Source organism: Centropristis striata, chromosome 12, assembly GCF_030273125.1.
Source record: "Centropristis striata isolate RG_2023a ecotype Rhode Island chromosome 12, C.striata_1.0, whole genome shotgun sequence".
In the NCBI taxonomy this organism is placed as follows: domain Eukaryota; kingdom Metazoa; phylum Chordata; class Actinopteri; order Perciformes; family Serranidae; genus Centropristis; species Centropristis striata.
In genome coordinates, this window is record NC_081528.1 from 18,859,196 (window position 1) to 19,111,517 (window position 252,322).

General features: G+C 39.3%; 3 protein-coding genes and 3 long non-coding RNA genes across 6 annotated transcripts; 3 read left to right on the forward strand and 3 right to left on the reverse strand.

Moving 5' to 3' along the window:
• The first annotated feature begins 16,688 nt into the window (after nucleotides 1-16,688).
• si:zfos-2326c3.2 (mitogen-activated protein kinase kinase kinase kinase 4) lies at nucleotides 16,689-133,468 on the forward strand. The gene is made up of 33 exons (XM_059345611.1): nucleotides 16,689-16,943; nucleotides 18,590-18,655; nucleotides 33,870-33,926; nucleotides 38,843-38,968; nucleotides 39,107-39,217; nucleotides 41,706-41,796; nucleotides 41,980-42,110; nucleotides 45,663-45,717; nucleotides 45,844-45,922; nucleotides 56,971-57,143; nucleotides 63,897-63,969; nucleotides 65,277-65,400; nucleotides 67,956-68,072; nucleotides 68,364-68,501; nucleotides 72,879-72,947; nucleotides 80,626-80,961; nucleotides 85,115-85,249; nucleotides 86,120-86,254; nucleotides 89,634-89,704; nucleotides 93,090-93,169; nucleotides 100,556-100,638; nucleotides 101,860-101,954; nucleotides 103,779-103,863; nucleotides 105,149-105,316; nucleotides 108,164-108,272; nucleotides 108,537-108,692; nucleotides 109,249-109,392; nucleotides 110,600-110,734; nucleotides 111,041-111,141; nucleotides 113,001-113,150; nucleotides 125,048-125,207; nucleotides 125,564-125,703; nucleotides 126,596-133,468. The coding sequence occupies exons 1-33, from the start codon at nucleotides 16,887-16,889 to the stop codon at nucleotides 126,677-126,679; spliced, it is 3,834 nt and encodes a 1,277-aa protein (XP_059201594.1). The 5' UTR covers nucleotides 16,689-16,886; the 3' UTR covers nucleotides 126,680-133,468.
• Nucleotides 133,469-157,593: 24,125 nt separating this feature from the next.
• Nucleotides 157,594-176,215, forward strand: myot (myotilin). Its single transcript, XM_059345667.1, has 11 exons — nucleotides 157,594-157,704; nucleotides 166,567-166,786; nucleotides 167,060-168,201; nucleotides 169,170-169,320; nucleotides 169,557-169,658; nucleotides 170,368-170,405; nucleotides 171,218-171,353; nucleotides 171,887-172,094; nucleotides 172,232-172,397; nucleotides 173,107-173,240; nucleotides 174,989-176,215. The coding sequence occupies exons 3-11, from the start codon at nucleotides 167,084-167,086 to the stop codon at nucleotides 175,129-175,131; spliced, it is 2,196 nt and encodes a 731-aa protein (XP_059201650.1). The 5' UTR covers nucleotides 157,594-157,704; nucleotides 166,567-166,786; nucleotides 167,060-167,083; the 3' UTR covers nucleotides 175,132-176,215.
• Nucleotides 176,216-177,951: 1,736 nt separating this feature from the next.
• hdac3 (histone deacetylase 3) lies at nucleotides 177,952-197,278 on the reverse strand. The gene is made up of 15 exons (XM_059345998.1): nucleotides 197,052-197,278; nucleotides 195,634-195,716; nucleotides 194,561-194,703; nucleotides 192,822-192,903; nucleotides 188,356-188,412; nucleotides 188,210-188,265; nucleotides 187,965-188,098; nucleotides 186,357-186,437; nucleotides 186,147-186,220; nucleotides 185,865-185,929; nucleotides 183,962-184,051; nucleotides 183,821-183,879; nucleotides 181,833-181,912; nucleotides 181,592-181,749; nucleotides 177,952-179,320 (listed from the first exon to the last, which is right to left on the reverse strand). Exons 1-15 carry the CDS (start codon nucleotides 197,104-197,106, stop codon nucleotides 179,251-179,253), a joined length of 1,287 nt encoding a protein of 428 aa, XP_059201981.1. The 5' UTR covers nucleotides 197,107-197,278; the 3' UTR covers nucleotides 177,952-179,250.
• LOC131981616 (uncharacterized) lies at nucleotides 196,551-198,690 on the forward strand. The gene is made up of 3 exons (XR_009395316.1): nucleotides 196,551-196,629; nucleotides 198,183-198,252; nucleotides 198,410-198,690. It is a non-coding gene; the product is annotated as an uncharacterized LOC131981616 (long non-coding RNA).
• A 1,895-nt stretch (nucleotides 198,691-200,585) lies between these two features.
• On the reverse strand, nucleotides 200,586-201,893 carry LOC131982014 (uncharacterized). The gene is made up of 2 exons (XR_009395344.1): nucleotides 201,063-201,893; nucleotides 200,586-200,973 (listed from the first exon to the last, which is right to left on the reverse strand). It is a non-coding gene; the product is annotated as an uncharacterized LOC131982014 (long non-coding RNA).
• A 21,283-nt stretch (nucleotides 201,894-223,176) lies between these two features.
• Nucleotides 223,177-228,153, reverse strand: LOC131981955 (uncharacterized). Its single transcript, XR_009395329.1, has 5 exons — nucleotides 227,600-228,153; nucleotides 226,080-226,106; nucleotides 225,110-225,193; nucleotides 224,207-224,647; nucleotides 223,177-224,054 (listed from the first exon to the last, which is right to left on the reverse strand). It is a non-coding gene; the product is annotated as an uncharacterized LOC131981955 (long non-coding RNA).
• Nucleotides 228,154-252,322: the final 24,169 nt, after the last annotated feature.

The window sequence follows — 252,322 nt, forward strand, 5'->3', positions numbered from 1 at the left end:
GTTGTGAATGGCGATTTTAAATTTTTTAAGTCCAGTGTAATTTCTTTTTGTGGTTTTATTTTGTTGTTGTCATTAAATTGTATTTGATATGTTTTAGTTCTGTTGTACAGCAGCTTGTAAGTCGTTTTTGAAAGGTGCTATATAAATAAAGTTATTATTATTATAATTAAGTTCGGATAAGCCGTTAAGGAAAATGAATGGATGGATATCTGAGTTTTGGGGATGATGGTAAAAACACTGATCCTGGACAGCCTTAGCTAATTAGACAGTACAGCTGAGTCTGTTTGAAGGTCTTCAACTTCCTTTCCTCAGGAAATGTACATTTAGTTTCCAGCAGATTTATCTCAAATGGTACTTCTCAGTTGAGCCTGCAGCCAGTGATACTAAACCAATTAACATGCACCACATTGATAATTTAGAAATACAATATAACTGTCAAGTTATGTTTGATTTTAAATTTGACGATGGACATGCTTATTTAAGATTTTTTTGCACAATTTAAATGATATGGTGTACATATGTGTTTTTATTTAACAGCTTGCTGGTTTATCCTAACACCTGCTCATGAAATACATTTTCCTCAATTAAAAAAAAACTTTGTATGAAAAAAAACAAACTTTGTAAGACTTTGGTTTGCAGCTTGATTTTGTATTTATTCCCTCTGTTCTTGCACAAGGATCAATAAATTATAATTTATTATTAATATGTACTTGTTGTGGAAATTTCTGAAGAACCCAGGACTTAGTTTAGTTTATTGGCTTATTTAAAACAGGGACCGTGTACAAGGTTCATTCATTATGTAGGGTAAAAAGATGGCTTGTACCAGATTATAGCTAAAAACTAATTTCCATCTGCAGTCCCTGGGCAGGTAAGAAGAATACAATAGGATAAAATGAAATAAGAAGCATGCACACACACACACACACATGTGCACACAATCAATTAAAAATATCAAAAATAGACATATGCAGAGAGTACAGTATAATGATTGGTGCTGACAAGAGTGATTACTTCAAATCCATTTTTTCACTTCACGTGAGAAAGTATGGAAATCTGATTTTTTAGATTACTGGGGAGAGTGTTCCATGCTTTAGTAGCTCTAAAAGAGAAAGCTGATGCTGTGATTTGGGAGGCTACAATCTCCCCTAGTGATGATCTGGTGGCTCTTCCTATTCCTTCAGAGCAGTGTTGGACACATTTTTTCAGAGGTTTTTCAGCATTGTGAATTATTTTATGTATTAGCCCATGTCAGAATATAGTATGAGGTTTTGGAGGCTAAGCATGTTATACTTGCCATATATATTTCCAGTATGGCACAGTGGTGGTAGTGAATTAATCTTTTGTCAAGTATTTTCAGAGCTTGTTTGTAAAGTGATCTAATGGATTTCAAGGCAGTCTTGTTAGCCTGGGACCAGCTTGACACACAGTAATGTAAGTGAGAAATAATCATAGCATTAACGAAGGTCTTAGCAGCATCAACAGTTAATGAATTATGAATTATATGTCTCTAAAATTAGCTATGCTATACTTCACTGTATTACTCAGCGTTTTCATGTGTTTTTTAAAAGTGAGTGTATAGTCTAAAGTCACTGCCAGTCTTTGTGGTTTATTAAACTCTAATAACACATAAACATATCAGATGGTGTTTCAGATGGGGCAAGACATGTCAGTTTGTTATACCATGTGATGTAGTTTCCTATTACAGAACTCCAGTCAGTTGTTAAATCCTTTATGTCGAAAGATGCTTTTACTTTGTTGCCTCTTCCTTTTCAATCGTTCTGCAGGAAGAAAAAACAGATCTACAGATTTTTTAAAAAGATTATTATTATTTTTACACCCTTCTTCCTCTTCCTCACACATCTGCTTTATCACCCCTAACAATAATAACTGCAGCCGTGCTGTGGCTGACTGATTAAACTGTGGTTAGTTTATCCTTAAACTTGTTCTGACAAAGATCTGCACTTCTTGAGCACAGGCAGAATAGCGTTCAAATTCAGAGTTTCCTTTTCAGAATACCAACAAATAGTGTTTGAAAATCAAATATCAAGTTTTAACCTGATATTAAAAGCTACATGATGTCATGATGTCTGTGGAACAAACTGATCAGACTGATGCTGATAGAAGAAGAAAAAAGAAAAACTGAGAACCCAGACATTTCTCTTTTGAAAGCCACTTCCTGTTTTTCTTTTTAACATCGACCTAAAAGCAGCCCTGTCTCATACCTTGGCTGTTTTGTTTTCACATGTCAGACATCATTGCATGCAAACATGAGCAACAGCACTCCCTTGTGGTACTGAGGCAAATGAGAAAATTGTGGGAAAGGACTGTTGTGGTCGGAAATAAGAAATTGTGAGTGAAACTTTTGAAATACTGGCTGTAAAACTAGGTAGAACATTCTGTATTCACATTTCACTCTTGACAGTAATCACAAATATTACTTAATATGTTAAATATTAACACACAGCCATCATAGCACTGAACAAGAATATGTAGATTCCACTGGCATCACTGTATGTTGTCCGTGTCATGTTTATTCTTGTCTAGATGTTTTTCTGTGGTGAGAGGTTTGTTATCTGTCATGTGAGGGGTCATGTCATGTTTGCTGCTGTCTATGTTTTTTATATGTTTCTCTGTGATATATGTGGGAAGAGGGGTAATCTTTTTTTAATTTTTTTTATTGGTGAAATGACGTAACAAACAAGTTGACATGAGGGACAAATACACTACACCATGTGGACCACAAGTAGAGACAGCAGACATACAGCACAAACAACAACAAAGAAAAACATAAATGATAAACGATTTGTACAGAGGCATCACAGGTGTATGTGTGCGTGTGTGTATGTGGATGAGGGGCAGATGCTACGACATATATATAGATATATATATAACATGGCTCACTTATATGTATAACACAATGAAAATAAATAGGCAAACAAAGCAAGAAGCACTAACGTGAGAAGAGAGGGAAGAGGAAAGAAAGAGAGAAAACAAAAAAATAAGAATAAATAAAATAACTAGGTAAATAAATAAAAAAATTGAATAATATTTTTAAAAATATAATAATAATTATATATATATATATATATATATACACACACACATATATATACATATATACATACACACATACACATATATATATATATATATAAATGTGTATGTATATATATATATATATGTGTGTGTGTGTTTATATATATATACACATACATACATACATACATACATACATACATACAAAATAAAAATAAATATATAATATAATAACACAGGGGGAGGATGGGAGACATCACCACACAATATAGTTTGATGCGATACAGAACAACATCTTACACAATAACAAGATGTGCAAGATCATACACGTAATTAACCCAACAAACCAACACATCATGACAATGATAGCCACAACAACAACATACGCCGCAGTGAGGGGCCGAGGCCAGACCAGTGCATCAGGGGGGCAGGCCAGGGGACCCCCAGACCGGCCCCAAGTAGCACAGTCAGGCGTCCCAGCGGGAGGCAGGTAAGACGGGTCATCTGTTATATGTTGTATATGTGGGAAGAGAGGGTATTTGGTACCTGTGTGGTACACAGTGTTGCTACACTGTGCTGTGCCTTTTTTAAATGTATGCTGTCCTGAAAAACCTGACTGTATGAAAACAATTATCCCTTTGGGGACAGTAAAGAACCTGACTAAACTAAATATTACTAAAATATTACTAAAAGCATTAGTATCTGTTCAGGTGTAGGTGTCTGTTGCAGACAGGTGAAAATCTTCACACTACATTCTGATCAGTATCCTGTAACATACAGGTTTCTTTTCCTTTTATCTATGTCGATGCATTTCTGCTTCTATAACAGTTTGTAAACTCCAGTCTGAGGCTCGCCATGAGAGAAAGGCAGATAAAGACACTGAGGGAGACAGAGACAGATAAAGAGATGTGCTCAGCCAGCCTGTCAAAATCACTTCAGCATGCCTCTGCAGTGTGTGTGTGTGTGTGTGTGTGGCCTTGTATTACTGATGTTGTGGGGACGTATGTCCCCTCAGAACATAATAAAATTATGGAAATAATTTCCACCTAAATAAAATGCTTTAATTTAGCGAGAAACAATTTTATTCAAGTGAACAAATGGTAAATATGTTGGGTCAACATGATGTATTTGTGTTACTGTTAATTAATTACCAGGGGTCAGTCCAACTAGATTTGTAAGGGTAATTGTAACATACTAACATAATTTTCTTGGGCCATTTAAACTTGTATGATATTATTAAGAGTTACTTAATTTAATAGGGTAGTTACAACTACTTTTTTTTTTAAATAGTGCAGTACATGAATTAATTGTGCTGAGCCAACAAACGTTCGGTTGAAGTGGTTTAGCCTAAAATATTACCTTTATCATATGGAAATGAACATAATAGTAATTATTCAGAAAATAAATCATTTTTAAACACAGAGTATTATATTCAACTATTCCAAGGTAAATGTCAACCTAGATAACCAGCTGGTGTCAAGTTTGGAAAAGAAAAACACAAAGCAAACTGGATTTGTTTGAATCTCTTTAGCAAAAACAGTTAAACTGAGTTTCTGTTGCTGTGAAAATACAACCAAAAACAGCCTAAAACTTCAGTGTCCAACAATCTGTGATCATGTCATACGATATTTCTTCTCAAAATGATGATTCCTCTTTGCCAGCCAGAGCCAGGGATTGACCTTTGACCTATGACCCTGGCCTTCAACTAAGAGGGGCACTACTAATTAGGAATGTGTACATTACTGCCACCTACTGCTCTGGAGTTGTAAGTACAATTGATTTGCAATCTTAACCCTTAATAGGACACTCATTAAAATACTTGCAAATTCCAAATTTCAACCCTAGAGAATATTGGAGGATATTACATACTGCCAGAATGTGTAAAAAAAAAAAAAACATACAGACCCAGGGGGAGGGGGGTAATAATTTGAGAAAAAAGTTTACGAGATTAAAGTGGAAAATCTACGAGAAAAAAATGTGCAGATTTATGAGATTTAAAGTGGTGAATCTGCAAGAAAAAAAAGTTCTTTTTTTTTTTCACTTTTTTCTCGTAAATCTGCAACTTTTTTTCCTGCAGATTTTCCACATTAAATCTCTTAAATATGCGACTTTTTTTCTTGTAGATTTGCCACTTTAATCCAGTAAATTCGCAACTTTTTTCTCTAAATATTACAAATCTGTGTGGTTCTACGACCTCACAGAGAAACATGGGGACCCCATTTTGATATCCACTGAAGTTAGCAAATATAGTTCTTCGCCCAATAAAGGGTTAACCCATTAAAATTAAGTAGTTTTAACAAATTATTCTAGTAAATTTAAAATTGTTGCATTTTATGCTAAAACTACATGTTTTAAAACTGTTCAACCACAAAACATAATTGTATTATAGTATAAGCTACATGTTAGACTAAGGATAAGGTAACAGACACCTAGTTTGCTTTTTTTGAGTGTAAAGACTAGGTTTGACGTTAGAGTAAGTGTTAGGATTAGTCAATAAGCAGTTATATTAGGGATAGGTTTAGGGAAAGTAAATGTAAATCAATGGACACTCACCAGCCATTTTACTAGGTGAAGGTTGTACCTAATAAAGTGGCGGTGTGCTCTTCATCTGCTGTAAGGTTGGCATGTTGTGGTTCAGAGGTGCTCCTTTTCATAACTTGGTTGTAACCAGTGGTTATTGAGTTCCTGTTGAACCAGTCTGACCATTCTCCTGTGACCTCTGACATCAACAAGCATCAAGACTCTCTGGATATTTTCTCTGTCAAGAACTTGACTCAGGGACAGGGACTCAGAAGCAAAACTTAGAAGCCGGCAGTATGGTTAACAAAAATGCTTTTCTTGAAAAGTTCAAACAAAAGACGCTCTCATGGAGGATACAAAAATACAACAAAAGACTAAGGAGGTTACAAAATACAACTAAATGCAGTCAGTATAAGGACACAAAACCTGGTTATTCTTGGAGCATGGCAAAACACACGGGACACGAGACGAACTGACACAAGACAAAGGAAGACAAGACTATTTATACATGAGGGAGGGGAACACAGGTGAGACGAATCAGGGACCGGGGAGACGATCACAGTGGAGGGAAGATCACACAATGGAAGGAAGTCAAGAGCCTGAAACGAGAGGGGAAAGGTGAGTACAAAATAAAACAGAAAGTGAGGGGCGGGGCGCCCTCTGCCGTCTGGTGGTTTTTCATACAGACGGGGGCAGCCCCGCAGGACTGTGTCCCAGGTGTGGGATAGTTGTCAGGTACAAGAAAATATTTTTGCTTTATTGGCCTTGTATAGGGCAGCTGTGGCTCAGTTGGTAGAGTGGGTTGCCCCCCAACCAAAGGGTTGGTGGTTCGAGTATTCTTGAGCAAAATACTGAACCCCAAATTGCTCCTGATGGAATTCATTCACACACCGATGCTGCGTTCATCTGTGTGAGAATGAATTCCCAATGGTGGCAGGTGGCAGCATATAGGGTAGCCTCTGCCACTAGTATGAATGTGTGTGTGGCTGTAGTGTATAGCTCTTTGAGTGAAAAGCGCTATATAAGTGCAGGTCCTTTTACCATTTATAGAGAAACAGTGTAAAAAATTATATCAGTAGGCCTAATGAACCTTACCAATATAGTGACTTTTCTTTGTTTAGTTTTTACTCAGAGTCAGGTGTTTGATAGCCCTTTTCTTTCACTCTGTGAGGACTTACCCTGCTGCATTCTTTGAATAAAGAAACTTTTTAGTTCACCTGCTCTGCATCTGAGTCCTGACTTGAGCCCGGCCTGACACTGGTAGCTAGCTTGTTTCTGCTGCCCCTCAATGGAATTGATGTCTTGAATATGACATTTAATATTTTTCCCCAAGTCTATGAACTATTCTCTCAGTTCAAATAAAGTTAGAGTAAAGTTAGAAATGTGTAGCAGTGCATTGCTGCCATGCCAGAAAAAGAAAAACAGATCAGTATCACTTGATGATGTGAAAAGTGTAGTGTTTTCAAAAGATATTTTTTGAGTTATAAAAGGCTATTTTCATGTTATAACAAGACATTTTCACATTATTACAAGATACAAATTCATCACTTCATAAAGAGTAACGTTTGGTGACATAACAATATACCAACTACCTACAACTTGAAACATTTTACATTATAAGCATAGAGAGCTAGCGAAAAGACGTATTTTTGTAGGTCAACCCAGAAGTTAGCATCGTCATGGGGTCTATTGAGAATTCATCTCTGGGAGTTTTGCATTGAGTTTTGGATCACTGCAGAAAATAAGCTCTGTGGCAAACACATGTTTCTGTAAAAGGCTAACATTATGCTATAAAGAACTATACCATGGTCACATGGCTTTAACTCAATGAAGTTTTGGGTTATTTTGTCCATTTTTGAATCCTTTTCATCCTGCCTGTATACACCACTTAAAAAAATTTTAAATGCCATGTTGTTGTTGTTGTTGTTTTTCAGCACAACCTCACCTATGTGACCTAATAATAATAGATTTTTTATTCTGACTTACTGGATCAACATTTTGAACCAAAAAGAAACAAAGAAAAACCAACATAAATGTGATCTTGTGATTGTGTGTGATCCTGTCATCCAAATCTGGTTTTTATTCTAGTGGGACTGTGTTTTATTTGTGTCTTGTGTGTTTAGCGTTTGTGTCTTTTTTAGTCATTTTGTGTCTTTTTGTGTCTTTTAAGTCATTTTGTGTCTTTTTTGGGTCATTTAAGAGGGTTACAACCACTATAATAACTTTAATTTTATACAAAATAGATTTGAGCTTGTCTCCAGTTTTACTTGGTATATCATCATCAAACTGAAACTGGCCTCATGGAGTTTACAGCCAGAACTTTAGAGGTAAATTTACAGTTGGGCTCCACGCTGCTTTGTTTTCTAGTCTGGATGTGATGAAGAAGTCATGATTTGGTGCTTTTGGAGACTCCAGAGGGTGAACTTGCTCCCCGACAAGCTAAGCAGAGGTTTTGACAAGCTAGCGAATCCGTAGCCAAATAAATTTACAGAATTTACAATGTATAAGAGTTTACAAGAGCACTGAAAAACACTACTAGAAGCCGTGAGGCGACTAGTGAGAGAGTTCAAGTCTGTGTCCGGTGTGATGATGTTTAATGTCCCCAAGAACCACTGTAGTCTCATTTAGACACTTGTTAACAACCGCCTTTACTAACGATTTACTAACATATTTTATGTTGACAACAAAACGTGAACATCTCTTCAGCTTGTGTTAACCACAGACCTTATTTCAGGCATCTAACCACCAACACATTCATACCCTCATTGAGTTTGAGAGGACAGACCCCAGGGACAGTGTTGTAGTCAAGACCACCCAAACCGAGACCAAGTCAATACCAAGACCACAGTGTATCGAGAGCAAAACAAGACCAAGACTTTGAGGGGTCGAGACCAAGACAAGACCAAGACCGAGGCAGGGGGAGACCGAGTCAAGACCAAGACCAGACCAGTATCCCTCTTCTCCTGTCACTCACAGACCAGACCAGTATCCCTCTTCTCCTGTCACTCACAGACCAGACCAGTATACCTCTTCTCCTGTCACTCACATGCACTTTTGTGGGGGGCGTCGGAGGGGTGACAGCCATTAACAGTGACAACAATTCAAATGATGTTTTAGTCTTGTTATTGGTTGTACTCGAAGCAATATGATTTACTCAAATCACAGTAATGATATTAACAAGTAAATCCAAAAATGCACAGTTGTGGTCTTGAACGGTCTTGAAATAAAATCCAAAGGCTGCTCTGTCCAAGACCGAGACTTTAAAAAAGTGGTCTCGTACTACAACACTGCCAAGGGAGGTTAAATGCTAACTGACTTCTGGGTTTAAGAACATGGTTAGGGTTAGGGTTAGGGTTTCTGTGTGCTGCTGCACTACCCCTGCCACTCAATCAGCCTGAGTCACTACTGTTTAACATTACAACAAGATAAATAGAATGCTGTTATAACAAGAAAAGATTCTTGTAACATGAAAAACATCCTGTAATACAAAAAACTTCCAACCAAGATTGTTTTAATTTCTACAGTGGCAGCAGTACTTTCCTCTTGAAACCCCCTCCTGAGGAACTGATGTCTGACAATTATAGCCACTGTATACATGTTTATCCTGCATTTGTGTGTGTGTGTGTGTGTGTGTGTGTGCATGATTGCAAGTGCCCTCAGGAAGTGAGTCAGATAAGCAGAATTTCAACTTCTTCAGAATACCGTATATGTTTGCAAATACACAGAAACACACACAGAAAGAAAAAAAAGAAGTTATAGAGATATGGTGAGACAGACAAACAGCCTCTATCAGTCTGGAATTTTCTTATTCAATTGTTTCTCAGAATGTTGTCTTGTTTAGGTTGGATACGAATCCAGAAATGAGTGTTTGAGCGTGTGTGTGTGTGTGTGTGTGTGTGTGTGCATGTTTAGGCAGCTGACCCTGGTGTGAACAGGGCCACTGTGTGAGACCACAGAGAGAGCATTCTTCACAGCGACACAAACACACTCTCACACGCAGTACACACTCACACACACACAAACACACACACACACACACACACACACCCTACCGTCTCACTCTTAATTCGTCACATTCACACACAAACACAAACACACATACAGAGGGTGCAAGAGAGTCACTTCTGCCATCGTTGTCTCATTCTCCTACTCTCACACTAACACACACATACACACGCACACACACACACACACACACACACACACACACAGCATAGTCTGGCTCTTTTTGTTTCTCCCTAACACACACACACACACACTGGTTGTGTCCCACCACATAATGACCCTTATTTCACCATGCTGACCGTGACTCATTGGTTCGGTCAGGAGACTGGAATGTCAAGCTCCATCTCTTCAATATATGGGGGGCGTGGATGTGTGAGGCAAGGGTTGTTTGAAATATTCAGTTTTTAAATAAATCACCACCTCAACGATCAACTCTTTGTCAACATTGGCTTTTTCAACCCATGGAATGCAGATTTTTTTTATTATTAATATATTTATTAGGAGGTAAGGCACATTAGAACCAATGTTATAATTACATTGAGTATCAGGTCACATCCACATCACAATTGAAAATGTAAACATATCAATACAATAGAAACTAGGCCTGCAAGCAGTACTGAACGGGAACGAGCAGAGTGGAGCCGTCGGAGGAGGCCATGTCGGGCGCGGCGCTCTGGGCTGAGTCCCTATGCGTCCGAAATGGCGTGTCTGTGTAAAACATGTTACTTCCTGTAGCCAGCGGGGGACGCTATGACTGTGTGTCATAATGACATGTGGGTGTGGTCAGGGCTGGACCCTCATAAGGTGTGGGAAATTTGGGACAGATTGGACAATGTATGGTCAAGTTATACGGTCTCGTGTGTTGTGGCGAGATGGCATAATTTGCCGCAATGCCACGCCCACATATGCGAAGGTCAGTAAAGGTGTTGATAAATTATGTTCCCAAAGGGCTTGTAATGGTATTGACCAACTTAGAAGTCAATGGGATTAAATTTGTAGGCGGAGTTTGGTAAAGTATGCAACGTGGTCATTTTATGAAAGGGGGCGTGGATTAAGCATAAGGGGCGGGGCTTTATGAAATATTGTTATTTATAAGTGTTAAGGGCTGGACTCTGATGAAGCATGAGAAGTTTGGGCCTGATGGGACAAAGTATAAAGTAAAAGTTATAAAGATGTGTAGTTTTGTGGCAAGACGCCATATTTTGCCGCCATGCCACGCCCACATAGTGTGACAGTCGGTAAAGATTTATACAACTTTTGATCCCAAAGTACAAAGCCATTGTGATACTGACCAAGTTTCAAGTCCATGGGGTGAAATCTGTCGGAGGAGTTCGTTAAAGTATGCGAGGTGGAAATGGGAAAAAACGATGAATTGTGCGATATTCAAACCAAGACAGACTTCCAGTTGGGTTTGAGGTATGGGTCCAAGAGGCTTTTTGGTGCGTCTCCACATGATTCATGTGTGTACCAAATTTCGTGTCTCTACGCGAAGCCTACTGCTAGGGCTAAGTATAAAACATGTGGTTACGTGTTGCCAGCGGGGGGCGCTCTGACAGAGTGTCAATATTGATATGTGGGTGTGTTCAGGGCTGGACCCTCATCACGTATGAGAAATTTGGGGCAGATTGGACAATGTATGGTCAAGTTATACGGTCTCGTGTGTTGTGGCGAGATGGCATAATTTGCCGCAATGCCACGCCCACAGAGTGTGACGGTCAGTAAAGCTTTTGATAACTTTTGATCCCAAAGGCCTTATGATGGTACTGACCAACTTTGAAGTCAATCAGGTTAAATCTGTAGGAGGAGTTCATTAAAATATGAAATGTGGTAGTTTAATGAAAGGGGGCGTGGATATAGCATAAGGGGCGGGGCTTTATGAAATATTATGATTTAGAAGTGTTAAGGGCTGTACTCTGATGAAGCTTGAGAAGTTTGGAGCAGATGGGACAAAGAATGGAGAAGTTATAACGATCTTGTGTTTTATGGCGAGACGCCATATTTTGCCACCATGCCACGCCCACATAGTGTGACGTCAGTAAAGCTTTTGATAACTTTTGATCCCAAAGGCCTTGTGATGGTACTGACCAAGTTTGAAGTAAATCGGGTGAAATGGGTTAGGGTTAGGGTTAGGGTTAGGGCTAGGGTTAGGGTTAGGGCTAGGGCTTACCCTAACAAGCAGATTTCCCCCAAAACAACAGTTGTAGTAGCTACTACCAATAATAGCTCATATATGTGTTAGGGGAATTTAGTTCTACTACATTAAATATTGTGGTTATTGCTCATTTTATGACATTGATGAAAATCAGGTTGTAGCTTGCAGTAACTGTTCAGATAGAAATAATAACTAGAAAATTTCCTCTCGGGAAATTCTGAAAGGGCCACGGGGGCTACTGCCAGTGTGTGTACACTATGATGACATTATTCAGAGATTTCAAACAGTTAATACTAGTAATGTTATGATACTATATTATATACAAGGAGCACACCTACAACAAATTCCTTTTCAAGTATCTATTTATACAGCAACCTATGCCCTTCAACCTCAAAATGTGTGTGTGTGTGTGTGTGTGTGTGTGTGTGATTAAAATCACATAACGTTACCTGTGCGTGTGTGTGTGTGTGTGTGTGTGCGTGTGTGTGTGTTGGAAGCATGTGTATCTTGAGGAGTGTGCGTGTTACGCGCATGTGTGTGTGTGTGTGTGTGTGTGTGTGTATCTGTAACTGTAATCACATCAAAGATCAAAGGCAATCAGATCAAAGCAATCAACAGCATTAATTGTCACCAGCTGCCAATGTTCCGTAATAGAGGTGGAAAGACTGGAATTTCTGGCCTCGAACAGAAAGCATTTTTGGCAAAACCATAATACCTATCATTGATCCGACTTCACTTTGAGCGTCCTGAGTTCTTCCTGAACGTCTACATATGATTTTTTTAAAGAAAAATTTAAAAATAGCTTTGTTAGAGCGATCTAAAAAAACTGTTCCATCTTCCTTTTTTCCAAAATCTTCCTGCGTTTTTAATATGGGAGCCAATGAGGCTGTTGGTGGTGTTGGTGGTGCATCTGTGCGTTGTACGCCAAAACTATAACTCTGACAGCTTTACCAGAGGATTGTGAGTGAGAAGACAAATTTTCCTACATTTGGGCGTCCCGGTGGCTCACACTGGTAGAACGTTACCATTATGGCTGAGTCCTTGCTGCGGCGGAGCCGGGTTCGAATCCGGCCTGTGCTCCCTTTGCCGCATGTCCTCCCCTCTGTCACCCCCCTTTTATCTGTCTCTTTCAATAAAGCATGAAAAATACCCCAAAAAATAATTAAAAAAAAATAAAAAAATTCCTACATTTCTATGTATAAATTATTTCTGTAGAGTGGAATTTGCGGCCTGGAGCACAGTTTTCAAATTTATTTTTTGACAATTTCTTCTCTCCCTCTACACTCTGGCGATGATGTCACACACTGTGACACGAACATTCCGTTCAATACACACCCATTATAATCTCAGAATTTCTCCAAAAATGATCATGGTCATTGAACAGGGATTGATAAAAAACTATTTGACCTATCGAAACGTGGATTAATACACCAATACACAAGACTTGTGTCTACTGTTTAAAGTTTAAATGGAGTCTCTAGGTGAAATTATGCCGGAGAAGTAGACGTTTAAAAATCTCCAATTATTGTTCTTTTTCGCTCATTTTTTGTCGGCCGTCCCATTCATTTCAATGCAAAAGTTTGGGCAGTTTTTCGCGACTTACGTCGCAAAAAATTCGTATTCTGTAGAGAAAAGTAATAGCACACCGATCCCGATCAAACCGCACGTTTTGATGTATAATTTGTCCTGCAACGCTTCAAGTTGTAGGACTAGTAGCGGGACGAAATTGCGTCCGGAAGAGGAAGAAGAAGAAATCCACAGTATAACAGTAGTTAGACTCAGACAACTACACATCTGGATTAAAGGATACTGCCGCAGCCGAGACATCCCATATGTGGACAACTTCACCTCTTTTCTCAATAGAACTGACCTCTTCAAAATGACCATCTGCACCCAAATCTCATCGGATCTCGCCTCCTATCCCTGAACATTGATCTCACCCTGCGCTCCTGCATGGCTTACTCTGGTTGACGGTCAGTGATTCCACACTCCAAACACTATAGCGGTCAAGTGACAGTCTCATCTATCCCTGTTATCATAAACTTTAGGCCTAAGAAATGCACTTCTGATCACCTGCTCAGTGAACCACAGTAATCGTATCCATATCCCTCCAGTTATCAGCCCCTCACACATCAATGCACCTCAGATAATAAAAATGGCTATTTTAAATGTCAGGTCACTTACAAATAAATCATTTTTAATAAATGAACTCATTAGTACCCACAGTCTAGATTTCACTCTACTAACTGAAACCTGGCTGGATAAAAACGGAGCCACTACACTCATTGAGACTGCACCTCCGAACTTCAATTTCCTCCATACCACTAGAACTGATAGGAGAGGTGGTGGAATTGCTGCTGTCTTCTCTGACATTTATGTCTGCAAGGAAGTCCACCTTGGTGATTTCATATCATTTGAATACCTTGCCTTGTCAGTGCATTGCAAAACTACAGTCTTAATAATAACTGTTTACCGTCAACCAAAATCCAAATGTGGATTTCTGGAAGAATTCTCTCAGCTAATATCAAAGGTTTCCATTGATTATGACTGTCTTGTTATATCTGGTGACTTTAATATTCACATTGACACTGAAACTGACCCAGATGCCATAAACTTTATAAGTCTTCTGGAGGCATTTGACCTCTCCCAACATGTCCTTGGACCCACCCACAATAAAGGACATACTCTTGATCTTGTCATCTCAAAAGGACTCAACATTACAACACCTCTTGTTGTGGATATAGCTTTTTCCGATCACTGTTGCATTTACTTTGATGTTTCTGCTTGTCCTGTACAACGTCACAGTTCTCAATTACTCAAAAGACGCATAATTAATGACAATGCCATTGAAAGCTTTCAAAAAACTATAAATGAGTTGTCATTGTCCATGACATCTTCAACTGGGGACCTTGTGGATAACTTCAACTCAAAAATACAGAGTGTATTCAACAAAATTGCACCGCTTAAAACTAAATATGTAAAAAAACAATAAGCTCCCTGGACAAATGGAGTGGACATCAGACACTTAAAGAGAAAGTGTCGTCAGGCAGAGCTACAGTGGAGAAAAACAAGACTTCACGTTCACAATGACATCTATAAGGATAAACTGAATGAATACAACAAAGCAATTAAACAAGCCAGACAATCATTCTTTTCTAAAATCATCAATGAAAATATTAATAACAGTAAAGTGCTTTTCTCCACTGTTGACAGACTTGTTAACCCACCATCCACCATTCCTTCAGAAATATTGTCCTCAGTAAAATGTGATCAATTTGCTTCTTTCTTTAATAACAAAATCATTACTATTTGGTCATTTTATTTTGGACAGCTGGTGAACTGCAAAGTGAGAATAAATGTCACGGCAGTGTGTTGAGTAGTCACTGAAATAGTACTGATGTGTTTGAGTGTATTTTTAAATTCACTTTCCAACTGAATAATCATTTACCACCTACCTTTGTTGGGGTGTTTGCCGAGGTTATTATAGTTAACGAAAACTAACAAAATAACAAAAACTAGATTTGAAAAAACATTTTCGTTAACTGAAATGAAAATAAAACAGAAACTGTATTTTGTGGTTACAAAACTAACTAAAATTATAGTGAAAATGTCCTTCGTTTTTGTCTTTGTCAACTTTTTTCATACGTAAACCTTTTGGTTGATATGAAATCTATTTCATCTATCTGGTTTTATGTCTTAATAAACTTATTGGGGCTGAGATGGATCAGACAAAGGAAATAAAGGCAACATTTATTGTGACTTTTTTGAATCTTGCACCCCAAAAAATACCCCATTACAAAAACTAAAACTAATAATAACTAAACCAAAACTAAGCATTTTCAAAAAAAAAAAAAAAACTAATCAAAACTAGCAAACACACTCTAAAAACTCATTAAAACTGACTGAATGAACTGATGAAAAATCAATAACTATTATAACCTTGGTGTTTGCAAAGTACATAATGATGACTGAGGCTTATCTGAGAATAACGTCATGACTGTGAACTTTTCCTCACAAGAACACACACTCGCACGCAGGAACACGGACACACCGAGATACACGTGGAGTGTTTCTGAAACGTTATACAAGTGTGTCATTATGATCAGTCAGCTGCTTGGAAGCTTAAAAGTAAAGTTTTAGTGAAGAATAAGTTCCTCTTTGCCGTGTGTCTGGGCTTTACTGTGTGTCAACTTATCCGAGTCGCTTTAAGAAAAAAAGAGAAAAAAAATCACTTCCCAGGAGCAAAAGTCAGCAGCGTCAAGTGCCACAAAGTTAACGCTACCAGACCGGAAAATGGTAATTTCACAATAAAGCATTGGTGTTGTAAAATAACAGTTAAACCTTTTCTGATAAAAATGTATGACTTTCTTTTTTTTAATTTTTATTTTATTGAGTTTTATCAAAACAAAAACATAAACAACATATAAGTGCTCTCTTTATTCACAAAGATATCGCAACAGTTAGGAAAATAAACCACCATCCAAACCAAAATGACTTCAAGTACCTCACAACTGACCTCACGCCAAAAATAAATAAATAATTAAATTCATTAATTAAAAAAGTAAGAAAGGCAACAATAAAAGAAAGGGGAGAAGAAGAAGAAAAAAACGAAAAAGGGGTCTCAGTCACAGTCACCCTCAGCTGTCGTATCAAAGTAAAATTAGAAATTATACAATACAATGTATGACTTTCTATAATGTTCCATAATAATTTCTCTTTCATCTTTACGGAAGAGGAGTAGGGCCACACAAGAAAAAAATATCTGAGTTCTGACTTTATTCTTAGAATTTTTACTTTAAAGTCAGAATTCTGACATTATTCTCAGAATTCTGACTTTAAAGTAAGAATTTAAAGTCAGAATTCTGAGAATAAAGTCAGAACTCAAATATTTTTTTCTTGTGTGGCCATAATCCTCTTCTGTACATCTTATCCCTTAATTACAGTATAAATTAAAACACTAATCTATACCACGGCACAGATCTTCTATTAAATGCAATTATTTTGAAAGGTAAGCCCGGAAGTGGCACGCTTGAGGCCGCCTAGCTTGACGCTGCTATCTAAACTTGAGAATGAAGCCGAGCACAGAAAAGCCGTTAGTTAGTTAGTAGAGGAGAAACTCACCGTCCATGTCTTGTCCACACTTATCAACCCGCTGACTAACTTGTTGACGGCAATGTCGAGAGAAAACACCACTCGAAGTTTAGACAGCATAGACCTCGCTGCTTTAAGAGTAAGTTTGACAATGTTGTCTCACTTTGTTTAACGCTATGTTTGAGTAAACATTGGAGGATGTGGTGGGTGTTGCTGGAAACTTAACGGTAGTTTCAGGCAACAACTTGAGGAGTTTGTTTCCTTCTCTAACGGTCTCCTGTCGCTGGGTGCACTGTTAGAGAAACCATTTATTGTGTTCTAGCTTTGTGTGTAAGAGCCTTTAAACATCAGCCTGTTCCATGACTGTCTGTCTGCACTGTGTCCTGTTTGCTGTAACTTTACAAGCTCCACTGTTTACACACAGGATGTCCCTTTGGCTGCCTGCTGAAAAGTTGACATGCAACAAGTGAAAGTCGGCTAAAATAAACTTTATGTCATTATTGACAGAATTAAAACATGCATTGTATCTAGTGACACAGAATTGTTTAAAACCAATTCTCATATTTCTTACACTTAAAGCTAATGTATACTGCCCTACAAAGTCTAACTGCAGAAACTACATTTTTGGTCAAAATTGAGTTATAACTAAAAAATGAACTCCTTGATGTCTGTTTTATCTTGTGACAACGTTTTAGATTTCAATTTTGCTTTATTTCAGAGAAATATTTATATAAAAACCACAAAATCCAACTCAAACCCAAGCAGTAATTACACTTACCACGGTCTGCTTTGGATATATATAGCCTACTCATTTAAGCATAAAAATAATAGAAATCATAAGTAAATTCATAAATAAATTACTGTCTGGATAGTGATGAAGTAAAAAAGTGAGATAAAATTATATTAAGACTAAAATATAACATTTCTTTATAATATTAAGTCTAAAATACACAAATCTTTGAATAGAGTTGTTAAACACTTTTAAATACACTGATAAAAAAAAATAATTTGAAAATGTTTATTCACTGAAAACTAAATATAAAAGCTGAAAGAAGACAACAACACTGTAGTTACTGTACTCTGTTTTTGCATTACTGTTAGGACCTATTATAGCAATGCAGTAACTACATTTTTGGGGTCAAAGGTCAAATAAATCATCATGATTTCTGAGCATTGAAATTACATCATTAATACATGTAGAAATAAGTGTCATATCACTTATCTACATATAACCAACTTGGCTGGCCAGTTAAAAAAAACGTTAAAACCCTTTAAAGCAGTTTTTCTCAGTTTTACCTTTTGTGAAGTTACTGCAGATAGACTCTGTAGGACAGTATAGTGTTCTTATGCTAGTTTATGGAAAATGTATTTTTCTTCGTCTGTGGTAATTTGTATTGTAACAGTATTTCTGTAATAATATTAGTATCACAGTGTGCTTTTCTATGACTTGAATTACCATTTAATGAGATTTTAAATGTCTTTAGTTTATACATTTTCAGTGAAACCAAGGCCTATAAAAATACATTTTCAATGATTTCCAAGCCATACGTTCATTCCATGGACCTCACAATGTTATCCACATTTGCAGTCCTACTTCCTCAGTCTCCATCCCAGTATAACATTGTTCTTCTCCGTTTGCCTGTACTCCTGACTATACATAAAGCTGATTATCATAGTTTTGTTTGGCATGGACCTGTTGCATTGTGACTTTGCTGAAATGCTGCTTTGCGTCACTCCTATCCGATCCTTTTTTCTTAATCTAAACCATATTTTTTCTTGTTCTAGGATCCAGCAGGTATCTTTGAGTTGGTGGAGGTAGTTGGCAATGGAACCTATGGTCAGGTGTACAAGGTGAGTCCTCCCATGATGCTTTTTTCTCCATCTTCCCCATTTAAATAGGTATTGTTGTTTTTTGCATGCATGGAAGAACATGCTGCTGTAAACTGAAACCTATAGAAACATGCATGTATTTTCATTTAAGCCTTTTTTGCATGGCAGAGGAGGTCGAATCATAAAATGTGCTTGTTGTACTTAAAATGCATCTCACCAGCTGCACACAGTAAGCCACCAACAGCCTTAACACATACACACACATGGTTTAAAACAGTATCTAACACGTCACTTCTTGTAAAACCTACTACGGCTACTTCCAGTTAGTTCAGAGGAAAAATATGAAATTCTCAGCTGACTGAAATATCCTGTAGCTAATACAAACAGAACTCTCTCACTAACTCACTCTCTCTCTCACACACACACACCAGCATCTGCAGCATCTTTTAAAGGTCCTGGGTGGGGCTCACTTCCCTATCGCAATATCTGTTTGTGTATGAGTGGTTTGTGGTTGCAGGAGGTGTTTAGTCTTATTTAGGTCTGTGCAGATGGTTGTGCCCTGGGTGCAAACCATGTCTACATGCTTCTGCAATACCACACATTGATGGTATTACATCTGTGTGGAACACTTTTTGAATAATGCTACAATTTGATTCAGGTCAAAATACTAGAACTGTTTGTAGTATCAGCACAAATTTAAAACCTCATGACCTGATAAAAACACTAAATCTGAGGGAAATGATTTTGCTGCATAGACAGATAATTTCACTTGACAAGATTTCTTAAATTAAGATTATTAAATCTAGAAATAAGCATGTTGAACGCTTAAAATAAGAAATTAACTCTTAAAACAAGATCAATTATTAACACTTCTACATCTAAAGTTGTTTTTTTTATCTTTGTAAGAAAGAAATAATTGTCAGTGCAACTTGTCAGTTCATCGCTGCTTGCAGCTTTAACTTATCTTGTTTTAATAGCTAATTTCTTATTTTAAACGTTCAACATGCTTATTTCTAATAATATATTCTTAATTTAAGAAATCTTGTCAAGTAAAAATTTTCTGTCCATGCAGCAAGATCATTTCCCTCAGATTTAGTGTTTTTATCTTGTTTTTAGACACACCTTTTTTGCAGTGCTGCCTGCCATATGGCAAAGAAAAGACAAATAGACATGTTTATAAAGAAGATGATATCAACTTGCTTCAATCCAAAGTGAACCAGGATAGCCAAGGGTGCAGTCCCGGCTGCTCGGATAGTTCCCTTTTCCTGTGTTGGGAAATGTCCTTCTGACTTTGGTGTGTTAGTGGACTTTAAGTTGTAATGTTGAAACAACATGGAGGCTACAAAGAAGCCTATATGTTGATTAAAAGCCACATTGATAGCAGTTTCTGGCATTTGTTTGCATCGAATAGCAAAGGAAAGGGATCAAAAAATGTTTTTTTTTCCCAAAATTTTGTATTATTTTGGTGCGTGAATGCAGCACAAATGCCCTATCTTGCATATTATTAACTAATATGATAATATGTTTCCGTCCTGTGATTTGGATCCACTCCAAAATGTAATGGCCCATGCTACACCCTCCACCAAGTTGCATGACAATCACGGCTGGAGTTTTTCCTGTAATCCTGTAAACAGACAAATAGACAAAACATACAGAGCTGAAAGCACAACCTCCCTTAAAGACATAATAGGATGGCTTTTTTTTTGTGGAAAAAGTAACTTTGGTGTGGTCTCCCAAACATATGCTGATAGGAAAAAATATTGATACTAGTAAAGGTTAAAAGTTAAGGTTTCCCAGAATGAATGGGCTCCATGGATGTCTCTTAGATGTGAGTCTGTGTGTGTGTGACTGTGTGTGAGACAGAAGGTGGGTGTGTGCCTCGATTGCCACTTGATTTCCTGAAAGAGGAAATGTTGCAAGAGATGCACAGGACAGTGAGGCCTGTGTTGGCCTTTACACAGGGTGCTTTTACACAGGGGTAAAAAAAAAAATCACAAAATTCATCCAATGACTCACATTCAAGGGAGAACCTCCTCATGTGGATGAATGGGGAACAGTCTGATTGTAGGGGAATTACAGCACCCATTGTGATGTTATCATGTCAACATCCCAAAAACAAGCTGATACAGATCATTTGAGACGCGTTATATCTGAGAGCATTCTCATTTGGTAGAGTAATGAATGAAATGGCAGACAAGGAAATGACAATTTGGACAGTAGAGCTAATGAGTGTGTTATGATAACAGACAATCTGTTGGCCCTTAATGCACTGCAAAAAGTGTCTGTAGATTTTACGGTGAAAAACTGCTAAAGCATGACAGTAAAAGAACGTAAAATGATAAATGGGTTAATTCAGTTTCAGTAACAATGAAACACCTTAAATGTAAATATCAGCCAAAACAGTGTTTTTTACATTTTTTTATATTTTTTAAATACATTACTCCACTGTAAAATACACTGGAACCGTGTTTGTAGCAAAAATATACTCTAATATATATATATATATATATATATATATATATATATATATATATATATATATTATATTATATATATTATATATATATATATATATATACAAGACATCATTTTTGCATTTATTTGTTGAAAAAATACGTTTTCTCACTGTTAAATGTACTAAGCACCATATCTCTAACAGAAATATACTGCAATATTTATGGTAAAATCTTTAATTGATGCCTTTTCATTTATAAAGTATTTTCTTGTCAATATGGCAGAACAGCGTTTGTTTTGATGGAAAAACTTTTTATTTACACGGTAAAAATGGAATAAAATGGCAATCTTAAACGTTAAATCAACAGTGCGGATATAATTTTACTGTAATATTACAAAAAAACTTCTGGCAACCACAGCTGCCGTTTTTTAACGTAAAAACAACAGGGTTTTTATTTATTTATTTACAGTGTGTGGACTATGTGGATCTGTTTCTGCGAGAAACTTTCTGTGTGTGTGTGTGTGTGTGTGTGTGTGTCCCATCATGGGAAACAGGACAGGAATAGGGCCTTTAGAACAATGACTTAGCTATGCTGCTCACACACACAAACACACAGCCCCTTAACAAAACACTGAGTTGTGGACTGACGTGAGAGCAGGAGATGCTGACAAAGCATCTGGGCTTTTCCTCTGTTTATTTATACGTGTTTTGCATTTTCATTACATTGCATTTTTATCATTTAGTCATATAACATGAACAGGAAACTCATCCAGCAGCAGATAATCAGATCTTAATTCAGGGTGTTAACCATAACCTCATTTTGTGCATTAATGAGTGCAAATTACAAAATAGGAGAGTTAGTTACAATTCCCATCATGTATCACAGATACTGTACATAAACCATACATTTCTAAGTATGTATTGAGTTACCCTTTACTGTGCCAACCTGGTCACAAAGACATAGCATTGTGAGACGAATCTGCCTTGGATTTAAAGTCACAGAAAAAAATATTAGACCATCGTTTTCTTCAATTTCTTGGTTGTACAACTAACCAAAATCATTATCAATAAAACCATGTAAAATGTCTACATATCAGCTCTTAAATTAAACTCTTATGAGCTGTTTTTATTGTTATCATTACATTTGTCCAAACAAATGTACCTTTAGTTGTACCAGGCATTAAAATGAACAACAAAGCAAGGATAAAACAAGGGTGGTCTCATACTTTTTTCCATGACTGTATAATTTAGTTACATTGTGATTATACAGAGATGCTGACACCTTATTTTTGGTTCAAATAGTAGCATACCTCTTTTTAAAGACAATGCTCCACACACCTGTTCAGAACTAGTTCAGTGGTGGACTCAGACTGTCTGACATGCAGAGGGGGAAAAGAGCTGCATGTGGTGGGACACCAGCACTAAATATATGTTTTTTCTAGCATGTAGGGTAGGTTGTATGGCATTGAATTCTTCATGTTAAGGCCACGCTGCTGGGCTCTATCATGTTTTCTCTACAGAAAGAGCACCCTGGAGGGCTCTGCATCATGTTTTATCTATGATAGGGACAACCAAGTGGAGGTCATCCCCCCTGAGTCCACTATTGTGTTTGTTATTATCGCCTTTAGATGACATAATTTCGATTTAATCAAAACCATTATAAGATTATAAATGATCATATCGCCCAGCCCTATTTTGTAGTGCAGTGAAATGTCAAGGAGGTTATGTTTTTGGTTCAGTTTGTTTGTCTGATGGTCAGCAGATTACAGAAAAACTACTGGGCCAATTTCATGAAACTTGATGGAATTATGGAGCGTAGGTCAAGAAAGAACCCACTCACTTTTGGAGTGGATCCGAATCACAAGGCAGATACATAAATAATTTTTCACTTTTCTTCACATTACCACAGGATAGAGCTTTTTCAGAGGTCTGCGCTCTCCAAGTGCCCTTATAGTTTACTTGTTTTTGTGAATGCTGGCAACAGGAAGCATGACCCAAATGCCAAAACAGGGAAATGGCTGTTTTTGTGAAAAACACTTTTTTTTTTTTTTTTTACCAAAGTCGATTTAAAGTCTTACAGTTAGCAACTGGCAGGGTTAGGTCAGGTCAGTCAAGTCAAACGAACAAATCTGAAGGGGCAGGCAGCAGGTCAAAACACTTAAAAACCACACAACTAGAAAATCAAAGGCAACAGGCTCAGGTAGAAAGGAATGACTGCAGCATCCACCCTCTGGCAGATTAGTAGGAAAAAGCTAGCCTCTGTGTATTTTATGTTAAGGAATTAAAAACAAGCAGGCAGGTGATCTGTAGACCAGTGAAACTAAGTAAGGACAGAGGGCAGGGAAGGCCTGACAGCATGTGGAAAATTCACTAACACACACTGGGACTTTGAAAGAAAGAGTCTCAGGATGAAGAGGCGGAGGAGGGAGATGGAGCTGCATGTTTATGTGCACAGTAATGTGCAGTTTGTTGCTGTAAACCACACTGATCCACTGTCTGTTGTTTGCTCCAATGGTTTGTAGTTCAACTTAGGTTATGTTGCCAATTAGTTCTGCTCTAAATTGAAGCCTTACAGCTGACCTGTGTCTAGCATCAGGACTTGATTGTAGTGATTGCTAAATTTGACCATGACTCACGTTTTGATCCACTATAATTGCCAGTTAGTAGGCAGATATCATGTCAACCGAAGCCCGGTGTCAGTGGGAACTGACACTGCAGGAACAGTAAGCCCCATTAGCCTCATTTTCATTTTAATTCAGTGGAACGGCCTCCTGGTCAGCAGACAGGATTCTCTGACATGCTAAGACAGGCACAATTAGAAGGGATAGAGAGTCAGATGGAGAGAATAGAGGGCTGGAGAAAACAACCAGGCCCTTTTTACCCAAATTGCCCCGGGAACTGAAAAGTAAGGAACTGCTCAGGAACTCAAAGAATCTTAAGTGCACTTATTTTGCATCTCCACCACATCTGACGAACTGAGAATATTAAAGAAATTAGAGCAATAACTTATTAAAAGGCCGCTTTGTTGACGGAGATATGATTTTTGCACGAAACAAAACCGCACAGAGTCATCAGTGTTTCTATGTGAGTGATGTTTGAATAGATGCTGAAAGAGAAGTGCAGAGGTGGAGAGGGCAGGGAGGTTCAAAACCCAAAGTGGGGAGGATATGATGAGGGTTTTGTTCTGGTTATTTGTGTGCTGTAGTATATGTATCGGTAATGAAACTTGTGTTTGACCCGTCTGTGACATTTAGTGTTGCAGACTCCACCCGTATAGCTTTTGGCAGGCTGCAGAGCAGCGCTATGGCAGCAGGGAGAGTTTGAGGACAGGAATTAAAACTGAATCCAGGTTCATGTGGTGTGCATGCAGGTACAGTTCCTTAGTCTCTGAAAAAACTTCCTGGAAAAGTTCCTGCGGTCAAAAAGGGAAGTGGTCCGGCTTCACCAAGACTCTTCTCCACTTCTGTGACCTCAATTTAATTCTTCTCCTCCTCTCTTTTTTGTTTGTCTTTTGCTTTTCCTCTCAACCTTTTTTTTTTTATCATGCACAGATTTATGTTCTTCCTTGCTGGTGTCATAAACAAGCGTAAACAAGGACAAAGTCACACATGCATATTATTATTAAATGATGCATTATGTGCAGTAGCCGTCACATGGTCGTAGTATGTCTGCAGCAGTTTGTGGCCCCAGGACAAAGACATCCTTGATAAAATTAATCAACTTAAGGACTGAATTTTTTTGTTCTGCCATGAATATTGATCCGTATATGAAGAACGAAATTCCGATGTAAGCTTCAATAGAAATAAAAAACTAAAGAGTGGCTTTAGGTGACGCACAGTAGTTATTTCAGCTGTTAAACTTTTCAAAGAAAGTTTTTGAGCTGTTTTATTGGAAATTCTTTGCACTGCATCACCATGAGACATACACTGTGCATGCTCGTCTCACTCACCATGTAGTCATCATTCTCACACACACACACACACACACACACACACAGGGCGTTTCCCAGTTTTCAAAATGAACTTCCCTTCTTTGCAAGCCACTGCTATAGAGTCATCTGTGTGTGTGTGTGTGTGTGTGTGTGTGTGTGTGTGTGTGTGTGTGTGTGTGTGTGTGTGTGTGTGTGTGTGTGTGTGTGTGTGTGTGTGTGTGTGTGTGTGTGTGTGTGTGTGTGTGTGTGTGTGTGTGTGTGTGTGTGTGTGACAATGTGAAAATGTCAAACTCCAAAGCTAAGTGCTCCAGTGACTGCTGATGCAACACTGTGCTGCTCTTTGTGTAGTGGCTGCTTTCTGATCTTGTTATGTTGTAATGAAATTGTTACAAACAATCACTGCGACTAGATTTGTAGAATACTAAGTTAGACTAGTTGAAATATTTCGTTTTGTCAGACCATAAACCCTAGTGTGTAACTGCTGCCTGGTTTAATAATGTTCAAAATATCAAAGCATATATGAGACATTCATTTGTTGGTAAGGAGTTAACCTCTTCAACCTCTTGAGGAAGCCAGTGTTCTGATTTCCACCTTTCAGAGGCTGTAGCAGCCACTGTTTCTCAGTTATGGCTCAGTGAATGTATTGGGATCTGCTAAAACTATAAGATCTCAGGAATCCATTGGTACCAAACATGCCATGCTAGTTGGCAAGCAGGCTTTATGGCGCTCTAAAGTTAGGCTAGAGTCTGGCAAGGAAAACTAGCATGTCCTTATAAAAAAGGGGTCTTTTGTCTTTGGACCTCATCTGAAATGGGTTCTATGTGTCCCCACAAGTCTCAGCTTTGCAGACGTACCCCCCTTTATATCAATTCATGTAGTTTGGGGCAGAGACCATGCCGTTTAAATGTATTATTTTTCATTATATTTGAATATTTCTGCATACTGGGGCCCTAAACAGTCTTTAAATTGCATCACTTGGGTAAAGTGATGCAATTTTATTTCAGTGAGAGCAGTTTTTTAAACATGACCTCAATGTAAAAAAAAAAAAAATGACAGCCTCATTAAACTTTGACAAACAACCTAGACCTAGAGCGTTCTGAGTGCAATGCAATTCTTGCTGAAATCTCCAAATTGTTTTCATATCAAATCCCAGCATGGATATGTCTATGGTGTTCCTCAAGGTTTTGGTGTCCTAATCCTGTACTTTGGTGGGATATTTAACCGTATTTAACACCAAATCAGTGAAAAAAAATGATATCAATGCAAAAGTTGCTGCAACAACTTATGAGACATAAAGGATCATGGGAATGATCTTCATTTACCCACATCATAATGTTATAAATCCTTATATACTTTAGTAATTTTAATTAATCGATTTAATATTAATTTCTAATACCTGTTTTTGAGTAGAACAACTTACACACAGTGCTGAGTAGGGCCGGGCGGTATATTGGTATTATGAGTTATACAGATATATTTTAGATGGAGATTTGTCGTTGAGACAATATCGCCATTCCGATATGTAATAGCTTTTGAATCTTTAAATAAAACAGGTTGATGATGATTTCTTGTGCCGTTGAGGTAAAACTAAACACTTTTTGTTTAAAATACCAATATATACCCTATATCGCCATTCAGCCTAAAAATACGGGATATGAGTTTTGGTCCATATCGCCAAGCCCTAATGCTGAGCTGCATCTGAATTTAATCTTCAGGCTCACAGCTTTTAGACCTCTATGTAGCATCTACTGTTGGCCTCGGCCACCAGTATGAATGTGTGTGTGAACGGGTGAATGGGCGTAGTGTGTAGTGTAAAGTGCTTTGGATAAAAGCGCAATATAAGTGCACCCCATTTACCATTTATCATTAAAAAAAATGTTCTCTATGGTAGCGAGTGGTGAAGTAAAGGCGTTAAGAACTGCGTCTGATTGTACTTTGGTCAAGTTCGTGAAAGGCTAAACTTCCTCTGGGTTATTACTTTCCCAGTGGACAGGACACAGTAAAGCTTGGTGGCAACATGTTGAAACATCATGGGCTGTGCACAATCGTAAAACAGCTGGCTGCAAGACAATTCCCAGAGTGAATCATTTACACTTCCTCATACTTTTCTGGTTTCAGTAGCGTCACTTCCCCTTTCTGTGACCCACATATAACTAACCTTATGTTACTCACAGTTGACTGATCTGCTGAGCAGAGTGTAAAAAATGTCCAAATGTAGATTTTGACCAACGGCTACTTACCGCTACAAACAAACTAACCGTTGATTTGTTACAGCACAGCAGGAAAGGTTTTATTTTGAAAAACACCTGCCCAGCCCTAAACTAGATAAACTAGACACTTTCTTTGTGTTAAATATCCAGTTTCTTCTTCATCTTAAGAACTCCGTTGTGCAGGCTATTACACATTATTTAAAATGTGGACATTTGAAATGAAGATCTTCTTTTGAAATAGAAGTCTTTGTTCCAAAGCTAAGTAATGTGTGGGGGCTTGAGCTGAGGGAAAAAGAAGAGACACAGAGAGAGACAGGAAACATCCTCCAACAGAGTGTAGAGTTGGAGAGCTGTGTTGTTAGAAGCAGCGAGTGGGAGAGAGACAAAGGAAAAACAGGAGAGGAAAGAGAGAAAGGAAAGCAAGAGAGGGCAAAAGGAAGGAAGGCAGAGGTGAAAGGCAGTGAGACAGAGAGGAGGGGAGGAAGGAAGAGGGAGAGAGACAAATGGAAATTAGAGAGAGAAGAGGGAAGTAGCCCCCCATGAGGTTTGGAGCTAGGCTTTGTGCTGATTACCTGTGTGTATGTGTTAGTGAGTGACCCAGAGCACGGAGAATATGGGGGGAGTCTACTTGTTAGAATATCCCCACAAGTGACTGGCCTTCTTGCTGTTCTTTTTAAATGCCAAAACTATAATTAAAAGTATGGCAGTGATTCAGTGTTGCACTTAGGCCACATAAAGTTAGGGGAATTGAAAAAGAATGGTCAGAAATCAATGCAGCAAAGTGGGAGATGCCCAAAATCTAATGCTGCGTTTGCAGACAACTTGGAACCAAAGTTATTATAGTTAATGAAAACTAACGAAATAATGAAGACTAGAATTGAAAAAACAGTTTCGTTAACTGAAATAAAAATAAAAACAAGTTTTTTTTAAACACGATAACTAACTGAAACTGTATTTTGTGGTTACAAAACTAACTAAAATTATAGTGAAAATGTCCTTAGTTTTCGTCTTTGTCAACTTTTTTCATACGTAAACCTTTTTGGTTGATATGAAATCTATTTCATCTATCTGGTTTTATGACTTAATAACCTTATTGGGGCTGAGATGGATAAGACAAAGGAAATAAAGGAAACATTTATTGTGACTTTTTTAATCTGGCACCCAACAAATATCCCATTACAAAAAAACTAAAACTAAACTAAAACTAAGCATTTTTCAAAAAATAAAAACTAATTAAAACTAGCAAACTCACTCTAAAAACTGAATTTGAAAACAAAAATTGACAACGACATTAAAACTAAAACAAATGAAAAATTCAAAGCTATTATAACCTTGTTTGGAACTCCAAAAAATTCATGACCTCCTATTAGAAAAAATACATGGAACGCCACTCGAAGTCAGAGTTGCTACTTGTGAACAGGCAGCAGCTATGACAGTGAACATTATAAATTTGCTGTTTTTAATGAAAATAATCCATAATTTACATGGTTAAACGGAAAGTTGATAATTTCAGCTTGGAAATTCTGAACTTCAACTGGAACACAGCACAAGTTCCTAGTTTGCATTAAGCTCTGAAAGTGCTGAAACCTACATTTCCCATAATGCAATTTGATGTATGCATTGTTTTTTCTTCCTTCTATTTCTAACACCCCACACTCCAAGATTGTAGTGCAGGTTCATTTATATTTTTGGTTTAAATTGAGCTTTTTTGCAGACATGTTGACTTGCCATAGCAAGGTCTTAGGCCCCTTTTACACGAGAACGCTTGCAGGTAAAAAAAACAACAAAATATTTTATAGGAAGTGCCTTTCGTTTAGACGGTGACGACGTTTTTGGGGCTTAAAAACGCGAAAATGTGAAACCACCCTCCAGATTGTAAAACTGTAATCCGCTCCTCCGTAGCGTGTCCGTCTACACTGCCAAGACACGACACTCTGCTCAGATCTGCTCACGTCACGTACGAGTTTACCTCACATCCATGCTCCAGTACAGGGAAATAAACAAACGTGGGATTATTTCCATGCGTGGGACCTTCAAGCTGCTCTGGCAGCTCTAATAAACTTACAGGAGTCTTTCCACCAAATGTACAGGATATGTACAGATAGTATTAGTGAACAGAGAAGGATCTGTAATTACCTCTATCACATTTTGGATGCACCAACTGGTCGAAGGCGAGCCAGAGGGCTTTGGACGAGACCTGGGAGATCTAGTGGATGGTGGAGAACTTTGTGGAAGGAGTAGCTGATGAAAATGCGTGGCGTGAAAACTTCCACATGCCCAAAGATGCTCTTATCGCTTTAAGTGATGCCGGTTGGCATGCATACCCAATCCAATTCACACACTTAAGCGTCACCGTATGCACGCAGATTTCCTCCTGAAAACGCTCGTCTAAACGCGGAATAAATAGTGAAGACGCAACGCCACTAGAAATTTCCTATTGGCCAAAAAATACACCAATATATGTGAAATAAGCTAATCGTCAGCAATATATCAATCCATCAACCTTCTAAAATTGATGATTAAATCATATGAAAAAAAACTAAAGATGGTTCCCTGAACTAAACTGCATCTTTGTCAGCTCACTGTATACACAAACAAACACAGTCAGGACATTTTCTCAGTTCTTTTCATATGACAGTAGCACAAAATGAGTTATCACTGAGCTTTTAGCTGCATTATACTCAATATAATGTCAAACCAGTCCAGCTCTTTAGTGCCATCCAGTGAAGGTTCCATCTGAATGGAATGGGGGAAAATGGGTTGTTTCTTTAGAAAAATGTGCACGCACGCACTCACACACACACACACACACACACACTGATACAGACAGGCAGCCTTTAAATAACACAAATCCTACATGCAGTTTGGAGGGTAGAGCTGAGTAGCGATGCTGCCCATCCAAGCACAAAATACACATATGTACATATATAGAGTAACAGACTGCTCCATAGGAGACAGATAGAGAGACACAGAGAGACAGATTGTTATGGGAGAATGTAACACAGAGAGATGGGTGAGACAGGAAGTTATGGACGAGCAGAGAGATACAGTAAAAGTCTTTTTCTCATTTGTCCCCTTGCTGTCGGCATTATAAATGCCTGTGGTATCTAATTAGCATATGTATGGTTATATTATAGTAACCTTTTCACTGACACAATATTTGTAGTTCTCACTTATTGGGCCGCTGTGTGTGTGTGTGTGTGTGTGTGTGTGTGTGTGTGTCAGAGAATAAGCGACAGACAGAATGGGGAAGGCATTTGTATCAGGATTTATTTGTATATGCGTTTGATTCGTAGCACTTCACAGCATCACAATGTGTGTGTGTGTGCATGAGCCAGTGTGTGTGATTCATTGGACCTCAATGTCAAAAAGTGCAGAAGCTTTCTCCAATTAATTCTGGTGGAGAGCAGATAGTCCTTTGAGTGTGTGTGTGTGTGTGTGTGTGTGTGTGTGTGTGTGTCAGTGCTGCATATTGTTAATAAGAAGCTCAGTGGAGAGTCAGGCATTTCACATTTGTAAGTAGCGGTGGCAGCAGGCAGCAGACAGGACAGCAGCGAGTCTGAAGGGACAGGAAGGCCATTTCCTTATTTATCACAGTCAGGCCAGTGGCGGCTTGTATGCCACAATTCTTTGCAATTATGGAGACAATGTCCTCTACTCGGGGACGGAATGAAGGCCAGAATGAATAGAGGTCAGTGAGCCTGACACAGTACATCTCACATCCAATATAGAAGCGTAATTTATTTGAGAAGTATATCAGCTGGGTTGTTATCTGACGAGGAGTCTGTTCACTGCTGCTTCAGCAACATTTTCAATAAACTTTACTGTTGGACATGTCATAACATTACACTAGTTTTATGATTTTTCTGACCTTTTAGATTTAACATTTACTAAGTAACTACTAGGGTTGTCAAAAGTATCGAATGAACACTTAAGTTATTGTTGTTGTTTTTTTAATCAAGCTTGCCTAATGTTGTGCACAGCATACAACCTCAAAATATTGTTCTAATTGTTAGTGGTTTATTGTATTTATTTATTTTTTCCTTGTGGTATCGAAAATGGTATCCAGTATCGAATATTTTTCTCAGTATCTGTATCGAGTTGAAAATTTTATTTGGAGCAATTTCCGATACTGGTATCGGAATCGGAACAACTCTAATCGAGGGGCCTCTGAGGATTCACACCTCTAATTCCTAGTAGAAGTAATTATACCTGCTGTTTTCTCATACTTATGGTATACGGTATTAACATTAACATTACATAAGAGTATTTGTGTTGGTGTGTGGAGGCACGCTGCTGGCCACACAGTTTATACATACAACCTCTCTGATGAAAACTTACAACACTTACATCACACAGAATATACCCTTGTGTACCTTTTAGATGTAGAAAGTATAACATCCACTTTACACATCCACTGCTTCCATTTAGCTGGGTTATGACCCTGTCCATCCATCTTTGTCTCACAGTTTTTCTGAATCTCTGTGTGTCTCTCTCAGTACCTGAATATTAGCTGACTGATTGAGTTTGCTGGGATTTGTCATGCCCTCCATTGTATTTCATACGCACACACGCTCAAAGCCCTGTCATAGATCACAGCTTAAAGGCTTATAGAGTAGCTACTCTAGTATCTTGTCAGCTTTCTGACTCATGACAAGGTTTTCAATTTTCCCCTTTTCACCTGACTGCACTTTACAGCTCTGGCTTGCTCCCTCTCTCATCTTGCCTCCTGTCTTGTTCTTTCTGACTGTGCCTCTCATGAGAAAATGAAATTATGTAGACATAGCCGTGTCCAGTGCTGAAAATGATATCACAATCCAAGTTTTTACTCAGAAGAGCTGTTCTACTGCTGTGTGTATGTTTGTACGGTTACACTTGTTGGACTGATTATAGTTGCAGATTCAACATCAACACTAATAGAAGTTGTACCAAATGTGTTGAGACTTATTGAGCCAGAATTCGATTGAGGGTCTGGCAGAAAAAATACACAGAAATCACAAGTAGTCACTCCAATTGACCAATGCTTGTCGTCAGTAGTCCAGTACTGTATTAAATCTAAGCTCTTGAAAGTGAAATTATTGACATGGACAAAAGGTTTTCTTTTCTTCAAACTTCACTGTGGGGCACCACAGGAATAAGTTCTTAAACCCGGAAATAAGTTAGCATTTTAGCACCATGGGGTCTAACCTGTTGGGGACGATTTGAACAGGTTTTTGGTGAGATGCCTGAAATAAGATCTGTGAGACTACAGTGGTTGTCGGGGACATTTAACTTCATCCAGCCGGACACGGATGGGAAACCTCTCACAAGTTCGCCTCACAGCCTTTAGTCGTGTTTTTAAGAGCTCTTGTAGACTAATGTGATTATAAATTATGTTATTAAACAATATTATTCGGCTACTGATTCCCTAGCTTGTTAAAAGCGCTGGCCAGCTTGTCTAAAGCATAAAGGTTATATATGGGAATAATTAATCGGCGATCGATTAATGGTCATTAAGAATGCAAAGATTGGGGCGTCCTGGTGGCTCACACCGGTAGAGCGCTAACCATGTATGCTGTGTGCTGCGGCGGAGCCGGGTTCGAATCCGGCCTGAGCTCCCTTTGCCGCATGTCTTCCCCTCTATCACCCCCTTTCTATCTCTCACTATCAATAAAGCAACAAAATGCCAAAAAAAATAATCTTTAAAGAATGCAAAGATAGACATTGAATCTTGATCTTTACAGTTTAATCTCACTTGATTTAGTTTTTTAGGATCAGGTCTCTTTTTCATCCTTTCAAAATAAAAGTGTCCAATATGAAAGCAGACTTTTGCACAGTACTATCTAATATATTTTATTTTTTTGCCCATGTATGCATAGTGATTAATCGATTAATTGATCGTTAGCGTTATAGATGTTCGAGTTGGCAGGTTTCTTCCCATCCCTGATAAAGGTAGTGACGTTCAAGTCATGCGACTTAGGTGTAGTTCACTATAGCATAACGTTAGCTTTTTACTTCTGTCGGCTGCATTAACACTTCAAACATCATAAAAGTGGTGTTCATTTGTGAAGATTATCCTGCTGAACAAAACGTGTCAGCACCAGAGACGTGTATTTGCCACAGAGCTTATTTCAATCCAGTGCAAAAATCCCATAGGAGAATTCTAATTAGATCCCATTGAGATGCTTCTTTGGGATTGGCATTCAAAAATATGTAATTTCGTTTGCGGTCCATATTGGCCACCATATCAGCATCTGGGAATTTTCCCCCTCCAAATTGTCATTGGTCTCAAAAGTTCCCATATCAGTCAGGCTCGTCACAAATTCAAGCTAGGGCTGGGCGATACATTGATATAAAAGATCAATATATCAATATATTTTAAAATGTGATATGGAATTAGACCATATCGCATATATCGCATATATAAATGTTTTTTCTTTCTGTATATATAAATGTCGGGATATGACTTTTGGTCCACATCGCCCAGCCCTAATTCAAGCCGAGGCTTCATTTGTCAGCACTGAACTGTTGGTCTGCTCGTCATCACACAGTATGCTTTTTCCTACATGTCAAGACTTTAATATCTGTGTATATGATGTAAACAAATGTTCTTTTTATAGTCTGTTGTGATCTTAACTTCTTCTTCATGCATTCCTCCAGGGTCGTCATGTCAAGACAGGCCAACTGGCAGCTATCAAAGTCATGGAAGTCACAGAGGTAAAAGTGCATTAGGTTAAATTACACTGTTTTTCTCTTTACCTCTCCCCACCGTTTCTAAAGAGGGATTGTATAGTGTCTTCTGTAGCTCGGGGGGAGAGATTCAAAGTCTGAAAAAATAAACCTAATGATGTTATCAAGGATTTCGCCCTGGGGCTTAAAAAAATATATAAAAGAGAGCCTGCATCGTGAACCGGAGTCGTGGGGTTTGAAAGAAATTGGAATTTAGGAGGCAGGGGGTCTTATGAAAGACACTATAAAGTTGAATAATGGGAAATGTAGGATCCAGGGTTTTTTGAGCCTGACCCATTGGAGGAACCAAGTCAGGATGTCTCATAACTCAGCTGCATCGATTTTGACCATTCTTTTTTAATCTGTCCTGTGTGAGAGCCCAAACTTTATGGAAGTCCAACACCAAATCGCTGGAGTACTCCTTCAAATTGCATTTCTATTCCTGGTATAGATCCGCCCTTAGTATCAATCAATTCTGTATCCTCCCTTTGTTGGGAAATATAAGCACCAAAAAGGATGATTATTTATTTGTTTTTGAGAGGGGTCTCATGGAGATGCATTTGTTATTTTTCCGTTGATGTAGAAGACGGACAAACACAGTGTACTTGCTGCCGTGATTTGGTTTTAAGAGTCGAAATGGTTTTGTGATTATTCTAAAGGATCATCACATAATAGGCAAGACACAAATTCATTTGCAGTGCTTGTAAAGTCTTTCACAAGACAATCATTATGTTTTTATAGACCTTGCTGGCTCAATATTGCATTTTGTACAAGCACATAGCAAAAACAAAGGGAAGGGAATCAGTCGAGCCATAAAATATCAGATGAAAAGAGAGAAGAGAAAGAAAGAAACCAGCTGTGTTACAAAACTTCCATGATCCACACAGTAATGAGTGTAAGTAGTCAGTTAAATTAAGACACCAAGAGCATCTAACAGAGTTGTATGACACCTCTTTCTGTTGTATTACAGCTTTTAATCCTTAAAAAGATAGAACACAAGGTGTCATTTGATGAAGGTAACTGAAACTGTTATTGGACTGAATGAGTAATGTTTACAGTTGATCTTTTTTAAAAATCTTTTCCCAATCCAATTCGCTCTCTGCTCATGCAGGTAATTGAAGCAATGGAACTTTTGCAGTAGATTTGACAAGCTCTCCTAACTCCCTCCTCACAGCGTAGACACACAACGAGGATCAAACAAAAATCTACTTTAATATATACCGCTTGCTTGACAAAATGTAATTATATGAAATAGTTTCTTCTCTCTTACTGTTCTTTGAGTCCCACCAATATATCTGCTTTGACCCAGAAGTAGTGTTTTATTAGATTCTAGGGGAATTCCTTGATATTAAAGTTCTGTTAACTTTTTAAAGGCACAATCTTGTATAGTTCTGGTGATATAAAATATTAATAAAACGCATCGTACTGTAAATCAATTTAAAGATGAAAAAACATCTCTCTGATGCTGTATTCTGAACTCCAGTGGTTGGGTCAGTTTCGGATTACAGATCACAACTTCAACTCTTAGTTTGAATCCAGAGGGAGTTGGTTTGACTCTGCGTGCTCTGCCTTGTGGTCTTACAGCTGTACACTGGGACAAACAGGAGAGGTGTGGAGGCTTTATTAAGTTGTGCTGGTGGTTTACAGATGTAGAGCACCATTGCCAGCAGAATGGAGTTTAATGTGGGCTAATAAAAGCATGTTGCAGGAGGTTTTGAGGCATGTGTTTGATCGCATTGTTTCTGTTGTGGTCGAGCTGAACCCTTCTCTCATCACTGAGAAGCTTTGTCTTAAGGACAGAACTAACACTTGAAAACCATTGCTTCAGCCTTTATCAATAGGGCTGTTTTCACTACCGTACAATACCCTGAATGAGGCGGGTATCACTGGCCGAAATGCCCCTAATTTGAATACGAGCAGTCCGGAGCGGACTTTTGTCTGGATGTTTTCCGTCCCTGTTGAAGAGCAGGGTCTTTTTTTCCCCCTGAAAACAGCCTGGTTACTGATTGGATAGATTGCTAAGCAGGATGTGACGTGGAACTCTACACAACAACAACACACGCCATTTGTAAAACCCGGCGAAGCAGTGTTCCCAATTTAGAGACTTTTCAGACCCCCTTAGCGACTATTTTTCAAGAAAGTGACTGGAGACAAATCCAGCGACTCCTTCTTCCTCTTCTTAACGAGCCAGGCAGTTAGCTACAGTTAGCTCTGTAGCAGTACAGTGTGTATGTGCTGCTGCTACAGGAGGTGTTCACTTAGCGATCTCTGTTTGATTACAACAAGCACCAGACACCCTGTGCACAGTTAGTGATGTCAATAATTCACAATCACTATTTTTATGATAAGCGGAGGCTCTGTGCATAATTAGCCATGCTGCTTTCAGCTGATAGCGACGGCGAAAACCATACGTCACCTCCAGAGTCTCTAAATCCCTCTGGGGGCTTACTTGTAGTGAAGACACGCAGAGTGAGTGGACTTTTGAGAGGGTGTGGCTTGAGACTTTCCTGGTGGCCACTTTCCCCCCTAGTCGAAACACGGCTAATAAACCAAGTGGGCTCAGAGAATAAAACAAATGATTCATGAGGCTTCATTGATACATTACTACTTTTACCCCTTTTCCACCAAGGCTGTATCAGGGCTGGTTCAGAGTTGGGGCCTAATCTTGAAACAGTTCCTCGCTTTTCGACTGCCAAAGAACCGGCTCTCGGCCATCAGAACTGGATCCAGGGCAGCAACAACTTTTTGCTGGTCTTGAACCATAAACCACTTACGTCAGGGCCTGGGGGCGGGATTATTGTGACCAACAAGACCAACTAAAACATGTAGCATTAACATCTTACGTTCACGGTTAATGAGAACGTAATCACTGTCCATAGCGATCAAGACGAGCAGAACAAACGTGTTGTACATGTCGTGTTTGGATGCCAATAAAGGCTCACAAAGCCAGGAGCAAAAATTGTCGGGAGAAGATGTAGTCTGCCATTGTTGTTATTATAGTTGTGGAGAGCGGAGACGTTTCCAGGTGTATACAGTGGCTCTTGAGCAAACTGGTTCTGAGACGATTCGCAAGTTGAACCAACTGCGAACGACCACCCCAACAAAAGACTTTTTGTGGTATTTTAGAGATCAACTGATCAGTTCATTAATCAACTATTTGATAGAGAGAAAATGCATTAATTCATCTCACAATTCTGTTAATCAATTTATTGTTTTATCAAATGTTCTGGTATTTTCAACCTCTACTTAGGGTGTTGGCACAAAATCTTCATGGTTTGAAAATTAATTGTTGAATTGTAATAACTTTGGTGGCTCCTTAACTTTTAATCTCGCACCATTATCAGGTCAGAATTTAAACTTGTTTTTTTGACTGAAAACAGGCAAAACTAAAGACATTCCAACAACCTAACACCTACAATGTGTTAAGTGCTGATATTATCATGTGATTCTGGTCAACATTATCACTGTGAGGATGATAGTTTGCTGAAGTTTGTATTTAATGTCAGCCTCAAAGAGGAGGGAGCATGAATGTAGACTTTTATTGACTTTTAAGCAAATTAAATCAAATCGTTGTCCTGCTTCTCAATTGGTAGTTTAGGTAGGTTTGCTGCTTTTATTTGTTTTATGTAATCAGAAACAGAATATCTTTAATTTTTGGAATTTTGGTTATTGGAAAACACAACATGAAGATGAATTTGGGCTGTTAGAAGTTGTGATGGTCATTTTTCATAATTTCCCCCATTTTATAGACCAAATAATCCCTTGATTAACTGAAAAAATCAGAATGTTCTGTGCAGTTTCTATTGTGTCATAAAAAATGAATGACAAACTAGTCAGATTTCATACTTCGCCACAAATCAGCTTACTGCAGAACTGGACACATTGGTTTTGTTTCCTGTTGATGAGATTCTGGGTCTTCTGTGTTGCAGAAGAACTCTTCAGCAGGAAATGCTTGGCTATTATCTCCCTTCACACACACACACACACACACACACACACACACACATAGAGAGAGAGCAGACACTGGCAGGAGGCTTTGTGTTACAGATGGAGGTGAAAGTTCAAACTCTGCCTTGTCATTTTCTCCCCCCTGTCCTGTGGAGATTTAAAGGAGGTCAGTGGCTGGGAGAAGCTCTCTGTTGTTTCCTCTCTTCTGATTAACAGCCACATCCAGCTCCTCCACCTCTCCTCTTCTCCTCCACTTTTCCTCCAATCCTGTAGATTTAGGGGTTCAGTGGATTGGAGAAGTCATTTCCAGGATTTATAGCGAGAAAACAAAAACTGCCGCACTCCGCTTCCTCTGCTGTCTTTTTTTGGTCCTCGCGTCTCATAACACTGACCAACCTTAGTTGTTTTGACGAGAAATAGTTGAATTAAGGTCAAATAGGCCATTTAGAGGTTACACAACAGTGACTGGAGAGGCTCTCTGTCTGGATGTCTACGTGTTTGTGTTGTATGGCCTTTATAGAAATAGAAATAAAAAGGAAAAGTTTTATAAAGTGCCACCTTTCAACTTTAATGTATTTCTCAAAGGAGGGAAAAGCAAGAAGTGAGAATGGAGAAATAGAAGAGTGACTCTCAAAGCAAAAGTATGACACTCAATTCTACACTATGTAGATCTCTTAAAAGCTTCTATATGGTGCTCTGTGACATACTTTTTTTTTTTTATTATTAATTATTATTATTCCAACAGATCAACCTGTCTTCTACCACCTGTCTATGGCCATTTATTGGCATAATTGCTGTATTGTCATGAAGAAAACTATAAATAAAATGTAAAAAAAACCCCAACAACAACATTTTCTTACTACTGAGCTTGGTATGGCCATTAAACTGTCTGACATTATTGTTTTCATCACCCAAATGTAATGTACATTAAGTTTGATGTCTGCTTTTCCATTTAGGAGGAAGAAGAGGAGATAAAACTGGAGATCAACATGTTGAAGAGTTATTCCCACCATAGAAACATTGCTACTTATTATGGAGCTTTTATTAAGAAAGGCCCTGCTGGACAGGACCACCAACTCTGGGTCAGTAAACTAATATCTGTTTTGCTATTGACTTTATTTTTAAATGATCATAGGTTTCTGTCTTATTATGTGTATTCTTTCAAGATCATTCTCCTAATAATTACTGTTTTGGTGGTGCCTCTGTATGTGTCCCTCTAGTTGGTGATGGAGTACTGTGGTGCTGGCTCTGTCACAGACTTAGTGAAGAAGACCAAGGGGAACTGTTTAAAAGAGGACTGGATAGCTTACATCTGCCGAGAGGTGCTCAGGGTAAGCTTGATGTTAAAAAAACAACAACAACAACAACAACACACGCACACTCATAAAATCATACATACGCACAATGCAATTGTATGGTTGTATCATACAGTGTTTCCCAACCTTTTTGGCCTGAGGTCACTATTTAAACTGCTTATCAATGACTTAAAGCTAATTATATCAACCATTGACTTTAAGCTTAATATATCAACTATTGACTTGAAGCTAACTATATCAACTCTTGACTTTAATCTAACTATAGCAACCATTGACTTTAAGCTTAATATATCAACTATTGACTTTAAGCTAACTATATCAACTCTTGACTTTAAGTTTACTATAGCAACTATTGACTTTAAGCTTAATATTTCAACTATTGACTTTAAGCTAACTATAGCAACTCTTGACTTTAAGCTAACTATATCAACCATTGACTTTAAGCTTAATATATCAACTATTGACTTTAAGCTTAATATATTAACTATTGACTTTAAGCTTAATATATCAACCATTGACTTTAAGCTTAATATGTCAACTATTGACTTTAAATTTAATATATCAACCATTGGCTTTAAGCTTAATATATCAACCATTGACTTTAAGCTTAATATATCAATTATTTACTTTAAGCTTAATATATCAACCATTGACTTTAAGCTTAATATATCAACCATTGACTTTAAGCTAAATATATCAACCATTGACTTTAAGCTTAATATATCAACCATTGACTTTAAGCTGACTATATCAACCATTGACTTTAAGCTAACTATATCAACCATTGACTTTAAGATGACTATGTCAACCATTTATCAATCACTTTAAGCTAACTATTTTGTCTGTTTTATCATAGATCATGGAGTTAACTTTTTTCAACTGGTAATCTATTAGTGTGAGCCATCAATTTCTGAATTTATCCAATACTTTAAACTATGTCAACCATTCATCCTGTACTTTAAAGCTAACTAATTCAACTGTTTATCCAAAACTAACAACAAAACTGATTGCTATAAAGTTGGATGCTGTCTAAAACGTAAATAAATGAGCATGCAAAGATTTGCTCATTGTTTGTGAAATAGACTGAATTGAAAACTGTACAGAGGCAATATATGTTATTTATTTTTCAAACTGATATTGTGTTTTTGTGAATATAGACTCTGAATTTTGAATTTGATCCATTATGTGTTTATTCATGTTTTAAGTGTCCCGACTTTTTGGGAAGTGGTTGGATTTCAACCAGTTGTTTTTTACCAACTGTTCAAATATCAAATCATTGATCACCTGCTAACTAGTTTTCAAGACACTTTTACAGAACTGCAACATATATTGTTCAGATGTTACTGTTGACTTGGATGTATTCTTTTGATGAAATCATCATTTCTAATTTTTCAAATTAGTTGAGCTGCTTTATAATCTTTCAAAGTACGCCCTGGAAGCAGCAGAAGGGGTAGAAGCTCCCCTGGTTAGTGATCAGTTTTGTAGTAGATCCAGCAAGGGAACTTTGTTCCTGAGGTGTTGTTATGGTCGAGGCCCTTTTTAGTGCTGGTAAAAACGGAGGTAGTAATTTGCGTGTGGATGCAAACTAAAGGCTGGATGAGTTGTTGCTGTTGTATAAGAAACATGATGCTACTTTTAGTGTTGGATTCTTTGCCAAAACATCAAAGGGAAAAACCCAAACTGAAGGCGATATTTCTTTATGTTCAGGGATCAGTATCCCTCTCATGTTTTCCCACTGTGACTCCAAGGGAATAATTGATTTATTTTTTTATTTATATACTTAAAAGGCCAGTTTAAAAGACACGTCTGTAAGATGTTATGGTTATCATTATGAGAGATCACAAGGTCCTGAGAAAGAATGCTTGCCCTGCTTTCTGTGTTTGTGGCTTTAGTAACAAACCTACACATACACAAACACTATATATAAACTCAACTCAGATCCAACATATCTGTATTTGATTGTGGCGTTTTCGAAAACCGAATAACAGTGAGTTGATTTTTAATAATAATAATAAAACTTGAGCGACAAATGGCTCTGGACCGTGGCCAGTGTTTTCCCTGTTGCTGTTAGCCATGCTGTCTCTTCATTGTTTCAACATTGCACACACACACAAACACACACACAAACACACAGAGACACTCGGCAAAGCATGGTGAAGTCATAGTCTGAAATAAGACTCACTTCCTCTGTTTATTTAGCCTCCTTTGAAGAAGCGAAAGTACAAACACACACACACACATCTCAAACTGTGCCACTGATTGGTAGCCTGAGCTACGGGGTCACTCTGCTACCTAAAGCAAGGTTATTTGGATCTTTCCTTGAAGGGAATAGCAGGGCAACATTCTTGAAATAAATCCTGCTCTTTGTTCAGTATTCCTTCAAAATAAACACATAATACTTCTACTCTTTTAAAGGAGTGTTTGCGATGACATATTTATGGCCATAGTGGTCATCTGACTGCGTGTATCTATGTGTTTATGTGTGCGTATGTTTGTCTTCCAGGGTCTTTCTCATCTTCACTCCCATCATGTGATTCACAGAGACATTAAGGGACAAAATGTTTTGCTCACGGAGAATGCTGAAGTCAAACTGGGTATGACACATCGACACATTCACTGTGGTTTCCCAAGCACATCCGTGTGCCTCCAGGCAAAACAATCACACAGCGATCAAACGTTCATACAAACATAAATCACACGACCGCAAAGACGACGCACAAAGGAGCTAAGATTGTGGTTGTTTTGTGAAATTGTCCCACTCATTTTTTATGTTGCAGTTGACTTTGGAGTGTCGGCACAGCTGGATAAGACGATCGGTCGAAGGAACACCTTCATCGGGACTCCCTATTGGATGGCTCCAGAGGTTATCGCCTGTGAAGAAAACCCTGAGGCCACATATGACTACAGGGTAGTTAATTACACAGAAATAGTTGTGTTTGTGGCAAACATTTAGCACATCCTCATTTTTCATGAATGTGTGATTTAAGGCATCCAACAGGAAATGAAAGCATTCAAGTGAAGTTATTGTCCTTAGTATCAGCCTCTTAGAACCTATGAAATAGAAAGGGTAACATTTTTAACTTGAAGAGATTGGGATTTATTGCAATTAGGGATTTGCGTTTTGAAGATACTTGCCAACTCAATTATCTATAACGTTAACGAGCAATTAATCAATTGAACGCTGCATGCATACATTGGTAAAATAAAATATATATATACACAGGACTATGCAAAAGCCTGTTTTGATAACGGACGCTTTTATTTTGAAAGGACTAAAAGAGACTTCTTGTCCATTGTACCACTAACTCAAGTAGTGATAACTTAAGATAACGTCAATGTTTTATGTTTTAGTTATGAGGTTAGTTTTCACAGTAATCTTCATATTTAAATGTGTTTTGTGTTTAAATAAGTTTTGGCTCAAATTAAACTCAGTAATTCATTCTAGCAAGGTTTGATACATAAAGATAGTTTTGCTCAAATTAATACTCATGAACTAATACTAATGAATGCTGGTCTGTTTCAGTTCAGTGATACACTGGTACACAGAGATAAAATGAAAATTAAAAAATTCACAGATCGATTAAAAATTCCATGTGATCGACCATATTCTTAACGACCATTACTCGATCATCGATTAATTATTCCCATTCCTAATTGCAATGCAATTAGCCTGAAATAATGCCCCATTTACATGTCATTTCAAATGTCTCATACCTGGATAAAAATCAAATATGACTTAATATACTTTGTTTTTGCATTCAGGCACAGTATTGAGTGTCAGTCAAGGGCCTTTTGGCTGTGCTCAATGCTAACATACGCTAACAGTACAATGTACAACAAGGAGGAAATACACTTAATGTAAACATATGTTCTGAGTGAGGGAGCCCAACAGGTTTACATAAAACAAAAATAAATGTAGTAAAACTGAGATGAACACAAAACAACAATGGAGTGTGTAGATCAGCAGTGCATAGGTGTGTGTTATGTGTGGAGGCCAGATGTCGGCTGTAGCAAGAAAGACTGGATCAGCACCATTACCACGCTGCTGTACAGAGTTTGCACACCACTTTAAAGGTGTCTGAGCTGGTGCATACGCCAAATGCCCCCGCTCAATTCAAGGCCTTCCTCAACCACATGGGTTACAACACACTGCAACCTTAAAATTATGAAAAACTGCAACCTTAAAATGATGAAGTTCAATGTGTTACCTACCAGACTGTACATCAACTAATATGATGCCTGCAGCACAGCAGTCAACGGTAGATTTCTGGTGTCATTTCCTCTCTGTGGCAGCGTTTTCTCATCAAAAAATAATAACATAATAAACCTTGATCGCTCTGACAGATAATGCTATGGTTAAGGCGATTGCTTCTCGCTAGATCGTGCCTCGGCTGTGTGAAAAGAAGCACTCCCACAGAGTGAACACATGGGCTGCCTTTTCGAGCCTGGAAGGCCCAGGTGAATAAGATCAGCTGGCGACCCTCCCATGTCAGACAATTTCCTGCTAAGGTTGGCCCGCCTCCAAGACAGGGGGTGGGTGTGACCCTGTGTAGACAGCTGTATTGATTAAATACAGACCAGACCTCAAATCTGATTGCAATCCCTCTTGGTTTTTCTGGGCTACATGCAAATCAGGTCTGGCCGTACTTCAGTCTGAAGCAAGGTTATAATAGTTTGGGATTTTTCATTAGTTTTAGTTTTAATTTCATTGTCAATTTTTTTTTCAAATTCAGTCAGTTTTAATTAGTTTTTATTTTTGGAAAATGCTTAGTTTTAGTTTAGGTTTTAGTTTTAGTGTTTTGTAACCACACGATACAGTTTCAGTTAGTTTACTAGTTTACTTTCGTTAACTATAATAACCTTGGTCTGAATCATGGTTAAACTGCAGTTTTTCAAGCAGAATAGCTATAGTAAGATCTCGCCTGGTATGTCTACCCCACTCCCAAACTAGGTAGAGTTGAATCTTACCAACTGCATTATTCTTTTAGCCAGGAGTGTATATTGTCCTGCCCTAGTGTGCTTTGATTGGCTAGTACTCATTACGCATCCCAACGTCTTTACAGTCAAGATAACTATCCATAATTCGCACAAACACATGGCTCATCTTTCCAGGATCCAACCACTCCATCACCGACACAGACCAATGCTGTCTCACCCACACAATTCATTAACTGGTAGTACTGATCGGGGATCGGATAAACGCTACAGCAGCTCAGTCACACTCTGTATGATTGTATAGGCGTGTTTCCACTGAGTACCTTCTGAGTACTTTTTGGAAAGTGGCTGAGTGTTTTGGCTCCGCCCACTAGTTAGTTCCACTCGGCCTCTGTTCCCATACAGGTAGTTTTGATGAGTCCGAATGTAACAACCGACTGACACAGCAGGCAGTGTTGCCAAATTAGCAACTTTGTCGCTATATTTACCGACAATTCAGACCCCTCTATTCAGACTCTTTTTCAAAAAATCAACTAGTGACAAATCTAGGGACTTTTTCTGGTGTTATTGGAGTTCCTACTCTTCTTAACGAGTAGCGCCGTCCCAAAGCACTCACAAGCGGCCCAGTCCTCCCACTGCAGTCTCTCCCAGCTGCAGTCAGAGCAGGAGCTGTTAACCCCTCAGCGTCCAGTTTGCACCAGTCTGCAAATGAATCATGCATGTGCAAAATTGCCGTTCAGTAGCGGCAGGTAGGTACTTTCTGAGCCGCTACCTGAGCCGCTAACTGGTGGAGTTGGGCGGATCTTGGGCGGATCTTGGGCGAATCCTCTCTCCCAAGCCACACCCATATCAGCTCACTAGAGGGAAAAGTACCTAAGGGAAACAAGCCTTATATGTTGCCACCACTGGAGTCCCAGACCACTTACAAAACTGGTAACATGTGGGAGGAGTAAAGATTATGAATGCCATTTGATTTCAGTCTGTCTCAAATGCTTCTTGGATGCTACCCAATTAGCCCAAGATGCATGAGTTTTTCGTTGAGTCCAAGCCTACATCACATATTCAACAAAAGTAATTACGTTTTATAACAGAATTTCATGACTGACAAAAAACAAAAACATGTTTCAAGCCAAAACTCTTCTGTCATGCTGAGCAAACATCATCCAAACTTTTGGACTCCAAAAAGTTTCCAGTCATTCCTTCTGTTTAGATATATCAGATACATCCTCAGTGGAATCTCAGCTAATTGTATGCTTTTCTGGAAGTAATCAGACTTTGACTTATAAAGTCCAGTACATCATTTCAAGGAATCCACTGATTCTTTGATTCTTTTGTAGAACGCCAGAAGTTTGGCTCCAAGTCTTGGAAATTGTTTCTCTAATTCCTGGATCTGTGCTCTCACACTATGCACAGACTGATTTACTGTTTGAATATAAAGGGGAAATCCAAAGTTTACAGGAAATCAACCGAGCTGAGCTTTGTGTTTGCGCCAGTCTTAACCTTTTCCTGTCCCTCTCCTTCACAGAGTGACCTCTGGTCTTTAGGCATCACTGCTTTAGAGATGGCTGAAGGAGCTCCCCGTAAGTTAGAAACCCACCTGTTACACACATTGTTGTTTGAAGTCATTGAACGAGTTGTTTTCCTGGATGTAAATTAATGTCCCCTCCCGGTCCTCTCTCTCTTTTACTCTCAATCTCTGTTTATAGCTCTTTGTGACATGCATCCAATGAGAGCGCTGTTTTTGATCCCACGAAACCCTCCACCTAAACTTAAATCAAAGAAATGGTAAGTCTACAAAATCACTATCTCTCTCTCTCTCTCTCACACACACACACACATATACACACAGCAGGAAGTGGAGGGCAGGGTTTAGGTTTTCTGCTCTGAAAACACGGCTTGAAAGTGGTCTTTGTTGTTGGGGTCAAGCATTTGGCCATCAGACAAACGATATTTCTCAGCACTCTCTTGTTATGATGGAACTGAAAGCTCAGAGTCACTGGCATGTCCAGGCATGTTCATCGGACAAACCTAATAGAATGGAGCATGGAGCATGACACCTCATGATGGTGCAACATAAAAATTAAGCAGCATGGGGCCTGCTGTCAGCTTTGCTCTAAAGTTTTGGCTTTTCCAGAAGTTTCCATGTCCCATTTAGCATGGCAACTCTTTCAGCAAATGTAAAAACCACCTCAACCAAGTGTAACATATTAATGAAGTTTTTGCAGAGATTTTATTGAATTTTGCAGTGTGCATTCAGCATTTTGAATGCAATCTTTTCTGTTTGATGTTTATTGTGTGATTTTTGTGTTTTTGTAATTTTTTGTGTTTTTACGTGTGTGTTTTTTGTGTATTTTGTGTTTTTGTGTAATTTTTTGTGTTTTTATGTGTATTTTTTGTGTTTTTATGTGTTTTTGTCATTTTTGTGTTTTTATGTTTTTTTGTCATTTTTTTTGTATTTTTTGTGTTTTTATTTGTTTTTTATGTATGTTTTTTGTCATTTATTTGTGTGTGTTATGGTTTTTTTTGTGTGTGTTATTGGTGTGTTTTTGTGTGTTTTTTTGTGTTCAAAATGTTGATCCAGTAAGTCAAAATGACAAAATAATAATCAGGTGAGGTTGTGCTGAAAAAATGATACCAGTATTGAATGATAAACATTTTTTTAAGTCGTTTATACAGGCAGAATGAAAAAGACTCTTACTGGGGATTTCCACCGGACGCGTTACAGCAGCAGCACGTCTCCACAGCGCTTTTGCTGCGTCTGTCAATTCACACCGGGCGCGTTACAGCAGCAGCACGTCAGCTTAGCGAGCCGGCCGTATACACGCGAGATAACGAGATCACGCGATAATCTTGACCATACGGGAGACCGCAAGATCCCGTGATAAACTTTAAACTCTATTTATACAGTCTATGGATAAACTGTGTGTATAAAGTAAACAACAACAACAAAAACCAACTTACTTTGCTTCTCTGAGGTAAAAGATATGTTGATCTGACCATCTATCCTTATAAAAACAATATGTTATGTCATAAATGATTGTATGATGTTCCACTTCAACAATCTGTCTCTTGTCGTCCGTGTCGCCGATCCTCTGAGACCCTTTGATTGATTGATTGCCGATCTGGTGCCCCGGTCGTAACATAATGTTGATGTGAAGTAGTTTTAGGCTGCATGAACTGCGTATTGTGTTTTATTTTGAAAGGGGCGGAAGTGTTTTACGCTGATTCTGAGTCGGACTTCCTGTCTGGTGCGATCTGCTCTGTTGAGATTCACGCGATTTGGCAGCGTCTCGCGGAGAAATAGAAGTCCTACCTAATGCTCGCGTAGAGACGCTGACGCGACGCTGCAGTAACGTTACGCTACGCGCCCGGTGGAAATGCTCTCATTGATTAGAGTGTTACCTATTTGCAACGTCATACGCGACGCTGACGTGACGCTGCAGTAACGCGCCCGGTGGAAATCAGGCTTTAGAAAACTTGTGGACAACACCTTATAGTTGGATTGGATAGAGATCAGATCACTTTTTCATCTCATGTGAACCACTCCAGAGTTTGTTTGGAACCAGACCAAGACCACGTCCTCATAGAGTGTTGGTGCAGTTGAATTAGGTCATCTTCAATAAGGAGGTGGGGAAAAAAATTGATACAGCATAGTATTTTGTGTGGCAATATTATATCAATTCATGACCGCCAAGTATCAATATTTAGTGTTCCTTCAGCTGCCGGGATGTCAGCATTTTTCCAGTTGTTTTTTTTGGGAGGCAGTAGGAGGCTCACTTTAAGGAATATACTGGAGATACTGGAATCATATGAAACTAGAAGATCTAAGGAATCTATAGACACCATGTGTGACATATTGTGTCTGGAAACACTGATTAGAGCAATATTAAAATAATAACTGAAATGATGCTTCAGTTAGTTTAAGTTAGCATTTTAGCTCCCTGGGGTCTGTCCTCTAACACTTTTTGAATGTTTTGTTTTGGTTAGATGCCTGAAATAAGGTCAGTGGTTAACACAAGCTGAAGAGATGTTCGTTTTGTTTTATGACATTAAACACATTTGTAAATAATAGAGGTTGGGGAAAAAGTCGATACAGCACAGTATCACAGTATTTATACGTGGAAGTATTATATCGATTCATGGCTGCAGAGTATCAATATTTAGCGTTTATTACGTGTCAGCATTTTCGCCGTTTTTTTTTCTTTTTCGGAGGCCGTAGCGGGCTCACTTTGAGTAATATACTGGTATCATATAAACTAGGAGATCTAAGGATTCCAGTGTTTCCCACAGACCAGGTAGCAATGTGTGGTGCTCCACTGACACCGTTGGGTGAATCGAGTGTCACAGTGTGGTGCAGTCGGTCATCGGGTGGATGCAGCGGGCGGTGTTCAACACTTTCTGAAGCTGCCACATGAAAAAACCTGTTTCTATTGTTCTTCAGAGTCACCTGCTGAGACACTATAAAGCTACAGCATTTCAGCTTAATCTTACTTCTTTAAAAGTAAGTTACTTAAGAGAAGACAACTAAAAACATTTTTACCAGAACCCTGCCTGGTTTCATTCCTCACCCCAACTAGTTCAATCTTTAGATTCTGTGTCAGGAATGATTTGCACAAAACAACTTCAATTGGAGGTTTTTATTTCAAATAATTAACTTAAGACCTACCTCAACCAATAACCTGTTCTAACTGTTTTGGTAAAATAATGTAAAAAATAAAATATATTGACACAAATAAAATAAAGAAAATAAAGAAACTACCTAAGGAACAAAGCCTGATTCAGATTCTGTAGCCTATTTAGTGCACAGCTTCATGTCCTATCAGAACACCTAATTTTTCTTGGCTTCCTGAAAAACAACTCAAGTGCTCTTCATAAGGGACCTCCTTGGGTTCAGGACCATTTATGGATAGTCTTGCTTGAGAAACAGCAAAAAAACAGCCACAGACAAATCAGAATTAAAATTCCCCACTCGTTTTTTTTTTTTTATTTAAAGGTCTAAACATCTCTGTTTCCACCTCACCTGTTGTTTCAGCAGCTGCCTGTCTTACAGGAGCATTTTGTCTGCTGCCCTCCTCTATTTCTCCCTGAGCACCACTGTTTGATGCCTATAGAACATTCAGATAAATTAACGTTTACGAGCCATTTGACTGTTCAACTTTGTTTCAGACTGATACCTCCTCATGCTGCTCCTTGTCCTCTTGACGAGGCCGTTTTTGCCGTGAAAAAAAACTTTCAATACTCATCTGGATTAAAGCAGGAAACATTCAGAAAAACTACTGATAACTACAACAATAATAATATTCATAATAACTTGAAAAATGTGGTCTATTCTTTTTGATTTGACTGTGGGCATAGTAGTCTACTCTATCCCCTCAAATATTAGGGCTGTAAAGTCCTAAATTCTTTAAATATATCACTTTATTATCATTTTAAACCCTTTTAGGTGAGAAAGTAGCCGTTTAGATCCCCAGTGCGTCGTTAATTTGTCTAAATACCAGCTGTTTACAATTTTGTTCGGACGAATTCGGCGCTACTCAAGCTAGCCGTCGTGAGCAACGCACTTCCGGTTACATTCACAAAAATAAAACGCCCGTTGCCCTTTATAACGTTAGACTTTGTGCTTTTACTTTGAAAACAGGAAGCGAACCTACCCTCGATGTAGCTAGCTTGAAGCAGCCGCTTTGACTGCTCTTGTCCCGTTAACGGCATTTAAGGAAACCATTGAATATGCCTTAACGTTACCGGAGAGTCTTGAGAGCTCTGAGACCGGCCCGGTTAATTGTAAAACATTTATTTATTGATGTGAATGTGGTGTTTTCTGTGTGTTGGCTAACGTTACAGACGTTAGAGTTTTTTTAATCACCTAGAGAGGAAAAAAAACCAATAATAAATTAAGAGAATGATCGCTCTAGAAGTTTTTTTTCCTTTTTCCTTTTTTTCCTATTCGTGATCTGTTTTTTCCACCGTACAGATTTATTTTGGATATAATATATATATATATATATATATATATATATATATATATATATATATTAAAGTTTTTAAAAAAAACAGTAGAGAGTATGAGAGTCTGTCCGTCAGCAAGAAACACTTTTACATTGTTTGTCATTTTCATCAGTCCCACGTGAGGCTGATCATTACTGAGTGACATAATTTACATTTTACCTTCATCATCTAACCTAATAAAATATTGGCCGGTGTTCAGCGGACACAATCATGTTCTGGGATATTAAATAATTAATGTATCACCAGGATCGTCTACTACGACGGCGTATTAGGGCCATGTATGAAAAAAAAAAATAAATAAATAGGAACCCAGGGGAGAGGGACCCAGCCACCATGGCATGATTAAAAACAGATAACATGAGGTGATGTTACGACATCACCACATTTCATTCCTTTCTACCTGCGGGATGTCTCTTCTTCTCCATCACTCGCTCTGTTTAAGGTGTTTTATCAGAGCAGGGCCGGAGTGGGGCCACTTTTCAGCCCGGGAATTTCAGGCCCAAGACCGGCCCACTTTTTCCATGGTAGTGGAAATTGGACAAATGAAGCAACAGTTCAGCTCTTACTATCCTGTAGTTTTTTTTATTAATACCATGGTTCAACAGATAATGTAAAGGTTAAATAATAATCCACTTAAGCTGAGAAGTTAACAAAAAATATTTCACTATTCCACAAGGATACAGTAGGTTGATAAATTAACAAAAGCATAAAATAAATAATGCATATTGCTTCATCATGGACTGTCATATACTGCTCTTTCTTACATTAAATAACTTTAATTCATATTGTTTACTCTGTTATCTTCTCTACCTGTCCCTGTAGTCATGGCCTCCTCATTGCAAATTTCGGGCTCATCATTTTCAGCAGGAGACTGGCTTATCTGCTGCTCAGAAGCTACAAAGAAAAAAGAATTTCACTGCATAGCCTACACAGATCAAGTTTGAGTTTTGTTATCAATATTTTCATAATATTGCCAAAGTCTATGAATCGCCATATATCAGGTGATATAAAAAGGCTTATATTTTAATTCAATTCAATATTTTCCTTGCGAATAGGTTGACAACGCTTCAACGATATTAACCACGTTACAACGTTAGCCGAACAGTTACGTTGCATTAAGCCTATGTCTCTCTTTACCAGTTATCACTTGTGTTTGTCCTCTCGAAAATAAATCTGTAAGCTTGGCACATTTGGCAGCATCCTCCTCCAATGCCTTTCTTTTCTTCAACCTGGCTTTTTCAGCCCCTCCTGGCCTCTTCCTCCCATCCATCCTCCCCAACGTGTATCGTTGAGATAGGGCTGGCCCAGCTATCGGTAGCCTACCTGAGAAAACTTTTTTGGAAAGACGGCTATGGACCCAACCAACTTTATTTGGGAGGGGAGAACTCCCTCACATGGTACAACCCATGCTGAGGCTGCGGTGTCAGAATGCAAAACGTGTTTAGCGTACTTTAAGAGGAGATGGACTAACGTGAAAAATGTCAAATAAATAAAGAAAGAAATTATCGGCCGGCCCAAAAGTGAAGCGGCCCACCGGGAACTCTCCCGATTCTCCCGATTACCCACACCGGGCCTGTATCAGAGTGATCCGACTGACGCTCCCTCCTCCTCGCGTTCACACGGAGCGCTCTCTTTCAGACCTCCTCTGCTTCTTGTTGACAGTTACAGTGTGTAACATTCGTCTAAACTTATTTCACAGCAGCAGGTTTATTGTTCCCAGCCTTCATTCCTCACGGACATTCTCATGTGATGCGTCTTTACGCGTGCCATGAAGCGTGTGCCTTTTGAAGTGTGTGTGTGTGTGTGTGTGTGTTTGTCTGTGTGTGTATGTGTGTGGCACCGGACGGACCCAGTGAGGCATGGACCAGTATTATCCCCCTCCCCTGGGTCGTTTTTTTTTTCATACTTGGCCCTAATAGTCGTCCTAATATATACAGAAGCAAATAATAATAAATAAATAATATGAAGGCATTCCCGTGCCCCTGAGCTGGACACAGTTCACAGTATAAATACACAATGGAGGTTGTTATTCATGTGCAGGTGTTTGTTAAACAGAGAAAACACTTATTAGTGCCACGGCTGAGCACTCTCCTTCACTGCAAGCAGTGAAGGAGAGTGCCTCGAGCAAAGCTCGAGGCATCTCTTATTATTGCTCATGTGTATTATTCTTTATAGGTTATTCTTCCGTAAAAACTTTGGCGCGTAACTAGTCTCACAGCTTTGAGAAATCGCGAAAAGTAAAAACGTCAAAAGTTGCGCCCTAATCGGGAATCGTGTGGAATGACTTTTTTTAGCGATCGGCGCGCACGTTTTCGCACAACGTGCACAAACGTGCACTTTTTGGCCCATCCGGAACGCATTGCACCAACTTTGGGGCCTCACCATTCGCAAACCGTTGCTCGTAAAATTCCGAACCGATTTAGAAAGTTTTAGGGCCTGAATTTAACTCTAGTCCTGTGAAATTTCAAAGCAATTGCATATATAGTTTTCCATTTTTCCAAACTAATGGGGAGGGCGATTTTCCCATGTGTGAGTATTGCGCGGAATGTTCAGAGTCTAGAGTGATGATGTCATCAGGCAGAGTGTAGAGGGAGAGAAGGAATTGTCAGAAAATAAATTTGAAAACTGCGCTCCAGGCCGCAAATTCCACTCTACAGAAATAATTTATACATAGAAACGGAGGACAATTTGTCTTCTCACTCACAATCCTCTGGTAAAGCTGTCAGAGTTAAAGTTTGGGCGTAGGACACAGAGAAGTGCCACCAAAACGCACCAACTGCCCCATTGTGTCCCATATTAAAAACACAGGAGGATTCCAGAAAAAATTAGATTTAAGAGTTTTTTTAGATTGCTCTAACAAAGCTATTTTTTCATTTTTCTTAAAAAAAAATATATGTAGATGTTCAGGAAGAACTCAGGACGCTCAGAGTGAAGTCGGATCAATGATAGGTATTATGGTTTTGCCGAAAATGCTTTCTGTTCGAGGCCAGAATTTTCAGTTTTTCAGCCTCTGGCTGCTCAGTGTGGCAGAACTGTCTCCACCTTCAGTTAATTTCAGTTGATTGCTCTGCTCTGATTGGTCGACTCCACCTGGTCACGTGGTTGCTTAGCTACCAAAGCCTCCCCCAACCTCCTACCCCCCCACACTCCTCCAACACAGACATTCGTGTTGACGAATGTGAAGACAGTGTGAAGACATTCACACTGAACAGACCTGTTTTTTCATGAAACACGAGACCTTATAACTTGAGCATACATTGTCCAATCTGCCTCAAACTTGTCATACATGATGATGGCTCATCACTGACCAGTTGTACTAAAAATGTTTCATAAATTCCCGCCCTTTTTGATTAGCCACGCCCCCTTTCATAACTAATGAACCGTTTGTCCTACAAACTTGTATAAGGTGTCAGATTACTCAGGACAGAGTTCCTGTTTAACTGGTGATTGATAACCCCGCCCCTTTTCATTAGCCACGCCCCTTTTACTAACTAATGAACCGTTTGTCCTACAGACTTGTATGAAGTGTCTGTGAACTCAGGAGAGAGTCCCTGTTTAACTGGTGGTTGATAACCCCGCCCCTTTTGAGTAGCCACGCCCATTTTAGTAGCCACGCCCCTTATGCTAACTAATGAACCGTTTGACCTACAGACTTGTATGAGGTGTCTATGAACTCAGGACAGAGTCCCTGTTTAACTGCTGATTGAAGCCACGCCCCCTTTGAGTAGCCACGCCCCCTTTTACTAATTTGTGAACCGTTTGTCCGACAGACTTGTATGAGGTGTTTGTGAACTCAGGACAGAGTCCCTGTTTAACTGCTGATTTAAGCCACAAGAATCATCCGGCAGTAGTCCCGTGGCACTCCAAAATTTCCCTGGAATTTTGTTTCTAGTTATTATTATTATTATTATTATTATTATTATTAGTGCATGTCTCCAGCTGTTAAAGCGACTGACAGCTGATCCAGCTGTGATCTGCTGCCGCCGTCATTAGAAACGGACGTCGCTTCACGTGACGCTCCGGAGGGAAGGACGTATCATGTCTCTTAAATCGTTTCCTCTCTCCTCGCTTCCCTCACTTGCGTGTCTCCATGCATCCCCGGTGGGCGGGACTAAGACGCAAGTGAACGGCGCAAGTGAGGGATGCAGGGATGCGAAATAGACGACATGGGACGCATTCTATGTGTGGGAAACACTGGATTCTATAGGCACCATGTTCGTATCGCCCATATTGCAGGCGCACTAGAGACTTCCACTGGCCGAGCTAGTGGTTTGTCTCTCTGCTGACTAGAATGGTGATAAAATTATCTTGCTGTTCTTTTACTCTTTCTAAATGTTAATGGACCGAATTAATCAAATTGAAATGTGCGATTTTGCCGGCTATGTAACGTTCAAAAAAATGATCCACCAATTTGCAGACAACTATTTCCGAATTTAGGTCAATGGGAAAACATTTTTATGGACCCAATGGCGTCACATGATGTTGTAATTCCATGTTAGGCCACTACAAAAACTCTCTTCAAAGCCGGGCACTCCTCCTGGGGGCTTGCAATGGACACAGTGTTGTTGCTGCCATCTCCAATCTCAATCAGAGTGATTCTCTCTCTCTCTCTCTCTCTCTCTCTCTCTCTCTCCTGTCTCCTTCTCTCCCATATATAATGGATCAGCTCTTCAGATTGAACTTGTGGTTGAACTCATGCTGTCTTTCATTCAGTATTAATGTAATCAGAAACACTAGTTCTTAGGACAGCTTTTAATAGCTCCTATGGTCTGCAGTGCTTTCCAACCTTTTTACCTCGGGGCCTCCCCAAGCCAACAAGCAGCATCACACATATCTTCCCTGCTTTCTGTCCTTGTCTGTCCATGCTCTGAACACACACCTCTCAAAATCGAGGAATGTTTCAGTTTGCAGATATTTTCTGAGCAAAATTTCAACTCAACATTTTAAACAGGATTTTTCTTAATAATCCAACAAGTGATTACTAGTTTGCACTCGCTAGGTGAGTTTAAACACTTATTTAATGTTTTTTGGCATGTTTTTGAGGCGGTCAATGATTTAAACATGTTTTACTAATGAACCTGCTGGTTTTTATATTGATCTGTTACATTTCACTGTTGGAGACTTTTACCTGTTCTCTCTTTCATGTTATTTTGTCAGATTGATTTTCACATTGCCTGACTTTGTTACACTCTTTTTTTCTGACTCTGTTTTTATAAAAACAAGAGCTCGTGAATAAGAGTTAAAAGCGTTTTTATACGCTTTTGAATTCCTTTGTTTTGCTGTTAATTAAAGTCTTATTCATGCAAATTTTTTCCTATTAAACACATTGTTTGATTGAAAGAGGCCAATCTTGTTAAGAGTTCAAATTTAAAACATGGTAATGATCAACAAGGTCATGATAACAATCATCAATCAATAAAAACACCTCAGACTATTTATTAGGTATGGGTTTGTGGGTTACATGTACATTTCTTCTCAGTCAAGCCACTTCCCATTTCTCAGCTCAAGTTTATTGATAGATGACTTTAAGCAGACACTTTAAGCACAATGTGTTTTACAGATGGCATCTAGCAAAAATGTAACAGGGGGCTTGTAGTCAAACATTCAACCTATACTTTAATTAATTAAAAAGAAATACATTTGTATTTATTAGGACACAATAAAGCTGGGTTATGTGGTTTTCTGCATGAATACTAGTCTTTCATCTCAATCATCCTGATCTTGATTGTGATTACCATCTTGCTTTCTTTGCAAGTGTGTGTCCTGTAAAGCTCTTTGAGATGACAGAGACAGGTGCTAGCTGCACAAACATGAACTTGATTTCGCTGCAGCTGTGAGCCTTTGGCTACGGTTAGCATAAGGCTAAACTATTAGCAACATTTTTCTCTCCATCTCTGAAACATTTTGCTGATGCTGACACTTGTTTTATTGCTTTTATTATCAGACTCTCTTTGAGACTCGGCTTTGGCTGAAATAGCAACTTTTGCTGCAGGATTTTCCACATTTGAACCAAGGTTATTGTTAACAAAATAATGAAAACTAGAATTGAAAACACATTTTTGTTAACTGAAATTTAAAGATAAAAACGAAAGTTTAAAAAAAAAAAGATAACTAACTGAAACTGTATTTTGTGGTTACAAAACTAAGTAAAATTATAGTGAAAATGTCCTTTGTTTTCGTCTTTGTCAACTTTTTTCATATGTAAACCTTTTTGGTTGATATGAAATCTATTTCATCTATCTGGTTTTATGACTTAATAAACTTATTGGTGCTGAGATGGATCAGACAAAGGAAATAAAGGCAACATTTAGTGTGACCTTATTGAATCTGGCACCCAATAAATACCACATTACAAAAAAAAAGTAACACTAAAACTAAACTAAAACTAAGCATTTAAAAATAATAATAATAATAATTAAAACCAGCAAACTAATGAAAAAATTAAAACTAATGAAAAATCTAAAACTATTATAAACTTGGTTTGAACCAGGCTTTCACTGTTTGAGGGTAGATGCAACTGAATTTGTACAACAGCCAATAGGAACGCCCTCTTTCTGAAATGACTTGCGATTGGCTCAAGCCTTCTGTCCCAGGCTTGATTTTTTTAAAGCCTACAAACGGAACCAAGAGAAAGTGCAGAAGTTCAGTTTTCCCTTGAATTACGATATGCTAAAACATTATTATGGCATAATGATGCCAAAAATCCACATACTCCAGCTTTAAACTGATTATTTGATATGATATGTTTTTACATTCTCAGTTTTTCATGCTATCGTTTGTTTTTCCCTTCGTCCTCTTTCTTGGCTGTCTCTTTCTGTCTTCGACAGGTCAAAGCGATTCTTGTCGTTTGCTGATAGTTGTCTGATCAAGAACCATCTGCATCGACCCACCACCGACGCCCTGCTGAGACACGCTTTCATCAGAGATCTGGCTAATGAGAGACAAGTTCGCATCATGCTCAAAGATCACTTGGATAGAACCAGGAAGAAAAGAGAGAAAGGTGAGGAGACATAGATAAACCAGTAACATGAGATACAGTCATGTAAAAAAAATATTAGACCACCCTTTGTTCAATTTCTTGTTCATTTTAATGCATGGTACAGCTAAAGGTACATTTATTTGGACAAATATAATGATAACAACAAAAATATATCATAAGAGTTCAATGTAAGAGCTGATATCGAGACATTTTCCATGGTTTTCTTGATAATAACCAAAATCATTTTCAAGAAAATCATGGAAAATGTCTAGATATCAGCTCTAAAATTAAACTCTTATCAGCTATTTTTGTTGTTATCATTATATTTGTCCAAACAAATGTACCTTAAGTTGTACCAGGCATTAAGATGAACAAGAAAGCAAGAAGAAAATAAGGGTGGTCTAATAATTTTTCCATGACTGTAGGTAGATGGAAATATAGCTGGATAGACTAACAGGTACAGTTAGAGCAGATGGATGAATATTAAATACACATTCCTCCTATAGTTGCTGTTATGGTTTGAAAAGGACCAAATAATGAACTGTGGCCAGATTTTTTCCCTGTGATTTCCTGAGTTCTTTTATTCAAACTTTGGAAGCAGCAGAACTCAAATTGGTTCCAGTGAGTCAGTAAGAAATGCACTTCTTGCATTAACAGCTCAATTATTCAGCTGATGTAGGATGACTTACAGTGATGATGATGATGATTGTAGGGAATTTTGCCATGGGCTGGTATCCTGATGGAGAACCTTTGCTGATATTTTCTGTTTGATGTGTTTGTTTGTCCGTGGAGTTAGAAGGTAGCTCAGTGGAAGCAGGGACTAAAGTATGGATTTCATTTGTTTTAAGTGTTCCGGTGGTTCAGCAAGGACTGCATTCAAAACTCATTCACACATACAAGCAGACATAAGTGATCCCATACTTTCCCAGTCTCAAATTCAGACACATGCACACAAACACTAGATAAAAAACAAAATGTTTTACTCTATGAAACATAAGCCACGTATAGTCATTCAGTTATTTCTTTAAGTGTCACATTAGAAAATCTGAGTGGAAGCAAAACTTCCCCATGCAAAATAGTTCATGAGCCAGATGGGATATGGAAACACTTGAATTCTGATGTAGCGAACATTCTAATCACATGACTAATCCGCCACTAGCTGACATTAAAGAGCAAGTAAAATTTCCCAAACTGAACCAAACTCCTGAGGACTGACAGAGGTCAGCCGTACACACGGGTCTGTATGTGACTGACTGAGTCTTCTATGCACCTGTTTGCAACCACTTTTTCATTGCCCTTATAAGGACAGTGTTTTTACTTCACTCATGGTGGTGCAAAAGCGATATTGTTGTTCTGGGAGCGAGACATGAGTGGCTCGTAATCATTCTATCATGCAGTCCACACTGACTCCGTTATGGGCTGAAATATGTGCCACCAGAAACTGAATTTGAATTATTTATATTTTAATTTGAATTGCTTAACTTGAATAACTGCATTAAAAAACTGAATTCGAATCACATAATTTGAATTTGTATCGAGCACAGAATACGGAGGTGCTGATTGGCCGAAGAGGCGCTCTGTGTATCTGCGCTCAATTGCTCTGCCTCAACTACCCGGATGTTTGTCGCAGAAAATTTAAATTAAATTTTGCAAAATGAATTTGAATTGTGAGAACTGAATGTTCAGTTCCAAACCAATAAATTCAATTTCAAATTACAATTCAGATTCAGTTTTTCAATGCAATGATTCAAATTAAACAATACAAATTCAAATTATCTGATTCAAATTCAGTTTTTCAATGCAGTTATTCAAGTTAAACAATTCAAATTAAAATATAAATAATTCAAATTCAGTTTCTGGTGGCACATATTTCAGCCCATACTCAGTCTTCCGTTGCATTAGCTGAAGCATAATCTGCATAGACAGCTGTTTAAATCACACAAGTATCCCGCTCTATATGTGTTTTGAACGTATTAACTGCATGTTCATGGACACATCAAGGCTACCGGTCTGTCTGTGAGCTTCATGTCGGCTTCATGTAAAGAAATCAACAATATTATATATGTTAAGTGATTGATTTTATATCCCCGCCCACTGTAGAGAGGGAGGGGAATCTGTGTGTAGTGAAACTGCAACACAAACAGACCGGGAGTCTTGATCAATGAACTTAGATGTGGTAAATAAGTTTAAAACACATATAAAGCGGAATATTTCTGTGATTTACACAGCATACTAACTACTAATGTCCTTAATGTCCAAACTATTCATACTATAGACATGAACTATTCCTGTAACACAATGCAAAATCGCATTCACTGAACGCAGCCGTCATATACTAGGTTCTGTTGTACATGGATTAGATGGCCAAGGCGACTTGTTTTGTTCCCTGTTAGCCACCTTTCCAACCTCTTCTTCTTCTTCTTCTTCTTCTTCTTCTTCTTCTTCTTCTTCTTCTTCTTCTTCTTCTTCTTCTTCTTCTTCTTCTTCTTCTTCTTCTCTGTTTACTGGTGGATTAAGTCAAGTCAAGTCAATTTTATTTGTATACCCCAAAAAAACTCCTCAAAAATCCCTTTTAGCAGGGGAAAAAGAAGAAGAAACCTCAGGGAGAGACAGAGGAGGGATCCATCTCCCAGGACGGACAGATGTCAATAGATGTTGTTGTACAGGATCAACAGAGTGGAATAGAGTAGATAGAGGATGAAGGGGAGAGGGAGGGAGGATGGAGAGACGGTTGAGAGAGAGACAGAGAGGAGCAGGAGTTCTGGGAGGAGACAGCAGCAGGTGATGAAGCTCCACCATTGGCCAGTAGTGATGGTGAGTGTAGAGTGGACCAGGAGAGGAGCATTCCCATCTGGGGCCGAACCAGATCCACGGCAGTGAGACCAGCAGGAGTGATGCCGAGCAGGACCACAGATCCACAGCCTGTGAAAGAGAGAGCAAAGAAAAGTGCGAGTACTCTGGGAATACATACGTTAATACACAGGACAAGATGTTACTATCCGTTGTACCATTAAAACGCCTATACCTCCAACTTCTGAAAAAGCTACACTTTAGATCGCCTAGTTAATTCACTACCCAGTTGATGGAAAAGTGCTTAATCCCCACTGGAATTAAGAATGGAAACACGGCTACAGAAGAGAAAGTGCTGAACACCTCTCCTGATTGACTCTAGATTGAGGTCATCATCTCTGTTCTGCATTGTTAGAATGATTTAGGAGTTTGAGAGCTGATTCTCACACAGGGAAGCGGAGGTATTTGATAAATTCTTTGGATAATTAATGAATTTCCAGGACATTTTACAAATAGGCCTCTTCACAGGATAGATTTCCCATTATGTCTCACTAATTCACTGCATTAGGTGGGTTTTTAGGCTGCTTGTAGTGGAATAAGAACTATCAGCACACTTAAGCTGAGAGAGTGCACCAGCTGCACTAATGGCACAGCAGCTGCTTCTCTCAGGCTGTTAAAAACACTGCCTTTCTGCTAATTTATAGCATGCTGTTTATGGAAATGTTTCATTAGGCTGCTAGTGTTACCCATAATTTAAACACAACTTCTTTTGCATAAATTACACTTTGTTTAGTTTGCTAAAGTGAAGTCGCACTTAATAACACATATTCCTCTCCACTATTACAGCAATTTGTTGGAACAAAAAAGACAGTTTCAGGGAAGGAGGATTTAGTTTTAAAGGGTTTTTTTGATAAATGTTGACATACGTATACGATTATGCCTCAATAATACAGTTCATACACTAATTATGCCAGATATTTTTAATTGAGTTGAATAGAGAGTGAGGGCGACATTGAGACGTCCAGACTGCATGAGTGAGAGAATGTTGGGTCGGGCCAAAAGGCTGTACACAGCTGACCTTTTTCTTTTCTACAGCCTTCAGTTGTTGTTGCCTTCAAAATGTTTTACAGAGGCAGAAATGGAGAAAGAGGAAGAAAAGAGAAAGAATGAGGGATGTAGAGAGAAAGAATACAAATACAAATTAGCAATAAGGGGAGGGAGGGTATGAGAGACAAACTGTGAGAAAAATATTAGTTAGCGGAGGAGAAGATATTTCCTTTTTTTCTCCATGTTGATATTCAAGAAGTGTAAGAAATCCTTGTATTGTCCATTAGTTTTATTCATCTTCATTTGGGAAACTGAAAGGCAGGCAGGGCAGACGGATGAGAGACAGAAAGAGACAGTGATAACAACAGAGAGTAAAAGAGAGAGAGACACAGAAACAGACCAGAGAGAGAGAGAGAGAAGCTGAAAGGGGAAGGAAGGAGGAAACAGAATGGCCATCTGGTTCTAATCTTCTGTTAGCTTATAAAAACACACTAATGACTGGTAGGCTTTCTGCATGCTGCATGCCCTGTGTGTGTGTGTGTGTGTGTGTGTGTGTGTGTGCGCGAGACTGCATATGTGTGTGTGCGCCCCTGTGCCCCTCCAGAGTAATGAAATGGCGGTATTCTAAGTGCGTGTGGGAAAAAGTCACTGGCAGAAAAAGAAAATCAATGCTCCGGACATGATGCAAAAAGGATGTGTCATTTTCAGCATACCCAAGAGTGCAGTTTGGCCAAAGATGGTCTATGTTTTGGAAGATAAACCGCTGACAAAAAAAAAAGGGAGGCCACTTCTCAGACAGCAAAAGTGGCATTAACCCTCAATTTACTCTCCTCTCCTGCAGCTTTGGCTCGGAAACACACTACGCAAGCCAAAACTTTTCAAACATGACATCACAGCAGCGGAGCAGAGATTTCCTCCGTCCACTGCAAAAAAGCAGAACTTGTCCTCCTTCCTTCTGGCTTGAACAAACACACCTTTCAGCGTGTTAATGGCAACATATGGCGTGTCAAGTAAATGTTCAAGTTAGCCCGAGCTACTTTCACACCATATGTTGGCCAAATGTTGTTATGCTAAGCTGGCTGGCCCATCTTCCTGGCCTTTGGACAATAAGCCCCCTGGAACAGTGCTGGCCTGTGCAGTAATTTGGGTGCAGAAAGACTCTCAGAAACACTTTTCCAATCCAAAATCCAAACTATTAGGCTCTAATATACATTTAAAAACGGCTCGGTAACAATGATGTGTGTGGGCTGTGAGAGCTGCACTGGGTCAGGATTGAGATGATTCAGCAGTGCTGTTTTGAAGCCATGGTGTAACAACTCTGTCCCATATGTCTTCCACTAAACAAGACTCTCATTTACTTTCTTGTTACCCAAGTTTGCCCACACTGTACTTTTGTGTGGCTTTGATAATGACAAAATTGCTACTGGCAGCAGACGATGAAGGAGCGAGTCGGCAGGCATGGAGGAATTTTTAATGAAACAGTGGCTGGTTCAGAAAGCCAGAGACGCAGCACTGTGTGCCAGAGAAGAATACCCACAGCAGTGAAAACACATCAGAGCCTTTCATTCCAAGCACCACCCATGACCATACCCTGAACGCATCGTTTTACAGTAGAGAACCTGCGAGCTTCACACTCATGCGGCTCGTGTGTTAACATGGACGCAGAGTGAAGTGGGACACATTCCACAAGTGGTCTGCAGCTGCCGGCTGTTCACATATTTAGATCCACTCCAACATAGCTATAGGACCTGTAACTAACAATTATTTTAATTGTAGAACAATCTGTGCGTTATTTTCATGATTCATCAATTGGTTTATTAAACATTAGAGTGTCACACCTTCCCAGAGGACAAGGTGATGTCTCCAAATGTCTTGTCTGACTAGCTGAACCACAATGCCACTCAGTTTAAGATAATATGAAACAAAGAAAAGCACAAAATCCTGAGAATAGAGAAGCTTTGGCCAGAGAATGGATGGTGAAAAAATAATTATCCAAATGATTAATTATTAACAGTTGCAGATTAATTTCTTTCATTCAACTAATTGATATATTTTTTTAGCTCCAATAGCTTCCTCAGTAATATAGACAAAGGGGCTTGCATGGTACATAAACACAAATTTGAATGAGTCTTTGGCTATGGTTATCAGAAGGCTAACTAACTATTAGCAATGTTTTACCTCCGTCTGTGCAACATTTGGCCGATATTGACACATATTGGGTATTAATTACGCATATTTAGTGCGTGTTTGTGAGTGTGCGAATGCACATGTATGTCTCAGAGGAGGACGGAGAGATTTCTGTCAGACTACCTGAATTACAAGATGCTGTTGGCTATAATGGCTGCCTTTTAACCTTTTAGCAAATAGATACAACTATGATATAATGATATGATATAATGTTGTATGAAGCTTCATTTGTACATCACTTATTTACATTTAAGTACATTTAATGTTTGTTTTCACAAAAATAATGTATTGTTGTATTATAGTATTAACATCTCATTCAGTAGGTAGTTGTGTAGCTGTTAAAAAATCTAAGAAGCAGTTATTTTCCAAATGGAATCTTTTTCATTTTAAATGAGGTTATATTAAAGGTTGCATGATCGAATTTCTGCTCATTCAAAGAAAGTGAAATGAAATAGCAAATAACTTGGGAAAAAAAATCTGTTTTTTTATAATGGATATTTCTAAGGTACAACAAAGACTTCACCATGGAATATCAGCCAAATTGTTATTTTTAAATTCGACTCTGGGTCAAAACCAATCAGTGCATCCCTAACAATAGGTGCAGATTACTCTTCTTTCTTATTAATATAAGACATGGGGCAGTGAGGTGTCCATTCCCACTGATCTCTGCAAGTAGGTATTGTTTTTCCTTGTCTGTTTTAATGACTTTTAATGATAGTAATGCTTTGTCTCTCTCTGTCTCTGTCTCAGAGGGTCCAGAGTATGAGTACAGTGGCAGTGAAGGAGAGGATGACGAGGTGACAGAGGAGGAAGGAGAGCCCAGGTAAGGCATACAAACCTAATGAATCCATGTAAAAATTAGAGGTGTGAATCAGCAGATACGATACAATTTTATCCCCATACTTGAGTCACGGTACGATATTATTGCCATTTTAAGCTATTTCCGATTCAGTGAGTATTGTGATACAATATAATGTGATTTAACTGTTTAACTGCATTTTATGTCCACAAAGTTAAATTCAATCAAGAATTGTTTTGTCAAATCAGAGAAAATTCTCAGTCTATTCATCTCACTTCAATCTTTTTATTTCTCCACGAGAGTCAAACCCACAGACTGACCAACAAAGTGATATCAAACATGTATGGACGACAACAACTGCAGCATTTTATCAAACTTTCATAAACTTTGAGCTTTGCTGCTCTGAATTTTTTTAAATGAAACATTAAAAAAGCAGCGTTATTTCGACAACTCCCCGACACGATATCCTGACACATGGTGTCTATAGATTCCTTAGATCTCCTAGTTTCATATGATATATATCAATATAATATTGCCATGCTAAATATTGCTATGCTTTGCTGTATCGTGTCTATTAATCTCACTTCAGTCATTTTATTTCTCCACAATCAGAGTCTAGAGAGCCTATTATTATTATTATTGTTATTTTGATATATGGTGCCTATAGATTCCTTACATCTTCTAGTTTCATATGATACCACTATCTCTAGTATATTCCTGAAAGCGAGCGAAAAAAATGTTGAAAATACTGACGGCCCATTGGAACGCTACATACCAATACTTGGCAGCCATGAATCGATATAATATCACCATGCAAAGTATTGCGACACTATGCTGTATCGATCCCCCCCCCCCCACACTTCTAGTAAACATGCAGTATCTCAAAGATTTGGTAAAAATGTTTATTCTCTGTCGTTATCAGCACTTATCGGTAGATTAACTCTCATGTCGTTATGAACTCTCCCTCTGCTTAAGTGCTCCTCACACAAAGCTAATGAATCACTACGGGGCATATGTGTGTGTGTGTGTGTGTGTGTGTGTCCATGGACAGATGCACTGGCATCTCTGTCGCTGTCCCTGAACCTCAGACAGCAGATGGCACTAGGAACTGAGCACTTTCTTCTAGGATGAGCTTTAAGTGTGTGTGCGTGTGTGTGTATGTTGGTGTGTGTGTGTGTGTGTGTGTGTGTGTGTGTGTGTGACTGTGCCCAGGACCATCTCATGGGTGAATTTACAGCGATTCAGTGTTTTTCTCTTCATCCTCTAGTGTACTTCAGCACATAACGGTGTCTGTTATGGCCACTTACAGTGTTTCCCTCCCTGTCTTTCAGCTCCATAGTGAATGTTCCCGGTGAATGGACGTTAAGACGGGAGTTTCTTCGTTTACAGACAGAGGATCGTGACGGGGTCAGAGAGGGAGGCCACGGGGGCGGTGGGGGTCAACAGAGACAGCAGGTAGGTGTCGTTCATATCCAGCCTTCTACACATTGATTCATATTATAGATAGGGGTGGGTGATATGGCCCTAAAAGAATATCATGATATTCCAGGGTATTTTTGTGATAGCGATATTCTTGATGATATTACAAAATACTAGGGGTGTGATGATACACTCCGGTCACGAGATGAGATGGGACACGATATTGGGTTCACGAGACGAGACGAGATTTTAAGAAAACTACAATGACACAATATATGACTGGACCAACAGACTTTTATTTAACTGAGTTGCATATGCATTTTGAAATGTTTTATTATAACTCTTTACATGCATGATGTAAGCATGAGCTTTTAATAAACTTCTTCCACAAATTGAAACTAAAACTAAAATTTATAAAAGTTAAAATAAAATAAATTAAATTGAATATTTCTTTCTTTTTTTCAAGTGCTAACTATATGTAGTTTCTCCATTACAAAAAGGCCCCCAGAGGGATTTAGAGACTCCGGAGGTGACGTATGGTTTTCGATCGTTGCGTAATGGCTTAACGACAGTTTGACCATGATCACCTGAGCGATGGATTAAACATGGAGAAGCAACTGTGGCCGCCGTCACCAACTGTGCACAACATCAGCAGCTGATCATAAACAAAGCAGCATGGCTAATTATGCACAGCGTCTCCGCTGATCATAAATATATCCATTGTGAATGAACCGGAATCGCTAACTAAGCACAGAGTGTACAGGAGGACTGTGCTGCTTCGATTCGTTCTTACTCTTCTTTAGGAGCAGACGGCCCCTGCGATGTCATTCTGGCTGCTTGCTGCTTCCCCTCCTTCTCCTCCTCTTCTTCTTTTCCTTTTACTGCCCCCACAAGTTTGGATAGCTCGCAAATCTCGCGAGACAGATTTTTAACGTGATAAGAAATATCGTCGAGTTTAATCTCGCAAGATCTCATGGCACAAGATCTCGTCACACCCCTAGAAAATACTGAAAAATATATAGAAAAGATGATTTTTTTTTGTCTGTATAAATAAATAAAAGACAAACAAAATAAATATCAATCATAAATCTAAAATGTAGTGTAAATTGCAAATCTCAACAATTGCCAAATACAAAACATTTACTGTTAACTCTGGAGTATTAGCAAATGCTAAAAATAACCATCTAGGGGGTCCAGGGGCACAGTGGGGGGGCAGCTCTTTATATTCAGTGCGTGTTTGTAAGTGTGCGAGTGAGCACACATGTCTTGGAGGACAAATAGGTGGGTCGGGGTTTTCACTAACTGACGGGTGACAGACACTCTGCTAAACTTTATATTACGATAGTGTGAAAATACTTTCAATAGCTTGAAATATGACGTGACGTGCACATGAGAATCTGGCGGGCCGCCACGGTCTGGGTAATTAATGGTAAACCCTTACGCTACTATGCCAAGAAGTAGGAATGTTGCCAATATTATGATGTCATCAGTGCTCATATAACCCTCGTGCTTCACTGGGAAGTTTGGGGCCTTAATTTTTAATGTTTCATCATTTTGGCTGTGTTAATTCTTTCATTTTGGCAAGGGTGTTAGTTCCTGTAATAAATGTATCATAAACTATATAGCCAAAGTACAGACACTCAGACATTTAAGGACAAATATCTCCCCAGAGAAACCCATCAAAGCCTCAATTTTTGATCCAGTGAACATTATATGCATCCACTGCATTCTGTTATATCAACTTTCAGTCTGGTAGTGGAAAGTGGAAATAATATTAATATATATTAGTTTTCATTGCGGTTTTAGAAAAAGTATATCCCACTGCACAAAAAAAATAGTACTTTGCATTTAGTAAACAGTAAATAATTCTTTTTTTGTAAGTTGTAGTAAAAAAAAGTGACATTATGTGAACAAAGTGGCATTTCAATTTTCAATTCTGAAAATGATTGAATGTTTGGTAATTATTATCAGGACTGAAGTTGTTAAAAAAAAAAAACAAGAAAAATTTACAGTTTTTGGACACAAAAAAATATTTCTGATGCACACAACAAAAATTAGCACACACAATTTAGTCAAGTGTGTGTATCAGTTTTATTTGCATTTGCATCATTGGTTGTCAGAATTTGTGAATGGCATTGCCTCACTTCAAATTATTATCATTTAATAAAGACAATAATGGGCAGATTAATCGATATAATCATAATCAGTAATTGCAGCAGTGATATTTATTTTTCATTTGTAGTATGGAGTAATACTGGGTGTGTTGTGAGTGCAGCAAGTTCAGCTTCATTAATGTTATTCATTTAGTTTAGCCTTTAATCGCACAAGAAGCAAACAAATCTCAACTCAAATGGAAAAAAAGTCATCGTCGTATTTGTTAGAAAAGTAGACGTCATATTCCAGACTCTTGGTAAAGTTTGCAGTGAATCTGGCTCATATCACAGTTGGAACAGTCGTCCATTTGACCCTGGATCAAAGTCAAACATAATTGACTTCAGAGCCAAGTTAACTGTATGCGTTTAACCTTTCAATCAAAGACTTCAGATTGAGGGTTTTTTTCCAACTCTGATCATGTAATAATCCCTGTTCAGGCCTTGCAGCAGCACAGGCAGCAGCTGGCGGAGCAGGAACGATACAAGCAGCAGCTACTGGCCGACAGACAGAAGAGAATCCAGCAGCAACATGAGCAGCGGCAAAAGTTAGAGGATGTAAGTGATGCTTCTTTACATACAGCTTTACATGTGTCACCTTCCACCTGCTGAGACATCCTCACTCTGCCGTACAGAGCCGTACATGTCCCGGCATGAAACAGAACTATGAAAGGAGCTAATGTGCCATGTTGATGTTCTGAGAGCTGTAGGTTGCACTTCTTAAGAATTTCAACTAAATAGCTATAAATAAAGATTTCATGTGTTGCGACAGAGTGAACAAAAAACAGAACAATACCACTCTTGCTCTTGACCGATTGTATGATTTCCTCTGCTATTTGCTGTTTCTAGCAGCAGAGGCGGCAACTGGCAGACTGCGCCTTTCAGTGGGCGGAGCTACAAGAGATCTTTCCTGGGGAGGAGTCGGAGCTCCACGACAACAGAGTCTTATTGGATGAGATACACAACAGGAGGAGCGACAGGAGACAGGTAAAGAGAAACTTCTGGATTTGTACTTGTCAACATTAAGATTAATGAGAATTCAATTGGTCTGCACTAGTTGTTTATATTATGGAAGGGGAGGAGCCTGTTTTTTTCCTGTGTGGGACGGATATCTTACATGGCTCAAGTGTCGTCTTTAGAGTGTTTACAATTTTCACTTCTACCTTGTGTGTGATTGACCATTGGGGAAGTTGAGAAGTGTGCATAGGTTTTAAACCTGAACAGCGGGCAGGCTCTTGGAATGGTGCTTTTAGTATATGAGTGCAGGGATTGGGATTAGGGTTGGGTAAAGGCAGGGATTGGGGTTAGGGTTGGGTAATTTACTTTTCCAACCAGCCACCACCAGCCCAACAATTGGCAACCAGTTTCTGTTCACCTGTTTTGTGTCCAAAACTACAGATTGTTTTGGAAAAGCGTACGTTTTCTGCAATCTTTAGCAAAAGGTGTGCTATTGTTTCTGCTTAATCCTTAACTATATTTTTTGGGCACAGTGCAACATGTTGACTACTTACACATCCAACAAAGACAAGCAACATTAGCATTCTGGCTACCTTAAACTGTTCCTTTAGCTCTTGCATTATTTTCCCCTGGGGAAAATATTCTCAAAGGCCACTTTATTTGCTAGCAAGGTGTGATGGTGTGATGAAGTGGCTGTGTGATCTTCATCTGCTTCAAGGTTGAACGTGTTGTGGTTCAGAGTAGGGGTGTGCCATATCGTATTGTTCATATCATGATATTGGCTATTATTTGCTAATACTCAAGAGTCGAGTATTTTTTTTTTGTATTTGGCAATTGTTGAGATTTGCACTTCACACTACATTGTAGATTTGTAGGTTCTCTGTAAACCTTAGAGATGGTTGTTAGATAAGCAGTTTTTGAAATACTCAGACCAACAACCATGTCACGTTCAAAGTCACATAAATCACCTTTCTTCCTCATTCTGATGCTCTCTTTGACCTCCAGCAGCTCGTTTTCACCATGTCGACATGTCTAAATGCATTGAGTTGCTGCCATGTGATTGGCTGATTAGATATTTGTGTTAATGGGCAGTTGAACAGGTGTACCTAATAAAATGGCCTGTGCCTATATGTATCTTCTTAGCCACTAAATGCTTCACTTTGTTAACCACTTCATTGCTTACTGTCTGTATGCTGTTTAGTAGTGATGTGCCAATGAAGCCTCATGAACCCTTTTCTTTATTTTCTGGGCCAACTAGATGGAGTTCTTGGGTTTTTAGAAAAAGGCTCAAGCAATGGTAATTGAGTGTGCTTTCAGCTCTTTGTTGATCGGAGAGCTCTGTCTAGTCGAGTCAGAAAATAAAGAAAATGGTTCATGAGGCTTCACTGGCACATCACTACTGTTTAGTGCTGGGCAGGTAGTGTACAGTATGTTTATCAGTAACTTGTACACTGAAAGCAGCTGTCTGCTGCGTGTGGAAATAGCACTCATGAGAGTAGTAAGCCTGAACCAGAACAGTTATAAAAACCAAAAATAGTCAAAATAGTCATCACCCACATTGTTCAAATACAATGTATTAGTACAGCTTTAAGGTATTAGCTTTCTTCTTTCTGGAATTTCTTCCAGGTAGATTGACTATATTGTATGTCCTTAATCAGAATCTTTTCAGAAGGAATAGGTTGTGTCAGGTGAGTGTGTGAAGCTCCTGAGCTGTGTGTGTTTAATGGTGCAGTGAGTTAACACATGAACTTGTTTTGCACTGATGCAGCGGTTGCACCTGTCAGCTTCTGTCACCCAGGTGATAAAACCATTCCCTCCTCAACGCGGCAGGCCATCTAAGGGCAAATCCTATAATTCATAATTTTATAATTGAGGAGGGCAAAACTTTATGAGATGGAAAGTGACCTTTTGGACATATTTCTATCAACTTTAATCCCATCATAATACAGGAAACGGAAGCGTTCTTCACATTTATCAAAAACATTTTCCATCAGTATCTGTATTCAGGTGCTGCTTGAATGAAATCTTGATGAATTACATGTAAAAAGAGGTCTTTTTATAGAAGAGAAATTATCATATTACCTTCAAAAGTTTTGTAAATTAGTTGGGAATTTTTTACAATTCCTTTGTTTTGCTTCTGTTCTGCTTTGATGAAAGGTCTTTCACTTTCGTGAAGTTGCTTCAAACATATCTTTAACCTTGTTAAAAGCTCATTTTTCACATCATACAAATGTGTGGGAAATTAAAACTCACCTTTGCTGTGACAAAGTGTGACAGAGCTCCTGTGCTAGTGACAGTGTGTGTGTGTGTGTGTGCGCGCGCGTGTGTGTGTGTGTGTGTGTGTGTGTGTGTGTGAGAGTGAGTGTCTCTGCCAGTTCCAGTCCTTCTAAAGAAAGACAGGCAGCTCTCTCTATCGGAAAATACTTTTTTAGTTATTAATTCTAACACGTGCGTAATGGATCTATCACACACATCAGTGACTTTCAATAGGTGTATATAACCAGCGAGGAGCAGGTGTGTGTGATTTCTTCATGTAGAAGACACTGTATTTCAATGCTATTAATATCTGTCTAGTTATATTATATGTCTGTTTGGTGTGTGTGGCACAGAGCTATCTGTACGTATTAGATTCTGATTACACAGATTGCCACTAAGTCATTAAGTGCAGCATGCCTAATGGATCGATCTGATGCTTCATTAAGTTTTAATGCATCTGAATTTAATTATGCGACAGGTTCAGTGAGTGTGTGATGCGATGTCTTGTGTTTTGTCGGATGAAGAACTTGTCTTGGGGCCTGGTTCCAATCATTTCACACTTTGATTGATTTGAATCACGTAATGTATTGAGTGGTGTGACAGTGGCTTAAAGATGAGAGAAGTAGCAGGGAGCAGGGTCTGAACCGCCACACTGCACAGGGACTGTGTCTGATCAGCTGCGGTGAGAAACAGAAAAAACATTCTCATGGTCTACTCTGCCTCAATGCATGCTGGGAGATGTCCTGGCCCCTGTCACCTTGGGTGGTTATGTGGCTGGCAGTGTCATTAGAGTTGTCACAGTGCTTGAAAAAGGATTTTAAAAGTGCCTGTTGTATTAGCACAAGTGAAACTTTAATTAGTATTAACAATCACTAAGGGCTGGGCGATATGGACCAGAAGTCATATCCCGATATATTTAGGCTGAATATCGATATACGATATATATCCTGATATTTTTATCGCAAAGTGAGAGCAAATGTTCAGTCAAAGTCAAATATGACATGTCACAAGTTTTATTGAAACGTTTATTTAAGTGAACATAAATACTGTATAACAACAGGAGTGGCTTTTTTTTTTTTAAATCAAAGCTCCATAAAGTGCACATTTAAATAAAAAATATCTGAAATAAAAATACCCTATGAAATGAAATAGGCCAATCTTTTTCTGAAATCAATATATTTGTATGAGAAAAAAATCACAAACATTACAAAAGAGCTAAATATGACAAACCCTAGTAAGGGCAGCATTTATATATAAAGAAAGAAATGAACTTTATCGATTTATGTGATATGGTCTGATTCCATATCACATTTAAAAATATATTGATATATTTTTTATATCGATATATATTGCCCAGTCCTATCATGAGGTCCTGTGTCCTCCACTGTCATTGTCTTGTTAATACTAGATTGACCCTCAGTCTGCATGGCACATTGGGTTATGGCTCTTCACTTTGTTCAGTTCATCATGGAAGTTTAGTCTTCCAGTTAAGCTGCTGTTTCAGCAATAAGCTCTGCTGAATGTGACCCTTCACATCCAAGCAGAATAAACAACATTCAAAGGCAGCGGTGCAGCCAATGCAAATATTTAAAAAAGACGAGATTTAATTAAACTTTGTAAATGTAAAAATATCCAGCTGGGACTAATTGGACATATGTGGATTTTCCAGGAGAAATTCAAAAAAGAGGTCATAATGAAATATTTAGAGTTGAGGGCGTTGGCTAAAAGCTCCATGCCATCTTGCACACTCTGAATATTTTAGTTTCCACCTCTCAGAATTCTGCTCAAAACCTTAGTATACCCTAATTAAAGTAAGCCTCCCTGTGCATGTGTGTGTCTGCATGTGTGTGTGTGTGTGTGTTTGTTGTGCCAGTGTTTTCCTGTTGTTGTAAGGACCATATGCTAATACAATAATGTGGAATGTGAGGATTTTGGAATTTAATAAGAGGTTAAATGGAGTTAAATAATCAAAGTCATGGAACATACTGGCAGATATCTGAAGTCAGCCATGTGGCTTATCTTTTTCTGTGTGTGTGTGTGTGTGTGTGTGTGTGTGTGTGTGTGTGTGTGTGTGTGTGTGTGTGTGTGTGTGTGTGTGTGTGTGTGTGTGTGTGTGTGTGTGTGTGTGTGTGTGTGTGTGTGTGTCTTCAGCAGGAGCAGCCAGGCAGACAGAGGAGTGCCGATGTGTCAGTAAGGCCTCTGGACTCCACCGCAGAGCAGGTAACTAACCTCCACTCTATATATTTTTTACGTGCTTGTCGTTAATTCCTCCATATTTCATGTGAGTTAGGGCAGGTGGAATTTCTTTTGATATATTGTGAGTTCGGGCTGATTCTGATGGTTTTGGTCAGATGTTGGCTCGTGTGTGTGCTAACCTTTCAGGTGGACGTTCTTTCCTTTCCTTCTATGATTTCTGCGTTTCTTGGAAGGGTTTTATTTCTTATGTGATTCTCTTTTTTTGTTTTCTCTTTGTCATGATTTCTACAATGTCCTATATTTTATTTTTTTTAATATGGCCTCATTTACTTCTTTTACCTGCTGCCTGTTTCACCTGTTAATACTCACTAAACGAGTAAGTAACAGTGTGTGTTTGTGTGTAAGGAACAATCTAATGATGAAAAATCTATTATCCATGGTTGAATCTTAATGAGCTGGGAAATTTTGTGCAAGTGAAATAATTAATTAGTTAAATTACTAATAAGTCAATTGACCAAAAATGTATCTGCAATTATTTTAAAATGATTTAATAGTATTTTTTAAATTTTGGTTTTGGACTGTTAGTCATTTTTTCAGTACTGATCAACGATTAATCGATTATTGTAGAAAATCTTCTGCAGCTTTAACGATGGAAAAAAAAAAGATATGGTGACTTCTGAAGTAGCGGTGCTCCCACTGTGATGATATGAGAAGACGATTTTATTTAAAACTGAAAAGAGATTATGCTTTGATCCAAGAGGAATAGTGTGTACGTGAGAAAAAATGGAGAGAGGGACTACTTTAAGTAGTAAGATGAACTTTAGTAAGATGAAAGGAGCTGAAAGAGTGAGGGTAGGCAAAGAGGAAAGGATTATAATACACTGCAGTGGAGCAGGCAAGAGGACAAAAAAAGAGAAAAGCTCAATAAATTGTCTCTGAGGCCAAGTCTACACACACAGACGGACGGATGGATATTTTTTGAAAATTAACTTCTGGTTTTTTTCTTCTTGTACCGTCACTTAATCAGACATTTCCAAAAACACCTTCTACACTGCAAAAAAGGTGTGTCTAAAAACAAGATAAAAACACTAAATCTGAGGGAAATGATCTTGCTGCATGGACAGATAATTTCACTTGACGAAGAAGAAGAGAAGAAGAAGAAAAAACCCTGAAGTTCATTTTCAAAAATATCCATCCGTCTGTGTGTGTAGACTTGGCCTTAGAGACAATTTATTGAGCTTTTCTCTTTTTATGTCCTCCTGTTACTTTGTATATGTGGGAGAGTGAAACGGTGACATCATCTCCTCATTCAGATATCCACACTGTGGTTTGTGTAATAAACATGCGCCAGGAACAACACCAACAACAACAACAACAACAACAACAACAACAACAACAACAATGCCTACTGGTATTGGAAGGTGACGTTCCAAGCCCTCAGGAGCATTGCTGGGATTAGCCTCCAACGCTGCTTCCACTTCTCTCTCCGTGGTGACGCAACTCCACCTCGTTGTCCCTCCACACAGATGAGTCACATTCCGTCATAACGCCTCGGGCCATGTACCAGAAAGATGTTAAAAAAATAGCTGTTAAATATGGATAGATTAAGTTGTTACCGGTACAGGAAATTAAGCGAACTTTGCCTGACGTAGCCTTTATCACCACTTACTGGAACGGATAGAACTAGTTTAGTATTCTAGTGTGGACGGAGATCATTTGAAAAACAAAGGTCATATGGAGGGAAAATGATCCCTTTCTAGAAATATCCATATACATGTGCAGTAGATGAGGCCTGAGTGTCTTTATGCTGTACATGTGTTAAAAAATGTTGAGAAAAATATAAAAGAAAAATATAAAGTTCTCATTCAAGAAGCCAGTAAGATTGTAGTTTTCAACCCATTTAAGCCGGGAAATCATTACTGCATTTCTACCATTAAAACCGGGGGCGCTGTTGGATACTTCGTTTTGTAGTATTTGTAGTTTTTTAGTCTCTTGGCCAATGAAATGCATCAGAATACATGTGGGAGTGTCGCAATGCAACATGGGACTTTTCCAGAACTTTGAAATCATGGCGGAAGACGACTTTAGCGGAGGGAGCTCAGATATAACAGCTATAAGCTCTCAAATACTTTTTGAATTTCATTTCTATCTGCTACAGAGGCTGAAAAATCTATCATTTAGTAGAAGCGTTGACACTTGTGTTGAATTTCCAGAAAAGCTTCAGGTTTCAGGGGCTTATTTTGAAATAGCCCAGAGGTTTTACAGGCATTTTTTCCAGCCGTTTTAGGTGTAAATGGGTTAATTCTCTATTTGTCAAAATTTTCTGAGAGACAACAGTGACATATATTGTACTGTAGCAGCAGTGTCAGATCTTGACAAGCTTTTAAGCCGGTGCTTATCACAGCATGCCATCACTTTTGTTTTAAAGACTTCTCTCTTCATCTCTTTCTCTCCATCTCTCTCTCTCTCTCTCTCTCCCTCTCCCTCTCTCTCTGCTGATCCCAGCAGGCCTTTTCTCTTCTTTCCTCACTTGTTTCCTCCCTTCATCCCTCCCTCCGTTGCTCACAGCATGTGACCTCTTTCACTTCTCGCATCTCACTTTCGACTTGCCTCTCGGTTTTTCTTCCAAAATGTTACTATCTAATCTCAGTGGGTGTTTCAGACATACAAATTCCAAATATGCCTGCTTTCTTACTCAAACACTTCCCACATCACAAAGTCCCCCATCTCTTAGCTCTTGCAGCCCTTGACTTCATAACTTGTAGATATAAACTTGAGATAAAATTACAGAAATGGAATATCATTATCACAGTTAAAGTGGCAAAGGAAGGATTTTGTTTATTGATTTTTTTTATTCTTATTGCGCTAGCCCCTCTACAACCCTACGCAGATTCAATTCAATTCAATTCAACTTTATTTATAGAGCGCATTTCATGCACAAGGCAGACTCAATGTGCTTCACAATATATACATAATTACAGTTGAAAAACAAAACAAAACAAAACAACAGAAAACAAGCAAATACAAACAATTAGAAAAAAAATCAATTACAAATTAATTGAAGAGAGCAGGTAGACAAGCTCTGCCATATTCACCACATACACACTTACTTACTCACACATGTGCACCCACTCCCACAACCACACGTACACAGTTCAACCGAATGCTCTTGAAAAAAGATTGGTTTTTAATCTGTTTTTAAAAATGGCTACTGATTTGGCATGTTTAACTGAGTCAGGCAGGGTGTTCCACTTTCGCGGGGCATAAACACTAAAAGCTGCTTCTCCTTCTTTGGATTTGGTGTGAGGGATGAGTAAGTTGCCACTGCCTGTTGACCGAAGTGCTCTTGCTGGCGTGTAGGTGATGAGCATATCTGTGATGTACTGAGGTGCAAGGCCGTGTAGTGCTTTATAAACCAGGAGCAGTATTTTGAAATCGATTCTTGTTCTAACGGGTAACCAGTGCATAGATTTAAGAACGCGTGTGATGTGCTGATATTTCTTGGTGCCAGTGAGAATACGCGCAGCTGCATTTTGAATTAGTTGTAACCTATGAATACTTGATTTGGAGATTCCAGTGAATAAACCATTGCAGTAATCTAGTCTACTTGTTATAAATGCGTGAATTAATTTTTCTGAGTTTTGACAGAAAGCCTCTGAATTTAGAGATATTTTTGAGATGATAGAAAGATGATCTGGTGATGTGGTTGATATGACTTCTGAAATTTAGATTGCTGTCGATAATTACACCCAGATTCCTTGCTTCAGTTTTGCTGTCAAGAGAGAGAGAGTTGAGATGTGCTGCAATTTTCTGTCTGTGAGCCTGTGCACCAAAGATAAGTATTTCTGTTTTGTCTTTGTTTAGTTGTAAGAAATTTTGTGACATCCATTGATTAATGTCTTTGATACACTGAGTGAGGGATGTTATGGGTGATAGGTCATCGGGGTGTAGTGAAATGTAAAGTTGTGAATCATCTGCATAATTATGATAACTTATTTTATGTTTGCGTATGACATGTGAAAGTGGAAGCATGTAGAGATTGAACAGTAGTGGTCCTAAAATTGACCCTTGTGGTACCCCGCATGTAATGTTCATTTTGTTTGAGTAGAATTCACCGATGGAGACATAAAACTGCCTATCCTGAAGGTAGGTTCTGAACCAGTTTAGAACGGGGCCAGACAAACCAACCCACCTTTCGAGTCTTTCCAGTAAGATATTATGGTCAATGGATGGATACATGAATATATTTTGTGTAACTATTTCAATCATACACAAAAACTACTAGGAAATTATTTTAAGATTACTCTTTATTTGGCTGTAGAATTGTAATTTCTAACATGCAATAATTGTAGTCATCTACTGTTTTTTTTTCTTTCCCACCATATTTGGCGGTTTAGCAATAATTTAAGCAACAGAGTTGCTCATCTTCACTGGGGCTCTACTAGTGACGTCCAAATGAAGCTTCATGAATCATTAGTTGTATCTGTTAATTCCACTCGATTGTGATCTTTGTGTAAAGATAATGGTTCATGAAGCTTCATTTGGCAATGACTTAGCACTGTTATGGGCTCTACATTTTACTGCTAATGTTGATACATTTTGCTCTAATATCAATCACATGAGCAAAAAACCATGTAATTTAACCTCAAATTAAATATCAGATGGACAATTAAAAAAAATTTTTTCACAGTTTTTTATTCTTCAGCACTGTGGACAGGCAAGATTGCCTTTTTTATCCAAGCCACCGTTCTGTATTGGTAATTAGATGGTACATTGCAGATAGCTGCCATGGAGTGTTTTGTAATATAGCTGTGAAATGTGAAAATAGGCCTTGTTCCCACGGACCAAATAAGCTGTGGGGTTACCATGGCTGAGGTGCTGCTGGTAGTTGGAAAATAGTTAGTTAGGAATGTTGATTGTTTTTGTCCTTGCATTCTCCAGAAACAGCATTAAATATCTGGTTAGCTCTCGTCTATAGAAGCATTCACATGAATCTCATCTCATCAAGTTGGAATGTGGCAGTCATTGTTATGTCTTAGGTAGACACAAGGAAGGCACACCAGGGTTGTGTTTGAAATTGATTAGTATTGCTCCGCATTCTACATACTCAGTCAGTACATAAGGTTGGGTAGGGTTAACATTTAAACCCATACTGGTACCAGTAACTGGAATTTGGTACTGGTAGCCACAGAGCCTTTTCTAGTACTTTACTGTCTGTAATAATTCAAACCACACACTGTTGTTTTTGTTCTTAGGTTTAGGACATACGAAAAATCTCACTTCTGTTGAAGCATACTAAGTAGCATGTTGGTTAGGTAAGGAGTGTAGTCTGAAGCTAACATTGAGACAGTAAAAATGCAAAGCTAACATCATAGAGACAGAAAAAATGCTAAGCTAATATATTAGAGACAGTGAAATGCTAAACTAACATCTTCGAGACAGAAAAAATGCATAGCTAACATCATCCAAGACTGTAAAATGCTAAGATGACATCATCCAAGACTGTAAAATGCTAAGCTAACATCATCCAAGACTGTAAAATGCCAAGCTAACATCATCCAAAAGCTAATGGCATCGAGGCAGTAAAAATGCTACACTAACATCATCCAAGACAGTCAAAATGCTAAGCTAGCATTATCCAAAAGCTAATGGCATCAAGGCAGTAAAAATGCTAAACTAACATCATCCAAGATAGTCAAAATGCTCAGCTAACATTGTCCAAGACAGCCAAAATGCTAAGCTAACATTATCCAAAAGCTAACATCAGTGAGACAGTAAAAATGCAAAGCTAACATCATCCAAAAGCTAATGGCATCAAGACAGTAAATATGCTATGCCAACATCATTGAGAGAGTAAAAATGCTAAGCCAACATCATTGAGACAGTAAAAATGCTAAGGTAACTTCATCCAAAAGCTAATGGCATCGAGGCAGTAAAAATGCTAAGCTAACATCATCCAAGACTGTAAAAATCATTAAGTTGTCGCCGAAGTATTTAACTTAAATCGGTATTAGTAATAGGCAAAGTACAATTAAAAATATTTTAGCTCCTGTGTTTTTCCTATTATCTGTAGCTTAATGTCACTCACCAGCCATCATTCAGAAGAATTTGAGCCCAGTAAGCTCATGTCTCTTACTTATACTTGAAATTCTGGCTTATCTTGTATGCATCTGGGTACATAAAATATATATGTAATACACAGACACACACTACATACGTATGTTAGTATGTGATAGTGAGTTTCTCTCTGTTCTAGTGGTGTCAGCGAAAGTACCTTTCAGGGTTATTATAGCAGAAGTGATGACTTGAGTGTATGTGTGTTTCTCTATGAACCTCCTGGATGAGTTAAAGTGTGTGCATACATATAGTGCATACACTCCTTCAGCAAGTGCCTCTATTGCACTACTGTATAATACTATGAGATACAGTGTCTTGCATTTATATATTCTTAATTTTCATGTGGCTAGCCTCAGCGGAAAACCAACATTTTTATTTTCTCTGGGCTGTTTAGTTAAACCTGGAGTGTGGAGACCTTTCAGTGCTGATCTGCACAAACTCACAATCATTTTGTGTCTAATGTGCATCAATGCAAAATATATATAAAATAGCTATTGGTTCTGTTACAGCTTTAATTCCAAGACAATCAGAGCTGTGAGTTGTGGCAGCTGTGACAGTATTGGTTCTTTATTTGTGCTTTTATTGCATTTGCTGGAGAAAGCTGTGCTTGCAAATCAGATTCTCCAGCAAGAGAAGCAGCTGCTGTCACATGTCCAAGCTTAATGTCAGCGCCAGACTGATGCTATGTTATGAATGTTTTCTGTTGGTCTATGTTTATACCAAAGAAGTGAATCAAATCAGCTTCTTTCTCATGTGCTGTATCATCAACAAGCCTGATGATACAGTGTGTTTTATGAGTTCTTCATGCAGCGGTCATGGCCTGTCTTGTCACTGTCTACGGAACCCGGGAGTTTCATTGTGCTCAGAAATAACACAACATTTTTTGCACTGAAAATTCAAGAAAAGATTTTATATTAATAGACAATCATGCATGCATTGTCAAGTTTTATATCATTCCTACAGAGTGCATGTCACCACAGAAGTATTAGCTTATGATCCCCATCAGTGCCCTAATTAGAACATCTGCCTTTAACAATATTATTATTCCTTGTGATTTGTATCTGAAGTGATTTTCCTTCTGAAGTCAAATTTGATTAGGGAATATTAGGCCATTCTACCATATCAGCATGTATGCTATTTGAGAATTTAGTCATTCAACCAAAATATAGAAAATGCAATTAAATCTGATTAAGAAGATTCAGCTCATCGTTGCAAGAGGGCTCGAAATCAGATGAAAATAACAATCATGTCTTATGATAGAGCATGTGTCCTCAATTTGTTCATGTAAAACAAGCTAATAAGACTGAGGGGGGTAATTCAAAGTGATTTCCTAGATTGAGAGATTTTGTGTGGCAGCAATATCGTCATATGACCCAGATCCAGTAGAGGAATGTGAAAAAAAGTTTCAAATTGTGCCCAAAGAGGTATTTGCTGCCTTACTTTCTTGACTTTATATACTTCATATAAGATGTGAAATTTTCATGAAGACTAATGCCTCGCAGGACATTATACATGTATGTCATTTCATGCAGACACTCCCAGGCTCCGTCAGTTTCTATGTTTGCTTTTCATGTTTGCTACATAGAGAGCCGTGGCTCCAAACCAGCTGCTTCAGCATAAGGCCCAGCTCTCCCAGCCTCCGCTACAGCCGCAAGCCAAGCCCCAGCCTCTGGCTCAGCATCAGCAGCCCTCAGCGGGCAGGAGATCCCACCGCACCCTGCCCAAGGACCAAACCCAGCTCCTGTCGCTGCAGCACGACCACAGACACAGGGAGAGAGAGAGGCAGAGGCAGAGAGAGAAGCCTGTGGCAGCTGTCCAGAAGCTAACAGCTAATAGTGGGAGCGCAGCTGCCACTGCTGCTGCCGCTGCCGCTGCTGCTGCTTCCTCGCCCAGTCGTCCTGCAAACAGCCAGCGCTCAGCGGTAAAACCCTGCTTTCCTCAGCTGTCTTGCACCCTTTATCACCTCCACATCCCACATCTCTCTGTCTGTCTCTCTGTCCCTCACTTTCACTCAGTTTGATTACTTTTTCTCCAATTTTTGGGATATTATTTCGTTTTAATTCATTGATTTGAGTCCCTCTTACCAATCCTTTTTCCTTACCTTGGGTTTGTCATATTATCTTTATCTCAGTTGACAGGCCACTGTCGCCTTAACCCTTTGATGCACAACATATTGACCCCCCCCTTCTAATGCACAACATGGGTCAAAAATGACCCACATTCATTTCCCATGTTATTTAATGCTGCTGTGTGTGCTCTATCTTTTGATATCAACTTATTTTATGATTGAATATTCCAAGTATTCTTTGAATATCTTGTTTTTTGATAACAACAGATCATCATTTCCATTTTGCCTCTCATACTTTATGAAGAAAAAAAGTGTTTGTATTATTACATAGCTAACTACTTGGTTAAGTAGCTTGCAAAGCTAACTAGTTAGCCAAGAAGTTAGCTTTGTAGTTAGTTTAACAAGCTACTTAGCTAAATACTTAGCCAAGAAGTTAGCTTAGTAGTAACAAGCTACTTAGCTAAAAAATGGATATGGGTCATTTTTGACCTATGTTGTGCATTAGAAGGGTAGTGACATAAAAAGGGATTTTATTTAAAAAAAATAATAAAGGAAAACATTAAAAATAGGATGTGTGATGATCAAAAACAAACTAATTGAGGAAAACCTGGAATACTGAATGATAAAAATAATTTATTGCAAAGATATAGAACATAAAAACTCTGTCGGGTCACTTTAGACCCATGGTGTGCATCAAAGGATTAAAGTCACAAAGGTCTGGAGAAAGTGTGCCAAATGTGAAGTAGGATCGGTTACATTTAGGGATGGGGCGACTTTTTTGCAGGTTGTGATGAAGAAAACACTCGCAAATTAGTACAATTACATGAATTACTTGAAAAAGCTGTCGTTATTATACAGTCCTATATTGATTTCCTGATTTATTTTCAATTCACTGCAAAAAAGGTGTGTCTAAAAACAAGATAAAAACATCTGAGGGAAATGATCTTGCTGCATGGACAGATAATTTCACTTGACAAGATTTCTTAAATTAAGATTATTAAATCTAGAAAATAGCATGTTGAACGCTTAAAATAAGAAATTAACTCTTAAAACAAGATAAATGATCTAACACTTCTAAATCTGAAGGTTTTTTTTATCTTGGTAAGAAATAAATCATTTGCAGGTCACTGTGCTGGGGCCAGTTCATCGCTGCTTACAGCTTTAATTTATCTCTTCTCTGACATGATTTTGACATCAGATGATTTGCTATCACTCTCTTCCTCTCCTTTGAGTGTTTTCACCAGAGCTGCTTTTCTCGCTGCGGTGCAAAGCTGTATTTTACACTCTACACTTTATTCATCCGTTCTTACATTACACGGCTAGATCTTCACTGCAAATATCCAGATAGGACTCTCTGCAACATGGTATAGCAGTAAAAAGTCTGGTTTAGAAAATGCAAGCAATTTAATTTAAAGTAAAGCAGTCACACAACATTGCTATTTGTCCATTATTTATCACCTATGATGCAATAAATATCTGTTTTCCCCAACATGTTAGGCAGAGTGATTCCATAATAATCCATGATAATTGGGATAATATTGTAAATCGCAATTATTTTGGCCAGAAACTTTGCGACATGAAACTTTTATATCGTCCCATGACACAGTTCAGGCCAAGAAAGCTTCTTTTTTTTCATGTTGTGCATGGTGGCACATGCTGACTGCTTGTGTAGGGAGATAACATGTGGTTCATACCCTCTATTCTTAGCATATTAGCTGAACCACACAGGGATCCTGAACAGGAAACAGACCAAAGGTGTGATTTTCATGAACATGGTATAGCTCATAGCAAAAATCCGAAAGCATTGAATACATATTTTCTTTGACCCTTTATAACATATACAATCTAAAGTCACTGTTTAATAAGAATTTATAATCTATTTAAAACATTTTAAGGTATTTTCTGACATTTTTAGATTAAAAAAACAACGAAAGTTTTTTTTTTCTTTCTTTGGCAAGCACTTAAATATGCTCAAGGCTACCTGGTATCACCAAAATGTATTTTATTAAAATATACACATATTTTAATTCAAACAATTCTATCATTACTGCAACATTTAACCATTTTTTCTCATCAATTTTCATTCAGATTTTGTTCTTTATACATTGTTAAAAACCATTATGCTTGATTATATTCTGTCAAATTATAAATTTTTAAACAAATGTATATTTATTTTTATAAAGTTTATTAAATATTTATTGTATATAAGTGTGGGGAAACCATACCATTTTTATCTGGACGCATTACGGTAATGAATTTGTAAATCAAAAATATGTTTTATAATATAGAAAATATTATTTTAACATAAAACAATTAATTGTGCCTCATTATGGCTATATTGTTCATTCATATAAAAGTGAAATATATTAAGTTTAATAAAATATGTCCTTATAATCTTCACAGACATAACTTAGACTGGCTTCATGACAATCACCCAAAGGTGCTATTTCTTGAGGATGGTATTTTTAAACAGTTGACTGACTAAGGTTGAAAAAACAATCTGTTTATTTTGTTATTTATCTAGAGCTTGAGTCAAACAGATATCCTGTCTGTATATGGTTATTAGTAGTCCCCATCTCTCCCTCAATTTATCTTCCAGAGAGTGTAGCTCTCAGATGATCAGCATCAAAGTGCTTCAAATTGCATTAAACTATTATCTCTCAAACTGAGGATGATGCTGCCTGATTTAGCAACAAATCTAGAGTACATCTGGAACTGGGAAGTTCTAAGAAAAACACTGAGCTGTAATGTTTGTTTATGTGACACTGGCTGATAAGTGGCACTCTTTTTATGTCTGCGATCTGCACCATTACTTAAAAAAACTTGTTGTTCTGAAGAATGTTCCTAAACTTCTACCCCAGAATCAAAACATTTTGAGTAAAAGTTCGGTTGAGAAGCTATGTATACAGAAGTTGAAAATAGCTTTAAGGGGTTTTCACTTTTAACGTTTTTCAGTGTGATTCTGAAGTGCTGACTACAGTGACCACAGTGCCCTCCCTAAAGCACTGAATCAGCCAGTAGGTCATATGTCCATCACATAAACAATCATATGATCCTCAGCATGATCATTCATTGTATGCCATATTATATGCTGATAATGCATGTAATGTTCATTTTCAGTATGTATACATGTATATCAGTGGTGAAACAAGTATCCAGATCTCTTACTTAAGTAAAAGTACTAATACAACACTGTGAAATTATTCCACTACAAGTAAAAGTTCTGCATTCAAAACTTACTGAAGAAAAAGTACAAAAGTATCAGCATCAAAATGTACTGAAAGTATCAAAAAATAAAAGTACTTGAATGGACCCACTCAGATTGTTTTGTACTACATATTCCTAATTGGATTATTATTGATGCATTTGCATTTTCTCAAGGAAGGACTTGTTTTAACTACTTAATATACTGTCATGAGTCGGAGTGATGACATGAGTCTTTAAATTTATGATGATTTTTTTATTTTAAATCTCAACCTAAAAGTAACTAAAGCTGGCAGCTAAATTTAGTTAAGTAAAAGTATAATATTTGCCTCAAAATGTAGTGAAGTAGAAGTACAAAGTTATATAAAATGGAAATATTCAAGTGAAGTACAAGTACCTCAAAATTGTACTTAAGTACAGTACTTGAGAAAAAGGTAGTTAATTACATTTCACCACTGGTTGTATTATATATAAATAACAAAGGACCGAACACAGAACCTTGTGGCACCCCGTCAGTAATTACAACAGCGGGGTTGAATTTCTAAACATGCATATTTATTTTAAATTGATCATTTTTTTTATGTTCAATCTCGACCTGTAAAGTAACTAAAGCTGTCAGCTAAATGTAGTAGAGTAAAAAGTACAATATTTGCCTCAAAATATAGTGTAGTAGAAGTGTAAAGTTTTACTTAAGTAGAGTACTTGAGTAAATGTATTCAGTTACATTCACACCACTGATGTGTAGTACAGCTGGGCTTGTACTGGATGTGAGAAAAAGACTTACCTGCGTTTTATGTTTTAGATGGACTTCCAGGAATCAAACCTTGCCAGGCTGCTTTTGGCTGCTGGTCTACCCAGCCAAATGCACTCAAGGCTGGGCTCTGGGAGCAGCTCTAGTCCCTGTACTCCAGCCATGCAGAGAGCTCACCTCAACCAGGTACATACCACAACTCTGCACACTCTCCTGTGAGGGCAGTATGGTGGCTGTTGGGCTTTCAAACTCTGGTGTGGCTTTAAAACTGTTCACTTTTGGGGACCTACACTTCAATAGTGTATGCCGGTAATTAGGGCTGCTCAATTATGGCACAAAATCATAATTATATTTTTTGGTCAATATTGTGATCTCAGTTATTTGACTTTGGAAACATTATATAATTATTAACCCTAATTTTATAAACCTAATGCAATAAACCAAGGGTGCCATCTAGTGGGCTCAGAAAATAAAGCAAATGGTTCATGAGGCTTCGCTGGCACATCACTAAACATAACTACAAAATGGAGCTAAGTACCTGTGCAGCACGGTCACAATTTATCGAGCACAACCAGCTGCTGTTTTACAGGCTAGCATAGCAGTGCAGAAAACTTGACAAAAGCCCAGAGAAAAGCCAAATTACTTGTGTAAGATGGGTAAGTGCAAGTTCAACGATTTGTGGATCCAGAAACAATTTAATGCGTGGTTGAAGCCGGTGGATGTATTCCAATGTGAAAGAGCTGTGAATAAATTCATAAACTTTGCAAGTATTTCCTGCAGTGATGTATTAATGAAGCCTCATGAAGCATTTGCTTTATTTTCTGAGCCCACTATGACACCCTTGATTTATTGAAAAAGGCTAAAGCAATGGTAATCAAGTGTGTTTTTAGCCCTTTGTTGAACAGAGAGCTCCATCTAGTGGAGTCAGAAAATTAAGAAAATGGTTCATGAGGCTTCATTGGCACATCACTAATTTAATGCTTTAATTTTGACAGCATTCGTATTAATACAGTTTCCAGGAACAAATGACCAGAGGTGAACTTTTTGTTTTCCCAGAATGCCAATCTGCGCTCAAGTCGGGAAGCCCCTCACAGCAGCTCTATGTCAGATATGGCCATCTCCCCGTTGTCCATATTTTCCCCCATGTCTCCAACTGACGATGTCTTCTGGGACTCCGGGACACCACCTAAGGTGAGCAACAACTGTCCTGTTAGCTGCTGGACGACACATCAGTTATGTATGTATGCTGTATGCCAACAGGTTAGATCAGTGATTCCCAACCTTTTTCTTGAGGGACCCACATTTTTACCATTGTAAACTTTGGCAACCCCCTCTCTTTTTGTAATAGTTTGTGTGGATTTTCAGTTTTAAGAGTTTAAATTAACACTTACATGCTAAATTACTTGCTTTTGAAAAAAGCAGACATTCAAACCTGCATGAAGCTTTACCATGTGCTGTGAGCTTGTGGATTGGCTTTTTTTCAAATTTATAGGTATAGATCCTGGGTCTCTAACTTACGGCCCGCTGGCCAATTGTGGCCCTCGTCACGATATTTTGTGGCCCTCACCTTGATATGAAAGTTTAATGTGAGTTTTATATGAATAGCACTTTTCCGTGTTGTGTGTGGAAGGCCCCTTTAATTACTTTTTTGGGTAATTTTGTGTCTTTTTAAAATAATTTTGTGTCTTTTTTTAATAATTTTGTGTCTTTTTTGGTAATTCTGTGTCTTTTTTTGGTCATTTTGTTTCCTTTTTAAGTAATTTATTTTTTTCCTGTCATTTTATGTCTTTTTAAAAAAAATAATTTTGTGTATTTTTTGGTCATTTTGTGTCCTTTTTTGGTTATTTTGTGTATTTTTTAAGTAATTAAGTGTTTTTTCAGTAATTTTGTGTCTTTTTTTTTTTTTGTAATTTTGTTGTTTTTGTTGGTCATTTTGATACTGCCTCCAGCGTCCCCCAGGTAATTTGAGTTTGAGACCCCTGGTATAGATGTATATATTTAACCCATTAGATTTATTGCACCCCTTAAAATCAAGAGGGCTTCGCGCCCCCCGTTTTGGAATCACTGGGTTAGATGATCGATCGAAAGAGGAAGTTGTTGTAGTCATACCAGGCGATCACATGAGGCTGGTATAATGTGTGTGTGTTTGCTAAACATCCTGTATTCTGGTCATACACAGCTGAGGAAGTGGTGCACACTGCACGAGGTTGGCACACTGCGGGGGGGTGTTTGTGTGCATGTTTCTGGGAGACTGTGCTTTACTTTAAGGCTTGTTATGAAGTGCCTTTAACTAAAAACATCTCTGATAAACCAGCTCACTCACTTAAAAACACAGCTCTCTTTCTCTCTCTGTGTCTAATATCACTGCTCCCCCACTAGGTACTTTTTTACGAACAGAATATGCTGTGAGGTGTATTTACTAACAGAACACCATATGGAGTTGATAGAACAACTAATAACTACTACAGAGAGAGGAGGGGAGCCCAATAAAGCTGTCTGTTTGCTATGTTGTGTTGTTGAAGTAACAGGAGGCCATATGGAGTCAGTAGAGCACTTAATAACTCTGCACGCTCTCCTGTGAGTGTGTGTGGTGGCTGCTGCGCTCACAAACTCTGCTGGGGTTTTAAAACTGTTCACTTTTGGTGACGTACACCACAATAAGGTAGGCCGGTAGTTAGGACTGCTGAATTATGGCCCAAAAATATAATATTCACAATATAATATATTATTTTTAGTCAATATTGTGATCTCAGTTTTTTAACATTTAACATTATTCATTGATCTTTGAAACATCATGAAATCATTAACTGTAAAAATAAACTCTTAAATATAATTAAACTGAAAAACAAAACAAAACAATGTAGATAGACATTAGATAAAGAAATAAATTATATGTATATTTTTTAAAAATGAAATCCCTTTAATCCCTTTTTAAATAAAAAATATAAAAGTAAAAATTAATATAAAATAATAAAATATAATCGATAGATAGATGGATGGATGGATAGATAGATAGAAAGAAAATAAGACTATGTTGTGACCTTAGTGCACTTCCACCACCTACAGAAAACAAAGAAAAATGTATTAAATACATAAAAATAATAAATAAAAATAACTTAAAAACAAATGTATTTTTTACTTAAACTACATTCAAAACAACTCATTCAGTATATAAAAATATTTTTTTTAAATTAAGGCTATGTTGTGACCTTAGTGCACTTCCACCTCCTACAGAAAACAATACATAAAAATAATAAATAAAAATAACCTAAAAACAATTATGTATTTAAGTTTAACTATATTCAAAATAACTTATTCAGTTCGGAAAAATAATTTAAAACAAAAATAAATTAGACCCAAAATGGTTAAAATGTATTGTACTGAACTGCCACAATAAACTGTAAACTACTAAGCATATATTCGCCATTTTGTTCATCTAGATTCAACTTATCTGATTAGACATTCAGTAAAATCAGGCAAAAAGTGCACAAAGGAACCCAAGACAAAAGGAGAGAATCATTGTGTAATGGAATGCAGCACAATAATTGTTTTATTTTGATCATCAAATATACATAAGAAGCCAAAAATCTAAATTGAAAATATAATGTAGTCAATCACCCAGCCCTACCTTTGTTGTAGCAAAGCCAGATATTTAATGATTTTTACTACCCTGGATTCCAATCATCTTAGACATAAACTAAAGTAGTCTAAAGCTCAATCTGAGGGCTGTTTGATCATTCAGACCCCCCCCTTGTTAAGCTAAAGGCTCTGATTTTGATTTCATGTTTGTTCCTCAACAGTAGACAGGAAACAACAGACACAGAGATGGACGTGGCTGTGTGTGCGTTCAGGGGAGCCAGATGCAGGATGTGGGCAACTTGTCAGAAAGATGATAGGTATTCCCACAGTTGACTTTCCTGCTCTGCTGGGTGTGTCTTCCTCTCTGTAACTAGGCCATATGAGCCACGAGATGAGAGGTCAAAGAGTCACCAGCTGGCTGGTATGACTGGGACTTTGACAAGAATGAAATGTTGAAAGATCCTGTGAAGAACACAGCGGTTTGCAACACGAGCACAGATTGATCTGGTATCAATTTCACAATGCTGTTCTTGTCATATCACCCATGCAACTCTGCTGAAAAAGCTTAAGAAATATCCCTGAGTCAGATAATGTTTCCACATCCCATGTGAGATTTGGACATGGCTTTGGGGAGTTTAAAGGAGCAACTGAGAAATGTTAAGAAATAGGAAAGCCAAATGGTCTCATTAGATTCTCAGTAATAAATATCTCCTGGTGGGTTATTAAAGATTTTACTGCACTCTGCTCTACACCATTTCAGGCACTTTGGAGGTTGTTGTACATAAAGGTTTCATAACCGCAGAAACCTTCCTATAATTAGCTGAAACCCTGCTTGGCGAGACGTGAGATCCTTGTAAAGAGCCCTCTCAAACTTATGAGAAGTGAAACAAGCTATGAGGACCACCAGGAGACTCCCATCTCTGTGTATTCACTGACTACAGTATGTAGTTAACTGACTCGTCCTCTTCTCTCTGCTCTGTGTAAACTCCAGGTCCCAGAACGCACTACCTCCAAGTTCTACTGTCGAGAGCTGGTGATGGGACACAAGAGGGCCGCTTCAAGGTACAACAACTACACTGTACGCACACTAAACACAGAGCCACAACCGAGACAAGTGTGTCATCTGAAGGGTGAAAAAATCCCACAAGTAGCATCTCCATGGGCTCCATTGAGAATTCTCCTATAGGATTTTAAATATGTTAACAGTGCAGTAACTTAACATATTTCATGCTCAAATGCATGTATAACAGTATAAATAGGAATACAAAAGGTTTGAAGCAAATAAAAAATAACCACTTACTGTGATTTAGTTTTTTCCAGTGCAAGAACAGCAGACCAACATTAATCGCAAGAAGTAATTTTGTGCATTTTTACACTGCACTTTTAAGATTTCATGCTCAAATGCATGTAGTTGTACTGAGGGCCACTTCAAGTGAGGGTGCCCATCCCTGTATTAGACACTTGTTAGCAACCGCCTATTTAAGGACACTTAAAAACTCCAAAATTCACAAGTGGGAGTATTTACGTATCTTATGTCGTACAACAACACGTGAACATCTCTTCAGCTTGTGTTAACCACAGACCTTATTTCAGACATCTGACAAAAAAACATTCAAAATTTTCACTGAGTTTGAGTGATTAGCCCTTAGGGAGCTAAAATGCTAACTTTCTATTTCTATTTATGTTTATATTGATCTTAATTATGTATATCTTTATTGTACCTAACTCGGCACCATTAAAATGTGGCTTTCCTTGGTGTGTTTTCTGAGGTTTTGTTATTCAGAATATAAATATAGCAGTAACCAGATACTATGTAAAGATATAGTAAAATAACGATGTCCTGACCAGAGAATGAATCATGCTCTCTCCATGTATTTTAGGTCCAGTTTACACGAGGACGACAAAATATTTTATGGGAAGTGCCTTTCATTTAGATGGTGACAGTGTTTTTGGGGCTTAAAAACACAAAAATCTGAAACTGTAATCCGCTCCTCCGTAGCGTGTCCGTCTACACTGCCAAGACACAAAACTCTGCTCAGATCTGCTCACGTCACGTACGCGTTTACGTCACATACATGCTCCAGTACAGGGAAATAAACAAACATGTGGGATTATTTCCATGCGTCGGACCTTCAAGATGCTCTGGCAGCTCTAATAAACTTACAGGAGTCTTTCCACCAAATGTACAGGATATGTACATATAGTATTAGTGAACAGAGAAGGATCTGTAATTACCTCTATCACATTTTGGATGCACCAACTGGTCGAAGGCGAGCCAGAGGGCTTTGGACGAGACCTGGGAGATCTAGTGGATGGTGGAGAACTTTGTGGAAGGATTAGCTGATGAAAATGCGTGGCATGAAAACTTCCACATGCCCAAAGGTGCTCTTATGGCTTTAAGTGATGCCGCCTGGCTGCATACCCAATCCAATTCACACACTTTTGTGTCACCGTATCCAGCAGATTCCCTCCTGAAAACGCTCGTCCAAACGTGTAATAAAAAGTGAAGACACGACGCCACTTTTGCGTCTTCTGTTCAGACCACCATCTTGTAAACGTAGCCTTAACCTGCGTGGGAACCAGTCCAACCGTGTGTGCATGTTAGTGGTCTCTACTCTAAACTGCTCTCATAAAACAGTTACCACTGGTAACGCCTTCCCAACTCTCAGTGTTGTGGCAGAAGCCTTTCAGCTGCCCCTCAGGTTACACTGTTGCAGTTTTTAGGACTGCTGAGGGCCATGTGCAGGTAATCGATATGCTGTGGATTCCATGTGCAGACACTTTAAATAAACCGTCTAACTGGACAGAATCAGTCTCGTCTAAATTGACAAAAATGTATCACAAAATGATGAGTCAGTTTGAGACTAATTACTTGGTGTCATTTACAAGATTGTAGTTTTTTCCTGAAAATGTAACAAACCGTTAAAGTGACATAAAATTTCCACTAAACCTATTAAAAAATGAGAAATGAGAAATTTTCTCAACATAACTGCAGAGTATAACTGCAGAGTATCTTAAAATTATTATAGTATCTCATTTTTATCTCTAACTCTGTTTTGGATTGAGTTTTTATTACTATTTTATTGTTTTGCTTTTTTTAGTGTTTTATTGTTTCATTGTTTTTATTTATACCTATTTGTGTGTGATTTATTCTATTTTGATAACTGTACAGCACTTTGGTCAACTGAGGTTGTTTTTAAATGTGCTCTATAAATTAACTTTGACTTGACTTGACTTGACTTATGAGGTAGTATTTCAAATACATGAGTTAGTATCTTTTGAGAAAGTTTCTCATTATTTTGTTATTCTAATAGAATAATTAGTAATAATAATGATATTAAGTCATTCATTTGAGATACTTAGTAATTATTTCAAATAAGTCATTGTTTTGCCATAGTAAGTAGTTTCTCATTTTTTTAACTACTACTAAATTAAAAGAAATACTAAGTAATTATTTTGAGAAAGTTTATTTTACAAATACTGTCATTGTATTGAGAAAGTTGCTAATTCTTTTTGAAATTCCAAGTCATTATTTTAAGAAAGTGTGTCATTATTTTGAAATTCTAAGTCATTGTTATGAGGAAATTTTTAATTATTTTTGAAATACTGGGTCATTATTTTGAGAACATTCCTCATTATTTTTGAAAAAGGAAGTATTTTTTATTGAGGAAGTTTATTTTGAAATACTAAATCATCATTTTTAATCATTAAATTAAGATTGTTAAATTTAGAAATAAGCATGTTGAACTCTTAAAACCAAATAAATTATGTAACACTTCTCAATCTAAAGTTTTTTTATCTTGGTAAGAAACAAATCATTTGCAGTGCACTCTGCTCGGGCCAGTTCATTGCTGCGTGCAGCTTTAATTTATCTTGTTATCTTGTCGTCGTGATTGAATAAGTCTTGTCAAGTGAAATTATCTGTCCATGCAGCATAATCATTGCTCTCAGATTTAGTGTTTTTATCTTGTTTTTAGACACACCTTTTTTGCAGTGTACAAGCTAGTTTAGCTGAAGTATCAGCTGAGCTGGTTGCCTTAAGATACAAGAAACAATTCACCCATCTGTCCTTAAACTGTAAACAAAACAAGTCTCAGTCTAAAATAGAGTGTGAACAAACATTCTTTATTTGTAATCTTTGGCATTATAACCACGCTGTGAGCAGGCTCGTTCTCAAACACAGTTCTCCTTTCAGCCAGAGGGAACCTTATTTATCATGACACACGCTGCATACACTATTAGAGAACAATCGGTCATGGGGAGATCACATCGCTTTAGCTCGGAAGATTATTTTCGATTAGATGAAACTAATGATGAGGAAATTGGGTCATTGCAGTGGCAGCGTGAAGGATATAGTCAGGATTAGAACATATAGAAGTGTATAATGTTAATCACTGTTCACTCTCTATCTGTGCTGCTCTGTATGTGTGTCTCTTTCTCCATCTAGTGGCAGCCCGGTGTCTGTAGCAGACAGGAGTGGACGCTCCGGCTCTCATGGAGTCTCTTCTGGCAGCAGCAACCACCAAGGTCTGTTCCACATGAAGCTACCTGCTTTATGAGACATAAAAATACACCTTCATCTACTCTGCTTATTGTATGGAAGCCTGTTTCTGCCAATTTAGTGGGAAAAATATATATATTTTAAGATAAGAAATTACTTTATTTATCCCCCAGTGGGGAAATGAATCTATTTATTTTAGTGTTTATTCCTGTTTTATTTATTTTATTGTCTCTTGTTCTGTTTGTTTATGTACAGCACTTTGTTGCGGCTGTGGTTGTTTTAAAGTGCTTTACAAATAAAGTTGAGTTGAGTTGAGTTGAGAAATGTAGTTGCCACAGCAGATCAAGGTAGATATAGATAGATATAGAAGCTAATAGATATAGGATACAGAATAAAGAATATAAAACATAAGAAGCATACAGTCATGGAAAAAAACATTAGACCACCGTTGTTTTCTTCAATTTCTTGTTCATTTTAATGCCTGGTACAACTAAAGGTACATTTGATTGGTCAAATATAATGACAACAATAAAAATAGCTCATACGAGTTTAATTTAAGAGCTGATATCTAGACATTTTCCATGGTTTTCTTAATAATAACCAAAATCATTATCAATAAATGACACTAATTACTTGGTGTCATTTACAAGATTGTAGTTTTTTCCTGAAAATGTAAAAAAATGTTAAAGTGACATTAAATTTCCACTAAACCTATTAAAAAAACGAGAAATGAGAAACTTTCTCAACATAACTGCGGAATATCTTAAAATTATGAGGTAGTATTTCAAATACATAAGTTAGTATCATTCATTTGAGATACTTAAATTATTTTAAATAGTAAGTCATTGTTTTGCCATGGTAAATATTTTATCTTTTTTTTAACTACTAGTAAATTAAAATAAATACTAAGTCATCATTTTGAGAAAGTTTATTTTTTTACAAATACTGTCATTGTTTTTGAGAAAGTTGCTAATTCTTTTTGAAATACTAAGTCATTATTTTAAGAAAGTTTATCATTGTTTTGAAATGAAAATCATTATCAATAAAACCATGGAAAATGTCTCGATATCAGCTCTTAAATTAAACTCTTATAAGCTATTTTTGTTGTTATCATTATATTTGTCCAAATAAATGTACCTTTAGTTGTACCAGCCATTAAAATGAACAAGAAAATGATTTTAAAAAATAAAGGTGGACTAATAATTGTTCCCATGACTGTAGATAGATATAGAAGACAGAATAAAGAACAAAAAACATAAGATATATACTTTATATACACATTATATACATACATTTCTGCTGGCATTTATTATTAATATATGTTTGGGTTTTTTTGTTTGTTTTTATGAGAGTACTTTGCATTTTTACAGATATTGCACATTGGAAAAAGTTTTTAGTTTATAATACTGAAAAAAGCTTCTAAAAATACTGACTTAGTATTGCAAAATTATGAGAAACTTTCTCAACATAACTGCGGAGTATCTTAAAAATGATGAGGTAATATTTCAAATACATGAGATAGTATCTTTCGAGAAAGTTTCTCATTGTTTTGAGATCCTAGGTCATTAATTTGTTATTTTAATAGAATAATGAGTGATAATAATAATATTAAGTCATTCACTTGAGATACTTAGTAATTATTTGAAATAGTAATTAATTGTTTTGCCATAGTAACTCATTCTTTTTGATAAACTACATCACTATTTTGGGATGTAAACTTATTATTTTGAGATAGTTTCTCATTAATTTTGAACTACTATGTAATGAAAAAAATAAGTCATTATTTTTTAAAAGTTTATTTTTTAAATACTATGTCATTGTTCTGAGAACGTTTCTAATTATTTTTGAAATACTGGGTCATTATTTTAAGAAAGTTCCTCTTTATTTTGATAAAGGAAGTCATTTTTATTCCAAAAGTATTATTTTGAAATACTAAATCATCATTTTTAATCATTATGTTGAAAAATGTTATCATTTTTAGATAGTTTCTTACATTACTTTGAGATAATAGTAATAGTTTCAAGTAGGTTTCTCATTAAAAATGACATGATAATAATATTTTTATCACAAGGCTAAGTTTCCTTCTTTTTTTTTCTTTTACTGGCTGAATTGGGCTTCTACAGCTCATAGATATAAAGTAGGTACCTCTGCTTCTAAAATATTATAGTTTGTATGGGTTCCTACATGACAAGAATAGAGACTATTTAATATAATGACCTCAGAATGTAACATAGTCAGATACTATACTGTGTTATTTTGTAGGATAAAGCAATACAGATATAAAAGTAACTAGGACTGCGCGCAGTACTGAACGGGCCCTCGCAGTACACGCGTGTCGGGGCATGCTGCCGTCAGGGTTTGTGCGTTACAGGGGCCAGTCTATACCACCTCTATGAATTTCATTGCCTTAAGTCTTATGGTCTGGGCACAGTGGCACTCATTAAATTAAACTGCCGCCAGAGCGCCATCTAGGGGCCGATCAATAAAACCTATATCATGAGATTCAGCACAACTCAGTGAATGCGTGGATATAAGTTTTTTTAATGTGCGATAAAGTATGTGGGAGTTATTAGCCAAAACGCTCTTTCCTTTATTATAGCACCACCTAGTGGTGGAAATTCAGGATGACAACAGATTATAAAATTTTTCACCATGTGTAACTTATATTTAAAGTTTCATGAGTTTTGGAGTATGTTCAGGCAGTGAAAAATGCGATCATTTGGGAAGAAGAATAAAAAAAACTAGGACTGCGCGCAGTACTGAACGGGCCCTCGCAGTACACGCGTGTTGGGGCATGCTGCCGTCGGGGTTTGTGCGTTACAGGGACCAGTCTATACCACCCCTATGAATTTCATTGCCTTAAGTCTTATGGTCTGAGCACAGTGGCACTTACTAAATTAAACTGGTGCCAGAGCGCCACCTAGGGGCCGATCAATTAAATCTTTAAGGGTTATCCTCAGGAGGGTATTGACAATAAGTATACCAAGTTTGGTGTTAATCCAACCAACCGATTTGGAGATATAAAATACTTCAATTTAAAGAGCGCCACCTAGTGGTAATCGTCCAAAATTTTGCAGCAAGCCTCAGGGCCTCATGGGGAAGTAGTAACCTGAGTTTCATGTCATTCAGACACACCAATGAGGAGATATGCAACATTTCGTGTTTTGTGTTGAAAATAGCGCCCCCTGCAGGAAGTTGTTATTTAATAACTTGAGTATTCTTTGGGTAATCAAAATTCTTTTAATAACTTTTTGTTATGACGGTCCATAGATGCTGTGAGCAAAGTTTGGTGCAAAGCGATGAAATTGCCTAGGAGGAGTTCGAAAAAGTAGGTTTGTGACATTTCGCGAATTTGCGGAAAAAAAACGGTAGGCGAAAATGGGCGTGGCCTATATCACGAGATTCAGCAGGACTCAGTGAACGCGTGGGTATAAGTTGTTTGAATGTGCGATAAAGTATGTGGAAGTTATTAGCCTAAACGCACTTTCCTTTATTACAGCGCCACCTAGTGGTGGAAATTCAGGATGACAATAGATTATAAAATTTTTCACCATGTGTGACTTATATTTAAAGTTTCATGAGTTTTTGTCATGAGGGTCCATAGATGCTCTGTGCAAAGTTTGGTGCAAAACGATGAAATTGCCTAGGAGGAGTTCGAAAAAGTAGGTTTGCGACATTTCGCGAATTTGCGAAAAAAAACGGTAGGCGAAAATGGGAGTGGCCTATATCACGAGATTCAGCACAACTCAGTGAACGCGTGGATATAAGTTTTTTGAATGTGTGATAAAGTATGTGGAAGTTATTAGCCTAAACGCACTTTCCTTTATTATAGCGCCACCTAGTGGTGGAAATTCAGGATGACAATAGATTATAAAATTTTTCACCATGTGTGACTTATATTTAAAGTTTCATGAGTTTTGGGGTATGTTCAGGCAGTGAAAAATGCGATCATTTTGGACAAAGAATAAAAATAATAATAATAATAATAATAAATAATCATTCGAAATACAATAGGGACCTCGCAGGTCGTTGCCTGCTCGGGCCCTAAAAATAATAATAAAGAATCATTCGAAATACAATAGGGACCTCGCAGGTCGTTGCCTGCTCGGGCCCTAATAATAATAAAGAATCATTCGAAATACAATAGGGACCTCGCAGGTCGTTGCCTGCTCGGGCCCTAATAATAATAAATAATAATTCGAAATACAATAGGGACCTCGCAGGTCGTTGCCTGCTCGGGCCCTAATAATGTAAATTATATTTTGGGGACAATTAGTTTGAAATTGGTTTGAACTTGTCACTGGAATGGGAATTGAAAAGTCACTGGTTCCCCACACCCTAAACCAGGGGTCTCAAACTCAAATTAGCTTGGGGCCGCTGGAGGCAGTATCAAAATGACCAAAAAAAGACACCAAATGACCCCAAAAAAGACACAAAATGACAGAAAAAAAACCTAAATTACTTAAAAAAGACACAAAATGACCAAAAAAAGTGGGCCGCTAGTTTGAGACCCACACCCAAAACAGTATCCTGACACCAGATGCACACAGCCACACCACAGACAGATAGACACATAGACTTAGTATAAAGCAACAGGAGCCCACAACACAGAGGAAGGAGTTGAAAGCTTGCCCTCTTTACCTGTGTGTCTGGAGAGACAGAACCAGCTGTTTCAAAGCTCTGCTCTCTGTGTCATCTTTGCATGGCATCAAGGAAGCTCTTGTTGTGACTGCAAGAAGAGAGGAAGATGGAGAGAATATGTTTAGTATTTCATCGTTTCCCTCTGTGTGTAGTTGGGAGGAAACAGCTTTTGATGCCTCCCACTCAGTTTGGCTGCAGGCCTCGGTCTTTTTTGTTTGGAGCCACAGATCAGAGATTCTCCTAGAGACTCTTACAGCTTTACTGTTGTTAAAAAGCTTTTTATCAGCCCATGGTGCAACTGAGAAAAGGCTACTTTTCACTTTGAACTATACTATTGTTGGAAAGGGTATTTGTAGCATTAATATATATATTTTTACAAACTGAGTATGACACGTTGGTTTAATAGCATAAAAAACAGTAATAACAGAGTTGTTAGGGGGCGAGGGATCGGTAACCTCTGTCACAAGCAGTGGTGAAATGTAACTAAGTATATATACTCAAGTACTGTACTTAAGTACAATTTTGAGGTACTTGTTCTTTACTTGAGTATTTCCACATATGTAACTTTTTACTTCTACTCCACTATATTTAGAGCCTAATATTGTACTTTCTACTCCACTACATTTATCTGACAGCTTTAGTTACTTTTCAGCTCACGATTTAACATTAAATACATGATCAATTTAAAGTGATTAGACATTTTTTTTTTTTATTATTAAACCTCATAACAGTATATTAAGTAGTTAATGAGCCCTACATTAAGCATTAAAAAGACTGCTTATATAAATGCAGCAATATAAGATTCCAATTACATATTTGGAAAATATAAAACAGTCTGAGTGGGTCCATTCTGCATAACGAGTACTTTTACTTTTGATACTTTAAGTACATTTTGATGCTGATACTTTTGTACTTTACCTAAGATTTTTTTTTAATTCAGGACTTTTATGTGTAGTGGAGTAGTTTTGCAGTGTGGTATTAGTACTTTTACTTAAATAAAGGATCTGAATACTTTTTCCACCACTGATCACAAGAAGCACTAGCAATGCTTTCTCAAAACCTAGTGGGTAGAAACATTTAGGGTCACATATTTTCTCAGGAGTTTGTGGAAACAAAAGGAAAGCTAAAAGGAGAATGTGTATTTGTCTTACATTCATCCAGTGAACAGACAAACAACTCTAAATGACTGATAATGTTATGCAACCTAACACAGCTAGCAGAGGGTGCAGCTCGAGGGGACAACAATAAGTTACCAGCTAACGCTAGCGCTACTTAACAAGCTTAGTTAGCAAGGTACATCGATAGACTAATTTTTACGCTTATTTTAGTTGGTGACAAACAGGCTAAAAAGATGCATAGGTGACTCCTTAGAGTGTCTTTGAGTACAACCGGTTGCTGGTGATGGCCAAATGAAGCTTCACAAACCTTTTCCTTTTTTTACTGAGCCCACTAGATGGTGCTCTCTGTTCAACAAGGGTTGAAAACACACTGAATTTTTGGACATCACAAACAAACACCTAACAAGGCATTTATAGGTGGCCAAATTGTTCCACTTAACTCTCATGAACTGAAGCACAGACAACCAAAAACAAGTTTGCTGCTATTTCAATGTACACAGTGCCATGGATATACATTGATACACCTCTATCTTGATTGACAGGTCACTGTGATCGATCACAAAGTTGCCAGCAAACCCTGTTTTATCTATCTATCTGTCTATTTTGCTCTAAATGGGATCATAATTAACATAAACAACATCATGTTGTATTGAAGAAGACTAGCGATTGAGACCATAAAGTCATTAGGAAGATTTTTACAGAGGTAATAAATCAAGAGAAAAGTAGGGAAATTTTCTTATAGACTTCTATACAATCAGACTTCTTTTTGTAATGGCGATTAGAAAGAATGCAGGTTTAAGGCACTGCTGCATTAATTGAACTTGAGGATAGCATCGTGTTTGCAGGTCAAGCTGTACTTTGTACTTCAGGTCCATTCAGAGTGTACCTGCTCCAACACAGCTCCTCAGTTACAGTGTATGGCTGTGAAGCTATTAGGGCTGGGCGATATGTACCAAAAGTCACATCCCGATATATTTATGAATATCGATATACGATATATATCCCGATATTTTTATTTTAAAGTGAGAGCAAATGTTCAGTCAAAGTACAATATGATAAGTAGTAGTTTTATTGAAACTTTTTATTTAAGTGAACATAAATACTGTACAACAACCGGAGTACCTTTTTTTTTTTTTTTTTTTAAATCAAAGCCCCATAAAGTGCACATTTAAATAAAAAAATATCTTAAATAAAAATAGCCTATGAAATAAAATAGGCCGAAATAAATATATTTATATGAGAAAAGAATAATGAAAATTACAAAATAACTAAATATGACAAACCCTAGTAAGGGCAGCATTTATATAGAAAGAAAGAAAGAAAATTGAACTATATCAATATATGCGATATGGTCTAATTTCATATCACATTTAAAAATATATCGATATATCTTTTATATATCGATATATCGCCCAGCCCTAGAAGCTATCCAGCCTCATGATGCACACTGTTAGATCCAATGTAGAGGCCAGCAGAAGTAGCAATGTTTTTGACAGCGGCCTCATTTGTCCATGGTAATTATATCTCTCACCACTAATGTTAATCTGGTATGGGTTCAGCAGTTTGCTTAACACCACCCTGCTGCTGTTTTCACACTGCTGAACTGCTGCCAATGTGATGTCACTAATGAGTGTGTCTGTGTGTGTATTGTAGGCTACTTCAAGCTGGAGAGTCCTCTTCTACAGCACCGTCTACAACAGCACAGGAGGACACAGGACAACATAACCAGTGGACAAGTAAATGAAGAGTTTTCTTTGACGTTTTCATCTATGGCCAAATAGTAGACCTGCTTCCTGTGGCATGTGTGAGCAAACATGACAGTAACATTACCTGAAAAAACTGCGAAGCCACGCTGATCTGATTTAAAATGAGGCACAGTATCACATTCAATTTAAACCAGACCTGGCCAACCCGCGGCTCCCGAGCCGCATGTGGCTCTTTGCCCGGTTTCATGCGGCTCTTACGTTCATATCGAAGTTTGTGTTTGTGGTTTTTTTTTATGTGCGTGTGCGCTTCGCTTGAGTTCTGTAAACTATATTTTGAATGCTGGCGTACACAGTCTGGCCGTAGTTTTCTGTCAGAAAAACTGCAGCTACTTCAGAGAGTTTTTTATCCTCTTTAATTGCTTCACACATGAACAAGGTATAGGACTTGCTGTGGTGAGATTTTACAAAAATAAAACTCTATGTGCGGGATCACGCATCACAACATGGCGACCGGTCCGGATCCATAAAAACGCACATTATACAGCAAATAATAATAATAATCAACCGATGCAAATAACTTGTACTCACACACAACGGACACTAAGTGATAACAGTTATGATGAGGCTCAGTTTGACTCTGCCGTAACCGACGAGGATGTGCGGCAGCGGAACTGTTCGTCGTTCATTCGGGTTTACTCGGGACTACTCGGGTCTTTCCTGTGACATTCGGCGATGTCCCGAACAGGGCAGAGCAGGGAAGATTGCACAAGTTCAATAAGGTATTTTAGTCAAACGCTAAGTAACATGCATAGTAAAAGAAAAACGCTATTGTAAATTATTTTATTTATGTTTGTGGACTTGGTTGAACTGGGAGTTTGTCTGTGTGAGACAGTGCACACAATGTTCATTGTTGAAAAAACTGGCCTGTGGTCTTAGTACTTTAGGAGTCAATTTCTGTCATTATCATGTTGGTGTGTGACATTTACAATAAATCTGGCTGAGCAAAGGTTTGTGTGTGTGTGTGAGGAAGGGATGGGGTGATCATCTGTGCCCATGTGTATGATGTGGCTCTCTGTGGTAACACAGTAAAAAATGTGGCTCTTGGTCTGTGACGGGTTGGCCACCCCTGATTTAAACTCACCTCAGAGTATTTCCTATAAGCTATTTTTATTTGAATGTAGTAGAAGTTTTTTGTAATCATCATCATCAATACCACATTAAAAAAGTATTTTTTTCACCTCCGTCACACAGGGTGTTCGATCGGCTCTGGGTCGGCTCAACAAGGCAACAGAATACTCCTCGTCCAGTGACGAGGTCGGCAGCAGTGACGACGAAGAGAGGAACAGGTGAGATCTTTATCAGCAGGAAGGGGGGGGTTTGATAAAGCATAGTATCGCAATATTTTGCGTGGCAAAATTATATCGATTCATGGACACCAAGGATCAATATTCGGTACAAATCATTCTTTAAATTCTAAACCAAAGCTTAATCTCACCATAAATAAAACGATGATAAAGCAACTAGAAGAAGTAAAACTTCTAGGAGTCATCTTTGACAATAAATTATCATGGGATAAACATATAAAGAAGGTTGTGAATAAAATGGGAAATGCCATATCAATAATCAAAAGATGTGGTAAGTTATACAGGCTTTGGTTTAGTCTAGTTTAGACTACTGCTCTATAATCTGGTCCACTACTTCATTGAGTAATATAAGGAAGTTGTATTTGGTCCAGAATAAAGCAGCAAGAGGAGCTCTTTGCAAAAGCTAATGGGGATCTAAATAAAAACAAACAAACAAACAAACAAACAATATTAACACTTGATTTAGCATCAGTATTTTAGCTGTTTTTGTTTTTTTCCGGAGGCTGTAGCGGGCTCACTTTTAGGAATATACTGGAGATACTGGTCTCATGTGAAACTAGAAGAGCCAAGGAATCTATAGGCTCCATGATATTGTGTCAGGAAGTTGTTGAAATAATGCTGAAAAGTTAGGACAGTTTTAGCTTCATGCTAAAGACACTGGAACCAGGTATGTGACTCCGTCGCCACGTTATTTCACGGACACAGCTGTATTGAAGCTAGACAGAGCAGTGAAGCTTAAAGTTTTTGAAAGTTTGATAAAATGCTGCAGTTGTTGTCGTCCATACATGTTTGATATCAGTTGAGTTCAGTTTGACTGAATACTTTGTTGGTCAGTCTGTGGGTTTGACTCTCATTGTGGAGAAATAAAAAGACTGAAGTGAGATAAATAGACAAATAGAAATTTCTCTTATTTGACAAAACAATTCTTGATTGAACTTGTCACCCTGTGATAGTCTGTGACCTATCCAGGGTGTACCCCGCCTCTCGCCCAATGTCAGCTGGGATCAGCTACAGCTCCCCGCGACCTGAATGCGGATAAGCGGTTAGATAATGAATGAATGAATTCTTGATTGAAATTAATTTTGTGGACACAAAATGCAGTTAAACAGTTAAATCGCAATACTCACCTTATTGTAAAATTGCAATTATATGGTATCGTGACTCAAGTATGGGGATAAAACCGTAGCATGGGGCCGATACACTGATTCACACCTCTAATGTGCGTGTTATTTTGTTTCAAAAATTCCTTTTTTGAATGCACCATGGTCTTCATCCAGTCTTTTCTTTTAACCTAAAAACCTATTGGCAGGGTATTAAACAGTTGGAACAAGCAGTGCCTAATTCTTTCAGTTCTCCCAAACAGCAACATTATGAAACATGATGTGCTGTGAGATGTAATGTACCAATGTGAAACCAATATTAAGAATCAGAGAAAAGTTTGAGTCCAAAGGCACTCAAAAGTTTACTCTGAATTCTGCTGCATCTACTAAGAAACTGGACAGGATTAAAATTCCAGGAAAAATCAATCTACTACAATCTTAATTTGGTTTACATTTAACATTCATACAAACTTGCCATTAAAATGAATAGTCTTATTACTGTGATACATGCATTCATGTCTGCTTATAGATTACAGTGTTTATTAATTTTGACATAAATGATTTCTCTCCTGCTTTTACTCCCAGGAAGTTAATCATCCTGGTTTTTGTTGATCTAGAGGACGTATTGATCTTGTTTCCAATTAATAAATGCAGCACCTTCAGTCAGACTCTAGTCTATAATGTGGACCTGTCTGTGTGTTTCAAGGTGCGGCCTGTCCAATGGAAAGGGGAAACACTTCAGAGGAATACCTGATGGGATCGTACTGCAACCTCACCACAATCTGAACCAGGTACTCATCAAAAACACACGCACTGCTTCCCTTTTTTCTACTTCAAAGTCTTCATTGCATTTTAACATTTAACAGCTAGATGGTGCTACATCTGTACTGTTATACTCTAGACCAGGGGTAGGCGACCTGAGGCTCTGGGGCCACAAGTGGCTCTAAAGGCCATTTGCAGTGGCTCCCTGTGGCTGTGACAACAAAATTATACAAATGTTTTACATTTTAATGTTCATTTATCATTAGTGTAGGCCCAAAGCTATTAGTATTCTTCAGTTGTAAAGGTGTGTCACTTATACAGTCATGGAAAAAATATATTAGACCGTTGTTTTCTTCAATTTCTTGTTCATTTAATGCCTGGTACAACTAAAGGTACATTTGTTTGGACAAATATAATGATATCAACAAAAATAGCTGATAAGAGTTTAATTTAAGAGCTGATATCTAGACATTTTCCATGATAATTATTTTGGTTATTATCAAGAAAACCATGGAAATGTCTAGATATCAGCTAAATCAACTCTTATGAGCTATTTTTGTTGTTATCATTATATTTGTCCAAACAAATGTACCTTTAGTTGTAAAATGAAGAAATAAATGGTGGTCTAATATTTTTTTTTCCATGACAGAATATGACATTATAAAAATGTTTTAACATTTTTGTCAACTGAAATGTTTACGAAAGTCTACGGCCCAGTGCCTTAAACTCTAAATATTGAAAATATAACTTCAAGTGTAGTTTTTAGATTCTGCATTCTGACAAAATCATCTTAAGAAATGCTCATTATGATCTATAAGTGATGCTGGTAGGCTAATTTAGACTCAGTAGGCTGTTTTATCTTCTTTGAAAGGCTGGAAATAAGGTTTGTGGCTCCATTATGCCTTTTTTTTCTTTCTTTTTTGGCCAACAGTGGTTCTTTTGTTAGTAAAGGTTGCTGACCCCTGCTCTATACTGTTCAACTGGCATTTGAATCTGTGAAAATTTCTTGTCACCATTATCCTGGCCAAACTCATTGTGATTCATGATATTATACCAAAAAAAATGTTAGAAATGGCACTAAAACATACCGTACTAAGTTTACCTTTTTAAATAAGTATTATTATTGCATCAGAAATTGAACACCAACATCTTTTTTAGTGAAAAACAAACTAAAGTGATCATAAATTAAGTCCACCTTGTTTCAAATCTCATAAAAAGGACATATACAATTATTCGGATCGTTAAAATTCACTACAATCAACATGGTCCCAACAGCCCGCCTCCCTTCACTCTGTCTCTCATTGTGCTCCTCAGATTTCTCGGATAGGTTCAGATGACACCTACCTGCTACCAGACCTCCTGCAGAAAACCTCCTCCTCCAGTCCTACCCACAATGCACTGGGCCAGCAGCAGCGAACACGTGAACTCAGCTACTCGCAGTCGCCCACAGCCCCTCGATCCCCCACACACCAGGACCTGCATGTGAGTTTACAGCCCTGATTGCAAAAAAGTTTGGGACACCTTCTAAAATGTAAACTAAACAAAGTGTGATCATTTGTTTTGTCCCTTTTGACATAAATATTAAATTGAAAACTGTGCAAAGTCAATGTATTTAACATCTAAACGTTATTGTTTAGTGTAAATATTCACTCATTCTGATTTGAATCCCGGCAAAGATCCCTAAACAGTTAGGACAGGGGTCGTGTGTTTGTCCAGGTGTAGGTGTGGATTTAGTCTTTAAACAAGTAACAATTGTGATTAATTTAATGGTGCACAGTAGTGATGTGCCACTAGATGGAGCTCTCTGTTCAACAAAGGGCTGAAAACACACTTGATTACCATTGCTTTAGCCTTTTTCAATAAACCATGGGTGCCATCTAGTGGGCTCAGAAAATAAAGAAAATGGTTCATGAGTCTTTGTTGCTACATCACTAGTGCACAGACTGATTTCAAAATTGCAACTGAATTTGCACACTCTGGCTGTGACATCAATGGATCTAAAGTAGAAGAGAATTAATTCAAACTAATTCAAACATTAAATTATGAACTTATTTGTAGCGTCTATGTTATATAATTCTGGTGAAAGAATTAATAAGATGATGATATTTCATAATGGTGAATATATTATACAGTCATGGAAAAAAATATTAGACCACTCTTGTTTACTTCAATTTCTTTAATAACCAAAATCATTATCAAGAAAACCATGTAAATGTTTAGAAATCAGCTCTTAGATTAAACTCTTATGAGCTATTTTTGTACCTTTAGTTGTACCAGGCATTAAAATAAACAAGAAATTGAAGAGAACTAGGGTGGTCTAATCATTTTTTCCATGACTGTACATTGCCCAACCCTACTGCTCTCTTTTACTTTGAAGCCATGTAACACAAACATGTATGCACCTTTCAGCATTAATGGCTCCTTCACAAATGTGCAACAAGTCCAGTGTGAATGTAGAGACGGACATGTCCAGAACATTTGTATTAATGATGAATTGATGAGTTATGTGGCAGGGCTCTGACCGCATGTATTACATCACCTATCGATACTTTGGAATATTATTGCAAGTCTCTGCGAAGTCCAAAATGCCCAATATGACAGTACATCACTGGCATAAAAAGATGAGGAGCAGCCCTGAGGGAGAATTTTAGGCCAAAGATCATCTGATATGAACTTATGCAAATCATGTGCTGATAAGGTCTTAATAGTGCAGATTGCAGACAGGAATTTAGTAAAGAGTTGCTCCCCTGAAGGATTGGACAGTTCATAAAAGAGCATCAACAGGTGTTTGCTTTCCGTATCCCCCAACTGAAACAAGTGGTTAACTTGATAGTTATTGAAAAATTTAAGATTTTGATTAGAGCTGCAACAACTATTCGATTCATCGAACAATAATCGATTATTAAATTAATCGTCAACTATTTTGATAATATAATAATTGGTTTGAGCAGTTTTTTTTAAAGACAATAAGTCCAAATTCCCTGATTTCAGCTTCTTCAATGCGAATATTTCTGGTTTCTTTGCTCCTTTATGACAATAAACTGAATTTCTCTTTGGTTTGTGGACAAAACAAGAGATTTGAGGACGTCACCTTGTGGTTTGGGAAACACTGATTGATATTTTTATACATTTTATTGACCAAACAACTAATCGATTAATCGTTTAAATAATCGACAGATTACCGTAATCGGTTATGAAAATAATCGTTAGTTGCAGCCCTAACGTTGATAAAAGGTTTGATCAGGGTGTTTTGCTTAACCCTCCTGTTATGTTCGTTTTTCAGGAACAGCAATAATGTTTGTGGGTCAATTTGACCCGGGGCATGTTTAATTATCCAAAAGTGTCAGAAACTAAAAAAGCCCAATATACATTGTTTATATTTCATTAATAACTCCATTACTAAGCATCTTAATCAATATTTAGTGCAATGGTGTTCTTTACGTCTCACAGATCAATGAGATTCAATGAGGATAATTCACTAGTTTTTCATTTAAAAAATGCATGTTAAAACTTTTTTGTATGCACATTGGGAATACCTAAATATACAATACAATGGTTTTACATGATATAGATTTTTTTTTAAACTTTATTTCACATTTTAAAATTTTTGCTTTTTATGAAAAAATACTTCTAACTATTTTTTTTAGATTTTTAAACTTAACAGGAGGGTTAAAGGTAAATATGTGACTAGTTGCATTAGTTGTGTTTGTCCACCAGGGGGAAGTGGTGGCACAGTTCAGGTTTACTGGTAGCAAACTCTAAACCAAGAATGTATTTGTACCAATACTGGTGAGAGAGTGAAATAAAATGAGGTTTGAAAGAGAACCTAATAGTGATGTTGCAGAGCTGCTGTCACTGATCTGTAAAGCCATGAACATGATTTGTCATATGGGGTCAAAGCTTCTTTTTTTTGACAGTGTACATTAATTAACATTCCTGTGCAAACATTTCTTTACACATGTTTAAAATACTAGTTTTTTAGTTTGGTCTTGGTTGTTTGTTTGTTTGTATTATTATTTTATACTATTTTTTATATTTATTCTATTTAATTTTTATTATTCTATTTCTATTACCTAAATCAGTTTTTACTCTGTACTTGTGCTGCTGCCACACCTGAATGTCCCCCATGTGGGTCCAATAAAGGAATATCTTTTCTTATCTTGATTGCACCATTTTCATCCACAATCCCAGTCCAGATATTAAAAGCAACCTAAAAGCAGACAAAGATAAACAAATGCAGTGTCAAAAAATTAAATAATAAAATATATAATAATAATATAAAAACATTGTTTTGGAATAAATGTTTTTGTTGTGTTTGTACACCATCAGGCCATCAGCAGTCCTGCTGGTAAAAACACCTCCACTTCTTCCTCTTCCTCATTCCTGTCCTTCATCGATCCAAGACTGATCCCTATGTCATCACCACCACAAAGCCCTCGTGAGTGGGCACACACACACACACACACACGCTCACACACACAGTATCTACACACAACAGTACTGCAATACTAACATATTCATATGTGTATACAGTTGATATACAAGAACTTACTTTACTTAGTGTCACTTAAATCTTGGTAATTTATGGATTGTTTGGTACATGTTTTATATTAAGTAGTTTACATGAAACAAAAACATAAGGGAACACAGTTTTACGGTTGTTCTTGTTTTTTAACTCCATGCGTGTTTTGTCCCCGTGCAGCGGGCAGTAAGGGTGAGCCAATCAAGAGAGAGAACCACAGGAAGGGCTCTGTGGTAAATGTGAACCCAACCAACATTCGACCTCAGAGCGACACTCCAGAGATCCGCAAGTACAAGAAGAAATTCAACACTGAGGTTCTCTGTGCTGGACTATGGGGTGTGTAGTTTCATATTCCATGATCTTTTTATTGTGTTTGTTGGTGATGTGCCAATGAAGCCTCATGAACCATTTTCTTAATTTTCTGACTCCACTAGATGGAGCTCTCTGTTCAACAAAGGGCTGAAAACATATTTGATTACCATAGCTTTAGCCTTTTTCAATAAACCAAGGGTGCCAACTAGTGGGTTTTGAAAATAAAGAAAATAGTTCATGAGGCTTCATTGGTACATCACTAGTGTTTGTGTGTGTTTTATTGTTCCCTAGCTCTGTGTGTGTGTGTGTGTGTGTGTGTGTGTGTGTGTGTGTGTGTGTATTGTAGATTTATTTAAAAAGACAACAAAAATGCTCTTAAAAACTTTATACAGACTTAATTGGATTTAGTTTTCAGCAAATGTATTTTTCTTAAAGTTTGCAGAATCTCTATATATAGTTTATTTTAGAATTCAAACCATTAAAAAAAAAACTTGATGTTTTACAAATATAGTGTGTGCATGCATGACCCTACATGTTGACTGTGGGGTATAATAAGGCGTGTGTGTGTGGTGTTGTGCAGGTGTGAATCTGTTGGTGGGGACAGAGAACGGTCTGTGGCTGCTGGATCGCAGCGGTCAGGGGAAAGTCTACTCCCTCATCAGCAGACGAAGGTTTCAGCAGATGGATGTGTTGGAAGGACTCAATGTATTGATCACTATATCAGGTACATGTGCGCTTGATGAGCTTCTAGTCTGTACCAAGGTTATAATAGTTTTGGATTTTTCATTAGTTTTTGTTTTAATTTCGTTGCCAATTTTTGTTTTCAAATTCAGTTAGTTTTAATTCGTTTTTATGTTTTGGAAAATGCTTCGTTTTAGTTTAGTTTTTATTAGTTTTAGTGTCAGTTTTAGTTTTTTTGTAATGGGGTATTTGTTGGGTGTCAGATTCAATAAGGTCACAATAAATGTTTCCTTTATTTCCTTTGTCTGATCCATCTCAGCCCAAATAAGTTTATTAAGTCATAAAACCAGATAGATGAAATAGATTTCATATCAACCAAAAAGGTTTACGTATGAAAAAAGTTGACAAAGATGAAAACGAAGGACATTTTCATTATTATTTTAGTTAGTTTTCTAACCACAAAATACAGTTTCAGTTAGTTAGCGTTTTTTTTAAAGATACACAGATACACAGATACACAGCCTTCATATACAGCACCTATATAGCGGACCCATATAGATATCCATATTCCTCATTAGCTGTACAACATCTTCACACAGTTACTATATCTGACTTTCCTGTGAACAGTAAAGCAGACAGAAACAGATTAACCCAAGTCCATTTTCCAGCCATTCTTGAAAAAGGAGCATGTTTGAAAACAATAAAACTTGCTATCAAACCACCTGCAAAAATATTTTCGTCAATTCTAAAATTGCATATTAAAATATATCATCACAGCAGTCTTGTGATTGGTTTTCTGCTCCATGAGAAAGCATCTTTCACCAGACAAATGTCACCATTTACATGCTTTCCCTGAAATGTTACTTCTTGTATTAAGGTTGGAATTAGCAGCACAGATTTCACACATGCAGGAAATGTTCCTGATCATTTAAGGAATAGACTGCATGTGTGAAAGGGACTCCATTTAGAACAGGTGCTGGTGGTGACTTCAGCATCTTGTGGCAAAAAAATTAAAATTACAATGACAGAAAAATGATCCTTGGCTTCCGATATAGGACACTGAGGAAGGAATTGCCTTCCTTCCACCATCAATTGTTGTTAAATTGCTTCTGAGCAAATTCTCTCGGGTATTCTACATCTGAAAGTAACTGGGTCAGTGTGAAGGAAGTCATTGCTTTTCAGTTTACTATATTTACATGATTACCCAGTCAAGTTTTATCTAAACAATTTCTCTCTCTCTGTGTCTGAAGGTAAAAAGAACAAGCTCCGTCTGTACTACCTGTCCTGGTTAAGGAACAAAATCCTGCACAATGACCCCGAGGTGGAGAAGAGACAGGGATGGACCTCAGTAGGTGACCTGGAAGGCTGTGTGCACTATAAAGTGGGTGAGTAGACACTGTGAAGGGCACATCGAATGGTGAAATTTTATATAGAAAAAATGTAAGTATAGTTTTGGTAGATGTCTTTGAGAGCTTAATATATTACATTACATTACATGTCATTTAGCTGACGCTTTTGTCCAAAGCGACTTGCAATAAGTGATTCAACCTGATGGTACTAGCCTTAGACCACAGGAATCAAGTAAGTTCAAAACTTTAAAGAGCCAACTGTAACCGTTAGAGAGTAATATACAGAGTTATCAGGTTTCAGCTTCTTAAGGCATCTTCTTGGTCTTCTTTGTCTTGTTTCAGTGCGTTACGAGAAGATAAAGTTCTTAGTGATTGCTTTGAAGAATGCTGTGGAGGTTTACGCCTGGGCCCCCAAACCCTACCACAAATTCATGGCCTTCAAGGTTGGTAACATTTCAGTAGGATGGAAAATGTATCTCCTGTGTGACATGACAATGTTAGCAACGCAATTGTCTCTGTCTGTCAAGTCAAATTTATTTATATAAATCAAAATCATAAATCACAGATTTGCCTCAAAGGGCTTTACAGACTATACATGGTACGACACCCTCTGTCCTTAAACCTTGCACCAGCCAGGGAAAACTACTCAAAAAAAGCTTCTTTTTTTTTTTTTGTAAATGTATTTATGCAAAGTTTTGGCACATATATATACAGGCATATACAATACAAGAAAGATAGAAAAAAAACCAACAGAAAAAAAAAATAAAACAGGACAGAAACAACAGACAGCCAGCCACCACTTAATCATTAACGTAAAAAGAAAATGTACACAAAAACATGTCGGTCCAACAAAATGCCCCAAATGTCCGCTCATATGAAAAGGGCCAGAGATTGAGTCCAGGAGGCCCGAGCCAGAGGGGGACAGCAAAGTCTCATAACATGGATACATTAAGAAAAACAACAAAAAAATAATAAATTATAAAAATATATTTTTTAAAAAGAGCAATGCATTCAGGTTCTAGGTGGAGGTCTATCTTTTCTAATGTATACAATAAAAGGGCCAAGGATCTTTTTAAACCTATCTTGGGAATTAGACATAGAAAGATGAACATGAGGGCTTGTTGTAAAGCAGAGGGAAGAGCCAATGAACTGTTGGAGCAGCCCAGTATCACCAAGAGACAGTCAAGGACCAGTCGTTTGTCATATACAGCACTATACAAATTAAAAATATCAACCCTCAAAAAACCCTTTTAACAGGAGAAAAAGAAGAGGGAACTTCAGGGTGAGACAGAGGAGGGATCCATCTCCCAGGACGGACAGACGTCAATAGATGTGGTTGTACAGGACAGATCAACAGAGTAGAAAAGAGTAGATAGAGGATGAAGGGGGAGAGGAAGGGTTGAGAGGAGGAGAGAGACAGAGGAGAGCAGGAGTTCTTGGAGGGGACAGCAGCAGGTGAAGCTCCACCATTGGCCAGTAGTGATGCAGTTAGTGTAGAGCCGAGAAGGCCCACAGCTAGACACCCTTTGAAAGAAAGTGCACTGAAAAGTGTGAGTACTCCGGGAAAATACAAGCTTGTATTATTGGGACATACATCAGGAATATCTGAAAATATGAGATGGATTGCCATAAAATTTGATGCAGACTTTCAAAAGAATAAACCCTTATGTAACATATGAAATTACATGCAAAATTTAACCTGCCAAGCATCCTAATGCCTTCAGTTTCATCCTTGATTGTTATCAAGGAAGGTTATTGGTAGAAGTTAAATCACCACCAACAGGTTAACCACACATCTTCTTCCTCTGTCCTTTCTGTATCCTTGCACATCTAGGACAAAACATTGACAGACACGGAGAAAAAAAAATCTAATAGGGTCATTTCCACAGACAAACACATGCACATGACACATCCAGGATATGAGAGTCATACACACAGATTCTCAGCAGAGCTGTGTCCCATTTCTCTGTGTCCTCGGTGGCCTGAGCTACTTTTTCTCCTGCGTACTTTAACCCTCTCTCTGCAGAAAAGGGACTAAAATATATACCAACAGATTCGCCACTTTACATCTCTTAAATCTGCAACTTTTTTTCTTGTAGATTTGCCACTTCAATGTAGTAAATTTGCAAATTTTTTCTCGAAATATTACCTGAAGTTACCAAATATAGTTCTTTGCCTGATAAAGGGTTAAGGGTAATGACTGAAATGTCACTTTATGTTACACACTATTCCTACCAAGTTGTTGTGGTGACGTGTGTGTGTGTGTGTGTGTGTGTGTGTGTGTGTGTGTGTGTGTGTTCAGTCATTCAGGTCTCTGCCTCAGAAGCCGATGTCTGTTGACCTGACAGTGGAGGAAGGTCAGAGGTTAAAGGTCATCTACGGCTCCTTGTCTGGGTTCCACGCCATCGATGTCGACTCTGGAACACCTTACGACCTCTACCTGCCTACACATGTAAGAGTCTACTTAATATTCTTTATGCCTCATGCATTTGCTTGTTTGTCTGGTTTTCTGTCTGGAAAACATTTTTTTTTTAGGTTATTTCTAAAAAAAAAAAAAAAAGGTCAAGGTAAGCTTTTTGGTAAGTTATTTTTCCAAAAACAGGTGTTGGAAAAGGGGGGTTATCTTATAAACATAAACACAGCTGTCTAATATTACCTTAGAATCTAATTTTGCAGCATTAACTAGTATTAAAGTTATAATTCCGATTTTTTTTAAGTGTGGTTGTCTGAGGTCCTTAGTCAGTGTATTACCTTCAGTAGATGGCTGTCAGCACGCCTCCAGTCTTATATTATTATATTTTCACAGCTTTATCTTGCTGTCAGACAGTCCTCTCTGACAGGCATCTGAAGCTGTTGTCTTTGCTCCTCCAACTTGCAATATTCGAGAGTCAATTTTTTGATTCCATATTGTCTGTTATCCCTCATACAGCATTTGAAATTTCAGTTAAAATTGTAGAGATTGATTCCTTGAAGCCAGGGTTAAAAGTAGCTTCTGGGCGCATTCTGACTATTTATGGTTGTAGATCGTTATAGGTTGAGTCTATTTAGATTTAAGCTGCATATTTTGTTCTTTGGGGACTACACGGTGGTGTAGTGGTTAGCCAGTTCGACTCCAGCCTGGGTCTCTTTTGTGTGGAGTTTGCAATTTGGAGGTATTTTGGATTGCAAATGAAGAGCATGAAGGTTTTGAATTGAATTTGAATTGATTGATGGTGATCTGTCTGAAGCTGTTGTCTTTACTTTCTCAGCATCATCATAAGCCGTAGCCAAGTGGCTGGAGGTGTACCATGATGTTTTTCACCAGTTCTTTCCATTTTGATTGATTTTCTGCAGTACTTGTTGTGTTATACACATTTTTCGATTCCATCCTGAGGTGCGATGAAGGACGCGGTTGTGGTTGTCTGGTGTGATCACCATAAGTGTTTCACTAGACAAGATAATCTGGTGGTGTCCATCTCCTCTCCATATGTGGATGGCTGTTGACTCTCGATGAGCTCATCCTCCCTTTGACAGGTCTTATTTTTTGAGTGTCCACCCAACCTCCTCATCAAGTTAAACCTGAGGGGGTTGATGGTTTAGTCCACGAAAACTCCACAAGCTTTGCAAGGCAAGGACGCTTAGTTCAATGAGGTGTTCATCTACCTGCATACCCAATTTGCTTCCTTAAAGGAACACTCCACCGTTTTTTCATATTAAAAGATGTTATTCGGTCAAATGTCAATGCGTCTCAATGCGTGCACTCAATCGCCCTGGCGTGCGGCGCCACTTGGCTAGCACTTAGCTTAGCCCCGTTCATTCATTAGGATCCAAACAGATGGACAGTTAGAAGCGACCAAACTCCTCCACGTTATCCCTATTTAAATACAGCTACACGAGTAGTTAAACGACCAAGTATGGCGACACAAAATAAAACGTGGCGCTTTTCTAAGCGGATAAAAAGGAGAACTATAATGTATGGCGGAATAGCACTTGGGAGCACTTCGACTCGGCGCAGTAATATCATCACTCCTGAGGGGAGAAGATTTTTCAGGAGTGATGATACTCGTGTAGCTGTATTTAAATAGGGAAAACGTGGAGGAGTTTGGTCGCTTCTAACCGTCTAACATCTGTTTGGATCCTAATGAATGAACGGGGCTAAGCTAAGTGCTAGCCAAGTGGTGCCGCACGCCAGGGCGATTGAGTGCATGCATTGAGACGCAAGAGGTCTGTATCAACTCGTCTTACTTGACCGAATAACATGTTTTAATATGAAAAAACGGTGGAGTGTTCCTTTAAAAGCTACCAAATAAAAAACATTTTAAAAAAAAGTTATTTTACCTTGCAGAACACAACAGTTGCCTCTATCGGTTAGTTTGTGTAATTGTGTGACTTTGATAATCCAAACTAACTAACTGATTGAAGCAGTTGTACACCAGCAGCTCCTGTGTTAAATTTAGGTAAATTTACTGGGTTTTTTGGTGTCATGGGCGAGAGCTGGAACAGCTTTAGTTCCAGTTGGAAAGGTTTTTTTTTTACGTTTTTAGCATAGACTGTATATAAATAATGAATGTAGTCACCGTGACGTCACCCATTGGTTTGTGGACTGCCCTTCTGAAGCATTGAGTTGGGTGTTGCGGCTGTCGCCATCATTGTTTTTTTGAAACCGGGAGGCGTAAAAAAACGTTTGTATCTAAAAAAAATAAACTCATAACGCTAAAACAAAATGTACATTACTTACTGGAAAAATTTAACACAGACTCCTTGGAGTGTCTTGTAGTACAGCTGAACACTGTACAAGACATTATCAAAGATATAAAAGGTAGCCAAACCCCAAATCGCACGCTTCTTTATCATCTATTTTCTAATAAATTAGACCATTATTTACTCAATCAACATCATATTGTCTTGAAAAAGACTTGAAACTAGCGATTGAGACCATAATGTTGCCACGAGAATTTTTTCTGAGGTAATAAATCAAGTGAGACATCGTCTCATTTTGTATTGAGATAGATAGGACCGGAGTTCTTTTGCAACCACCGTTGGCGGCCCTTGTTGGATTTCTAAAAGAATGCTGCTTCCAGGTTTGTTTCACTGCTCAGACCGGGAGGTTGCCGCCTTGTTTCAAGGCTAAAATTAGTTTATCCATCCACAGCAGTACATTACTTAGCTTTACTGTTAGTACTCCTGCCTGGTTCTCCATACTAGGTGCGTGCTGTCTGCCATCTCGTGTAGGTAAAGCACTGACTATGGAGAACTACCTCATACAACCACACTATAAAAAATCCAAACTATTCCTATGAATATTTAGAGCTCTGTAAAAATTCACATAACTGTGATCTCTGAGGTTGTACATGATATAGATATTATTCTCACTGTAACTGAAGGTCTCTATTACTCCTGACTTTTACTGACTCTTTCTCTTTAGCTCCTATCTCTCACTTCAACCATATCACCCCACTCCTCTCAATCTCTCGGGATGCACTTCTCCTCCTCCTCCTCCTCCCACTCAGTCTGCACATGTCACTCATTGCTCTCCTTTATTTGTCCTGTTTCCCTCTTTCCACCTCCCTCCACTCTCCTCCCACTGAGTCTATAGCTGTCAAACACTTTTCCCTTCCTCTGTCATTCTTCTCTTCTTTACCTCCCACTCTGTCATCCAACATGGCATTGTTCAGTTGCTCATTTTCTCTTCATTTTTCTCTTCTCTTTTGCCTCATTTACCAAACGATCATTGCTCGCTCTCCTCTGTGTCTCTGCTCTGTCCGTGGGCAGGTAGAGCTGATGGCAGAGTGTTGTGACTCATGTTCACATCTCCATTCAGATATTGTCTGTTATCCCTCACACGGCATTTGAAATTTCAGTTAAAATTGTAGAGATTGATTCCTTGAAGCCAGGGTTAAAAGTCGCTTCTGGGCGCTTTCTGACTATTTATGGTTGTAGATCATTATAGGTTAAGTCTATTTAGATTTAAGCTGCATATTTTGTTCTTTGGGGGCTACACGGTGGTGTAGTGGTTAGCCGACTCCATCCTGGGTCTCTTCTGTGTGCAGTTTCCATGTTCTCCCCGAGTCAGCATGGGTTCTCACCGGGTCCTCCGGCTTCCTCCCACAGTCCAAAACATGCAGCCTCGTTGAATTGGTGACTTTAAATTGTCCATAGGTGTGTATGAGAGCATGAATGGTTGTCTGTCTCTATGTGCCTGCCCTGCCAAGGTCTGGTGACCTGTGTCAGGATTAGGGCTGGGCGGTATATCGGTATAAAGAGTTATACCGATATATTTTAGAAAGAATTACGTGGTTGAGACAATACCGCCATACCAAGATGTAAGATATTTTGATTGATTTGGTGCCTTAACTTATGACCACTATTTGTTTGCTCTTCTCTGCACACTAGCAAGAGATAGGTCCTAAGTAAAAAAAAAAAAAAAAAAAAATTTGGAGGTATTTCGGATTTCGGATTGGAGATGAAGAGCACCTGAATCTGATTAAATTTTCCAAAAGGGGCGACCCGGTGGCTCACACTGGTAGAGCGCGTACCATTGCTGCGGCGGACCCGGGTTCAAATCCGGCCTGAGGTCCCTTGCCGCATGTCTTCCCCTCTGTTTCCCCCTTTATCTTTCTGTCACTATCTAATAAAGCAGTAAAATGCCAAAAAAATAATCATTAAAAAAAATTGCTTCAGAAGGTGGAAGGTTTTTAATTCGATAAAGTCTTTGAATGAAAGCGGCCCTACTGGGCCACTCACAAGCGGCCCAGTCCTCCCGCAGGTACCTACCTGAGGCAGGTACTTGGAGCCGCTACCTGAGCCGCTAACCTGCGAAGTTGGGCGGATCTTGGGTGAATCCTCTTTCCCAAGCCACACCCATAGCGGCTCACTAGAGGGAAAAGTACCTAATGGAAAAACATCTAATATATGCACAGTGTAATTGATGCTGTGATGTTGGAAGATTACAGCAGACGGTGCTAGAATACAGGAATGTTTTTCTTATTTGTGAATCAGTTGGCATGGTGAAACGTTTTTGTAGCTCCTGGCATCAACTTACGACCAATTAAACATTTCAAAGCAGTGTGTTGTATAGTTTACAATAATAATAATAATAATAATAACTTAAATTTATATAGCGTCTTTCAAGAAACCCAAGGGCGCTGTACAATACAATACAATAATATAGTTTTGTCATGGAGGGTCAAAGCTAACATCTAGATAATATTATTTGTGAAAAATGAAGATGCAGCAGCCAAAAGGGAATCATAGAATTTATACTAGAATTAGATTTCCCAACTGACATTATAGCTATGGTTATCTATAGCAGAGAAACACAGTAATTACCAATGGGCCTAATGCCAGATCTGTCAACAGTCCATAATTACAGTGTGATGTACTGGCACCCACTTGTGTATATTATTTCTATTTCTAGTTTAGAAATAAAAAGCAAGTTTTTTCTGAGTTTATGAGGGTTGAAAACATGGCAAACATTTGCACATCCTTTATAAGTGTTGGTAATATTTTTGAAATGTGTTTATAAAATTCAAACCCAGAGTTATAATGACTTTTGAAAGTCTGTTAAGCATTTTTTCTAACTCTACAGCAAACTGTGTTTTTAAATGTGAATAAATCGCCCACTGCTGGTACAATTAGAGATAAAGCAGGTCATTTTTTTTTCTTCTCTCCTCTTCCGTATGTGGGCATGCAAATTCTGCCGCAGCATCCGGTGACTCATATTCACATTCACATTCTGACACATCTGATTAAATATGTTTTTAGAAAAGAACTGGAGAGGTTTGAGGTTCAGGATATGGCAAAGTAATTAAACTTGGAACTCTTTTCTTTAAACCATGAAGTTAAACTAGCTTTATAAGTTATTAGTTATTTGTTTTGTGGGTCTGTGCACTATAGCAGATAGAGCTCAGCATACATATGGTGTTGAGTGGGTGGCTGGAGCAGGAAACAAGGTTTCTATGGTTTATTGATTTTATATAAATATATATATATATATATATATATATATATATATATATATATATATATATACTACATGATATATATTTATATATCCTCTTCTTTCAACCATTTTGTGAAATTGTGGTAATTATGTCCAATTTTGGATCTTTGAGAGTTTACACACTAGATGCGACCAAAGGTGACATTTGGAGGAGTATGACGCTCTTCTTCAGATTTCTCCTTCTTTAATGTGTTCTTCTGTCCAGCACAGTGTATTTATCATCAAGTTGTGCGAGCTGTTTTAAACTTATTTGCCATTTTGGATCTGAGTTACTGAACTTAGATTAGACTAGTGACGTGCCAATGAAGCCTCATGAACCATTTTCTTTATTGTCTGAGCCCACTAGATGGAGCTCTCTGTTCAACAAAGAGCTAAAAGCACACTCAATTACCATTGCTTGAGCCTTTTCCTATAAACCAACAGCTCCATCTAATGGGCTCAGACAATAAAGAAAATGGTTCATGAGGCTTCATTGGCACGTCACTAGTTTAGACCATAGTTCATGAAATGCAGGTCAACTTGATGCCTAAGTATAGTATAGAACCATTCATTTGGATTGAAGAAGTTTGTTCTACAACCTCAAGTCCAAAGTAGTTGAAACTCCGCAAAGAACTTAATAAAAACAGAATGCAATGGTCCACAAATTCTTTGCCCACTACATTCAGTTGAATACAGATTAAAGATATCTAGTGGTCAACCTGAGAAACTTTGTCATTATAAACATTTAGTTCAATGTTTTTCTTACACGTCCCAACTTCTTGGGAATTTAGGGCTTGTACATGTGTTTCTTCCAGTCATTTTCAGTTTGACTAAGTTTTATTTCCCTCTCTGTCTCTTATTTATGCTCTAAACCAGTGATTGTCCAAGTGGGGTCCCAATTGTGTCTGAAAACAAATTATTCCAACTTTACAGGCAACCGTGTAAATAAATTTGTTCTTTTTTTACTTGTTTTAATCGTTCATAGTTCAACAAAAAATATAATACAATTCAGTGTCTTCTTATCCTCTTATCTAACAACTTGAACGAAGATCTCCAAAGAATCTGCAAATAATACATGTCTATTATCCAGTGGTGGAAGAAGTATTCCGATCCCTTACTAAAATAAAAGTACTAATACCACACTGTGAAATTACTCCACTATAAGTAAAAGTCTTGCATTCAAAACTTACTGAAGTAAAAGTAATAAAATATCAGCAGCAACTTAAAGTATCAAAAGTAAAAGTACTCGTTATGCAGAATGGACCCACTCAGGCTGTCCAATTATATTATTGTATTATTATTTTTGATGCATTTATGTAAGCTTTAATTTACTGTTGTCAAGGTAGAGCTCATTTTAACTACTTAATATACTTTTATGTGGTTTAATAAATAAAACAATTTCATGTTAAATCTCGACCTGTAAAGTAACTAAAGCTGTCAGCTAAATGTAGTGGAGTAAAAAGTACAATATTTACCTCAAAATGTAGTGAAGTAGAAGTTGCATAAAATGGAAATACTCAAGTAAAGTACAAGTACCTCAAACTTGTACTGAAATACAGTACTTGAGTAAATGTACTTAGTTACTTTCCACCACTGCTATTATCTTTGTATTACATGTCTCTTGTGTTCTTTCACAGCTGCTAGTTAAGACTATAAAAGTATAAAGAATAGGCTATGTCAAATTATTCCAAGGAACATTCATAAGGGGGTCCCCAGTATCTTGTTAGGGGTCCTTGTCTGAAAAATGATTGAGAACCTCTGTTCTTAACACACACACACACACACACATATACAAACAGCCACCCCTAATGTGTGCTACTTTCCATGAGCATGTGGCGGGGGGAGCAGGGGGAGGTGTGGAGACGGACATATGAAGAGAGAAATAAGCTCTAAAAATACATCCTTCCTGTCCTCCTTCTCTCACACTCATTAACTGTGTGTGTCCTGACCTGTTCGTGCTCCTGTTGAGAGGTTTTTTTCCTCACTGCTCCTGTAGTATATTAAGCCAGTGTGCACACAGCTCCACACTACACCGGTGCCTTATACTGCTGCTTCTGCTGCTGCTGCTGCTGCTGCTGTTGCTGCTGCGATATCATTTCCAGCCCTGCTTCTCCTCTCTTTTTCTCCTTTTTCTCTCTTACATATACAGTGAAGCTCTCAACTCTGTCTTACACACACTCAGCCACAGCGCTTTAAACCCACTCACTTACACTCAGACATCCTCATAGTTCACTTTCGTGAGTACTCTTGAGGACACTTTACACTCCCGGGCTTTCTTCTTAGCTGTGTATCCCTTCTCTGGGACGCACACACACACACACACACACACACCTTCTTTTCTTATGTGCGCATCTTTTTTCCACACACACCCACCTGCATCAACAGTAACACACTGATTTCTGGTTCCTAATCACTGCTAGAAGCAATTCAATTCTGAAACACAAGCCACACGCTCACTGACACTCAATGCACCACTCACCCACTTAAAGAAACACACACACACACACATACACACACAAGTATCTTCCACTGTTGCCTGCAAACTATGTAACAATGCTGATTCCAAGGCAGAGGATTAAGATTGCGTTGCGTCTGTGGATGCCTGTTCTGATGCTCAGGATTGTGGTGGCTCACACTCTGGTAATGTATGAAGCACGCTCACAGAAAAAACTATATTTACACACTTTTTGTAACATAAAACTGTGCATAACTTTATTCTGTTTTCATGGGGGAGTGTTGTTGTTGCAGGGATCCTCTGTTTATTTAGAGTTGAGCTGGTGTTGGACACATGTCTGGTTAGATTCATCTTTTAAACTAGTGAAAAATGATGATTGAACTGGTTCTATACTGTATATGTTTATTTCATGTTTATATTTATATATATTTTTATATATTTATATATATATATATATATATATATATATATATATATATATACATATTAGGAACATACTGTACATGTTTTTAACTAGTAACAGTCATGTCTTTGAACTGTATACAGAACTTTCTGCTTAGATTGTGGTAACTGAATAAAATGTCTGTTACATGAGTGCTGCAGGAGTTTTTTCATGCAAAAGACTTGTTGAACTATTGGACTGTAAAGAGGTTTTTTGTCATAATAAATAAGCAGTAGAAGAGTTTAATCACCTCTTTTGCAGTGCCTTTGAAAGAATAATCCCTCTCTGAATTTAACTTATTTTTGGCTGACTGCCGAGGTCAGCCCTACACACGAATGTGTATAGACGTGTTTCCACTCGGTGGGAAAAGTGTCCACTGGGAGAGTCTCAGGTCACACCCTCTCAAAAGTCCTCTCACTCTGCGTGTCTCCATTCCAAGTTAGCCCCCAGAGGGATTTAGAGACTCCGGAGGTGACGTATGGTTTTCACCGTCGCTAACTGTGAACAACGTCAGCAGCCGGCTAATTATGCAGAGTCTCCGCTGATCATAAACATAGAGATTGTGAATTAAAGGCATCGCTAACTGTGCACAGAGTGTCTGGTGCTTGTTGTAAACAAACAGAGATCGCTAAGTGAACACCTCCTGTAGCAGCAGCACATACACACTGTACTGCTACAGAGCTAACTGTAGCTAACTGCTGCTAACGGAGGCTCTTCTTAACGAGCCGACCTCTGGCTCGTTAAGAAGAGCCGCCGTTAGCGGCAGTTAGCTGTATTTGGCTCCAGCCGCTTTCTTGAAAAATAGTCGCTAAGGGGTCTGAAAAGTCCGCCGGCTTTTACAAATGGCGTGTGTTGTTGTTGTGTAGAGTACTACGTCACATCCCGCTTAGCGATCTATCCAATCAGTAACCAGGCTGTTTTCAGGGGAGAAAAAAGACCCTGCTCTTCCACAGGGACTAAAAAAGTCCTGGCAAAAGCCGGCTGGGAACTGCTCGTATTCAAATTAGGGGCGTTTCGGCGAGTCAGACCCGCCTCATTCCGGGTTTGGCCCGGTAGTGGAAACAGCTCTTATGTGACTGACTGACTGACTTATACCACTTTGTTGGGGGGGGGCGTGGCTGCTTGTCCGCTGTCCTCTTCTAGGCACCTATTTTCAAACATGTTACCATTGTCCTCATAAGGACAGTGTTTTAACTCACTCATTTCATTTGAAGGGTAATTCATGCAGTGAACAGGTATCTAGCTGTTTGTGGATAATACAATGGCATTTATATGCATGTTCAGGGTATCCGCGGGATAAAATGTGCAAAATCCAATAATTTGAATTCAAGGCCTTAAATTCTCTTAAAATCTCATGAAATGCCTGAATTACGATTTTGCAAGGTCTTAAAAATGTATAAACTGTACTTTTATTTAAAACAAAGGCATACACTTTTTAAATGTTTTGATATTTGAGGACGCTATAACATTACTACAAAACAGACCTAAGAACCTTTTCCTTCATGTCTTTTGTAATTTTTTGCCAGTATGAATGTGAAATGGGTCTTAAATTGTATTCATTATGTTCTTAAAAAAGGCTTAAAAAGTGTTAAATATGACTTATTGAAATCTGCAGAGACCCTGATCTTAAAGGAATAGTAAATGACAATAACTATTTCTGTAACACATTGCCCAAAAATCTCATTAATCAAACTAGTTACTCATGAACCAGTTTTTGAACTTATTGTTCTCTGTAGTCTTCTTGTAACCTAAGAGTTAAACCTTATTCTGTGGCTCTCCAGCTTAAAATGTCTATACTAACATGCTATTTAATACTCTAAAACAGTATCTGAGATTTCATAGTATGTCCAAAACTGTACTATGAAACCAACAGTATACAAACACTGGACATAACAGCAGCAAAAAGATCTAAAAAAAGTGTACTACGATGGTCCATTCACCATCTACTTTATGTAAGATTTGATCTTGAAACTTTGTCTGTGTGTTCCTGATTCTGATGTTTTTATTTCAATACTATGTATGTTGACAGTGTAACCCTTTGGTCATTTGAATACTTTTCTCTCTACCTGTATATACCACTTAAAAAGTTTTGGATTTTCAGCACAACCTCACCTTTATAACTTGATAATTATTGTTTCACTCTGACTCACTGGATGAACATTTTGAACACAAAAACAGAAAATGACATTTAAAAATACATGAATCAGATTTTGAAAAGTATGGGTTTTCTTACTTACAAAACAGTCACATGTTCAAGTGAAAAAAATAAAATGTAAATGTGAACACAAATAAAACATATAAGAGGTAAAATGAGGATAACATCTAGTCACTGTATCTTTTTTATACTAGATTCTATATAATTGATATATGTTTGAGTTTCTCCAGTTTTACCTGGCCTATCATCGTCAAACTAAAACAGTCTGCCTGCTGTGACAGTGGAGCTGGTAGAGCTAAGGTTCACACGTCTCCAGCCGGCAACAAGGTCCTCAGGAAAAGAAACAGGCTACAAATTATTTACTTACATATGTTGAATGGTACGCATACTGAGTATTAGAGGTGGGGGGAAAAATCAATAGAGCATAGTATCAGACTATTTTTTTTCCGGAGGCCTCACTTTTAGTAAACCACTGGAGATACTGGTATCAATTGAAACTAGAAGATCTAAGGAATCTAAAGGCACCATATGTGTCAGAATATCATGTCGGGAAGTTGTTGAAATAACGCTGCAAAGTTCGGCTTTTTATATGTTTTATTCAAAAAATTGAGAGCAGTGAAGCTTGTTGTTTTTGAAAGTTTGATAAAATGCTGCAGTTGTTGTCGTCCAACATGTTTGATATCAGTTCAGTTCAGTTTGACTGAATACTTTGTTGGTCAGTCTGTGGGTTTGACTCTCATTGTGGAGAAATAAAAAGACTGAAGTGAGATGAATAGACTGAGAATTTTCTTGTATTTGAATTTAATTTTGTGGACACAAAATGTAGTTAAACAGGTAAGTCGCAATATAATATATAGCAATACTCACCATATCGCAAAATGCTTAAATCACAATAACATCGAATCGTGACTCAAGTATCAGGATATAATCGTATTTGGCACCGCTGGGGATTCCCACCTCTAGGGGTTACCATGGTGGCACGTCACCAACCGGCAACGAGGTCCTCAAGAAGAGACTTGACGTAATTGCAGTTCAGTGCGTCTAAAAAAAAATATTATCATATTTATTTACTCAAAGATATGTAGTGAAGAGTTTGTGATTTGAGATAACTAAACTAACTACTGATTTCTGAAAAACAACAAAAAAAGAGACTGTTGGCAAGATGCTATAGCACATGTTTGAGTTTGTATGTTATGTAAAGAGATTTTAGTTCATGTACCAAGTGTCCAAACTTTGAAACTCACTTTGTGTTTTCAGTAATTTGACTAATTTTGTTTATTACTCCGTTTTGAAATGAATCTGTTCGAACTGGTGTTTATTGTGTGTTTGTTTCCCAGATCCAGGGCTCCATTCGTCCCCATGCCATCATCATTTTGCCCAACAGTGCTGGAACAGAGGTTCTGGTGTGCTATGAAGACGAGGGCGTCTACATTGACACCTACGGCCGCATCACCAAGGATACGGTGCTGCAGTGGGGGGAGATGCCTGCGTCGGTCGGTAAGTTTCACTCACACGCATCATTTCAACAGTTGTATTGTACTCTTAAGTTAAAAATTATAGCAGCTTACTGTCTGACCTACTGATTCTAGATCAGCAGCTGTCCTGAGCACTGAGGACCCGCCCTGAACCAGATTCTGTGGAGACAGATTTGGGACAGGGTGGGCTAAAAATAAGATGGCAGTGATTCTGTGTGTATGTGTATGTGTTGGGTCCAGTTGGCATCATTCTAGTGTAGGGACACACAACTCTCCTATTGCTAGTTTCCACCTATTTTACTTCTGTCTCCTAATATCCTTGCTCCCTCCCTCTCTCTTTCTGTCTGTCTCTCTGTCTCTGTCTCTGTCTCTCTCTAGCCTACCTTCAGTCTAACCAGGTGATGGGTTGGGGAGAAAAGGCCATAGAGCTGAGGTCGGCCAACACTGGGAACCTGGAGGGAGTTTTCATGCACAAAAAGGCTCAGAAACTCAAGTTCCTGTGTGAAAGAAATGACAAGGTAGGAGATATTTAAATGTTTTATCTGCTTAACACGTTTAGATCTCCCAGCAATTCCAATGGACAGAAATTTTCTAGATCTATACACAAACATATTTGATTGGTGTTTGTTGACAGTGTTTCACATCATCTAAAGTTAACTGCAGTAGGGCCACACACCCTTTTTCAGTAAGCATGGCCAACTGTGAGGGACTAAAAGCAAATTTGAATTAGAACAGAATTATTAATAGTGGTATTATTCAAACTGTGTTTAGAGTAAATATGATATGTTACATTATTAATCATGTTAAACATATGAAATAAAAAAATGTCACCAGGAGAAAAATAAGGAAATAGATTTATAATGAATAGAATAAATAGTATGATTTATTCTAACTGTTCTGATCTCATTATACCAGCTGATAATGCATCGTATAGAATATATACACAGAATAACTAGAGGAGACTTTAAACAAACTGTTTTCTAGAGATAATAAATAAACAAATAACTATAATAGAAAATAAAGATGCAGTGTGTGTATAAGCATCACTTCGTTCATAAATATGAGTCAACCATTCATGAAAAAATCGTGATTTCTGAAAAAAGAGTTCTTTAGACTATTTAATTCAGTCAATTTTACTATTGGTAGTTTTTTGCATTCAGATTCTCAATCCATTGTAATGGGTAGGAGAAAAATGTAAATTTTTATTTAAAAAAAAATTGCTTATGATATTGATACTGAATTTCCCCTCGGGAATAAATAAAGTAAGTAATTTTGATTTGATTTTGATATATGAGTGCATAAAGAGTAAAAATCCACCATTTAAATTTGGGTTAAAATCTGATTTATTCATAAAAATATATTGTAAAGGTGTAACCTATTAGCTAACCGTGTATGTGTGTGCTGTTGCAGGTGTTCTTTGCCTCGGTGCAGTCGGGAGGCAGCAGTCAGATTTACTTCATGACTCTGGGACAGAACTCACTGTTCAACTGGTAACAACTGGACGTGTCACTCTGGGATCAACTGGTGATGTCTGCCCTCATTATTCTGGCTTTGACTAGTGATGCCTTTTTATATTTATGCTGACCGATGTTCATCTCCATGGATACTGGACATAAATATCCCAGGATCCATCACTCTGTCTTATCTAGTTTCCGTGTGTTTGGGTCCAAAGCTGAGCTGATCAAAACTCCGACTGCTGCAAAAAACTGCTTGAATCCATCACTCCCTCCCTGAATACTGAAACCTGACTCATCGCTGCCACCTCGCCCATCATCAGAGGTGTTAAAAAGTGCAGTGTCAGCATCTGTTCCTAGTCTCAACTCCATGGAGTGTTTTCCAGTAGGATTCAGGCTGCAAACGTCACTGCACCAGTGTGGCAGAAATCTTTTTGTGTCCTGTTTGATCCAAATCAACCTGGAAGCAGAACCGCTGGCTTGACTCAGTTCACTAGTGATCATCTCTGGATATCCCGTCCATCCTGGAGTCCACAACCTTCAGCTCATCTCTCCTGGACCTTTTTTTTCACTCTCTTTCCCTAAAAGACGCCATCAAATCAGTTGCTCAGTTAATTACGTGTTTATCGGTTATTCACTCATATTTGCTTCAGCAATGCCTGGCTGTCATGTATTAACTGGATCAACTGCTTCCTTTTCATCTGATGGAGTCAGGTCTTGGATAATCATCCTCCTGTTACAGACCAGAAGTGTGATGCAAGCAGTGAAACTAGAAGAACTGAAGTCCCTCATTCACTATGGACATCATCTGGGCATTTCAAAGACTGGGTTGGGGCCAAAATGTGGACTAACTACTGTATGTCATTCAACATTCTGTGGCTTTTTTCCCTATTGATTTTTAATTAATCAATTTCCAGATTCATGAACCCCTCTGTGGGTCCAATACCTTGGCAGTGTTACATATGAAGTGTTTCTAAGCAGATATGAAGGACCCAAACAAAAGTCAGTTACTGTACTGAATCCTTACTCTGTTGATGCCCATATCCTATTACTAGACAGTATTATATTATGCACTATCAAATGTTACATTATTGAAAATTTTTTTTAAAGTTTTTGATGCCTGAGGTGACAGTTTGATTAGGGTGACAGTAAATCAGCATAGATCTGTTCAGTTATGTTTAACTGTATCCATAGTTGTACATATATTGTCCAAAATATCAGAATCATCTTCATCTTCATTATCATGAAGATATACTGTAGTTCACTAACTGAGGACTATTCATAAGGTCAACCGAGGGCTGGGCCATGTGGCCAAAATCCCCCATCCCGGAGAAGTTAATGTCATATTTTGATATTGATATATATCACGATATAGATATAGAATATACAATAAATAGATAGTATATATCAGTGATGGGCAACTTAAATGCTGGAGGGGGCCACAATTTTTCATCGACACTACCACAGGGCCACATATAGGACAGATATGATGAATCTGCAATTTTCAAAATGTTAACAGTGCAGTAACTTAACATATTTCATGCTCAAATGCATGTATAACAGTATAAATAGGAATACAAAAGGTTTGAAGCAAATAAAAAATAACCACTTACTGTGATTTCTTTTTTAGTGCAAGAACAGCAGAGCAACATTAATTGCAAGAAGAAATTTTGTGCATCTTTACACTGCACTTTTAAGATTTCATGCTCAAATGCATGTACTGAGGGCCACTTCAAGTGAGGGTGAGGGCCGTATGCGGCCCCCGGGCCTCCAGTTGCCCATCCCTGTTCTATATGAATTAACCGCATAGTAAAGCCTATTTTTGTATACTCCATGTAAGCAAAACGGCGAAACTCCAGCTTCAATCCCACTTACAAAGGTCAGAACATAAAGTATTTTACAAATTATGTTAATACGGTGATACAGATTTTGACGTTGTACAGTAGTGATGTACCAATGAAGCCTCATGAACCATTTGCTTTATTTTCTAAGCCCACTAGATGGCACTCTTGGTTTATTGAAAAAGGCTGAAGCAATGGCAATCAAGTGTGTTTTCAGCCCCTTTGTTGAACAGAGAGCTCCATCTAGTGGAGTCAGAAAATTAAGAAAATGGTTAATGAGGCTTCACTGGCACATCACTAGTGTACAGGTATAACACCATATGGCCCAGCGCTAGGTTTAACCCATATTATGAGTAGGAAGTCCACTTATCTCTCTGCCTAGCTTGAAATCAGTTGACAGTTAGGCAACAGTAATATATTGCTGCATTGCACACTTAGCATTAAAATGGTTTGAGTAACACAGTATTAATACTGTACCTTAGCAGTCCTCTTAGCTCCCAGTTGAAACATTCCCTCCAGCAGAGATCTGGACCATACCATTCTTTATATTCCATAATAAGGACCTTGTACTTGAGATTACGAAACAACTCCACAATAACAGGCTTAGAAGTATTTTCTGCATCTATTTTGTACAGCTTAGGGTGTATATATTCTTACATGATGCACTGTTTTCTAAATATTTTGTAATTGACAAGCCATCTTAATGTATCTGTACAGAGTTATAGGCTTATGAATGTGAAACTCCATCCCAGAACAGAGCTCATGCATGTTATTTACATGATCTTTGAAGGTTCATATTCAGTGTGAACACGAGCTACTGACAGTGAACTGGAAGGCTCAAGATCAAATAACTTGTCGGGTGAATTCTGTTTTGTGGTTGATTTTCTACTAACATGTAGAAGTCAGGGCTCTTTGCACAATTCTGTAATATATCCTCCTTTCAAATTACATTTTTGTTTCAAAGGGGAAACATTTAAAGAGATTCTGTAGTCAGTATTGAAGATGTAACTGATAGCTGTTGGCGTTGGATCAGTATTACTTACACTACCCAACGTGGGATGCACACCTGTTTGTGATGGGTTGCCTTGAGATTCTTAGTTGAGCCTTGATGTGTTGTGATGCAATGAGCTGGGCCTGTTGTATAGTATGTGCTCTGTTTCCTTTAATTCTTTGTGTCATTTACACAGTGAGCTTCAAAGCAAGAAACCAAAGATGAAGGCTTTGATATATCGGCTTCCTTGAAATCTGTGTAAGATAATTAACAAATCACAACTGACTATTTCATTTATATTTTCAAAGTTTAGGGAGTTAAATGTATATGATTATATACTGTACAAAAGATGCCAACTAGACACACACATGAGACACAAGGAGGCCTAAAGAATCTCCCAGGAATGACATGTCTCTCAACAAAATATATGCAATGTAATCTTGCTAGTGTTCATGTATTTAATAGTGACTATATGTATGCTTTAGACTTTGCAGCAGTGAAAAGATAATTGGTTTTACCTTCAAATGTGAATCTGCAATTGTCCATTTCTGATCCATTTCCATTATTCAGTTTTGTCCATTTGATTTTGCCCAAACAGCAAACTTAGTTATGTTTTGTGTTGCATTATCATTTATATTATATTTACTCTTGAATGTTGAGGCTAGCAAAATTTGCGCCAAATGTTTTATATTCAGTGATACTTTTGAGTTTTTATTATGGACTTGATATAAATATTGCAGCTGGTTCTGTGAGAATATTTTAAACTGGAAAATGAACTTCTGATAATGACTGTCTTATTGCTAAGTTGTTACCATCTTCATACAGTGTTTGTTTCAGTGTGAAACACCAGACCAGACAGCCAGCTAACATGGCTACGGTGCATGGAAATACAGGAGCATCAGCTGATTTTAACAGATTAACAGACGCAGAATTGTTAGCCAACAAAGGCTCAAGATTTTCAGAATCAAGTGAGATAGCTTATCATAGAGTTTTTAGCTAACACTGCTCGCTAACATATGGCTAAGAGATGAAGAGGTTTAGCTAGGTTTAGCTAGTAACAAAAACACAACCATACTGCCCTACAAAGTCTAACTGCAGTAACTACATTTTTGTCAAAATTGAGTTATAACTAAAAATGAACTCCTTGATGTCTGTTTTATCTTGTGACAAAGTTTCAGATTTCAATTTTGCTTTATTTCAGAGAAATAATTATATAGAAACCACAAAATACAACTCAAAACCAAGCAGTAATTGCACCTACCACCATCTGCTTTGGCTATTAATACTAATTTAAACATAAAAATAATAGACATTATAAGTTTATTTGAAAGGGAAATTATTATCTAGATAGTGATTAAGTAAAAAAGTGAGATAAAATGATATTAAGACTAAAATATAACATTTCTTTATAATATTAAGTCTAAAATACACAAATCTTTGAATAGAATTGTTAAACACTTTTAAACATTGTTGTTACTCCACTCTGTTTCTGATTTACTATTAGAACCTTTGACAGCAATGCAGTAACTACGTTCTTGGGGTCAAAGGTCAAATAAATCATGATTTTTTTTTTTTGCCTAATAATTACATCATCAATTCATGTAGAAATAAGTGGCATATCACTTACCTACCAATTACACATTTAGCTGGCCAGTTAAAAACATTAAAAAACTTAAAGCAGTTTTTATCAGTTTTACTTTTTGTGCAGTTACTGCAGTTAGACTTTGTAGGGCTGTATAAACTGTATTAAAGAAGTGCATGTAGCCACTGTGACATCCTTCATTGGTTTGTGGACTACTTTTTTGAAGCCTAGAGTTTGGGGTTTTTGGATTAAGAAGTGACCATATTTTGAAAAAGGTTGGAGCTAGTTTATCAGCTAAGGCTAACGCTAACTAGCTAGCCTGTTAAGTAAGGTCCATCCTTAATTCAAGTTGACTGTGATATGCTTTTGGCTGGGAAAAAAAGTCTCTAAACAAAATGTTAACATAAAAAAACAGTAGCTACAACTAGTGATGTACCAATGAAGCCTCATGAACCATTTGCTTTATTTTCTGAGCCCACTAGATGGCACCCTTGGTTTACTGAAAAAGGCTGAAGCAATGGTAATCAAGTGTGTTTTCAGCCCTTTGTTGAACAGAGAGCTCCATCTAGTGGAGTCAGAACATTAAGAAAGTGGTTCATGAGGCTTCATTGGCACATCACTAGCTACAACTGAATGCTGAAGAAGACGTATTTAGGTGACGATTAACTTAACACACCTTTATCTTAATTATCCACTCACCATGAACTCACAGTTCACAGATTGAGACTTTACACTCATCCAGAAAATGTTTACTGGGATAATTAATCAAGTGAAGTGTAGGATAATTTTCTCATAGACTTCTATACAGTTGGACTTATCTTTGCAGCCGGTGGAGTCGCCCCCTATTGGCCATTAGAAAGAATGCAGGTTTAAAGCACTTCTGCATTTGCTTCACTTTTCAGACCTGGAGGCCACTTCTTTCATACAGTCTGTCGACAACTGTAATTCAAAAATAGTTGCAGTAGGATGCATTAAAACACTTATCACATGTCATGTAATAAGAAGTAAGAAGTTTTGCATTCAGATGTTCTGTTTATTACTGATGTACCAATGAAGCCTCATGAACCATTTACTTAATTTTCTGAGCCCACTAGATGGATCCCTTGGTTTATTGAAAAAGGCTAAAGCAATGGCTAAAGAGAGCTCCTCCTAGTGGAGTCAGAAAATTAAGAAAAAGATTCATGAGACTTCATTGGCACATCACTGCTGTTATGTCGTTTATGATGTGTTTGTAATCAGGCACTGTGCTAGCTTGTGGTCAGGTGTGGTTAGATGATAAATGGTGGCCGGCAGAGCACCGGCAGGTTTGGCCAGGTTCCTGAGCAAGACCCTGGTCATTAGAGTCCAGACAGGACAGGAGACCAGACCAAACTAGTCCTAAACTACCACTGTGGCTCCACCATGTGTTCAGATTCACCTTACATTTACAGTAACAATGCACAGTAGCTAGTGTGTATGTGCTACACTCCAACACTCTGTCACACATGTCTGGTAAACAACAGTACACTTACTGAACAACAGCAACAAATTAGTAATTTTGTTAATTGGCCTTTTGGTTTAACTCTTTAATTCTTTCATTTTAAAGCAAAGTCAGAATTTGTTAGAATGGTGTTGCAGTGTGATTTCTGTCCCTCCATTTTAAAGCAATAATGTATCCGTTTGAGTACCAATGGTTTATCATTGTTATGCATTTATATAACCATGGTCAGAGTTATAATTTGGCAAATTTGTGAATACAGTCTTGCATGGAAGTATATAAATTTGGAAAAGCAGGTAACCGTCCTTATACTGTTGAATTAAAGCTCTAAATGTGCCACTTTTTCATCCAGCATCATATTTTATCTCCATCGTTCTGCTTCAAGCTATGTGTCACACCTAATGATGTGTTATATGAGCGCGATAATCCATTTGTCATCTGAAGCGACAGTCTGGAGACACATCGAGGCCATTTTTGTGGGTTATTAGAAAGAAACTTCTGTCTTCCTGTGCTGAACATTTGAGTCTAGCATCACTAATGAGAGAGAGAGAGATCAGTGCACTTCCACCTACACCTTCCTCCGGTTAAGATGATGTTTCAGGCCCTCAGTGACTCACACCTCCAACTCTCCCACCAACTCTTTTCCTCTCACTTTGTCAACACGTCTCTTTCATTCCCTCTGCATCTTGTGCTCTCCTCTACCCATCTACATCTGTCTCTTAACACCTGTCATCATTATCCAGCTCTTTGTCCTTTCCAATGTCTCTTTCTCTCATGTCAAGTCTCTCCATCCACCCCCAGCAATGGTCAAGGACTCTTCAGCCAAAACAGGAAGTTTCATACTTTCCAAAAGGCACTCACATGCTAAAGAGTATCAAGAGTTCTTGAAATAGACCACAGGATTAGTTACTGATGGTTGAAATGGAATGAAGCCTGATGCACTGCAAAAAAAGGTGTGTCTAAAAAACAGATAAAAACACTAAATCTGAGGGAAATGATCTTGCTGCATGGACAGATAATTTCACTTGACAAGATTTCTTGAATTCAGATTATTAATCTAGAAATAAGCATGATGAATACTTAAAATAAGAAATTAACTCTTAAAACAAGATAAATTATCGCACATTTCTAAATCTAAAGTTTTTTTTTATCTTGGTAAGGAACAAATTATTGTCAGTGCACTCTGCCTGGGCCGGTTCATCGCTGCTTGCAGCTTTAATTTATCTTGTTTTAAGAGTTTATTTCTTATTTTAAGCATTCACTAACAATCTTAATTTAAGAAATCTTATCAAGTGAAATTATCTGTCCATGCAGCAAGATCATTTCCCTCAGATATAGTGTTTTTATCTTGTTTTTAGACACACCTTTTCTTGCAGTGTGCAGAAAAAACTTGAACACAAAGCAGCTCAAATTTGTTGCACAGGGTTTGCTATGATCTGTTAAAGCAATACAGTGGCTTTGGATGAATTGTTTTGGTTGAGGAAGGTTTCTACTGGAAAAAGACCTCCAGGTATCTAAGTAGTAGCCATGATGAGAGCTGGAGGAGTTCTTGAAATGCTAAGGAAAGATTCTTCGGTGATTCCTTTGTTACCGTCCTTTTTCACTGGACCATCCTTTATCAAAGGAAAGGAGATAATCCGTCCCATAATTTCTTGCAGTTGCAACATTTAAAGCACCGCACCAGTTGGCCATTCACAAAAACTAACATTTAGCATCCGCTTTCAATTGACAACTACTTTGTTTCACTTTAGTGACTGGTGGCTTATATTATTTGTTAAATTTAAATTACAACCATGGTAGTAAAGTACCTTTTGTCAGGTTTTTCACATTTTTGTATATTTTTATACATGAAACAACATGGTAAGAAGAACCAATGGGTGGAGAACCTATGATGGATTTTAGTACTCGTGGATCTCCAGAACACAGTAGTGTCACCTAGTGATGTGCCAATGAAGCTTCATGAACCATTTTCTTTATTTCCTGAGCCCACTAGATGGCACTCTTGGTTTATTGAAAAAAGCTAAAGCAATGGTAATCAAATATGTTTTTAGCCCTTTGTTGAACAGAGAGCTCCATCTAGTGGAGTCAGAAAATTAAGAAAATGGTTCATGAGGCTTCATTGATACATCACTAGTGTCACCACAAACCCACATCAGTAGCATCTACCATCACTATCACATAGTTACAGAGCAAAGTGTAAGTGCAGTTGGATTTTCTTCTGTCCATGGTTGTCTTTATGAATCCTCCTTCCCGTCTTTCCTTGGCCTCATGACTTTTTCCAATAAGGTTAAAAAAAAGTTGTTCGGAAAAGTCATCTTTTTGACTATTCAACCTATGTAAGTTTTGCTGGACTGTGGCTACAACAAAAACACAAAAGCAAGTATAGCACAACTAAAAACAGACTTATAAAGTCACCTGAGTATATTATTGCTTATTAAGCTCAATAAAGTGTTATTTTCCTTCTTTAAAAAGTTGCGTTATCTGCTCTTTTCCAGCCTGTGTTTTAAAAAAAGTCTGTTGATGAGCTGTGCAGTTCTAAAGAAAGTGTGTTTGTGTGGGAGGGTGTGATGTAGATGGGAACAGGTGTTCAGTGAGCAAGAATTCAGCCTGCAAAGGAAAGAAAGAAGGAAGGAAGAGTTAGAGTTAGAGGAGGTAGTTGGCGGCTTGAGTCAGGTAGTTTAACAGAAGGAACAGGGATGTTGCTTTAACTTTTTTGCTGTAGCTTACAATTATCCTTGGTGTCAAAAGCTCAGTTTAAGAAAACGGTGGAAATAAACTTATTCCAAGCTATTTATTTAACCTGCTAATAGAACTAATAATGGTGCCACCGTTTCATTAGAGGGTGAAGTAAGACGGAGTAAGAGGAAGTCTAGGAAAGAGACAGTGATTATTACATTTTTAGGTGTACAACTCTACCTTTTTTCCATCCATTGGCCAATTGAATTTTCCTGCTAGCACTGGTTGTAAAGCACCAATGATCACATTGTGATATACAGTAAATAAGGCTGTTATTGTCTGTTGGTAAGTGAAATTTCCCAAAAGTTTAGATTTAGCCAAGAGATTATAAATGCTGTCAGTGTGTTGTGGACATACCCAAATCTGAGATAAAAAAAACTGTTATTTTAATGTCATTTGACACACAGGGTAGTCTTCTTCTTATAAGTTGTAAAGTCTAAAGATACCAAATATATAGATATATATTTATAAATGCATATCCCCCTTAACCATTTAATTTCTCTACCATTATGAAGTTGATACTTTGTTTTATTTTTCTTGCACTGGACCTGTGTTTGATGCATCATGTACTGTACCCCTCCTGCTTTGAGATGAACACACACTAACTTGTGTTTCCATGTAAAGAGGCAAAAGACAGTGAGACAACAATAAATATGTTAAATGGTGTGTTGCTGTTCTTGTTGTTTGACTGACTTTTTTTTAAATATTCCCACAGATTTACTTCAATACTTTTGATCCTGCTGACTTCTGACACACACACACACACACAGGATTGTCCTTGTTTAACCCTCCTGTATTCCTGGGCTCCTTTTCGACCCCAAATCATTTTCAACATACGATTAATAGGTTAACTTCCATAGAATTGCTTGACATTTTCAGCATATATGCCCCTCTGCATCTTTTATAGATAATATACATTTCAGGGGTCAAAAAGGACCCCATGACATTAAACTGTTTTTAGGACATGTAGAAAAAAATGATTACCAACTTTTTTTTTCACCTTTTAAGGCAACTCATGACCAACACATTGATATATGATTTTCAGATTTTTTTCAATTTTATTGGTCAATTTTTGTCAAATATACAAAATTAGGCCTCATTTCAAGAGAACAAAAAGTAATAAAACCAGATTTCTTTTTTCAATAGTTATTGTGAAATAATAATTTCTTGATGGGAGTGTACAGAGTAGGCTATGTCAACTTTTAGTGAAACTTGTGTTTTGAATGTCTTTACAATGAGACGAATGAGAGAAGTAAAGTCTCTGAAACATACCAATATCTGCAACCCAAATATGCAAATGTCACTCAAAAAAGATAAAGAAATTGTTCATTGTTCATTTTTGGATGACAGCAAAAATAAAAAGAATCATCAATGCGTTGTTAAAATAATTGATTATTTTCTATATTGGTAAATGATTTTATGCTTTAGTTCTGCTTCTCTGTTGTTTGACTCCCTGGTGTCTGTCTCTGTTGTCTGACTCTGTGTCTGTCTCTGTGCGTGACTATCAGGTCAGCCTTGGTAAATATCTCTGCATTTATATTAAATCAGGCAATATGATTTTGATACAATGATTATGTTTGTGTGTTAATTTTTGTTTAGAAACTTTGATTACATATATTTCATTGTCTGTTTCATATTTTTTAGACTTTTAGAATCTATGTGAGACAGTGAAAATCCTTTGGCTCTGTAAGATATACTATCTTTGTAAGACATAACAAGGCAGGAGGTTTTTGTTGAATGTTCTGGAGAAGAAGCCAGGTCAGGATGGCCTTGTCCGGGGCAGCAAGCAACCAGGTAGCTTGACGTGCCGTTGTATTGATTTAAACTGGCGAATCAGCGGATCAAGAAGGCGGAATCTTCCTGGAGGAAATCGACCAGCATGTTTTGTAAACAAATGTTAGTTTTTTAATGGGTTCAGGGAGAGAGTCGTGGTTCAGACTTCACAAACTGAAACACGTCTGTTTGTATTCAGGGACATGAGTTTTTGAACCCAGAGAATCTCTGTAAAGTGCACATTTTTTGACGTATTGTAATAAAACTATGTTAAACTGAGAAACTTGGACGTCTCCAGCTCTTCATTTCCCCATCAACGATCTGCGCAGAAAAATGGTGAGGTTTTTTCTGTTGGTGACAGATTATCAATTTTCAAGGTTTCCTCATGCAATTTTTCTAACAGCGTGCTGGTGGGGCCCCATGTTATGGTAAAATGGTAAATGGGGTGCACTTATATAGCGCTTTTATCCAAAGCGCTTTACACTACACACTACGCTCATTCACCCATTCACACACACATTCACACTGGTGGCCAAGGCACACTGGTGCCACCTGCCACCATTGGGAATTCATTCACACGCAGCATCGGGAGCAATTTGGGGTTCAGTATCTTGCTCAAGGATACTTTGACATGTAGGTGCCATGGTCGGGAATCGAACCACCAACCCTCGGGTTACTGGATGAATGCTCTATCAACTGAGCCACAGTTGTTGTGCAGAATGTGCCCTTTTATTTTTTCGCCCCTGCCCTTCAAACAGTCTGAGTCCACCACTGGTCGTGGCTAATCATGCCATCTCTACTCCTGCCACTAGACCCTCTTCGTTTTGTTTATGTGGTGGTTTTGTGTTTAAGATTTCGTTTTAATAAAGACACCCCCTCTCAGTCTCTGTCTCACTCTCCATTCCCAGAGGTCTCATCTCATGTATCCCCTGAAGACTCACTGGCACCAGGCGCAGGTTTCCTGGCTCCTGTCTCACACTCTTGGATGAGGTTTAGACCAGCGAGCCTCCACCTGCCACACATCAGCCACATTTTCATCTTTTGAAATCACCTGTTTTTTTGCGACTTAACCTCAACAATTGAGCTTTCCTCGTCTGTTACCCTCCCCCCTGGTTGGTTTAGCTTCATGTTAGCTGCTTATATTAGCTAACAGAGGCAGGTAGAGCACTTGTTTGACCTGATTTCAGCTTCACTACCATTGGCCCTGACTTGGATCTCTGCCCTGCAGTGAGTTCGTCACTGTTGACGAACATTATACTCCGCTCTAAATTTGCCCCTTTAGTACCCCTCCAACTGAACTCCTCTCCCCCCTCACCATCCTCAGATTCCCTCCTAACCCCATTCCACCACCACAACCCCCCTCAACACACACACATGCCCCTGTGTGTCTGTGTGTAAATGTGTGTGTCAGCTCACCCAGAGTAGGGAGCGTCCGGCGACCAAGCCATGACTGGCAGCCTCACAGTCACATAGCAGTTTAGCATTTAGCATTTGGATCATTCACACTTCCTGTTGGATCAGTACATTTGTTGTTGTTGCCTGCTGGGACAAAGCCAGACAGGTAAGGAGGAGAATATTGGGCATTAAGTGTTTTGCTGTTGGGATAAAGTTGTGTGTTGAAGGTGCAGCTGGGCCTGTGTTGCAAGTGCATGGCTAGCTTAACATTAGAATGGCAACATCACCCAGAGATAAACCAACACTGAGATCCTCGCACTGCACAGTGGAGATGCTTGTCTGATTCTTCTTACACGCAAGATATTTCACTTTTGTTGCACATATCTGAAGTACAAACTAGGATTTCTGGCAAGAGCATTCTGTGTCATGGTTCATACTTCCTGCAGGCTGGCTGTGTGCTGTGAATGTGATAGATACTGCTTCGGTAATCAGATAATCAAATGTTGTAATTCACTTGGTCAAGGGCCATAAGTTCCTGATACTGCAGGCTATTGATATACTGCAGACTGCTGGACTGAATGTGGTGAATGAGTTTGCAGTCAGAAAGAAGAGGACAGCTGGGAAGATCCTTCTGGAGCTAAATATATATGCTGTGTCACTTGTCCATGTGCCTCTCTATCTGTCTATCTATCCTTCTGTCGTTCTGTCTGTCTATCCTTCTGTCGTTCTGTCTGTCTATCCTTCTGTCGTTCTGTCTGTCTGTCCGTCCATCTGTCCGTCCGTCCATCCATCCATCGTTCTATCTATCTATCATTCTGTCGTTCTATCTTTCTAGAGAGGCGGGGTACACCCTGGACAGGTCTCTAGACTATCACAGGGCTGACACATAGAGACAGACAATCACGCTCTCATTCACACCTATGGGCAATTTAGAGACAATCAATTAAACCTAAGTGCATGTTTTTGGACTGGGAGGAAGCCAGAGTACCCGGAGAGAACCCACAGTGACACGGGGAGAACATGCAAACTCCACACAGAAGAGCTGCAGGCCAGAGTAGAACCGGCGACACTCTTGCTGTGAGACAAGAGTGCTAATCACTACACCACCGGCAAGAGTGCTAGAAATACTGACAAAACAGTACAAATGATTAACTAAAAGTAATAAATAAATGGCTGAATAATCTAAAAGCCAGTACATCCATACCAAATAATAAGCTAATGCAAGCTAGCTAAAGTAAGGAATAAAATGTTGAAATAGTTAGCAAAGAGTAATTGATTAATTATGATACAGTTAGCTAAAAGTAACAGTTCAAATACTTAGCTAAAAGTAAAGGCTAATCGGTTGAAATAGATAAATATAATATAAAAAAATAATAATCGAATGCCGAGCTAAAAGTAATGGATTAATGGTTTCAATAGTTACCTTAAAGAACTGACGAAACAATTCAAATAATTAGCTACAATTTAAACTAAAGTAATGGATGAAAGCATTTATTAGCTTTCTATCTGTCTATCTACATGCATCAATCTATAGGTGCATCTCAATAAATTAGAATATTAATATAACTTAATATAAAAGTTTATTTATGTCAGTAATTCAATTCAAAAAGTGGATATAACACATTAAATAGATCCATTACACACAGAATGAAACATTTCATAATTTATTTAATTTATTCTAATTATAATGGTTATGGCTTTATTGAAGAAAAAATCAGTGTCTAAAAAATTTGAATATTACAAAAAAACAATTTAAAAAGTATGTTTAATATAGAAATGTTGGCCTTTGTAGCCAAGTATACATGTCCATCTATATGACTCAATACTTGGGGCTGTTTGACTTGAACTACTGGAAATATTCTAATATATTGAGATGCACCTGTATATCTGTATATCTGTGTATCTATGCATGTCTCCATCCGTTAATCTGTTGCATCCATTTGGGAGTTTAAAAATTGTAGAAGTGAAAAAAAAGGTGTGCAGTTATATAGTGTGCAGGGTGAGGCAACACGAGACATAGCAGCCAGAGCAGAGTGGGAGGCAGAGTGGGGGGGTCACAGTGCGAGCCTGGCATGCCTGCATGACGCGGTGATCAGCCGCTGAACTGTGGTTGGCCCACAGAGAGATCAGGTGATCCTGTCCGGGCTAAATCGGTCCCGCATGCAGACAAGTTGAGGAGTTAGGAGAATTGGAGAGTTGGATATGGAGGTGGAGCTTTTTCTTTTATAATGATGCAACTGAGAAAAACCAAAACGGGTTTACAGCAGGTGGAGGGATTCCTCTAGTCTCCTCTAAATCACAGTGTGCCTTTAAAATCACATTTAGATACCGAATACTGAAGCTGCAGGGGGCAGGATTCTTCTAGTGATACAGAAATCTGAATCCAAAGCGGGGCTGTCAGTGAGGGCGTCACCTCCTCATCAGCTGAGAACTGAGAACATTGTTTACACGTAAGAAGTTCTGTGTTGGTATGGACCGAAAATCTAAGATTAGATTAAAGTTACCATCTTGATCTGATGTTGTCATGGCTCAGGGGGGAGATGTTGGTCAACTGAATCACGGCTTTGGTCCAGAATAAACTGTCAACAATGAATGGATTGACTTCAAATTTTGTACAGACATTAATATCACCCAGAGGATAAATATTAAATACTTTGGTAATCTCCAAGGTTATTATAGTTAACGAAAACTAACGAAATATCAAAAACTAGAATTGAAAAAACATGAGTTAAAAAAAAAATTATAACTAACGTTTGTGGTTACAAAACTTACTAAAATTATAGTGAAAATGTGCATATATATATATAAATAGGAGTGTGCAAAAGTCTTGGGCAGGTGTGAAAAAATGCCTAGAAGAACTGATGCTGGTTTGAAGGTAAAGGATGGTCACACCAAATATTGATTAAACTATATTTTGTTGTATAAGTGCCTGTACTCATGTGCAATGACAATAAAGTTGAATCTAATCTAAGATTTGATTAAGATGTTTTCTTGTGTTCACTCATTTTGTTTATAAAAATAAACTATTAAAATTTCTATTTTTAAAAGTATTCTTATTTTACACCCTTTTTTTCACACCTGCCTAAGACTTTTGCAAACTACTGTATATAAGGAAATTACATGAAGTAATTTATATGACTACACATCTGCACAATGCTGCTGTCAGTAGAAAATAATTCAAATGTTTGTTTGTTTCTTTAGCTTTACAAAGATTCAGTCACAATTATGCTTCTGACTCTTGTTGTCCACTGGATACACTCCTTCTGTTGTGTCTGATTTTATTGTTGCATATATTTTTGATGTCCTGTCAATCAAAATAGAGCCCACAGACTTACGTAACGATAGCTCGCTGGTAGATTTCAACACTTGTCCGGCTCTGCTGTGAGAATATGCTGCTGTGCTAAATCTGTCCACAGCTGAGAGCTGCTGGGGGCTGGAGGACTCGTGGTGCTGTATGCAGGGCTAGAATTACACAGTGGGTGGTTTGTTTAAATTTAACAAGGTGGATTGTGGGTAGGTGTTGGTGTTGGATTCCTCCTCTTTTCTCCTGAAGTGACTCTTATCGACTATGTCACAATCTGTCATCAGGACGGTTCATTTTTTTAAAAATTATTAATTAAAAAAACAACAACAGCCCAGTGCATGATTTGTGTTGCACTACAGGGAATCCATACATTCATGGAAAAAAATATTAGACCACCCTTGTTTTCTTCACTTTCTTGTTCATTTTAATGCCTGGTACAACTAAAGGTACATTTGTTTGGACAAATATAATAACAAAATATCTCAAGAGTTTAATTTAAGAGTTGATATCTAGACATTTTCCATGGTTTTCCTGATAATGATTTTGGTTATTATCAATAAAACCATGGAAAATGTCTAGATATCAGCTCTTAAATTAAACTCTTATGCGATATTTTATTGTTATTATATTTGTCCAAACAAATGAACCTTTAGTTGTACCAGGCATTAAAATGAACAAGAAATTGAAGAAAAAGGGTGGTCTCTTAATTTTTTCCATGACTGTATATTGTATATCTATTTTAAACAAGCAGAAATTATACAGGAAAGAGGATATTTCTATGGCAACAGCTGACACATGAATCACCTTGCAGTGTTTTCCTCCATCCACACAGCCAGACTGCTTATATAGGAAACTGTATGACAAAGTTCCCCCCCATGACTCATCGTGAACCTCTAACTCTCTCCTGTCTGCTGAGAACAGGTGGCTCTACCTTCACAAACACACAAACATACAGCAGTGACTGTAAGAGAAAGAAAGTGCAGCCACTGTTTCCTGTAGAGGAACAGGTGGGATGATGAACATCGCCCCAGGAGGATATACAGCGTTAAAAATATCAGCCATTATTCAGTATCGACACAAGAAGGTCAAAGCACTCGGCTGCAAAAGCACAACATGAGGTTGTTGTGTTTGTCTATACATTACATTTATAGGCAGACAAAACATGAAAATATAAGTCAAGATGATCAGTTAACCCTCTGGAGTCTCCAAAAGCACCAAAGCATGACTTCTTCATGACATCCAGACTAGAAAACAAAGCAGCGTGGAGCCCTACTGTAAATTCACCTTTAAAATTCTGGCTGTAAACTCCACGAGGCCAGTTTCAGTTTGATGATGATATACCAAGTAGACAAGGTCAAATATATTTTGTATAACATTATAGAACTGGATGTTATGGAGCCCCTAAAGGGACATGGTGAAAATAAAAAAAAACTTTGGTATCTCGTGAGCACGAGAAACATTTCTCGTGAGCACAAGATATTTTCTCGTGAGCACGAGATAGTTTCTCGTGAGCACGAGATACGAGATAACGATGTCATTAATTCGAATGTTATTAATTAATGTGTTAATGTGATAATTTTGTGTCTGATGAAGGTCTATGTTATGCTGTACGTTAACACTTTATCGAGCCAACTGATTGGGTTCATCTGTAGTCGGCACTTTGTGCAATAAAATGATTTATTGTGCCGTGCGATAGAGCCGATACGCATGTTTTGTCTTTACTGTTGTATTGTGTACAGCCTTTATAAAGCTCTGTTGGGAGAGCTTGTGTTATAAGCAGTGTTTTGCTGTCATTTCCTTTGTAATGCATAATGTTGCAAAGTAAAATAGTCTCTATTTTTCCAGTTTGTCTATATTTGTCATTTTTATAGTTCTACATTTTTACGAGTCCTTTTTCTGGGAAAAGATGGCCCATCCACTTTTGTACTGGCCCACCCGAAATATTATTTCTGCCTTCGCCACCGGGTGTCTCCATGGATACCAGATGATGACTGAGAGATGCAGATCAGCAGGATTGCGGGTCACTAGAAACTTTGTGTATGTAGTGCAATCCGTTTTGGACCCAGAGGGAATACTACCAGTGGCGAAGGCAGAAATAATATTTCACACAAGCTCTCCCAACAGAGCTTTATAAAAATGACAAAATTGTTGCTCTAAACACACAAGCAAGAATCAATAGGTCTGCTTTCTCAATTTTAGCCAAAGATGGACTGGCCACAAAATCATCCAGTGAAAGCTCCATGATGCCCCCCACACACAAAAGGAAACTGCCAACCAGAAAAAATATACTCACCGGAAACAAAGCGCGATAATATCCCGGACAAGCACCCATTTCATGTTATGCCCCAGTCTAGGGGGCCTAGAGCACAACATGAAAAGGCCCCATCTTCCCAAATATCCACAAACAAAGATTAGTGTAAAGAACAGGAAATATTTATTTACAATAATAACTTTGGTGAATACATATATATTCTTCCACTTAAGGATGGACTAAAGCCAAAATAACAAACACAACGATCCTGTCTTAAAAATAAGAAATCCACCTGAGAAAACAAATGTTACAAATCCTTACCTCCCTACCTACTTAAACAGAAGACAACCAGAGACAAAAACCTGGCAGCCCACCCTTACTGCTCAAACAAGGGAATTATATCCAAATAACCACAAGTTAAACCAAACGAAAGTGTGACCAGTTGGGAAACGAGGAGGATGAGGAAATGCCTGCTGCTACCAACGGCCGCCATCTTGGCTCCCTTTATACCAGGTGGTTCCGACTGCAGCCAATCCCGGCCCAGGCGTGGAACCTCTCCATCAATCTCGCCGCGGCTATGGCACACCCCAATCTGCATAATAAAAGACGAAAATAAAGACACAGGGCACACATACAAACACAGTTTGCTAATAACAACACAAATAAAATACAGTTAATACAGGTTTTTCTTTTTGGTTCAAAATGTTGATCCAGTAAGTCAGAATAAAAAAATATATATTATTAGGTCATATAGGTGAGGTTGTGCTGAAAAAAAATATACCAACATAGCATTTAAACATTTTTTAAGTGGTGTATACAGGCAGGATGAAAATGATTCTGAAATTGACAAAATTGACAAAAAACGTGGATTTTGCATTTGTGACTAGGACACTGCAGTGAGATTCATTTTGAGCAGATTGTTTCCTGTGCATGTTGCATCAGAGATGAATTTTGTGATTAATATTACAAACATTTGCTACTATTATCTGTATTATATTTTTTTAATTATTCATTTTAACAATCATGGTACTCCATAGGCTTCTTTTGTTTGACAAATTCTGTGTTTTGTACATCGTTCTATTTCTATTTCTAGCTCTTTGGTGGTTTTAACAGTATTTTTTTTAACAGAGGACAAAAGGGAGAGTGCCACTTTAAGTGTATTTCTAAATAATAATACAACAATTGACAATTTTATTTATTTTTCTTCACAGAAATGAATAAAATGCTCAGATATAACTATATTGGAACTTTTGGTGACCTAGCAGTTGTGGTGGAATGTAACTAAGTACTGTACTTAAGTACAATTTTGAGGTACTTGTACTTTACTTGTGTATTTCCATGTTATGTAACGTTATATTTTTTACTCCACTACATTTAGCTGACAGCTTTAGTTACATTTAAGGTCGAGATTTAACATATAAAACATGATACATTTTTAGTGATTAAACAGCATATTACGTAGATAAAGTGAGCCATCTTGAGAAAATGAAAATGCTGCTTTATATTAAGCAACAATAATAATCCAATTATATATTTAGAATATATAAAACAATCTGAGTGGGTCCATTCTGCATAACTTGTACTTTTACTTTTGATACTTTCAGTACATTTTGATGCTGATACTTTTGTACTTTTACTTCAGTAAGTTTTGAATGCAGTACTTTTACTGTAGTGGAGTCATTTCACAGTGATTGTTTTATATGTTTAAAATATATAATTACATTATTTGTATTGATACATTTATGTAAGCAGCATGTTAATTTCCTCAAGATAGGACTCATTTTAACTACTTAATATACTGTTATGAGGTTTAATTAATAAAAAAAAACATCTTATCACTTTAAATTTATCATGATTTTCATAACTAAAGCTGTCAGCTGTAGTGGAGTAAAAAGGACAACATTTACCTTAAAATGTAGTGAAGTGGAAGTAAAAAGTAACATAAAATGGAAAAATACTCAAGTAAAGTACAAGTAATTGAGTAAATGTAATTAGTTACTTACCACCACTGGGTAGGGAGAGTGTATTGAAAGTAGTGATGTACCAATGAAGCCTCATGAACCATTTGATTTATTTCCTGAGCCCACTAGATGGCACCCTTGTTTTTTTTTTAAAAGGCTGAAGCAATGGTAATCAAGTGTGTTTTCAGCCCTTTGTTGAACAGAGAGCTCCATCTAGTGGAGTCAGAACATTAAGAAAAAGGTTCATGAGGCTTCATTGGCACATCACTAATTGAAAGGTACTATCAAGTTGCATTATGGGAAATGTAGGCTCCAGTGTTTTTTCAAGCCATGCTAAAGACTAATGTCCAAATATTTGATCTGCTGTTGCTTTAACAGTGTCCTGTCTCTTGTGACTTCATAGAAATGCAATAGTGAACTGCAGCAGCCTTTAATTGGAACATTTACTGAACCTTAATTTGATATTATGATTATTGTGTGCTTGTTGGGGTGCTTGTTGGGAACAATGGTCTGAAACCATTTCCTGCACGTCTCTAGTGCCTGCCGGGCAGCAGATTAGAGTTGATGCATGAATGTGTGCTATAAATCCTTTGGTTATGTAACAATGAGACAATTGATACGAAGGGTTCAGCAGCAGCTGTTGTTGAATCAACGGAAGGCTTTCACCAAGGTACACTCTGACACTAACACACCTGCTGGGAAAACTGGATGTACACATGGATGTCAGACATGCTGCGGCTATTTTTTCTGAAGCTGTGATCCTCTGGTTTAGACAGTGGTTAGTCTGTGTTGGTGTTAGTGGTGAATTCTCGATATACTTTAAATATAACAACAACTCAAATAAAGGAGCTTAACCCCTTTGTGCCTCACTAAAACCGTTCCTCTCATGTCCTTAAAGGGAAAAAAATGTCCACCCGAAACCTAAATATTAACCCTTTAAATGCCAATCTTGACATCATGTTTTATTTTTTTAATGAAAAAAAGTAGTAGGATTGTTTTTCACAGCCTGAGGTATGTCTGTGATTAACATCAACATTATTATTATTTTTTTTTTTTAAATATCCACTTGTAACCTTGTCCCCTCCCTAACACTGCTATCTATCTATCTATCTATCTATCTATCTATCTATCTATCTATCTATCTATCTATCTATCTATCTATCCATCCATCCATCCATCCATCCATCCATCCATCCATCCATCAATGTAAAACTTAACATTAATTATTTATATATATATATATATATATATATATATACATATATATATATATATATACACACACATATATATATACATACATACACACACACACACACACACACACACACACTTTAATTAATTAATTAATGTTAAGTTTTGAACCAATATCAATTCTGTTCATAACTACCAAAATATACATTCATTTTATCAAATTTTAACTCTTTAAATGCCAGTTTGTGAACATAATACCATTGAAATTTAATGTAAAAAACAAAAAACAAAAACTAAATTGTATTGCAGCATTGATTGTGATGCATTGCATCAGGAACAGGTGCTGAGGACAGATCTGCATGGGCAAAGATGTGGTGTGAGGGAGAGTTTTACCCTCCACTGTGAGTCTGTCTGTGTGTGGGTCTTGATAATGGAGACACAGAGATTTATCTCAGGTCAGAGAGTCTCTGCTGTGCTCAGGAGGTGGCAGAGTTTAATTTAGCCTGGAAACCTGAACCTCAGCCTCCTCTGTCAGCTCCTTCTCAGGCCAGAGAGGACAGAGCCCCAGAGGACAGCAGGCCTGTCCGGGACCTGTGGGGGCTTTAGGGTGTGAAATGAAACGATTAGCTGCATTACCCAACAACAACAGTGGGACCATGATGCACAGTGATGCATTTGGTGTCATAGACAGGATCTGTAAGAGTGGCGGGAACTGCATATTTACATTTAGAGTTGGAGTTAGAGTTGTGTGTGTGTGTGTGTGTGTGTGTGTGTGTGTGTGTGTGTGTGTGTGTGTGTGTGTGTGTGTGTGTGTGTGTGTGTGCAAGTTGAAGCGCACATTTGTGTTCATATGTATTTATGTGCAAGTGCATGTGTGTGCATGTTAATTCTGTGGTGATGGGAGGAGTTAATGTGTTCAGTGTCACATGTTGACAGATATATGACTGCACATGTGTTAATTGCATACATGCACTTTTACAGCATGTGCATCGAGTTGTTGCACAGAAAAACTGGTTTAAAATTGGATTTGGATATCAGCAGCCACGTTACTTTTGTAAACTACAGATTTAATGCAGCAGTAAATTGTCCACTTCATTCCTCTTCATACAAAAAACATCTTCCTTATTTCATTTATTATTATTATGACACATTGTTTAATTGCAGACGCCAGACATTTGATCAATTCAAGACCACCATTAAAAAAGAGTCAAGCTTTAAAAAAAGTTTTATTTAGTTTAAAAAGTGGTGGGAAAAGTATTCAGATCCTTCCTACTGAAGTAAAAGTACTACTATAACAATGTGAAATTACTTCACTACAGTAAAAGTCAAAAAAGCAAAACTTACTGAAGTAAAAGTACAAAAGTATCAGCATCAAAATGTACTTAAAGTATCAAAAGTAAAAGTACTCGTTATGCAGAATGAACCCACTCAGACTGTTTTATATATTATTACATAATTTGTATTGATGCTTTTATGTAAACAGTGTTTTAATCTATTAAAGACAGGGCTCATTTAACTACTTAATATATTGTTATAAGATTTTTAAAAAGTCTAATCACTTTAAATTGATCATATATTTTATGTTAAATCTCGACCTGTAAAGCAACTAAAGCTGTCAGCTAAATGTAGTGGAGTAAAAAGTACAATATTTACATCTAAAATGTAGTGGAGTAGTAAGTAAAGTACAAGTACCTCAAATTTGTACTTAAGTACAATACTTGAGTAAATGAACTTAGTTACTTTCCACAACTGAGTTTAATTCTACAACCCGGATTCAAAAAACAGTTAGGACACTGAAAAACTTAAATAAAACATAATGAAAACAGAATTTCAACCCACATTCAGTTAAATTCAGTACAAAGACAAAATGTTCAAACTGAACTTTTTTAACTTTTGTCTTCATATGTCTGTGTTGGATTGAATCTGTGTTTTCAGTTGTGATTTTTAGTCTTTTTGTATGTTTTATGAATATTTTAAAGCGTTTGCCTACATTTATGTGGTTTATGACAATCAACCTTCTGGTGTTCCCTCTGGAAAATGAATTGCTTAGTAATTAATTAATTAAATGTATACATCTTACTCAGTTTCATTCTCATATTCCTTTCTTCGTAGGATCACCTGCTGAAATTAAATTTGAACAAGATTATCAAAACTGTTGAAACGACTGACATGTTGCCATGTTTCTCCTTACAATTACTATCCTCCTAGTGCGTCTATACTGCCTAGTAACCAATCAAATCACTGGAGACTAGAGCTTCCCTACGCCAGTCCTCTGACTGGCTGAAACTGTGCCACATAGAAACACTTTGTCAAGCTGAGCAGGTGAACTTGAGAGGAAAGAATGTGAGAGAGGGCAAACATGGAAATAAATATGTTGACTGAATACATTATATTTCAATTATTCATCTACAAAGTTATAATTTCCTGTGCATGCTCAGAATTGAACAAACATAACTCTGTAACCTCAACAGTCCAACAGTCCTACAATAAATAACACCTCTGGAAAAAAAAGTACTTCTTTTTATATTGTTTCATAGAAGCGATGCTTCAACTCTGTAACAACACGGGTCCAACGAAATGAATGGCCACAATTCATACAGATGTCTTGAAGGTTTATTCTCTCTCTCTCTGTACTTCAGCAGGCACTGTGAAAACTACAATAAATAAAGATATACAAGTTTAAAAAACACATGCAACTCCCACTCACTGTTTAGTGTCATTGTAATGTCCGAAGCACATAGACACAACAGAAATGGCTGGAATAAATGAACTTCAATACATCACATAATATCCATAATAGGGCACATTAAGAGCGTTTTACATAAAAGTGAAACATATAAAAAGGAAAGTTACTTGCGTCAGGTAGAATTGTTACTCGGGAGTTGCATAATAAACTGACCCACTCTCACATTTCGACCTCACAATTTATCACAATACCCTCAAATCAGACCCTTATACTTCACAATAAAAGTCCCTCAAAAGGAAATACATTTTAACCAAACATTTTATCTATAAGACATATTTAAAAAAACATCTTATTTATTGCATTTTAATCACCTTTTAATGACTTTATGAACTTGAATGATTATGAATTTGTATGAAACAAAAGACAAGCAAAAAATAAACTGTCTCAGAGACAGTTACAAACTCTGTGGTACTTTTTCGGGCTGTTACATTGTTGTAGTAGTAATGTACTGGACTGCTCACCTATTTATTTCCATAAACACAGGCTATAGAAATTTCTCACAACCACAGCAGTGTTATGTAATGTTATGTCAGCCACCGGGGGGGAAACTGAGATCTGAATCGCTCTCGCAAGGCTGCCTTGGATGTATTTGTGTAGGCAGAAGAGAGCATTTTCCTCACTTGCATATATAAATATATACAGTATGCATATAATGCATGTATCTAAGCTATGCATTCTACTGTATTTCTATTTTGCCGCTGTGCAGCTTCACCTCTGCAGGAGAAAAACTTTTAGTATTGATTTTGCTGACCATGCATGCTCTCAAAAGTCTGCTTTTTATTCATATAGCTGAATGTGTTCACACCTGGTGTCACAGTTACACACAGGGGATCACACACACACACACTCTGTTTCTGTCTTTGCAGGGAGTAGAACATTCTCTGTCACTGCCTCCTGGAACGCCTGAAACATGGCTCAGTAAGTCAGACCTGCACACACACACACACACACACACACACACACATAAGCAGATAGATTAATTAATGCTGACTTGGACCCTGTGCTGCTGTGTGACTGTGCAGGGTCCAGAGGGTGCAGAAGAAAACCAGCACCATGTCCCTGACCATCTCCTCCTCCTCTGCATCCTCCTCTCGAGAGCTCTCCTCATCCTCCACCTCCTCCGCCTCCTCCTCCATCCTCACTCAGAGACACTCCAGCCTGGTGCAGCCGCTGTGTGTCAGCCCTCAGAGGGTAACTACATTACATACAGTTCAAATCAATTATCATTACCGCATATGATGGGGCTCTGGCTTTATTTGTTACTGTTTTCCATCAGCTGCAGTTTGATGCAATGCATCAAAATTAATGTTGTTGGTAATCATGGATATATCCCAGACGGTGGAGAAAAGATGACATAAAAATGCCCCAGCATTTAGTATACAGAAAATAATTCACTTTTAGTTTGTTTTTTAGTTTTTTTTGTCCATAACAGCTAAGTTATGTTTTTTTTTGTCCATAACAGCTAAGTTTTGTAAACAAACAACATTTTTAAACCCCTTACTGCCTAAATGTATTTCCTATTATATATAAAAAATAAATTATTTGTGTTTCTGCTTTCAAGCAGATACTAAATCAAGTGGAGATAGTTAATTTCGATATAGCACATACAATAGATTAGGTAATTTAGGTATGATGCAGTTAGCGACATAAGCCATAATTGGGCTTCATAGTAATTAAACAAATGTTCCAGTTTCAGGCCTGTAGATTATTTTATTGCTATATAAGAACACATGTTTTTGTACAATCATTGCTGTTCCATCATTGACATATCCAAGACTGTGAAAAAAATCACAAAATGAAAGTGTGATTAAAGCAAACTGGCATTTAAAGGGTTTAAACAAATGTATATTCATGGTCACCCATGATGTTGGAATTAATTCAAGACATAATCCTCTGTTAATTGTGGATTCATTCATTGTTTTCATGTTTGGAAGAGATTGATAAAAAAAAAAAAATCACATTGTCAAAATCATTTCATGGAAAGAGGTAAAAAATATTTTATTCCAACTTTATATTTAAAAGTGATAAACAGGGCTGATGTTGATTAAAAGATTTATTTTTTTAACTCAGTGAAAGTGGAAAATGATATGAATAAATAATTTCATGGCAGTTTTTGACATAAATATTTTTCTCCTCAGAGCAACTTTTTAAAAAAGTGAGCCACAATGAAATTATTAATATTATATTATATTATTTTCTATTTCCAGACTCAGAGTCCAATCTACAACCAACAGTACTCTGGGAATGGAGTGGCTCCTACTTTTGTTAAGGTAAAATACACTTCTTGTTCTAACACATACAGTCATGGAAAAAATTATTAGACCACCCTTTTTCTTCAATTTCTTGTTCATTTTAATGCCTGGTACAACTAAAGGTACATTTGTTTGGACAAATATAATGATAACAACAAAAAATGATGATTGTATACTGTAAATGACACATTACAAGTACATTACATGACAAATAAATGAATGTTTTTTCACTTCCCATACTCTGCAGTGCCTCCATGATGTGTGTGCGATGAACGGGCAGCTGGTGGTCCTGGAGTGCAGACTGAGGGGGACTCCTCCTCTGCAGGTCATGTGGTACAGAGAGGACGAACAAATACTGGACTCTGATGATTTTAGGATACTGCGCAAGAGTGAGTGTGTTCATCAGTGGGCTGGGGTCCTGAGTCGTGAAAATGATTTCACAGGCCACTTACGGTCACCAAACATTTTTTAGAAACAGCTCGAACGATCAACTTCAACATCATATCACAACTGACTCCTTTTCTGCCAATATTATTACTATTCATACCTCTGTTGAGCTTCTACACGGTAAAAAAAAAAAGGCAGCTGTGGTTGCCAGAACTTTACTGTAATAAATACGGTGCAACTTTTTGTAATATTACGGTAAAATTATATTAGCACTGTTGATTTCACGTTTAGGATTGCCATTTTATTTCATATCTTACCGTAAAAAATAAAACGTTTTTCCATCAAAAGAAACACTGTTTTGCCATATAATTGACAAGAAAATAATTTACAAATGCTGCATGAATTAGATTATTAGAAGATTTTACCATTAAATATTACAGTACATTTCTGTTAGAGATATGGTGTTCAGTACATTCAGTGAGAAAAAGTATTTTTACGAAAATGCAATAAATAAAAATAAATGCAAAAATTATGGCTTGTATATGAATTACAGTATATTTTTGCTACAAACACGGTGTCAGTGTATTTTACAGTGGAGTAATTAATTTTGAAATAAAAATAAAAATTTAAAAAATACTGTTTTGGCTGATAAATACATTAACGGTGTTTCATTGTAAATGAAACTGAATTAACCCATTTATCATTTTACGGTCTTTTATTGTTATGGTTTAGCAGTTTTTCACCGTAAAATCTACAGACATTTTTTACAGTGTAGGTGATTCATTTCAGATGGGGATGAGTTCACTTCAAAAATAAATGACTTATGTCTCTTCTTGATTTCCCAGAGGCCAGCTCGGCTTCAGTGCCAGGTAAGAGCACAATATTGGTTATGCAATGAGTGTTTCTTAACACGGGGTAGGTGAAGAATCCCCCCAAGTTAGAAAAAAGATGCAACTGATCCATTTTCTAAGTCTGATTTTAATTGTTTTCTCACCTGCATTTATATCATAATAACAGGTGATAAAATGTATTATGTTAGGATAATTTATATGTTCATTAATCCTCTGTTGCATTAATTATTATCTAAACCATCTTAAGGATGCTTTAATCTGTTTTTAATACCTAAAATGACTTAAATTAACCCAGACGAGCCCCCAAATTAGGTTATGACCTCCAGAAAAGCTCTTGACAAAAAGGGTCCCAACATAATTAAAGAGACTGATGGAAACTTATGAAACTATAAGTAAAAGGCAAATACAGGTTATTACCAATAGGGGGAGCATGTAACATGATGTATTTTTCAAAAATAAATTATTATTTAAAAGTGTAAGAAAATACTGTACTGTAAGAAAATAATACAATATTTCTATTTTAAAAAATATAAAATAATAAAATGTAAATTAATATTTTAAAAGGAGGTTGTTGGAAAACTAATAATAATTTTTGCCATATAGCAATAGAGGGTTTATTTTTCTGTTATCAAAAGAGGTATCAAAAAAGTTTTTCCAGATGAAGAAAAATGGTTATATTAGGATATTTTTTCATTTGTCATTTTATTGTTTTTTTCTTAACATAATAACTTATGATATTATCCCCCCCCCCCCCAAATTTTTTAAAAATAATTTACTTTAAAGTCTTCACACCACAGCACTTAAATAGTTCTTACAAAAATATTCTCCAAGGATAATTTTTCAAAGTCATTTCTTTTTCATCAATGAAACAGGTGGAAACAAGTTTTGGCCAATGGAGTTTTTTTTTGTCAGAATAATTTTTGTTTGTCTTTATTGTTGTAAAACTAATTTTGGCCACAAGAGGCTGAAGTGCACCACAACCCACCACCATAACCCCTGACCCAAACTTTTTCACCTGTTCTTCAGTCACAAACACTGATCATCATACAAACATGAAACTTCAGATTTTTTTTGTGCTTTTGCCTTTGAAGGATAGCCCCAAGATAAATCTGACAGAAAACTGTTCATGAAATACTCGATACTTTCACCTCTTTGATACATTAATAATCTTTAATGGTGCAAATCATGAAAAATAGTTAGGTGCAGGTTTAATCCTCTGTGGAAATGACCATTTTTATTGAATGAAAATTTGCATTTATGTTGTCATGTCACCCTGCAGAGGAGCTGTGTACCCTGGTGATCACAGAGGCCTTTCCAGAAGATTCTGGCCTGTTTAAATGTGTGGCCATCAACTCCTACGGCACGGTCTCCTGCTCAGCAATGCTGGATGTTTACAATGGTTAGATAGTCCATCTATGTAGTCGTGATGTGCCAATGAAGCCTCATGAACTATTAGGCGTGTTTCCATTGAATACTTTGTGAGTCCTTTTTGGAAAGCAGCTGAGTGTTTAGGCTACGGCCACTAGTTAGCTGCCCTCGGCCTCTGTTCCCAGCGGCTAACCAACGGAGTTTCAATGTGACAACAGACCGACACGACAACCAGTGCTGCCAACTTAGCGACTTTGTTGCTATATTTAGCAACTATTCAGACCCCTCCAGCCACTATTTTTCAAAAAAAGCAACTAGACACAAATCTAGTGACTTTTCCTGGTGTTATTAGAGACTTTTGGAATTCCTATTCTTCTTAACAAGTAGCACCGTCCCAAAGCACTCACAAGCGGCCCAGTCCTCCCACAGCAGTCTCTCCCAGCTGCAGTCAGCAGAGCAGGAGCTGTTAACTCCTCAGCGTCCAGTTTGCACCAGTCTGCAAATGAATCACACATGCACGAATTTGCCGCTCAGTAGCAGCTCAGGAAGTACCTACCCGAGGCAGGTACTTCCTGAGCCGCTAACCGGTGAAGTTGGGCGGATCCCCTCTCCAAAGCAATGTAGTGTAAATTTACTACCTCTCTGAGTGAGAAAGTGGATTAAAGATCACGTCGAAGTTCCTTTTAGTTTTCTTTATTATCAGACATCAGAATACACTGCCTAGGTACAGCGGAGGAGAACTTTGTCCAATCTCAAAGGCTTCTGAAAAAAGGGTCCTTCTCTAATCAAGCCTGAAGTCTCTCTGCCTTTTTCTGTCTGTGTCAGATCACTGAATTCAAATGTTCCATTCCATACCCTACTTTTAAACCTTAAAAAGAATTCAACTTATAGTGTTTATATTTGGCTTCCAAACACCTCTACTGTCTGACAAATCCCAGATCCTACAGTACGTTATTTCTGGTTGAAACCAGTTGTTACAGTTCTGTTCTGAACAAAAGGTCAGACTGGGGCCCTTTAGTAAAATACTTACATTAAAAGTAACATAAAATATACTACAGCTCTTGCTTTAGCCTTTTTCAATAAACCAACAGTGCCATCTAGTGAGCTCAGAAAATAAAGCAAATGGTTCATGAGGCTTCGGTGGTACATCACTACTATACAGCACGTTCATTTGTGAAAAGTTCTCGGGTTGAACAATAAGAGAGTTGCTCATTTCTTGTTACAGACCTGGATGAGCAGATGGAGATAGAGGCCATCCATCAGCAGGAGGCCGTGTTCCAACAGGACACTTCCTCCTTCACAGAGAGCAGCGAGGACTTTCCATCAGAGCTGCCCGACTCTATGACCCTCCCCCCTCCTGAGTGGCCTGACAGCTCTCTAGAAGATAACATCCCTGTTGCAGAGTGAGTAGATAGTACACACACACATACACACACACACACACACACACACACACACACACACACACACAGATAAAACACACAGTCCATCAGCATGTGTCAACATTATATAACACTGACCACAGTGTTTATGCACACATAGTTATTTTAAACCATTATGAGCTTCTACTTTAATGGCACCCTTTATACTCTGTATGATCAGATGTCAGCATGTAGTACTCATAATTTCTAAGAAATTGTGCAAAGGTTTTCTTGTACTAATTTCCTGAATGCAGGAATGACCTCTGACCCTTGACCTTATTATTTTTAGTGACCTGCAACACAGTTTATGTAGTAGTTGTAGCTTCTTCTGCAACTTTCTTTTTTTCCTGAATGAATGAGATTATTATCTGTGTTAAAAACTTTTCAGAGAATGGTGAGGATGCATTGCCCTTATATCATTCACTTAAACAGTAAATTTAAACATATTTTCAATTATATTGAATATCTCAAGTAAAGTAAAAGTGCCTCAAAGTACTTACTTAAGTGCAGTACTTAGTAGTTTACTTTGTTAGTTTTCACCACTGAGTATTTCACAGTTCAGGAGCACACAGTCAACTAATTTTAAATTTAAACTGCTGCAGTTACTCTTGAAATCCAAACGAGGTCGCTGTTATATGATTTAAAAAATGTTCAAGTTCACATTTCTTTCCTTCTTTGAGAAACTTACCTAATGGGACCAATTGATAGTATCCAGTAACCCTAAATATTACTTCTACTCCACTACATTTTGAGGCAAATATTATACTTTTTACTCCATTACATTTATTAGTTACTTTTCAGGTCGAGATTTAACAGGAAAACATGATACATTTAAAGTGATTAGACTTTTTTTTAAAATTAAATCTTATAACAGTATATTAGGTAATTAAATGAGCCCTGTCTTTACAAAATTAAAACACTGCTTACATAAAAGCATCAAAGCAAACAATGTATTAATGTATTTAGAATATATAAAACAATCTGAGTGGGTTAATTTTGCATAGTGAGTACAATATTTTAGTTATTATCAAGAAAACCATGGAAAATATCTAGATATCAGCTCTTAAATTAAACTCTTATGAGCTATTTTATTGTTATCATTATATTTGTCCTAACAAATCTACATTTAGTTGTACCAGGCATTAAAATGAACAAGAAGTTGAAGAAAAAGGCTGGTCTAATAATTGTTCCCATGACTGTAAATGCAGCCTAATGAAATGTAGCTATAAAAAGTGCTTTAAAACCATAATAAATGTAGATATTACATAACATAACACGCACACATGTATATAAATACTGTGCATACTGAGGCTGAATAGATGCAGTTGTGGTGACGTCATGCTGACCGTTTGGACAATTGAACCAATCAGCTGGCCGTGCGCGACCCCGTCTCTCCGAATACCCTCGTGAACGCGCGGTGTCACCTGTTGCAGCCAGCCTCCGCTGACACCGAGCGGAGTTTGGATTGTCCTTCACGCCGGAAAGTCCAATTTAACTCTAAAGTTAAACAACAGTGGTGCTGAAACTTTCACGAGGTGAGAGAAAATATCCTCTTTGAACAGGTAACGGCTGCCTTTTTGTTTTTTAACCTGTCGGGAACTTTCGCTGTTAGGAGTCACAGTTTCAACCTGTGAAACAACGTTTTTCTGCATTGACGTTTATCCCTAAACTAGCTTATTTTCCTAAACTGTTACTATGATAGAAACGTAATGTGATGTGTCTCCTGGCAAAGGTCACACTATGTTTAGAGCACTTGGAAAGATGACTTTAGTCTATTTTTGGGGTTTGTGTCATCTGGCTTGGAGCTCATTAAACAGACTAAAGGTAAGAGGAAATAACCGCCATTTCATTTATTTAAATTAATCAATAAATGTTTGTCAACCATGTCATTCCTCGTTGTCCTAAAACGGTCAGTTAAAAGTAATATTTTGACTCTTGTTTAGAGGTCAAATTTGCTGTATTATTTACACTCTATTGTATTTTAAGTTTCGCAAAAGTTTTTTTGTCGTTTGATTTGGTTACTTACTGCAAGCTGGAATACATTAGTGTCTGATATTTTATTGTCTTTTAAGTATCGCTAGTTTTTTGTCGTTTGGTTTGGTTACTTAATGTTAGAGCTGCAACAATTATTCGATTAATCGAACAATAATCGATTATTAAATTATTCGTCAGCTATTTTGATAATGCAATAATTGGTTTGAGCTATTTTTTAAAGACAATAAGTCCAAATTCTCTGATTTCAGCTTCTTCAGTGTGAATATTTCTGGTTTCTTTGTTCCTTTATGACAATAAACTGAATTTCTCTTTGGTTTGTGGACAAAACAAGAGATTTGAGGACGTCATCTTGTGGTTTGGGAAACACTGATTGATATTTTTCAACATTTTATTGACCAAACAACTAATCGATGAATCGTTTCAATAATCGACAGATTAATCGATAATGAAAATAATCGTTAGTTGCAGCCCTACTTACTGCAGACAGGAATACATTAGTGTCTGATATACATGTGTAATTTATGTGAGGATCCTCTGGAGCTGCTTCAGGGTTCCTCTCGGAACCACCATAAAATGTGTCTTCATGGTGCTGTTGTGTTTGTGCATGCCAGACAGCCCATACTTACCAAGTGGTGCCTAAGAATGGGTTGTGAGCTCATCTGTAAAGTGGTGATATGGGTTGTGTGTCCTTCAGTCTTAACCCTTTACCAGCAGTCGATGAATGCATTTGTTTTTGTTTGTACACTCATGGAAAAAATATTACACCACCCTTGTTTTCTCTTTGCTTTCTTGTCCATTTTAAAGCCTGGTACAACTGAAGGTACATTTGTTTGGACAAATACAATGATAAACACAAATATAGCTCATAATAGTTTAATTTAAGATCTGATATCGAGAAATTTTCCATGGTTTTCTTGATAATGAATTTGGTTATCATCAAGAAAAACATTGACAATGTCTAGATATCAGCTCTTAAATTAAACTCTTGTAAGCTAGTTTTATTGTTATCATTATATTTGTCCAAACACATGTACCTTTAGTTGTACCAGGCATTAAAATGAACAAGAAATTGAAGAAAACAATCGTCTCATATTTTTTCCCATGACTGTATGTGTGAGGAAACACTAAAACTCAGTGTGGGGAGTCTGAAGTGACTGCTGTGGTGCATTCACGTGCCGTCATACGATCAGACAATTTTTTAAATTGCACCACAGATCATTCCTCAGTCTGTGTGTAATGCTGGATAATAAAAAGAGCAATCCATCCTAACTATATCACTGCTGTGTTATCACAGCAGATGAAAAATGGCCTACTTCAGTGACTATAAAGTAAGATTATCTCTTGGGGGGGTTCTGATTACTGGTGTGTGATTCAGTTCAGTAAGTCTTTAATGTTGACTCGATACTTTGATTCCTATCAAATCCAGTGGGTGTTAGGTGGTGTGAAGTATGTTTGGCTGGGCACTCTATATGGGTGCCCAGGGCTATGATCTCATCTGTAATGTGAAGTGCAGACATGGCGTCTGTGTCCTTCAGAGAACCCCTTCCTCTGGGCTGCACACAACAACAGTTGTTCATAAGCTTTTGGCAGCAGACTGGCTTTTAAGGTCATGTTGAGGCTCTCCGGGCAACGTGAAGTTTATCTGATTGTTGTATTGATTATATGATGGGGAAGATGCATTGGACTGTCTGTAGCGGGAGGTGCTTCTGTTGGTTTGGACTTTATCCCCACAGTAAAAAATAATGATCTCAGATAAATGATGACAAGGTGTAGTTATTATGCTCGGGTAAAGATTATTTTCAACTGTGAAAACAAATTGTGTTATTTCTTTCAGACATTTGTATAACTTTTATTAGAATAAATCCAATTTTGTCTCTGATCATCAAGGTTATTATAGTTAACGAAAACTAACGAAATAATGAAAACTAGAATTGAAAAAACATTTTCGTTTACTGAAATAAAAATAAAAACGAGAGTTTTTAAAATATTGATAACTAACGGAAACTGCATTGTTTGGTTACAAAACTAACTAAAATTATAGTGAAAATGTCGTTTTCGTCTGTCAACTTTTTTCATACGTAAACCTTTTTGGTTGATATGAAATCTATTTAATCTATCTGGTTTTATGACTTAATAAACTTATTGGGGCTGAGATGGATCAGACAAAGGAAATAAAGGCAACATTAATTGTGACCTTTTTGAATCTGGCACCCAACAAATACCCCATTACAAAAAAACTAACACTAAAATTAATAAAAACTAAACCAAAACTAAGCATTTTTACCAAAAATAACGAATTAACTAATTAAAACTAACTGAATTTGAAAACAAAAATTGACAACGAAATTAAAACTAAAACTAATGAAAAATCCAAAACTGTTATAACCTTGCTGATCATCAGGTAGACAGAAAGAAAATTGTGCTTATTTACAATCCTTCGCTCAGTGAAATTTAAGTGTTTTATCCCGAGCCACAAAAAGTTAATATTGTATCTCACTACTAACAAAATCAAAATACAACAGATACACTTATCGTTGAAAAAGACTCACTAGATTCTGTTAAGCAATCATATTGTTGTCCCTCTGTTGTCACCGGACATGCAGAGGACTTAGGACAGCTTAGTATTCCCCTACCCACAATGCCATGCAGGTCTTGTGTGCGCTTGTGAATGTGTTTTAAAAGGGTTGGGTCACCAGTGCAGCGTCTGCACCTGCCGGCTGATGTCCGAATTCCAAGACCAATATAGCTCTGCCCCCTTAATCACAAACACAAATACACATACTGTGTACCATCACAGTACTAAATCACACAAGCACACAAACACACACGTTATTTTCACATAGAAGTATTTAAAGCACAGAAAGAACAGCACATGGGTGATTCTCATGAACGTGGTACAGCTCATAGCAAAAATCCAAGAGCATTGAATACATATTTTCTTTGACCCTTTATGACATATACAATCTAAGGTCACTGTTTAATAAGAATTTATAATCTATTTTTAAAAATTGAAGGTATTTTCTGACATTTTAAGAGACACTGTGAGCAAAATTAATTACCGTAACAAAAAAACAACGAAAGGTTTTTCTTCTTTTTTTTTCTTTGGCAAGCATTTAAATATGCTCAAGGGTAGCTGGTATCACCAAAATGTATTTTATTAAAATTTAAACAAATTTAATTCAAACAATTACTGTATCATTTAACCATTTTTTCTCATCAATTTTCATTCAGATTTTGTTCTTTATACATTGTTGAAAAACATTATGTTTGATTATATTCTGTTAAATTATACATTTTTAAACAAATTTATATTAATTCTTATAAAGTTTATTCAATGTTTATTGTGTATGCGTGTGGGGAAACCATGACATTTTTATCTGGACGCATTACAGTAATGAATTTGTAAATCAAAAATATGTTTAAAAATATAGAAAATATTATTTTAACACAAAACAATGAATTGTGCCTCATTATGGCTATATTGTTCATTCATATAAAAGTGAAATATATTTCGTTTAATGAAGTATGTCCTTATAATCTTCACAGACATAACTTAGACGGGCTTCATGACAATCAACCACATACTGATTAACACACTATGGTGTCTGTGTATGTTAGATTTACTCATATTGACTTTTAATGATATGCGTAATTAGTAAAATGAACCACTGCTGCTGCATAACATTAAGGTGGACACCTACATGACAGTGTTATTCCCTGTTCTGGCTCACTATCGAGGGTTACTGGGGCCAATTATACATCAGGATGGGGGGAAATGACAGACAATAATTCAGAAATTTCAGTTCAGACTTAGAGGCAGATTTTTTTTTTAGGTTAATGCCGATACTGATTTTAGAGGGGGGAAATTAATCAATAACTGCTATGGTGGCCGATATAATAATTTTTTGAGCTGGAATGAAAATAGACTTTTTTTTGTGGATTGTGCATAGGGCTGGGCGATATGGACCAAAAGTCATATCCCGATATATTTAGGCTGAATATCGATATACGATATATATATCCTGATATTTTTATCGCAAAGTGAGAGCAAATGTTCAGTCAAAGTCAAATATGACATGTCAAAGTAGTTTTATTGAAACCGTTGATTCAAGTGAACATAAATACTGTATAACAACAGGAGAACCTTTAAAAAAAAAAAAATCAAAGCTCCATAAAGTGCACATTTAAATGAAAAAAAAATCTTAAATTAAAATAGCCAATTAAAAAAAAACCTTCTCTGAAATAAATATATTTGAGAAAACTATAACTGACATTACAAAAGAACTAAATATGACAAACCCTAGTAAGGGCAGCATTTATATATATATAAAGAAAGAAAATTGAATTATATCGATATATGCGATTAGCCTGGATATACCCAGACTGCCTTGCGCGCTCAAATTTAATTTCAAACCTGGTCTGGCAACCAGAGAGCTTTCTTAGCCCTGTTTTAGGGATCCAATCACAGAGTGGGGAGAGACGGCAAGACGATGACGCGTACTACTCGGCACAAGTGAAGCTTGTAGTTTTCCGGATCCAACATGGCTGCTGCAGACGTGAAACTCTCTTTAGCTGTAAAATGTGTAAAATCAGTGGATGTTTGTGGCTGAATGACATGAGGGGGAATAAAGCGTGAAAATAAATAATCTTGCAGAAAGCGAGAACTGGAGGAGCAAAGCAGCAAGCAACACTCTCTCAAAGACACACACACAACAAACATCCATTTATGTTGCTCTACTACGTCATCTGGTATAACTGATCTGATTGGCTAAGAGCTACCTACAGACGCTTTGATAGACATTCTAAGCGCCCAATAAACGGCTCTGGAGGATCGTAAACCACACCTCCTCTACGGAGAAATGAATGGCTGGTGTCCAGACCAAATCTCAAATGAGATTTGGTCTGGTGTTAGCCAGGCTAATATGCGATATGGTCCAATTCCATATCACATTTAAAAATCTATCGATATATCTTTTATATCGACATATCGCCCAGCCCTAACTGTGCACCAGCTTTATGAAATAATACTTTACATTCTTATGCATTATGCAATACAATACAATTAATTACATTGCCAGCCAATTCTATCAATGATAACTGAGAAAATAAAGAATAAATAGGAATAAAATAAATAGCTAAAAAATTGCTGACTATTTCACCATTTCAAAATCATGCCAAGCAACATTTTCTGTATTATATATTGTGTAAAAAAAATCACATCACATCACATCACATCACATCACATCACATCACATCACATCACATCACAGCAAATACAAACATGAATATGAATACCAAAATGATCTTCCAGATAATGTAGAAAAGCTGCTATTTTATTGCATTTTATTCTTAAAATGCTCCAGACATTCTTGGTCACATTTCTTTAATAACCAAATCTAACAAGTTCTCATTAAAAGTTATGTTTGTTCTTTGTTAAAAAATAATATCAGCCAACAAAAACCTTCTATTTCAAACAGCAGTCTATTCAGAAGGGATTATAAATGTTCATAGAAGTCACTGTCACTTCATAGTTTCAGTTTCAGAGTTGAGAAAAAAGCCCAAATGCATAACTATAGTTCCTTTTCATTTATTCTGAACAGACAGTAGAGCAAGTGTCAATCCTCCTGCTGGGAACTGAGATACCCTTTTGTCCTCCTGCAACTTTGGTCAACTACTTTCATTCTAAATAAGAAATATTTCTTATGTGTTATGCTGTACAAAAGCTGGACAAACACTTTCAAAAAAGGGAAATACAACTGGACACAACTCTCTTTCCGTTGCTGCTGTAGATGACCGGGAAGTCTCAGGTGGTTCTTCCAGTTCCTGCATTTTATTTTCACGAGCTAGAAGAACCACCAGTAACAGCATGTGGCTAAACATTTCCAAAGGGAACTCACTCTTGTGTACTCTTTTGCATTGTGTGTATAATCTACATACTGTATATTCTGCGTGAAGCCACATGCATCAGACTGTGACTGAGTCAGTTGTAGATTTCTTTTGGTCACTCAAACCCTCAACATTCTGCTCATTACGTGGGTGACGCAGAATTCGAATTCTTGTTTTCAGGACTGCTTGGTTAAACATGTATCCATAAGGTGATTCTCAACAACACGTCTTTTCTGGCATTTAGAAACCACTTATTCTCTGGATTTAGGTATACAATAGGTAAAAAACTAAGGCTGAAACTAACGATTATTTTCATTATCGATTAATCTGTTGATTACTTAAACGATTAATGGGTTAGTTGTTGGGTCAATAAAATGTTGAAAAATATCAATCAGTGTTTCCCAAACCACAAGATGACGTCCTCAAATCTCTTGTTTTGTCCACAAACCAAAGAGATATTCATTTTATTGTCATAAAGGAACAAAGAAACCAGAAATATTCACATTGAAGAAGCTGAAATAAGAGAGTTTGGACTTATTGTCTTTAAAAAAAACTGCTCAAATTAATTATTCGATTATCAAAATAGTAGACGATTATTTTAATAATCGATTACTGTTCGATTAATGGAATAATTGTTGCAGCTCTATAAACAACTTGATTGTGTATTTTATGTCAGCTGATGGTGGCTAGCCAAAACTGCCTTGTGCCCTCAGGGGACCAGGGGAAATGCAGAAAAACAGTGAGCAAGTGTGTGTAAGTAAATGAGTGTGTTAGAGAGCGATGAGAGAGACTGCTATTGTCATTATGCTCCTGCGTAGCCCAGACTACATGGTAGTCATGGGAACAACATTCTTTCCTAGAATAAAAGTGGAGAAGCAGCCAGGCTTGGTATAACAGGAAGAAAACTACTGAGTGGGCTGAAATGGGAGCAGAACCATTGATATCTGTTACTCTCATTAGACGGTCCCAGTAGTACAATGGCAGCCGTACTGGAGTACATTCTGTAGTAAAAACACTTTTAATGTAGCTCAGCAGTTGACGTATTGGTTTTGATGGTTAAATCCCTGCCAGATACAGGCTGTGCCACAATGTTGTCTGCTGAAATGATATCATGGTGAGGTTGCTAACATAAGCCTGGTTCAGAATGAATGAGGGTGATGTCAACATGGCAACCAATATATGAAACATATATTTTGTCTGTTTGCATGTTAGCTCTGGCAGCCTTTAACAGCTTTCTTCAAAACAACTGGACAGGAACTGAAGATGTTTAGAGTTCCTCAAAGCAAAGTGATCACACTGAATCAATATAACTTGCATCTATTTATCAGAGGACACATGCATCTTGTTCTAGTTCTCCTCCATGCAAACACTCAACTTGCCTTCTTTGACTTTTTAACTATATTTACTAGGGGTGTGACGATACACTCAGCTCACAAGACAAGACAAGATGTTGGGTTCACGAGAACGAGGACGAGACGAGATTTTAAGAAAACTACAATGACACAATATATGACTGGACCAACAGACTTTTATTTAACCAAGTAGCATTTTGAAAAGTTTTATTATAACTCTTTACATGCATGATGTAAGCATGAGCTTTTAATAAACTTATTCGGCCACAAATTGAAACTAAAACTAAAATTTATAAAAGTTAAAATAAAATAAATAAAATGACGTATTTCTTTTTTTTTTCCAAGTGCAAACAATCTGAGCCGTGTTTCCTTTAGGGGTCACACCCCTAATATTTACAATCCTGATTCCAGTTGGGTGGTAAAAAACATAATAAAAGCAGAATGCAATGCTTTGGTAATTCAGCACTATTTTACCATTTCACACTGTGAACTTTCTGGGAAATAACAGAAATAAAATGGAAATGTAGAGGTAATTTGTTCAGGCTGTATTTACCACGTCATATGCAGATGACATGATAAATACAACCAGATCGTAAGCAGACATTGAATTTGTAAACCCTTTTGATAGGAATGACATAAATGAACAATTTAGTTGTTGTTCTCCACAAAGACAAGAAGACTTCACTCCAAATTATTAGGTATAATAATCCAAGGACAATCGTTTTCCTCTCTCACCTCCATATCCTCTCCATGGACTAGTGGCTGATGAAATATGTTGTCCTGCTGTGGTCTCCCTGCATCACCCTCATATTCAGTCTCTCTTCCAAAGCCTTTGCCTGCTCATGTACTTTGCCAGACTGGCAAAAACCTTGTCTTCATCAAGGCCAAGATGGCAAGCCATAACAGTGATGACACTGTAGGCCTTATTGATCTCTTCAACATAGAGGATGCTCCTGCCAGTATGCTTACAGTTCAATATATATATAGATATATACCCTTTAACTGCCAGAGCTAAGCTTCCCTCAGGAAAATTTCTGGAAATGTACCAATCCTTTACAACCTAATCTAATCTAAAAAATCTGCTTCTGAGACTCTACTTGCTTGACATCCCAGTATTTTTTATGAATATGTTACTTTACTTACACGTCTATTTTTGTCTTTCAGTTTCCCAGAGCCTCAACCGGCAAACCACTCCTTTGACGAACTTTATGGTCGAAGTGAGGAGGGAAGTGCCCTGAGCTCAGAGGACCAAAGGTCAACAGAGGTCCCAGTCCCAGTCTGTTCTCCCAGTCCTCCCCCTCCACCCTCACCTCCACCACCAACACAAGTGGAGGAGAAAACCCAGACACCCAAGCTGTTCACCCCAAGCAAGCTCAATTTCACTGTAAGAATATTTCATTTGAACGACTGTCTTGTGGGACTTAATACGTCCACTTAAAAAAAAGTTTCAGTGGGAATGTCAAACACTGATTGTCTTAAGTCCACCTTGAATATTCTTTTAAATGTGTTTTCTAAATGTTTAATTTGGTATTGAAGAAGAATGTTAATTATTTATGTAATGTTAGACGTTCCTGAATGTCTCTTCTTCATTAGACTGAGAAATGGTAGAATTAAACCTTTAATGAGTTTTCCTAAATGTGTGTCTTGTCCCTTTCAGTCCTCCCAGTCAGGAGGCACCAACATGAACCTGTCAGACCTGCCAACCTTCACTCCCAGCGTCTTCCCTCCCAGTGCCTTTAACTATGAGCGACCGAGGCATTTTATTCAATCACAGCCGGCCTTTCAGGCACCCAGCTATGAAAGTGTTCTGAAAGAGGCCCAGGAGAACCAGAATAACTCCCAACAGAACCTCAGCAGTTCCCAAAATAGTCAAAATGTTACGGAGACACAGAGCCACGCTAAAAAGATGTCTACACAAAGTCAGTCTTTTTCTCAGTCTCAGTCAGTGTCCAAGTCCCTCTCACAGACCCAGTCACAGCTCCAGTCACTAAGCCTCAGTCAGAACCAGAGCCAGTCTGTCGCCCAGAGCCAAAACCAGATGCAGAGCCAGATCCACAACCAGAACCAGATGCAGAGCCAGATCCAAAACCAGAACCAGATGCAGAACCAGATGCAGAGCCAAATCCAAAACCAGATGCAGAACCAGATGCAGAACCAGATGCAGAGCCAGATTCAAAGCCAAGTCCAGAGCCAGGCCAATGGCACTTGCAAGTCTTCTCCCTCCTCCTCAAGTCTCAGCTCTCCAGTCTCCACCCCGGCCTCCTCTGCTGCACCTCCTCATTCCTCCACTGCCTCCTTGCCCAGTCCCTCTGCCCCCACCACCCCCTCCTCCCCTTTCCCGGCCTCCTCATCATCTGCCCCCCGCACCACCATGCGCTCCACCATCACCCTCACCCCCAGCGTGCCCAGTGCCACGGGCCTTGGGAGCGCCACCCTGCCAGCCAATCAGGACACCATGTCAGCACCTGCAGCGTACCTCTGCTCTGTGCTGCCCTCCCAGTCCGCCTTCTCCCCTTTCTCCTCCTCCAAGCTGTCTCCCAACTCCAACCTTCCCCAGCCCACCATCTCCCCCTCCCGCTCCCCACTCGCCCCCTCCAGCCCTCTCCTCCCCATGAGGGCCTCATCTTCTCCTTCCTCCTTCCCTCAGCAGCCTCTCCCAGTGTCACCTTCCCTCCCTCACTCCCCTCTCTCTCCCTGCTCCTCCTCCTCCTTCCCACAGCCCAACACTCCCAATGGTCAGAACAGAGTACCTCCTGCTGTGGTCTCCCTGCCTGCCAACTACAAGGGAGCGCCAAGCATGTGAGTCAAAGTAGAACTCCATGTGACATGTGCATGTTTACAGACAAATGAAAATGTTTCCACACTTAAAACAATGCTTTGAGGAGCAAAATGTATGTATTCATGCATAGACAACAAGTGTGTGTATGTGTATCACAAGCAGTGCCAATAATACTGGTGGATGCCATTTCAATTTTTGACTTTGTTATGTTTATGGACAATCCATGTTTTTGTAGTCCCTGCATTAAATGCATTTAAAAGCATCTGTAAGTATAAAATGTCCACCCAGATGTTTAGGCTTTCTCTCATAAATTAAGCCTGACAACCTGTACATAAGTCATAGCATACTTTTAGCTGATTAGTTGAAGAAAGTGTTTATTTTCTTTAAGTGTTGGAACAAGGTTTGTTGCAGCGTTAACTGCCTATTAAAGATGCCATGTAACCAATAACTGACAGTAAGAAGGTTGACAGAGTTATACTATCAGATAATGCAACCACCCATACCTTTTAACGGAGCTTATTTCAGTGCATTGGTAATGCTAACTACACCAGTAAGTTGTGCTTTAAGTTCTTTTTTCAGCTAAGTTTGTTGCTCTCCTGACCAACTTAGAGCTACGTGACACATGCCTCTACATGGACGAGACCTGGTGGATTAAATTGTCTGTCCTACTAACACAGAGTAAACCAAACAGACACACAGCCTGTTTGGGTCTGCAGTTTCAGCTAAATTAGTATATTTGAGATGAGACTGTATGTCAGTGACAATACACACAACATCATGACCATGCTACCAGCAAAAGAAAGTATGTCTGAGGAACTTGAACTCACTTCCCTGTTTGTCTGCTACAACTTGATGGTAATGATCAGTTAACCAGGGTCAACTATCGGTCAGATCTTCATATCATCCACAGTGCCTATTCCCCTCTTCTTCATCTTTGCTCATTGTGCTGTATTTAACCCTTTCTCTCTCTCTCTCTCTCTATCCGCAGCCTTCCCAAGCCCATTCTAAAGAAGTCTGTGGCTCCTCGACCTTCTTCCTCTCGCTCCACAGATGAAGACATCCAGGGCTCTAAAGATGCTCTAATCCAGGATCTGGAGAAGAAGCTGCGCTCAAAGGAGGCCAGGAGGAGAACCAGCCAGGTGTGTGTGTTTGTCTGTGTGTCCTGCAAACTGTTGGGAGTGCATGAATTAAAACAACAACAAAACCCACCCCCCCCCACCAATGCAAATCCCAGCCCATTCACACTTACACAGCGTGTGCGTGTTTGAACCTAACCGAATACATTACTGTAGTAGTTTACCAAACAAATCACAGCACACTCACTATGTGCGAGAAAACTTTCAATTTAACAGTATAAGGCTTCGTTTTCGAACAGAAATTGTCCTATGAGGAGCGTATGGCTCGTAGGCTGCTGGGTCCAGACAACGCCAACTACATGTTTGACCAAGACAGTCTCTCAGACTCACACCTCGACCAGGTACGACAACATACTTTTATCCAGTGAGTGGTCATTTAACAGAAATCCTCTAATCCCAACATTTCTACGTGTGTTTCACATTTTACTGATGTGTGTGTTGCACTGCTGACTGTGCTGCACAGACATTTATGTTGGCTCTGGTCCAAACCCATTAGCTTTCAGTTTGCTATTAAGTAAAGACCACACATTATTACAGTCATTTGGGTTTGAATGGCAGCACAGGGAGCCAGTTTCCCTCTCAGGGCCTCCTGATGGGCTCCCCAGCCCAGAGTGTAAAAAGCCTGGCAGTATAATCAGCAGCCCAGTGAGCTGCCTCATGCTGTCATTTTGGCCAATTGTATGTGTGTGTGTGTGTGTGTGTGTGTGTGTGTGTGTGTGTGTGTGTGTGCGTGTGCGTGTGTGCGTGCGTGCGTGTGTGTGTGCAGGATTGTTCTGTCAAAAAGCCTCTGTCGCTCACAGGGCTTTGCACCATCTATTCTCTCTCTTTCACACAGCACATGCACATACACACACACAGACACACATTTGTCAGTGGCTATTTCTTGCCTGCTTTCTGAGAACGAGCCCCTTTCACTGGTGACAACAGGTCTATTGTGTCAGAATACACACACACACACACAAACAGGCGTTTTGCCCCACCAAAACGGTCCGTTTACAAAGTTCAAAACTGTGATTACCTCTGCTCATACTGCTCTGTTTTCTGTTATAGCCAGATTCACCAGAAGGAAGACACACAGGTGGATTATGGTAAATAACAATCAATTATGCATCAATATTGCTCATAATTATTAACTCAGGATTCCACTCAACCTTGAACATGGGATTTCCCCTTGACATTCCCTCCAGCATGGCAGTATTTCCTTACTTACTTTGTTTACTTGCTTTTCGGATTTGTCCAGCCCGTGCATATCTGACACTTTGTGTTTCTGTGGTTACTGAGACACTTGTGGCTCAGTAACCACAGTTACTTCATCACAGAAGCATGTAAAGATTTTTAAAACTTTAAAAGTGTTGTGGCAAAAAAAACACCATATTCAAATTGCTTCCCATATATGTGACACTAGCTTCTCTTGATTTCTTGAAACTGCAGAAAGTAAAATTTGTTCACTCCCATCCCAGCGGCAGATTGTTGCACCAAGAAGAAACCAGATTTAAAGCAAAGCTAATGGATTTGTACTGTAATGACAAGCAGTGTATACTGCTTGTCATAAAAACCCCAAAAAGGATTTACTCATTTTGCAACATTAAACCATTTCTAATGGGATTAAAGGTAGAAATAGGATTTTAACGATTGGCATTTTGCAGGAAAGTATTTAATTATCCTTAGTTACAGCAGTTACTTTATCTTCACATTGTGTTATGCTATAAATATTCCTAGTGTTTTATAACTCCAGCAGTCTGTCAGGAGAGATGGAAATGGCTCAAGTCTCTCATTCAGTATGCATGCTCTCATAGGACAAAGACAGAACAGGTTGCTTGTGTGTGTGCTGTAATTTCAGTCATTGTAAGTGAGGTTAAGTGGGGTTATGAATGAATAATCTTCCTGTCTCTTTCTGCAGGGGGAGGCAGCACTCAGGGACAGATAGAGGAAACGAGGGCTCGGCCATCCAGGAGAAATGTTATGCTCCTCGCTTCCTGCAGATCCCTCCAGACCTCACCGTGGAGGAGGGACGCTTCTGTAGGATTGACTTCAAGGTGAATCACACACACTCATGCATGTATATATAGCTTATTAATACATTCAAGTCCATATTACTACAAGGTCAGGGGCTGCCTCATACAAAAAAAAATCTATGCAATTATGTTGTACTCATCTAAAGGTAAATGAAGTGGGAATAAATGTAGTTACTGCACTCTGGTTTTGCTGTAAAATGATCTAATAGTAATGCAAAAACAGAGTTCAGTTACTACAATGTTGTTGTCTTCTTTCAGCTTTTATATTTAGTTTTCAGCAAATGAACTTTTTCAAATTGATTTTGTTATAAGTGTATTTAAGTGTTGAATAACTCTATTCAAAGATTTGTGTATTTTAGACTTAATATTATAAATTAATGTTATATATTAGTCTTAATATAATTGTATCTCACTTTTTTCTGGAGTTTGCAGTTACTGCAATTTTTATATCATTATTTCTCTGAAATAAAGCTAAATTGAAATCAAAAACTTTGTCACAAGATCAAACAGACATCAAGGTGTTCATTTTTAGTTATAACTCAATTTCAATCCAGGTGGGAGGCCTCCCCACACCAGACGTGTGCTGGTACCTGGACGGTAAAGCCATCCGTCCAGACGACTACCATAAGATGTTGGTGTGTGAGAAAGGGATGCACTCGTTCATCATAGAGATCGTCACAGTGCACCATGCCGGAGTTTATGAGTGTGTGGCCAGGAACCGAGCAGGGGAGAGCAGATTTAGCATGAGGCTCGATGTATTAGGTAAGAATCTCATCACAGTATGTCCTGTTTTTTTAACAGAATGACATCCTAGTGCAGGTTAATAATGATTGCAATTGATTTATTCATCTATTAATCTACCTTTTGATCACCTATGCTGTGCACCCTCTTCTCTGCAGCCCAGGAGGCTCTCCGTCCTCCCACTTTTGTGCAGAAGATGTTGAACTCCAGAGCTCTAGAGGGCGACACTGTTAGGTTAGAGTGTAAAGTGGACGCTTCCCCTCCTCCACAGCTCTTCTGGAAGAAAGATAAAGACATGCTGCGCATCGACCCAAACAGAATGAGGTGGGTCAACCAAAGTACTTCATTACACCCAAACTCCTCTGTAACTGCACGCCACACTGCACTGTGTATCAAACTCAATAGATGATACTTAAGGTACACTCTTATTGATAAAGATAACAAAACTATCAAGTATTTTACAATGCTGATCTACTTAAAAAACGGCAACACAAACTAGAAAAATAATGATGATGTTGCACCATATCTGCTGTATATTACTGATGTGCCAATGAAGCCTCATGAACCATTTTCTTTATTTTCCAAGTCCACAAGATGACACCCTTGGTTTATTGAAAAAGGCTAAAGCAATGGTAATCAACTTTGTTTTCAGCCCTTTGTTGAACAGAGAGCTCCATCTAGTGGAGTCAGAAAATTAAGAAAATGGTTCATGAGGCTTCATTGGTACATCACTACTGTATATGTGTATGTGTTGCAGGCTTACTGAGGGGCCAATTGGACCACAATATTTACACATTTCCATTTCTTGACTTAAAATTGTCTTGTGCTTTTCCAAACAGTATATTTTTAAACACATCAGAACAGAGGGAATGAGACTGTGTGCCATGTAAAATAATCTATGAGATGTTAAAATGGTTTTAAAAAGTAATTTATATAGATAAAGTGCACAGTGACCCATACACAGTTTCATACATTTTGGTTTCAGTAACTTAGTGCTGAAACAAAGACTTGACTTTCTCTTGTTTGTCCACAGTCTGTATCAGGACGGTTCGGGCCGCCAGTGCTTGTTGATAGAGAGGCTGACCAAGTCTGACGCTGGTTGGTACACTCTGTCTGCCATCAATGAAGCTGGCATGTCCACATGCAATGCCAGGCTGGATGTCGGCAGTAAGTCCATCTTTCTATGCAAATTAGCTTTAAAGGGCCCATCTCAGCTATCTCTTGTATGAGATAGCCCAGTAGTTACCATAGCAGCCCAGGCTGTACTAATCAAACAGCAGATGGAGAATGCTGCGTGCTCTACGCTACAGTGAATCCAGCTCCACAGCCTGGAACATGTCACACAAGGCTGTTATGTGATCAAGCAGAAACTTGATGAACATATGAGGCATCAAGTTGTTGAACTTTGTTAAAGAAACCTGCGAGTCAGAGTGATAAGTATGGAGAGAGCTCACAGGAGGAAAATGCAACACAGCTATTGGGTTTCTGCTCGATCACATAACACACCATCTGCTTTGTGGAGAAGGAGCTGAGTGAAAGGACTGACAAAGGCTGTGCAGAAAACTACCTGACCCTCTGTTACATGTGAGCTGGACTCTATACCACTTTATTTGAACCATGACTCACACATTGTGGTTGGACAGAGCCTCATAACAATGCAAGAAAGAGGGTTTACAAGGTGTTTCACAGTGTGTGCATAAGTTTCATATGAAGTCTTAACTAAATCTCAAAGCACTTATAATAAGGGTTTCCCCGAATCCTTAATTGGCGTTCAATAGCATTAAATTCTAGTGTTAAAGAAAGGCTTTAATTGGTAATAAAATATCTTAAGTCAATCGTTCAAAGGTCATGTTTTTATAGTATGTTATAAAAAAGTTATCGTTTGTATGTCAAAAAAGTCATAGTATAGTACGTTTAAAAAAAATCATAGTATGTCATAAAAGCGTCATAGTATAGTCTCTAATAAAACAGTCATAGAATAGTTTGTCAAATGAGGTATAGTAAAGTGTGCCATGAAAAAGTCATAGGATAGCATCTCAAAAAAGTCATAGTGTAATATGTCCATAAAAATGTCATAAAAACATTTTGTATAGTATGTCATTAAAATGTCATAAGTCATAGCATCGTATGTCAAAAATATTATTGAAGTCCTACTACAATATGTTATAATAATATTATTAAAAAAAGTCATAGTATAGTTTGTCATGAAAAAGTTAAAGTTTTATGCGTGCACTCCCTTTACTTATGTTATGTTCTCAGAGCTGGCCCATAACACTATAAGTATTTTTATATGGTAAAATTACATTTACATTTCTGGCCATAACCTGCACTAATATGTACATATTCAAAATTAATAAGACAAGAAATTCTAAATTAAAAAGACAGTTTGCAGAATCAAACCATTAAAACATACAAGACCTGGGCGTTCCCGGTGGCAAACCTGGTAGAGCGCATACCACAGAGGCCCAGTCCTCGTAAGCGGGCGGCCCGGGTTCGAATCCGGCTCGGAGCCCTTTCCCGCATGTCTTCCCCTCTGTCTCCCCCTTTCACTCTCAATATCTCTCCTATCAATAAAGCTACAAAATGCCCAAAAAAAATCTTAAAAAAAAAACAAAAACAAAAAAAAAAACATACAAGACCAAGACATTTTTAGACATTTTAAAATTTGACCATTTTTAACCAAAATCGACATACTATGGTATGACTTTTTATTGAGGGGGTCATTTTTCGACATCCCATAATATGGTGTTTTTCTGTTATTTCTGGCCATATTATGCTCTAATATGCATCAACAGACTATAATTAACCCATTTAAAGCATTTTGATGCATATTAAAATGTGACCATTTTTGTAAAGTATGTTGGTACATATTAGAGCAGATTCACATCCCTCCCTTCTTCTCTGCCTCCTTACAGCCCGTACGACCCAGCCCATGAAAACAGCGCCCCCTGGCTCCAAGACGTTGAAGCTGCTGTCCTCTCTGAGCCACGTACCCGCTCTGACCGTCGAGAGCCCTGCCCAGCACACCGCCCCTCTGTACGAGAGCGAAGAGCTGTAGAGACACACTAACCCCAGTCAAAGCCTCAGATACCTAGCACACATCTCACAAGTGTCTGTCAAACTGAGCCCCAGCCTGCAGTCATTTAAGGCCACTAGTCATGCTCCGGATCACAATCACAGGGACACAGGACACTGTTGAGGCTGACCCAGGTCAGGGTAATTAAACAACCAGCATCTTGGTTGTTTTATTGTGCAAAAGGCTGATAAACAGTTTGATTTCTTGAACACATTAATATTGTACATTTGCCAAATTTTCAAGTTTAAAGTGCAAATCTATTTAAAAAGAACAGTGATATGGCATTTGAGATTTTTTTTGTTCATTGGAAAAAAACCTCTTTCTCCATCCATTAGATGCTTTCTGTTGCAGAAACACTTATTGGCTGCTTACAAATGAGACAAATGTTTCCATAGTCAAGTGCCTTCTGATTGAATTAGCCTCAGCTCATCCTGTCCATCTGCTGCTGTTTGTCACCACTGTGCCTGTCCTTTCTCCGTCTGTTTGTTGTTTAAGGCTGCAGAGCTGATGTTTGATACAGGCTATAAGCCTCTCTTCATCCGCCTGTCCCCTCTGCTCTCACCTAAATGCTGTGTCTAGGTCATGGATGTATTAATAGGCCTCCTGGATACCTCCTGGATACAGTGTGGCAGAGTTAATCCCAGCGGCCAACTTCAATAGTGCAGCACGAAATCCAGTCCAGAGACCGTTTCCCCATAGAAAAGTGGTGAGAGGACATCAAGGTCTAACAGGAAGTAAGCTAGGAGAACAAAAACTGAAAGCATCTGTCACTGCACTTTAATCCTGAAAACTGTCACTTTCCTCTACTCCTTCTTTTCCCTGAATTACAGCTACTGTTGCTGCTTCTGATGATGTGTGTCTGTAAAGCTCCATTAACTGTTGAACGACAGCTCAGACTCCTTGATATAAACTCTGTGTTTTTAAAGTTGGTTTCTAATATTCAGTGTATGTGAATGAAGCTATTTATTTGAACTGAAGTTATTAGTTATCCTCTCTTGGCCTGCAGCGACAGGTAGTGATGTGCCAATGAAGCCTCATGAACCTTTTTTTTTTTTCTGAAATTTTTTTATAGAAAAAGGTTCAACCAATGGTAATTGGGTGTGCTTTTAGCTCTTGGTTGAACAGAGAGCTCCATCTAGTGGAGTCAGAAAATGGTTCATGAGGCCTCATTGGTTCATCACTAGTGAGGTCTATCATATCAGCGAGTTGGACAAAGAGCAACAGGCTGCCATGCTGACACTCGGCCTCCTCGACTGACAAACGCTCATCTGCACTCAAAAAACACTCACAATTGACTTAAGTTTACATTTGATCACATCTGCAGTGCAGATAAGACATGTTTTACACTTTACTCAAGAGGAGAAAATCAGTTTCTTCTCCATTACTGCATTAATTCTGTATGTTCAGTTGAAAAATCAGTATCAGTGGCAGCCTGTGGCCAGACTTGCCAAACTCTCCATTTCTGATCAGCCTTACATAAAAAAACGAGGCTTGATTTGCCCGCTTACTTTGGAACTGCTTATTACTGTCAGCCAAGAAGTTATTTTACAAAAACCTGGGATTTTTTGGCTGGATCTGCATGCAAACAGAAAATCTGATATTTAACCCTGTGTGGCCTCAGTTCAGTCTACTCAATCACAAGAATAGGATAAACACAAATGCTGCATTAAAACACAAACTGCCTCTCACTCACAACTACTTCTACAGTTTGTCATTATGTTTGGATCAAACAGGGTTAAACATTGGATTTGCTTTAAGCACCAGAATAGTTGTTGAGACTGTAAACTGCAGGTAGTAGTGTGTATTCTAAGTATTGTTTGTTGTGTAAGTTCTGCATATCACTGGATGAATGAGGAATAAAGTTATGTTACCTTGGCTTCACCTCCTGCTGTGCTTTTTTAATAGTTTTAGCACTGACCCAAACCTTGTACACTCACTTTCACCATCACTGGCATCATGTCGCCCTCTGGTGGCGCTACTTGAAAAAGTCTTTACAATACTTACAATACAATTAAATTGATTCAATGTTTTTTTTTTTTATTAAAAACAAAAGTAGACAACAATATCAAAACTCACATAAAACGTGTTTGTGTCTAAAAGAGGACACCGCTGTCGTCCTCTTCTACATCATGAACACACTCACAGTCCATACATTTATACGTATATATACAGTAATGAGCAGAGAAAGGAATGAATGGCTCCTGTTTGGATCAGCTGAAGTCCAGTTGAAAGTGAAGATGTGAAAGTGCCCAGCCCTATACCCAAGTCTGCTTGTTTTGAGCTGTAAGGCACATGATTAATGTTGGGTTTTAAAAATGGGAGTGTAAAATAAGACAGGAGTTGAACTAAAACAATGGTTGGAATAATTTGTAGTGATGTACCAATGAAGCCTCATGAACCATTTTCTTAATGTTCTTACTCCACTAGACGGAGCTCTCTGTTCAAAGGGCTGAAAACACATTTGATTACCATTGCTTGAGCCTTTTTCAATAAACCAAGGGTGCCATCTAGTGGGCTCAGAAAATAAAGAAAATGGTTCATGAGTCTTCATTGGTACATCATTAATAATTTGTTCCCTAAAGATTCGGTCTAGGTATTTTTTTAAACATCTGAACTGGCTCATGTGTGACTAATGTATCATGGCAGGCACTGGAACAGCTTCTCACGTGTCTGGTCTGGTCTCCAAACTAACTATTCTTAAATCTCAAGGGATAGCATTGTTGGTTCCCCTTCATGTGTTGGAGAGCATACATTAGGCTGTGTCCAAAACCCAAACAAACCGCTGCTTACAAGTTTGATTAAAATACTTGTGAAATTTGTTGTAGATGATAAGTTCCTTTTATCAAAAAAACATATATATTCAATTACTACAACAACATGAATAAGATAAGTGTAAAAAATGTAAAGGAAAAAAAATGGATTTATCAAAATCTAGACGTTGGACGTTAAGAAAATCGGATAAAGTTTGAGTCCTGATACTTGTTTTCACTGTAAATTAACAAAAGAAGTAACATCATATCCTGTAATTTAAATGACTGTGTATTAGTAGTAGTGGTGTGCCAGTGAAGCCTCAAGAACCATTTTCTTTATTTTCTGAGCCACTAGATGGAGCTCTCTGTTCAACAAAGAGCTGAAAGCACACTCGATCATAGATATCTATAGGAAAGGCTAGATGGCTCGAGGCTGAGACACCAGCGTCCCTATACGGCGGCCATCTTGCCACAGGCAGCTCACCCACTCATAACATCAAAGTCTAAGATGCATGTAGCATTTAAATAACCAGAGATTGTTTAATTTTAACCCGGTTTTCAAACGGTTTGGTTTGTTATAAACCTCAGAGTGGTAGTTATGTCATGATTAAATGTTTTATATATAAATTATTGAACATAACTACCATATGTGTTTAGGCCTATAGCTATTGCTCTACCTATCTGCTTAATGTTTATTTATGAAAGTCCATGGTTAAAATTATTCTTGAGTATGCAGGAACATAACTCCAACTCTGAGGTTTATAACAAACCAAACCGTTGGGTTTAAAATGAATCAATCTCTGGTTATTTAAATGCTACATGCACCGTAGACTTTTACTTTGTTATGAGTGGGTGAGCTGCCTGTGGCAAGATGGCCGCCATGCGAGGACGCCGGTCTCCATTGGCTAACAGCGTGTTTGAGCCATCTAGTATTTATATAGATATATATCTTTGCACTCAACTACCATTTCTTGATCATTTTCTATAAACCTAAGAGATCCATCTAGTGGGCTCAGAAAATTAAAAAAAATGGTTCATGAGGCTTCATTGGCACATCACTAGTTTCCAGCATTATTATAGTATATGTCATTTGGGCTCAGTCTGTCTGACAACCCCAAATAGAAATGAAAACACTGCTGTGTGAAGGTGAACTCAGTGACATTATATCCAAGGCTCTGGGGCTAACATCACGTCTGTTACTGTGTCTGTGGGAACCTACAGAGTAAAAAGTCTTTTCAGTCCTTTCCAGAGATTCTGTTCAATCTACAGGGACGACGTGATGTTTGCAGGCGGCAGCTGAGGCAAACAGACAGCTATGAGGAAGAAGCTCCACTCCTTTCTTCCACGTAGGTCAAATTTCTACGTCGCTCTCTTTGTCGTTGTCGTGGTCGCCATCGTAGAACTCGTTGGCTGCCTCCGGCCTGAAGGAGAGACATGATGACAGCCAGTTATACACAGGAAGTACTGAAGGCTAGAAACATTTCAGAGAATGGTAAAGTAGTCAAATATTTTAACTGTAGGAAATATTTTGGATTTATTATTTTAATCATGTTTTTTTCTGTTAATGCAATATGGTAGTGATGGGCCAATGAAGACTCAAACTATTTTCTGAGCCCACTAGATTGGTGATTCTCATGAACATGGTATAGCTCATAGCAAAAATCCAAGGGCATTGAATACATATTTTCTTTGACCCATTAAAACATATACGATCTAAAGTCACTGTTTAATATGAATTTATAATCTATTTAAAACATTTTAAGGTATTTTCTGACATTTTTAGAGACACTGTGAGCAAAATTTATTACCCTAACACATTTTTTAATTTAAAAAACAACTAAAGTTTTTCTTCTTCTTTTTTTTCTTTTGGCAAGCACTTAAATATGCTCAAGGGTAGCAATGTATTTATAACTTAAAATAAACATATTTTAATGCAAACAATTCTATCATTACTGTAACATTTAACCACTGTGAGACTCAGGCTCTTAAGGAGAAAAAAAATGTCCAATTGAAAACTCATAAAAAACCCATTTAACCCCAACATAATTTCATTATGGTGTTTACTAGATTTTCAATCTCGAGCTCTGCCTTCAGAATTGTAGTTTTTTTCAAAAAAACATTTTCTCATGTTTGCCATATGGGGAACTTACACTATTTTCCTGGTTTCCCCTAGCCTGGCTAACACCAGACTAATCTCATTTGTGATTAGTCCGGAAACCAGCCGTTCATTTCTCCATAGAGGAGGTGTGGTTTACGATCCTCCAGAGCCGTTTATTGGGCGCTTAGAATGTCTATCAAAAGCGTCTGTTGGTAGCTCTTAGCCAATTGTATCAGTTATACCAGATGACGTAGTAGAGCGACAGAAATTGATGTTTGTTGTGTGTGTGTCTGTGAGAGAGTGTTGCTTGCTGCTTTGCTTCTCCAGTTCTCGCTTTCTGCAAGATTATTTATTTTCCCGCTTATTTCCCCCTCATGTCATTCAGCCACACACATCCACTGATTTTATGGACAATAAACAAGCTGCTGCGGGTCTCTCGGCGGCTCCGCTGTCCCCCGGCTCGTAGCCAGATCACCGGCGTTACGGTAGCGGGGCTATTGCCGTCGCTAGTAGCGGGGCTATTGGCGGCGCTAATAGCGGGGCTAATAGCGGGGCTATTAGCAGCGCTAGTTGGTAGATTAGTAGATTAGACTTTTCCCAAATCCAGTCAGAAGCAAGGCTAAAACATCCTTTTTAGTGGTGAAACAGGAGTTTAAAGTCAAACGTTGTTCTTCTTTTAAAAACAACTTTCGCTCTAAACTATTTAAAACGGTGTCTACAGCTAAAGAGTTTCGCGTCTGCAGCAGCCATGTTGGATCTGTAAGAAAACTACAAAACTACAAGCTTCCGTCTGCCGAGTAGTACGCGTCATCGTCTTGCCTTCCCTCCCCGTTCTGTGATTGGATCCCTAAAACAGGGCTAAGAAACGGCCCTGGTTGCCAGACTGCGTGGAGGTTCGAAATGAAATTCGAGCGTGCAAGGCAGTATGGGTATACCCAGGCTAGGTTTCCCCAGTTATTGCTGCTGTATTATGGAGCACTGCAGAGTTTATAGGAAATACTTGCATACTTTAATGTTGGAGTTATTTCTTATAAAAAAGGTTTAAAATTCTGAAAATGAATTAATATTTGCTGGTTGTGATTATGATTAAATTTGGTTCAAAATTTAATTCAGTAAAAGAAAAAAAAAAGAAAAACAAACTTAATAATAATAGTATAGTTTTCTACTTTTACTGAATGAAATTAAAAAAACTGTTCTGAATATCTAAAAATATTTGATATACAATTTCTATATCATATATATCAGGACCAAAGTTGAAACTTTCTGAGTGGAATACGCTGCATAAAAAAATAAACTGCATTAAAATCGTTGAGGTTGTGAATCATTGACTGTAAAAGAAACCCCCCCTAGTATACAGAAATAATTTAAGTAATTTTTCTATTATGTATACTACCTGGCATTTAAAGGGTTTAAATTCTATAAAATGTATGTTTTTTTTGGTAGTTATAATCTGAAGTGAAGGACTGATCAAATATTTAACCGAGAAAGGTGAAAATATTTTTGCTTTTTTTTGATGCACATTTTTCTCCTCTAATACCACCAAATCAACGAGTTAAAGGGTTAATACATGTCCAGCCCCTGCAGGAGGACTGACCTGGTGTAGGGTTCTTCGCCCCCCCTCTCGTCAGGGTCCGGCTCGTCGGTGCGTTCGTAGCTCAGCATGTCGGACGGAACGTCGTGGATCTGGACGCTGGGCGCGTGGTTCAACATCTTCAGGTTCTCGAACACGGTCTGACGGATCTGCTCCAAGTACTGAGACAGACAGCACGCACACAGTTAGAGGGATTCATCACCTTCATGTCAAACTGTCACTCTAATGTGGGGTGAGGGGTCACCTGTCTGGAGTTCTGGTTCTCTATCCTGGTGCTGACGTCAGGATGCAGCGTGAAGTCTGGAGCAAAGTACTCAAAATACTCTGCAGAGGATGGAAACAGGAGCGAGAATTCAGGCAGGTTTGAACCCATATGTAAAATCACTGCTCTTCCAAAAAAAAAGTCATAACAAAGATACACAATTATAGTCTGTTGATTAGGGTTGTCACGATACTAAGATTTTCAACTCGATACCGATACTAAGGAAAATATTCAATACTCGATACCATTTTCGATACCACAAGGATAAAAACAAAGACCCCAAAATTTAACAGAAATATTTTTAACAACAAGAAAAATGCAACATGTAAAAATTAATAGAACTATAGGTTAAATATTTATAATAAAAAACAGTTGTGCAAAAAGAAACTGCAACTATGATAACAAGCTTCAGGTCTGAGGTAAAAAAAAAAAAAATACAATAACAATTAGAACAATATTTTGTATGCTGTGCAAAATATTAGGCAAGCTTGACAAGTCGACTTTTCTCTGCTTCATTCTGGGACTTCGAGAGAAAATAACAATTTTCATCGATACTTTTGAAATTGAGTATCGTATCCGGATACAACGTTTTAGTATCGATACTTTTTTGAGTATCGATACTTTTGACAACCCTACTGTTGGTACATATAAGAGCATAATATGTCCAGAAATTACAGAAAATAAACATATTATGGGATGTCCAAAAATGACCCCCTGAAAAACGAGTCATACCATAATAGGTTGATTTTTGTCAAAAATGGTTAAATTTTGAAATGCCTAAAAATTCTTCAAATGGTCTTATTATAGTATGTTGGTACATATTAGAGCAGATTATGGCCAGAAATAACAGAAAAACACCATATTATGGGATGTTCAAAAATGACCCCCTCAGTAAAAAGTCATACTGTTCTGTCCTACAAAGTCTAACTGCAGTAACTGCACAAAGGGTAAAACTGAGAAAAGTGTTTTAATGTTTTTTAACTGGCCAGCCAAATTGGTTATAGGTAGGTAGTGATATGACACTTATTTCTATGTACTGATGATGTCATTTATATGCTCAAAAATCATTACAAATATTTGACCTTTGACCCCAAAAATGTAGTTACTGCACTCTGGTTTTGCTGAAAAAGGTTCTAATAGTAAAGCAAAAACAGAGTTCAGTTACTACAATGTTGTTGTCTTCTTTCAGTTTTTATATTATGTTTTCAGCAAATCAACTTTTTCAAATTGATTTTGTTATAAGTGTATTTAAGTGTTTAATAACTCTATTCAAAGATTTATGTATTTTAGACATAATATTATAAAGTAATGTTATAAATTAGTCTTAATATAATTGTATCTCACTTTTTTCTGGAGTTTGTAGTTACTGCAATTTTTATATCATTATTTCTCTGAAATAAAGCTAAATTGAAATCTAAAACTTCGTCACAAGATCAAACAGACATCAAGGAGTTCATTTTTAGTTATAACTCAATTTCAACCAGTAGTTACTGCAGTTAGAATTTGTAGGGCAGTATAGTATGCCGATCTTTGTCAGAAATAGTCAAATTTCAAAATGCCTAAAAATTCTAGAGATGGCCCAATTATACTCTGTTGATACATGTAGTAGTATAGTTGGTCCAAAAAGTAGCAAAAAAACCCCACCATATTATGGGATGTCAAAAAAATGACCCCCTGAAAAAAAGTTACACTATAGCATGTGGATTTTTGTCAAAAAGTCAAATTTTAAAATGCCTAAAAATGCTATTAGAGCATAACACGGCCAGAACTACTACAGAAAATATGTGTGAAAATGTATATGTAAAATCCAACAGATGGCGCTAAAGATTAAAAATGCTCAATAAAAACAGAACAGAACTCTTGTACTGAAGCCATTTTGGGAAACAAGAAAAGAAATGCATTGGGGTGCAGTGTGGATACATTCATTATCATTTAAATCATGAGGTTTATAATATCTAAGTAGAACTGACCGCTGTAAGGCAGCTCATCACTGATGGATTCATCCAGCAGCAGAGACGTCTCAAAGGTCCTACATCACAACAAAACACACATTAATTCACAACACGTGACCTCATCAGCTCCACATATTGCTTAACCAGAACCAAACTCACCAGCAGCGAGCCACGTTCCTCACTGTGTACCCTCCTCCTCCCAGCACCAGCAGAGGAATCTTAAAACTCTTTACAAACTCCACACACTCACTGACACACACACACACACACACACACACACACACACACACACACACACACACACACACACACACACACACACACACAGTTAACGTTAAGTTACAACATGCCTATCATTATAAACTGTAAATGTAACATGTTGGCACTGTGCATACAGAGGATGTATACACTGTAAAACTGGTCAAACTACTTAAAAAAAAGACACATATGTCACTGAAGACATAAAAATAGCTGAGATGTTTGTGCCACATGGTGTTAATCAGAGGCAGAAACAGAAGAATGAGTTCTGGACCACACAGTGACATTAGTGGGTTAGTCAGCTATCGTTCGGCTTAACTTTGAACTTTGGGTTTCCAGTATGGACTTTGGGCAAGTAGATTTCTGACTCATTTGCCCAGACAAAAACACTGACATGAACCCTGAAAACATATTTCTTCAGTTGGAAACTGAAGATGAATAAACACACTAAAACAATGGGTGTTTCTTGTTTATATGTTTTGTTATTTTCATTCATTATTACTTTCTCCTGTTTTTATGTGAAGCACTTTGTGTTACATCTTTCTTTTATGAAAAGTACTATACAAATAAAGTCTGATTGATTGATATAATATTAACCCTATGAACACAAGGATGGGATTGAAACTCATGATTTCTTTAAAAGATCGCCAAATGATACACCGAAAGAAATTTGAACTTTTAGAAATGTTTCCATAGGAAAAAGTCAACGAAAACTAAGCTAAAATTGTGATACTTCTGTCAAAACGTATTCTAAAAACGTGTATCTGAAGACTTTTTCCACCACTGGTATCATGACACACTTCCACTTCCACCTCTAACTGGTGTGTGATGGCACTTTGTGGTCGTGGTGTGAACATGCAAACAGAGTGGAAGTGGGTAAGGTGAGGATGGTTTGAGAGAGGGCCACACTCTCTACTAGAGAAGTATAGAATAATTCCTGCATTTACCATGCCTTTATTTTAATATTTGTGAATTATTCTAATTGTTTCCTTTTTTGTTCTAGACATGTGATTATACAGTATTGTTGAATATCCCATTTAATCAGTGGAGGAACAAGTATTCAGATCTCTTACTTCAGTAAACACTGTAAAATTACTCCACTACAAGTCCTGCATTCAAAACTGACTGAAGTATAAAAGTATCAGCATAAAATATACTTAAAGTACCAAAAGTAAAAGTACTCGCTATGCAGAATGGACCCACTCAGGTCATTATGTGTGTTCCAAATATATTTTGGATTATTACGTTTGATGCATTTATGTAAGCAGCATGTTGCTGTTCTCAACGTAGGGTTGATTTTAACTACTTAATATATTTTGATGTGTTTGAATTTATAAACATGATTAATCCTTGCAAATGGATTGCATTTTTGTTGTTCAATGTTAAATCTTGACCTGAAAAGTAAGTAAGTGTCAGCTAAATGTAGTGGAGTAAAAAGTATAATATTTGCCTCTAAAATATAGTGAAGTAGAAGTTTGAAGAGGTTTGATTAAAAACAAACATTTTATCACTTAAAGTCATGATTGTCTTGTGAAAAGTAACTAAAGCTGTCAGCTAAATGTTGTGAAGTAGAAAGGACAAAATTTACCTTCAAATGTAGTGGAGTCTAAAGTTATACTCAAGTAAAGTACAAGTAGCTCACAATTGTACTTAAGTCCAGTAGTTGAGTAAATGTACTTAGTTACATTCCAGCAGTGCATTTAACCCAGTTTTCCCACAGCTTTATCACCATGTCCTTGCGTGTTAATGACACTTAATGATGCAGGTCCCTGATCAAAAGCAGCAGAGGTTTATTCAGTCTCACCCGTGTCCTCGTATGCTGAGGTTGAAGCAGCCCAGTCTGTCACAGCCCAGAGAATCTGCTCCACACTGGAAGGAAACAACACACACCATTAAAAATGTCTCCATCACCCTTACAACCTGATTGGCCCTGATCACACTGAAACATCTGCTGTTTTCTCTCTCACACACACACACACACACACACACACACACACACTAAATGAGCCGTGATCCATTAGCTGAGATGACAAGTGTTAATTAAACAGATGTAATGAGCATTAGAGATTCAGAGCTGCACACTGACCTGCAGGACGATGCAGGTCGGCTGGTAGAAATCCACCACCTGTTTAATAACAGGCTGGAACAGCTGCCTGTAGCCTGAAACACACACACACACACACACACACACACACACAGATGGTGACTGATGAAGTTCACAGCAGTATGAATGTGTTATTTTCTAACAACATGTGTTACATTTTAATAGTGAAATGTGTGCAGGAAGTGAACTCACTCTGGTCGTCGATGCCGTCTCTCAGAGGAACGTTGAGGCAGTAGTACCGGCCGCTCTCTGCTCCCACCTCATACATGTCACCTGCAACACACACACACACACACACACACACACACACACACACACACACACACACACACACACACACACACACACACACACACACACACACACACACACACACACACACACACACACACACACACACACACACTGTATTAATGCACACCTATAGAGGGACAACTCAGTAATAACTACTGATGTACCAATGAAGCCTCATGAACCATTTTCTTTATTTTCTGAGGCCACTAGATGGCGCTCTTGGTTTATAGAAAAAGGTTCAACCATTGGTAATTGAGTGTGCTTTTAGCTCTTGGTTGAACGAGAGTGCCATCTAGTGGAGTCAGAAAATAAAGAAAATGGTTCATGAGGCTTCATTGGCACATCACTAGTAATAACATGCTGCATTCTAGCAGCTCAGAATACATAATTTGTCTTATATAATGAGCTAACATGCACATTTTGGAATGTTTAATGCTTGGGAATGTCCTATGTGTGAGAGAACAGCACATGGAATGATAATTTTTGTGTGGCTGTGGCTCAGTTGGTAGAGTGGGTCGTCTTCTGATCGTAGGGTTGGTGGTTCGATCCCTGACCATGGCAGCCTACATGTCGAAGTATCCTTGAGCAAGATACTGAACCCCAACTTGTGCCAATGAAGTCTCATGAACCATTTTCTTTATTTTCACCATATTGCAAAATGCTTAAAATCGCAATAATATTGTATCGTGACTCAAGTATCGGGATCAAATCGTATCACGGAGCCGATGCGCTGATTCACACCTCTAATAGTTACTTCTATTTTGTAGTGATGTCCCAATGAAGCCTCATTAACCATTTTCTTAATGTTCTGACTCCACTAGATGGAGGTCTCTGTTCAACCAAGAGCTAAAAACACACTCAATTACCATTGTTTGAGCCTATTTCTATAAATCAAGAGCTCCATCTAGTGGACTCAGAAAATAAAGACAATGGTTCATGAGGCTTCATTGGCACATCACTATAATTTTTTTAAATAAAAATTCACTCTAACCAGTCACATAGTTTTTTCCAGCAGAGCGCTAAACAAATAAAATGTTCTTTCCTCTTTGTATGATTTATAATAATATTATATCATTTTTAATAAAGTTAGCTGTTAAAGATAGCCTTCTGAGTGCCTTTGCATTGTCACATCAGTGCAAAATCCGCACACATTCCTCAAAGAAAAGGTCTATTTTCATGAGTTCAGTATATAAGTCATCATATCGCTAATCAGTGAATTTTTCAACATTAGTCTAAAAAAATCCCTTATTGTCAGGTCCTAACTGACACATCACCAACCATGAAAAGTGAAATACAAAATAAAAATCCACTTGCATTTAGTAAACGGAAAATATTTTTGTACTGTTTCTCATAGCAATGGTTGCATTATGAGTATTTGTTATATTCAGGACTGATCAGTAAAGTGAAAAAAATATTTCTATATAATTTTATAGCAGTTTTTTTGATACAGAGAGATGTTTTTCCTCTGAGGTAACTAGAGAATGTTTTTTTCAAACCTACTCATACCTGTTCCTGGAAAAAAGTAGTTCCCATATTTGTGGAAGGACACCGTCATGACACGGTCGGTCAGGTAAAAGGCTTCCTGCACGCCGTCGCCATGGTGAATGTCTATGTCGATGTACAGAACCCTCGGGTGGTATCTGTGACACACACACACACACACACACACACACACACACACACACAGAGTTATAAAGAGAGAAACAGACTCCGCACACACACACAGTGAATGTTCTTCAGGCTCCACCTACTTAAGTAGCTCCAGTATACTGATGACGATGTCATTGACGTAACAAAAGCCAGATGCCTGCAGACACAGAAAAATAGTTTAGTCTTTAGCCATTCACAGCTTAATTTAGTACAAAGAAATAACAACAGTATACAAAGTTGTTCTGACCTCAAACTTCTTGGCGTGATGCAAACCACCGGCCCAGTTGATGGCGATGTCACAGATCTGGAAAACAAAGTAGAATCACTATTAGTGGTTCAACCAAGGCAGTCCACATGTTGAAGCATCCTTGGGCAAGATCCTGATCACATTGCTCACATCTGTGACTTATTGATGAGCAGGTGGCACCTTGCATGACTAGGGCCGGGACTTTAACACGTTAATTAAGATTAATTAATTACACATAAATTTTGCACCGTGGAACGTTTCTCACTGGATGAGTTTCAGGCGGACCGATTATACTGGAGCACCAACTAGCATTCATGAGTTCAGACAACAACAAACCACAGTGAACATGAAGGAAGAAGCTGATGAGACTGCTTTGGTTGGCCCAGTGGATGATGGGACATTTTGTTACAAAAAAACAACGGATGGAAGCGTTGGTAAGAGCATGTGTTGCACCCTTGCAATGATGACTCAAAGTCTTCTCTCTTGGCAACTTTATTTACTTAAAAGCTAGGTTCCTTTACAGGAGCATGTTGCAGACAACAGGTACAAAGATCTTCTACGATTCACAAGACAGCGCACTCTAGGGTTTTCTTTAGACATTTTTTCAAAGATCATCTATTCAGGTGTAACAGTCCACTCTTAACATTTTCTGCAAAGATAATCAATTAAAGGAACTGTGTCACAACAAAACAAATAAAAAAAATAGTTTACAGAAGGTCTACCTATAGGCTACCTGAATTTCTGAAATGTATTGTATTGTATTGTATGTAATGTACTATATTTCTAAATATGCTATTGCTACACTTAATGGCAAAAAATGCACTAGTCTGTTGGACTTGAACAAAAATAAACAATATTTTTGTTGCTTAAGCTTATGTATTCAGTCATTATTCAATGGTATACTAAAAACCGATGTGAAAAATTACTTGTCACTGTTCTCAGGTCAAATATTTATATGCGATTAAAATGCGATTAATTTCGATTAATTAATTACAAAGCCTCTACTTAATAAGATTAATTTTTCTAATCGACCCCAGCCCTAGAAAAAAAACATATAAATGTTGTCCATTTACCATTTACAGCTGGGTATGTGGAGGGCCTACCAGTGGTGGAAAGTAACCAAGTACATTTATTCAAGCACTGTTCTTAAGTACAATTTGGAGGTACTTGTACTTAACTTGAGTATTTCCATTTTATGCAACTTTATACTTCTACTTCACTACATTTAGCTGACAGCTTTATTTACTTTACAGGTAAAGATTTAACATAAAAACATGATCAGTTAACATGTATTATACATTTTAAACTCAACAGTGTATTAAATAGTTAAAATGAGCCCTATACATACATATACAAAATTAAAACACTGCTTTCATAAAAGCACCAATACAAAGAATGTAATAATATATTTAGAACATATAAAACAATCTGAGTGGGTCCATTCTGCATAACGAGTACTTTTACTTTTGATACTTTAAGTACATTTTGATGCTGATACTTTTGCACTTTTACTTCAGTAAGTGGAGCAATATCATAGTGTGGTATTAGTACTTTTAATGAAGTAAGAGATCTGAATACTTCTTCCACCACTGGTGCCTAGCAACCCACAAACTGAGGATTGGAAACAGAAACAGGAACAACTTCTAAATGTGTTAAAAAAAAAAAAAATTAAAAAAAAATAAAAACAGGTCCAGAGTTATCAGTTCTGCTGTCAGCACTTTTGAAAGCTTGGAAGTTAGATTTCCAAAGTGGAGAATAAGATAATTAAGCTATTAATGTCAGCGTCTGTCTCATTTTCCTCTTGGTGCCTGTGCCAGTACGAGGTGTACAGAGTTCTGCTCTTACACACACTCACACATTAAATCAGGCACAGTACAGCAAAATCGATAAGCTCTGATGTCATCACTTCTTTCATCTTTTATCTACTTTTGACTGTTTTAGCGTAATTCACTGTCACGCTGCCATACTTCAGTCTGCTCTGTCTGCAGCCTCTCATCCACTGTGGCAATGTTTCACACAAGTACAGCACATTAGCTAGACTAATAGCTAGCTGCTATAATTCATTCATTCACTCATTATCCTTAACTGTTTATCCGCACTTGGGTCGTGCTGGGCTGGAGCTGATCCCAGCTGACATTGGATGAGAGGCGGGTACACCCTGGACAGGTCTAAAGACTATCACAGGGCTGACACATAGAGACAGACAATCACGCTCTCATTCACTCCTACAGGCAATTTAGAGCAAGGTTATAATAGTTTGGGATTTTTCATTAGTTTTAATTTTGTTGTGATTTTTTGTTTTAAAATGCAGTTAGTTTTCATTCGTTTTTAGAGTGAGTTTGCTAGTTTTAATTAGGGCCACGGGGCAATCGCACCGAGCACTATTGTTATACTGTGGATTTTTTCTTCTTCCTCTTCCGGACGCAATTTCGTCCCGCTACAAATTATAAATCAAAACGTGTGGTTTGATCGGGATCGGTGTGCTATTATGTTTCTCTACGGAATACGAATTTTTCGCGAAATAAGTCGTGAAAAACTGCCCAAAATTTTGCATTGAAGTGAATGGGATGGCCGAAAAAAAATTAGCGAAAAGAACAATAATTGGAGATTTATAAACGTCTACTTCTCCGGCATAATTTCACCTAGAGACTCCATTTAAACTTTAAACAGTAGACACAAGTCTTGTGTATCGGTGTATTAATCCACGTTTCGATAGGTCATATAGATTTTTATCAATCCCGTTATTCATTTACGTTGATTGCTTTGCTCTGATTGGTCGACCCCAATGCCTTTGATGTGATTACAGATACACGCACACTCCTCCAGATACACAGGTTACACACACACACACACACACACACACACACACACACACACACACACACACACACACACACACACACACACACACACACACACACACACACACACACTTTGAGGTTAAAGGGCATAGGTTGCTGTATAAATAAATACTTGAAAAGGAATGCTTGTTGTAGGTGTGCTCCTTGTATATAATATAGTATCATAACATTACTAGTATTAATTGTTTGAAATCTCTGAAGAATCTCATCATAATGTACACACACTGGCAGTAGCCCCCGTGGCCCTTTCAGAATTTCCCCAGAGGAAATTTTCTAGTTGGTTTATATTTTTTGAAAATGCTTAGTTTTAGTTTAGTTTTTATTAGTTTAAGTGTAAGTTTTAGTTTTTTGTAATGGGGTATTTGCTGGGGGCCGGATTCAATAAGGTCACAATAAATGTTGCCTTTATTTCCTTTGTCTGATCCATCTCAGCCCTAATAAGTTTATTAAGTTATAAAACCAGATAGATTAAATAGATTTCATATCAACCAAAAAGGTTTACATATGAAAAAAGTTGACAAAGACGAAGACAAACTACATTTTCACTATCATTTTAGTTAGTGTTGGAACTACAAAATACAGTTTCAGTTAGCTATCGTTTTTTAAAAAAACTCTTGTTTTAATTTTTATTTCAGTTAACGAAAATGTTTTTTCAATTCTAGTTTTTGTTATTTTGTTATTTTTCATTAACTATAATAACCTTGACTTAGAGTAAGCAATTAACCCTAAGCTGCATGTTTTAGGACTGTGGGAGGAAGCCGGAGTACCTGGTGAGAACCCACGCTGACGGGGAGAACATGCAAACTCCACACAGAAGAGCTGCAGGCCGGAGTCAAACCAGCAACACTCTTGCTGTGAGGCAGAAGTGCTAACCACTACACCACCGTGTGACCCTAGCAGTTATAATAAACAAGGTAAAACAGAAAGTGTCCTTGCGTTGCCTGTTTCTTAGTTTGCCAGGCATCTTAAAATCTGGCAAATTCTAGTAAATGTATCTGCCTGTGGAGGACACTGACAGATGTTTGTGCACTTCATTCTTTCCTAACTTCAGTACTGTGATGTCAGTAAGATTATTTCTTTTACTGACAATTAAGATTTTTATATAGTGACTTTGATGTCAAAAACATCACTGCTGTTGCTCTAGAAACAATTTTTATTTATATTAGAAGTATAAATAAATTATAAGCCTGTTAAAAAGCATTATTTTAGTATTGAAAAAAGGGATCAATAAGAATAGTACAGATAATTTAGAAAAGGTGCCAAAACGGAGCATTTCAGACAGAGGGTGAGTGCAGGTATATTCAGAGAAGGATGTGGTTCTGACCAGTCTACTAGCAGGACCATAGTCATGTTGCTGCTGTTTCAGTTCAACAAAGAAGTGTTAAAACTATCTAAATTATATCTGTTGACTTAGGCATCATCTGTCCCACACATGCTAAATCAGCAGCTGCTCAGCAGCTTTACAGCAGGACAGGAAGTGAACATGACTGCAATAAGAAACCTCCACTAAATCAGAGCCTGTGAGAGGGGAAATGCTTGAATGCCACAGAGCAGAGATTTCCACTGTGGCAACAACGACTTCTGCTGTCACCATGTGTGTCTCACCTTGTGGTTGAGCTGGGTTGCTCCCTGTAAGGAGGCTCCTGTGTATCTCGAGCAAAACTCAAAAAGACCTGGAAACACGGGACTGAAGCAAAAACAAAAGACAGAAAAGATTTTAGTGACAGTTTAGTCTAATAACAGTGATAGTCAACCTCATCAACCACGCGTTTATACACACAGTATGCAAATAATAACAAAAGATGGACTAGAAAAAAGAACTGTCATGATAAATACGATATCGATTTATCGTTCCATATATAAAATGGACACAATAGTATACTCAATATATTGTCATTTATATGCATGTTTGTTTCGCACCTCTTAAAGGAGCCACGCCACTCACGACTTTTTGTGCTTTTTTGTGTTGTGTTTAAAGAAATGCTGCAAACTATATTTCTGTATATATGTTATTCATAATATAATATAATTAGGGCCAGGACTTTAACACGTTAATTAAGATTAATTAATTACACAAAAATGAGCGTGTTAAAAAAATTGACACATTTTAATTGCACTTATTTTTGCACTGCGGAACGTTTCTCACTGGATGAGTTTCAGGCGGACCGATTATACTGGAGCACCAACTAGCGTTCATGAGTTCAGACAACAACAAACCACAGTGAACATGAAGGAAGAAGCTGATGAGAGCGCTTTGGTTGGCCCCGTGGATGATGGGACATTTAGTTACAAAAAACCAATGGGTGGAAGCGTCGATAAGAGCATGGTTGTGTTGCTATGCAACAAGGAATTCACATATCACCGCAGCACATCCAGCCTCAAGTATCACCTCAATGCTAAACATATAGCAGCTAGCGGCTAATGTGGTAGCTAGCGTGGATTGTGTTTTACTTAAAAAAAACAAAGTATTATAGTTTACAGAAGGTCTACCTACCTATAGGCTACCTGAATTTCTGAAATGTACTATATTTCTAAATATGCTATTGCTACACTGAATGGCAAAAATTGCACTGGTCTGTTGGACTTGAACAAAAATAAACAATATTTTTGTTGCTTAAGCTTATGTATTCAGTCATTATTCAATGATACACTAAAAATCCATGTGAAAAAAATTACTTCTCAGGTCAAATATATATATGCGATTAAAATGTGATTAATTTCAATTAATTCATTACAAAGCCTCTAATTAATTAGATTCATTTTTTTTAAATCGAGTCTGGGCCTAAATATAATATAATAAATAATATATATCTCTTTTTTTTGTTAACAGAGCCTGAAAGCCCTTTTTAATTTGTTTTGGTTGTAGTTTATTTATTCATGTTTTATCTATCTAGGATATTAGAATAATTCTTTTCCACATTTCAATGCCAATGTTTAATATTCTTAAGATTAAATGGAAAAGGATGTACATAATATGCTCTAATATCGTTATAAAATGAAGATGAGATCGATATAAGGATACTACAGTTTATGATGGTAGTTTCTGGGAAAATATATCGTCCTAAAAAATGTGTTATCATGACAGGCCTAGATGAAAATCTATCTAACGTGACTGAGACTGAAATAGCTTGCACTGACAAGTCAAAGTGTTAAAGTTTAGCCACATTTTCATTTCATCCTGACGATGAAACTGCAGTTAATGTAAGCTGACATAAAGCAATATTAAACAAACAATAACATATTTGACGACTATGAAACCATGGGGATGCTTTATGCTCTGGCATAAACCTTTAACACATTAAACATTTGAGAACAAACCAACAACATGAAGCAGTAGTACTCACCAGTCGTCTCCGACATTGAACGTGTTGAGGCTCTTAGTGAAGCCCTGCATGTTGTTGGGGCTGACCTTCTGCAGGAAGTCGATGTAGTCTTCAGAGTGGAACCGACACATGTCGTGCTGAGATGCTTTATATGGCTTAAACACCTAATAAAAAAAAGATACATTTTATCAAGTACAGTATTAAATGTTGCATTACTTTATATTCCTAATTTTCTTTAACCCTTGTGTTGACTTTTCCTAGAATGACCCCAACATGAGAGAAACTAAAACATTGCCTTTGTTCATATTAGAGCTGCAACAATTATTTGATTAATCGAACAATAATCGATGATTAAATTGTCAACTATTTTGATAATCGAATAATTGGTTTGAGCAGTTTTTTAAAGACAAAAGTCCAAATTCTCTGATTTCAGCTTCTTCAATGTGAATATTTCTGGTTTCTTTGTTCATTTATGACAATAAACTGAATATCTCTTTGGTTTGTGGACAAAACAAGAGATTTGAGGACGTCATCTTGTGGTTTGGGAAACACTGATTGATATTTTTCAACATTTTATTGACCAAACAACTAATTAATTAATCGTTTAAATAATTGACAGATTAATCAATAATGAAAATAATCGTTAGTTGCAGCCCTAGTTCATATTCCATGAAAGCTGTACACCAACATGCGCGCACGTATGCATGCACACTTGCTAAAAAATGATGCTTACACCTATGCAGTGCCTTCAGCAATACTTCAGTAAAATAGTAAACCAGTTATGACGTGTGTTGTGATAAAAACGAGTGGATTCCACTGATTAGATCCAGATTTTCTGCATTGTAAGAGGGAAAACCGATATATATATGTAAGTTTGTGATGGATGACAGGTTGATTCTTCATGCAACACAGATTTAGGTTTTAAAATTCAATTAAGCTGCTTTATTTAAAGAGTTTTAGTGAGGGTGGGTCATACAGACAGATTAGACAACACAAGGGTTAAATTTGGAATCAAACGAGTGAGCAGATGTTGTGTGAGAGAGAAAAGCATCAACAGGGTCTGAGCCTGTACAGCATCACTCTGTGCTGCTCACCATCATCTTCTTGTAGAGTCCATAGTGCAGCACCAGACTGTGAGTCAGAGACAGACGGTGAGGCTTCATGGGGTGGCCAGCACCTGCATCACACGGACTCTTTCAACATTTCTGTACACATACTTAATTAAAGCATTCATAGTGTAAAAGAGTCACTTCCATAATCCCAATAATGAAATAAGTCATCTGAATGTTACAACAATACTGAACAGCCTGACAGATGCATTACTATAGTAACATCACCAAAGACAGGAGAACAGGGTTGTATTCGTCAAACTTGCAACAAATAGGAATGTGAAAAGCTACAATACACCAGTGATGGACAGTAACTAAGTACATTTACTCAAGTACTGTACTTAAGTACAATTTTTAAGGTACTTGTACTTTACTTGAGTATTTTTTACATTTTGAGGTAAATATTGTACTTTTTACTCCACTACATTTATCTGACAATTTTAGTTACTTTTCAGGTCGAGATTGAACATAAAAAAACACGATCAATTAAACATGATAATGTGATAAATTAAAAGTGAAAATATTTTTTTTTACGAAATCTTTTGCCTAATAATATCTAATTATTTAGAATATATGACACAAGGTGAGTGGGTCCATTCTGCGTAAGTACTTTTACTTTGATACTTTAAGTACATTTTGATGCTGATACTTTTGTACTTTTACTTCAGTAAGTTTTGAATGCAGGACTTTTACTTGTAGTGAAGTAATTCCACAGTGTGGTATTAGTACTTTTACTGAAGTTAGAGATCTGAATACTTCTTCCACCACTGGAATACTTACACTTACACTTAATATTGACGTTTCAGGTATTTTTATGCCTAGTGTGCAGTTATACAAGATATTCTGTCTTTTAAGTGAACGTGCAATATGTGTGCATGATGTTATTATCTTTTAAATATTCTTATGGTTGTTATATGTTCTCTAATGAGTATTTAAGATGTCGTTGTGTTTACGGTGCAAACTGACGGAAATTGGCACAAGGTGGGATATTATTTTTACTCCAACTGTCTCAATATAATGACAATCTGCAATTACTGCAAACTGACCATTTTAACGCGTTAAAGTTACTGCAGGGACTAGAAATCTCAGGCAGAGAGCGAACAGATCGACAGGAACAGAGAATAACGGAGATATAAAAATAATGACAGTAGAGTTTAACTTTAGACGTTAGAGAGCTACCGCTGAACAAACCAGATACTTTGGGATTAATGCAAAATGTAGCCTTAATTATAAAATTGCGCAACAGTGGAAAAACCTGCACAAAATATTTCCAAATGCACAGAAAGAGTTTGAAATGCGAAATATAAAATCACAACCCTGGAGTTATTAGCATGTAGCATAGCTAGCTCTGCATTAGCACCGTTTCCCTTTGTAGGCCTGTTCCCTCCGCTACCCCAACTCACCATAATGAAAGTTGCCCACGTCTGGGTCGTAAAAATAAGAAGTTCTATTGTTCATTGTGAAAGAAATAGCTTCCAACTTTTCCCGCAAAACTATGACTGTTCCTACAGCTATAAAACACACATTTTTCTATCAATTAGCAGCTAGTCGCCATGGTAAACACCGACTCCTGCGTCATCAGATAGGGACAGTGGTGACGGAGAGGGGCGGGGGAGGAAACGATGCGGCTGAAAAAATAAGTCACATTTCAATAACTGATAACCAATAACCTGCTATAACCTCGTGTACCGAGAGTAGGCTACTGTCTGCCTTATTGTTGGTATATTAAAGTAACTTTTGAAGAAGAGCTATGCCGAAAAACATTTTCTGCCAGGAGTCAATACTGTGTTTGACTTGATTTATTTTGAAAGTCTATGGATTTACAACATTTTTGTGGAAATTTAAGGTTTCGATAAGATGCTCCAATTTAAAGTTACAAATAAAATGTATCCTGTGGCAGAACTTCTCCAAAAGATTTGCTTTTGAGGTGGATCAATGTTCCTTTTGAAATAGTGAAAATGAAACTTAGGAACATCTGTTTTTCTTATGCCCTTACTACGGCAACCAGTAAGTGTGGAAACCAGTAAGGACACAACACCGGCCTTTAGACTTTCTGTTGTCTCACGCCAGTGTTAACTTCTAGGTCTAGGTCTGGACTACAGATCTCGAGATAATTATCTCGTTATCTCGGGAAAACGGAGGGGAAAAAAAATATATGAATGCATGGCCATTTAGGGCTTCCGCAAGAGACACTTATGCTGTTGTCTGATTTATTTAAAAAGCTGCCTTTTCATAAAATCTAAGTGCAATCAGCACTTAGCAGTAGGAAGGTGGGCGGCACCGCATTTCTGTGTCATGTGCTATAGTTGAGGGGACAGCTCATTAACAGTAAAGTTGTGGCCATAACTAAAACCAAGATTCTTAAATCTCCATGTAATGGGCCTGAAAGGAATTGCTGAGTTGGGTGATGATGCTCTGTGGGTTCCTACTTTAAGTACCCCAGGCTCATTCCACACCATAATTAAATTGCTGAAAAAACTGTCATTGTTAATTCAATTTTAATGTGTGTTTATGTGTGATTATGTCTTACTCAGAATGATAAGAAGAATATTTGTAACCAGGACAGTGACTGCACTAGACACCTCAACAAGCCAGGAGGTTATGGTGAGATATTTTGTTTTTTCTCTCTTATTATATCACTATTTGATGTGAATACATTTAAAATTGTAACTATAATTGCACTTATGCATGTCAATAACTATAACTAAACATAGTTATTCAAAATATCAGTTTTCATAAAAGCTTTTCTTTCTCTACACAGGAATTGTGATAGGGAAATGTGTTCCCTTCAATTCCACCACCAAGATGTGTGAGATAAAAGGATGGTGTCCTGCTGAGATTGACACCATCAGGCCGTAAGATCATACTGTGCATGTGTTAGAGCGCTTTTCACAAGGCTTTGCCATCAATGTCTTGTTATGTTATGCTAAAAAATTTAAGAGGAACAAGTTTATCCTAATAGTAAAGTCATGTTCTGCAATTCATTTCAGACAGTCATTGCTACATTCACACTGTAAATCTTAATGCTCAATTCAGAAGATTTATTTTTTATTTTATTTAAAAAAAAAAAAATTGGGGGGGGGGGGGGGGGGGTTTCACATTATTTCATGAATGTGGTTCATATGAGACTGCGTGTCAACTTACAGTCCTGAATAGTGACCACTGTGAAATGCGACATGACTGTTCAGCCCGAGGTCGCATTGGAAAACATCAGATCTATATCCGATTTAGGATCACAAAGAGACCCAGTTCTGATTTGAAAAAAAAAAAATTTGAAAAAAAATTAGATTCCATGTTATCTGTGCTGCATACTGTACAAAACAAAACAAAAACAGATACATATAAGCAAAAGAAACAAAACAGATTTGGGCCACTTTTGCTTGCAGTAGCCCATGTTGTGTGGCAATCTGCCGTAAAAATTGTCTGCTTTATGAGTCTATATTTTAATGTTCAAAATCCACACCCCAGTCAACTCTCCCTTGTTCAGCCAACAGGAATCTGACATTCATTGACTTTCTTATTTAAATACTCGGCAAAAAAAGATAGCTGTGTAATTTACCATACCCTGGACCAGTAGTTCTCAACCTTTTTGAGTCGCGACCCCAAATTTAACATGCATGTTGTCTGTGAACCCCCCCTCACTGAACAGAATCTCACAGTTCAGATCATAAAAACTCAGTTGATGCGACGAATTTTGGACAAATAATGAAGCAGAGAACAACTAAAACGTCTCTCTCTGTGCATCTATATATTTTTTTTAATATTTTATTGTTGTTTTAATCTAAGTCCTTTGCTATAAGTTTAAAGGTCCATTCTGACCTCCTGAGTGTGTAACAGTCAGCTTCAAGCCAGAGACTCCTTGGAAAGTAATAACTTGCAACTTTGGGATTTGTCACAAAATTACCCAAAAAAGAATCAAATTGACCTCAAAATGACACAAAATGATTTTTTTAAAAAGACATAAAATGACCAAAAAATTACATAAAATTAAGCAAAAAGGGACTGAAATTGACTACAAAATGACCACAAAAAGACACAAAATTATCAAAAAAAGACATAAAATGACCAAAAAAAGACACAAAATGACCAGAAAAGACACAAAGTGACCAAAAAAAAGGACACAAAATGACCAAAAAAAAGACACAAATTGACTAAAAAAAAACACAAAACGACCAAAAAGACTAAAACACATGAACATTTTAACACAGTGGAGACAGAGCTGACTTCCAAAATGATTTGGCGACCCTCAGAAATCATCTCGTGACCCCAATTTTGAGAATAGCTACCCTGGACAACAGGCTCCCCGTGGTGGTAGCCACAAGAACATATTGAATTCTTCAGACCCCGGGAATGAGAGGTTCGCTCAAACACAATGGCTCTAATTGATATTTATTTATGTGATGGTGACTCTCTAACTGCTCAGTTGTAACCTCCTGTCCCTTGGAAGAATTGCAACATTCAGTTCACAAACTAGAAGTAATGGTGTGGGACATGAAAATTGAAAAGGAACATATACCATATGTGATGATGGTTCCAACCTCTGATGGAAATCAGACATGACATTAATGATAGTCAGGAACATGGATACCGGAATACAAAGGAGTTTTTGGTCCAAAATACAGAGTACCTTAGAAATCAGCTCAGAGACACTATGAAATGGCTACAACAGCATCACTCAAAACTCTTAAAGATATACATTGGGTTCTGTCCCCCATGGTTGAGATAATCCGCCGGCTGCAGGAAGAAATAACTTCTTGTAGCCTTAAGCTACACAGTGTCTTTGAGGAGGTTACTGCAGTAAGACAACCACTCTACATGATTATACTTTAATCCAATCCAATCCGCTTTATTTGTATAGCACATTTAAACAACAAAAACGTCTCCAAAGTGCTGTACATAGAATCAACAATAAAAGAAATATTTCCAGATAACAATCAGCAAAAAATAATAAGTGTATTACTCTAAAATGATGCTATAAATAAAACAATAAAATCAAACAGATAGTAAAAGAGATAAAAGACGTAGTTTGAAGTAGTCAAAGAAATAAAAAACACAGAGGACCACAAAACTCACGCAAAGTTAAAAAGCCAGGGAATAAAAATGGGTCTTAAGACGAGACTTAAAGCACTCCACCGTGGGGGCATGGTGGAGGGGGAGGGCATTCCAAAAGTCTGGGGCCCACCACAGAGAAAGCCCTGTCCCCCCTGGTTTTAAGTCTCGCTCTAGGCACCACGGGCTGGAGCTGGCCCTCGGACCTCAATTTGAGCGCTGGAGTATAGATTTGGATGAGGTCCTTGATGTACTATGGGGTCAGTCCATTCAAAGCTTTAAAAACAAACAACAAAATCTTAAGATCAATACGAAAATGAACAGGGAGCCAGTGCAAAGACGCGATGATTGGGGTATCTACTTACAGATATCGGTCACTTTGTCAGCGCTGGAAGTCAAATATCACAGATGGCAAAGAAGCCTCTTTCATAGTGCCGTCCTGCAAATGTCCCGCTATATTGCCGGAAAGAGCTGTCCCAGCTTTTCGCCTTAGGGCGTTCATAGTGATCCCACAAATGCTTGATATTCGTGCCCTCTCATAGTGCAGTCCAGCGGTGTGGAACGAGGTGATCCATGTTTTGAAGCTGCCATCCGCTGTGCCATCTTGGAACTCCTTCAGATGAAACCATCTAGAAACTCTACATACCAGGATGTCTCTGAGAACTCCTTCCTGGAATGTTTAATGAGAATTAAATATCAGGATATCTTCGATAAATACAAGACCTATAAAACAGTGCTTTGGTACATAGGTGTTGATTGGGCTCAGCTCTGCTAATAATACAAATTAGGAAAAGCAGCTCCAGAAAGACCCTGGGATTTCATGGGCTCTTTCCCATAGAGTTCCAGAGGTAATGTGTACTCTGTTGTATTTATGGACTATTACACCCAACTTTACAGAAGAGAGGGTGTTCAAGTCACTCACCAACAAAATTATAACCTGATGGGGAGTACCAGACTACATCCTTTTACCGCTAAATTCCACTGCATGCATAATGGCTGCCACCGAGACCATGCGAACCAGTAACTGTGTCGCTGATAGACCATGTGAACCGGTGACTCTGTCGCTGAGACCATGTGAACCAGTAACTCTGCCGCTGAGACCATGTGAACCAGTAACTTTGTCGCTGAGACCATGTGAACCAGTAACTCTGCCTCTTAGACCATGCCAACCAGTAACTCTGCCGCTAAGACCATGCGAACCGGCGACTGCCACTGAGACCATGAGAACCTGCGACTGCCACTGAGACCATGCGAACCGGCGACTGCCACCGAGACCATGCGAACCGGCGACTGTGTCGCTGAGAGACCATGTGAACCGGTGACTCTGTCGCTGAGACCATGTGAACCAGTAACTCTGCCGCTGAGACCATGTGAAGCAGTAACTTTGTCGCTGAGACCATGTGAACCAGTAACTCTACCTCTGAGACCATGCAAACCAGTAACTCTGCCGCTAAGACCATGCGAACCGGCGACTGCCACTGAGACCATGCAAACCTGCGACTGCTACCAAGACCATGCGAACCGGCGACTGCCACCGAGACCATGCGAACCGGCGACTGTGTCGCTGAGAGACCATGTGAACCGGTGACTCTGTCGCTGAGACCATGTGAACCAGTAACTCTGCCGCTGAGACCATGTGAAGCAGTAACTTTGTCGCTGAGACCATGTGAACCAGTAACTCTGCCTCTGAGACCATGCAAACCAGTAACTCTCCTGCTAAGACCATGCGAACCGGCGACTGCCACTGAGACCATGAGAACCTGCGACTGCTACTGAGACCATGCGAACCGGCGACTGCCACCGAGACCATGCGAACCGGCGACTGTGTCGCTGAGAGACCATGTGAACCGGTGACTCTGTCGCTGAGACCATGTGAACCAGTAACTCTGCCGCTGAGACCATGTGAACCAGTAACTTTGTCGCTGAGACCATGTGAACCAGTAACTCTGCCTCTGAGACCATGCAAACCAGTAACTCTCCTGCTAAGACCATGCGAACCGGCGACTGCCACTGAGACCATGCGAACCGGCGACTGCTACTGAGACCATGTGAACCGGCGACTGCCACCGAGACCATGCGAACCGGCGACTGTGTCGCTGAGAGACCATGTGAACCGGTGACTCTGTCGCTGAGACCATGTGAACCAGTAACTCTGCCGCTGAGACCATGTGAACCAGTAACTTTGTCGCTGAGACCATGTGAACCAGTAACTCTGCCTCTTAGACCATGCCAACCAGTAACTCTGCCGCTAAGACCATGCGAACCGGCGACTGCCACTGAGACCATGAGAACCTGCGACTGCCACTGAGACCATGCGAACCGGCGACTGCCACCGAGACCATGCGAACCGGAAACTGTGTCGCTGAGAGACCATGTGAACCGGTGACTCTGTCGCTGAGACCATGTGAACCAGTAACTCTGCCGCTGAGACCATGTGAAGCAGTAACTTTGTCGCTGAGACCATGTGAACCAGTAACTCTACCTCTGAGACCATGCAAACCAGTAACTCTGCCGCTAAGACCATGCGAACCGGCGACTGCCACTGAGACCATGCAAACCTGCGACTGCTACCAAGACCATGCGAACCGGCGACTGCCACCGAGACCATGCGAACCGGCGACTGTGTCGCTGAGAGACCATGTGAACCGGTGACTCTGTCGCTGAGACCATGTGAACCAGTAACTCTCCTGCTAAGACCATGCGAACCGGCGACTGCCACTGAGACCATGAGAACCGGCGACTGCTACTGAGACCATGCGAACCGGTGACTGCCACCGAGACCATGCGAACCGGCGACTGTGTCGCTGAGACCATGTGAACCAGTAACTCTGCCGCTGAGACCATGTGAAGCAGTAACTTTGTCGCTGAGACCATGTGAACCAGTAACTCTGCCTCTTAGACCATGCCAACCAGTAACTCTGCCGCTAAGACCATGCGAACCGGCGACTGCCACTGAGACCATGAGAACCTGCGACTGCCACTGAGACCATGCGAACCGGCGACTGCCACCGACACCATGCGAACCGGCGACTGTGTCGCTGAGAGACCATGTGAACCGGTGACTCTGTCGCTGAGACCATGTGAACCAGTAACTCTGCCGCTGAGACCATGTGAAGCAGTAACTTTGTCGCTGAGACCATGTGAACCAGTAACTCTGCCTCTGAGACCATGCAAACCAGAAACTCTCCTGCTAAGACTATGCGAACCGGTGACTGCCACTGAGACCATGAGAACCTGCGACTGCTACTGAGACCATGCGAACCGGCGACTGCCACCGAGACCATGCGAACCGGCGACTGTGTCGCTGAGAGACCATGTGAACCGGTGACTCTGTCGCTGAGACCATGTGAACCAGTAACTCTGCCGCTGAGACCATGTGAAGCAGTAACTTTGTCGCTGAGACCATGTGAACCAGTAACTCTGCCTCTGAGACCATGCAAACCAGAAAGTCTCCTGCTAAGACCATGCGAACCGGTGACTGCCACTGAGACCATGAGAACCTGCGACTGCTACTGAGACCATGCGAACCGGCGACTGCCACCGAGACCATGCGAACCGGCGACTGTGTCGCTGAGAGACCATGTGAACCGGTGACTCTGTCGCTGAGACCATGTGAACCAGTAACTCTGCCGCTAAGACCATGTGAACCAGTAACTTTGTCGCTGAGACCATGTGAACCAGTAACTCTGCCTCTTAGACCATGCCAACCAGTAACTCTGCCGCTAAGACCATGCGAACCGGTGACTGCCACTGAGACCATGAGAACCTGCGACTGCTACTGAGACCATGCGAACCGGCGACTGCCACCGAGACCATGCGAACCGGCGACTGTGTCGCTGAGAGACCATGTGAACCGGTGACTCTGTCGCTGAGACCATGTGAACCAGTAACTCTGCCGCTAAGACCATGTGAACCAGTAACTTTGTCGCTGAGACCATGTGAACCAGTAACTCTGCCTCTTAGACCATGCCAACCAGTAACTCTGCCGCTAAGACCATGCGAACCGGCGACTGCCACTGAGACCATGAGAACCTGCGACTGCCACTGAGACCATGCGAACCGGCGACTGCCACCGAGACCATGCGAACCGGCGACTGTGTCGCTGAGAGACCATGTGAACCGGTGACTCTGTCGCTGAGACCATGTGAACCAGTAACTCTGCCGCTGAGACCATGTGAACCAGTAACTTTGTCGCTGAGACCATGTGAACCAGTAACTCTGCCTCTGAGACCATGCAAACCAGTAACTCTCCTGCTAAGACCATGCGAACCGGCGACTGCCACTGAGACCATGCGAACCGGCGACTGCTGCTGAGACCATGTGAACCGGCGACTGCCACCGAGACCATGCGAACCGGCGACTGTGTCGCTGAGAGACCATGTGAACCGGTGACTCTGTCGCTGAGACCATGTGAACCAGTAACTCTGCCGCTGAGACCATGTGAACCAGTAACTTTGTCGCTGAGACCATGTGAACCAGTAACTCTGCCTCTGAGACCATGCAAACCAGTAACTCTCCTGCTAAGACCATGCGAACCGGCGACTGCCACTGAGACCATGCGAACCGGCGACTGCTACTGAGACCATGTGAACCGGCGACTGCCACCGAGACCATGCGAACCGGCGACTGTGTCGCTGAGAGACCATGTGAACCGGTGACTCTGTCGCTGAGACCATGTTAACCAGTAACTCTGCCGCTGAGACCATGTGAACCAGTAACTTTGTCGCTGAGACCATGTGAACCAGTAACTCTGCCTCTTAGACCATGCCAACCAGTGACTCTGCCGCTAAGACCATGCGAACCGGCGACTGCCACTGAGACCATGAGAACCTGCGACTGCCACTGAGACCATGCGAACCGGCGACTGCCACCGAGACCATGCGAACCGGCGACTGTGTCGCTGAGAGACCATGTGAACCGGTGACTCTGTCGCTGAGACCATGTGAACCAGTAACTCTGCCGCTGAGACCATGTGAACCAGTAACTTTGTCGCTGAGACCATGTGAACCAGTAACTCTACCTCTGAGACCATGCAAACTAGTAACTCTGCCGCTAAGACCATGCGAACCGGCGACTGCCACTGAGACCATGCAAACCTGCGACTGCTACCAAGACCATGCGAACCGGCGACTGCCACCGAGACCATGCGAACCGGCGACTGTGTCGCTGAGAGACCATGTGAACCGGTGACTCTGTCGCTGAGACCATGTGAACCAGTAACTCTGCCGCTGAGACCATGTGAAGCAGTAACTTTGTCGCTGAGACCATGTGAACCAGTAACTCTGCCTCTGAGACCATGCAAACCAGTAACTCTCCTGCTAAGACCATGCGAACCGGCGACTGCCACTGAGACCATGAGAACCTGCGACTGCTACTGAGACCATGCGAACCGGCGACTGCCACCGAGACCATGCGAACCGGCGACTGTGTCGCTGAGAGACCATGTGAACCGGTGACTCTGTCGCTGAGACCATGTGAACCAGTAACTCTGCCGCTAAGACCATGTGAACCAGTAACTTTGTCGCTGAGACCATGTGAACCAGTAACTCTGCCTCTTAGACCATGCCAACCAGTAACTCTGCCGCTAAGACCATGCGAACCGGCGACTGCCACTGAGACCATGAGAACCTGCGACTGCCACTGAGACCATGCGAACCGGCGACTGCCACCGAGACCATGCGAACCGGCGACTGTGTCGCTGAGAGACCATGTGAACCGGTGACTCTGTCGCTGAGACCATGTGAACCAGTAACTCTGCCGCTGAGACCATGTGAACCAGTAACTTTGTCGCTGAGACCATGTGAACCAGTAACTCTGCCTCTGAGACCATGCAAACCAGTAACTCTCCTGCTAAGACCATGCGAACCGGCGACTGCCACTGAGACCATGCAAACTGGCGACTGCTACCGAGACCATGTGAACCGGCGACTGCCACCGAGACCATGCGAACCGGCGACTGTGTCGCTGAGAGACCATGTGAACCGGTGACTCTGTCGCTGAGACCATGTGAACCAGTAACTCTGCCGCTGAGACCATGTGAACCAGTAACTTTGTCGCTGAGACCATGTGAACCAGTAACTCTGCCTCTTAGACCATGCCAACCAGTAACTCTGCCGCTAAGACCATGCGAACCGGCGACTGCCACTGAGACCATGAGAACCTGCGACTGCCACTGAGACCATGCGAACCGGCGACTGCCACCGAGACCATGCGAACCGGCGACTGCCACCGAGACCATGCGAACCGGCGACTGTGTCGCTGAGAGACCATGTGAACTGGTGACTCTGTCGCTGAGACCATGTGAACCAGTAACTCTGCCGCTGAGACCATGTGAAGCAGTAACTTTGTCGCTGAGACCATGTGAACCAGTAACTCTGCCTCTGAGACCATGCAAACCAGTAACTCTGCCGCTAAGACCATGCGAACCGGCGACTGCCACTGAGACCATGCAAACCTGCGACTGCTACCAAGACCATGCGAACCGGCGACTGCCACCGAGACCATGCGAACCGGCGACTGTGTCGCTGAGAGACCATGTGAACCGGTGACTCTGTCGCTGAGACCATGTGAACCAGTAACTCTCCTGCTAAGACCATGCGAACCGGTGACTGCCACTGAGACCATGAGAACCGGCGACTGCTACTGAGACCATGCGAACCGGCGACTGCCACCGAGACCATGCGAACCGGCGACTGTGTCGCTGAGAGACCATGTGAACCGGTGACTCTGTCGCTGAGACCATGTGAACCAGTAACTCTGCCGCTGAGACCATGTGAAGCAGTAACTTTGTCGCTGAGACCATGTGAACCAGTAACTCTGCCTCTTAGACCATGCCAACCAGTAACTCTGCCGCTAAGACCATGCAAACCGGCGACTGCCACTGAGACCATGAGAACCTGCGACTGCCACTGAGACCATGCGAACCGGCGACTGCCACCGACACCATGCGAACCGGCGACTGTGTCGCTGAGAGACCATGTGAACCGGTGACTCTGTCGCTGAGACCATGTGAACCAGTAACTCTGCCGCTGAGACCATGTGAACCAGTAACTTTGTCGCTGAGACCATGTGAACCAGTAACTCTGCCTCTGAGACCATGCAAACCAGTAACTCTCCTGCTAAGACCATGCGAACCGGCGACTGCCACTGAGACCATGCAAACTGGCGACTGCTACCGAGACCATGTGAACCGGCGACTGCCACCGAGACCATGCGAACCGGCGACTGTGTCGCTGAGAGACCATGTGAACCGGTGACTCTGTCGCTGAGACCATGTGAACCAGTAACTCTGCCGCTGAGACCATGTGAACCAGTAACTTTGTCGCTGAGACCATGTGAACCAGTAACTCTGCCTCTTAGACCATGCCAACCAGTAACTCTGCCGCTAAGACCATGCGAACCGGCGACTGCCACTGAGACCATGAGAACCTGCGACTGCCACTGAGACCATGCGAACCGGTGACTGCCACCGAGACCATGCGAACCGGCGACTGCCACCGAGACCATGCGAACCGGCGACTGTGTCGCTGAGAGACCATGTGAACTGGTGACTCTGTCGCTGAGACCATGTGAACCAGTAACTCTGCCGCTGAGACCATGTGAAGCAGTAACTTTGTCGCTGAGACCATGTGAACCAGTAACTCTGCCTCTGAGACCATGCAAACCAGTAACTCTGCCGCTAAGACCATGCGAACCGGCGACTGCCACTGAGACCATGCAAACCTGCGACTGCTACCAAGACCATGCGAACCGGCGACTGCCACCGAGACCATGCGAACCGGCGACTGTGTCGCTGAGAGACCATGTGAACCGGTGACTCTGTCGCTGAGACCATGTGAACCAGTAACTCTCCTGCTAAGACCATGCGAACCGGTGACTGCCACTGAGACCATGAGAACCGGCGACTGCTACTGAGACCATGCGAACCGGCGACTGCCACCGAGACCATGCGAACCGGCGACTGTGTCGCTGAGAGACCATGTGAACCGGTGACTCTGTCGCTGAGACCATGTGAACCAGTAACTCTGCCGCTGAGACCATGTGAAGCAGTAACTTTGTCGCTGAGACCATGTGAACCAGTAACTCTGCCTCTTAGACCATGCCAACCAGTAACTCTGCCGCTAAGACCATGCAAACCGGCGACTGCCACTGAGACCATGCGAACCGGCGACTGCCACCGAGACCATGCGAACCGGAAACTGTGTCGCTGAGAGACCATGTGAACCGGTGACTCTGTCGCTGAGACCATGTGAACCAGTAACTCTGCCGCTGAGACCATGTGAAGCAGTAACTTTGTCGCTGAGACCATGTGAACCAGTAACTCTACCTCTGAGACCATGCAAACCAGTAACTCTGCCGCTAAGACCATGCGAACCGGCGACTGCCACTGAGACCATGCAAACCTGCGACTGCTACCAAGACCATGCGAACCGGCGACTGCCACCGAGACCATGCGAACCGGCGACTGTGTCGCTGAGAGACCATGTGAACCGGTGACTCTGTCGCTGAGACCATGTGAACCAGTAACTCTCCTGCTAAGACCATGCGAACCGGCGACTGCCACTGAGACCATGAGAACCGGCGACTGCTACTGAGACCATGCGAACCGGCGACTGCCACCGAGACCATGCGAACCGGCGACTGTGTCGCTGAGACCATGTGAACCAGTAACTCTGCCGCTGAGACCATGTGAAGCAGTAACTTTGTCGCTGAGACCATGTGAACCAGTAACTCTGCCTCTTAGACCATGCCAACCAGTAACTCTGCCGCTAAGACCATGCGAACCGGCGACTGCCACTGAGACCATGAGAACCTGCGACTGCCACTGAGACCATGCGAACCGGCGACTGCCACCGACACCATGCGAACCGGCGACTGTGTCGCTGAGAGACCATGTGAACCGGTGACTCTGTCGCTGAGACCATGTGAACCAGTAACTCTGCCGCTGAGACCATGTGAAGCAGTAACTTTGTCGCTGAGACCATGTGAACCAGTAACTCTGCCTCTGAGACCATGCAAACCAGAAACTCTCCTGCTAAGACTATGCGAACCGGTGACTGCCACTGAGACCATGAGAACCTGCGACTGCTACTGAGACCATGCGAACCGGCGACTGCCACCGAGACCATGCGAACCGGCGACTGTGTCGCTGAGAGACCATGTGAACCGGTGACTCTGTCGCTGAGACCATGTGAACCAGTAACTCTGCCGCTGAGACCATGTGAAGCAGTAACTTTGTCGCTGAGACCATGTGAACCAGTAACTCTGCCTCTGAGACCATGCAAACCAGAAAGTCTCCTGCTAAGACCATGCGAACCGGTGACTGCCACTGAGACCATGAGAACCTGCGACTGCTACTGAGACCATGCGAACCGGCGACTGCCACCGAGACCATGCGAACCGGCGACTGTGTCGCTGAGAGACCATGTGAACCGGTGACTCTGTCGCTGAGACCATGTGAACCAGTAACTCTGCCGCTAAGACCATGTGAACCAGTAACTTTGTCGCTGAGACCATGTGAACCAGTAACTCTGCCTCTTAGACCATGCCAACCAGTAACTCTGCCGCTAAGACCATGCGAACCGGTGACTGCCACTGAGACCATGAGAACCTGCGACTGCTACTGAGACCATGCGAACCGGCGACTGCCACCGAGACCATGCGAACCGGCGACTGTGTCGCTGAGAGACCATGTGAACCGGTGACTCTGTCGCTGAGACCATGTGAACCAGTAACTCTGCCGCTAAGACCATGTGAACCAGTAACTTTGTCGCTGAGACCATGTGAACCAGTAACTCTGCCTCTTAGACCATGCCAACCAGTAACTCTGCCGCTAAGACCATGCGAACCGGCGACTGCCACTGAGACCATGAGAACCTGCGACTGCCACTGAGACCATGCGAACCGGCGACTGCCACCGAGACCATGCGAACCGGCGACTGTGTCGCTGAGAGACCATGTGAACCGGTGACTCTGTCGCTGAGACCATGTGAACCAGTAACTCTGCCGCTGAGACCATGTGAACCAGTAACTTTGTCGCTGAGACCATGTGAACCAGTAACTCTGCCTCTGAGACCATGCAAACCAGTAACTCTCCTGCTAAGACCATGCGAACCGGCGACTGCCACTGAGACCATGCGAACCGGCGACTGCTACTGAGACCATGTGAACCGGCGACTGCCACCGAGACCATGCGAACCGGCGACTGTGTCGCTGAGAGACCATGTGAACCGGTGACTCTGTCGCTGAGACCATGTGAACCAGTAACTCTGCCGCTGAGACCATGTGAACCAGTAACTTTGTCGCTGAGACCATGTGAACCAGTAACTCTGCCTCTGAGACCATGCAAACCAGTAACTCTCCTGCTAAGACCATGCGAACCGGCGACTGCCACTGAGACCATGCGAACCGGCGACTGCTACTGAGACCATGTGAACCGGCGACTGCCACCGAGACCATGCGAACCGGCGACTGTGTCGCTGAGAGACCATGTGAACCGGTGACTCTGTCGCTGAGACCATGTTAACCAGTAACTCTGCCGCTGAGACCATGTGAACCAGTAACTTTGTCGCTGAGACCATGTGAACCAGTAACTCTGCCTCTTAGACCATGCCAACCAGTGACTCTGCCGCTAAGACCATGCGAACCGGCGACTGCCACTGAGACCATGAGAACCTGCGACTGCCACTGAGACCATGCGAACCGGCGACTGCCACCGAGACCATGCGAACCGGCGACTGTGTCGCTGAGAGACCATGTGAACCGGTGACTCTGTCGCTGAGACCATGTGAACCAGTAACTCTGCCGCTGAGACCATGTGAACCAGTAACTTTGTCGCTGAGACCATGTGAACCAGTAACTCTACCTCTGAGACCATGCAAACTAGTAACTCTGCCGCTAAGACCATGCGAACCGGCGACTGCCACTGAGACCATGCAAACCTGCGACTGCTACCAAGACCATGCGAACCGGCGACTGCCACCGAGACCATGCGAACCGGCGACTGTGTCGCTGAGAGACCATGTGAACCGGTGACTCTGTCGCTGAGACCATGTGAACCAGTAACTCTGCCGCTGAGACCATGTGAAGCAGTAACTTTGTCGCTGAGACCATGTGAACCAGTAACTCTGCCTCTGAGACCATGCAAACCAGTAACTCTCCTGCTAAGACCATGCGAACCGGCGACTGCCACTGAGACCATGAGAACCTGCGACTGCTACTGAGACCATGCGAACCGGCGACTGCCACCGAGACCATGCGAACCGGCGACTGTGTCGCTGAGAGACCATGTGAACCGGTGACTCTGTCGCTGAGACCATGTGAACCAGTAACTCTGCCGCTAAGACCATGTGAACCAGTAACTTTGTCGCTGAGACCATGTGAACCAGTAACTCTGCCTCTTAGACCATGCCAACCAGTAACTCTGCCGCTAAGACCATGCGAACCGGCGACTGCCACTGAGACCATGAGAACCTGCGACTGCCACTGAGACCATGCGAACCGGCGACTGCCACCGAGACCATGCGAACCGGCGACTGTGTCGCTGAGAGACCATGTGAACCGGTGACTCTGTCGCTGAGACCATGTGAACCAGTAACTCTGCCGCTGAGACCATGTGAACCAGTAACTTTGTCGCTGAGACCATGTGAACCAGTAACTCTGCCTCTGAGACCATGCAAACCAGTAACTCTCCTGCTAAGACCATGCGAACCGGCGACTGCCACTGAGACCATGCAAACTGGCGACTGCTACCGAGACCATGTGAACCGGCGACTGCCACCGAGACCATGCGAACCGGCGACTGTGTCGCTGAGAGACCATGTGAACCGGTGACTCTGTCGCTGAGACCATGTGAACCAGTAACTCTGCCGCTGAGACCATGTGAACCAGTAACTTTGTCGCTGAGACCATGTGAACCAGTAACTCTGCCTCTTAGACCATGCCAACCAGTAACTCTGCCGCTAAGACCATGCGAACCGGCGACTGCCACTGAGACCATGAGAACCTGCGACTGCCACTGAGACCATGCGAACCGGCGACTGCCACCGAGACCATGCGAACCGGCGACTGCCACCGAGACCATGCGAACCGGCGACTGTGTCGCTGAGAGACCATGTGAACTGGTGACTCTGTCGCTGAGACCATGTGAACCAGTAACTCTGCCGCTGAGACCATGTGAAGCAGTAACTTTGTCGCTGAGACCATGTGAACCAGTAACTCTGCCTCTGAGACCATGCAAACCAGTAACTCTGCCGCTAAGACCATGCGAACCGGCGACTGCCACTGAGACCATGCAAACCTGCGACTGCTACCAAGACCATGCGAACCGGCGACTGCCACCGAGACCATGCGAACCGGCGACTGTGTCGCTGAGAGACCATGTGAACCGGTGACTCTGTCGCTGAGACCATGTGAACCAGTAACTCTCCTGCTAAGACCATGCGAACCGGTGACTGCCACTGAGACCATGAGAACCGGCGACTGCTACTGAGACCATGCGAACCGGCGACTGCCACCGAGACCATGCGAACCGGCGACTGTGTCGCTGAGAGACCATGTGAACCGGTGACTCTGTCGCTGAGACCATGTGAACCAGTAACTCTGCCGCTGAGACCATGTGAAGCAGTAACTTTGTCGCTGAGACCATGTGAACCAGTAACTCTGCCTCTTAGACCATGCCAACCAGTAACTCTGCCGCTAAGACCATGCAAACCGGCGACTGCCACTGAGACCATGAGAACCTGCGACTGCCACTGAGACCATGCGAACCGGCGACTGCCACCGACACCATGCGAACCGGCGACTGTGTCGCTGAGAGACCATGTGAACCGGTGACTCTGTCGCTGAGACCATGTGAACCAGTAACTCTGCCGCTGAGACCATGTGAACCAGTAACTTTGTCGCTGAGACCATGTGAACCAGTAACTCTGCCTCTGAGACCATGCAAACCAGTAACTCTCCTGCTAAGACCATGCGAACCGGCGACTGCCACTGAGACCATGCAAACTGGCGACTGCTACCGAGACCATGTGAACCGGCGACTGCCACCGAGACCATGCGAACCGGCGACTGTGTCGCTGAGAGACCATGTGAACCGGTGACTCTGTCGCTGAGACCATGTGAACCAGTAACTCTGCCGCTGAGACCATGTGAACCAGTAACTTTGTCGCTGAGACCATGTGAACCAGTAACTCTGCCTCTTAGACCATGCCAACCAGTAACTCTGCCGCTAAGACCATGCGAACCGGCGACTGCCACTGAGACCATGAGAACCTGCGACTGCCACTGAGACCATGCGAACCGGCGACTGCCACCGAGACCATGCGAACCGGCGACTGCCACCGAGACCATGCGAACCGGCGACTGTGTCGCTGAGAGACCATGTGAACTGGTGACTCTGTCGCTGAGACCATGTGAACCAGTAACTCTGCCGCTGAGACCATGTGAAGCAGTAACTTTGTCGCTGAGACCATGTGAACCAGTAACTCTGCCTCTGAGACCATGCAAACCAGTAACTCTGCCGCTAAGACCATGCGAACCGGCGACTGCCACTGAGACCATGCAAACCTGCGACTGCTACCAAGACCATGCGAACCGGCGACTGCCACCGAGACCATGCGAACCGGCGACTGTGTCGCTGAGAGACCATGTGAACCGGTGACTCTGTCGCTGAGACCATGTGAACCAGTAACTCTCCTGCTAAGACCATGCGAACCGGTGACTGCCACTGAGACCATGAGAACCGGCGACTGCTACTGAGACCATGCGAACCGGCGACTGCCACCGAGACCATGCGAACCGGCGACTGTGTCGCTGAGAGACCATGTGAACCGGTGACTCTGTCGCTGAGACCATGTGAACCAGTAACTCTGCCGCTGAGACCATGTGAAGCAGTAACTTTGTCGCTGAGACCATGTGAACCAGTAACTCTGCCTCTTAGACCATGCCAACCAGTAACTCTGCCGCTAAGACCATGCAAACCGGCGACTGCCACTGAGACCATGAGAACCTGCGACTGCCACTGAGACCATGCGAACCGGCGACTGCCACCGACACCATGCGAACCGGCGACTGTGTCGCTGAGAGACCATGTGAACCGGTGACTCTGTCGCTGAGACCATGTGAACCAGTAACTCTGCCGCTGAGACCATGTGAACCAGTAACTTTGTCGCTGAGACCATGTGAACCAGTAACTCTGCCTCTAATCCATGCAAACCAGTAACTCTCCTGCTAAGACCATGCGAACCGGCGACTGCCACTGAGACCATGCGAACCGGTGACTGCTACTGAGACCATGTGAACCGGCGACTGCCACCGAGACCATGCGAACCGACGACTGTGTCGCTGAGAGACCATGTGAACCGGTGACTCTGTCGCTGAGACCATGTGAACCAGTAACTCTGCCGCTGAGACCATGTGAACCAGTAACTTTGTCGCTGAGACCATGTGAACCAGTAACTCTGCCTCTTAGACCATGCCAACCAGTAACTCTGCCGCTAAGACCATGCGAACCGGCGACTGCCACTGAGACCATGAGAACCTGCGACTGCCACTGAGACCATGCGAACCGGCGACTGCCACCGAGACCATGCGAACCGGCGACTGTGTCGCTGAGAGACCATGTGAACCGGTGACTCTGTCGCTGAGACCATGTGAACCAGTAACTCTGCCGCTGAGACCATGTGAAGCAGTAACTTTGTCGCTGAGACCATGTGAACCAGTAACTCTACCTCTGAGACCATGCAAACCAGTAACTCTGCCGCTAAGACCATGCGAACCGGCGACTGCCACTGAGACCATGCAAACCTGCGACTGCTACCAAGACCATGCGAACCGGCGACTGCCACCGAGACCATGCGAACCGGCGACTGTGTCGCTGAGAGACCATGTGAACCGGTGACTCTGTCGCTGAGACCATGTGAACCAGTAACTCTCCTGCTAAGACCATGCGAACCGGTGACTGCCACTGAGACCATGAGAACCGGCGACTGCTACTGAGACCATGCGAACCGGCGACTGCCACCGAGACCATGCGAACCGGCGACTGTGTCGCTGAGAGACCATGTGAACCGGTGACTCTGTCGCTGAGACCATGTGAACCAGTAACTCTGCCGCTGAGACCATGTGAAGCAGTAACTTTGTCGCTGAGACCATGTGAACCAGTAACTCTGCCTCTTAGACCATGCCAACCAGTAACTCTGCCGCTAAGACCATGCGAACCGGCGACTGCCACTGAGACCATGAGAACCTGCGACTGCCACTGAGACCATGCGAACCGGCGACTGCCACCGACACCATGCGAACCGGCGACTGTGTCGCTGAGAGACCATGTGAACCGGTGACTCTGTCGCTGAGACCATGTGAACCAGTAACTCTGCCGCTGAGACCATGTGAAGCAGTAACTTGGTCGCTGAGACCATGTGAACCAGTAACTCTGCCTCTGAGACCATGCAAACCAGAAACTCTCCTGCTAAGACTATGCGAACCGGTGACTGCCACTGAGACCATGAGAACCTGCGACTGCTACTGAGACCATGCGAACCGGCGACTGCCACCGAGACCATGCGAACCGGCGACTGTGTCGCTGAGAGACCATGTGAACCGGTGACTCTGTCGCTGAGACCATGTGAACCAGTAACTCTGCCGCTGAGACCATGTGAAGCAGTAACTTTGTCGCTGAGACCATGTGAACCAGTAACTCTGCCTCTGAGACCATGCAAACCAGAAACTCTCCTGCTAAGACCATGCGAACCGGTGACTGCCACTGAGACCATGAGAACCTGCGACTGCTACTGAGACCATGCGAACCGGTGACTGCCACCGAGACCATGCGAACCGGCGACTGTGTCGCTGAGAGACCATGTGAACCGGTGACTCTGTCGCTGAGACCATGTGAACCAGTAACTCTGCCGCTGAGACCATGTGAAGCAGTAACTTTGTCGCTGAGACCATGTGAACCAGTAACTCTGCCTCTGAGACCATGCAAACCAGTAACTCTCCTGCTAAGACCATGCGTACCGGCGACTGCCACTGAGACCATGAGAACCTGCGACTGCTACTGAGACCATGCGAACCGGCGACTGCCACCGAGACCATGCGAACCGGCGACTGTGTCGCTGAGAGACCATGTGAACCGGTGACTCTGTCGCTGAGACCATGTGAACCAGTAACTCTGCCGCTAAGACCATGTGAACCAGTAACTTTGTCGCTGAGACCATGTGAACCAGTAACTCTGCCTCTTAGACCATGCCAACCAGTAACTCTGCCGCTAAGACCATGCGAACCGGCGACTGCCACTGAGACCATGAGAACCTGCGACTGCCACTGAGACCATGCGAACCGGCGACTGCCACCGAGACCATGCGAACCGGCGACTGTGTCGCTGAGAGACCATGTGAACCGGTGACTCTGTCGCTGAGACCATGTGAACCAGTAACTCTGCCGCTGAGACCATGTGAACCAGTAACTTTGTCGCTGAGACCATGTGAACCAGTAACTCTGCCTCTTAGACCATGCCAACCAGTGACTCTGCCGCTAAGACCATGCGAACCGGTGACTGCCACTGAGACCATGAGAACCTGCGACTGCCACTGAGACCATGCGAACCGGCGACTGCCACCGAGACCATGCGAACCGGCGACTGTGTCGCTGAGAGACCATGTGAACCGGTGACTCTGTCGCTGAGACCATGTGAACCAGTAACTCTGCCGCTGAGACCATGTGAACCAGTAACTTTGTCGCTGAGACCATGTGAACCAGTAACTCTACCTCTGAGACCATGCAAACCAGTAACTCTGCCGCTAAGACCATGCGAACCGGCGACTGCCACTGAGACCATGCAAACCTGCGACTGCTACCAAGACCATGCGAACCGGTGACTGCCACCGAGACCATGCGAACCGGCGACTGTGTCGCTGAGAGACCATGTGAACCGGTGACTCTGTCGCTGAGACCATGTGAACCAGTAACTCTGCCGCTGAGACCATGTGAAGCAGTAACTTTGTCGCTGAGACCATGTGAACCAGTAACTCTGCCTCTGAGACCATGCAAACCAGTAACTCTCCTGCTAAGACCATGCGAACCGGCGACTGCCACTGAGACCATGAGAACCTGCGACTGCTACTGAGACCATGCGAACCGGCGACTGCCACCGAGACCATGCGAACCGGCGACTGTGTCGCTGAGAGACCATGTGAACCGGTGACTCTGTCGCTGAGACCATGTGAACCAGTAACTCTGCCGCTAAGACCATGTGAACCAGTAACTTTGTCGCTGAGACCATGTGAACCAGTAACTCTGCCTCTTAGACCATGCCAACCAGTAACTCTGCCGCTAAGACCATGCGAACCGGCGACTGCCACTGAGACCATGAGAACCTGCGACTGCCACTGAGACCATGCGAACCGGCGACTGCCACCGAGACCATGCGAACCGGCGACTGTGTCGCTGAGAGACCATGTGAACCGGTGACTCTGTCGCTGAGACCATGTGAACCAGTAACTCTGCCGCTGAGACCATGTGAACCAGTAACTTTGTCGCTGAGACCATGTGAACCAGTAACTCTGCCTCTGAGACCATGCAAACCAGTAACTCTCCTGCTAAGACCATGCGAACCGGCGACTGCCACTGAGACCATGCGAACCGGCAACTGCTACTGAGACCATGTGAACCGGCGACTGCCACCGAGACCATGCGAACCGGCGACTGTGTCGCTGAGAGACCATGTGAACCGGTGACTCTGTCGCTGAGACCATGTGAACCAGTAACTCTGCCGCTGAGACCATGTGAACCAGTAACTTTGTCGCTGAGACCATGTGAACCAGTAACTCTGCCTCTTAGACCATGCCAACCAGTAACTCTGCCGCTAAGACCATGCGAACCGGCGACTGCCACTGAGACCATGAGAACCTGCGACTGCCACTGAGACCATGCGAACCGGTGACTGCCACCGAGACCATGCGAACCGGCGACTGTGTCGCTGAGAGACCATGTGAACCGGTGACTCTGTCGCTGAGACCATGTGAACCAGTAACTCTGCCGCTGAGACCATGTGAAGCAGTAACTTTGTCGCTGAGACCATGTGAACCAGTAACTCTACCTCTGAGACCATGCAAACCAGTAACTCTGCCGCTAAGACCATGCGAACCGGCGACTGCCACTGAGACCATGCAAACCTGCGACTGCTACCAAGACCATGCGAACCGGCGACTGCCACCGAGACCATGCGAACCGGCGACTGTGTCGCTGAGAGACCATGTGAACCGGTGACTCTGTCGCTGAGACCATGTGAACCAGTAACTCTCCTGCTAAGACCATGCGAACCGGTGACTGCCACTGAGACCATGAGAACCGGCGACTGCTACTGAGACCATGCGAACCGGCGACTGCCACCGAGACCATGCGAACCGGCGACTGTGTCGCTGAGAGACCATGTGAACCGGTGACTCTGTCGCTGAGACCATGTGAACCAGTAACTCTGCCGCTGAGACCATGTGAAGCAGTAACTTTGTCGCTGAGACCATGTGAACCAGTAACTCTGCCTCTTAGACCATGCCAACCAGTAACTCTGCCGCTAAGACCATGCGAACCGGCGACTGCCACTGAGACCATGAGAACCTGCGACTGCCACTGAGACCATGCGAACCGGCGACTGCCACCGACACCATGCGAACCGGCGACTGTGTCGCTGAGAGACCATGTGAACCGGTGACTCTGTCGCTGAGACCATGTGAACCAGTAACTCTGCCGCTGAGACCATGTGAACCAGTAACTTTGTCGCTGAGACCATGTGAACCAGTAACTCTGCCTCTAATCCATGCAAACCAGTAACTCTCCTGCTAAGACCATGCGAACCGGCGACTGCCACTGAGACCATGCGAACCGGCGACTGCTACTGAGACCATGTGAACCGGCGACTGCCACCGAGACCATGCGAACCGACGACTGTGTCGCTGAGAGACCATGTGAACCGGTGACTCTGTCGCTGAGACCATGTGAACCAGTAACTCTGCCGCTGAGACCATGTGAACCAGTAACTTTGTCGCTGAGACCATGTGAACCAGTAACTCTGCCTCTTAGACCATGCCAACCAGTAACTCTGCCGCTAAGACCATGCGAACCGGCGACTGCCACTGAGACCATGAGAACCTGCGACTGCCACTGAGACCATGCGAACCGGCGACTGCCACCGAGACCATGCGAACCGGCGACTGTGTCGCTGAGAGACCATGTGAACCGGTAACTCTGCCGCTGAGACCATGTGAACCAGTAACTCTGCCGCTGAGACCATGTGAAGCAGTAACTTTGTCGCTGAGACCATGTGAACCAGTAACTCTACCTCTGAGACCATGCAAACCAGTAACTCTGCCGCTAAGACCATGCGAACCGGCGACTGCCACTGAGACCATGCAAACCTGCGACTGCTACCAAGACCATGCGAACCGGCGACTGCCACCGAGACCATGCGAACCGGCGACTGTGTCGCTGAGAGACCATGTGAACCGGTGACTCTGTCGCTGAGACCATGTGAACCAGTAACTCTCCTGCTAAGACCATGCGAACCGGTGACTGCCACTGAGACCATGAGAACCGGCGACTGCTACTGAGACCATGCGAACCGGCGACTGCCACCGAGACCATGCGAACCGGCGACTGTGTCGCTGAGAGACCATGTGAACCGGTGACTCTGTCGCTGAGACCATGTGAACCAGTAACTCTGCCGCTGAGACCATGTGAAGCAGTAACTTTGTCGCTGAGACCATGTGAACCAGTAACTCTGCCTCTGAGACCATGCAAACCAGAAACTCTCCTGCTAAGACCATGCGAACCGGTGACTGCCACTGAGACCATGAGAACCTGCGACTGCTACTGAGACCATGCGAACCGGTGACTGCCACCGAGACCATGCGAACCGGCGACTGTGTCGCTGAGAGACCATGTGAACCGGTGACTCTGTCGCTGAGACCATGTGAACCAGTAACTCTGTCGCTGAGACCATGTGAACCAGTAACTCTACCTCTGAGACCATGCAAACCAGTAACTCTGCCGCTGAGACCATGCGAACCGGCGACTGCCACTGAGACCATGCAAACCTGCGACTGCTACCGAGACCATGCGAACCGGCGACTGCCACCGAGACCATGCGAACCGGCGACTGTGTTGCTGAGAGACCATGTGAACCGGTGACTCTGTCGCTGAGACCATGTGAACCAGTAACTCTCCTGCTAAGACCATGCGAACCGGCGACTGCCACTGAGACCATGAGAACCGGCGACTGCTACTGAGACCATGCGAACCGGTGACTGCCACCGAGACCATGCGAACCGGCGACTGTGTCGCTGAGAGACCATGTGAACCGGTGACTCTGTCGCTGAGACCATGTGAACCAGTAACTCTGCCGCTGAGACCATGTGAACCAGTAACTTTGTCGCTGAGACCATGCAAACCAGTAACTCTCCTGCTAAGACCATGCAAACCGGCGACTGCCACTGAGACCATGAGAACCTGCGACTGCTACTGAGACCATGCGAACCGGCGACTGCCACCGAGACCATGCGAACCGGCGACTGTGTCGCTGAGAGACCATGTGAACCGGTGACTCTGTCGCTGAGACCATGTGAACCAGTAACTCTGCCGCTAAGACCATGTGAACCAGTAACTTTGTCGCTGAGACCATGTGAACCAGTAACTCTGCCTCTTAGACCATGCCAACCAGTAACTCTGCCACTAAGACCATGCGAACCGGCGACTGCCACTGAGACCATGAGAACCTGCGACTGCCACTGAGACCATGCGAACCGGCGACTGCCACCGAGACCATGCGAACCGGCGACTGTGTCGCTGAGAGACCATGTGAACCGGTGACTCTGTCGCTGAGACCATGTGAACCAGTAACTCTGCCGCTGAGACCATGTGAAGCAGTAACTTTGTCGCTGAGACCATGTGAACCAGTAACTCTGCCTCTGAGACCATGCAAACCAGAAACTCTCCTGCTAAGACCATGCGAACCGGTGACTGCTACTGAGACCATGAGAACCTGCGACTGCTACTGAGACCATGCGAACCGGCGACTGCCACCGAGACCATGCGAACCGGCGACTGTGTCGCTGAGAGACCATGTGAACCGGTGACTCTGTCGCTGAGACCATGTGAACCAGTAACTCTGCCGCTGAGACCATGTGAAGCAGTAACTTTGTCGCTGAGACCATGTGAACCAGTAACTCTGCCTCTGAGACCATGCAAACCAGAAACTCTCCTGCTAAGACCATGCGAACCGGTGACTGCCACTGAGACCATGAGAACCTGCGACTGCTACTGAGACCATGCGAACCGGTGACTGCCACCGAGACCATGCGAACCGGCGACTCTGTCGCTGAGAGACCATGTGAACCGGTGACTCTGTCGCTGAGACCATGTGAACCAGTAACTCTGCCGCTGAGACCATGTGAACCAGTAACTTTGTCGCTGAGACCATGTGAACCAGTAACTCTACCTCTGAGACCATGCAAACCAGTAACTCTGCCGCTAAGACCATGCGAACCGGCGACTGCCACTGAGACCATGCAAACCTGCGACTGCTACCAAGACCATGCGAACCGGCGACTGCCACCGAGACCATGCGAACCGGCGACTGTGTCGCTGAGAGACCATGTGAACCGGTGACTCTGTCGCTGAGACCATGTGAACCAGTAACTCTCCTGCTAAGACCATGCGAACCGGCGACTGCCACTGAGACCATGAGAACCGGCGACTGCTACTGAGACCATGCGAACCGGCGACTGCCACCGAGACCATGCGAACCGGCGACTGTGTCGCTGAGAGACCATGTGAACCGGTGACTCTGTCGCTGAGACCATGTGAACCAGTAACTCTGCCGCTGAGACCATGTGAACCAGTAACTTTGTCGCTGAGACCATGCAAACCAGTAACTCTCCTGCTAAGACCATGCGAACCGGCGACTGCCACTGAGACCATGAGAACCTGCGACTGCTACTGAGACCATGCGAACCGGCGACTGCCACCGAGACCATGCGAACCGGCGACTGTGTCGCTGAGAGACCATGTGAACCGGTGACTCTGTCGCTGAGACCATGTGAACCAGTAACTCTGCCGCTGAGACCATGTGAAGCAGTAACTTGGTCGCTGAGACCATGTGAACCAGTAACTCTGCCTCTGAGACCATGCAAACCAGAAACTCTCCTGCTAAGACCATGCGAACCGGTGACTGCCACTGAGACCATGAGAACCTGCGACTGCTACTGAGACCATGCGAACCGGCGACTGCCACCGAGACCATGCGAACCGGCGACTGTGTCGCTGAGAGACCATGTGAACCGGTGACTCTGTCGCTGAGACCATGTGAACCAGTAACTCTGCCGCTGAGACCATGTGAAGCAGTAACTTTGTTGCTGAGACCATGTGAACCAGTAACTCTGCCTCTGAGACCATGCAAACTAGTAACTCTGCCGCTAAGACCATGCGAACCTGCGACTGCCACTGACGCTGAGAGACCATGTGAACAATTTACATAATTTCATATGAAAAATACTATATAGTATCAATTTCTTTAAATGAGACTAGAATTTAAAGTAAAAAAAATTAATATTTCACCTGAAATTAATATATTATTAATGCGGGCTTATTAAGGATATTTAACCCATCATTTCAGGACTGTCAATAATTTTTCATTTTATCCAATGAGACTTGAAGTTTATTATTGTGTTTGTGGTAATCTACATTTGAATGTCATTATAGTTATGTTTTAGAAGATAAAACTGATGTTAATTGCAAAATGAATGTCATTGAAAATAATGTTAATGTCATTGAAAGGCCTTGAAAATCTACCATTGCTTTTTTTGTTTGTTTGATGTGCTTCTCTCTGGTTCAGGATTTGCAAAACTATCGTAAAATTTTGAAGCAACCAAGTAGGTTGATAGTTATGTATACAGATAGCTTTCCCCTGAGACGCCGGTGTTGGTCTCTTGCATGCAATGTTTAGACTTACCCTTCCCGCCCCCTCCCCAGCAACAACAATTACAAATATCACAAAAGTTTTGTTAATCTAAAAAGTTACCATCAAGATGTAACCTCTCCTTGGATGGAAGTGTGTGCAATGGTTGGTTTAAAAAAAAAAAAGATGATGTTTAGTATGATTGACTTGCATTAAGTCATGTATTTAAATATACATTTCATGTTTGTTGAAATGGAATACAGACAATGTTTTGTGTATCACTTTGTGCAGAATTAACAATTGAAGAATTTTTTAAAAAGCTTATCTTTTCAACTGGTGAACGGGGGCAAGTGGGTCCAGAGGTCATCCAGCTGTTCTTGGACTGTGGGGGTGTCTGTATTTTCAGAACCTGATGACACACAATACCAAATGTATTCATACATTATAAATACTCAATTGTGAATTCATATTTTATTATTCAAAGGAAGTAGTTAAGACAGCAGATTGTATTATCAGGCCATGTCTGTGTCCACTGTGATGGGGAAAAAAACAAACCCATACCTTGTAGACTGGAGAAGGAGTTGTGGGTCCGTTATCCATCATCCACAGCCACTGGTTGACGGAGGTCTTTGAGGTACCCCATGGTCGGAAGTGGTTGGGCTAAGTGGGGCAAGATCTGCAAGGTCGAGACTTGTCCAACGCACTTTCTGAGCGGCATCTTGGAAGCAGTGGTCTTCCTCGTCTCACCTGGTCCTGCAATATACAATAGCCTGTACAACAATAACTCACAAAATAACACAATTGTAACAATAATATGCAACTGTAAGTGATCTGAACTAAATTAATTTGCTAACTTAACTGTCCCTAGACCAGCATAAAAAGCTAAACTATACAAACTAAATACTCTACTATAAACCTAACCTTTTCCTAACCTAAATATAAATGTGCAAAAAATATGAAAAGTTAGCTTAGTCTGTCTTGAAGATGCTGGACACAGGAAACCTGGAAAAGTCAGAAAATGCAGTGACTTCTATACTATATATTGAGGACCACATGCTGAAAAATCTGCATAATGTGAAATACAAAAAACAACAACATGGTGATGGCTTCTCAGGTTTTAGCCTACAAAATAAATAAATACAACATGTTAATGAGACAGAAATACTTAATTAGATGAGAGTTTGACCAAGCGTCAATTAATGAATGAACATTATTGTTACCAATTTTTTTTTACTAGTTACTAGTTTTTGTACTAATAATCTATTTCCCCCCCATTCTCTGATTTAAAAATAAATAAATACATGAATAATACTAATAATATTGATTATCCCAAATACACTGTTCCTTCAGATACATTTGTATATCACTATACATGACATCACAGAACAGTGGTTGAAAGTTCTTTATGAATAATAATTTCAGTCTTTCTCAACATTACAAAAGCATTTTTTTTAAATTGCTTACCTGAAAAGGTGAAGACAAACAACTGAATGCTGAAGGTCAACGAAGAACTGGATACTCAAGTCTCTTAGGTGAAGTAGTGTTTATCTAGAACAGGATGACAACCGTGAGCATTGCAGCAATGTAATAATAATGTGTAATTAATGTTTTAAATAACTGAATTAATGCATCACTTATTCATAAAAATCAGTATGAAGCTGAATATAATCATTAGAATTAAATACACACATAGCACCTGTAGAAACACAGCAAAATTTTCAGCATATGTGCCCCTCTGCATCCTTTATAGATAATATAAATTTTAACTTTCTTCATACATTTTTACGTGTTTTATTCATTTTTATAGCACCCATGGTCCTCAGGGGTCAAAAAGGACCTCATGACATTAGACTGGTTTTAGGAAAAGTAGAAAGAATATTACCAATGTTTTTTTTCACCTTTTAAGATAACTCATGACCAAAAAAAATTATATTTCATTTTCATTTTTTTTTCATTATTATTGGTCAATTTTATTCAAATATACAAATATCAAAACATAAGTTTCACAAAAAGTTGACATGACCTACTCTGTGCATTCCAATCAAGAATTATTTTTTTTCCACTATTACTATTGAAAAAAGTATCCAGGTTTTTTTTTTACTTTTTTCTCTCTTAAAATGGAGGCCTAATTTTGAATACTTGACTTAAATTGACCAATAATAAAGAAAAAATTACGAAAATTATATGTCAATCAATCAATTTCTGGGGCATGAGTTGCCTTAAATGATAAAATGATAAAAAAAAAAAAGAAAAGAAAAGTTGGTCATATTTTTTTTCTACATGTCCTAAAAACAGTCTTGTGTCATGGGATCCTTTTTGACCCCTGAGGACCATGGGTATATAGTCGACGGGAGGACCACACAAGGGTTAAAAATAATAATACATAATTTATGAAAGTAGTTTATGTTAATAACAGTCTTTGACAAACACTCACCAGTAAATAAATGGTCAAGCTGTAAATCTGTGATGTGAAAAACAGGATTAAAGCTTGCAAAGAAGATGAATATGAATGGATAGGTTGATAATTCTATTGACACCACAGCTCGATAACACCATGGTAATAGTTAGGTAATAATCTGATAATAGTGGCGAATACTTTCAAAAGCTTTCAGTGTAACAGTACCCAAATGCACCCTATACTAAATTTAAGCCATTAATGGCTATGACTCTGGTATTACAAATACACCTTATTACATAATAACCTCTATTATCAAAATAGTACTGCAGTATTAATATCAGAAGAAAACAGGATTAAAGCCTACAACGAAAATGCTTCACAGCACCACTTGAGGCCACACACACATGAATTAATCCAAAGCTATTTAAGCCTACATTTTCAACTTCCAATAAATCCCTCTCTCCCTCTCTCACACACACACACACACACACACACACACAGAGTACATTAATATTAGTCACAGGAACACATACTTCAGGTACCAGTTGACATGACAAATTGGAAAAAAGAAATGGTAATAGTTTGGGTAATAGTCTGCTAACAGTAGTGAGTAACATTGACATTGACACAATGTAAATTTTAAATAGTGAAGTAAACTACCAGTTCATCATTACAGTACATGTTTACAGCCCTTACTCCATGGTTAAATGTATATCCCCATGATTATCTTTTCTTTTTAACCTCTCATTACCAAGTGACATGAGTTTCAGTTTAATATTATCCAAATACACCGAATGTTCAAATTTAGCCATTGATGAGTATGACATTGGTATTACTATTACACCTTATTACATAAGAATACTAAAACATCCTCACAAAAAACAGGACTACATTATCAAGAAGTTACCATCAAAATCCACATACAATTAGCTACATATCACAGTGAAACAAAAATTAGTCAGGCCAACATTGTACACAAACCCTACATTAAAAATGGCATTTAGACAACATTAATCAAGGAAAATAGCATAAGCTAGCAATTTTTTAGCATTATTATATTATTGTTAGCATAATGACACCTTCCCAGATAGACACAAGACAAAACACAGCAATCAAACTGTTGTGGCCTAGATTATCAACTCACAATGCATTATAAGCTGTCTGTCAGCAGCATCAAATCAGTCAAACCATGCAATGCACTCTTAGAATCATTAGTGTTTGCTAACACCAGACACATCTACTGTTATAACAACTGTTAGCATCATGGTAACTGTCACATGGAGTAACTGTGAAGATATTCTGCCGACGGACCATGTATAAATTGCTTCGACGTGATGCTAAAGCTAGCTCGCTAGAGAGCGCTAGCTCAGACCTAAGACCAGTAGCCGCGAATAAATTAGCAAAATAAAATCACAAACATCGTCCAAATGAAACTCAAATAACTTGCAACTACATTTCACAAAAATTTCGATAGTAGTTTAAAAGTTCAAATATGAAAATGCTAACATTATAAGGCACAATTGTAACGGTAGTATGCTAGTAGTATGTCTTCTTACCTCAGACGAAAAGCCAGAGAGGCCAGTCCCGCCAGGTTTGATGTAAATCCGACAGGATTTACGTCAAAGCCAAAACACAAGGAGCCAATCAGATTCGCCCCATAACTGTGCTCCAATCCAGTGATTCCCAACAGCTGTTCCGCGGCACACAAGTGTGCCGTAAGAAATCACCAGGTGTGCCGTGGAAGCGGCGTGAAGTGAGAGGCAGAACAATTAAATGCTCTTCCAACAGAGTGCAGTGTATCAGTGAATCTCGCGAATTCACGCGTAATCAAGCGATATAACCGGAAGAGAATCAACATCTCATTAATGACTGGAGACAAATCCAGGGACTCTGTTATCCAGTGATAACAGAGTTCTGCTCTATGAAATCTTCCTCCGGAAAATGCTAAGTACAGACGCTGGAGTGTTTTTAATTTCACCGCCGTTATAACCGGAGCTCTACTGAGCGCACAACACTCAGTACAGTACAGCGGCATCAATCCACCGCAGTGACAGACAGGCAGTGAGACAGGTCAAGTTGAGTCAGCAGGTATTAAGTCATCAACTATGTCCATACTCCAAAACAAACCGTATACACAAACACAATAATTGAAACGTAGCTGTCCGACTCTGTCCCTCTGTGAGCCTCTTATTAAACACACATTTAACCTCAAACAGCAGCCCTCATAAATACCCTCACCACTCTGAGCCTAAACATGAACATATCTGCAGCTCAGGATTGGTCTGAAATGACTGCCAAAATGAAAAAGTAACCACAATGATATTTTAAAAAAGCACCTGTCTTAAAACCCAAATAATTCCACATCAACATCATTTAATTCCTTAGCCAGAGGAGCTCATCACAGCTGATGCAAACCTCTAAAGAAATGATTATTTTTACTTATCATTTCTTACCGTGACTCCACGTTCTCCACGTCAGTCAGTCAGGTTATCCTAAATTCCGCGACCTCCCTCACCACATCTTGCAGGCTATATCATTGTGATGAGTGCAGTTTAGCATGCGCTATTTCTTTACTTGGCCTTCAAATGCGTCTCCATGTGTAGTGGCAGATTTTAAAAATAAAAAAAGCTTCGCCAACACGAACCAAAACAATGCACAATCATTTACTTTTGGAAAAATATTTTACTCAACAGAAGTATTGACAGTCGCTAGCTAAAAAAAGAAAAACACTTGAGGCTGACCTTAGATCACATGGGTTCCTTTGACCCTTGAACCCCGTGTTCCGTTAAGACCCGCCCTATTCTGCCTCTGACTCTGACAGCTCAACAACATGAACCAATAGTAGCGCCAGTATACCAAGTATATTATATTAATCAACATGGCGAATTTTCAGTATTTGAGCCTCGTCCAGCTTTTGTATTTGAGATTCTATCATAATCAGTTTCTATAACTATTGCTAGCAACTTTTACATCACTTAGTAAAAAACAAACAACGTGAAGAGCAGAATACAAACCATTAATAAAACATTATACAGTACTTGATGCAAATGGAAAATGTTTTGAAAAATAATTGGATATAGGGATATTACCATAACTATGCTACACTATGTGCTGTATACAGTGCACAATGATGTTAATATGTTATACACTGTACATAAGTGAAGTCAGGTGGTTATCGCTAATATAGTAAGGTGCATGATCCATAAATGTTAGAAGTAACTGCATATTGATACTTTTGATAGTCCCAAAAGAATAATACCCTGGCTTCTAAAAGAATGTGACATTAATATCATTATGTTCAACATCCCTCAGAATGCCAATCAATTTCATGAAACATTCATAAATCATCATAAGTATACTCAAATCCATGATATACCAGGGGGAAATCACTCTTTCGTCCACAAGAAAACGTGTTCTTTCAACCTAGCCGGCCATTTGATGTCATTGTTAGCTAACGCTAATGTTAGCTAGTAATTAGCTATTACCGTTAGCATGGAGCGACACAAACTAAAACGTTTTCGTCTGATAACTTGTCCTGTCCCACGTTTAGCGTTTATTTATTATATTTTACTTTAAACCACCGGCGATTACTGACGTTAGTTAGCTTGACCTAGTTACCTGCTGTTGACAGGACGCTCCGGTGTCTCCGCTCGGACATCCTTCAGCTCGGTCATCCTTCAGGGACAGCACGTCCTCTTCCCGGCACAGTACTCCAAATGTGCGAACATTTGTTACACATGCTTCACCACGCATGGTATGGTCCAGGTCAGCCTCCTGACAGCAGGTAGACTCAGGACACACCGACACCAGGTGCTGCCGACCCGCTCCGCCCCCCAGACGAGCTCCGGCTCCACATCCTCCTCTCTCTGGACCACCGCTCCAGTCTCTGATCAGAAAGTCTTCCAATGTTTGTGGGCTGTCTGAGAAGACTGACATAAATTAAGACGACCGCCATCCTCTGCTTCGGAGTGACAGCCTGCACCGCTGGACTGCAGGTCTCTGCTCGGTGTCACGGCAAACCCATGGATCTAACACTTTAACTACTGTTTGATCATTTAGAAACAAGAAACAACATTTTTTTAAAACCTTTTTATTATCAGTGATGAAGCGTACAGTTGTGGTCGTGAACGTCATGAAACAACCGTTGTTGTTCTTTAGATGATGCCGCCGCTACCAGCTGTCAGCTGTAAACTGAAAAGGCACCCACGTGGAGGGCTGGAAAATGACCAATCATAAGAGGCCTGGGGTCAGCCTTGGCCCCGCCCCCAATGTGTCAAAAGTCCTCGCTCTGCGCCGAGCAGAGCTCCACCGCGACATAGACATATGCACCGCGAGCGAGCACCGGGGAGAATCTGCTTCACTCAGTTGCTGAATATTTGCGCGAAGATCAAACAAGTGCGCGCGGCTGTTGAAATCTGCGCGCCTGACACGAAATAAATAATAACATAGTTTCCGAAAATCTTAAAAAACGTTAACCTATACATTTTGCCAACTTCAAGTCTAGTTTTGAGTTTCCCTAGCTAGACTAGCTTTCGATTACAAACTCCAAAATCATATTAATAAATGCTAGTTTTGACCAATTAGTCATTTTGGTAGACTAATTTAGCTATTTTATTTTCATTCAAATTAAGGTTTGCGGCTCAATTCCGACAATTTTTCTCTTATTTTGGCCAACAATGTCTCTTTGTTAGTAAAGGTTGCCGACCCCTGATCTAATGCATCACATGCTTAATAGATCAAACAAAAAGTTATTGGGACAACTATTAAGGGTTTGAAAGATAGCCTCATACTGTCATAATGTATTAGATTAAGATATTTTTACACTCCATTTATCAATAATTAGTTATTTAAATAAAATAAAAACAAGTACACTTGCTCACTTAAAAAAGGAGAAAGAAAGAAAGAAAGAAAGAAAGAGCTGACACACCCATACGCAAAATACAAAAAGATGTGTGAAATCCTGAAATGCTTTTTCACAAACTGAGATTAAATCTTTTCATTGGTGTTCAAAATGCTGGAAAAACAAATTGCTTGTGTTTATGTATGATTGACACCAGCAGAAGTTCAGTGCACCTGAAGAATGTGATTTGTGCTGGCAGTGTCCAGTCCTGGATTTACATGTGGATCATGTTTACCTTGGAGGAGTTATCTAAGGATTATTGTATTAATCAGTTGATTTTGATGGGATCTAGTAATGTCAGGCAGAATAACACGTCCCTGCAGGTTTCACTGGAACATGAATTCCATAATAAATAAATAAAACGTTACTTGTGTGGCTATTCTATTTATTTTGAACTCCTGCTCAAAATAAATTAGTGAACAAGAGACTGATGGAGATTTTCCAGATGATGAAGCCAGAATTTACACTGGTGGCAGAAAAGAAATGTCCAGGAGATATAACACAAAGCAGATTTTTTTCTTCTGTCTTTCTCCCCCCTTCCTGTAAAAAAATAAAATGTGTGTGTGTGTGTGTGTGTGTGTGTGTGTGTGTGTGTGTGTGTGTGTGCATGCACTGTAAAAAAAAAATGAAATGTTTGTCGAAATTACTGAAAAACTGTCAAATTGCATCACAAATAGGGCGTAAAATAAAAAATTGAATATCACCACACTGCAAAAAAAAAAAAACCGGCAGTTGTGGTTGCCAGAACTTTATGGTAATAAATACTGTAGAACTTTGTTTAATATTGTGCCGAAATTATATTTGCACTGTTGATTTCACGTTTAAGATTGCCATTTTATTCCATATCTTACCGTATAAATAAAAACGTTTTTCCATAAAGAGAAATGCTGTTTTGCTATATAATTGACAAGAAAATGCTTTATAAATGCAGCATAAAGATTTTACTATTAAATATTCCAGTATATTTTTGCTAGAGATATGGTGTTTAGTACATTTAACAGTGAGATAAAGGATTTTTATAAAAGATAAATGCAAAAATTACAGTGATGGCTTAAATATATATATATATATATATATATATATATATATACACATATATATATATAGCAGTACATTTTTTGTTACACACACAGTGCCAGTGTATTTTACAGTGGAGTAATGTATTTTAGAAAAAATAAAAAAACAGTAAAAAAAAATACTGTTTTGTCTGATATATACATTTACAGTGTTTCATTGTTACTGAAACTGAATTAACCCATTTATCATTTTACGGTCTTTTACTGTCATGGTTTAGCAGTTATTCACCATAAAATCTACAGACATTTTTTTCATGTAAAATGACCCTAAAATAAAGGGATTACTCAATCTAAGTTACAGTTTTTGCTGATAATAACATTTAAATTTACAGGAGAAAACCCACTCACTGTATTTTTAAGGTGAAGTTCTGGTAGTTTACGGTCTAGTTTACCGTAAATTAAAAAAACATTTTTTACAGTGTGTCTGTGTGATGGTAAGAGCAGATGTGCCCAAGATGTCTACCAGCACAACCTTACACAGTCGGTTCATGTCCTCTGCAGCGTCTCTGCTGCATTAATGCGTCTGTATAAAAGTGAGTGTGTGACAGCTGAACCCTTGAGAGGATTTCACAGTGATTTATTGGTACACCCGTCTAAACATTACCTGCAATTCTTGCATTCACATGACCCAATAACAGGAGGAGGGTAGGGAGAGTGAAGGATTAAGACAAGAATGAGAAGTTTTTTTTTCTTTTTTTTTTCAAATAATTATGTCAATAATCTTTTAATATGTCAGTCAAATGATTGGACTTTAGTGTCCAGCATACTTTTACATCAATTTTTTTATTTTGTCAGACAACATTTAAAAACCCAAAATGTTACTTTTACAATGATGTAAAACACATTAAAGGTGTGACCAGTAGTGATATTTTACGTGGCAATATTAAAACAATTCATGTGAAGTGCTGCCATTTAATCACCGAAAAAATTATATATAAAAAAAAAAAATTAAAAATATTTTTTAAAACCAAATCACAGCATGGATTTTTCTCACTTGTTAGGAAAAAGCAAGTATATATATATATATATATATATATATATATATTAGGTATAATATACTGTAAGAATATATAAATGTGTCAACTGTCATTTGTGAAATGCCACAAATACATCAAACAGGTGTATTTTAGTGTAATATTTATTTTAATAATGATTTTTTAAATTTTATTTATTTATTTGTTATTCAGTTTGACACTTCTAGCTGGATGTTCTTAACCTTTTTTTTTCTTCTTACATACATTTTTACTATATTGTGATTTATATTGATATTATGATACAAAATTGTATATATATCACGATTCATATGGACTACTCCTTGGAGCTTCATTTTGGTCATGTGAAGCTCTTTTGTATTCGTAGTCGATCCAAAATAGCATTTTGTAAAAGTCTCTATGGTTCATAGATTGAAGACCAAGAGTAAACACACACTGGAGATAAAGTAAGGTCTGCCTTTATTTTTGGTCACAGGTAAAATGATGCAGATCTGGTCTCAGAATAACATCATTCTCGCAGGAAGTCAGTTAGAGTTAGCCAGGAACACTATAAAAGTTTACATTTAATTATTCTTGGGCTAGGCCTGCCCCTGTACAGAACTTTTTGTTTGGACAAATATGATGATAACAACCTTGTTTTCTTGATAACCAATACCATTATCAACAAAAAAACAAATTCTTATGAGCTATTTTTTTGTTGAAATAACGCTGCAAAGTTATGATGGTTTTAGCTTCATGCTAAAGACACTGGAACCAGATATGTGACTCCGTCGCAATGGTATTTCAAGGACACAGCCGTATCGAAGTTATACAGAGCAGTGAAGCTTGTTGTTTTTGAAAGTTTGATAAAATGCTGCAGTTGTTGTCGTCCATACATGTTTGATATCAGTTGAGTTCAGTTTGACTGAATACTTTGTTGCTCAGTCTGTGGGTTTGACTCTCATTGTGGAGAAATAAAAAGACTGAAGTGAGATGAATAGACTGAGAATTTTCTCTTATTTGACAAAACAATTCTGGATTGGATTTAATTCTGTGGACACAAAATGCAAGTATAAATGGTCTATATCAGGAGAGAACATGTGTGCATAGTGTATGATAGAGAACTGTAGCAGTGTGATGGAGAGGCTGGCAGAAATAACTGTGCACAGAGCAACAGAATGCAGAATGTGTGTTGGCTTGTTGGCCGTTTTGCGTTGGAATGTCTGATGATGTACATTTCACTTTCTCTCTCTCTCTCTCTCTCTCTCTCGGCCTGCAGCTAACTGGCAGAACCTACCTGATTGAATGGTTTATGTATTATGTATTCTTAATGTTACAGGTTACATTCGGTTCAACGGGTGAGCTTCAGGCATGGATTTTGTGTGTGTGTGTGTGTGTGTCGGAGACCAGATTTGAACCTGGAATCCACCTTATTTATGCTAAATGTATTCTGGGTTCCTTTTTTTAGGAACAACTCCTTGATATTAAACTGAGAATGCTGCTTGTTGTCTTTTTTTCTTCATCTTCTTTGTCTCACTTTCACTGCATCTGTGCACCTTCACCACAGAATTTGGCTAAAAGCCACGAAAAATGTTAGAAGGTGGAGTTGAGTTTTCTTTAGATATTTTTTTTGTCAAACTACTATTTCCAATGAAAAACACATTATTTTTTCTCATAATGCCCATTTCAATAAACCTGTATTCATCTCTGTCTGAAAAATCAATTTTCGCTCCTGTCTCTTTAAGCCCCCCCTCCTGAAAAAGACCAGTCTGCTCTGATTGGTCAGCTTTTCCAGTTCTCATCATTGCAGCCGGGGAATGATTCTAATGGCACTGTAGCAGCACTTTATTCTAGATACCGAGGCTCCCCTTCAGACATGTCCACCTTATGCTTGCAGTTTGAGGCAAAAACCATAAAGTTTTTCTTATGCAGTACAGTGTGTTATTTTCACAAATTGTATTTGTTATTTTAGTTTTTCTGCATACTGGAAGTTACATAAATAACACTGCAACTGAGATTTTTGTTAATTCAACAAACAAAATTTTATACATGTATGATGAAAGGAGCATATATATGTTTTTAACTTTATACTTTCTGGTGTACAGTTTATAGTATATCTGTGACATCACAAGCTTACACAAGTCTGAGTTCATTTAAAGGCTCAGTTTCTAAGACATGGAAGTCTCCTGCTTTAATATGGGGCCTTTAATAGATCTAATTAGAATAAAATTATTATATATAGATAGATTTTTTTGAAACTCCCATTCCAATTACAGGCCAAAAAAGATGTCTGACATGTTAGTCAACTATAGCAAGTGGTAGAATGAAGGGTAAAACTCTTTGATCCACAAGTTTGTTGGCTCGCAAAAATCATATATACAATATATAGAAAATAGTTGTATCTAATCCGTAAAGAGTATATAAATAATGGACGTAGTCACCGTGACGTCACCCGTTTGGAAGCATTGAGTTCAGCGTTACACTCGTCGCCATCTTGTTTCTGATACGGGGAGCAGACCATATCTGAACTGTGGAGGAGTGAGAGGGATCTGATCACTGACTACAGCCTCTCTACACCTCAACCAAACCAACGCTGAACAAGACACTTTATTGACACGTTGCCGTGGATTGTTCTGCTTCTCTTCTGATGACCTGTCAATCAAAGGTAGCCACGCCCCAAATCATATGATTCTTTATCTTCTATTTTCTTCTAAATGGGGCCATTATTAGAACTATTAACATCAAATTGTCTTGAAGAAGATTTTTTACTACTGATTGAGACCATAGTGTTGTCCTAAAAAAAAAATTCTGAGGTAATAAATCAAGTGAGAAATTTTCTCATTTTGTATCGAAATGGATGGACTGAAATGTTTCTGCACCCGCCATCAGCGTCCCCTGCTGGAATTTTCGGTGGAATGCAGGCTGAAGGCACTTCCTGGTTTGCCTCCATGCTCAGACCCGAAGGTTGCCGCCTGGTATAATTCTATATGGACTTTTCAGCGACAAATCTATAATGATTTCACTGATTCCCCAGAGCTGAACTTGTGTTAGCAACACGTTGGTTCTGTTAATTAAATCTATAAATAGAGTACAATTCTATCCAAAACTATTATTAGACTTGTTAACAGTGTATCGTACAAGGTACTTGATTACGCTCACTGTCACAGGTCTGTCAGGGGCTACATGAGTAGAGCTGTGAGATCAGTCTGTGAATGTGTGTGTGCATGCAAGTGTGCTTTTGTGTGTCACTGTTAATATGTCTGTGCAATTGAAAATACCTTGTACCTCTGTATATTGTATACTGTATATCTCCATGGCAATAACATACAGGAATGAGTTAGCAAGGGCACTTGTCCGTGTATCTGTGTGTGTGTGTGTGTGTGTGTGTGTGTGTGTGTGTGTGAGAGTGAGTGTGTGTGTGTGTGTGTGTGTGTGTGTGAGAGAGAGAAAGGGAGAGTGAGTGTGTGTTTCAACAACAGGCAGAGACAGATGCTTGACAGAACAGATCTGGACCCCGGGGCCAAAACAAGCCAGCTAAGGATGAGCTGGCCCACACACACGCACATGTGCAAGCGTGCACACACACCCTTGTACTTCTGTCTTTGTGAGGCCTTTGACGAAGTGAGGACCAGCCGAAATGTTCTCACTTCCCAAAAATGTTGGGTAAAATTTGTTCCGGTCCTCACTATGTAGGAAGAGAAAGTATACACACACACACACTATTGATAATGATAAATACTGTAAAAACTCTCAACCAAGGACAAGCATTAGCAAGGCTCTTACTCTTTAAATATCTTTTCACAGCCAAAACCATATATACTAATATACAGTACTATATATAAATATTCTAAAATGACAAGACAAAAATTGTAAAAGTATTTTGTTTAGAAAGTAGAAAAGCACTTGGAGAGCACTGACCACCACCAAGCCTATGCCCTATCTTGCAACCTTAACGACACTCAGTGTGTTTACATGCAGTTAAATCAAGCTGCTTAAAATTCAATTTTGGCATCTAATCGGGAACGTGTCCTCCTCCTCAACACTAGGTGGCGATATGCGTCGTTTCAGTGGGTTAATACAGCCCCCTTTCCTGTTGACCTATTACGTCATAATAAACAAGTGGATAAGGCGGGAAACCGGCATTTTCGAACAACAAAATAGATAATCGTACAGCTCTGTTCATTTCATACAAAATGTACACGTTACTCGTTGACCAAAATTGAGCATTCCTCGGAGCTTCCATGTCGCTGTTCTGGTGGTTCTTCTTCTGTGATTGCATTCTTCTTCTGCGACCGGCTTTCTTGGATGTTTTTGTTCCGGGGTCATACGCCAGCGCGGGGATGGATCATGCAGAGAATGCACACATGCGTTGTCTGGTCATACATGCCGGTGAAAATCCTATTCCAATCGCATTATCTGGGCGTCTTAATCAGAGTTGGAGAACTCCGACATTAGTTGGACTAACACGTTTACATGCACTTGTTAGTTCAGTGATAGTTTGTGTAGTTTGTGTAGTGTGTGTGTGTATGTGTGTGCATGTGAGTGAGTGTGCGGTGGATGCGTGGGTCTGTGTGTGTGTGTATTTGTGTGTGTGTGTGTGTGGGGGGGGGGGGGGGCACTTTGTGTTACATTTATTGTATGAAAAGTGCTTTATAAATAAAGTTTGATTTGATTTGACTTCAACTGGCCATTTATAGTCAGATTAAGGCAATTCTTTGTTGTTTTTTTCTCATATTTAACAGTTGCATTTTCTGTGCCAAGCTGCAGTCCAACCAGATGAGTTTTCAGTCTGTGATGGAATGTAGTTTCTGCTGTCCTGTCAGTGGGGAGTTTGCTCCAACATTGTAGAGCCAGGACAGCAGGAGCAGGGTCCCCTTCTTATTGAGGGAGTAGCAAGCTAATTGGCAGTAGCAGAGTGTTGTGGATAGGTTGTGTCAGCAAGTGACAGTCTCCTGAATCAGATTCAAACAGCCGCTGGGACTCAAGATAAAAACACTAAATCTGAGGGAAATGATCTTGCTGCATGGACAGATAATTTCACTTGACAAGATTTCTTAAATTAAGATTATTAAATCTAGAAATGAACATGTTGAATGCTTAAAATAAGAAATTAACTCTTAAAACAAGTCATGAAAGCAAATCTGGCCCTAATTAATGTCACATTAAAAACAATTTCAGCTTACCTTTTTTATTTTACACACATTAACACAGTAAAATGAATTGCAGATGAAATGAACAAGAAATCATCTCACAAAACTAATTTGTCCTCCCAGAATGACAAATCTGCACTGGGTTAGCATTAGCATACGGTAGCATTTGGTTTTAGTCTGCCCTTACGTCAGACAGTTGTCTGTCTAGCCTTTTTCTTTGGGTTCCCTATTTGTTCTGTTTATGGTTTGAAGGTTTAGATGTAAATTTTGTATTATATTTCTCTTATTCTTTAGCAGGAAAGGAAGCTTTAGGTTAGGAAGCTAGTTTTTTCTATTTACTGTCTTGACCAAAGCTCACCCTGATAACTGAGAAACAGTTTTTTTTTTTTTTTTTTAAAGATTATTTTTTTGGCATTTTTATGCTTTATTGAAAGTGATAGAGTGAAAGGGGGTGATAGTGGGGAAGACATGCGGCAAAGGGAGCTCAGGCCGGATTCGAACCCGGCTCCGCCGCAGTAAGGACTCAGTCTTAGTGGTAAGCGCTCTACCAGTGTGAGCCACCGGGACGCCCCTGAGAAACAGTTTTAAAGTGGTTCCAAGTTTAACAAGATATAATCACGCAATACTCCTGCAAGTATACAGGTACTCAACTCCCAGAAGTCTGAGCAGGGCTTATGCCGAGCTCCATAATGTTCCACTGACTTCATTTGGCTGCAACATAGAAGCAGCTCATCATCCATGACCTCACCTGCTGCATGACAGATGTGGGGAATCATACCACATGTGATCATAGATGACATAAAGAAAAGATCAGAGTCTACTGACTCAAACATCCCATCGTTTAGGATGCAGGGCAGCAGACAGTCATGGAGGAAGTAATCAGAGCCTTTACTGAAGGTAAAGTAAACTACATTGTAAAGATACATGTAAAAGTCCTGCATTGAAAATAAAAATGTTTTCTCTCACTTTCAAGTCAAGTCAACTTTATTATCAATGGCTGCAGTGCCGGTTATCACTTTATGGTGCTCATGACGTTAACGAGAACAGCTTGGTGTACATAATACATTTTGGTATATGATCATTTGAACACAGTAATATCTAAAGAGACATCTGGCTTGAATGTTAAAAAGGCAAATATGTGTTGAAGCAAATATGTTGGCGTAAACTCCCAACCAATCGCTGAACCTGTATCAAGATAGGCATAGAATACTTGAAGAAGGATCAACCACAAGTTCTGGCAACCAGGAATTCTCTCACAACTTTTGGCAGCAATAAGTTATATCTGGAAGTTGTGGGTTTTTTTACGTTCTATTTCCCTTGCCTTAGCCAAATGGTATGGGTGCCTAAACCAACCTTTTACAACATCAATAATGTGTTCAAAATAATTATTTCCTGTGTTTAAAAACAGCTTTCATTACTTGCTTACAACTGGTGGAGACTGGTGTTTGTGAACTTAAGTAGTGATTTGCAAGCCTAACCTTGATCTTTTCCCCTAACCTTAGGATTAACGGTTTTGATGACTAACCTTAAGGAAGTGGTTGTAGTGTGCAAACCTAACCATTTCACAGCATTAACAATGTGTTTTAAACAGCAAAGGGGATGTTTAAATGATTGTGACATAGGCAATGGTGGAATGTAACTAAGTAATTTACTCAAGTACTGTACTTAAGTACAATTTTGAGGTAAGTGTACTTGAGTATTTCCATTTAATGTAACTTTATACTTCTACTCCACTCCATTTTCAGGTAAATATTGGACTTTTTACTCCACTAAATTTAGCTGACAGCTTAGTTACTTTTCAGGTCGAGATTTAACATGAAAAACATGATCAATTAATTAATTTTAGAATATATATATATATATACATATATATGAGTGGGTCCGTTCTGCATAACGACTACTTTTACTTTTGATACTTTAAGTACATTTTTGATGCTGATACTTTTGTACTTTTACTTCAGTAAGTTTTGAATGTAGTACTTTTACTTGTAGTGGAGTAATTTCACAGTGTGGTATTAGTACTTTTACTGAAGTAAGAGATCTGAATACTTCTTCCACTGGACATACTGTACAGTTGTCAACAATATGTTACAGTCATGCTGAAAAAGCTTTAATTTAATATAAACTTTCTTTTGTACTTTATTTCATTGCCTAAAACAGAACTGCTGCAATTTAAAACATTACTGTTGTGTTTCTCCTTTCACCGGTTGGGATGCTAATTCTGGAAATGCTCCCCTGGTTTGTATATGAGAGTAGGAACAAACAACCTGCGTAGTTGGTGGAATCAGTGTTTTTATAAGGAAAGCAACCTGCACAAACCACAGAGCAGATGACCCAGCTCCTTCAGGGCTTATAAAGATACAATAACTAATATGATTCATGACTGTCATATGAGCTGTAGATCATTTCTTGTTGTCTTTTCTTCTCATAAAGTTCACAATGAGACCACTCCAAATGTTAACCAGTTCCATAAGGCCATCCTGTCTGTACGCCAAGCTCCTCTTAGAGTGGATTATTGCTATTCCCATCCTGTCTATTTCAAGCTTGTACCATTTAATGCATGGCAAATTTGCTACCATAAAATAAAATTACTCGGATGGCATGAAAACATTATTTGGAGGGTGTTGTAGTGTAGTGTAGTGTAAAGCGATTTGAGTGGTCGCAAAGCGACTACAAAAGCGCTATATAAGTGCAGGTCCATTTACCATTACTCCACTATATTTAGCTGACAGCTTTAGTTACTTTTCGGGTCGAGATTTAACATGAAAAAGTAAGTAAGTAAGTAAGTAAGTAGGTAAAGTTTATTTATATAGCACTTTTCACAGATAAAATCACAAAGTGCTTTACAGAAGATTAAAAAAATGAATAAGAAAGAGGAACATAAGACAATTAGAACACAGTTAAAACACAATTAAAACACAATGAAACATAAAAAGTATAAAATAAAATGTACAATATATGGTGGTCATCCAAATGCCTGTCTAAAAAGGTTGGTCCTAAGGTGATTTTTAAAAGAGTCCACAGAAATAGCAGACCGTAGGGGGAGAGGCAGAGAGTTCCAAAGTTTGGGTGCCACCTATTCAAATGAACGATCACCACGTGTTTTCAAAAGGCTACGTGGAACAGAAGAACAGAAGATGTAGTGTGTTTGACCTAAAAGACCGAGCTGACAGATATGGGTGAAGTAGTTCAATTATATATAGGGGAGCCTGACCATGCAAGGCTCTGTATGTGAGAGTAAGAATTTTGAACAAAAACATGATCAATTTTACGTGATTAGGCTTTTAAAAAAAATTAAATCTTATTACAGTATATTGTGACCGCCCCGCCTATTTCACTCTGATGACCTAATTGTTTGTCTTTTGCCGAGGTGATCAGCTGGAGGCATTAACCTGATCTGGAGCACCTGGTCTGGCTTACATGACTGAAAATACTGACGTACACACCTCATGCTTATGTTACTTTATGTTGTGTTACTTTATTTAAATAAATCTATTTTTTTGCATTATTTGCGCTTCCATTTTTGTCATCTCCTTTGAGCCAGGTCATGACAATATTAAGAGGGACTTTTACTTGTGGAGTAATTTAACGGTCTGGTATTAGTACTTTTACTGAAGTAAGAGATCTGAATACTTCTTCCACCACTGATAGTTATTTTTGTATTTAATGTACTTTGCAGATGAAGTTTTCTTTGAGTTGAACATTAATCTTACAGATTTGTTGCACAGGAATTCTAGAGAATACAAGTCGGCTGTCAGTCTGAGGCCGAACGGGTCAAACAGACACCAGACTTTTAGCCAGGAGACTGGTGTTCTAGTCCCATGTGGAACCAAAAGCAAATGTTTTTATTTTAGGTTAACTGGCAAATGAATCTGTAGGTAAAAACGTCACATCCTTGCTCTATTTCACATACAAAACTATGTCCAGTATTTGTGTTTTTTCAAATCTTTATTGAAACTGGGTCCAGTAGTTACATGTGGAAGTATTTTTCTTACCCCAAACCCTGATCTTTTTTTACTAACCGTTGCTCCCTAAACCTATCCAAGCAGGATTTTTTTTTATGTTATTCATAACATTAACCATGTGTTTAAAAACTGTGACCCAGGAAATAGGATGCTGCAGTTTCAGAAACGTAGAAATGTAATTCTTCTGTGGCTTGAAGAAATGTGCAATACCAACATTTACATAAACTGTTCAGCATATAACACTTAATATTCTTAGACCACCTGTTCAGATAAGGAAAACTCACCTTGCAAATTGAACTCAGATCCAATACTTTGTTGTTCTTTCCTGAAAAAAAAATCTACTGTAAAGTCTGTTTTTAATTCATATAAAGAACAAACAAGCATGCTACATTTAATATTAGCACCAAAGAAAACTGAGAATTGCATTCATTTTGCAGGGATTTATTGTAGCCAGTCAAGGCACACCTGTGCAATAATCATGCTGTCTAATCAACATCTTGATATGCCACACCTGTGAGGTGGAATGGATTATCTCGGCAAAGGAGAAGTGCTCACTATCACAGATTTATATAGATTTGTGAACAATATTTGAGAGAAATGGTTATTTTGAGGATATAGAAAACGTTTTAGATATTCAGCTCTGGGAGCAAAAACAAAAGTGCTATGTTTATATTTTTGTTCAGTGTATTTATAATGTTTTCGGCCAATTAAAACTTGATGATGGTGCTGCAAAAAAAATCAGAGAACCAAAGTTTTTATGATTCATCCTGAGGGGGCATGAATCATTCACAGTGGAGGGCGGTGCATTTCACACTTAGGCCTTAAGTGATGTCCAACTTAGTCAATAAATACCTTTCATTTTGCCAGAATTTATAACACCAGGACTGGAGAGTAGTTAGAAACACACTTAAGCACTACTAGGCATTGCATCACCTCAGTTGTTTACAAAATGGGCTATTATCCGGCGCATTTTAAAAATCAACAATACGGCATCAGCAATTAAAACATATCTGTTATGCTACTGTCAAAACTTAAAAATAAAAGGGTCTTTAAAATTATCTTTCCAAAAAGTTTTATTAAATGAGTCCACAAAGAATATGCAAGCTTTAACAAGATTGTACAATACATTGCAAAATCGCAGTTTAATATCAGAAAGACACTAACAAGACGGCCATACTTTGGCGACAGCGACACAATAAACAAGTCTCTTTGTAAAAAAACTTTTTCATGTCAAAACGTGACGTATCACGACTTTCTGTGACCTGTTGCTTTGAGTACAACCACACAGCTGCGCCAATGCGCCAGATTATTTACATACCGTTAACAGTCCCGGCCGGGTGTGACTCTGTTGATCTGCATAGCACTGCCGTGGCTCAAACTAGTAAGTATCCATATCCAATCACAGGACGCGTAAATGTCACGTTCAACGTGAGGCCAGCTAAAGGGCCTTACTGACACAACTCGTGATCTGATTGGCTATCGCAACTATCAATCAACCGTATTTGCCCGTTCACTTACAGTGCACAGACGCCCGCATTGTTGATTCTGAAGGCCCGGGCAGATTTCATACAGCCTGGCAACATAAGATAGCTGAATTCTGATTGGATAAAAACTCTAACCTAAAAACAACAGCACTGGAAGGAGCATAATATGACATGAAGAGAATATGAATACTTTTAGATATTTAGGGAAAGAAAATGAAAAATTAAATTAACCTTTATCATAATTATGATCATGATTTCTGGTTATGTTAGGCCAGCAGAGAAGGCCTTGCTGGCCCTGACGGCCCACCACTGATCATTCATGATGAATGTCTGCATGAATGATGGCAATCCATCTCCAAAATGGTGAACCAAGAAAAAAAGAGGAAAAAAAAGCAAGAAACCCCAAATATCACATATTGACCCAGTATACAGAACACTGCCAGCCATCTCAGATATAAATCACTGAGTGGATACAGGCAATAAAACCCTACATCACACTGTAACGGTACAACAAACAGATTCATGTATTTCCTGATTGATGAACGAGCTGTGAAATCCTGACAACAGTTGCCATGCAAACAAACGCCAAAGAAACATCACATTACAGATGTGTACAGGGGCGTTTTACAGCTATGTGTCTGTGTGTGAAGTCATCTGGCTTGGCATTGAGATGTAGAGCAAGACAGAAGTGATTTAGAGCTGTTTAATAAAGTGGATAGATGGAAGGTTTGTTGGCTATAAGCTCTGACAAACTCTCCACACTGCAGAAAGTTTCTTTACTTCAACAACACATCTAAGAAAGCAGCACTGGAACTTCTAAGGGGCCAACAGGGTCGGTGACCTAAGGAGTACAATGGTACCAACCATGGCATACTATCTTGTTAGGAAGGAGGCTAACACGGCAACATTAGGCTAAATTTTAGCAAGGAAAAACTGATATGACAAGACTGACAAGGTCATTTTTAAAGGGGTACTTTAACTTGTCATCTCAGGATCAGAAGGTCTAATGATAATGGGTTCTATAGGTAGACACGAGCAGTGGTGGAATAAGTATTCAGATCTCTTACTTCAGTAAAAGTACTAATACAACAATGGGAAATTACTCCCCTACAATTAAAAGTCCTGCATTCAAAATTTACTGAAGTAAAAGTACAAAAGTATCAGCATCAAATGTACTTAAAGTATCAAAAGTAAAAGTACTCGTTATGCAGAATGGACCCACTCAGACCACTATATGTATTCTAAATATATGGTTAGATAATTATTATAACTGATGCTTTTATGTAAGCAGCATTTTAATGTTGTCAACACAGGGGTAATGTTAACTACTTAATATACTTTTAAGAGGTTTAATTTAAAAAAAAGTCTAATCACTTTAAATTGATTGAATTAAAATTACAATATTTGCTTCCAAATGTAGTGGAGTAGAAGTATACATTTACAAAAAATGGAAATATTCAAGTAAAGCACAAGTACCTTAAATTTGTACTTAAGTACAGTAATTGAGTAAATGTACTTAGTTACTTTGTACCACTGCACACAAGTTTCTCCTTTACAGTCATACCAACTTTATTCTAATATCATGCAGTTGTTTTAATGCAGTAAAAATGTATATCTTTTAAAATGGGTTATTGGATTTTTTCTTTACTAGGGTCCATAAACAGTCTTGAATGCATAAATTGGGTATGACCGGAAAGCTGAGACTCTTGTGGATTCGATGAGCCCATTTTTAATCATGTGTGCTGATTTTAGTCACATAGTAGCATTTCATTGCGGTGAGACCATTCTCTAAAACTTGACCTCAGTGTATAAAAGGACCTGCTGTGACCTCGATGATAATCACAGCCTCATGAAACTTTACAGCCACAAACTTAGAGACCTAGAGCATTCAGATGATGGATGGCTTTCTTAGGTATATTGACAATAAGGCTACCTAAATGTATAACGTGATCTACTGGTCTACTCTAATGATTTTTTAATATCATAAATTGCCTTGAGCACCGCAGAAGAACTATAAAATCTGACAGACTGCCTCAGATTAATGCTATGCTCTGCAGGAAATACGCTTGTCTCATCCAGTGAAATCAGGACAGGTTGAAAGAGAGAAGTGTGTTGTGATCCTTTAGGCTTAAGAAAAACTGTTGTCAGGTTTTGTCACAGAGAGTTAACTTTGAATGGGGAGTAACAGATCAACATGGAGCGCTCACTGACTCCAAAAACCAAATGTAAGTTCCAAGAAATGTAGTCTGGACTGCAAATATTTAAAAAAAACAGCAGTGTGCACCTTAAATTAGAGACAGTGAATACTAAAATAGGCTTTTAGGGAGGCAATAAATCTACTTTAAACAAACTGCTAAGACTCTGGGGAATACCATGAGCATGAGTAACATGAAGCTTTGTGAAACATAGACAAACCTGTTGAAGCAGGTAGAGCTGAATGTTGTTTGGAAGAGTTCACAAATCTGGAGAAACTTGGCTGTCAGGAGATTTTTTAAATGAAAAAAATATAGCAATCACAAGACCTTGCCTTTATGTAATCGCTTGTGAGCGCATATAATTATGTGCAGAGTTGTGGTTTGTCTCATCATAAGAGCGATCCTCAGATGGGACCGGGCTTCACAGGACGCAACTGGTACTTTGAAGAAACGCCAACTAATAGATATTGATCAAAGAGGTCTTTAATGGTGATGGGTGTACAGTAAATTCTCTGTTTACTACAGTAATATCCCACAAAGTGACTTAATGCTTTGTGTCATTACTACTTAATGATGATAATCAGACTTGGATGATTAAGATCCTTGTTGGCAAATATCTGAAAGGTTTTAACCTTCATAAGATCACAGTGTGATCCCATAATAAAATTGTCTTTAGGCACATGGGTGGATTCATTTTGCAGCTGACTCAGGTAGTTTGCCATCACAAATTAGGACTTGTTTGGCCATGACATGAATTTCATGAATACTTGCGTTCTTAGCAATACAAAAACTTTATCAGTGTTTCTTAGTAAATCAGTGTCATGGGTAGGGATGGGTACCTTTCACATTTGATCCGATACGGTACCAATACCCGGTACTTGGGAATCGGTATCGGTACTCAACGGTACCAATTTTCGGTACTTTTGCGATTGTTTATGTGGTAATAAATGTTAATTTGTTTAATAATAAAATCTCAAAAATTTTCAATTTAGCATAATTATTTCTCAAAATATAAACTTTAAAAAAATATATCAAAACAATAGAACATCCAGGATGAGCAGTGCCTTATTATTGAGTGAACGTGCATTTTGTAACATGAAGGTTGCAGTGTTATCAAAGGATGCTGGAACAGAGGTTGGGAGGTGGATGATGCTGTCAACACAACAACAGTTTTAACCAATCAGATAGTCGCACATTCACATTATAAAACTCTTTTCTGAGAGTTGGTTACAGCTAACTGCTTATCAGCCTGTGATTTCTGAACAGAGAATGTCCATGTACATGCTCACTCTTTCATTTTCGTCTTAAATAAATAGTCAAAAGGATTTTACTCTCCTCTCATCTGTTCTGCAAAAAAACAAACTCTAACAGATATAAGTGCTTAAGCAAAAAACTACCGTATGTGTAGAATAAGGCGTTCAGTTATTCGTTATTACGTGTAACTTTAACAGAGTTAACTGTATTTGTAACTGCGACTAATCGCTAGGAGTGAACACAGAAACACCGGACATCACACAATACGCTCACTTTAGCACGTCAGCACGTGATCCCAAAATATTGAAATGTCTTGAGTTTGTTAGGTTAAATAACTTAGGTTACATAAGTTAGGTACATAACTTAAGCATGTTAAGTTAAAATATAACTCAACATTGACTTTTGGTTTCACACAGTGGTCTCTTGGGTCAAAGTCAGGTGCAACATTATAACACATCTATGACCGCACTGATGACAGACTTAAAATTCTCAACTGAAGGCACCTGGCATGTTGTTGGTTACTCTTTGAAAATTAAAAATTTCATTTTCCTGGCTTCAGTAACAGTTTTTTTTAGTATCAGATCTTGGCTGTGAAAATAAAATAAGACTGTGAGGCTCCTGCAGTTCTCTCACGGTGACGGAGGACATTGTAAAAATGTAATTTTGACAGCTCGTCTTTATTGGGTCCACCTGTAGAGAGGATGCAAACGCACATCTTCCTCTCTGTGCATTGATCTTTAAGTTGCATGTTTATACAATGCAGAATGTGAGTTTTTAACCGTAATATTTAAAATATTTGATTGGTTCCTTAAAAAGTAGAAACCTGAGCTTTTGGAAACATAAAACAGTGCAACACACTGAGAACGGAGAGCATCAATGTTTTATGGTCCATCAGTTGATGGAATCTTGGCTCTGTGAAGGAGAGAAGACAGAAAGTGCGTGACAAGAGCTGGAGAGAAAAAGCTGAGAAAAATACAGGTGCTTCAGGTCCTTCTGTTCACTGCTGACACATCAACACAGCTGGGCTGAATATAAGAGGTACCATACAAGACAATCAGAGGAGGAAACCCCCGAGAACACAAACACGCAGCCATGCATCACTCTGTAACCCTTACTCTAACCCTAATCTGTGAACTGACAAATATTCCATGGTAGCGTTGAAGTAAAAATGAAGTATCACTAGTTTTCAGCTTTCTCAGCACATCTAGACAACCCCATAGGTCCTCACAGGATGCCAATTGGTCTGAACCACTGGTGGTTTGAACACAAACACATTGCTTTAAGCCGAACAAGATGGATTCCTGATCTCCTGATCCTGAAAGTCTTGCTCATGCAGTCTAGTGATGTGCAGGTCAAGCCACAGTGGGGTCTCTCTCTTGCTCAGCTGTTGTCTTTGTCCTTCTATCCTCTTCTAAGAGTGCTCCTATAATGCATTAAGTTTGCACTCTGAAGGTTGTGCTGGGTTGGTGGACTAAAGCATTGATTTCTGTGGATTGGCTCATACACACTAAGACTGTTCTTTACAAGTCAGATCTCTTTTGCTTTGAGAATGCCCGCACACTATCTAAAAAAGCCTGATTCCAAAAAAGTTAGGACAATGTACAAAACATAATAACAGAAATGCATCCGTCCATTATCCTTAACTGCTTAAAGGTCCCATATTGTGCTATTTTGAACTGTGTACTACATGTCCAATGGGGAACCTGGTCTCACAGGAATCCGTGAAATAGCCGCGAATTCGCTTAACTCAAAATCTGTGGAATAGCCACGGAATCACTCAAATTTCCGTGAAACTGACACGGATTTTGCTACAATGCAAGTTAATAACAGTCATATCCCGTGGCTATTCCATGGATATTTTTTCCTATTGGTTTGTTCCAAGTCACGTGACTTTCAAGGTCCTGGCGGTCAGAACAAAAAACATGGCGGACAGTTCTCTCATTTTTAGTGAAAAAAAATCAATATTTTGACTTAGTTTCAGCATAAAAATGGATTTTGATCACAAATTTTCTAGCGAGAAATATATGTTTTATTTTCTAAATATTCACTCAGTGAATGTACATAATCACTTTGTATGTTGGAATAGCCACGGGATATGTCTGTCATTAACTTGCATTGTAGCGAAATTCGTGTCAGTTTTACGGAAATGTGAGTGATTCCGTGGCTATTTCACGGATTTCTGTGAGACCATGTTGCCAATGGGCCTTTAGATCAAGATTATGACCTTAGTTCTAAAAAAACACACACATTCAGCAAGACTTAGCTCACCGATACCTGCAGTTTCTGACTTATTGAATTGAGAAGCTGTTTTGAGGGGCGGGGAAGCTATGTTAATGAGGCGCTGCTCTGATTGGCTGCCTGCTCGCTTGTTTTCCGGAGGAGGTGGCTACGTACTCTGTCTCAACTGCGCGTGACTATAGTAAATAGAAGGCAGCCATAGTACCAGACAGGTAATCGCTTTAGGTGTAATAAGAAGAATACGTTTGATCTCGAATCTTGCCCTGGACAGGAGGAGGCAGCTCTCCAAGTGGTGTCCTCCGGTGTTGGGAGAGAAAATAGCCTCTTGTGCTCGTTGTTACAGCCGACAACAGAACATTTGGCGTGTCTCAGTCTAAGCTTTGGCATTGCTCTAGCTGAGTTACAATGGCGGATGCTACTGGAGTCGCAATGGCGTCTGAGACTGACTAGAAGCAGAGGGAGGTGGGATCGGTGAGAGCCTTGATTGACGGCTCTGGGAGCAATTATATACCTGTTCATGCTAATGGCACCAGAATCTACGCACCAACGAGTGGAGGGCCAGCAGACCAAAAAGGGGGGGGGTAAAAAAAACAATGCAGGAGCTTCAGCTTTCCACATGCACAGGTCTGGTTGGCTGAAGGATGACTGAAAAACATATATAGGCCAGAAAAAACACATTTTTGACAATAGGGGACCTGTAACTCAGCTCTGGTGGGCTGGATCTAATCCCAGCTGACATTGGGTGAGAGGCGGGGTACACCCATAGACTGTATATAAATAATGGACGTAGTCACCGTGACGTCACCCATTGGTTTGTGGACTGCCCGTTGGAAGCCTCGAGTTCAGCGTTACACTCATCGCCATCTTGCGTCGCCATCTTGTTTCCGATACGCGGAACAGACCATAATTGGTCTGTCGCGGAGCGCGAGGGATCTGACGACACTGACTACAGCCTCTCTACACCGGCAACCCGACTGAGAGAAGCCGCTGCTAATTCATGTTAGCATTAATTGGAGCATTAACTGGGATGTTAGTTTTGGCTAGCAAAAAAACAAAAACAAAATGTATCTTTCTTACCTCAGAAAACTGAGCAGCGACTCCTTGGAGCATCTGTTAGTCCAACCAAACACTGAACAAGACTTGTCAGTGACCTGTCAATCAAAGCTAGAAACGCCCCAAATCATACAATTCTTTATCTTCTATTTTCTTCTAAATGGGGCCATTATTAGAACTATTGACATCAAATTGTCTTGAAGAAGATTTTTTACTAGCGATTGAGACCATAATGTTGTCCCTGAAAATTTTTTCTGAGGTAATAAATCAAGTGAGAAGTTTTCAAATTTAGCACTGAAATGAATGGGCAGATTTCTTTTGCAGTCAAATCTAGCACCCTCTACTGGAATTTTCGGTGAATTGCAGGCTTTATGCACTTCCTGGTGGCCTCCATGCTCATACATGGAGATTGCCGCCTGGGTACTGACAGGTTGCCAGACTATCACAGAGATGACACATCAAGGTAGATAACCTGTAGAGGCTAAGTCCAAGCTTTATGTCCCTGAGGTGCTGTTCCATGGGTAGAATAATTTACACACTTTTTTTTTTCTTTTTTTTTTTTTTACGTTTTTTGATCAACTAAAGTCCAAGTCATATTTGCAATCAAAACCATTGGTTGCATTATTTCTTCTTTGTTTCTCCAGACAAACTGTGGCTTGTATATGACTGTGGTGTGGTGCCGGTGTGCTTGTGTCGGTGTGGTAATGTGTGATCAAAAACTGTATGTGCTTCCGGGTAGCACCTGAGGTACCAAATATTTGTTCATATTTATGCCAAGAGCGCTAATTGGCTCTAACACAACCGTTCACACTCTCATTCACTCCTACGGACAATTAAGAGTCCCTAACTAAGCTGCATGTGTTTGGACTGTGGGAGGAAGCCGGAGGATCTGGAGAGACAACATGCAAACTCCACATAGAAGAGCCACATTTAGGTTGCAATGGTTTGTAAATCCTTTTGCAACCTTTGTTTAACTGAATACAGCACAAAGACAAGAAATCTACTGCTCAAACAAAGACACTCTTGTTTTCTGTGAATATATATACGCTCATTCTGAGTTTGATGCATTCTGTGGTAACATCTGGGTTGTAAAAACACACACTGGGGTGGCATTATGCCACTGTCATTTGGGTCAGTGAAGAAAAGCAAAGCCAGTGATGTTCATTACAGCCATATTGCAGAATCTCTGTGTAAAAGAGGCTAATGATTCATCCTGGTTTAACATTTGCTATAAATATATTTTGAGTGACATGAAATCCAGTGAAACAAAGTTGATGTAGGAGGTCTGTAGGAGTACATAAAAAAAAATTCTGATACTTATTGATTCTTTTGAACATCTTTGTTTTCGTTATTTCCTGTTTTATTTTGACATAGGTCACTTGCCCTTCCCCGTGTGTCATCTGTCTGATTGTCTCCCCTAATTACTGAATGTGTTCACCTGGTGCTCCCTTCCCTCCATGTGTTCCAATAGTCTGTGTTCACCTGGTGCTCCCTTCCCTCCATGTGTTCCAATAGTCTGTGTTCACCTGGTGCTCCCTTCCCTCCATGTGTTCCAATAGTCTGCATTTTCCCTTGCCTTGGTCCAGTGTGTTTGACCCGTCACCATACCAGCCACTTATCTCCTTCTTGCCACAGCTTGTCTTGTTTTTTCACCCTTTTGGAGTCCTCGCAAGAGTGATTTTTCTTTGTAATTTATTAGTTAAGCGCTGTTCTTAGTTCCATAGTTTTATGAGTCAGACGTTTTGTTTTTCCTCCTTTTGGAGCGATTTCGTGTTATTATTATTCCCCCTTTCCCCCTTTAGTCCTTATCCAGTTTTTCATAGTGTTTTAGTAGAATCTTTTATTTTTCAGGTTTTGTTCCTCCCTTTTGGAGCACTTTAAGTTTGTAGGTGTTATTATTTAATAGTTTTCCTCCCGAGAGTTTAGTTAGTTATTCCCCCTTATCTTACATTAGGATTTATATATTTCGTTTTTAGTGTAGATAGGTTCAGTG

What these genes read in the sequence shown, in the direction of transcription:
- si:zfos-2326c3.2 (XM_059345611.1), top strand. Translation starts at nt 16,887, where the DNA reads ATGTCGAGAGAAAACACCACTCGAAGTTTAGACAGCATAGACCTCGCT. An exon ending in TCTGCCGAGAGGTGCTCAGG is followed by an intron (nt 39,218 to 41,705) that starts GTAAGCTTGATG and finishes TTTGTCTTCCAG; the next exon opens with GGTCTTTCTCATCTTCACTC. An exon ending in AGCGGCAAAAGTTAGAGGAT is followed by an intron (nt 68,073 to 68,363) that starts GTAAGTGATGCT and finishes TGCTGTTTCTAG; the next exon opens with CAGCAGAGGCGGCAACTGGC.
- myot (XM_059345667.1), top strand. Translation starts at nt 167,084, where the DNA reads ATGAACCTGTCAGACCTGCCAACCTTCACTCCCAGCGTCTTCCCTCCC. An exon ending in AGACACACAGGTGGATTATG is followed by an intron (nt 170,406 to 171,217) that starts GTAAATAACAAT and finishes CTCTTTCTGCAG; the next exon opens with GGGGAGGCAGCACTCAGGGA. An exon ending in ATCGACCCAAACAGAATGAG is followed by an intron (nt 172,398 to 173,106) that starts GTGGGTCAACCA and finishes GTTTGTCCACAG; the next exon opens with TCTGTATCAGGACGGTTCGG.
- hdac3 (XM_059345998.1), bottom strand. Translation starts at nt 197,106, where the DNA reads ATGAACAATAGAACTTCTTATTTTTACGACCCAGACGTGGGCAACTTT. An exon ending in AGACGGCATCGACGACCAGA is followed by an intron (nt 186,221 to 186,356) that starts GTGAGTTCACTT and finishes TGTGTGTTTCAG; the next exon opens with GCTACAGGCAGCTGTTCCAG. An exon ending in CTCAGCATACGAGGACACGG is followed by an intron (nt 184,052 to 185,864) that starts GTGAGACTGAAT and finishes TGTGTGTGTCAG; the next exon opens with TGAGTGTGTGGAGTTTGTAA.